Source organism: Solea senegalensis, linkage group LG17 (genome assembly GCF_019176455.1).
Source record: "Solea senegalensis isolate Sse05_10M linkage group LG17, IFAPA_SoseM_1, whole genome shotgun sequence".
Classification (NCBI taxonomy): Eukaryota; Metazoa; Chordata; class Actinopteri; order Pleuronectiformes; family Soleidae; genus Solea; species Solea senegalensis.
In genome coordinates this window covers 17,264,473-17,518,176 of record NC_058037.1, presented here as the reverse complement: position 1 = coordinate 17,518,176, position 253,704 = coordinate 17,264,473, and the positions used below count along the sequence as shown (strand labels likewise).

The window sequence follows — 253,704 nt, the reverse complement described above, 5'->3', positions numbered from 1 at the left end:
AATGGTAAGGGACTGGGGAATGTGTTATGTCCTCATTAAGCCATAAAAACAAGTTTGTGTGTATGTGTGTGTGTGTGTGTGTGTGTGTGTGTGTGTGTCACCTGAGCCTCAGGTGCTAGCCTCAGTTCCCCCAGCGGAGCCTTTGCAGCCATTTAGACGACAGGACACTGTAGGAAAATCACAGGTGTAAATAATCACATTAACGATGGCTGCGTTCCATTTAGCTTCCTCGGTTTCAGCTGCGCGCTGTTCACACTCTCCTGACTCAATAAATGAGCAGTGGCGTTGCAAAAAAGGTGATCAGCCACACTTGTGCTTTTCCTGTCAAAGTGGCTGCGGTGCAAAATTGAACGTGATTAAACAGGATCAACTCATGTTTTAATATTGAGACACATTGAGACTGACCGGAGTGTGTGAGTGTGTTGCACATGTACTGGCACAGGCACAATGTCACCACGGGAGAACGTGTAACATTAGCTTTCATGCTAACTGGCTACACATGTCATGCTAACGCTGTCACGACTCATGGGCTTTTCTTGGATTCTCTTTCCTTATTTCTCTGTTGTTGTTTTTTGTTGTTCTTCTTCAGCTGGGGACATTTTACACAACTTTCAGTCGTTATATGCTGTTTTTGGAAAGACTTGGAGTTCACACTAACCCACTGAGATCTCACAGAAACTGGCGTGATTTAACGTGACTTCAGAATATGAACGTGGACCGTCGGCGTCCTCAGTTAATAGCTGTTGTGTGTACGCGCTGTTTTATGAAGTCATGGCTGAGAAGAATCAACAAGGTTATTTACGATATCATACTTACGATTTGAAGTCGGGAAGACGCATCCCCTGATGCGTCCGATGGCGTTATAATCGCCTCTGTCAATCCCTCACACTGCAGGATAATCTGTTCAAATCATCCTAAAAATCGCACGACGCCCACAAATTGTCAGAAGGTCCAGAAATCTGGCCAGTTGTTCTCTAGTGTGGGACAGTCTTTTCTTTCTGTGTCTGTCCTGTTTTCCCGCCATTGTGATTGCGTGCCCCGCCCTGATGAGATCCACCTGTGTCTCAGTGGAGTTTCACCTGTGAGCAATTATCCCCGCCTCCCCAGTGTATTTAGTCTCCGCGCTCCCCAGTCTATTTCTGTTGGTTCACCTGTTGCACTGTTCACTTTTGTTACGCCCTGTGTTCTGTGACACGTCGCTTCCCTTCTCTGATCAGCTTTACCTGCGGTGACACTGTTTTGGCAATAAGTTCTGCTGCACTGCTGTTTTTAAAGATTCCCTGAACTCACACCTCCCTGACAAACAGTAGAAAACAAACAACTGAGATAATAAACATGTTCCAGACTTGCCAACCCGCCTCTGCCACCTCTTTCTCCAGACTATACATGAAGTTCCTGCACTGGAATATTTACATAAAATGTGATCTGATTGGCTTTGCCGCTTGACAGGTTCACCTTCTCTGAGCTTGTACCACATGCAGCACGAGCAAAGCAAAAGCACCACAGTGCAGGTCAACAACATACGTTACATCATCCTGAGTGAGCCTAGTGTGCAGGAGCTCTGCTCCATCTGTCTGGACCTAATCGAGCAGAGCTATATAACACACATGAGGGGCTACTGTAGTGAAACGGCTGTAATATTAAAGATATGGCAAGAGAAATGTCAATATGTATGAAAAATACTAAATGGGGCGAATTGTAGAATATAGAGGAAGCGTCGAGAATATATATTCCCGCTGAATGGCCTCCACATCGCTTACTGTAAATTATTACTGCTCTTAGCTTCCTGGATAAAAATGATTTAAACGTATAACTCCCGTGGGGTTATCACCCTTAAAGTGGGTGTGTGCACATCAGTGAGCTGTCTAGATTTTTGCCGCTGGGTAAGAAAAAGAAGGTTATTTCTGAAAGAAAAGATTAACTAACAGAAAAATCTGATTTAACGACGAACAATTTCAAAAACAAAACACATCACTCAATTTTCCCGAGTTCAGGGTTTTTTCGCCGAGGTCACTGGATTTAATCAGCGCACAAAAGCCGGTGTAAGTTTTTCAATTAAAATGCTTTATTTTCTGAAAAGGGAAAAGCCACAAATGAAATGTGGCGTGTACATCTGACTGCGTCCGTGGAAATAGCTTCACACATTGTAGGTTCTGCTGCAGATAAGGCTAATGTGGTCATTCTTGGAGGAAGTCAAGGCTCTATGGTAATTTCCTGTAGAAATAGCAGCTTCCACACGCTGGAGCAGTTAGGGAGATGTATGGTGGGAAAAAGTACAACTCAGCGGTTTTTTTTTTTTTTACTTTATCTATTAGAGCGGTAATATTGCATGATCAAGTGCAGGACAGATCCACTCGCGCTATCACTAACTCTCCATGTCTTCCTCCCCCTCGCTCTGTGTCTGTCCATTATGTTGAGTAATGAGTGCCGAGTTTCCAGTCCATCCAGTGCTCACTGTCCTCTTAAACTGACACTGCAAACTCTGGGGGATTCGTCCTCCCGCTCTGCTGGACATAGACGCAGAGAAGATAAAGACGACAAAAGGGTGCAGCAGCGTCGGGTTTCATCGCCGCGTTGTTATAAAGCGTTACCTTTCAGGGTTGGGTTTTTGTTTAACGTGCCGTTCAAACAAAAGGATTCACACCGACTGGGTCACGCTCAAAGCTTTCAGGTAGAGAGAAGATGATTTTAGAAATATCAAATGACAAAAGAGGGGAGCGAGATAGATTGTACTTCCTGTTTATGCAATCTTTTTAAAGGACAAACACAATTGAGATGCTATCTGATGTCAGAGAGGTTTGAGGATGAACTTCTTTTCCAAGGCCCTTCAATCACCACCTGACAGCTGATAATGCTGTTTTCTTTTTTTTTGATGCTCCTCAAGATTTTCCTGCAAAAACTATGGATGCAAAAAAAATAATAATATTAAAACAAGGCTAATAGATGTGGTAGGTGTCATTTTCCTACCACCAATGTTTGCCACAAAGACAAAGCATTCACCTTGTACCAAGTATTTGGAGATACTTGCAGATACTTGGAGAGATACTTTAAAAATGTACCTACGAGGACAGTCTTGAAAGTTGTCTACTGCCCCTTTTAAGGATCATAACAACAGTGAATAACTTGATATTTAGACGTAAAAGAGCTGACTAAACATTCAATTAATACAGATTACCATGCATTTAACTAGTTAACAGCCACAAGTCACAATGTTACGTCAAGTTACTTTCATTTTTATTTAAACTTGGAACTACATTTCTTTGGCCACACATGTTAAAACAGGATTACATTACCAGAGATTACCAGGGCCATATCTGTGTATTCAGGTTATACCAGGTTTAATCTAACACAGCTGTAGTTGTGTCTAAAGTGGGCGAGAAAATAGGAAAACTTGTGGATGGGAGGACAGATTATAAGAGCCAGTGAAACATTAAAATATGCTGTTCCAAGACTTTAGTGAAAAGTCCAAGGATTATCCCCTTAAATGTGTTGTCCTCTCAGTAGTTACCACTCACAGAGACTTGTATGTGACCTTCTCTTATTTGCTTACACAGACTGGAGACACGGCTTGAGTGTCTTCAGACTTGACTTGGACATCCCCCCCAAACAGCTCTGTCTTTTATTGAGTGATGATCTTCTATTCAGAGGCCCGGAGCGACTGTGGGCAGCCCCTGCGTCAGGCCGTGAGAGGCGGCATGCGCGTTTATCGGCTTTTTCATACCCACAACCTCAAAAAAAGGGAAGAATGAAAAAACGACAAACATTCATATGAACGATTTGTCCTCCTCCTATGTGGGTGAGGACGTATTAGTCACTGAATCGTGGATTTTTTATCTGTGGCCGGAAGGGAAAACTTACCACAAGTAAGTGTTTTTGAAATGAGACATCATCATTAAGTCAAACACACGGCTGATGTAACTCAGCTCATGGTTGGAGCTGCTTCAGAAGAACAAACGTGCTGTATTGATCCACTGCATGGTTTTTATCTGTGGCTGTGTACAGTCATCTGTTATCCATTATTACTCATAGATACATAGATACATAGATAGATACATCTAAGCTATCTTTCCTCATGGAGACCAAAACCTGGTCTTACTGAGACAGACCCTTACTTCTGAAGAACTGGTTAAGCTTAAGGCTAAGATTTGAATTGGGGTTAAGTTAAGGTTACGTTAAAACCAGTGGCTAGTGAATGCCTTATGTCTATGATGTGTCCTTACTCATGTTGTCGGTACCTAAATTTGTCTTTACACTCACTTATTGGGGACATTTCTTCTTTAGGGGGACAAAAAGCAAGTCACGTAAATGATTACATTTTAAGGTGTTGTATGGTGAGGCCCAGGTTAGGGGTAGGTTTAGGATTAGGTCATTAGCAGTTGTAGTTAAGTTTAGAGCAAGCCTCCAGAAAATGAATGTAGGTCAATTTAAAGTCATGGAAACCATGTGTGTGTTTGTGTGTGTGCTGGTAAGTGGATAATAAACAATAACATCTCTGTGTTAACACCACAATAGTCTTCTCTTTTGTCCCATCTCTTCTCCCCTAGCCTCTCCCTCTCTCTCTTCCTCCCTCATTGTGTATTTCTGTGTCATTGTCTCTTCACCCTCTTCTGCCACAGTTCACGTTAAAAACACGTCCAAAATCAACCCACTTTTACTCCCGTGTTTGAGTCTGAAATGACCAATTTGTACAACCTCCCTAAAAGCATAAATATTGTGTTTTTCATCTGATTACCTCAAGACCTCATGATTTCCTCCACACACTCAGTCATTTATTCTTTGTACAGCACCGCTTTAGTGTTTCTGGTCAAAAATTACCAGAAGAAAAGGAATTTGTTGAGACTACATTATGTTTGGTCTAGATTGGAGTTAGGCAATGATCTTTAAAGGGTCAGTGTGTAAGAAATAGTGACATCTAATGGTGAGACTGCAGACGCTGACGCTGCCATTTTTCTTTGTTTGCATAGTTAGACCCCTGTAAAGTACATATAAATCTAGGCTACAGAAACGAAACGGTTTATATTTAGAAGTGACTATACACTTATACAAACATACTAATGCGGAGTATATTTAATTTGTGCCAATAAACTCCCCTAAATGTCACACAACGGACCTTTAAGATGAGAGTGTGTTTACAGAAAAGGAATGTGTGTGTGTGTGTGCGTGTGCAGTGGTGATTAATCAGTAATTAGTGCTCTACGACGTGTTAAGGATTAATTTACTCATTCTTCTATCGTCCATCTGCTGTGTCTCCACACACACACACACACACACACACACATAAAAGTGATGTGACGAACACAGGGAAAATAATACTGTGGCAAACACACACACACACGGAGCATCTCTGTGGCTTAATAGTCTTGTCTGATTCCATGGTGTGTTTCACTGATCATTGTGCTCCAGCCAGACTCAGCCTCCCCGTGGCTGCGTAACAGAATCATCCGCGACTCTTCCTCAGATCATAAGCAGTGTGTCGCCTGCAGACCCACGCCTGCAGGGCCCCCGCGCTGACGTCCTTGTCTCTCTGTGGGAGCGCCGGGGACAAGGGTCTCATGCAGGTGTCCAATTACGGGCCAAGGGTGACATCATCGCTATGAACACTTTTAATACTTGAAGGAACTGTGTGTGTGTGTGTGTGTGTGTGGTGTCAGTTCATCGTTTCATTTCAAGTGAAGAAGAAGAATGATGAACAGCAGAGATTATTTCTCTCTCCGCTCTCTCCATACATCATAGTTATTGTTGGCAGGTGCTGCATTTAGTTTTTGTACAAACTCTATTTATTGACAGTGCAGAATAATGAATATTTACATAGAAATTGGAGCCGCAGGGTTTATTTTCATCTGTACTCCAAATGCAGGTTGACGTCAAACATAAACACAAATAGACACAAAATCATTTGTGTGATTAATTGCACGTTGTCTGCACTTTTACAGTGAAGGACAACACATTTAAAAGCCTAAATCATGAATTGTTTTTAATCAGAAAGATACAGAGGGGCCCATACCATTGAGGGCTTTAAAAAACAATAAATAGATGTTTAAAATCTGTATGAAAACCGACCGGGAGCCAGTGGAGGGAAGCTACGACTGGTGTGATGTGGTCATGCTTATTCCTCAAGCGGCAGCGTTTTGAATGAGCTGAAGGCGGTTGGGAGAGAGGATTGGTCCAAGCCAATACAATAATCTAATCTAGATGTAACAAAAGCATGGATAACCTTTTCAAGGTCGATCTTCAGAAATATAGGACTTGGTCTTGGCTAAGAGGCGGAGCTGGAAAATGCATGTCAAATTTAAAATGGCTCATACTGTAAAATATACTGACTCACTTTGACTTTTATGCTGATTTCATTGTATTTTTAGGCCAATATTTGCTGTGGGCATACAGACAATGCCACATTGTGCACCATTTCAAATTAATTAAATATATTGAACAGTAGTGGCTTGGTGAGGTGAGAGGTTCCAAAAACAACAAAAATGTCTCTTACAATATCCATAAACAATAAACAGTATCCAAATATATATATATATATATACGTCATAACCTGAAACATCGTGGAACACACGACCAACTAAAATAAAATTCATAAAAGCTACAAAAGAAAAAGTGACTTAAGTATATTCTGTAACTGTACACTAGGATTTACTCACACACATGCAAACATTTACAGTATATCTTCTCTCTGGATGTCACTTTGATTTTAAATTTAATTTCAAGGTCAAACCAGGGACATGAGCAATACCCATCACCTCTACATGAAAATCATCAGTTACTATCTTCTACTATCAGGCTGGAGTTACGGTTCATTTGTATTGTCCCTATCAAATAAACTATATATATACATATATATATAGTTGTTGACATGTAGGAGCAGTTTGGACTGCAGAGGCTACCGGGTTTCTATTTTTCTGTTAGTGAAGAGAATAATGACAAAAAAAACACATTTCCAGAGCAACACCGGTCAAGAAAGCGACAGAAACGTGTACATTATTAGAGGTGTAGCTGACCCTTTGTGCGAGGTTTGATGCCGTCCTCTGATCACCTCTTACACACAATAGATGAAGAAATAATAAAGACCCGATTGCCACGTTTAATCTCTCTTAAGACCTGACGTCATGATTACAAATACCTTTTCCTCAGCTCAGGTAGTGAACTGTACCTCGCTGTCAGAAGACAAACACCACACACAGCAGGAATGACCACTCAGGACTTTGATTTTTAACTTTGATTCTTCTTTTCCGGTGCAAAAGGAGCGGGTGAAAAGATGGTCAAGCTTGAGAAAAACAAACAAAACGTCAACATGATTCACCTGTGGCTTTACAGCACTTTCCATGAGGAGGAGCTGGTTTTCCTGCTCGGCCCCGCGAGGCTGCCTGCGGCTCTGCACTTTTACCTTTCACTGCAAATGATTCCTTCCTCAGTGGTCGTCGCTTACAACGGGGGCAAAATGGCCTGGGGGGGGGTGGACGACACCCTAAAAGCACAATTCTGACATTTGAATGGAGTGTTTGCGAGGATGAAGCAGCGGCCGCCGCTCGCTCTGCTCTGCTTTGAACGGAAGCTCTGAATGAAAGCTGCTATTTTCTGTGTCACCTGTTAATGACATTGCTCAAGGGCACTTCAGCAGCACATCTACATACAGTGTGTGATACTGTATGTTCACCTCTCAACAAAAGAGAGCTGGAGTGATATGTTGCGGCGCTTAATGAGAGCTTCTCCAGAGTAATGAAACTTGTCTGGAACAAAGCGAGCGGGTCTAATGTCAAACAGTGTCCTGTTACCATAATAAGTGACCTTTCTATTGCCTGGGACACACACACACATACACACACATACTCTCAGCCGTGGCCCAATCCAAACCTCTATCGCCTTTGATAACAACCTGGAATTAATGTCCACCATAACGGAGAACAACGGCAAAGGAGGCAAGAAAGTGAGGCTGGTGTGGGTGGTGCGAGTCTTTATGAAGAGGGAAAAAACACACATCACAAAAGGAAAAGGGCGCACAGGGGGAGACGCGCGGATGAAAGGTAGGACGGATGGTGATAAGGAGGTGGGAGAAAGATGTCAGCGCGGAGGAGAAGGAGGTGGGGAGGGGGGGAGCCGGAGCACAGAGATGTTTCGACAAAAGGTCTCATGTTGAGAAACACTCGTTCTTCCCTCACTTTCTCCCTTTCCCCCTTATTATCCCTCCACAGGACTGAGGTGGGAGGAGTGCGGCTGGAGGGAGAAATGACATTTTCATTTGTTCTTTTAAGGGCTCCTTATTATCACCTTTCAAGAGAAACCCTCTCTTTCTCCATCTCTCTGTTTCTTTTCTCTTTCTCTCTCCCTCTCGCTCGCTCGCTCACAACCGATTCAAATAGAAGTTTTTGCACACACACACACTCCCTCTCTCCCTCTGTCTCTCCCTCCTCTCTTGTTCTCTCACTCTATTCTGCGGCTTAATTGCATGGCTGTTTAATTATAAGGGAATCAGCGAGAGTGAAAAGAGGAGTTCTACAAAAGAGAAAAGGAGCCCTGCACCTATATACACACACACACACACACACACAGTTAGAAGGAGATGAAGATGCTTCCCGATGCAGATGTGGGTGTACACACACACACACACACAATATGCTGACAACCATGTTACATTAATAAGCAGAATTAATAAGTTGACATCTTTTCCCTGTGAGGGTTGCAGGACGAGCTGGAGACAATCACTGAGTGAGAGGCCTGCGAACAAACAACAAACAACGATGGATCACTGCAGCCTCACACTGAGATGTGGGAAAAATCGCACACGCGACAACAACAATCGACAAACAGCCAACACACGTGTTCTACATCTGGGAATTTACTTATTTTTGCAACGAGAAGCGGAAACATATGGCAATCGCTTCATATTCATTCACTTCAACATTTTTATGGGTCTGTTTTTACGACATGTTTTTGGGGGGTGGAGTCTGTTTTTTGGGGGAAAAAAAATTTTCCCCAAAAAAATGTTTTGTCTATTTTTACAAGATTTTCTTTTCTGAATGAATGAAAGCTCAGTTATGGAGCCCTGGCCATGAGATAGTAATGTGTGGCATTGTGCTAGTGTAAGATTGAGCTAACATTTATTCAGAAAAACATATTCCAAAACTGAAAAAAATCCTGAAAAAAAAACCCTATGAAACCCTTGTAAAAACAGTCTTGTTTAAAAGAAAAAAGGAGTTTCATTAAAACAGCCTTTATTTTATTTTTATTCCATCCGGAATAACTCCTAGTTCAGCATTAGCTCTTTTTCTTCCATATTTTTAATCCACAGAGTTCCATTTTTGAAGAGAGGCAACTTGGAAGTAACTTGGAAATAAACCCGGAAGTCAGAAACAGGGGAAAAATTGTTAGAACTCTGTTAATAAAAATATCTATCCAATAATATCCATGACCAGACCTTTTCATCAACTGCAGCCATAATCTACCCAAAGGTATAAGCTTCCAAACCCTTTTTTTTTTTTTTTTTTTATCAAACCTTAATTGTGCCTATATGAAATGGTCTGAACCGCTTGTGTTCAGATTGAGATGTTACAGTTTCACATGTAAGATGCCAAAGACAACAGGACAAAAATAAACCCTCCTCTTTTACAACAGACCGTCTGGTTATTCTGCTTAGTCATCATCAGCCACATTGTGTGTGAGCACAATGGCACAAACAGGCTGAGAGTTCTCACTAGCACATTTCTTTGTTTCTGCTGTGAGTATGAACTGTATGAGCGGATCGGAGCTCATGAGTTCAAAGTGACATTCTTACTCCAGCACGTGTTGTGTGACTGATGCTTTGAGGCGGCGTCATTTTACAGAAGCTGCCCGTTTGTCTCTGAGCACGTTTGTTTGTCTCATTGACACACGTTACTGTAACTGAGAAGGTTTTTAGAGTCCTTTTTGAATGACCAAGGACAGGACAGGTGAATGATGAGGACAGGTGAATTGGCACTAATTAAGTTAAAGCATTCGTGACCTTTGACCCATGATGACTGATACATTATGTGTTTACATATTTGATTTGTAAAGATTTGCCTTTAATTAAAAACAATTCATGTGAGATTTGTGTCCCTAACCTTGTACTAAGTACTGTAGCTACTTTTTTACTTGAGTAGATTTTTAGACCAGTACTTTTACTTACATGTTATCAAAATAGTGGTATTTTAACTGGTACTTGAGTAGAATATTTCAGTACTCTTTACACCTCTGGGAATGTTGTTTTTTCTTTTGCCAATTTCTAAGGGACATCAAGGCTTTCATGAAAATTCATAAAGTGGAAGTTGGCAGGTTGTCATGACGCCGTGCTCTGTTTGCCAAGACAGTCATCAAACGTCTTCAGTGCCGAGTCTGGACCAGTGACGCCATTTTATCAACCAAAGGCTTATTATAACTCAATTTGTGTTTTCCTCTTCATTTTTATGACAGTAATTACAAGTGACAGGAGTGTCATTTTTACAGCCAAAGATCTTCTACGGCAACAACCGAGTTAACTGACACGTTTTAATCCTCTGGTTAAAAAAAACCAAAGTCCCACCGCTGATGTTAAAGTGCATGTATGGCTCGGACGGCGAGGAGTTTTTTTACCGCTCAGCTTTTACCTCTCTCCGCTCCAAGTGGATCAATTCCAGAGGATTGATGGAGTTTTTCCGCCCCGGAGATTGATGTCGTCGACGTTACTGCGGAGCCTGGAATCCGAGGAGCTCTAAATCTCTCGCCTTCTATCTCCCTGTTCCAGTTCGCTGTTGGGCCTCAAATCAGCAGCTTTAACGGAATCATTCTGGGCGCAGACTTTAAACATCCGATGACTCACCGTTGGGCCAAAACCAAGACGTTCTACTCATCATTCTGCTCCTTCCTCCTCCTACAATCATCTTACCATGTCTGCCTGTTGGTTTTCAGGCAGCAGAAGGATCCAGATTCTCTATATCTCTTAATATCTACCTGCGCCTTTGAAAAGTGTTGGCGTAAGTGTGCACCTGCATCCCTGATGTAATCTGATCAGACACCAATAAGAGCAAATCTCATCAACATCAAACTGCTTTACTGCTAATCAGGTTACTGAGCAACAAGCCAGCCAATGGCAGCTACTAATGCCATTAAGTAGAGCCGTGATTGGATTGGGATCTTATTTCGACTTCCTGAAGGCTGCCAGTGTTTTAATCAATAAACACAGCCGCGGTGATGTCACAGCCCGTTAGAACGCCGAGGCGGTAACGTCACATGCTGTTAAGATGGCGGAAGAGGCTGAGCGATGTGGATTGAGGGCGTTTTTAAAAAAAAAAAAACCCAGAGTTGAAAGAGTTTCCATCAAAGGTGGACGGACAAACGGGTGGATACACAGAGGAACGCATGTATCAGCGATGTGGAAACTGTTGGAGGAAAAAATTACTTTTGGGGGTGAAAGGGGGGATAAAAAAGAGGACATGGGAAATCATCAATGCTGGAATAAGAGCGGTTTTAAATGAATGCACTGGCAGGAGAATTGCAACGCTTCCACAAATTAATTAAAATAACATTCACTACTTCTACTTCAGAATGAGTTCATTAATTCGGCTCAGTTGATTAGCCGGATAACGGAGACTAAAATAATCCTCTTTGCCTGTTTTACAGATTTTCCTTCTCGCGCCGCACTCTGTGTGTTCAGAAATAAACGGAATTTGTCTGCCTTTACTCAGACACCGGCACAAAATGGCTCCCATAGCAGCGCCGCTCACTGGACCTGTGACATTAAGTTAAAACAAAGCATTCCAGACACTTTAATCCATTTACTCTGGCCAATGCTGTTGTGGTCACTCCATTCAGGCTTTGATTCTGTGCAATTGTCTCAATTTAAAGGCACGACGATAGTCCCGTCTCCCTCTCCCTCCGTCTGTCGCTCTCCCCTTTTTTTTTTTCCCTCTCTCCCCTCTCCCACATCTCCTCAGATCGATGGAGAGGGCGAAAAGCTAATGACCCATCTCAGCAACCAATTCACTCAGCTCTGCCACGCTCAGTACCTGTCTAAACCCATGAGAGGAGAGGAGAGGAGAGGAGGAGAGAGGAAAGGAGAGGAGAGGAGGAGAGGAGGGGAGGGGAGAGGAGAGGAGAGGAGAGGAGATAAACCTGCTTTATTTATCCAAACATCTTCATTTTCAGGGTGGAGGAGAGAAGTAAACAAGTCACCGTCACTGTGGCGACATCTGACGGTGACTTCACACGTGATCAGCATCGTAACGTGCACTGTAAAATATTCTCATGTTACAATCCCAATAAATGACCCGGCCCGGAGTTACATTACTTTAAGAGCAAAGTACACTTTGCATGTTTACAGTACATTACTGTGTAATAAATACTTTATTTTCATCGTAGTTTGTTTCATTTAATAGTAAATTAACAATAAAGTGATGTCTATTCACTGCAACTGCATAGATACGCCAAATATTACTGGAATTTAGCAGTATTTTACTGTAACCTCACAGTACATATATCCCATACAGTATATTACTGTGTTTCAGCAGTATTTTCTTTGAATAAATGCTGTATTGTATTGTTACTATGCAGTACCTACATGCCATACAGTATATTACTGTGATTTATCAGTATTTTCATGTATAAATGCTGCATTTAAAGGTTAAAATCAAATTTCCGTGCAAGTTCCTGTAATAGCCACGCCTTTTTCTTCTTTTTTTTTTTACAATAAAACACAAATTTGTTTTTCAATTGTAGTACAATTACAGCACAGTGAAATGATAATGACGTATTTAATTGTGAAATATTCAGTTCAAACCTTATATTTACACGATCACATGTTGATAATTTGGTCAGTTAATCTTCCTCGGGTATAAATTTGCACCTTATATTAAAATCTGAAGTTTTTCCCATGGTATCAGAATCTGGTGAAGCTCAGACAAAAAATAAAAGTGTAACATTTACATGCATGGCTGGTTATTTTATATCTCTCTTATTTCTCGTGGCCTTTCTCTCTCTTTATCCATCTCTCTCTCTCGCTCTCTCGCTCTCAGTCTCTACCTTTCTCCGCTCCCTTAAGATCAGCTTCAGTGCCTATCACATCTAAATTCATTAGTGCCTCAAGAGATGTGTGTGTGTGTGTGTGTGTGTGTGCACAACGTGTGCGCATCATCAGCGCTAAATGATTATAAAGCACAGTTATTAAAAACTGCCATAATTACCATGCCTGTAGCAAAAACACTCTGATATGAATTTACCTCCCCTTCTCTCCACGGGCAAACACACACACATACACACACATCGAGAACAGGGGGATGTTTGTAGTGTGCACGTATCAACACACACGCACACACACACAGACACACACACACACACACACCTCCTCTGGCAAGAGCAAACTTGCAGGTTCCCAGAGCTCGATGTCATTCCTCATGTAGCCCGTCCTTCCTGACCTGCTGTGAATGTCAATTAAAACCTCATGACCCCGACTTTGGGACACGCTCATTATTCATAAACCACCACATTATTCACTCAAAAATAATCTTGATGCCACGAAATGCACAGGATATGAGAGATCGGTGGTTTTAATTCGATCATTTCAAAACAAAATTTCTGTTTTCAAACAGCTTTGTTCTGTTTGTGTATTTATACTTTATTTTACTATTTAAAGGTAGTTTAACGTACCCTTTTTTGGGCTTGTTGGTATATACCAAAGCTTTGTTTTTGACAGCCATCAGGAGCAACTTACGGTTAAGTGACTTGCCCAAAGGACACATCGGCCAGCAGAACCGGGAATCAAACCCACAACCATCCAGTTCAAAGACAACTCGCTTGTCCACTGAGCTACCATCATGGGGAATTCCAATCTTCAAGCCCCTAGAGCCGAGGTCATAAACTCTAGATTAGATTAATTATGCATCATAAATAAGTTTTTATTGTGAACTGTATATTATTGCATGTTAAAACACGGTACTTTTATTTTGAAATTCTGTAAACTATTGTCACGATATCGCGTTATCCTCCACATGAGGATATTGTTGTTGTTTTAAGGTCAAATCGCCTCCACCCCTACTGAAGTGTAAGGTTAAGCTAAGGGTTTTTGGGCAGTTCATATTCTCACTGACTGTGTTTTGTGTCTTTTAATTTCTTTTATTTTATACGTGGAAACAAATACAAATACTACACCATGTACACATTTCCCCCGATGCTGTCATGCAGAGTGGAAGCATAGATTTAGGAAAAATGACAGTCAATAAGCAAATGGATAAAAACACTTTGTAATGGCCCATGTGTCGTCTACCGCTAATAAAACAAAATGAAATCAGTTTCCTCTCGGTAACAGCACATTAGTTTGAGAAAAGTTAAGTGAAAGTTTCTCAAATACAAAAGATGCAAAAAGAGATCTCCGCGTTATTCTCGGAATATGTTTTTATTTGTGGCCCCAGCGCTCGCTTTTTTTTTCTTACGGCATTTTTGGCAAACAAAAATGTATCACTGTAAAACGCTTCATCATAGCGAGCGCTCGCAAAACAGATTATGGGCTGCACATGATGAAGGGGGTGGTTTGTCAGGTCTGCAAGGCTGCAGCTGGACACTTTCTGCATCATAAGCACAGGTGTGGCAATGAGCTGGTCACAATTCAACGATCCCCAGGATTATTTACTACGTTGGGAAAGTAGGGGGGAAGCTTCTTCTTCTTCTTCTTCTTCCTCCTCCTCCTCCTCCTCTGCTGAAAACCCCCCAAGTCTTTGTCGGTGGGACGTTGCCATGAAAACGACAGAGATGATAGATGCCGCGTGGCCGGTCGCCAACCTCCAGTGGAGAGACAACAGCAAACTGCGATCACAGCAGGGCAGTACATTTTCCAAAATGCACATGAACTGAACTGGTCACAGTAGGGTAGATCCTTTAAGGATGTGGTTTTCAAATGGGGGCTCAGGGACCTCTGGGAGTCCATGGCACACTGCCAAGGGCCCCATTAAAGGTTTACAGGTTTATCAGTTAGAAGCGGAACAGCTCAGTACGGTACAGGATTTAGGAATAGTGCCAAAATAACTGGCCCTCAACCAGACTCATTTTTCGTTAACCCTCCCAAGGGGTACTAGAGTAATGATACGGTACAGTGTGGGTGGAGCTACACCTACGACAGTCAGCTGATTGGTTGTTTCCTCAACCCCCACAGTCTATTCTCTGTGTTGAGACTGACTACAAAAAGTGAGCAGAAAAAAACCAGCTGCTCCGTCATGTTGTTGTCCGTTGTGCTGCGTTCAATGTCGTTGTTTGTTGTCGGTACACTGGTACAACGCCGCGCTCCGTATCTCGCCGACGCGGCCATCGGGCACGGCGCACCCTCCGCCAAAGTAAAGGTACTGTTCTCAGTCAAAACGCAAGCCTGACCGAGGGCTTTACCGTTCCAAACCCAACTGTACCATGACGGAAAAGCACGGCTTACAGAACAACATTTCTCAAGAAGGTCACTGGGTCGCATCTTGGTCAAGGTCTTTCTGTATGGAGTTCGGAGTTTGTGTGTGTGTGTGTGTGTGTGTGGTTTCTCCAGTTTCCTGTCCAAGATCCACCTATGTCAGCTGGCATTGGCACCAGCAGCCCTGCAGCCCTCATTTGGAGGATTAAGTGGTAGACGATGAATGAATAAATGAATGAATGAATGAATAAATGAATGAATGTCCTGACATTTACCAGTTAGTAAATGGTATGGAGATATACAGTGATTTGTATCAGAGTGTGAAATAAAACTTGAGTCTATAGTTCACAACAGTCGAGTGCAGCAGCAGCCGTTACATAATTTATCAGGACGATCACAGCATCTTGAGCTGAATCATAGTCTGAAGTGGTTGATCAGACAGCGCGAGGACCCGCATATAGTGCTGCATATGTGGAGCTATTTCAACAGTGTCGTCTGTCGACTCTGGCGTCCATCGGATCCTTTCGGAACAAAAGGAAACAAAAAAATTCACCCAAGACATGACACGATAAGTCAGCCGGGTTCTTAGTCGTACTTCACATTCGTTGTGGCATTATGGTTCCTTCATGGGTGTCATGGGAGCAATGTTTTGGTTTTGGTTTTGAATTTGTTTCATGTTCACGCACAAGTCCTGACACCACTGATCGACACAATGGTCGTGCAAGTGAGGAAATTGCAACCTGTCACCGCTTAACCTAAAATAAATCACACGTAATCCCAACACCAAGACTAACCCCGGTCCAACAGACCCCCAAACCAAGTCTCCATCCCCAAATCGCCCCTGTAAGTTGTGAGGAACGTCTTCAGTGTCCTCATAAAGGTCTGTAACTCAAGTCGTCCTCATGAAGACAGACACACACACGCACACTCCCACCATCCACCTGTCATAACCAGCTGGCAGGTACACCTGGCTCACCAGCTTCAGCCAAAAAAACATGGACCGTTACCATAGCGACCACATGGTGTTGGCCTGGCATTGTTGGCATCACCATGGTAACAGCAGATCAAACAAGTGGGCATCGCCAGCTTTATAGGCCAAGATGGACACACACACACACACACACACTCACAGTGTTCTGTGATAATGCTGATTCTAGAGCTGCGTACAGCAGCTGCTGCTCTGCTTATAGAACAAGACATCATTTAAAGCAACAAGTGGTAAATATAGCCTGTGATTTAGTGCAAACATTTGCTGTTTTTGTTTTTTGTTTTTTTTTTACGTCCACCTGTAGTCGCTTAATGGAAGCTTTCCATTTCCTGCGCTTGCTGTTCTTAACAGTCAAGGTCAGTGTTAACGCAGAGAGTGACAATAAAATGCAACACATCACAATAACGTTATTGCAGATTATCTCTTTAAATCAAGGCCATGGCTTTTTCTCCGTTTTCCTTTTTTTTTTTTATCAGAACTGCTGTTCTGAATAAAGAATAAAACAAAGTGTGTGTGAGCCTTTTATGAGCCGTCTGACGGAAAATGGACTAACACTCCAAGTATGTGTGGAGCATTTAACGACACGCGCAAGGACACGCACAATAACAAAAAGGTGTGAACATGAAATATTGAGAAAATGACTTGTGCAAATTCAACTGCAGCTTTCGCACCTGACCAAATGGAGCGGACTGTGTGAGGAAACAAACTCTGGTCCGTTTAAAGTGGACCAAACAGCTCCTATCTGCATGTTTTTGGACTGCGTACCCAGAGAGAACCACCGATGCTCCCATTTAATTATACATTCTTCCTGCATGACCAGCGCAGGGCAAGCAAACTGTAACCATTTGTGCGCTTTCATTTTGATGATACAATGCAGTTTTGTCCGTGCTGCACAAAGCAGTGTGATTTCTATCAGCGTGTGTATGCACTCTGATAGCGGCCACTTTAATAGGTACACCCGGAGACCCAATTTGGCTGTAACAGCAGTGGTTATTTGATTTACTGTGGCTTCTTCTATCATCTCAAACCCATTCTCCTCCGACCTCTGGCATCAACACCATATTTCTGCGCAGAGAACTGCTGCTCACTAGATATTTTCTCTTTCCAGAACATTTTCTCCAAACCTTGGAGATGCTCGTGCCTTAAAATCCAAATTGATCAGCAGTTGTTTGTTTTTTTCAGTACGGACACTGAGAACCATGTCGTTTCATGTGATTGTATGACAAGATATAACTTGTTCCTAATAAAGTGGCTGCTGGTACAATAACATGTACATAAATGACTTCAAATAATTCCCTGCAACATAAGAGCAGTTCTACTATCTTGTTTTATTGGTAGTAGGAGTTATTTCCTCCATGTTTTAGTGCAGATTATTGTGGAAAACAGTCATGAATCGATGCTTTGTCGACTTTGATTGACAGGCGAGTTGGCACAATGTCAAGTGCTCAGGTTCAGAGACTGAGCAACGTCTTCCTTCTCATATTAAATAATAGCTTTCAAACGCTTTGTATGTACATGTTAAGGCAAAAGGACGAAACGAAAATTTTACAATTTTACAATTGTACATTGAAACAAATTAAAAACACATTAAGTTTGTCTCAAACGGCAGTTGAGCAACTCTGCAGCGTCTGCCCACACCAGTGAGCTCAAGCACCCGGGCTGACACACACACACACACACACACACACACACAGGGATGAGCTGAAAAACTGGCTCCAGCTATGTTTTCGAAGTAATTGTGTGCATGTGTTTGTCAGCGCATGTGAAAGTGCATATTTGTGTGTTTACACACTCCCACACCAGGTTGCATACTGCAGACCTGAGTGTGCGTGAGAGAAATAACGCACACACACATACCACAGCTGCGACCTTGAATATGAACACACATATCTCTCACACACAGACACCAAATTCTAAATCTGTGTGTGTGTGTGTTAACACGAAGGTTCGCAAAAGAGGATCCTTCCCTTTCCTTCCCTTCCCTTTCCTTCCCTTCCCTTCCCTTCCCATCCTGTCCCATTCCGCTCCTTCCTTTCCTTTCCTTTCCTTTCCTTTCCTTTCCTGTACTGTCCTTTCCTCTTGTGAATCACACTCAAATAAGGTAGCGACACATTGGCAAAAATCTCTACAATATAAATTATTTTTTTAAAGGTACTGCATATTATGCCACGCTATTTACGAGGTCTGAAATGAACATTTTTCTTTTAAATTCTGGGCGCAGCTTTTGAAAGGAAAATATTTTTTAATCAGATGCTTTCATTGGTGAGAGACTTGTGACTGACGACTTCAGCCTTGTCACGTCGAGCGTACAGCGACTGTCCAGAGCAACTGTGCGGCGTACAAAAGTGGCACTGGTGTAGGTTTTGAAAAATCTATTGAATAACACTCTCTCTCTCTCTCTCTCTCTCTCTCTCTCACACACAAGAGGTTGAATATGAATTATGAATCAAATAAAATACCTGAAATTGTGATCTTTCAGAGTCAAAGCTTCATTGAAATTCATTTTCTTTTTCTCGTTCTGTTGCCAGAGGTAATTTATTTCTCAAAAACCAGTTCAACAGGATGATTCTTTCAAAATAAACCTCCATTTATGCGTTACTTTGTATGTCTCCTTTGTATTTGCCATGTCTGTCCTTCAGAATGTTTTCACATTCGCTTTTTGTTTTTTTCACCTTTAATCCGACTGACAAACTCACAGGAAAGAAACGATGAGCGAGGCGGATCGGCGGTGAACCGGCTTACCTTCGTATGTGTCACATCTGTGGAGGCTTTTACTGATGTCACATCATTAAGGAGGACAAACTTAAAACAAGGGTACAGTGTCCTCGTCCAAAAATAATTCCAAGTCCAGCGCGGTGCCCGAGGTGAATTTCTCTGCTCGGTACGTCGCATTCATTCTGAAAAAAAAGCCCATCGACACATATTGACACGGACGCTCTTAACAAAGGAGCACAAATCAATATACAGCATACAACAAAGGAGCTGTGCATTGATTTGTTGTATCTGTCTATCATACTTTGATTGTCTCTAAATCAAGAGCATGAATTCTTATTCCCCGATGCCCCGTTAGTTTTTCCCAGATTCCGTTTGATCTGGACCTTTTTCTTTGGTTTGGACAAAAAAAAAAAAACTACAAGTTTTGACTTGAAAGCAAGACTTGAAAAAAAGTTTAGCAATGAAAGCACATGCTGCTGCCATTTGTCATAATGCATCTGTTTTAAAAACATAAGCAAAACATAACGTGCTATTTGCAAAATTCGGCTTTCTGAACGTAACCTGAACCTGACGCAGACACGTTGGCACGTCCGTGCTGGAATAGGGACGAGGATTTGTTGCGTGTTTGCTTTAATTGACACAATAAAGTGATGTGGCTCTAATATCAATGGAGATAAGGTGATTTAACGTGTTCACGTCCCATTTTATTGTGTTCAAATGCTACTATTCAATACTCAATAAGGCTAAAAACAAAGCACGACTAAGGCTGGAGTCCTGGGGTGAAGTTTATTACATTTCGTCCCCTGGTGGTGCTGCAGGAAAAGACGGGGGTGATCAAAGCTGGCAAACTCCACCAACAAAAATGTGTGACAGTGCTTTGTCCATCAGTTGCAGAGAGTACAGACTGAGACCAACTGGTCGATACTGGCAAGACTAGAAGTCTCCCACTGGAGCGGCTGAAAACTGCAGACTCACCAGTCATTAAATGATGCTCGGAAGAAAATACAACGTCACGTAGACAGAATGAACTTCTTTGGTGTATGTCCATCTACACTTGTGTTTTAAAGGATCATGGGTGGAGCTGTTGCCAGGGACTGTGCTGTTTTTGATGAAATTCACAAAAAAAACAGTCCAATCTGCCTGTGTTTGGATGGTTAGAGGAAGCCTGGGTAAGAAGAGAAACCCCAACAATACTGTCATAATTGTGCATGAGTTTCTTTGTCGCTCTGCACGTGGCGTCTATTGCGTGTCATCGTGGAAGAATGACCTTTTTCCTTTCCTGAATTGAGGGTCCGAGGAGGGAGGATGTCTCTACAGCTCACCAACCAAGGCAAACTGAGATTTTGTGAATGTAAGCGATACAACTACGGTGGACTCCCCAGGGTTCCCACACGTTGGTTGCAATCAAATTCAAGGACTTTTCAAGACCAGTTCCCTCAAATTCAAAGACTGAATGTGCTGACACGGATTAAATTGGGAGGGATTTGTAACACACGCCGCATCTGGACAAGTGATTGTCCTGGGAATCTTGGACAAGTCAGTCTTTATAATTGTCTTTGCTCTTTTTTTTGCCTCTATCCCACTTCCCCACTCTGTCCCCCATTTGTCCTTTCACCCCAACCGGTCGAGGCAGATGGCCGCACATCTGTGAGTCTGTCAGAGACTTCTTCCTGTTGAAGAAGGGAGCTTTTTTTTCCTCTCCACTGATGCCTAGTGTTTGCTCATTGTGTGAACTCTTGGGTTTCTCTTCTCTCTATAATAATATTGTAAAGGCTTCTGCCTTACTATGTACGCTGCCTTGAGATAATGTATGTTGTACTTTGGCGTAATACAAATAAAACCGAACAGACTGAATTCTGCTTGTAATTGCATCTCGAGGGGAGACATTTCTAGGGCCGAACTTTCTAGGGCCTTGAATTTCTTTTTGTTATTTTCAAGGATGTCAAAGACCCTTGAGAACCCTGACTCACACATAAATGCTGCTTTAATGCGTGACAGCACTAATGCAAACTCCTCATACATTCGTGCCCTGATTGAACCTGGATTCAATCCTCAAACGTTTTTTTGCTGTTAGGCACCAATTCTGACCACTGCCCCCACCCTGCAGACCTGCTTACATCTAATTGTATTCATTTAAGATAAGAGCTCAACTTATGCATCATTATGACAGGCAAGAATTGTACTGTAAAACGAGCCTATTATCCTGAGTAATCACATTCATAGCAGACTGTTGTTGTAGAGGGATGTAATCAGTGAGTGCAGGGCTGGATTGCAGCTGCGCTGCAGCGAGCACAGTTTTAATGGACAGGACTTGAATTTTCTGTCCTGTTACAAAGCTGAGCTGGATATTTTTTTTGCCATTTTACAAACTCCAAACACAATTTTACCTCTCACCTTTCCATTACTGAACTAGCAAATTATACCGGAGTGAGTTGAAGTTGAAATTGGATGTAAAAATACATCACTGAGAGTCATTTTGTGAATTGTCTGATATTTATGTTCTTGTCCGTCCGCAGACTTGCAGCAGAAAACACACACACACACACACACACACACACACACACATACGCACACACACGCGAGTCTTTTCTGCAATCCATCATAGAGGAGGCGCTGGTCTGAGAACTGCACTGGAGAGTTCCAGTCAGCGCTGTGACAGGTTAGATTGTGGGAAATTGCCTGCATGGGAACAATGTACCTACACTGGGGGTTGAACAGGTCATGTGGTGTTTCCAAAAAAAAGAAAAAAAAAATCTATTTATGCTTGTCATCCATTTCCACCACAGGAGATTGTGTGTGTGTGTGTGTGCAGACTAACTTTCAGTCGGCCAGTTCTGTTGTTCCACAGCAATGACGACCTGCCATGTTTTCCTCTGACGGATTTTTGCTTCCTGAAGCTATATGTGAGCTGCAACAAGAGTGTAGTCTGATGTGAGAGATAGAAGCAAAACAATAGTGCGAGAGATGCAAACATCTACACATTCACCGTTGTGGTGAAAAATGGTACTAGTAAAAACAATCACACACAATAAAACGTACCTTTAAATTGACTTTACTGCACATCTGATGTATATTCGCCGGCCACTTTATTAGGTACACTTGTTCAACTGCTTGTCAACGCAAATATTTAATCAGTTTATCATACGGCAGCAACTTGGTTAAATCAAGCTTCAGAATGAGAAAGAAACACAGTTTCAATGAACATGTTGCTGTTAGACAGGCTGGTCTGAGTTTTTCCAAAAACTGCTGATCTACTGGGTTTTTCCCACACAAACACAAAATAAAATATCCAGTTCTCTGTGCTTTTTTTTTTTTAGAATTATTAAATCCAAAGTAACACAGAGACAATCTCTGAATGCACAACACATGAAACCCTGAAGCAGAAACAGTTAACACAGCAGAAAACCACACATTTTCTTACATGTCCTTTGTACCTAATAAAGTGGCTGAATAAAGAAAAAAATCATCTCTTATATTCTCTTGTATTTCACATATGGGCCAAGTGTGTTTACAGATATATACTGTATATATATGTAGAAATGTATTGAGTTCACTATATAATCCCTGCAAACTCTGTTTTGGGTTTAAGGTACAGGAGACACTGTATATGCTCACTGTACTCAGCGCTGTGAAAGAAAACGCTGCCTGCATCGGTGCGGCGCAGACAAAAGAATGGCATGACAGCAATGTGTGTGTGTGTGAGAAAATACACTGCATGTAACAATGTGAAACCTGCAACTTCAGCAGATGCATCCGTGTGGACGCACTGCTTTCTTTAATGGCGGCACACACAGGCACTGTGAAACGACGGCACATTCACAGTTTAAAGCGAGGGGGGGGCAGGGGGAGGGAGGACAAAAAAAGAAATGTGACGCAGTATCCTGAGCTGGAAAACACCTGCAATTACTAGCACCAAATTAACCTGAAAATAGGCCTGAAAATGAATCTACCGTCTCTGCTGGGACCAAAATCTGTCAAGCAGAAACTTTGGGGTGGAGAAGATTGTCCACACCTTTTGTCTTGGCACGAGACAAACAAATCACACTGAGACAAAACACATCTGTTCCTCACTCGTACATGCCTGCTTTTCTTCTTTCTTCAGAGTCCCAAATCAAAACATTTCTTCTGTCTATTTTTTTATTTGAAAAGCTGTCATGATGTTATCTCGCCCAGGTATGACAAGCTCGGCTGTCACCTGTGTCGGCAGATGGTGAGATGTGGTCAAATGAATTGTTTTCATTTTGCACTGGTGCAAAGTGAGGCTGCTGCCAACACAAATACATGGGCCACAAATATGTGTGAACTTTCGGACATTGTTCATTTTTTAAATTGTGAATATTTAGATAGTTTAGTTTTAAATTAAGTAAATATCCTGCCTCAATGTAACAATGTAACGTTATATGTATGCTGCATCAAAACTATCAGACCTGACTGAGGGAGCACTGGGTGTATACAGCAGCAGAGCAGGGGTGGGTGGGGGGCAAGAAGCATAGAATATTGGACAGATGTAAAATGTAAAATCCTATGTATACATTGCATGCTTCACTATGCACAAAAAATGTAAATAAAAATCAGCAAAAGCATTTCAGCGGAGTCATGTTTGGGCCGTTTATTTCTTGTATTTGTAGCAGAGCAATATTTGTTACACAGCCGGAGAATTGTGTCTTTGAAATGACTCAAACCTGGATAATATGATTCATACTCCGATTATTCTTGCATGTATACGCTTAGTCGGCAGTCGGCTTCGGACAACCACAAGAGGCATGTTTGATCTAATCCTGATTAACGTGTCAGCAGGTGCAAAACATACAGAACCACAGAATAATCCATCTTGGCGTTTGCTGTTTGTTTTTCTGTGACATAAAGGTCAATAGGAAACTAAATACGCACTAGCTTATGGCTTATAGAGACATACAGCGCCACCTATGGCCTGTCTTAGGCCATAGCTTGATTAAACTGTGCATTTAAATGTATATGTGGCTCATTTTGCCAAAGCCCTTGAATGTAACCGACAACTGTTTATACTTTTGAGGTCATTCTTCAACCAGAGATCTCCAGTAGTTTGATGTTTCTTGAAAGTTTGAACACAAAAATGTTAACAAGTGTTTGAAGGCCACCGGTTGTCCTCAAGGTCTCCTTTAAATCAAAAAGACGTTCCCCCTGGCTGTGGACAACGATGACTTTGCAGACCCAAGCCTCACTGAGCTTGTTGCCGTCTTTCACAGAGAATGATTTTTGTCCTGCAGAAATCTTTCTCTTGTTCATGGGTAGATTTACAGAAAAGAAACATGGACACAAACGTTCTCTCAGAGATGGAAAAAGGAGCCTTTTTGTATCTGCCGGAGGAGGAGGACATGATGTGTTCTATGGCTCAGGAGGTGGAGTGGACTGTACACTAATAGTAAGGTCGGTGGTTCAGTCCTTGGTTTCCTCCGCTTGGTGCATGAAAGTATCCTTGGGGCACAGATGTCAGCGGTAACGGAGCACTGTATGAGTGAGCGTATGACTCGGTGAATGTGTGACACTGTGGAAAAAAAGTGGTCCTGAGTGGTGCTTAAGAGCGGAGAAGAGCTATATGTCTGTTGATGAGGATCGAGTCTGTTTTAATGTAATCTGAATAAAGATGGCCTTAAAGGTAAGGCAGATGAACAAGTATCCAAAAAAAGTTAGCTTCACCGAAAAGTACAGGAAGTTACTGTTGCTGTGCTCTGGAGGCTTAGCTTCAGAGGGAAGTCTGAAGAAATGGGGCTTGGACTTTTGAATTCAAACTGTCCAGGATCTCTAACCTTACCTTTAACTGTGCCGGTAATATATATGATAAATAATAAATATTTTTGTAGTTTTTGACCTTGAGACGGAGGAAGAACAAGCCATTGTTTTTGTTGTTTTTTGACAAATGACACATAGGTGTGAGGTTATGATGCGTCTGGAAATATGTTTTTGTTTTTATGTCAATATGCTTTTGCTCAAAGTTGAATATAAATAAAGATTGTTTTGGTTTAACTCCTCATCATTTATATAACACTAATATTGATATTATATTATTATGATATGCAGTTATATGTATTACAGTGTATTGTACATAATGGTAAACATATAACAGACATTACTACAGAAGAGTATTAGGGCCCACGTGTAAAAAAACATGTTTGAAAAAAATAAAAAAATAATAAAACAGCATGCATTCTGAGAAAGAAGTCAGAGATTACAGTAAAAAAACGTCAGAATTCTGACTTTAATGTGTAATTCTGACTTTAATGTGTAATTCTGACTTTAATGTTGAATTCTGACTTTAATGTTGAATTCTGACGCTGTTTTATTTAGTTCTTTTACTTTCTTTCAAACAATGTCTTACATGTGGCCCTAATACACTTCTGTATGTTGTCATTGTTTCTTAGAAATTTACATTTTTAAATCAAGTCCTGCCTCGTGACGTCACGCTCTTTCCCTGCTGAGCTCGCGCTCCCTCCCTCCCTCTCTCTCTCGCTCGCCCTCTTTCTCTCTCTCTCTCTCTCTCTCGCTCCCTTCACTCCGCGTGAAACAAAGTGTAGTGTCCGCGAGACTCCGTAGGAAGCGAAAAGAGAGTAAGCGGAGGAAAGGAGAGAATGGAGCGACTGAACCCACGACAACCGGAGGAATACTAACAAGCCGAGAGAAGAGTGACATAAACGCGAGCCGCGCAGGAGGAGAGGGACGGAGCGAGTCGCCGAAAATCAAACTTTTCCGGGAGGGAAACTGTTACAGAGTCGCACACAGAGCCACGTTTGAAAAACATGGATACACTTTTACTCTCTGTGAGCCTGGGACTCCTGGTTGTCTGCTCCACGGTCTCCGGGGAACTATCGACAGGTAAGAACCACCTCTCCGTGTTTCTCCCGAGTGTTTTTTGTTGTTGTGGTGAAGCCAAAGTTTGGAGCACATTTATCGTGTTCGCGTATCAAATTCCACGCAGGTGTGTTTAGGTGAGGGGAAACGGTGGAAAGAAAAGTTGTGAACGTATCGCTTTCTGTGTTGTTTTTAAGCCCACTCGGGTGCGTGACGTTCACTTTCCGTGCGGGTTTTCTTACATTTTGTCTCAATTAAAAACGATAAAAGGTTTATTTTCTCCCCTTTTGTGCGCGTGTGTGTGCGTGTGGTGCGTTCAAAGCCAGTGTTTGAATTCTGTCTGTCTGTTTGCCAAGTAGGTTGCGTTTACTTGCACGAATGACCAACCCGGTCCCAGGTTACACTGTAAACTTACATGTTATTTAAAATCTTTAGTCTTTAAGTTACAGCTGCTCAGTTTTGTCACGGGAATCCACGCGCCGGCATTTTCCGCTAAAATCCCAAAAACGCCTAGCTGAAGTGAACACACAAAATACACAAAAATCAGCTGCGTTCACATGCAACTTGTCATGCATCGCTTCATACTAATGCTTATTTAAATAAATAAGTGGTGTGATAAGGGTTGTGTGACGAGGAATGAAGCCGTGCAGCTCCACGGGCAGCGCTTGGATGGAAGGGAAAAAAGTTACCGCTGCACAGCGATCGTTACTTAGTAACTCTATTATGCAGGTATAACCACAGAGATGAGTCCTATTATAACATAAACCCCGTTTATTACAATTTATCCTCACGTCTGTGATGATGTTGTGCAGTGATGTGCGTCATTTTAGGAGACTTTAATTCCAGCCCTGTAGTGGACAGTGCGTAATTAAACGCACCCTTGCACACAGTACTGTCTGTGCGTTATTTGATCTCTGATGTGTTCAAAGTCTTGTTGCGCCTTCTTCTTTCTTTTTTTGTGGGATTAAATGGTCGGTTGCCTGCCTGTGCGCTCTTTGCAAAGCAAATCATCCTCGACGCATCCATCCAAGTTTATGCGCGCGGCACGTAATAAAACCTAATGGTTTGGTTTCATGGTTTTTTTGGTCGATGCCGATGTTTTGACCACTTGAATGAATCGTGCTCGCTCTGTGTTGGGGGTTTAAGTTAAAGGCGAGAGAGGGAGAGGGATCGGTTATTGCACTTTTCTCCGTGTCTGTGCGTCAGAGTCCATGGTTGAACTTGTCGTTGCATTGTTTTATTTGTGGATCGCGTGAAAGCCTCTGCTGTCGGACGCAAGTTTGGACAGTAACCTGCTTCGGGAAGTGCTTTCGCTCTGCACAAACACGTATGCACTCCCCAACGCACAGCGGGACGGAATGCGTTTGCAAAAGTTGCAGCAGCAGCAGCAGCAGCAGCAGGGACGATGCGACGCGGGTTAAACGCAGTCCTTCCGTGTTTTCTGCAGCATGCAAACACACTCTCCATATACCCGTGTGTCTCTTACGCATCCGTGGCTCCTGTGCCTTATATTTCCGTCTACCTGTCTCTCTCTCTCTCTCTCATACACACACACACACATTCAAACAGCTGTGTGAAAGTTGACCCCCAAAAACCACACAGAGACTAAATGACACATCCTCACCAGCACCACCACGCTACATTTAAGTGCTGAAAAAATAACCAGAAAGATTCTGTGTCAGTGTTGTGGGTCCCGTCAATGATTTGCATAGAAATGACACATTAATTACCTATTCATCTGTGAGCATTTTATTGCCCCATCCTCTCTCTATCTCTCTCTCTCCGCCCTGTACCCCATAACTATCACCCTCACTCCTCCTCCTTCCACCCTCCCCATTGTAGCCATTTGGTCCTATGGGAAACAAATGTGTGGAATTTCTTGGAGGCCTCTTTGGGAATTAGAGTGCTGTTAATTTGAAAGCAAATGCCATAGAGGAGAGCGCACAGAGCAGGAGGGGGAGGAGGGTTTGGTTTGTCTTTGGTTTAAGAGTCAGGGCTAATAAAGGCTTGGTTGTGTTGCAATGTATAAAAATGTGCACTCAATGCGTAAACATTCATTTTTAAAAGGATTCAAAAGTAGGGGTTTGTAAATTTAGGGGGAAGTGATCGTCTAGTTGCATGTGAAGTTATCAGTTTGCTGGATTTAGTAGCTGCAGTGTTGTTGGTTAGAGGTCGACCGATGCTGGTTTTTCTCTGGCCGATATATAATGGCTTTTTTTTCTCTGATATGTTTGGCTGTTCTCTCTTTTTTGCCTTTTCTCTTTATTACACAATCACAGTTTATTAACACATGATACACTTAACCTTAAATAAAGATGTATTGACCAACACTTATGGTAAAAATAAGGAATGTGCGCCATTTTAAACACTACACTTCAAAAATTACACCTTTTTTACACACACATGTGGATGAAAATGTAAGGTTTTTGTGTTTTGGGGACACACAAGTGTACACTTACTGTATATTAATAAGTAATTAGCTACAGAGCTGCACCTCTAATTAATTGATCACTAAATATCATCAACTATTATGATAATTAATCCGCTTTGGGTGTTTTTCCAGCAATTTCCAGCCCCTTAAATGTGAATATTTCAAATTTATTTGCTCATTATAACAAATACATCATTAAAAACTGAATCAAGATATCATTTGAGTTTTGGGAAACATCTACCTCCAAACATATCACCTTTACGGACGAAATGACACATTGATATCTCAATTTTCTCAATTAATCAAGAAAATGATCAACAGATTAACCAATTCTGGAAATTATTGTTGGTTGTAACCCTGATTAAATCATGAAAAGTTTGAAAAAATTGTCCTTATTAATTAGTCTACCGCTAGTAAACAAGGATTTCGGGGGTTGTTGCAGAATAAAAAAGTGTAGTTTGTGCACAAAATATACTTCTACAAGCACTCATTTGTAGGTTTTATAAATATGGGGTAAAATAAATGTTTAATTGCTTTCAAAGGAATGTGCATACAGTGTTAATCCCATGAAAAATGACAGCATTTAAGAAGAAGCCCACGCTCACGTGACGACCTACAGTAGTGCAGCAGGGCAGGGTAAAGATGTTCTTTATACATCATCAGCAGCAGCAGCACCACCGCTCTTCTTCTGTGACCGCGTCTATTCACTCCACCAGAATGTGGAGATGATGAGGCTGATGGGGGTTAATGGGCAGATCAATAACGTAGCCAGTGAGAAGTAAGAAGTGTCACCCCGAGAGGGAAAAAAAGTGGCAAATGATTTGATCCACAGTCAGCAGCGAAGGAAGGAAAGGAAGGAAGGAAGCAAGGAAGGGCATGGAGAGACGCACGTTCTCACGCAGCACCGGCCCCCGTTTCACTCTGCAGTCGCTAACAAGAGAACGTGGAGCTGGACATCACGTCCTGACAAAGTCAATCTGAAGACAAGTCTCTTCTGCGAGTACTGTCTCATTTCTGTCATCATCTCCTAATCCCGCCCCCGCCCCCCAGTTTTGTAAGCAAAGCTGTAAAATTGTGGCATTTGCGTAAATATGTCTTGTGTCTCCTCTTATCACGGCTGTTTTGTTTCGGCTTATCGCGCAAAAGTGCTCGTCTCACAGAAAAGGGCTTTTACGTTAATTTGACAACTTCCCTAAATCCGTCTGCTCTCTGATCGGGTTGTGACACAGATTCCCCTCCGTCATGTGTAATCTTAATGAAGTGAAATTCGTTTCCATTAGTGTCTCCACAGACGAATCGTTGGCTGTGCAGCTGCTTTAATTACAATTGTAAATTTTCATTTTTTTTTTTTTTTAGCATTTTTTTGAACGTTTGAACTTGATTTATAATTACTTTTCAGCGTCATTTGGAGGATGAGATGAAATGGTCTGTTTTCCCCGGGAAAACGGTGCGAGAGAAAGAGAGTGAAAGTGAGAAAGAGGAGAAGAGGATGAAGAAGGAGGAGTGGGGGAGGAGGGGGAAGTGGAGAGAAATGCAACCATTTGTTTTTGGCTGTGGGCATCTCCTCCACTCAAGAGACTGTGAAAACAGCAGGAGGGAGTATGTATGTGTCAGTGTGTGTTTGTGTGTGTGTGTGTGTGTGTGTTTCTCTGTCATGCATCGTGTGTGTGTGTGTGTGTCAACTCGTGTGTGTTGCTGTCACTGAAAGAGAAAGAGAGAGGCCAATGCTTTAAAGCCCCGAGGAGTTTAGTGGTACACAGACAAATGTTTGTCTCTCATTTAGTTTTTTTTCGTTCTGACGCACGCCATGTAAAATGGCGTCAAATCAAAGGCCGCTTTATTTATTTTCTCGTTAAAAGTAACGCCGTCACTCCGCCATCCTTCAGATCCGTCTTAATGTCTTCTCTTCAAATAAAACGCCACTTTGCCCAGAGCCAGTGTGTTTCCACCAATTTCAATCTAGTGGCTTTTTTTTAAAGAAAAAGAAAAGAGTCTTTGAAAGTACTGGCTCATTTCTTTATCCATTTGGGGGATGAAGTCTATGTGCAGTGTAATTAATCTGTTGAGAAAATTCATTAGCTTATTCCCGTCGAGTGTGTAAATGTGTGTGTTTGTGTGAATTTAGAAACTTCCACACTCTGTGTGTCATCAGAGCGTTCTGAAGAACAACAGAGATGATTGACACGGGTTGTGATACAGGTTTCCATTACACCACACTGTGAGGAGAATGCACAGCGGAGTTGTCAAACTGGCGGCCCGCGGACCACACGTGGGCCCCCTCAATCGATTACATGTGGCCCACCACCACTTAGTATCATGTATTAAAGAAAACGTGACCTGTGACCTCCTCTTCCTTTAAACACTGCAGTGTGTTTATGAGCCATATTTTTATAATAGTAATAATTAGGGCTGAATGAGCTTCAATAAATATCTAATTGCGATTATTTTTGACAGGATTTGCGATATGATTTGACATCTTTATTCTCATTTTCATACGAAAAACATATTTATAATGATTTACTGTGTGATATTTTCGACATCTGATCTCTCCAGTCCGTGGAATAAGACGTGTAAAGGGCAAGCTAATAATTAATCTAAAGTGACATTTTGACAAATATTTGGACTTTAACAAATGTTCTGCCTCCTGCAATTTGAAAATCGTAGTTGGCTGCATTGCGATTTCAATAAAATGTAGGTTATTTGCTGTTTTAATTACAGTTGTCCACATTATTCTTGACTTACTTTTAGATTTATTTCTCTTTTTTGATATTGTAAATGTTATTGTTGGGAACGATACACCATTTCACATTAAAAACAAGCATCTTCATTATCAGTATCTTTATTGTGATATTATGATTATATGTTTGAGCTCATACAGCAGACGCGCTGCTATAGACCGGCCCCCTCTTGACCAGACTTGAGACTTGTTAGTAATAGCAAAATCAATCACCAAAGGTTGCATACTGTAGCTTTAGTTTACAAACTTTAAATGGCTGGTAAGTTGCATTAAACAGGAGAAACTGCACTTTTTCTGCTTTCGTTTTGCACACAGACGTGATTTTTACTGCCCAAATAACAGCATATTTGGGATTGGTTCAATAATGAACCATATTGATTGGCCTTGTGTTGTTGTATATTAGTTATGTTGGCAGTGATTGGGATTAACAAACTCTGTACTTTCGCTGGTAGTGACCGAGTCATATCCGTTTATATAAAATTAACTTTATGTGTCATGCATCAGCTTGTTTATTCTGGTTAGTACTTGTTAAAATTGAGATATTGGGACTTAGTTTTTACCTGTATTTTTGGTTTTATCCAAACTCTACACCAACAGTACTAAATAGAAGGTACTTTTACTGGTGCTGATGTTGATTTGAATGTGAACAGTAACCAAATCACAATGATAAAAGCGGGGGTGTTTTTAATACAGTATCACTGCATGTTTTCCTGCAGTAATGTCAGGCTTTCTGTTGTTTCCATCCACACATTTTCTGCACGAGCTGGAACATTTACATAAAAAGAGGCAGCCGCGCCTGTATCTAATGTTGTGGTCATTATTAACCGTAATGTACTGTGGAGATGATGTGTGTAAATCATTAGTCATCAAGCAGGAAGTGAACCAAGAAGGTGGCACGGTCCCACTGGAAATGAGGGGAGGCAGCACATCCAAAACAAATCCACAATCCCTGAAATATCACATCCCTGATGAGTGATGGTATTAGTCCAATATCATCAATCTCCGCTCTGCCCTGTTTGGCTCTGGTCACAGCTGTCGGTGCGAGGGCGCCTCGCAACACACCGCTCCCTCACACACACAAACACACACACACGCACACACACACACAGAGTCTTACACACACGGCTGGCTAATGACAGATTAAGTAATCAACACTCTCAGCTGATTAATTACATTACAGTGCGCAGACACACACAGATGCACGTTCTTTGACTCACACAGACGCAGATGCGAGCCGCCTCAGCACCAGTTGTGTTTGCGTGGATGATGGTGTGTGCGTCTGTGTGTGTGTGAGGGAGACGGACAGGTGATGAAAGTCTTGGGAAAATGATCGTTTCTAGAGTTACCACAGTTGTGGGGTGACGCAGAGGGCAAAGGTCGAGGTCAGACATGTGTTTAGTTTGTCAAAGGTTAAAAATAAAGATGTCCACCGTGCATTTTGTGCCCAACGAGAAGTTGTTTTGTGGTTCCTTTTATTCCAGAGAGGCCCCATAATGCATTTCCCTGCTGTTGAGCTGCGTGTTTACATTAATTCTAGGCCATTTCAGCGAGATATTTACAGTCTTTACGAGACGCTGTATTCTTTGAAGGAGAAGACGCCAGACTTCTCGAATGTTGCAGTTAATGTGACAAGACAATAAAGCTTGAACGTTTCTTTTTATAGCCACTGTATTTTATTACATCAACACAAGCGACACAAAACAATGAGGATTTTTGCCACAAAGTGTGTTATTGCTAATGAGCCATAGAAAACATCAAACCACACTGAATACTTCACTTTTTGCCTTCAAGCAAAACAGCTTCATGTTTTTATGAGTAATATAAGAAGTGTAATGTTATGCACATAGGACGTGCATGGGACACGATAAAAAGAAGAATATTTACAAGTGGGACTAAACTTTTGTTGACATAAAGTTTGTCTGGAATAGTCTCATTTATGATTTACATCTAGGGGTGGGTCAAAATATCGACTTGGTGATCTAGAATAGGTATTTTAATTACCAAATGAAGGCGCTTTAAAGGAGGTTTTACTCACCAGGCGTCACTACTTCATGTGTCCTTATGGTGGCGCTGCTCAAATGAATGAGGGTGGAAGTTACCTGGCTGTTAAGAGATGCTCCATCCACGTTCAATACAGGGACTTCATGCCCTTTGTTTTCTATGTTGTGAATAAATAGAGAAATCCTGCACTTTTAACTTTTCACGGAGATTTAGTTTCCTTCGGTTAGACAGATATCGTGATGTATCGCTATATTGATTATCACAGAATCGTTGTATCGTGATGTTATTGTGTATCGCGAGCCATCCTATCGTGAGGCACCCTGTGATTCCAACACCTATTTACATCGTAAACAGATTGATAATATCAGATGTCTTCAGAGACGCTGTGGTCACGTGGACACATTTATTTTGTTTCCAGAACAAAAGTGTAGGTTCAGCACCGAGAACATGCAGCTGGTTGCAGTGTTATTTTACTTGTGATAACACACACACACACACACACGTCGCCTCTCTCTTTCTTACTCATTGTGTACATGTGCTGGTCTGTGTGTGTGCGTGCGTGCGTGCGTGCGTGCTTTCTAATCTAATTCTGTCTTATTATTCTTTGCTTTTGCTCCTGTTGGACGCAGCTCACATGGGGCGCGCTGAGAAGGGTGAGTTGAAACTGGCCGGCCAAGAGCTGAGCCCTAATCTGTCTCCGTCGTCATCATCAGCATCACTATCACTATCATAGTGTCATCGTAATTAACATCACACCTTGTTAGTGTGCAGACATCCCACCTTTAGACTTCACTCTTGACTTTATTAGAGCATTGTAGTGCTTGAATGTCACTCTTACTATTTCATCTAATAAGGAAATCGTTTCACCTCTTTTCGTCTGCACCCATTTTGTGTCTCGCTCGTGGCAAACTTTTTTCTTTTTTTTGGATTCAATTAAATATTTGAAGCGTGGTTGTACTGGTTTGTTGTTGCCTGTCTGTGCGACATTGCCAGCCCCGGTTGGCAGTTAATCCATTTGCCATTTGTCTGTGTGTGTTTCTCATGCCGTCTCTGTCTGTCTGTGTGCAGTCAGACAGCTGTCGGGAGGTTTGAAGTTTTTCAGGTGCTGTTTGTTTAGCTGAGCCTGGTCTTTAATAAAAAGGACCCGAAAAGCAGCTGAACTCTTCTTCTCTTCTCTTCTCTTCTCTTCTCTTCTCTTCTCTTCTCTTCTCTTCTCTTCTCTTCTCTACACACACACACACACACACACACACACACACAAACACTTGGTTGTTAATGAGGGACTCATTGTGTGTGTGTATTTGTCGTAAAAGTGACAGGTTAGTAAAAAAATGCACCGCAGACGCCTCACACAGCAGTGACAGACAGACAGATCACTGAGTAAGTGTAGTGTATCCCACAAGGCTTTGCTGGGGGAAAAAAACCCTGCAATTGCAGTGTTTGTACTTAATTTTCAAATATCAAAGGAAAGGAAAAACCCCACTTATTTTGTTAATTCATTTCATTATCCACAAGGTCTCACTCTGGTTAATCGTTGAAAACTGAAAGAAAGTGTCTGTTTTTGTTGCCTCTACTTTTTTTCTTTTAATTATTATTCAGGATAAATAGAAATGAAGGTGGAAGGAGACGTTCTTGAAAATGGAAATGAAAAAATACAGTAAAGCCTTTTGAAAGTTCGAAAGCGACAGTTTGGAATAGCTTTTAAAGGGTCGGCTCAAATTTTGTTTATGACGCTGCAAATTTCAAAATCAGACCTGGATTGAAACACCGTAGAAAGCCAAGTCTGTATTTCTGTGGTGAAAGGTTGAAGAGCCAGCATTTCAACATTATCTAGTGATCTTCACCTCATAGTCACACGTTTGCCCCTAACAATCATAGAAGTTGCCCACATTTGAACCACAAAATCATGAAATAAATGTTTAATGACTGGAATATGAGGCAACCGGCAGACTCACTATAAACATATTCAGTTCTACAAAGTAAAGTAGTGAAAAAGTAGTTATTTTCTTGATTACAATGCTAAATATATCAGATGTACTCCTGATAAATGTTCACTTTTTTCCAAAACATATATATTTCCCATTAATAACGTAAAAGCTCATTTCTACTGTTCTTATCGGATGATTAATATTTAATTTTATAAGTCTTTTTTTCCCCCTGACAATGTGGCCATTAAAACCTGCAGGAAACCTAATTAACACTATTAAGATTAGCATTGGCTTTAATGCATTTGACACACAGCAAGGTCACAAGAGGTGAGAAGAGCAAATGCCTCACAGTAAATCGTGTTTGGCCTTCGTCTGCATGTTTACCAGGTGCTTGATAATAGCTGGCCAAGCATGCTGGGGAATTCTGCGGGTGACTCAGCCAGTGCCCGGCCAGAGACGCCTCCTCAACTTATCACCGGCTTAACAAAGTCCAAAAACTCACAATATGAGGAGAATTTCACTAAGGAGACTATACTTTCAGAAGTAATAGTAGTATTTATAGAAAACATTGACATTAAAGAACCTCCGTGTGCCTTAGTGAAAAAACATGAAACCAAAACCAATTATTTTCAGGTGAAAACCAGTGTATGTGGATAAGAATGTTGTTTGTTTATCCAGGTGTTAAGTTCACAGTTTAAAGTATTGAAATTGTTCATGTGGTAATAACAATCGGCATATCTTCTGCCTCTGTGGTCAAACACCAGCTACTGCATTCGTTAGTCTCAGTCTTTGTCGGATCACGCAACTCTCCCTCACTTAAAATTTTCAAATGGATTAAATATAAATTCACACAGAGCTATTGCAGTTTCCCGACTAGATTTGGCTGGTCATGAAAAGAGATTTTCACACAACTGTAGCTCCAAAATGTCTCTCTAACCTTAGAAAATATCATTTTACTTTTAAAACATTACATTAATGCTCTTTTTATTTATTATAACCACAAAATATACAGCCTAGAAGCACCACAGACATTTTAAATGATTTAAAAAGGTTGTCCCGCAGAGGGTGCTGTGATAGATAACAGTGATGTTTTCTATCTGTTTCCAGATGACAATGATGGATACAAGCAAACTAAAATCTAAATTTAACGGTTAAGTCTCACATGATTGAAATAGTCTTGTGAGATTTGTTCAGAGTGATATGGGAAATTACATATATCAAAACATCGATTTAAGGATTCTATGAATTCATATCGGGCCAAATAAACATCGATTTTTAAAAAAAATTTTTTTAAATCCAGCCCGAGTGATGTATCAAACTGAACCACACAGTGGAAACTGAGCTTTTGTGTAAGCCTTCAGGTGGAGTGGATGCCGGTGAACACGTCTGTAGCTGTGGGCAGTGACTTACATTAGTACAGTGAAGAAGACATCTGTCATGAAGCTACAGCACACACACACACACACACACACACACACACACACACACACTCGCCATGAGCAATTCATGAGCAGTAAACCAACGAGTCCCCATCCCTGATCTCTTTGTGTAGCCCCATGATCAAATCCCTGAGGACACTCTGCCGCAGTCACTTTCAGCCGTACATGTATGTGTATACGCTTGTATGAAAAAGACAAGGACACTATTTTTAACCCTCCTTACGTTCCCTTCTGATAACTCTCATCGGCTCTCTAAGCTGATTTCACTTTCAAGAGCAGCGTAAGCTTTCGAGATATATAAAACCCTCTGAATGTGTGTGTGTGTGAGAGGGAGAATCAGGAGCTTACAGACAGATGACCGCTCCATTAAGATTATCATCTCCATCCCGCACTATGTATCTTCACATCACCACCATGCTGGTCCTCTGTGTGTGTGTGTGTGTGTGAGATTTAAATCTTCTGGCAGATATTCCTAAGTTATCTCTCTCCCTCTAAATGGTGTTACACAGTGTTCATCTATGTGTCCGTCTGCTGTCATAATCTGTGTCCTTGTCTCTGTCCCACGGCCTTTCTCTCTCTCTCTGTGTGTGTGTGTGTGTGTGTGTGTGTGTGTGTGTGTGTGTCCCTTCTGTCTGCCGATGACGAGATGAGTGCAGACACATGGTCAGTCTGACACGCGTACGCACCTACAGTCAATCACTCTTAACGGACAGACTGCGTGTGGGAGTTCAGAGACAGACATTTGAATGTCGAGCATCTGTTTGTCCGTCGGGGCTTTTTTTCTGTTAGCCCGTCGCAGCCGCCATCTCTGAGACCAAGTCAAAGATTAGAAGGTTAGTCCAGTGACATGTTTCACACAGACACTTAAGTCTATCTAAGTGGAAAAAATATTGGTTTGCTCCAAATAAAAGGCAGAAAGTGTTAAAATATCACAAACTCCATTATCGACCGATACTAGTCCGATATGGTCATTTTAAATCATTCATGACTCTGTTAACACATTTGTGCTGAGTCGTTTCCAAAAGACCCAATTCTCCATCTGTGTAATAAATACTGTTGTTACTCAGCCCAAACATGACTAGCTAAACATGACTCAGCTAAAAGGCCTTTTGCAGATTTTTATTTACATTTTCACAGTCTGTGCATAGTCAAGAATTTATCGGATTTTGTATTTTTATCTGATATTCGATCCAGTGATGTTGACCAGTACCGGACCGATATCAATACTGACCGATATCGATTCCCATCCATACCAAAGATTGTGAAAGAAATATAAAAAAATAATCACTTTTTCATAAATTGATATTGAGATGTCTTAGTTTTTGGGTACATCTCCTCCCTATCATGATTTAATTTAATTTAAATAGAATAGATGGGTTTAAAATCTACAGTAGTTGATGTTAGAAGATTAAGCAAAAGTCTGAGTTATTCAGAACGAGCACTATCTTAAAGTTACAGCACTTCTGCTGCAGAATGCTCCCCCTTTGTGATACTTAATGGAAAATAAAAAGACTATCTTGTTGAAAGTACACACTAACTCAAGGCCTCATATTACTTTATTTAAATGCATTTTTTCGTGTTCCACGTTTCCCTTTGGAGAAGACACTTGAAATGTGAGAATAGTTTTTCAAGACAGACTTGGGAACATTTTAGAACCTCTTTCTTTTTTCTGTTTCCCATCGTGGATTTGAACGCAAACGTTAAAACCATTAAGAGAAGGTCACAAATGATGTGTAGCCTTTTAAGTTGGATTTCAATGCGTTCATGGACAGAAATAATAGTTTTTTTTCCCACGGTTTCAATATATTCTGTAGGTTCTGAACACCTACTGAGACCATAACTCCCCAGGGCCCTTGAGTTTTTAAGTGAGCACCTCTGAGGTAAATGCCCGTGTGAATCCCTGCTGCTGCTGCTGCTGCTGCTGCTGCTGCTGCTGCTGCTGCGACGACGACTGAACTACAGAGTTGTCTGAACAGTGCAAACAGCGTGTCCTTCCCACTGGATGTGATAAGAAAACAGTGCAGCGGGAGAAATTCCCAACGGACGCAGAGCAACACGTGAACCAAGAGAAAACACCAAAATTGGACATGCGGTGTTTTCTTTGGGAGGTGTTTTATGTGGACGTGTAATTCTTAAAGCTGATACTCGAAACTCACACACACGCACAAGACTGTGTGTGTGTGTGTTGACGCTGTGCAGACTACGCCGTGTCTGGTGGAGCCGAGCGAAATCGGTCATTTTAGTCAAACAAACTCTATACCTTTCCCCTCCCCTCTCCAAATATGACTCCCTCCTTTTCTCTCCAGTGCAGAAGTTGTTTTATCTCACTCCCCCTCTTCTTCTCGCCCCCATTCCTTCCCTTGGAATTTATGGCCCACTAACCTAAACAAAGCAACACAACGTTTATCAAACCCTCCCCCCCTTTTCATGTACTCCCCCCACCGCCTCCCTCCTCCACCTTCTCCTCCCTAAACTCCCCACATACTCTGCCACTTCTCAACTCTTCTCCCTCCCTCTCACCTCCTCCCCTCTCTTGTTTCTCCGGTTTCCATGTTGCCCCCACAACAAGAGCAAGGGTGGGATTTTGTGTTCCCAAGGCGGAAAAACTTTAACTGAACTATGTTCAAGAAGTTCATAACAAGATATTGCTGAGCTGCAATTACAGTTTTTTACTAATTTAAATGTTGAAGAAATCAAACTAGTTGGCGACAGCCGTAGTGTTACTGCCATCAGAGGTTAAAGGAACATGTCAGAGCGGCAAATAACGATCATTTTCACGACTTGATTCATCTGAAGAAAATACCCACTCCGCTTCTAAAAGCCCAAAGTTGTGTCTTCAGATTGTTACTCTCCTCCAAACAAGAGCCGAAAACTCAAGGATACATTGTTTACAAAGATGTTAAACAGAGGGAAAGGTTGACATTCTTTGCTCGAATGCTCACATCCAACAGTTTACAAATAACAACCTTTGGACCAAATTGGTCAAGGTCTCTCTGCCTCTTGCTGTCCCCTTTTTCTTTTTCTCCCTCTTGCCATCTCTTCTCTCTCTCTCTCTCTCTCTCACCCACTTCCAGGAATGCTTTTGTTAGTGTTTTCTCTGCTTTGTTTCAGCCAGATTTTACTCCTCTGACTCAGACACACACACACACACACACACACACACACACACACACACACACACACACACACACACACATGCACACACACATGCACACTCACACTCCCCCACCTTCCAAATATAAGCCTTTTGTAGAAGAAACTGTCTCTTTGTATTAAGTGTCCAGGTTAACTGTCGCTATGTCTATATTGGGGGGGAAAAGGTAAATTAAGTGTGTCTGTGTGTGTCGTCCTCATGTGCGTGTGTGTATGTGTGAGCCAAGCGTGCTGTCTTGTCGGAGTAACGGTTAGCAGACACAACGCTGCCTCCCCATGACATAAACTGTCTCTTTGGGTCAGCCTCTCACACACACACACACACACACACACACACACACACACACACACACACACACAGAGAGAGACTACCTGAGCACACAGCGTCTCTCTGTCTCGTATTGTTAGTCGCTCATTACAAAGGGAGCTACATGAAGTTAAGTAGAGGTTTGAACAGAACAACTGCACTTTGTTCTCTTTGTTCTCTCTTTCACACACACACACACACACACACACACACACACACACACACACACACAGAAAGACATGAAAACTGTGAAGACTCTCTTTGCCCGTTGTTCTTTAATCATGGTCATGTCTGCAGTACAGATTCATATTTTTCACAGAAAATTAGGCATTCTCTCTCTTTCTTCTCTTAGGTGCAGAAACACTTGATTTACCCTTGATTTATTTGGACATTGGTGTAAAATCCTTTCATTTCAAACATGAATGTTTTCAGTCGTTGGTGCAAAGTTGAATACTTAATTACAGGAATGTTAGGGGCTCCAACAACTGGACTTTCTGTGGCTATTAGGACATCGGGGCGGTCGTGATTTTCCTCGATCAGTGGCAAACCTTTTTATTGGCCATCGAAAATTAGTTTTTACACAGTCAAACGCAAGTGACTGACTGGCAGCAGTTTCACAAAACCTGTGAATCGTAAAAAAACTTGTGCATGAGTGTGGTGTGTTTTTTTTTGTTAAAATGGAATGACATAAGAAATTGTGTTGTGTTGCAAATTGTAGCTTTTACACGTCGCACACCTGGAAGAACAGAGCCGGGGATATCTTAGTGCAGGTGCAGCAGGTGATGTAGCCGTTATTAGCAGAAGCAAATGCATATCACTGTCAGCTCCCCCTTTAATTATGATGTTACAATCTTACACGCTGGGATTTATTTAGACTTGTAATAAATATTTAGGGGCTGTGTTGTAAGCGCTGCCCTGCCGACACGTAAACAGCATTTTCCCACCCCCAGTTGAAGTGGCTTTAGTAATCGCTATTTATAGCGTTAGTAATGTTAACCTTGAGCAGAGCACTTAACGTCTGACTGATCTGTCGGTGCCGCATCTGTGGCCCCCACCACCACCACCACCACCACCACCACCACCACCACCAGTAGAGGAGTGTGGTTACAGTAGAGCAGCTCCCATGTGGATGAACAGCAGCAAAGCAGCTTGTCTGCTCCACACAACTGTTCCCCGGACGAAAAAGGTTAAAGTCGAGCCATGAGCTCACTTCTCTCCCTCCCTGTCGTTTGCCCCTGTATCACACCTCCCCCCTCACACACCCACACACACACACACACATACCTCTAGATGGAGGGAGAGCGAGAGGAGAGTGAGTCAGCCACATGTGGTTTCGGTTAACCATGCACTCCCCTCAACGCTGGCCCCAAACTAACCACTTGTACTTGTACCATGGTCAAGTACATGTGTACAATATATCTTCCATCCTGTGTGTGCCACACTGCATTTACTTGTAAATCTGTATATATGTGTGTGTGTGTGTGGTGTGTGTGTGTTTGTCCCAGCCTGAGGCAGAGTGGAGGAGAACAGTGAATCAAGGTTAGTGGTCCAAGGAGAGCAGAAGAGATTGAAAGAGTGGGAGAGAGAGAGAGAGAGGCTTTAATCGAAGGAGCAGCAGTAGTGGCAGAGGGAGTGAAAAAGAGGAGACCCACGGAGTGAATTCACCTCAACTTGTCCGTGTTTGAACTACACCGTAATTGCTTTATCATAGCCGGTGCCGCCGATGTTAAGAGCCATCGGCGTTTGACGAGCTGACACAGGTCGTGACAGGGATTCGGTTTTGTCTAAGCCCATAGCCATTAGAGAGTCCGTCTAATAATAGCATATTGTCTATTCTACACACGCTGCACTTTATGACACATCGATAAGTCATAGTGGTAAACATGAAAACCAAGGGTCAAAATTTGGTGATTTATATTATATAAATTTGGCAAACATTGACATTTTAGTGAACAAACGAAGGCACTGCCAGTTTCACTACTTCATGTCAATTAATTGAGGTGGAACTTGTGCGGAGGTTACCTGGCAGAAGAAGAGGGAGTTTACAGCGGCACGTTAAGAGATGCTCCATCCACGTTTAATACATAGACTTTAAACACTTTGTTCTCTATGTTTTGAATAAACAGAGAAATCCTGCATTTTTAACTTTACACACGGACATTTTGTTTTCTTCAGTGAGACCGATATCGTCATGTATCGCTATATGATTTTGTCGTGATATTATTGGTATCGTGGCCCTTGTGATTCCCAACCCTAAATGAAAACATGTCTATTTTCTGCCAAATCATAATGTCATAGATAGTATAGTATAGGAAAGTTCTAAAAACACATACACAGCAGAGGGCGTGGCTAAGATCTATTTTGAATGCGTCTCGGCCCATTAGAACAAAGTAAAACTGTGATTTTATTTAGTTTTTTTGTGGTGAAAATGGAGGAAACAAGGTAACCTGTCCTCCAGACTCAAAATCCCACATCAGCAGCAGCCATTTTGTCTGTTACTGATTACCCCGTCACATCAAACCCTCCTCATTTCAGATAAATGTCTGTTTCCTGGCATGAAAATAACGGAGTGTGTGAAATAAACATGAGTTTGCAGATTGGTATGTTGTCGTCTTTGGTTGCACATCGTCAGCAGATTAGCTAAATTTATGTTTTTGGTGCGACGTATTACAAACTCGTGTTGCGGTTGAACATTGCACAAACCCCGTAACGCATGTAGAATGTTTTACATCAGGGTGGAAAACTTTCATCAAGAACACATTACATCAAATAAATATTTTACATTATGGTGAAAGGTACCAAAAGTGTGAAGCTGAGTTTTGGACATGTTGAATGTTTCTACTTGGCAAAAGTGAATATTTCATTCCAGAGCGTCAAAGAATTGACTCTGGAACAAGTCAATACAGGACATGTATAAAAGCTGAGAAAGGATTAACTGGATAAGAAACAAATCGTTTTTCCAGTGCTTAACGTTTGCGGGACGATCTTCAGGAAAGAGTTGAGGAAAGCTCCTCGACATGTAGCTCCCGTCTCGGGGGGATTCCTAAGAACATGAGTCATGTTAATTATATTTCCAGAGAAAATTCACAGCCCCACAACGTGTCCTAGAACAGCACAAACTATTTAGAAGCCCAAACGTCTTCTTTTTCATATATATACACATGACACTGTGAACAAAGAGCAGGTTTTTATGACGAGCACACTCTGCGACTGCTTAAGTGAATTGTAAATCATCTTTTCTCGGCTGCTGCAATATCAATTTAGTGTATTATTACGATGTAATGAAGCATGGTTCGATACAGTTAAGCTTAATTTATCCTGGGACCATGATGCCTGTTTTTTTTTGTATTTTTTAAACGAGACGCCGTCGCCATCCATTTCTATGTTTCCAGGGACGATTTGAAGTGCGTGTGCACAGAAATGCAATGATTTTATGATTTGAGCATGACGTGTGGCTGTTATACTAGTTGTCATGCACTGACATGATCACACCACTGTAAAAAGCTTGAGTGATAGTGTTTCTGTTTCGACACCACTGCTGTTTTCATGGCTGTTAAGTTTTTGCAAAGTTGCAATAAAATTCTACAGCCTGGCGAAATGTGAAGCCTCACACATTTAAACTGGCGTGGCTAAAAGATGATTTGATGCCTAAGTTGTGTTAAAAAGTTCTTTCTGTGTATGTATGTGTGTGTGTGTGTGTTGGTTTAACTGCTTAACATTTGCATTCAAACCCCGCTGTAAACGCGGATCTGAAAGCAGTTTGTTTTTGTAGCGTACGATAAGAAACTGTTTAGATGTGTGTTACCGGAGTGACACACAGACTCGGACTGTAATCCTTTTATGAAACGGAGGAGAATGAAATGATACGGAATAGAGGTGGGAAGAGGGGGAGGGGGGGGGGAGTGTGTGTGGGAGAAGGAGCGAGAGCTGTTTGAAGTGTGATAAGGAACTGTGCGAGAACAGCTCAGACCAGAGCAGACTGACACAACAAACACTTGCAGCTGCACTCTTTCATTCCCCACCTCCTCCTCCATATCAGCTGATAACAACAGAGGAGCGAGACAGAGGGAGGGAGTGAAAGTTATGCTCGTGTGATAGGATGCAGGGCTTGGATTTTCTTTGTCTGATGTTGCTCGGTGAGGCGAGTTTTTCCCTGCTCATAAATCCGTGCCACGTTTTGGATTCAATGCTCAGTGCTCACACACGGACCACAATGCACCGCTTACTTTTCCCATTCGGGGGCAAAGTTAAGTTTCACTTTAACCTGTATTTGAAAACAAAACATGAAAACATGCAAGTTGTTAACCTGCATTCATGGAGGCTTGAGAACTGGACTTTTGTTCTTTGGCCCCCCCCCGTCTGTGTTTGCACTGCTCACCGGCTGTAATCCCGTGCAGAGATTGGTAAAGTTTCTGCTCTGAAATCATTCTGTTTGTCTCTCAGGGGCCTGAGTCTGGCTCACATTCCTCAGATTTTGGCCAGAGCTGTTTAGATTTCACCAGGAAACAGGAGGGGGGAGGGGGAGGGGGGGGGAGGTTGAAATGACATCAGTCCTTTCAGTCACTTAGTTCTCCCGCATCACACATCACCCCTGAAATGAAAAGCTCACATGAATCACATGGATTCAGTTAAGTTGTAAGAGCCTTCTGTCGATTGATAGTGGGTTCATTTTCAAGATGGAAAACACAAATATACAAGGGGCGAACCAGAAAGGATGTAGGCTGAAACCAAAGCTTACCAGAAGTTAGATACTGATCTTATTTATACAAATCTTAGGAACACACAACACCTGTTTTCCTTGAAAACATCACGTTTGCTATGAAGAATTGGTCTCCATATACTTAATTACTTTGGTTTCCCTCAGAAAAGACAAGGTGCACTGTAACGTACAGTACAAAGGAGGATTTAGTTGCTCGATCACATGATGAAAGCTAAACCTCACTTCTCATTTGTCGCACATCCAGCAGCTTTCCGCGTCACGTGGAGCGACACAGGCCGCCTTTACATGTGTAATCAATCGTCATGCATAAGAATTTAATACAACCTCCTCTCTCGTCCTTCATCTCCGCTCATACTCCCTCTTTCTTCTCCTTCTCCTCCCTGCCTTTGCCTGTTCTGTTGCTCATTACGCCGATCACTCAACTTCCACTGACACGCACTAGTTACACCTCATTACTGACCACACGCGCACACACACACACACACTCAGCTTTCAGTCAGTTGAGCGCACATTACGGCCTAATGTGCTGTGGACGGACGTGGCCGCTCACTTGTGATTCTGTGTAAATGAGAAAGCGACTGCCCGGAACCACGATTTCATTTTAATGCCGTTGCGCCAAAGCGGACACCGTGTATTTGTCGTCCGTCATCATCAAAAGCAATTTTACAAAGTGAATCATGCTCACGAGTGCTGCAGAAGCCTAGTACATCAAGTGAGCCTCGTGTATTTAAATAACTATTATGAGGTTGTTTAAAACCTTTTATATGCTTGTATTTATGTGACCGCTTTTGTTAAAAGTCACTTTTTATTATCTATTAATTCTGTGTAAATGATTAATTTGGATAAACAAATGCTTGAGAAATACCTAAGTCCAGTGTGACACTTAACCCTTTGACACCTAAGCCTCAAAATGTCCAAATCTTACTTTTTTTTAACCATAAATGGGCCAGAAAATGTCCTGTGAGTAATTTTTCCAGAATAGCTTTCAATATTGGGCTATTATTTACTGCAGTAGTAGTAGTGTAGTAAGTAGTGTAATAACAATTTACAATGAAGAAAAACAAAAAGTTAATTTAGTTAAAACACCAGATTTTGAGGCCAAAAAAATGGAAATGATGTACAGGAGTTTTTTCCTACTGTTTCTTTTGCTGGTTACAAAGATGCTGATTCGCCGGCTTCCTGCAACAGTGCAGGTGAAGTGACTGTAATAACCCTATGTTGGCTTTGACGCACAACTTCTCAGCTTTCAGAAACGGTCGTAAATTTTGCTCAGTGTTTAAGGGTTAACCACAAAGAGAGATCAAGTTACACCTCTGATCAGATGGAACATCAAAATCATAGGTGGTTATTTTACCGTCACGTACGAGGAATGTTTTTAATAAAGTACACGACCTGTCCTGGATGCATTTTCCAGTCTTTGAAAGAAAACCTTACTACAGCTGCAGGATTTATCCCATAAAACATCCAATTAATGGTGACGATGAAACAAAACCCAGTCTGATAAGTCGTCGTAAGGATTTAAGTGTGTGTGTGTTCATGTGTGTGTGCGTGTGTGATAGATTTAGGTTTATTTCAGTAACTGAACGACATCAGTGTGTTTGTTCATTAGTAGATGATTCCACGTGTGCTCACCGGCCACGGGCCTGACAGGCAGGTCTTAATTAGTTGCCACGGTTACCAATGATGTGTCCTGACAGGAACTGTGGCGATGACAGAATCTCCTGCCTCGAAGCTGAGAGGCATGCTGGGATAGGCAGAGTGTCCACTCAGTTGTGTGTGTGTGTGTGTGTGTGTGTGTGTGCGTGTGTGTGCGGACATGTTTGCACGACTAACACTATCTATTCTCCCATCTTCTGCATTGACCTCCAGCCTAAATTAAGCTTTGTCCTTAACTTTAACCACTTTAACCTAACCGCAATGCAAATCTCAGCCCTGAACTTAACCAGTTCCTCAGAAATGAAGTTCTTGGTCTCCATGAGGGCGACTGGTCCTGACAAGTTGTTAAGCACAATGAAATACCGAAATGTATGCTTTCCCCCTGCGCCCAACTGCAGATGCCATTGAGTTTCTTCTGTAGTGAAAATGAACCTGCATACTCATGTCACAGCAGATGTAGATATACATATAATATAGACATATAACACAATATAGCAGCACTCCTGCCTTTGCAGCAATAAAACCCGGATTCGGGACCTGGTCGGAAAACAAGGGCTTTTTCTGCATGTTCTCCCCGTGTGTGCGTGGGTTTTCTCCGGGTTCTCCGGCTTCCCCCCACAGTCCAAAAACATGCAATATGGGGAGTATTAGGTATAATTGGACACTCTAAATTGACCATAGGTGTGAGAGAGTGAAGGTTCGACCCCGCCTATCGCCCTATGCCAGCTGAGATTGGCACAACACCCAGTGTCAAAGGGCAGCATCCTACCGTTTTTGTCATTTGCAATCAGGCTTTCCTTGTGTTGTGCCAATATCAGTCGACACCAGCATCTATGGTGTTGTGCTTCCTTAGTGTGAAAAATAAAGTGACTCCAGTCATCACTTTATTCTCCACCTCATCCCTCTTTTCCTCTCTTCATCCCCCGGGCGGGGGGGGGCTAGGCTGGAGGGCGTGGAGAGCGGCGGGCGTTATGAAAATGTTGAGACGACGTGTCACAACAGATCCAAGGAAGTGGAAGAAGTGAGGAAGTGATTTATGCAGCAGTTGGAAAGCGTGTTGTTTCGCCCTCGTGCCTGTGTCACGTAAGGGAAAACCGAGCAGAAAAGGGAGAGGCAGGAAAAATGAGCAGCTCGGTGTGATCTCTGGGTTTCCATCACTCGATTACCGCATGCGTTATGCATTCAGGGAATCTGAGCTGGTCTGATGACTTGACGGGATTGTGAACAGGAGAGGAGACAGTGTGGGAGGTTTGACCGTTCGCTGGAAGTCAACCCAGAGATGAATCTTAATGGTCGTCATTTAACCTTTGACACACACACACACACACACACACAGTACCAGTTTAGGATGAGGAATGGAGCGGAATGCCAAGTATATAAAGTAGAGAGTGTGTGTGTGTGTGTTTGGTAGTTTGTGTGCTTGTGTTGAGAGTTAGAGGACTGATTGGGGTCAATAGACACAATTTGCCTGTGAGAGCTTTGCAGAATCCACTCTACAGAGACTTTATACAAACTCGTACTGCACACAAACACAACGGAATATAATGTCCAGTTTTGACTTCAACCAGCAGAGCTGCTCCCGGTATTTATGAACTGGTTAAAGGGCTCACAACTAATGATGAAGTCATGTTTTGTCCACAAACCAAAGATTTCTTTGTGATATGGAGCAAAGAAACCAGAAAATATTCACATTTAAGAAGCTAAAAAAAAACTTCATTCACTGGCTGGACTGAAAGGGAGTGGTTGTTTGTGTTTGTGAGAGTTTATCAAGAGGAACTGCTCACACCTGTGTGAAGCCAGAAAGACAACAAACAGAAGACGGGATGTTGCCACGGTGTCTCAGTGTCGCACTGCTGTTGCTCACCCACCCACCTACAAAAAAAATCAAATATCAAATAAAAACCCTGACCCTTAAACTCACTGGAGAGCCAGAGGAAATGTATAACCGTTCCTTACTGATTATCACAGTAAAGTGTTGATTAATTTAGATTAGTTTTGCTCCCAAGTTTAAGGTGAAGCAACAAACACTGTGTTTGAAAGAGTTTGCACGTCTCTATGACATCTCACAGAAGCTTTGTCTATTATACGTCTACTGTCTGGCCTTAGTTTGAGCTCCAAAACTATCCAGAATATGCTGTTTCCTGCTTGTATTATGTAAATATCTGCTGTTTTCTCAGTCTTCCATGATAGTAAATTGCAGATTCTAAGACGGTGGTTTCTCAAACTCAACCCGAGCAAAGTCAGCCACAGACTTTTCACAGGAGACATATTTATTTATTCCCACTAAGATAATCTGCTCTCCCGTCATCCTCCGTTTCCTCACATATACTTCACACACTGGTATAGTAACATTAGATTAAGTTATTTGTTTAATTTTCCACTATTGCTTCATTGTTATCCCAACCTGCGATGTTACAGCAGGCGTTTCCCATCTGCAATCAAAGCTCGCTCAAATCAGTGTCGTCAGCGTGTTTGCGTGTGCGTGCCGAGATAAAGCCACAGCACGAAAACTCTGAGAGTTCATGTTATAATGAGAATAGCATTTTATAAAAATAAAAAACACTGTTCGCTGTGAAACTGTGGCGGGACAAATTAGACGTGGCAGGCCGCCAGAGTCTCTGTAATTAATGGCAAACACTGCTCACAAGAACAGTTTGGACCCATTTAATTCTAAGAGCAGGAGCAAAAAAAAAATAAATAATTAAAATAAAATTAAAAAACAAAAACAAGAAGATTAACTCTGTTTTGTTTTTGCTGAGTTAGACAGAAAAAAAACAATTTCAATGCTTTAAAGAGAGAATATTGTATGTGGAGAATAACACGCATGTGGAGGAACTGCTCAGTTGTGGCAACATGATGCCATTTGGTGGAATCTGCCATTTTTGTGTGTCCATCTGCTCTGACCCCCTGTTCAACTCCTCCAGCACTGATGCACATATGGACCACGCACACACACACGGGCAACAGCTGAGAGGAGCTGCCCACCCATCCTCCGACCTCCTTGATCCCTTCTCCTCCTCCCTGCAGAGCCTCAGGACTCATCCAGGTGTCCCCGCTCCTCCTCCTGTTCCCTTTCGTCTCCACTCGCTCTCTCCTCTGTCCTCTCCGTCTCAAGCGTGTCCTGCTGTGAAACGTTGGACCGGTGACAGTTTGCTCATATTCCGTGCGATAGCTCGGCAGAGGACGTTCAAAGCAAAGGAAATGATGGAAAGCAATGTTGTAATTTCATATACATGGCTAAAAGAAAAGGGTCCAAATTCTCTCTCATTTTTATCTGACAAACAAGGCAAATACACAAAGGCGTTCATTTAAAATCATGTAAAACTCAGAAAAGCTGCACTTTTTATTTGAAACATGATTGACACTAATAATGTACAATCACAAAAGTTCAAACAACGTCATTTGAGCCGCTCAGCAAGATTGTGTCGGCTTTGTGAGTTCAGACACTCATTTTTCAATTACGCTCTTTGAGTGTCATAGTTTCCACTCATTTCTGACGAAGCCGCGGTCTGTCTCAGTCTTTTAGCACGACGCACCGACTTCCTCCGCGCCGCTCACATGAATGTTTCGCTTTGTCTTAAGAAGGAGCCAAAGACGCAAAGGACGAGGGGGCGAGAAGAAATTGGTGGTGCAGGGAAAAAAGGGAATATAAGTGGAAACAAAGGGAAGAAGATAAGAAGGGTAGAGGGGACGGAGAGAGAAGAAAGAGAAAGAAATGAAGAAGCACCGAAGAAGAGAAAGAGGCTCCAGTTTTGTACAGGAGTGCACTTTCAGCTTCTGTAAAACCCACGAGCTCTGAATAGCGCTTATTAAGCAGGGACCGCGCGCATGTGTGTGTGTGTGTGACAGGGTGATATATTGAAACACACCTCTGTGGAACAGCTGCAATGATGAGACAGAGAGTAGGGAGTAAGAGGTGTCGTCTACCCCACACACACACACACACACACACACACACACACACACACAGACACACACAGAGCTGAGCCAAGTCCTTTATTGTATTACTGAGGCCAGCTTGTGTCAGAGGGAGAGAGGGGAAGGGAAAGAATAGAAGGGGAGAGAGATGAATTTGTTGTGACTGCTCTGGTGGACTCAGCTTTTTAATGTAGCTCTTCCTCTCCTCTCCTCTCCTCTCACTCTGTGTTCTTATTATATTACACTGATTAAACTGATGCGGAGAAATTGACAGAAATTGGGAAAGACAAGAAAAAGAGCGAAAGAGAAAGGAAGCGAGACTCGAGGAAAACAACAACGACACAAGACGGGACGAGAGGGAGCAAGAGAAATGGAATGGGACCGCCATATATATTTAAATACATAAAAAAAGAGGGAGAGATTGAATAGATGAATGTGATTTATCTATAATGAAATCAGCCCCAGTCCATATAGAGGAATGTACTCCATTCAGCCTTTCTGCTGTAACAGAGATTTACTCATTTAATATTCCAAAGATCAGAGCGAGGAGATACACGCCGACGCTGTCCTGCGTATACTCCTATTTTAAAGACAAAGTTAAGACAGTGTTTCAGTAACAAGCCACAAAAATCTTTTAAATCTTCCCAAATACGTGAAACCGTCACATTCATGGAAAACACTTACCGTGCTTTAAAAGTGGGACAAAAAGTCTTAACTCATGTTATATTGTTGTAAATTGCATTTTTCATCGTTGTACAATTATGCAAAGTGATTCCTGAGGATAAACAATCAGCATTCGCGTTTTAAAAGCATCTTTAAACGCATCTTATCTGCATGTCGTTAAGATTCACACAAACGACAGCCACTCTCACCCTTCGGTCGCAACGAAACGCAACGTTGACGAATCGTTTCAACTCGGGCGAGTGAAACTAATCGTTTCAACACTTTTTGTGCGCTTTCGCATGATTCAAGTCGCCTCGGCCGGCACAAGTGATGTGGAATTTACACAGACTTTACATGGACTGTTAGTGTACATGCAATATACATTTGACCAAAGGAAATTGTCGTTACCTGTCGCAAAACCCCCAAACATTTACGTAGAAATAATTCTCTCCCGTCACTCGAAACCCACTTTTCGACTCGTGTGAAGACGTGTTCATGTGCGATGGTGATGTGTGTGTTTGTACGTCAATGTCTCTCTGGACTCGCGCTGAAAAAGAGTCGTTTGCTGTTTGTTCACGCAATCATACATGAACACTATGGAAATAAGGATCCTCCCGTGTGTGTGTGTGTGTGTGTGTGTGTAGGGTGGGGGGGGAATGCTCTCTCTCTTCCTACCTTTCATGTCCGTCCAGGCATGAAGCTATCCACTCCTCACACACTCTCCACTTACTGCCTCAGGCCAAACACACACACACACACACACTCTGACTTCACATTTCCCATGGCTACTTATTCGGTCCAAGAAAGCTGTTCCATACACTTCAAGTTGTTTGTTTGAATGGATTTTACGCGCCCCTGGCATCTGACACACACACACACACACACGTATAAATGCACATTTTAGGCCTCCGGTACGGACTTCTGCTCCAGTGAGTGTGGCGTATAATAACACACAACAACAACAACAACACACTCACATATACATATTGCACAGTGCTTGCATCTTTTTCCTATTGAAGCAGCAGCCATGACAAAGAGATGCTGTCCAAAAAAAAAACCCAGCAGCCAGATTGGTGCAGCTCACCTGCCAGGAACGCTCCACGGTCCAGTTATTCTGTAAATCTGTGTGTGTGCGTGTCGGTGTGTAACTTTCCTCAAACTGCATCTGTTGTAATGGCTCAACTTCTGAAAGCAGCATCTGTAATGTTTCACCCATCAGTTGTAAATCAAAGGACGGAGCCGTATCGGTTCAGCTGGTTGAGGGTTTTTTTGTGTGTGTGTGTGTGCGTGTGCACGGAGAGATGTGGGAAAATCACAGTCCATCTCAGGAGTTGTTTTTTTTAATAGACGTCGTCCTGATATTTGTTTGTTCTGAGAGGAAAATGTTTTGATCTCAAAAACAATCCCACGTCGAGGTTACAGTGGGCCGCTAATGCCGCTAAAGTGGGGAAACTGGTGTCGTCTTCTCTTTCATCACATCCATAAATTCCCTCTCTCTTCTTCTCTCTTCTCTGTCCGTGTTACTATCAGTTTCCTCGTCTCCTCTTTGTCGTCCCTGTCTCCCTCCCCCCCTTGCCTGGAGGACAGGAGGCAGAGAGAAGTGGACATTTAAAGGAGATGATCTCTCTCTCTCTCTCTCTCTCTCTCTCTCTCTCTTTGTATCTCACTCACTCTCAGCATTACAAAGCCCCTTGTCCACTTTGATTAGTTACATTAACATGAGCAAGAAAAAGGCTGCGCTCTGAAGAGTGTGTGTGTGTGTGTGTGTGTGTGTGTGTGTGTGTGTGTGTGTGTGTGTGTGTGTGTGTGTGTGTGTGTGTGTTCTCTTGTGTTTGTTAGGACCCTTTCTAGGCATAAACACTGACTTTGTCAGGACCATCAGTCCTTGTGGAGCCCAGAACCGGGCCCCTAATGAGGCAGAACTGTTATGGTAAAGGTTAGGATAAAGATGAGCTGTGCATGTCTACATGTCTGTAGTCAGCTGTGAGGACATTTTGGCCGCTCCTCACAACTTTAAAGAGCTTTGTTAGGGTTAAGACTTTTTTTAAAGGTTAATGTTAGGTTAAGTTTGGACATTTAGTTGTGGTAAGGGGCTTCCTCAATAAGACTTCTGTACAAGTGTGTGTGTGTGTGTAAGACACAGAGAGAGAGAGTTCTAGACACAAGTCAACAACCAAACAGAGCCGTGATTGTTGCGTCGTTGTGCAACAGCCAATGGTTTCCTTGTACGACAAACCAGAGAGAAACCAGCGTTTTCTGCCTGACCGCCATGAACGATGGCACTGACATGGAGTTGGAGGAGGAGGAGGAGGAGGGGGTGGTACAGGGATGAATGAGTGATCTAGAGGAGGACGAGGAAGGAAGGATGGAAGGAAAGACAGACATGGTTAAATAGATGAAGTAAATGAAAATGCGGCCGGCCCATACTTGTTTTTCCCATTATCAAGGTTCCAAACTGTCGCAGAGCAAACACAAACAGCGTTAATTACTTGGCAGACACCGAGGCATACGAGCCACAATGGGGAAAAAAAAAAAGCCTCTGGATGCATGTGCATGGACACAAAACAAAGACGTGACAGCTTGCGTGTGACAGAGACTCAAAGGACAGAGAGGACAGTGCTGTGGGAAAGTTCAGACGACGGAGGACAGCACTCGTGAGGACGGTTATAAACAGCTCGTCAGCTGTGACTTGGCCTGAACCGCGTGTGCGTGTGTGAAATATCTGATTTTTAATTCAAGCTTCAGTTAAATGTTGACCGTTTTATCTAATTAAAACAGCAATATATGAACAATATTTTTGCATCTCTAATGCAAGGAACTTAAACACGTGAATATGTAGTTTTAATTGGAATAAAACATGTGGAAAAAATGCTAATTTTAAATGGCCTTTTCCATCTTTTTTAGTCATTTTCTGTTTTCTTTCTAATGCACAATATTGGACTTTTTGCCCATATGTCTTTTCCTTTTACCCGACTGCACACGTCATTGAGTCTCTACTGTAGTGAAATTAACACAATATTTTTCATGCTCATGTCGCAGCAGATGTGGATATAAAATATCTTCACTGCGCAAAATAAATAGACATAAAACTACTGTCGTCTATCTTGTTTGCCAATATCCGATCATACATTTTAAAGCCAATATCTGCTGATACCAATATCGTGGCGATAATATCGTGCATCCTTATTGCTAATACACAATGGTGTTACAGTGTCCTCGCGTCCCCATTTAAAGTCAGTTGGTGCTTAATCTCACCAGGATTTGATTAAGTGCACGGCCTCAGTGAGGAAATAGCAACGACAGCGTCAGATAAACTTACTGCACATAAACCACCGCTACATTTTTTAGGTGTTTAAACCCAATCACGGCCTTTTCACTTCACTGTGAAAACTTTAAAAGTTCCACGTTCTTCACATTTTTTATGTCATGGGTTTAATCGCGACGCTTCATTAATCAGCTGCGCGAAACACAAATCAATTGTGGGAGACTGCAGCCAGTGCAACAACAGAACAGACTTGTTAAGTAATTAAATTGAATCAATTTACTGTAATTGACAAACTGCTCATGAATCCATTTGTTAATTTGACGATGCGTCTGAGAGAGTTGAGTTTTTTTTCTTTCTTTCCACACAATGAATCTTATCATTTGTTTTGGTGATCAGTGCTTGCTTTCATGATTTATACTCTTTTAACTGCGCGTCCTCCCATTCACCATATTTTAAGCCCAAAAGAAAGAAAGAAAGAAATGAAGTAGATGTTTGCACTGCTGATGCGTCTCACAGTAAAACAACCATTGTTCACCGGCTGCAGACCAAACGCTCAGTGTCAGCGTCAAAATGCCTTCACCTCTGATCTTCCCAGAGGAGAACGTGCTAGAATTTACATTTATCCAGAAAGGTCAGTAAATTAAACTCAACATCAAGTTATTGCTCCCTTGACAGTGATTTTTCAATCAAGGTCAGATTTGTCGCAGTAAATGTTCCCACCTGAGGACGAAACAGGACATGTATTGAACTGCGTGCTAATATTTGTGTGCGAGGGTTTCGTCGCGCTGCGTTCGTGTCCAGATCTTGGGTCACGGTCGTCCGTGTTTACTTCAGTGATGTTCTCCTCTGTTTCTGTTCCCATGACTTTGACATTAAATGGTCCAGCGTCGCAGTGCAGGTCCATGTTTGAGTCTTAAGCCCTGGAGCGATAGGCCACAGCCTCTCACACTGTGCACACACACGCACACACACACACGTTGCTCATGTAATGGACATTTTAGGGTCAGCTACTTGGCAACAATCCCTAAGGAAGTGTTTTGTTTATCTTGGCATTTCTTTTTCGACTACACTTAAGTCTGCCCCACACGAGAGGATGTTCTAATCGGACTTATTTTATTATTAAAAACGTGGGGGCCCACGCACAGACACAACAACAAACTTTGTGGCCGCCTTTCGACGTTTTGATCCAGAGAAAGCACAGACGAGGCGATCCAGTCGAGACGCGGGACCACACACTTTGCGTTTAATCAAACAATTTCAGGGCGGAGAATCCAGGGATTTGGGATCTCACAGAAACAGAAACAATTTAGCGCGACTTCAGAATATAAGTGTCGGTGCATAGTACGCAGACAGCGTTACCATGTGATGAGAGGAGAGTATGTAACTCAAATGCCAAAGAGAAACCGGATAGACGAATCTGGACGCTTTCAAAGAAGGCGGCAATGTCTTCAAGTTATCCTGTAATGAAATAACCCATTCCCACAGTGGAAATCTATGTAGTCTGTATTAACTCCTGGGTCAAATGATTCTGCTATGTACACAGGTTTTTAGCTGCTTTTGTCTCCGATCTGCGTCAGTGGGAAACAGAAAATGTCTCCTTCTCTCTGCTTCAGTTTTGGCAGCGACGTAAGAGCCAAGACACACATTTGTCTTCCAGCTGTTAGCATAGCTGTTGTCCATGAATGTTTCTTTCTAACACGCCATATTTTTAATAATTTCACTTTACTCCATTTTATTAGCACCTTAAAATCTTTTCACTCACAGTTTGAGTTTGAACAAAAGAGGGTAACCTGAGCCAACCGACTCATTTTGGGTTTTTTTCGCGTGTATCTGTGATGCCACTTTTCATGCAGAAAAAAAAACACCACAGGGAAGACACTTGCAAAGGGAATGGTGGAAATATAACTCTGGATACACCTGCTAATTTCATGGTGAAATTGGCTTTAAATATCCAAAATAAACACTAAACCAACACTTCTTGTGTAAGTTGTCCATTTAAATGAACAGCGGTGTTGTCGCGACTTAGGGAAACAGTCACCAAACACAAATCTTTAACACAGACCTTGCCGTGCGCAGAGCAGCGTCAAGGACGGGCACACGCACACATTTTTGTTTTGGTTTTTTGACATTTCCAACAAACACTTCCAGAAAGTGTCACATTCATGCATCATTGTCCCTAAATCAACGTTCACACTCGCCGACAAGGTCGGGAAACATTTTGCTGCTTGCAAGAGTCGGTGTTTACTGTCAGCTGCAGCAAACAAGGATCATATCTGTTCTACTCTTACAATAACACAAGTGCATCATCTACCCACTTTGCCTTGCACATGATTCCAACCCGGCACCATTGTTTCTGGAAAAATACATTGGGTTTTTTTTGGTGGGGTGTCGGCTGTGGCTTTAGGCAGTGACAGGGAATGTGACTAATCAGCGAAGGAGTAAGGGGATTTCTGGAACTGTTTTCAGTCAGTTTTCTTAAAAAAACTGTCAACCTTTCACAAGACACAGCTACTCCAGTGAAGACTGAGCAAGGAGTCACTCATTCACAAAAAATAAGTGACCTATTTGCACATTAAATAGTAATAATCGTGAACCAGCAAGCAACAAAGGTTTGCACAGTACTAACCCTTTTCTTACTGTATTGAATGCAAAGATGTTTTATTCCTTTATTCAGAGGCTGACACCATTCTAGTGACCCACAGTTCACTCAGTACTGCTCACAAGTGCTTGGTACTCAACACTTGAGATGAAGCCAGTGATTATGATGTGTGTGTGTGAGTGTGTGGGGATTTTAACCAGCAACCCTGCGGCCATGTCTCTGACCACTAAGCCAAAAGTGGCCCATATTTTTGTCTGTTGACCTCAATATGTGTAGACAGAGCTAATGACACAAGGGGAATGGACACGTTTAACAATGGTGTGTGGTGTCTAAGAGTATGTGTGCGTGTGCCCGAGGCAGTCCTCTGTAACCTCAATGTGAGTCAGAAACTGGTTCCACTCATTTCCTTCTCAGCTTTGCCATTTAACAATGGTTACACACACACACACATACACATACCGTTTCTGTCAGACCACTCCCCTGTAGGTAAGTGGCCTCTCATCAGCCACTCCCATCAGCCACTCCTTAGCTCCAAGTCACACATTCTGAAAGAGAAACATGATCGTTTGTATAACGAGACGGAGGAGAATTAACATTCCCCCAAACGACGACCCTCTCAAACATCTTAAATTTTCCTTACCATTGAATTCACTCGAGGACACGCACACGTGCGAACACAATGTTTCTCCATTTCTGTCTTTGACGCTCGCACACCTCGTCAGTCTCTGTGTGACACGCGTTCATATAAAGTATTTCCCTGTTGTAAAGTGTAATAACAGCTGTCCTCGGGCCTGTTACAGCTGTCGTAAAGAGACATCAACTCCCAAAACTCATTTGCCACACACACACACATCGAGGACCTGGAGGGAGAAAGAGTGGAGGTCTTGGTGGCCCTGTCTTTCTTATTTTTTCTCTGTGTTTTTCTCTCATTTTACAGCTGGAGGTGTGTACAAACACACACACACGCACACACACACACAAATATCCATGCCTTCGCTGCAGCATGTGCTGTTTCCAGTCTGCAGGAGGAGAAAGTAGTCGTGTGTTCACATTCCTTTCCGTTTCCCGTTTGCTGTACTTGGAAGAAAGAAATAGCCGCTGTGATTAAAACATGAGGGATGCACACTGCACACTGAGGGAAAACTCAGGGATGATTGTGATGTACAGTATGATGACATGAGCAGATGAAGACTCGTTTCCCTTCCAGCGCACCTCTGCACAGGCATGGACTGCTAAACAAATTGAAGTCAGAGCTTCTCGTGTCTCTCAGGGACTTTAAAGTTCCAGCCTTTATGCACGGCTGCTTAGTGTTGACTAACCAAGTTTTGCTGATCTCGCCATATTATTCAGTGAGTAAAGAAACAGGCGTCCTGTGGAGAACTGGGAACGAGGAAATGTTGCTTCTTCGTGTCGCTACAAGTACATGCAAGCGGGTCAAAGGTTTAAACCGGGAAGTTTAACTCAGGACAAGAACGTTGGCTCAGGATAATCTCATAGAAGGTCCTTTAAAGAGACTTTGGTGCCTCATTGAATTGAAATGCAGGACGCTAGTGGCACCGGGTTTTCCAACATGGTTTTGGATTGCTTTTGTTTTGTTTTAGAAAGAGATTTTCACTGAGCTCATGCTGCAAAACAGCGTGCGGTCGCAGAAGAATATCACAAAGTTTGTGCAGACGATACAGGAGATTTTACTCAAAGTCTAACATTGATTTGATATTGGACGTTTCAAATGATATGAATTGGAAGATTTCTTAACCCAGCTCCAGTTGTTGCACTTTAAAAATTTAAGCCTAATAGAGACCTCTTCACTTGGAGCCCCAGGCAATTGTGTGGTTTGCTGAACGTTAAGAGAGCAAACAGTTTAGCCTCATTATCTAAACAATGACAGCAAGCACTGAAGGTCATAGATGAACCAGAAAACCAATAACATTAGCTTAAAGAGAAGTCTCTAAAATGTCAACATAATGTTCGGCGCTAGCTCCAAATGAAAGCTTGGGCATCCAGTGATGAACGTGTACTGTAATTGGTTTGGGTTAGCGTTACTGTTTGCTTTATAGATGCGGTAATGAGTTTAGTTTAGCTGCAGTTTTTGTTTAAAAACGGCATGTAAACATCTGTCTGCTGTGCCCAGATGTTCAGCAACAAACCGGATGTTAGACGCAGTGTTAAAGGAGAACCACGGAAATAACATACACACCTGTCTTTACAAGTGTAGACAGACATGCTGGTGTTCATGCGGCTGTACATATAGTTTAATGTAGTTCATACATACATGGTTTTGACATCACACCTGTACTCTTGTTCTCTGCTGTTGTTGTCGTCGTTGCTGACGCTCAGTACTACACTGACAGGAAACAATAGATGCGTAATGTATGTTTAGCTCTGCAGATGGCCTCAGAAGTGGGAGCTTTGGTTGTTATTCCCTCATGTGTGCTATTCCCTTTGTTTGGGCCTCTATGATTTCCACTGCTGTGTATTGCGGCCGCTTCTTCTGTGAAAAGTAAATTTCCTCCAGGACAGTAAATGCTATCATTAGGTATCTTTTTGTTGTTCGACAGAACTGTGTCACAACCGCAGATAAAAGAGCTCCTTTGACACATTTTCCTTTTTCTTCCTCTTCCTCTGATATTTCTTTTTTCATGTTTGATTTTTATTGGTTTAAGAAGTCCTGCAAAAACATTTTTTTATTATTATTTTCGGGTGCCTTTTCTTCTTTGAAGTTATATATTTTATGTTTTTTAATGTGTGTTCATGCCTTTATCTGTCTCCGCTCACCGTCTCTTCAGCGTTATAGTGCTGTTTCAGGTTCCTCTTTGTGTGCCATTATGGAGCGCTGCTTTTTTGTCTGACAAGCTGAACAACTGAAGTGCTTCTGCTGCACAAACACGGGATAGACTAAATCCAAACCCGCCAGTCGTTCAGTCATTAAATCAGCCAGTCAGCCTTTGAACCAGCTTGCTGGACAATTGGACAAGTCATCCAGGCAGTTCAGTGTGTCACCAGCCACTGTGCTGACTTGCTAAGCCACCTTCTTCACATTTAACCTTCTTATAGGTTCTCAAATGGGATTTTTTTTTTCTTTTTCTTAACTCTCAGTTGGGATTCCTCCTCTTCCTCAGTCTCACACTGTACTTGCCTCTTCCCCGCCTCTGCCAACCATATTCTCACTTTCAATCTTCTTGCCTTTTTGTTTCCCCTAATTTCACCTCTTCCCTCTGTTCTCCATCTGGCCTCACTTCCCTTGTGTGTCTGTCCGTGTGTGTGCACATCTGTGGGGGTTAGCGCTTAATGTGTGTTTGTTCTGCTCTTATCTCGGCCACACCAGACCTGCTTTTGAGTCCAAACCCTCAGCTGTGCCGTGATTGGCGCAGGAGCAAAGTACCGCCTGTCTGCGCTGTGATTGGCCCATTCAAATCCTCTACAATGGATGTAGCAGGGTGTTTTTTTGTTTTTTTTTATCCTAGTTATCCATCAACACTGTAAAGAAGCATTATTGGTATTCAGGGGTCAGTGCGTTCAGGTGCAGGCGTTGCTCACCGACCGCCTGAGGCTCTTTCTGACTAAAATTAGAATTTTGAACCTGAGTCAACCTGCTAAACAGGGCAATAAACACCATTACCGCAATCACTAGTGGTTGTTCTGCCCTGTGGTGCTGTTTTTCACCCCCTACTGTATGTGTGAATTGTGACGTCATGAGTGCAACCACACACAAAACAACACACCTACATTTTACTTTCTAGCACAATGTCACAAGGTAGTGTTGCTCACATTCCCGACATTGTTGGACTGATAAGGAAGGAAAGGGAAGTAAAAGAATTCTGCATGTTCCGTCTCGCTTTCCCACCAATTCTGATCAAAGCTGCAGCCGGTGGACACCTGCACGCGCCGCGTTCATTTGAATCAGGAGTGGATGTCGATTAAACACTTTTCCCAAAAAACCCAAACACTTTTTTTGACCTGTGCGACTGGGGTACAGCACTTACTTTGACCCCGTTCTGTCCAGTATTGATCCAGTGGATCAGACGTTGAGCGTGTACAGTGAAAGCCCTGGAATCGTGTTGCTTACACATTATGAATAACACATCAGTCACATAATCTTAGAATTCCTGGCGAGGAGATCGCCAATAAAATATTAACGACTCCCTGGATTTTTCCCACTTTGAGTCACATTGTGGTTAAAGTTTTTACAGGCTGAGAGTCTGTCGTGAGTCAGCCAGTCAGCATTTTTGAGGTCAAGTGTGCGGTGAAGGATGGCGAGAAGCAGCCAGTTGAGACTTGTTGTTTCGGGATTTTACTTAAAAGAAGGAGAGGAAAAAAAACAAAAAAACAGCTGTGCTCTCAGTTCAGAGCCAAGTACCGTCTAAGGGCTCAATAATTACTCCCCCCTGACTCATTCAAAATGACACACACTGACACAGGATCAGATGGTTTATGGGCTCGGCTTTCTGTGACGTTACAAGATACCAGTGCCCAGAGTCACCTCAGTTCATCTCGTACAGACGGAGAGTAAGAGAAAAGTTGGCCCGTCCCGTTTTGACACAGAGGTGTCTCCGTTACTGTACGCCATCAAACTGTACGTCCGTTGCGCGAGCTGACAGAGACGGAAAAGAAAAGGGGTGGACAGGGAGACGGTAAACAGAGCTGTGGGGGTGGGGGTGGAGGTAAACGGGTGAACAAGTACACACACAAAAAGGGAGGGTCGGTTCAGCTTCCCTGAGAACGAGCGAAATTCGACTCCCTCGTGGGGCTCATGGATGAACTCATTCACAGACGTGAAGGTGGGGGAGGGAGGTAAAGGAGAGGTGAGGAGGATTTTCCCAATTTCCTCTGCACCTCTCTATCATCCCCCACCTCGTCTCCCGTCCCCCTATTCTCTCCCCCTCTCTCTCTCTCTCGGCGGCCTTATCTGCCAGCCAGTCAGCATGTGAAGTTGCTTTAAATGTCAGCATTTGAATAGTAATAGAGATTAATGATGGAGAGATAGACCGGTAGCACCGGAGAGAGGCGAATGTCATAAAGATAGTGTCTACGGGAGGCTTTGACCTCTGCTAACAGCGCTAACAGCTGGACACACAAACACACGCGCTCTCGTACAGCGCTGTTAGTGAGGACACTGGATAGACTTAGCCTCTCACTCTCACCTGAACCCAACCGCTGTTCAAATCTCGGCCCTAGACTTAACCGGCTCCTCAGGAACGAGGTTCTTCTGACACTGAACACTGTGGTCAGACAAGAAAATAAGGTCAAAATGACCTCAGAGGTGTTATGTATTTAGCATTGAGGCACAATGTTGACTGTCTACAGGTCACTGAGGTCACTGAGTATTTGTCACAACCATGAGGAATTGCAGAAGAACTTCCCAGTGATTTACATGAATGTGGAAGGTGGTTGTAGGCAAGGTAGCCCCACTGTAAAGAGACTAAAGAGATTAGAAGCAAACTTTATATCTTCATTATTGATTAAATTGTGATTCTACTTTGTGACACAATCAAAACAGTGTCGTCCAATGACTCCTCCAGCCAAACATTGTCATGGAGAAGCAAAGAAACAAGTGTGTATTTCCTGCTTATATCGACGTAAGGTGATCATTGTTACTGCTGGTTTCAGCATTAAGCCTTGCAGTTTTTGGATAATATCGTCGAAATATCCCACAGTAAAGGCAATTTTCAGCTTCAACACACTTGAGAGTCTACGTCTCTTTATCCATATGAAATGTGCAGAGGCTACGGGAAAATTTAATAACCTCCTCGGACGGAGGGTGATGCAACATCCTTGGAAAAATTGAGCCACTGCCTTCCATTTTCTCGTTGAAACCTTTTAATGATAAGGTGGCCGTACGGAACCGGACAAAAAACGGCCGTAGCGCCAAAAGACAGTTCCTCACAGCTCAGTTCCCCGTTCCTATTGTATGGCGTGACAGTGATACTTTGATGGCAGGTCATTAGTAAGTCATTCATGCCTCATTGTGCACCGATGTCGCTTTTTGTTTGCGCTTGTCCAAGCAGAGATGTAGAGAGAAAGAGAGAGAGGTCGCAGAGAGAGCTGTGACTTCCGGAACTCATTCAACGTCAGATTCATCACAATGTCAGATTTGCGTGAGGCTTTTCAAGCAAAGGCAGAGCTGCGCGTCTGCTTAGAAGTATTTGAAACTCAGATCCACTCCATTCCGAAATATCGATCAACGACATGCTAGTACGCAGAGATGGAGGTCATGTGTGTGGCTTTCACTGAAGAGGAAAAATAGCGTGGCACTTGAAAACTGCTTGAGGTTGAATTTGAATTGAAAAGGCTGCATTAACCCCGAGAGAAGAGCGGGGTGAGATAGTCAGGGATGGAAGGACAAAAAGGCTCTTCACACAGGGGAAAGGAAAACACACATTTCTGTTTTACTGATACTGTCAATGGAAACTCCTGAATCAGCTGAACACACACACACACACACACACACACACTCGTCTCAGATTCAATTACACCACCGTGAGATGAAGGAGAAATTCTTCAGCCTTCAGCACTTCCAATTAAACTACCACTCTGAGTGGGTGTGCGGCTGTGCGTGTGTGTCTGTGGTGTGTGTTGCAAAAATGCAAAAAAAAAGTGTGTATTTGGGTGTGTGATTGTGTGTATGTTTAACAGGCGAGGTGTGTGTGTGTGTGTGTGTGTGTGTGTGTGTGTGTGTGGGTCTTGGCTTTGATGGCGTGCAGTGCCACTGAAGCATGACAGTGTGTGTGTGTGTGTGTGTGTGTGTGTGTGTGTGTCGTCAGCCTCTCTGATGTGTGTGTGTGTGTGTGTGTGTTCGTCAGCCTCTCTGATGTCACCTTGTATCATTTCAGGCTAATTTCACCTATTCTCAGAGAGAGGGAGAGAAAGAGAAGCACAGGCAAAGAGAGAAGGGACAAAGTAAATGATAAACTACAACTTTATTAGTGTCCTTGAGGCGGCGGGCAGTGGTGATACACATGCACATACATTAAAAAAAAGAAACGGCTAATATGCCAGTGCAAGTGAAGGGGAGCAAAGTGAAGGCGGCGTTAAAAACAGGATAATGGAATCTTGGTAACACAGTCATTGCGGACTATAATGTTTTTACATTAATTCCCCCTCGTTTCTCTCTCTTCTCATTCAAAGCCTCCTTCATTACAGTTGGAGCCAAAAAAACTGAAACCACCGCAGTGATGAATGGGTAGAAAAATGTCCCACAAAGCCCCGCGAACGATTACAAATCCAGGTCGGGGGAATGTAATTATTAACTGGACTTGTCCAAATTGGAATGATTTAGAGGGAAACAGGATTACCGGTGCCTGGAATTGGATTTTAATGATGCAAATGTAATTATTGTCCTCGAAAATGATAGAAAACGGAGCTTCTTCTTCTTCTTCCCCTCTCTGCTCCTCTCTCCTCGGCACAAAAAAAAGAAGATTGAATGAATGAATGTTTACTGTATCATATCGTTAATCAACAGCCTCTTCATGATCCCTCCAAAATTACTTTCCCTGTTTCTTTTCTCTGCCAGTCTCTCGCCGCTTTCAACTCTTTCCCTCTGTTTCCCCTTGTCTCATCCTGTCTTATCTCGTCCCTGGTGATAACATCTCTGCCCGCAGACTGAGACTGAGCTCTGTACTAGACAGACGTGAGGTTGAGAGACGGAGGCAAGAGGATTCTACTGTGTAAGTTCAGGGGGGAGGAAGATTTTTATGTATATCAACTCAAGTTGGACGGGGGGGTGCAGAAGAGGTAAAAGTTCCAGTGAATTCACTGACTTCACCTTGACTCAGTAAACATCCATATCTCTCATATCTGATGTTATGTACCTGGATTTCTTGCTCGCGGAGCTTTTGCATTTCACATATTTTGCGCTCGAACCACATTGCTGTATCATAATTTCACAGTTCACGGGGCCGCCGCCTTAAGCTGTTTCCCCCCTTACATCAACTCATCATCTCGTCAGTGAAATGCAAGGACGTACGAGCATTCGGGAAGAGGCAAGTGCCGTTTGAGTGCTCAGTCACATCTGCTGCATCTCCCCCCCCCGTTAAATCCCGCCAGACTCTGTGAAAATGATGAAAGAGTGGGTTTCACTCAGAACAGAAATGAGACATTTGCGTTACTGTTAATGATGAATGATGCTCCGGCGTCGTAGAGGACTTAGAGCAATGTCAGAGGACGTGCGACGCGCAGTGTGAGAGGTGTGAGCGCGTGGTGATCTTTAACTTTGACTGATTTCACAGTTTTGGAGGCCGCACGTCTCCTCTGCAGGAGCACTGGTTTCCACAAGGACAAGCATTGGCTAAGAATTCCTCAAGACTTGATTATCAGCTAAAGTGGAGCTTCTTTGTCATCGTCCATTTTCTTAAATCTTCGAGATGAGAAAAAAAGAAAAAGAAAGAAGAGGCAACTCAAAAACTTGATTTGATTTAAACGTGTACGACAGCGTGAGCAGAATTTGGCTGTTAGATCTGATTTGATACAGATCAGGTCAGTCTCATTGGAGAGAGGGAAAACTAATCACACAGGCTTTTGTTACAATTCAGGTAATAATCTTAATGTAAGCTAATAACCGAGGAGTGAACGGTTAACGGGCCTTTATCCACATTGAAACACAAGTTTCCCCGATATGATATTTTTCTTTTTCGTTCTGAAAAAAGCTTTCTGTTAACACGGCATCACGGAGGTGGAGCTATGACATCACGATAGTGCAGTTGCGTAGTAGTTGTATACTTTTTGTCCATATGTGACAAATGTGCGGTTTCATGTGAATGAAAAGACAAAATTACAGAGAACTTCTGCAGATTCTCCTTAAACTCAATCAGATCACTTTTGTTTGAGTCACCTCCTTTGGATGGAGCAAATGGGGGGGAGGTGGCGTTCGATGCACCAAATGATTTTGAGCATCAGTGGCAGATGTTGCGTCTGATGCCATTCGACAATCTTTCAGAAAACACTGCTGCTCTCCTGTGTCACTGTGAGAGTGCGTGTTCTGCGTGTGTGTGTGTGTGTGTGGTTTCCTCTCTCTGCCCTTGAGCCTTTATCAAGTTCTTCTAATTATTTTATTATGTAAATGAGACGCCATTATTTCATTAGTGAGGCAGCCAATCACAGAAGCTGATTAGGAAGTGATTAGCATGCAGTCGGGTTCTCTCTGTCTCTCCGTGTCCTTGTGAATGGAGGGGAAAGGGGCAATAATGACCCATCTGGACACACACGCACATGCAGACACTTTGAAAAACTGTTGTAGGGATTTGTTGGGTTGTATTATATAAGGTTAACACAGACACTGACACACAGTATTCCTATTTAAAGTTACAATCGTGAGTAGGGCAGAAATATAGGTCTAATATGATAAAAATGGCTATTATTCTAACAGATGGATGTATGATGTATGTATTTTTAACCACCACCTTTCACCGTTTGTGAATGGTCACGTGACACGAAGGCTGAAACAAACATTTATATTCATAATCAATTGATCTGACTATTATTTTCTAGATACATTGAGTAGTTTGGTCCATAAAATGTGAGAAAAATGTGGATCACTGTTTCCCAAACCTGAAAATATCGACGCTCTCAAATCTCTTGTTTTTGTCCACAAACCAAACTGATTCAGTTTTAATGATTTCTTTGTTACACGGAGCAAAGGAAGCAGAGTATGTTCACATTTATCAATCGATTAACTGAGTAACGCAGCCCTATGTGATGTGCATTTTCAGGTTTCTTCAAATACTGACATTATTTTTTTGACTAAAACAACAAAACATGGATGTCTCTCAGCTTCCTAAAGCATTCTTGCACCTTTCAGCTCATTGACTTCTGTTTCCAGTCCAACAACTTTATCCTTGCGTATGACTCTCATTTATGTCAAAGTGTTAGAGTGGGCCACATTTGTCAAAACCCGCCGTGTGATAGTAATGGCAGACAAATAAAGTGGGTGAACATTTGTGGAGCGTTTCACTGAAAAAGAGAGAAATGTTTCCGCTTGGGTTTGGCAGAGAAAACTGCACGTCGTTCCTGATGAATGTAAGAACCCTCTGGCTATTTACATAAGCAGCTGTTTGCTTATAGGTTCGCATAAAAGCTTTAAAAGATATATTTACAGTATGTCAGACGCAGAAAGACAAGGAGTGAGTAGAACATTTGGACAGGACAAGGCTCATCCTGCAGTCTTTTCTTTCCTGCAGAGGTTCAATGAATGTTCAAAATGTCCTTCTGTCATTATTGGCATCAATGATTTGCTGTCAATGTGTGTGTGAAAAGTATTAAAATGAGAAGTTGAGTGGAATAGCAGGAGGTTTGTGCGTTTTCAGTTCTTCCCCTTTCCTTTTCAGCATACACACACACACACACTGAACACAAGAGCCGTGTTTTTGTTTGGTTTGTCATCGCATAAAAGTGAAGGTCTATGTGAGGTGTGCACAGATGAAAAGAGATGAATACTCTACTTGTGAAAAGCCTCTTTTAAACCAGTCACTAAAGCAAAAAAAAAAAAAACTTAAAACAAGGACATGTTTTTATTCCCTGCAAAGCCAAGGCAAAAATATATCTCCTCTACAGCAGCAGCATTGGATCACTGAGTGGAAAGCTGTGTGTGTGCGTGTGTACACAGTTAAAAAACCCACAGCTCATATTCTAAACACTGTGGGTTTAAATCTAATTTTGCTGTGCACTGTGTGCAGCGTTCAGTGGTTGGAAGCTGCGTTTGAAAACGAGTGTGTGTGTTCTCTGTCCTGTCGGCGAGGCCACAAACAAGCCCAAACAAATGGTTTAATAGGTAAGCCAAGGTTAAATGTCTCTGCAAGGCACAACAACAAGGTTTTATGCATGAAAAATTACAAATATATTGGTGTTATTGTGCCGCGATTAATTCTGTGAAACTTTTTATAGGAATGTGGCCACACTAATTGAAAAATAACTTACAAATTATGGATGTTGAAGCTAATATTCGTTCAATTTTGTGTTTGTTTTTTCCTCATAATGTCTTAACCGGACAGGTTATACTTACTGAGCCCGTCGAGAGTCAACAACAACAACGAGACTCAGTTGACTCACGCACAAAGACGTCCATAGAGCTGCTTTACATGCGGCTGTTTCCACAGCCCACCAGGAGAGAGTGTGTGTTTGTGATTAAACCAACTCTTGCAGACCAGGTCGTAAAACCTATCGCAGACAGGAAAGCAGTGGCAGTGTTTCACGCCACGTGGCTACTGCCTTCATAATGGCAGCTTCAATTAAAGCTGAGGATCTGTTCACGTAATTATGCGTAAATTCCCTTTCCTCCCTGTCCTTCGTGCTTCTCCGTCAGTATCTCTCCTCCTCCTCCTCCTCCTCCCTATGTTAAAGAGGTCAAATCAAGCAGGCTACAAACGGCAATCACAGTCACATCACACTCGTCATAATTAAAACTAAAAGGATTACTGTTTGATTTCCCGTCCATAAAGAGAAACATGAATTTGAAACTGCACACACCGTTAACAGCTAGCAGGTCACTTTGTGTAGTAAAAAGGTGTTTTTGGCAATAAATCGATATTCTATCTATACTGTGACAAGACAAGAATATCGTGGTCAGGTTTTTGGATTCTGGTTTTGAAGGCTGTTGCATTGATAATCATGTTTATTATATTGAATACATGTGTGAAATACTAAATTAAATATATTGATTAATAAACGCATGTACTCGACAGAATTGCATGTAATAAAAAAAAGTCACTTAATGACACTTATATATATATAGATATATACATATATCTATATATATATGTATAGATATATACATCTCGAATCATGTAAAAAAAGTATCCCATATTGCCCAGCTCTAGTTTTTTTCCTCCTGTAAGCCAATAAATGGTGAACTCTTAAAAGGTTTTTGGTGTAACAGGGGTGAAATAAAGTAATTATAAGTTGTAATTTCATGGAATTATACTGTCCTTGAGTCACTTGACTGATTTCTCCTTCTCATCTCTTTGGACAAAGAAAACTGTATATTGTTTATTTGCTATATTGACTATGAAAGCTTTTCTTAAAAAAACACTATCGCTATAGATCACCAAAACATTGCAAAATATCATATTATCACCCCTGGACTTTAATATGTAATGTATCGTAACAACTACATGTGATCCAGGTATTTTGCATTTAAAACACAACCACAGACTTTCAAAAAGTCAAATATTGACTGCAAACTCTATATGGTGACATAGAAAATACTGTATGTCAGCATGCTAGTCTTAGTCCTATAGATGCTGTACATTATTATAAAGTAGACTTACTCCACATGCAGAGAGAGCTACCTGACAGCAAGATGTAAACTGACACACACACTGCGGGAGACAGGAAGTCATGGAGTTTTACAGAGACACATTTGCTCGACATCCGCTGAATTTCACTGTGTGTGTGTGTGTGTGTGTGTCAGAATTCAGTTTATTGTATAATAATCCTCCAAACGTCACGTCAGGTTAACTTTCTATCACAGAGACTTAACTGAATTGAATGGGAGGGAAATGAACTGCGGTTTGTTTGTTTTTTCTCCCGAACGATGCCAAGAGGAATGTGAACCAGTGCGTCTCCGAGGCCGTGAGTCACGGACCAGCCGTGCAGCCGGCAGCCGAAGACAGTCACTTAGTTTGATGTTAACTTGTTTCTCCTCCGGTGGTGGCTGTCACCTCCTGGTGTCCCTCTGTGGCAGGAGCACAGATCAGCGGGGTATCTGAGGGCCCCTGTCGTCCTGTTCTCCATCACAGCCGCCACAGCCCGCTCCGGGACAAACGTAGCAGCGCTGCGTCGCTAACTGTACGCAGGAAGATTTATGTTGCTACAGTGCTGGGTGCTGTGAGTTGTTCATACTGTTTATCTTCTCTTTTTAGTGGTATTTTCTTAGTCGGCTACGATTCCCAGAAAATAACACCAGAAACAATGTTGTGGGCGTTCCTTGTTATTTGTGTTTCTGTTTTTTTGCTAATTCTGATCTTGGAGGTTTTCCGTTAGCATTAGCAGCTAGCACTAGCAGTGGTACCGATCTATATTTCAGTCAGTATTGGGCCAATACTGAGACTGGGTTTCTTTTAATAATTAAAACATGCTTTCTGGTGTTTCAGCTTCTTAAGTGTGAGTATTTTCTGGTTTCTTTGCTCCATTTGAAGCAAAAAAATCATTAAAACTGAGTAATTTTGGATTGTGGACAAAACAAGACATCTGAGAACATGATGATTTGGACTTGACCAAACACTAGAAGTTGGCTCTGTTGTTCATTTGTGTACTTTCGACTACATCATTATTTCTCTTTTAAGACTGAATTGAATGTTATGCCAGTTTTATTGCTGATGTTATGACAAAGCAAATAGGTTTGATTGTTATAGTTACGGCTGAAATGATTAGTTTCACCCTTTTTTTTTGTGTCAAAACATTTTTTTAACCACGTGTGATAACAAATTGAATGGCTTTGGGGCTTTTCGATTGTTGATCAGACAAAATGAGAACATTAAATTGGGCTTTTGAAAATTGTGGGTCTTTGCTATATTTTGGGCAAACACTGAAACTGCTGAACCCAAAAGATTTACCTGTCTGGCTATTGTATTAACAGTTGGACTTCTCTATTTAAGTGTCACGGTCTCACTATCATACAGTTATACACAATGTAGAGGATTCTTTTTTTTATCCACACACTTCACTCCTACTTCAGTCAATGTCAAGAGCACAGAGGACACATGTGGGTTTGTGGTCCACAAACCACCAGTGACTCGACTCAGACGGCGCTTCTTTCCTTTTCTTAGCTATTAACGCAGGACGCACATCACTGCGAGGTCAATGAATCAGATAGCGAACATGCTATTCCTATCAGCAATATTGCCAGCACAAGCCACATATCATTGCAAGTTGATTGGTTTAACTCGCCGTTGGGGACAAGCGGCGTCTCTCTCTATTAGCGGGACCTCCTGTTAAGGCGGAGCCACGGGCGGCCAGCTCACACATGCTCGTCCCGAAGGCTGCGGCGATGGGCTCAGATGATGAGCCCAAGGCCCTGACGGTTGAGTCAGAGGTGGTTGTGACTGGCCCTGAGTGATGACTGCTGGAACTCAGACTCCCGGTGGTTTATTAATGAGCTGAGACAAACACACGCACAAGACTCACGACATTCTGGGGGGAAGTCAAAAAGTTTTGTGGCTAAAAACCAGACATGAATCAATGTGGCGTGTGCAAGAAACTAAATATAGGTACTTGGAAAGTCATCGATACGATGAGGTGAACTAAATCTTGTTGTGATTTTTTCTTCTTTGCAGGAAGCTGCACATTCGACGAGGGCTTCTCTCAGTGTGATTACCAGCAAGATCCCTACGATGACTTTGACTGGACGCACATCAACACCCAGGACGTCCCCTACGTCTCACCAGAGCTGCCACATGGTGACTATATTCTCTGTGTTTTGCATGCACTTCATCACATTAAGGGAAAGTAACCAATGCCCCGCTCCCAAACAGTTTAATCCTGGGTTTAAAGAGATTTCTGACCAGTGGGAATTGTGTTAATCAGCTTTGGCTCCCGTCTGCATTATTGGGAAAAAGCAAGATGTAGGTGAACACCCTAATTTCTGCTCTGTCTGCCTCATTTTTGGCAGCAATGCTAAGGCACGCATTTATCACAGACATTATTATTTATATTTCACTCCAGAGAACCTACTTTCTTTTTACAAATTCAGCCTGCACTCAATATTTTTTATGTTATGTTACTTTGTTTTATTATTAGCACTTTAAAGTCATTCACTAGCTGTTCAAATAGAACGAGGGACCTCAGCAAAAGACTAACAACTCCTACAAGACTCACTTTGCACGTTTGTGAAATCACATTCCACCTACCAATGACAGAAGGGTGAAAACTGGCATTGGAAATGTAAATAATCCTGTGTATACCTGCTAATTTTAGTGTGAAAGACACTGTATAGTGTGCTTTATATTGCTATTTCTACAGAAACCAGTTGCAATCCTTATAAAAGCAGGACATAGAGTTCTGTGGTCAGCAGTTCCACCAAAGACAAAAAAATGTCCTCATTAAAAACTCCTGCAACATAACTTTTGGTATTCTTTTATATCTGATTAATCATCTCACAACAACCATCCAGATTTACTGTATGTAATGACCCTTCTTTGAAAGTGACCACTAGACCTAAAGGAAAATAATGATACAATCAATTCATAATTATATAAGGTACTTAAAACAAGCTTGACTTTAAGCAGTATGTGATAAATTGCTTTGTGCAATAATGTGCATAATATATGATGCACATTTATGAATTAACGATAAACAGTTGTTTAAAAAATTATTATTTTTATATTGTTGTACTGGTATTTTTACTCGAGTTTAAAGTTATCTTTTCCAAGACCACCTCTCCTCTTGCCTCTTATTTTTACTCCGTTGTGGGTTTTTTTCCCCCCCTCCATGATGATGATGATGAAGGGGAAATTAAATCTTTCTGCCTCGGGGCTGGGGGTCTAATTAACCGAATATGAGGTCATTAATCATTAGCAGTGAACAGGGAAGGTTGCCTACTTTTACAATGTGAAAAAGCAAAATGTGATAACAGTAACCAGTGATGCAATGTTTAGACGGCAACTTGCTTTACCAAAATTAAAAGCAGTGCCATGGTGGAAAGAAAACAACCACTCTCATGTCCTCTGTAACTTGTAACCTCCCTGGAGTTCTCCTTTTCTCTCATCCCCTCTGTCCTTTCATCCCTCCTCCTCTCCTCTTCTCCTGTCCCTTTTTTGTCCTGACCCATGTCACTTTAATCCCTCTCCTCCCTTACATCCCACTTTTGTGCCCTTTCCTCTCCTCTCATTTTCGCTTTCTACCTGTCCTTTCATCTCACTCTGTCTCCTCTCGCCTCCTCTCCTCTCCTTACCTCCTCTCCTAACTCCTTGTCTGTTGTGCAAGATTATGTCTTTGTTACCAGGACAATGTAATGCCGTTATTTATCTCTCATGCTTATCATCATGACAACACAGGCTAGCTGACATTTACACACACACACACACACACACACACACACACTGGTTTCCAGTACTTCAGAGGACATGGCATGGACTTACATTCATTTCCTGGAGACTCACTCTAACCTTAACCTCAGTCTAACTTTAAAACATGTTTTCACTTTAAAATTTATGCTATGGGGACTTGATTTTTGTCCCCATAATGTGACTGCGTAACCACATTCGGGTCCCCAAAACATGAGGAATACCAGGTTCACACACACAGCTTCTTATACAGCATTCCCAGTGAGGACACTCATCGACATAATTCATTCCCGAGCTCCTTCCCAAGCTCACCTTCACAAATAAATGAATCCATCACTCACCCTAGCCCAAACCTAATTCTACCCCAAGTCTTAAACCAAATCTTATCCCTCAAAAGGCCCTTGAAGGGCATGTACTGCATTGATTTCCATTAATTGGTAATTAATTTTAGCCCTAAACTTAACCAGTTCCTCAGAAGTTTTCTGCCTTGGTAGGGACCAGGTTTTTTGGTCTCCTACTGGTCCTGACAAGGCCAGTGTTTATGCCAGAAAAGGTCTTCAAGACACACTGCTGCTCACACATGTAGACTTAAGTGGCGTGCCTTGGCCAGTGGTCAAAGCAAAGTGAGCAGTCAGTGGTATTAATGTAGGTGTCATGGTACAGGAGGGGGCGGGGGCTGGCAGCTTGAAGAGGTTAAATACTGTTTCCCAGGATCAGAGAGGTAATACCTGCTATCAGCATAGCATAAACGCCTGTGGAAGCTAGTGGATTGAGTGGTGGTGGAGGGGCACAGGAATGTCGCAGCAGGTTAATGGTCTGGGGGGCATTTGTTTCTGAAAGGGAGGCATTCAGACATTCAGAGCGTCGCCTAAAGGTGGAGGAGCGTGATCTGACATTTGATGCGGTAATAACACCAGCAGGGCGTGGGACACCGGAGCACTGGATGGAAAACAAGGTTGCCGGAGGGGGGGGGATTTCAGATACGACACTTGGCTTGGTTTTGTATCTGGTCGCAGTTGTGGGAATGGAGGGCCTGTGTCGGTAGCTAAAATACCTTGCCCAGGGACACTTGGGTAATGTCTATTATCTGAATTGTTATTTTCTCTGGCAAACATAGCCACTGGTAATTTAGAAGTGCTTTGGCCCGGCTGTAGCTGCAGTTTCCCCCCTGAGGGCGTGACATGATTTAGAGCAGTGGCACTAAACCTTTTTGGCTTTTGACCCCCTGAAAACAAAAGGGATACCTACTCCTGTTATTTAGGGGGAGTTGTTAAGAGCGTTTGGCTTCTGAGAGACCACAGGGAGCGAGTTTATTCTGCTGATTAGTAGTTCAGGGGGTTATATATTTTCAAAGGTATTGGCAGAAGCACAGGAGCCATCCTATGACTTTGCACGGAATCGTTTCTTAGTCATTAGGCGGCTCGGCCAACAATTATACTTTTGTTCCTTACAACCTTACATCAATTGGTCGCAGTTGCTAATCGCCATTTGTGCTTAAGGCAGTATTGAGTGCACCGCGGAGGCTTTGGCACTTTTCGTAATAGAGATAAAACTCTTGTGTGTAATCTCTTTGAGGGTTGATCTTGGCATCGCGGCAGCGTTCTAGATGCCAGCGTGGCACCGTGCAATGTGCCAGTTGATCTTTCCGTGGCTGTTGTTGTCGGCGAGTACCACTCTAAATCTATCTGGCGTGCCATGCTCCACATGCCTGCCTCTTTGCTCTTGTTTTCCATTGAGTACTCTCCAGTGAGGGAAGAGGGAGAAAAGGTATTTAAGCCGCAGCAGAACTGGTCTTTATGTTTTAATAACCATCAAGTAATGAAGGATACAGTGACACAATCACCCCCCAAAAAATAAAGGTCTTTTGCTCTCTGCAAAGACTTGAACTTAAAGAGCTGAACAGAAAGCAATCATGACAAATGTCATTTTAATTTAATTCTAAAGCAAAAAATATATATAGATCAAATATTAAGAGTTTTGTTTTTTTCCTTTGTCTAAAATGAAATTAAAACAAGACTTTTGGAAACTTTACCTTGAGCTCTCTTCATAATCTTTCTTACATTGTATAAAACATTTGTGAAATATCTGTAACTTCATTGGAAAATGAAGTAGAATAACAAACTCCCTTTCGGAGAAATTAGACAGTAAACTCACTATTTAGGAATAAAAACGTAAAGGGTGGTCAAATGTCGATCTTTTACTGCTAAAAGTTGACAGAAACACAGTAAACGTCCTCTGGTGTTGTGAGAATGAGACGTGTATCTCAGATCCACCGTTTGATGATCGAATAACACATTTATCTCTTTAAATTAGTATTATGAAGTAAGTGGCCCTTTAAATATATTGTACAAGAATAGGCGTGTAAGCTCTAAGAGTGAAACTCTACCTGAGACATTGTCCTCTGTCCTCCACACTGCTGCTGCTGTCTTAATGTGACACACTGGATCTGGGTCTCTGTGTTTTTAGCCACATCGTTAAATTGCCATTCTATTGGCGGCCATTTTCGACTCTGGCAGTTCAGAGGCATCAGCCATTTTAGAAGCTGGCAGACTTCAGGTGTCAGATGTTCTTGGCAGCACCAGGTCTGCTCGTCTCCGTTTTCATGTGCTGTCAGTCTTTCATCGCTCCTACTCTCCAACAACCTTATTTTCCTCCAGGTTTAGATTAAAGCAGGCACTTATTTGTATTCTTGAATGTTTTTTTTTGCTTGTTTTTTTTTTCAATATCCACACTAAATATTTGCCAAATATTATTACTCTACTTTCTACCTGGTCCTTTAGGTCTATTTTTATTTATTAGCTTTAAGCTATAAGGGTTTTTTGCCATCTTGTTGTGGGTTGTTATGACATATCTGGGGCTCAGACTGTTTAGAGTATTTTTAGCTGGTGCACCATCTTGGCAGCCATCTTAAAAGCACGTTCTTCGTGTCAGCATCTTGATATCAGTGTTGAAAATGGGGAAAAAAAAGAAGGGAAAATATAGGAGTGACGTTCGTCTTGAGTTGTCGTCGGATGGATTTAGATTGAAGCGTTGGAGGGAACAGCGCTGGCCTCGTCTTGTTCCTGGGGTGTGTTGGCTGCAGTCCTGTTTGGACGGAGTCACTACTGTGTTGAACCAGGAAGTAGGATTATTATAATACTTCAATGGCAGAGGGTGGAGGCGGGAGGAGAGGAGGAGGAGAAGAAGAAGTGCCAACCCAATAACGAGGACTCATATTCAGGACTGAAAGGCAGATGTGTGTGTGAGCGTGTCCACGTTTGCCAGCTGAAAGCCTGTTCTGCTCCTCTCTGCTCTGCTCTGCAGAGGAAAGTGTTTCCTCACAGTAGATTAGCTCAACAATAACTGATCATCACTGTTGTCTTAAAGCCCTTTGTCGTGCATATTGTATATTATGCAAAAAAGAATTTGCCCAGATTTGGCGTTGTTTTGTAGTTCATGCACTGCGTTGTATTGTTTTCCCACTTAGTCAGTTAATTCTGTTACGGCTCTGCTTTTGTTCACTTCTATTATGTTCTGTTTATTTCTTAATTAAATGTCTGTTTCTCTTCAGAACTGTGAACTCTGGATGATTAATTATTAATCAACAATTGAGCAACAAAGAAAATAACTCATGACTTTGTTTATTTTTTTAAAATGAGGACCGTGAAACAATGCTCTTTTCAGCATTGTCATTTGAAGACGTTGCACTCGTCTCTAGGAAGTTGTGATATTGTGATGTTTTACAGAATAAAACAGATAATTAGCCAATTATCATGTAGTTGCAGCCCCACAGTTTGCTGTGAAGTAGCCTTGGTGTGCGAAGAGCTAACGCGGGATTAAACTTTGGCAGGAGAAAAAAAGAAAAATCACATTTTCTTGGAACAACATCTGGTTCAGGTCTGAGCTGATTACAAGGACACGTGGATGGGCTGAGTGATCATGATTATGTGTTGTGCCGAGTGCCATTTTCTGCACTGAACAACTGTAGGGAGAAGTTTAAGAATGCCATTTGAAGTAGGAAATGAAAAAAACATCTCCAAAGTCTCGTCATGTGAGCAAAAAAAAAAATCAAACCTAACTAGATTCAGCAGCGAAAGGAGGAAAAAACATAGCCCTAAGGCAAGCTGTGAAAATACATCTAATAATGTCACTGCTGTGTAGTTGCAGGTAATGATATGTTGCGTGCTGTGCGGAACATTTGGATTGCGTTGGCTACGATGAAGTGTAGTTTTGGCTTCAAGCTGACCACTTCACATTTGATAGATTTTCTTACTGTGTGTCTTTTCTCTTTGCGCTCACTCATTTACAAGTGTTATCACCTGGATGCAGCACAGTTATAGAAGGGAAGAGACAAAAAGAGAGTTGTGTCTTTCGTAAGAACAAAACTCTTCTCTCGTCTCCTCTTCTCTTGTGGTTACTTGTTGTCTGTGAGCAATAACAGCATCACAGTCACATAGGACAGTCATAGAAACAGAGGTTTGTTTTATGTTTCAGTACAAAAAGCCCAAAAGGAAACACAGGGAGAAATAAACGGGAGTAAAAACATGCAAACAGGGAAGGAAAGAATTAATTCCTTTTTTTTTTTGGTTTTCATGTTTCCTGCATCAAAGTGTTTGTTACAATAAAGAGAGAAAGAGGCAAAAACCAGGGAATAAAGGCACAGTAGATCCTGCTGAGTTAGTGTAATATGCCATGGCATTTATCGAAAACCAAGAACACCCTCCATTTTGGGGGAAAAGTGGCAGTTTCAATGGATAACATATCAATGAAAGCTCAGTTTGGGGAGACCTCAGATGTCTCACTACACTCCAGTAGTCCATTAGTTGTAGTTGTACTATGGTTTTTACAGAGTGGTGGTTCCGCTCTCACAAACCATCTTTGTCAAACACCAAAACAACAGCTGTGCGAAGAGAGAACACAAACCTGACAAACACTCGGGTTTAAGTGAATTTTTAAAGTAACAAGAAGATTATACACTGCTTCCTATTGGATGATACCAGCTGTCAATCAAACTGGTGTCACATGTTCCGTTCTTTATCGTCTTTTTCCTCTCAACAGGAACATAATTTGCAAAATTTGAGAAGAGCTGAAACTAGCGATTAACTACTCAGTGAAATGTTTAGTAATGTTATTAATATATTTTCCCATAGACTTCCATTCAAACTGAGTCGCCCCCTGGTGGCAATTTGCTATATTCTTACTCCCTGATCGGCTGCAACCAGCGAACCAGAAGACTCTGTCCACTTTTACAACCAGTCTGTGGTTCAAAGTGCACTTTTAACCATGTTAGAGGAGTCATTATTAAAGAGAAAAACAAGGAGAAAGCAAGACAGTATACTGCTCTTTTCTGCATTTGTTCATTTACTCATACACGGAAGAATTTGCACTCGCAATCTTCTTTGAGAGGCGTCATTACTACAGTCTGTGTAAACAGTGAACAAACATCTGCACAACAGAAGGAGGTAATTAATGGGTTGTGATTGAAGGCGGTAAAAAAACAAAAATGGAATAAAACTTAATCTCATGTTTAATGTCTAACGTGGTCAAATATAGAGACGTGACCTCTCTTGCCACCTGTGAGTGAGCTTAGTGTCTGGAGCGTATGAAACGTCACAATTATGTCAAATCAATTTCTCCGTTTCCGTGGCAACAGGTTTTGACTTGACCAACTTGAAACCACACTGCGTTCTCATCACAGTGCTAGTCACTTATCACTGAAGTACAGGATCACCGACGACTCAACAACAACTGTGCATTAAATCATTCTTTATCACTAGTTTAATTAACTGTATGATATCATTTTTACACTATTGCAATATTTCAACATGTAATTATGATAGCGCCAAATAGCTTTCTGCTCTCTCGGCGTCGAGGGACGTGTTTAATTTCGCGACGGTTTCCTCTTATCGTCCGTGACCTTCTCCCTGTCTTTTGTTTTCCCGTGTTAAGGTTCCTACATGTACGTGGACGTGTCCCAGTTCCAGTTTGGAGAAAAGGCCAGATTTCAGCTGCCCGTCATGAAAGAGAACGACACGCACTGCATCGACTTCAACTATCTCCTCACCAGCCCCGACGGCTCCAGCCCGGGAACCCTCAACGTCCTGGTGAAGGTACTGCTCACCGACACAGTTTTTACATTTAAATAAAGGTTCTGTGACACATCAGTATCTAAGCGTTGCTGCAGTTTAAAGCTTTGTGTTGTTGGTGAAAGATTCTCTTTAGTTAAAGCCAAACAACCAACCGTGCCGATGTCGTAATGAGGGTCTGGATTTTATTTCCCACAACCACAAGTATTCCGGGCTCTAAATGCCATAAATGCTGCTTTGATTTAACCAAGACTTTGTATTAAACTGCCTTTTAATGAATCTTTTGCTCTCACCAGAAATGCATTTTAACTTAATGACTATTGTTTTGTTTTGTATCATGATATTTAGATAATCTTCTGTGCATTGATGTTTAGAAGAATATGCTGATGGTTAACGGAGAATTTAATCAGATTGGACACACGGGTGGCTGCGTTTCATAAAAAAATGTGTTCTCTAGTCTTTTCATTCTCTCTCATTCTCCTCTTTTTTTTCTCCCTTCTTGCATTTCGAGATTTGTAGAAGTCGTTAGAAAACACAGTTGCTTGTTAAGTTTAACAGGAGACTGTAAAGGTTAAGAGAAGATTGCGCCTTTACTGGTGTTGCCATTTACTGTCTCCCGACTGCTCATAAATATGATAACATGAGGTCACGCTGCAGATGTCTTCTCTTGCCGACGTGTCCTTGGGAAAGATAATATGTTGTTGTCTCAGAGGGTCCATCAGCGTTGTCGTTGCTGATCCCTGATCTCCAACTGTCTTGTTTGAAAAACATAGTCTAATCATTGTTATTATCGTTGTGTAACTGAATGCACTGGCTCAGTGTGAGTGAAAACACACTCTCTCTGGGGGGAGGAATATTAAACACAGGATCCCGCAAGTCCTTGAAAGTTTGTGAATTTGAAAAAAAAAATAAAAATTCCCTTTGAAAGTGTTTGAAAATTGCCCTAAATGGACACGTGTCATTGAAAGGTTCTTGAATTATGTGCAAGAAAGAAGTTGATATTTAGGTAAATGTCTCCCTTGTTTGTTTAGGACGCCACCTACTGTTTCATGTCCTGCATTTGCAGAATGAATGTCGCGTCATAATTACTAGCGGTGTGGTGGACACTGTCCACTGTCTGTCTCTCTCTCTCTCTCTGCCGGTGACGTTTTTCCGTGCAGAACAACGAGCGAGTAAAGTGAAGCAGGAGAGAGCAAATGGCGACGCGATGCCTGGCAGATTAAAATTCCAAGATCGCCATCTCACCGAAGAAGATTACCAAGACTGAGTTTGACCCAAAATCCCAAGGACAATCACCTGTCCAGATGCAGAGCGTGTGCTGCAAATTAGGCCCGAACAATTACGGTGAATTCAGTGATCAAACAATACGGCCAAGTGCAATTTTCAAATCGCGGGGAGCTCTTAAAATATCTCTTAAAGCCACAGTGTGCGTCAAATTACCATTTTAACTATGAACTAGTTAACGATGAACTATTGTCCTGACCTACACACGTCTTATGCTACAGACTGAAGAAAGCGTCTCTGTAATTCACAGATCTGCACAAATGAGAGTAATTTTGTAAAAATCACCATTCCCTCTCATATATCCTGAATCGCATCGCAAGCGTTAAAGGGAGAAGCGGCTCTTACAAGTTGCCCTCCCATCTTAAGCTGTGTCACCACATTCAGTCCTTGAATTTAAGGGAATTGGTCCAGGAACGTCCTTGAAAAGTCGCTGCATTTGATGTCAACAAAGGTATGGGAGCCCTGATTGAACCATTCTCCCTGTGTTTTGCATCTAGGTCAACAAGGGTCCTTTGGCCAACCCCATATGGAACGTGACGTCATACACTGGTAAATAAAATCATAGTTGACCACTCATTCAATTCACCCATGGAGTGATTTAATTACCGTGTGAACGCTTCATGTTGTTGTTGCAGGTAAAGGCTGGCTGAAAGCTGAACTGGCAGTTTCCACCTTCTGGCCCAACGAGTATCAGGTAACTTCCCCCCCCTGAATAACAACCAACGCTGACTTCTTTTATTATGTACATATTTCTTTATATCCAATAATAAACGCATCACCTGCTGTCCGCACTACTTCGGAGGGGTACAGAGAAAAAACAAAAAAAAAACTGTTGGCTCAGTTTTTGGCAAAGGCGGGTGTATTTATACAGCACATTTCATCACAGAGTGTGTTACATTTAAGACAAGAAATAAAACATCCAGTCTGTGCCACGCACTCTCTTAGTTCTAGCGACGTGACAAAGACATACACGAAAGGAAATGAATCCATAATTCAGTTTAAACACCAATTCCCTGCTGCCCCCTTCCAGTAAAAACACCTTCACATTCTCACTCGCCTACAAACACACACACTCCTTTTCTCCCAGTGTTATATTAATTTACGCATAGGCGCGATAAAATAGAAAGGGTTTTTAGTTTGGATATAAAAGTCTTTATCGTTTCTACTTGGACTTTTTTTGGGTTCTTTATCACCTGTGAACAAAAGCCTTTACTTTATTTGTGAGTGAGGAGATGATGTGAAGCTGGAAATGTCCTCCTGAAATGAAAATGTGGTCAAAGTATGGATTTAGCTACAGACCCAACACACACACACACACACACACACACACACACACACATACATACGCCGTGAGGCATGCAGCTGATTTATTTGTGTTGACTGAGGCTCAGGAGGTGACGACGAGGCTACAAAAGACACGGTGGGTGTGGGTTCCCGTGTGTTTGCGGGGTGTGACCATAGTTTTGTGAATTCTTTAAAAAATAGTGTTGGGATTAACAAAGTTTATTTTCGTTTGAACAAGTGGGGGGGGGCCTTTAATAAAAGCCCTAATTAGAATTTAAAAAAAGGAGTGGATTTCCATGTTGGACAGTCGTAATGAGTGAGAATTAAACCACACACGTGTGTTTATTAGTCTTTTAATTTCTTGATTGTGGTGTGCGGTGTGTGTTGGCTGATGTTGACACATGTGTGCACTATTGTTGGATAGCTTGTCTCTCACCGTCCCAGCATGCACACACACGCTGATTATGTTAACACACACACAGCCTGGGGACGGCATAATATTACTGTAAGGCAAAGTGTGAGAAGTATCCTCTAAATGGCCCATCTGGAGCCCCAGACCCCTACCATCCCCCTTCCCCCAGTGACGGTGGTACTGTAGGAGATCACCGGTCTGAAACTCGTGTGTCAACATGTTTTAATTGAACATAATCATTCTGGTTTGCCGAGGCTTATGTCGCCTTTTCAGGCTATGAGGCAGGTTATTAGATTTTGAGGTTATGAAGCAATTTTTTTCGTGTCGGAACATGTTTCTGTGTTAGCACTTTGGCTTGAGACGTAATGAGAATGGTTTCACCACGGGGGAGACTCGGCACATGACACGTGTGAGGGCACACGCGCACACACACACACAAACACAGGTTTGTGCAGCTATCCATTCATCAGCACAGCCTCAACAAAGCACTATCCTTAACCTTCACCATAACCAGTGAATGCCTAACCTTAACCACAATTCAAATCTGAGCCATAAACTTAACTGGTTCTTCATAAATTAGGTTTTTTTTGCCTCCATGACAACTATTTCTGACAAGGTCAGTATTTTTTTGCCAAAAAAGACCTAAAAAGTTAACAAACTTTATTTTAAATGAGGCTCTGGTGCAAGTTAGTGTTTCACTTTGTTAAAACGTGCTGTGATGAATCTTGTCACTGATTAGTCAACAGCGGTTAGGAACATTTTAAACATAACATTTTTAAGTTAGTTCAAATGTGAGGCTCTGTTTCTCCTTGTCACAGATCGTATATAATCGGAAATATTGCGATTTTGTTCCCATTATGACCGTTATTTAAAAGTATCTTTAACATGAGAGTCCAAGACAGACATTTACAGACAGACAAAATAACACGTTACATTAAACTTTACATTACCACAGACCAGTGTGTATATTTTAACACTACTTTTCGACTCTACATAGTCACTCGGTGTGATTTTTCTATCCCAATTTGTCAATCACACTGTATTTGCATTAAGTAAGCATACATGTGTGTGTAGAGAAAATGGGTGCCAGGTAATAATGTGTTAAAATGAAATAAAACTCCCCGCAGGTTTAAATATTTTTGATTCTGTGCTCATACATGCATACATCCAGCTGATATGTGATTAATGACAGGAGGTTGTTTGCTGTTACCCGGGCCCGCTCTGGAGTGATGATACGTCAATGTTCTCAGCCTTCAGCGCTTTACTTTGCCCCAATGCGAGAACTTGAAAACCGACTCCATTCAATCCAAATTCACTTTTTATTTGAAGAGTGATAATTCATATCCCTACAGTATCCAGAGTCACATTAAAGTCAACACCTTACAACAATGAGGACGTGAAGTCCTGACTTGCACGGGAACAGCTTCAGTGATCAAACTGGGACAAGAACACAAAAAAGTTGTACGCAATATTTCAAGTAAATGTGTAACATTTAGGGTGTTTTTTTTTCTTTAGAATGTTTTCCTTTAAAATCCAAAAAATAATAATGCTTGGTTTTACCTTAGAATACACTTTTAATGTGTACTTAAGGTAAGGGTCTTTATTTACAGTGGCCGCCATGTTGTGTCACCATGTTTCTACAGCAGACGAAACAGACAAATCAGTCATTGTATTTTGCAAACAAAGAACAACAACAACATCCTCTCTGGTATTTGAAGGCCACCAGAGTTTCTTGACATGCTTAGGAAAGGCTCAGGTGAGTCCTCCAAATGTTGAAAACTGCCGTGCCACCACTGTGTGTCACCAACTCTCGTCCACACGGAAACGGCTTTAGGTGAATATGCATACTTTTTTTGTCGGAGAGGCTTTCCTTCTGCGTTTTAGGGGACCTGAAATGGTATTTTTTGGAAAATGCCGGCCTCATATTTCCATGTACACAGCGAATACGATACTTTAGGGAAACGATGAGGTCATATTCCCATATTCCTCTCTTGCGCTGTCATTCGTTGTCTTTGTGTTTGGAGATTGTTTGACAGTATTACCAACTACTGACAATGGAAAGTAACTAAAGTCAGCCTGAAAACACACTAGATATCACTAGAACACTATACTGTTGCACAGTATACTGAATAATCTTCTACATGGATCTCACAGGTGCGGCAGAATTGTACATTTCCTTCCTGTAAAGTATTTATGTTTAGATTTGTCGCTAGTCATATTATTTCGCGTTCTTTCCCCTGACTCAGTTCATTCTGTCTCTCCGTTTCTGTTATTGTGTCTATAATGTCTCCAACATCTTCTCGGCGTAACATTACAGAGTTTTGTAATAAGTTCTGTGTGCATGTGAACAGAGATATTTCCTGAAACGACGGCTTTATGGGGAACCCTTTGAGAACAGCATTCCGTGCTGTTTCCGTCTGGACGTGGCCCAAACAGACAAACCAGTCAGAGTGTGTGTATTGCTTTTGGATGTGGACGTTTATTTTGCAAACAAAGAACAACAACATCCTCTCTGGTATTTGAAGGCCACGTGAGTTTCTTGACAGTCTTGGGAAAGGCTCGGGTGAGTCCTCCAGTTGTTACAAACTGCAGTCTCGTCTCGCCACTGGGCGAACTTTTAATTTAAAAAAAACGACAATTCTGGTTTGTACAGTCGGTTCAAAAAAGAAAGATGGCTGTGAGGATAAGCGATGACCAGCAGACTTTGGCAGATGGACAGACGGACAGATGGACAGTCTGTCTGGGTCTTCAGACAGACAGAGATGAAGGTATTAAAAGTCAACTGATGACTTTCTGCCGCGCTCTGTGGTGAGCTGTGAGTGAAAGATGATAGGAGAGAGAGAGAGAAGATAGATTGGGAGAGGAGGGGGGAGGGAGTGTGACATGCAGGGGGGGTGATAAGCTATGGGTAAACAGTTCACGGCAGATTTCCTTTTACAGGTGATGAATGACAACAACCGCTCACCCCCTCACTCACCCGTCTCCCGCTGTCTCTCTTTTGATAGCAAACCTCTCTCCCCTCCTCGTCCTCCTATTCATTACCGTGCTCCTCTCCTCGGGTAAACACTGTTAGAAAATAGAGGCTCCGAGAAAAAAGATGGAGAGGAAGAAATTAGGGGAGGAGGGGAAACGTTAATAAAAAGGGATGATGAGGGGAAGGGGGGAGGAGGAGGAGAGAGAGGGAGCATGAGGTAGTTGAGATAGATGAGCGTGAGGAGAATCGTTTTCATTCAGAGCTGAGTTGATGAACTGAGATGATGGCAAATGGAAGCACTTGTTGAATTCAGAATGAACACACTGCTCCAAATAAGGCATTTATAGGAGATTAGGAAGAATAATGCCACTATAATTTGATCTCCGTCTACATTTTTGCAGTCTGTCGCCATTTGATCAGCTCATTTATTCCTCTCTTGCGGTTTGTGTATCGAAAAGCAGACAAATGGTGAGTTTGTTGACACCAGTTTATCAGTCACACTCAAGTCACCTCTGTCCAAACCAGAGCACTGGAAAGTAGATTTCAGCCGGCTTTAGTTTTAGTTGCTTAGCTGCAGAGAATTCTACGAATGAAGAAAAAAAAACCATGATGGAAAATAAAAAGCAGGTATTTCTTTTTTTTTCTTTTCGGGGAAATGTTGGCGATGACTGACACCGCCGAAATCAATGTCTGCGTGTCATTCTCACAGATTAATGAACCTCTCGGTGCCATAATACGCATGATATTGCAGCGCTCCTGAAGGTAAAAAGCAGATGTTGAAAAATAAGTCGAGAGAAGGCATAATGAAGCAGGGGAAGAAGAATGGATATTTTTATCCACCTCATCACATATGGGGTTTTCAGTGCTTATTGTAATTTCTTTTGGTGGCCGTTTTATGTGTACCAAAGGAGATTACTGTGATCCAGCAGGAAGCATCTGATTTGTTTGCCTGGATGTTTAAATGCAGCTGCAGTCGGGATGGCAAGCCTTTGTATTTATCCAGTTTTATGCATATGCAGTGGAGGCTGTCAGTGTACTGTATACTGTGACTACTCAGACTCTTTTACAGCAAATTAAACTGGCAATTGTCCTGTTTATGGGCCTGAAACTCAGCATTGGGCACAGTTTATCGTTTGGAAACGGCGCTACGGAGAGTTTGGTGATTTAGCTTGTGCAATTTGTGTTGTTTTTTTTGTGTGTTTTTGTGCAATTTTTGTGTGTGTGCGTGCTAAATTGGATGTAGTGTGTAATCTTTTTTGACGATTGAAGGTAACCAGGAAATAAGAATATACTGAGTCGCCAACAGGGTGCGATTCCAGTGGATGGAAAAATAACTGTTTAAATGGAAGTCTGTGGGGGGAAAGCTGTCGGTAAATATTTGAATGGTCACACTCACTCGTTTCAGCTTTTCTTCAATGGCACATGATGTCCATTTTGATGTCAAATTATGTTCCCATTCAGGGGGGAAAAGACGCGCGGAAACCAGCTGTATTGTCCAATAGAATCCTTCTAATGCAGGGGTGTCCAAACTGTTTTTAACCAGGGCCATATTTGATAATGTGAAGATGTCCGGGCGCCAATGGTCCTTTTCTTTCCTTTTCTAACAATAACATTTACATACAAGCACTGTTTTATAAAAATGTAATCTTCATTGTCACAATTTTCATTTTTAAATGCACATGTGACAAAATCTAAACCACGCAGGAGTGAAAAATGGCCTTTCTTTCCACATCTGGAATCAAAACAATATGAGTTGAGCGCATATAGCTGTCTGCCACAGGTGGGTTTGAACCCAGGACCAGCTGAGCTAATGGGTCGATCTTTTGTCCTTTTTTTGGACAACAGTCAAAAATGACCTAATTTTCCAATAATTACCTTTGTGCTTTTAAATAGTACTTAGTAAACACTCATCGTTTGCTGAATGCCAACTTAAATGCTCTCTTCTCCTCCCCAGGTCATATTTGAAGCAGAGGTGTCGGACAGCAAAGCCGGCTTCATCGCCATTGACGACATTCAGGTGCTCAGCTACCCATGCGGTGAGTCATTAGCATGCCGGCAATTAGTCCTAGTTCGCTGACTATACGCTGATAGCTTTGGCCACTAATTAGACTGTACTTGGGATAGTTCTTTTTTTGCAGTCGACTGGGTAGATAAGTGGGAAGGTGACACGGGAGAGGAGGGATGCAGAGAGGGGATAAGGATCGAGTCATTGAGAAAAATAAAAAAAAAAAATAAAGAGAGGGAGAAGAGGATTGAGAGGAGGAGAAGGAGAGAAAGAGGGAATAGGAGGGAGTGAAGCGGGAAATGAGGCAGTATTAGGACAATTATGGGGGAAGGGGCGGGTGGTGTGAGGATTTTGACCACTCAGCATTTTCTGTCTCTCTTTAACCCGTGTGTACACTCACACTCCTTTTCATACACACACACACAAAGTTGCAGACACACACACACACAGAGTGAACACTGGCTGTCTTGTCTTATACTGACAGGAAAGAGATGACTGCTTCGATCCATTTTAAATTCTCACTCAGTCTCAAGTCGTCGTCGTCTTCTTCTTCCCTCCTTTGCTCGAGTGTCTCCCTATAACTGCTAGTGGCCAAACAAAACAAAAAATAAGAGTTGTGACAACAAACTGTATCTGTTTACGGATTTGTCTGCTAATCCTGGAGGGTCTGCGCGTGTGAAAGGAAGCGATGACAACTCCTGTTCGGTCGTCCGTCTAGGAGCGGCACTGCACTCTCCGACGACAGTTTTGTTTCTTAATAGATTCTATTGATTATAAGTCACGGAGATAAACGGTCTCGAGCCATTCCCCTCGTGTCCCGGTATCTCCTGTCCCTCCTGTCTCTCGTCGGTCCGATGTTGCCAATAAAGCTCAGAAAGCATTTTCTACATATTAATAAATTGTGTCACTTAAAGCAACCCCGGAGTGTGAGAAATTATAAAAGCGGGAGAGTCTTTTGAGGTCAGAGGAGCAGCACTCCTAATAGGAAGGAGCAAGTGTTTGAAAAGGAATTAGTACTTCAGTCTCCACAGTGGCAGCATTCATTCTCACAGCTGCATGTCTGGACACACCGGTTTGTGTGTGTGTGTGTGTGTGCGCGCGTGTTTGCATGAATGTGTGTGTCTGTGGACTTGTATTTCTTAAGTCTTTGGGACCTTTTCTTGCCAAAACACTGACCTTGTCAGGACCGGTCGTCCTCACCGAGACTTAAAACTTGGTCCTACCAAATTTCTGAAGAACTGGTTGGGGCTAAACTCTGGATTATGGTTAGGTGAAGGTAAGGGTTTTTGTTTGTTAAGGCTTTCCATGTGAATAGAGGTCAATGCTGAGTCCTGCTAAAGGATAGCTGCACAAACCTGTGTGTGTGTGTGTGTGTGTGTGTGTGTGTGTGTGTGTGTGTGTGTGTGTGTGTGTGTGTGTGTGTGTGTGTGTGTTTAATTCACCACGGGAGATGCTGTGTATGATTGCAATCACCTCCACTGAATAAAAATGTCATAGCTGAACGGTGTGTGTGTGTGTGTGTGTGTGTTTTTAATTCACCACGGGAGATGCTGTGTATGATTGCAATCACCTCCACTGAATAAAAATGTCATAGCTGAACGGCGTCTTCAGGGTTTAAAGCCTCATTTCATATTTTAGCATAGTAGTTAATAACTGGAGGCCGTGTGAATTATATACACTGAATGTGACATTGATGTTACCTCCCAGTGGCGGCGCAGCACTGTGTCTTGGTTTAATCCTGCTCCAGTAAAATCTAATCACTGTAATAATGAACACACTCCTCGGGGTAATAAAAGGGTCCTTAAATGTATCCGTGTGTTTGCGATACCCCGACCTGTTTGTATCCACGACTCCCCCCGGTTCCATCACCTCATTTCCACTTTCAACAGACCAGCGAAATGAAACACACACAAAATGCACAAACATGTGACCAGAATGTAAACGCAATTTCAACCATTTCATTTTTCCTACAACAGACAAATCCCCCCACTTTCTTCGACTTGGGGACGTGGAGGTGAACGCCGGACAGAACGCGACGTTCCAGTGTATCGCCACGGGACGAGATACGTCAAACAACAAACTTTGGCTACAGGTACAGACTCACATAAACACACTAATGCAAGCCATGCTCCTTTTTTGTGTACTGTTGGGGAACAGTGAACAAGAAATGCAATGTAAACGATATATTGGTCTGTATTTGTACAGCACTTTTCAGTCTCAGTGACCTCTTTAACCCTTTAACCCCGAGCGCATCGCAGGCGACACGTTTGCTCACATTACCGTAATTCTGCATCAAAGCCAACATGTGGTTATTCCTGGTCCTGGTTTCATTTCTTTGGCCTGTTTTTGGACATTGAGAGAAAAACTCAAACAAATGTTAGCTTAAATATAATATATACTGTTCAAATTTTAAATTTAACACACAAAATCTGGTGTTTGTGTTGTTTTTCTTCATTTTAAATTCTTAATACACTATTTTAATGGCAGTACAATTGCAAACAACTGCCACATATGGAAAGTAAACTCGAATAATGGCCACAGGACAGTTTTTCTGTCCCTTTATTAGTTAAAATAAGCAAATAAGGCCAGACGGACATTTTGAGGCTTAGGTGTTGAAAGGTTGAAGTGCTTTAGGGCACAGTTCTGTCATTCAGACACTATATACTGCACCACTCCTTCCATCACACATCATGTACACACATGGTGTCACAGTCGTCGGGGGGGGCAACATGAGGTTCTATTTCTTGCCCAAGGACACTTTGATACACAAGCAGGAGGAGCCGGGGATCGACCATTGATCCTCTGAATCGCGGATGACCCCGTTTACCACATGATATATCAAATATATGTGAATGTTTTGATGAAAGGTGGTCATGAATATGGATATGGTTATGTCTTCTTTGCATTTAATTAAATTTTCTGTGCCCAAATGCATTGGAAATGGTTGCAAAATACCATATAAACATAGAACGGCATCATCTCTTGCCTACGACGTCTGAGGACGTTGGAGAATGTAGTGTACTGAATGTGCCATGTACTTCATCGACTGGTGTGTCCTGTAATAAAGTGTCCTCATCATCACATACACACACATGCACTGTCACTACAGGCCATACGTCCTCACAGCTAACATGATTAAGACTTTAATAGCTCCTGATTTCATTATGGCGCCATTGTAGTCATGACCTTCAAACCTGCTGTCAGTTAGACAGAGAGGGTTTGTGTGTGTGTGTGTGGGGGGGGTGTCCATCGGTTCCTTTGTGACCTTGAGCAAAAGCAGTTAACCCCTGCAGCACCTGATATCTGTCCGTGTCTGTGTGTGATGCAGAGGAGAAACGGAGAAGATATTCCCGTAGCTCAGACCAAGACCATCAACCACCGACGCTTTGCCGCCTCCTTCCACCTCAAAGAAGTCACCAATCAGGATCAGGATCTGTATCGCTGCGTCACCCAGTCTGAGCGCGGCTCCGGGGTTTCCAATTTCGCAGGTCTCATCGTCAGAGGTGAGGAGATTTTTTTCTGTTAACTATGATGCAGGAACAACTTCTGAAAATGTGTAGTTCCTATAGCATAGTGTATAAAACCACAAAACAGCCTGGACTGACAGTAACATGCTCACTTTTAGCCAGACGTGCTTATATTTTTCATGTTACTATTGAGCCCATACTGGTGTTGCTGTAAGATTTTCTGCAGCTTTTTGATTTTTCAGAAGCTAAAAACAGGGCACTACCCCCCAAACTCGGGCTGTAATTAACACATTTTGTCAGAAAATGTTGAAAAATGTGAATCGGTGCTTCTCAAACCTTGAATCGATGTTCTCAAATGTCTTGTTTGACCACAAACCAGAAAATATTCACATTTAAAAGTCTGCAAAAATTCTGAAAATGTGTTTTAATGATGAAAAAAACCACAAGTCAAACCGATTTTTTTTAGCTGTCAAAATAGTTTTATCAATAATCAAGTACTTGTTTCAGCCCTACTCCAAACTGTGCACATATATCACTGTATTACACCACAACACAACCTTATTGTACACTTTCTTTTTTTAATCTCCCTACAAGACCCCAATGTTGTCCAAGTTTATCTTTTTTCACCCAGTTATATATTTTGTTCTGTGACTAACTTAAAACTTTATATGAGTGTCAAACATCTTTCCAATCAAATGTGCATCCGCCGTGACTGTCTTTAGACTAATGAGGAAAGTAGGTGTGTGTGTGTGTGTGTGTGTGTTTATGCTTTTTGCGTGTGCTAAGGGGAGCATTGAACCGGCATTAGTGTGTATGTGCATAAATGAGACTGTGTGTGTGTGTGTGTGTGTGCTCAAGCTGTCATGTGCAGCTGACATGTGGTTAATAAGGTGTCACCAATGTGTGTTTGAGACGGGATGCTTTATTCATTCACATCCAATAGCTTACATATTTGATTCATCTCCCAGCGAGAGAGAGAGAGAAAAGGAGGAGGGCAAAGAGAGAGGGGGGGGGAGAAGGCAAAAGAGCTTCAGAAATACTGACACGGGAGTGACGGAGGAGGGGAGGGGGAAACTGAAGGTTAGAGGAGGGTGATAAAAAGTAGAGATGGTGGAGGAAAAGTTAAATGTAAATAGTCGGCTCATTATCTCAGGAATATCCATATCAGAATCAGGAATATGTGTGAATATGTAAACAGCCGAGCAGAGGCATGCTTATTATTCTGCATATGAGACGGCAGAGGAGAATGAAATGAAAAATCAAAGCGTAAGCAAGGGAGCATGAATATGAATATGAATATTAGCCGGCGTGGCTCGGATAATGAAGCGCCGAGACTGTCCGACTTTGGGAGGGTGGCGGTCACACACACACACGCGCAGACCGGGGTTAGTGTTGCAGACCACACAGGCAACAAAGCGGTTTGTACTTTCTCTGGTCAAAGAAATGTGAGCGGGTTTTGGAGACACATTCTCTCCACGGGACCTCGCTGATTTAGTAAGAATACATAAGTGGCTAATGTTTATTTATTGTGAAGTTCTCCTTTTTTGCATATGAGAAGTGCAGAGATGATAGAGACGAGGACGCCCGCACACAGCAGGACGCGTGTGTCTAAACATGAATCGCACCCATCTACATATATGAAAATAGATGCAGGTTCAGTGAGACGCACGGAGAGCGCGAGAGTGTTGAAAAGCAGCCACTTTCACAATCTGTGAAATGATGCCTTTGGAGCTCTAAAGGGGATATTGGCGATTATGAATATTGATCCAGCGTCTGGTTGTTAGAAAGATATCACAATATAAGCGCTGCATGCATGAATGTGGAAGGAGGAGAGGAGCCTCATGTTTATTTATTAGAAATATCAGATGGGAGATGAGAGCCGGGGAGAAATCAAAGAAACAGGGAATATGTTTATTTCACTCCTCGAGAAGTGTACGTGTTGAAGATTTGAAGTTCCTGCAGGACGTCGGCGGCCATGAATATGGACAGCGTTAAGCTGCATCGCTAATGTTTTTTACCCTGAATACTTATTTTTTTTGTGAGAGGGAGAAAGATGAGGAAAAGGGAGATCGAGTATCTGGGAGGATTCTGAAACAAGAATGATAGGGAGGTGCCTTATCATGACTTATGAACCCATGAAAAAGGTTTGGTCGTAGGACAGTCTTCAAAGCATGAAAATGGTCCCGTCGGTGCTGTTACTGTACACACAGAATCCCAGTCTATTGATATTTATAACGTGGAGATGATGGAGATGTGTGAATATCTTTCACCTCTGTGTCCCGGAGCGTTTGAGATCAGAGGAAAGGAGCCCCATTTTGTCGACACAGGTGTATGATGGGAACTTGAAAGCCATCAAATCATTTTGTTGTCTTCCCTCAGAAAACAAAGCAAAAAAAAGTTATTTTTCTTTTTTAAACTTATGCTCTGACCAACAAGGCAAAAGTTTATAACACAAACAGTCTGCAAATGACAGTAGATGTTTTTATTTTCATTATAATAATTATTATAAGTCCCTTTATATTGCTTGCTTTTGTCAAATATTCAGTATACAATCATTCTAAACAAAAAACTATGCTGTCAAGTCCTCAAGTATTAAAATATGATTCAATATAAATCATAAAATCCTGCAGATGTTTCATATTTCACCACAAAAAAATCGCTTAAATGACCTCTACTCATGATGTTTACCATAGACTCACTTTATATATGTGGAATATACAGGACACAGTATAGTGTCGTTGTGTGTGAGTTGTTTGTGCGTGTATACAGTGTGTGTGTGTACATGTTTATGTATGTATATGTCTCTACAGTATACGAGCAGTATGTGTATGTGTGTCATTAGCGGTTTGGTCACAGCTGGGCTCTAATAAAGTCTTGCCCTCTGGTTCCTACGGTGACACACACACACACACACACACACACACACACACACACACCAGCCTCCATTACACACAACTCATGGCCTAAAAAGCTCCTACAATATTACTGTCACACGCATACAAGCGCACACACACACACACTGTTTTAAACCTGTTTCTTAACCTATCACACACACACATTGAACACACACTTTCACTGTAAGTCATAGTGACAGGTGGAGCTTCAGGCGTTACAGAACTACAGGAGACCTACGACCACTTGTGACCGTTGTAACGACTCAAACACACACACGCGCACGCCTCCTCTTCCTCGACCTCTGGAGGTCACATGTCCTCCAGTGAGGACCACAGTGGTGTCAGCAGTGGTCTGTGAAAACTAAACTTTATCGACAAGGTTGCTGACGACGGACAACGGAGGAGAACATGCCTAGTGGGCGCCAGTCGCCAACAAAATATCTGTCCCTCTTTTCTCTTTTCGTCTTCCCTTCTGTCCGTCATGTTTATTCACTGCATCATAAACGCAAACCTCTTAGAATGCCGAGTGTTTGTTTGTCATCGGTGTGATGGGTTATGTCATAAATGACACACATTTGATCGTTTTCCCAGCGTTGATTTGCTCTTGTTTTTATCATTTTGACCCAGAAGTGACAAATGATTAGAGGCTCCTCACGTGTGATGATTAATAATGAAAAAGACAGCGACAACAAAACCGCCACAAAACAACACTATTGATGATTTTCCTTTTTCTTTTCTTCTTTTTTTTAGGGCAACTGTACAAATGACAAGTGATTGTTACAGAAATAAAATTCAAAAGCATGAACCCGATGTGCTTCAATCTCTGGAGTCACATAATGACCCACTTTTAGTCTTCACCGCTTCATTTATATCTCCATTATTTATCATTTATTCAACATTTATTCAAGATAACATACAAGCTGAAAGCACGGGGAACCTAGTGTTTTGGAAAAAATCTGAGTTGTTGTTTTCCTTTTTTATTTGTTTGTAAATCACAAAGTTGTTTACTTTATTTACTTGATTGTGTCGCGAGCTGACATATTGTTGACGTTGTTGGTTTTCTGAAGTCACTTTACATTTGTCTCAGTTGGAGAGTTGTGTGTATGTGTTTTTTACTCACACACACACGGGCTGTCAAAGTAGTGTTTTCATCTTTTGCTTAAAAAGACACTTCCTGCATCTCTCTGACAGCAACGTTCAACACACACACACACAGAAGCATAACTGTAAACACAAACACTCAGCTTCACATTCACACAAAGTGGAAATGAGGCAACAGCAATGCAGAATATAACTATTATAACCCATGGAACAGCATGAGCACAAAACACACACACAGTTTAGACAATAGAAGTTGGATTGGATATGAGATACAATCTGTATTATTTACTGTATTCGAGACAGCTCACTTTGCGTATGTGTGTGTGTTTTCCAGGTATTACACATGTTGTGGGGACCTAAATCTGTTTACTCCGTCACATTATGTGGACTTGTCGTCATTATGGACAAAAAGCAACATAGCGATTATATTTTAAGGCGAAGACGTGTTGTATGGTTAAGATATGTTGGGAGTTATGGTTGACGTTATAGTTATGTACTCTTAGTTTGTGTGTGTCGTGTGTGTTCGTGTGTGTTCATGTGAAGCTCAGATTTGGCCTTGAACCATCACACATCCATCACATGTACTCACATTTCACTGAGCACGTTCCAGGCAAACGCATAATTAAAAATACATACATGTTATATATGTGTATGTCAAACAAATGACATGCTAAAGGTTATATAATGTAGGTTTTTTTTATGCCCCCTCTATAAAATAGAGCCCCAGCGGGAGGGGCTAAAAAATGACCCCACAAACTTCTATCAGGTCCTCTGGGGCCAGGTTTAACGTTCATTAGGTCGGGACGGTTAAAAAAGTCGATGACAACTTTCCTATGAATCTTACAGGAAGGTCGCCATCTTCTATTGAGCACCAAATCGGAGTGGATGGTGCTGAAATGATATTTGAAGAAAACTCTCCTAGGGTTCTCGTGTGATCATCTTTGTACTTGTTTCTTTTTGGATTTCAATTAGAGATAGTAACAAAATAAGTTTCCAGTCCCAACCGTTCCACTGTTTTGCATTCTTCCCTTGAGGCAAGGGAGTAAAACGGTGGTACGCTAGGTCTGCCTAACAAGTAAAGGTACTGTTCTCAGTTGTAACGCAAGCCTGACCAGGGCTTTACTGTTCAACGCCAAAACACTACGAGGAGCCAGTTATTGTGACGTACACTGGGAGAAAGCAAACGTTAGGTAAAGTCATACACAGCAAATCCGATACAACCAGACAAACAGGTGGGAAAAGTAAACAAAAACCAGGGACAAGAAGTGGGGAACAAGGGCCTGTTACCAAAACAAAACAAGAACTGCAAAAAAATCACTTATCAGTTCGTACACGAGGGGAACAAGAGGTTAAAGTCACCATTTGTCGTCCACCACCTGAATTCATTATCACAATTCTGTGTCTAAAATCAAAAACTAGGATGAAACTCATCAGGAAATGTATTAGGTGGAGGTGGTTCACCAGAGGATGTGCAACAACGAGCTTCTTGTGCTCAGGACAGTCATTAATTATGGTTTTCGACAAACCCATCACTCCTTAAAATGTAATCAGTCCTCTTCTAACATATCATTACTTTTTTAAACTCGTCACAGTCACGTCAGAGAAGAGGTGCCACATCTTCCTCTCACACACCAGTTGTAACCCATCACATAAATGTCCTCTCCAGTCTGAGTTCTATGTTCTATGTGTAAGAGATAAACAGCCAGTGTGTGTGTGTGTGTGGGGGTTCATGATGCTGCTTCCCTGTGAAAGACATCCAATTTCTTGTGTTTGAAGGTGGAAAGTGTTTGATGTGAAGCCGCTGGAAAAGCCAAGTTTGCATTTATATTAAGTCCATTACAGCCCGGCAAAGGAGAGTGCATCAGAGCAAGAAAGAGACGGCTTCAAACCATTGTGATAAAAGTAGCAGCTTGTTATGTGAAGTGTCTGGTAAAACCCTCCCGTAAACAGGATGAATCATTGTGTTATTATTGGTTAGGAAGTTTAGAACAAGATACAGGGGCTGAGAAAATAAACTCTGAAACCCGAGCGCAGGCGAGTGCTTTCTCCTCTCTGTCGCCAAACGCTAAGATAATTAGTCCACCGTGACACATTCATACAGATTGGACAACACAAATCAGTGCATGTTGTCTGCTCTGCATGACATCCCTAATGATTTGTGTCACTCGTCGACTCGTCCGTGTTTACCGATGGTTTGTTTGAGCGCTCATATCTCACGCGTCAGCTTTCACGCTGACAGGGCTTTTGTTGTATCTCCTGTCACTTGCCCACTTCTATTATAGCGTGACCTCGTTTTCAGCCGTTCCCATGTTTCATTCATCCTTTGTGGCACTTTTGAAATCATCTTTTATGACCCCGGTCATTGTTTTCTTCTCCCCTTTTAGAGCCTCCACACCCCATCGCCCCGCCCCAGCTGCTCGGCGTCGGCCCGACGTACCTACTGATCCAGCTCAACGCCAACTCCATATTTGGAGATGGACCCATTATCCTGAAGGAGGTAAAGTTCTGCGCGAGGCGGAGAGCGGCTTTAAGCATTTCATTATAGACATACCTGGTTGGAGTACAATTGTTTTAGGGCTTCTTGGTTTGTTGATCCTTCCAGTGTCAATCTTAAGTTTCTAATAACCAAATCTAAGTGTTGGTGGTAATTAAAACTGTGCAGTTTTACTCTTTATACTTTAATCCAATTAAAGGACAGTTGTATCAAACTTTAAATCTGACTTGTGGCAAGAAAGCCAATATCGAAAACTGATTGAACAGTATCTAATCATGGTAAAGTGAATAGTATATCCAGGGTGTAAGATTTATTGACGTCTAATGCCCAGAAAATGTACTGTAGGACTCTCTCATTATTTCATTTTACTATAAGTGGGAACTGCAGTGGCCTCTGTATGCCACTAAGGATGTTAAATAAAAAGCAAATTGATGAAAAAGCTAAGGATGAAATAAAAAGCTAATTGTAAGGCTATGAAAATACACACATTTGTATTTTACAGTGCTTATACAAACAAAAATACTTATGGGTAGTTTATTCAATTTTTGCTAAAGAAAATAAATTAAAAACCAGGATTGATGAGGCGAAAACAACAATAATAATAATAACTACTTCAGTTTCAATAGGTTCCTACGCACCTTTTAACTCTTACATTCAGAATTCTAAAAGCTACTTCTCATTTTCACATCTATAAAATGAAATATTTGATCCTCCTCATCTTTAGGTGGAGTACCGTATGACATCAGGCAGCTGGATCGAGACTCACGCCGTGAACTCCCCCAATTATAAGCTGTGGCATCTGGACCCCGACACCGAGTACGAGATCCGAGTCTTGCTCACCAGACCAGGAGAAGGAGGGACGGGCAAAGCCGGACCACCGCTCATCACCAGGACCAAATGTGCAGGTAGGCCGCCGACACACACACAAGTATCATGAAGTCATATATGTATATATATATATGCATGTCATATATATCAGTGTATAAACTGTATTTAGATTGCTTTATTTTTTTTAAACTTATGTCTCCAATGGTGTGTAATGTGGAAAACTTTGTGTACACAGATTCTTCTTTTTTTTCCCCCCTCCGCCTGTGTGATTGTCTATTGATCTGTCAATCTACTGATGTTCTTTTTATCTTGGTATCTATATTTTAGTCAAGGGGGAGTGATATTTATACTGTGAGCTCAGTGGATACATGCGGTGAAGGGATAGAGCTGGAGAAGGAAGGAAGGAAGGAGGGGAGAGCCTGAGCCAGTCAGTGGTTGCTCACTGATCTGAGGGAACGAGTGATTAAAATACTGGATGCTCTTTCCACCTTCCTTATCATCCTCTCTTTTCCTCAACCCCACTTTTCATATTTTCCTGTCTCCTGTTCCTTCCACTCCCTCTTTTCTACCTCGTTTCCTGTCACTGCCCCCCACCACCCCTTTTGCCTCTCCCTCCTGCACCTCTTTCTCTCTCTCTGTGGATCAATAGACGAAGGGCAGAAACACTGTCTGACATTTGTAGAAATAAACGACTGAAATATAAACACGGCTCGCCTAAGGGGGGAGAGACGGAGCAAGCCGGGGAGAGTTGATATGAGAGGGAGAGAAAGAGGCAGTGAGCATGAATGAGAAACAGAATAAAGGAGCGTTGGAGAGATGATGAAAAACAATAAGGCTGGAAAACAAAGAAACGGGTGAATCGGGGCTGAGGCGCTGATGAAACTGAAGAATAGGAATAAAAAGAAAGATGAAAACTCATAACCTCGGGGCTTGACTGATGTCTGCCAACGTGTGTGTGTGTGTGTGTGTGTGTGTGTGTGTTTGCTGACAAAGAGGAAGTCATAGACTTGTTCAGCCGACTCGTGTATTGAACTGTTTCCTGTTTGACAGGAAGAGGAAATTAATCTTCTCGCCACAAACGCAGGGCACACATTTGTGTTAAAGATGTTAAGTCATTGTTCTAGTGTTGTGATAGCGGGGGACGAGGCTCCTGAGTTTAGTCAATTACATCTAATTATTCATTTTATCTCTTTATGTGTGAATGAATTTTGTCTGCTGGTTTCGTACGAGAAAAGAAATAACACCACGTAAATCTCTCTTCAATCAATCTTCCAGAGCTAACACATTTCCATTAAAACTAGGGCTTGATATCGAACTCTCTAATACTGAGAACATTTCAAATCTCAAATTCACTATGAAAATATGAGAAAAGGACATTTGCTCCTGGTTTGAACTGCAAGAAGACGACCAGGCTAAAAGAATTTAATTGTCATGTTAAAACGTCTTAAAGCAGATTTAGTAAAGTTGGTATCAAACTAAATTATTGTTCAGGAATTCAGGAAAGTCCAGATATTGATACTGGATTGTAAATTATTCGTCAGTACCCAGCACTGACTAAAACATATCACAAATTGGATAAAAAAATTCAGAGTCAAAGGCATAAATTGTTCCATAGCTACAGGAAAAGCTTGATCAGGTTTTTAGTCTGTTTAGTTTGAGTACATCTAAAAGCAGCCTGTTATCACACCTGAGAGCTCGGGATGAGGTTTGAAGGTGAAGGATAAGATGATGCCAAACCTTTAAGAGCTTGACATATTTAAAAATAAAACAAATACGAAGCCAGTGGAGAGAACACAATCACACAGGTGTGATGCAGGCTAGCTGGAGTTGCTGGACAGATGACTGGTCTAAGCCAGCATACAGAGAATTACAATAATCCAGTGGAGATGTTTTAAAAGCATGGATCAGTCGCTCTAAATCTTTGAGAGGGAGATCGGCCTTCACTTCAGTTGAAAGAAGCTGAGCTCAGGATTTGCACTCGGCACTATCAAAATGGACGCCAAGGGTTTTTAACAAAAGAGTGGAGTTTTGGGGTTAGAAGACCCACTGCACCCACACCCAGTCCATCGAGTTCTCCTAAATCTGCGTGTTTGAAAAAGGGTTATATGGATATTTACACCAAAAATGTGCAGAATTGTGTCATCCTGCTCATTTTTTGGCGTGTTTAAAAAGGGTAATTCAACATTATGTTAAGTAAATGTATTGGCCACACAGAGAGTTGTTAGTCTGGCACACACGGGTTAGGAAAGTTATTTAAATGGAAATGATTCCTTTGCTTTTTTTCCCCCCGTGTGGTTTAATTTGGTCTGATCTCACCACCTGTAGTTTACTGAACACTTAGTTCAACACAATGCAATGAGGAAAATTCAATGCACACACTCTCACTAATGCAGTAAAAAGGGGCTGCACAATCGCCAGACGTGAACTCAATCTATCACCACGCTAAACACTGTTTAATTAAAAACCAATAAAGTTTGATAAAATGCAGAGCAGAAAAATCACACACTGCAGAGCAATTAATGTGTTAGGAGGTAGCATTTCATCTCATCTCCTCATTTCTTTTTTACTCTTACTCTTCTCTTTCTCTTTTTATGTCACTTCTTTTTTCTCATGCTCCCTCTGTCCCCCCCACTCTCTCTCTCTCTCTCTCTCTCTCTCTCTCTCTCTCTCTCTCGCTCCCACTCTTCTCGATTTTTCATCTGTGGTGATTTATTGCTCTTGTCGAAAGGGTGAAAAATAATCAACTTGAAGTGAAGAGTTTGTGAGTGTGTGTGTGTGTGTGTGAGAGAGAGAGAGAGAGTGACAGAAGAAGGTGATGAAGTAGCTTTTAATCCAAATACTGAATTTTCAGCTGGAAACCTCTTGGTCACGCCGAGTTAGACACACACACACACACACACACACACACACAGGTCTGCGCAGCTATTCTTCTTAAAACACTGCATTGACTTCTATTCGTTTTGACAGCCTAAACAAAGCGTTATCTCTAAACTTAACCATAACCACAATTCAAATCTTGGCCCTAACCTTAGCAGTTCCTCAAACATGAGGTTCTGCCTCATTAGGACCAGGTTTTGGCCTCATTGAGGACTACTGGTCTTGAAAAGGTCAGTGTTGTCAGAAAGTGTATGTCAGAAAAGACCCTAAAGATGTGTAAGAAATACAAGCTCAAACACACTGACCAACTTGCCACTCCATCCACCGTCTTCACTTTTTATTTAGTTGCCCAGTCTATACGTCTGTGGATTTGAACAGCGCCAAAATGGCGTCACTTTGATTCAGACTGTCACACTACGTCTGCAACTGCAGCTCTGTGAAGGTTTCAGGTCAGTCCCACATACCGTCCTGCTACCGTGAACACAACCATATTTGTATTCATTCATCTGTTAAAATAGTCCGCCATGAGTGCTTCGCTTACCCCCGGGTAACACTTGGTAAAAACCTACAGTGTCCAGAGGTTACTCCATGATGACGCTCCATTACCCTTATTTACTTAATATTAAAGATTTACATCCTCTGTAGGAGCGTAGGTAGCATAGAGCAGTGAGAAAAGTATTAAGAAACACCTTTTTTTTAAGTTTTAGTCTTTTCAAAGCCTCTTTACCATTAAAAAATATGGAACAGCCTCTTTTTTGCCTTTAAAATCCTGTCAACACATTGTTTTTAAAGATGTTTTCTTCTCAGATCCTCTGAAGTGTGCATACTACACCTCTTTTTCCCAACCTTTCTTTGAAACATATCTCTGTTTGATCAGTCACAGGTTCGATGTTGTTTTCTTGTGCACCGCATCTTGATTTCAAACATCTCCCCCCCCCCCACCCCCACTCTGAATTATGACGATAGGATTTCTTGACGTTCCACGAGACAGTTTTTGAGTTTATTGATTTCACAATAAGGTAGACCAGAGGTAAAATGTTTTCAACTTGCAAGTGCAAATTGAAAACATGGTCCAGCCTAAATTTGTGTCTTTCATGGTCTTAAATCTGCTTGAACGAGAAAGAGAGAGAATTGAGTTTAATTTGTCTTCCTTGTGACAGTGGAAGGATTACCAGGGACTAATTGGACAGATTAACTTGGATTTAGCTGCATTCCCCGGCAACCCTTTCCTCCTCCTTTCCTTTCCTTCTCTTAAGACTCCCTCCTTCCTCCACTCTCGCCTTTGTACTGTACATTTCATGGCTCCTCCTAATGCTTCATCATGAGGGAGTTGCTGTTGTTATTTTTTATTTTTTTCAATTTAATTTAGTTTTTATTTCCTTTTTCCTTTTGTTTTGCCACTCTTTAATTTCCAGCCTCTGGATTGTGCTGATATGAAGCTCGCCGTCCTCCGTGTTATTGTTGGTGTTTATTGGTATTGTTATTGTTTTCAAAGCTCCATCTGTGGAGAACAAAGCCTTTTTAGTTCCAACATGAATCCCGCCGTTTGTCCGTCCAACCAGCGGAGGAGGGAGTAAAAGGACAAGGCAGCCTCTGTGGTTTACCGTTTGGACCGGGTCCCGCTTTGACTCTGGCCCTGCTCCAAACTAGTTATCGTCTTTTCCCATTCCTCCTCTCAGTCATCTCTCCCTCTCATTCCAATTTTCACTCTCTGCTCTCGTTACCTCTCTTCCTCCACCCCCAGTTTCTTTCCTTCTCTCTTTCAGACAGCGAGTCATATATTTGTTTTTAATTCCACTTTGAGGACAATCACTATGAAGCACTCTTAGCATCTAAAGACCCTGAAATCAATGCACTTCATTAGATTGCCCTTACGTGTGTGTATGTGTGTGTTTGTCCTAATAGCCAGGTTTATGATGAGGATCATGAAGTATTGATTTGAACAGGCTGAGACACAGAGAGAGAGGGACCAAGATAAGTGTGGGGAGAGAAACGACGGGCAGTGAAGGCAGCATCAGGTCTCCCTCTCTCTCTATTTAAATGTCAACCATTTAATAACAGGTTGAGGGGAAAAATGAAATTCTCTGACCCTTCAGCTATTAACACACACACACACACAGTTGAGTTGAGCAATAACATTTTCTCTGCAGCTCAACAGACACGTACCTGTCACAACCTTTCTCCCACCTGCTTTTTTTCCCCTCAATATGTCTCTTTATTAGTGAGTAATTTACATTGAAATGACTTACCTCGGTGTATTTGTATTCAGCTTACACCTCAGTCACTGTGTGTGTGTGTGTGCGCAGTTGCCCTTGACAATGCATCTTTATTGACAGAAGTTTTATTAAGGCTAGCACTCTCTCCCTCTCTCTCTCTCACACACACACACGAACACACATACATGCTGTGCCCAGATTCAATCTTAATTCGGTCACAACCTAAAGCCCGCGTGTGTGCGTGTGAGTGACAGGCAGATAATGGGCTGTCAGAACAAGCGACAAGTTTGTGTCCTTGTGTTGTCTCCTCTGAGCAAGAAAATGAGAGAAGAAGAAGAAGAAGAAGGGGTTTGGGTAGAGACTTGCACCTGTGCTTAAGATGAGCTTTTTTATTAAGGGAGCCTAGGAAGGACATGAGGAAGCAGAGTGGGGAGATTACTGTGAGACAGAGGCAGAACATCATCACATGATAAAAATGATGATCATTCTTCAATAAAGCCTTGTTAGTTTTGGACCAGAAACAGCAAACAGGACATTTTAATGAAATCTGTGCTTGTTTCCTGGTTATGTCCAGAGCCAAAATGAAAGATAAGTGTCAGAGTAAATGAAGGCATATTAGGTGCTGGCTTTATGTTTTTTTTCTCATCATTACCTATTTCCCTGTTAACTGTTATAATACAAAACTATCTCATGTTTACAGCAACAGTACACGTGTATAATACTCCTACAGTATTCCAAAATCTTCCCGGGAACATCCATTTGAAAACACTGTATACTCATTAGGGATGGGACAATACCACTTTTTTTGTGTCCGATATCTACTGATGTCATTTTAGACCATTTATGAACGTATGAAGTCGTTAACGACACATTTGTGCCAAGTCTTTCCAAAGATTTAATTCCCCAAAAAAACAGCCCAAAACTCAGACTCAGCTAAAATGCTTTTGCTGATTTTTATTGACATTTTTACAGTCTGTGTATAGTGAAGCATGCACATATACATATATGTATGTATATATATATACACATATATATGTATGTATATATATACATATATATGTATATATATACATATACACACACATATATGTATATATATATGTATGTCTGATACCCGTTCGATTTTGACCAGAGCCGATACCGATTCCCATCCCTAATACTTATTGTACTTTATTTTCCGCCATTTTAATGACATCTCTCATTGACACCTCTAGTCACGCCCACTTTCACCTCTCCAAAAATCAAATCGGAAACCCAAATATTATGGATGCTGTCTGCGTTTTCCACTCCATAGGCACTCATTATAGAGGAAAAAGCTTAAATGTAATGTAATGTAGATCTTTGTCAGTAAGAAACAAAGATCTACAGATACTTTAGCATCCCTAATATCCGGGGTTTCCATTTTGATTTTTGGAGAGGTGAAAGTGGACACGCCAAGAGGTGTCCATGAGAAATTTGGTGATAAATGATCACTGTTTTCGGGCATTTAAGTTGCGTTAAGCATTTTGAAATGTGCCACTTTAGCCGTTTAACAGTTCTACATACGCTCATACAGTTGACACACACACACACACGTTAATAAACAGTATTTGTACACAGTGCCATGGCTCTCTGAATCACCTCGGGCACGTCTCGTGCAATTTACCATCAGTTCCACACGATGCCTAGTGAAATAATATACCGTAATATAAACTATGTTCCGCCAAAATTGAAACAGAAACGTGCCGCAGCCGGAACATGCCGTCGATAATTGCTGAGTCTTAAGACCGCGACACATATGCATACGGTACTCTTTATATCTTGTAGATCAAGTGATGTGTGATTAGTAGATGGGAGTGGTACGTTTCTGTGGAGTAATGGCAGCCAGTCTTGATTGAATGATATCTGTCCAGCCTGGAGAAAGTGGTTCCCGTAGCTCTCATGATTGATTGGCTGGTAAAGATAATTGCTTTCACTAGCCTCTGGGTAAATGGAGTTGCCAAAAAGAGCTTCTTCTCTATGTAAGGTTGTCCACACGTACAGTACAGTTGAATGGTTGGGGAACAGTGATTCACTGAATCCCTGGATGTATGTCCTGGAGTCACTGTGGTTGTGTGAAGGAGGGGGGGTCTGGGTGTTATTGATCCAGTTAAATGAGCCAGTTAAGGTAATTAAAGCCTCAGGTCAGCAGGAGAGAGGATTATATTGACAATAACAGTTCTGATTACACATTTAAGATGAATATCAACAATGTGCCTCATGGAAAAGTAGTTGGTTTGCAGTGATGAGCGCGGTCGAGTGGAAACTGTTGACTCGGTGCTTTTTAATCTTTCTTTTTTTTTTTGAGGATCCAGTGCAGTTAAATTTGCTCCATATGGACAGTGCACGGAAGCTATTAACCTCCACGCCTCGCCTCTGTGGTCTTCTCCCTGTTTCTACAGAACCGATGCGGACGCCAAAGAGGCTGAAGATTGCCGAGACCAGGTCTCGCCTGATCGCCGTGGACTGGGAGTCGCTAGGTTACAACATCACTCGCTGTCACACCTTCAACGTCACCATCTGTTACCATTATATGACGGCCAGCAACCGCAGCAAGGCCGACTGCTTGGACATGGACCCTAAAGGTAGTACTCAGCGCTCTACACAAGTATACATCGAAGTAGCAACTTGAAACAACACAATTAGCAAATCTCAAAGGCAGCAATAAGAAATACTTCATCATACAGTGCATCTTACTCAGGGATTATACTGCACCGTTGGTTAAAGGTTATTTTCTTATATAAAAACCTACTTTGCATCCTTCCATTAGAGAGTGGTTAATATTTGTTAATGTTGTTGACATGAGACGACATTTTTTTTTTTAATCTATTAAATACGAAATATTTTGTAAATCTAATCACATTTGCAATATGTGGCTCATATACTGCACATGAGCAATGACTAGTAAATAACATACCGTTACAAACAAGTGCTAAATGGAAATGTTAATTCCTCAGTGGGATTAGCGGAAGCAATTTGTTTGTCATAGCAGCCACATGATTCTATCATAATATCATCAGTATATTATAGGAATTCATGACACATTGATTGAATTGTTATCTATCTAAACCCTAAATGACGTACATGAGTGATTTTGATTGGTTTTGTGCTAAAACAAGCAATTGTTTTATTGTTTGATTGTCCTTTCCCCCCTTTTAGCTCCACGGCACCTGGTGGGAAATCTGCCGCCCTACACCAACGTCAGTCTGAAGATGATTCTCACAAACCCGGAGGGACGCAAAGAGAGCGACGAGACCGTCATTCAGACTGATGAGGATGGTACGAGCAGTGCTGTAATGTTATTTGTTGTTTATATTTCTAGCAACATTTTACTTTTACTCCACTACATTTCCTCTAACTCTCGTTGTTACTTGTTGCTACCAAATAAAATCAGAAGAAGAAGAGTTGGTAATGGTCTGTATTTATATAGAGTTTCTCTAGCTTTACACTACAGGTTTCACCCATTCACCCACTGCCACATGGGGTTAAGTGTCTTGCTCATGGACACATAGACGAGCAGAGCCAGGAATTGAACCCACAACAAGTCACCCTATCACTGAGCCACCATGGCTCATTCCTCACTTTTTAAATACTTTTACTTCTAAAACTTAAGTACATTTTATATCAGAAAATTACTTTTGATACTTAAGTGCAGTAAATGGCATAGACATAATACTTTAACTAAGTATAAAGTCCCCTTTAAGGCACTTTATACGAGACTAGTACGAGAAACAACACTCAAAACCACAAACTTGCTGTTTCTATTCAACACTTTATTTAAAGAGTAAATGTCTGTAATGTGGATTTATGACATCAGGTACAGTTGGGAAGTGGAATAAAAATATAAAAACCAAACATTAAAAAAAAAAACTAATTCTGAGTAGCACACAGAGCAGTGATTTGATCTGTGTTTGTATTTGTGTGGGAGCTTTTCATTTTGAGCACAGGTTTTTAACTGTTATTTCATTAGCACTGTATAATTTTTGTCTCTGTGTGTGTGTTTGTGTGTTGACAGTTCCAGGTCCAGTTCCCAGTCAGTCGCTAAAAGCCACTCCATATGAAGACAGAATTCTTCTCTACTGGAAGGAACCGGCTGAACCCAACGGAATCATCACACAGTATGAGGTACGTCGTGGAGATGCTGGCAGGAGTGAGAAGCTGTTGTACTGTAGGCGTCTTCATGGTGGAAATCTGATCCACTTGGTTTTTCTTTCCTCTCTCTCTGCAACGCCTCAGATCAGCTACAGCGGCGTGCGTTCATTTGACCCCTCGGTGCCTCTGCAGCGGCCGGGACTCACGGTGTCTCTGCCTTCAAACGCCACCTACCACCTGTTTCCCCAGCTCCACCCGGGCGTCACATACCACCTCTCTATACGAGCGTCCACCTCCAAAGGATTCGGTCCGGCGACCACGCTGAACGTGTCGACTAACATTTCAGGTAGAAACTTTAATAGTTAATCCCAAATATACAGTATTTGTTAAGATTCATCATTTAGATAAAATGTTACGGTGATAAGGGCTGCAAGGATTATTCGATTAATCTAAATTAATCACTATTTTGATAATCGACATTTTCTGACATTTTTTGGACCAAACAACTAATCAATTAATCGAGAAAATAATCCACAGATTATTGGATTGTGAAAATGATTGTTAGCAGCAGCAGCCCTAAAGGTGATGCATGTTGATTAATGCCACTACTGATGTTTGTTCTCCAGCGCCGACGATTGACGAGTACGATGCCGCTGAAGCTTTTCTGAATGAAACTGCGACAACCATCACTGTCCTGCTCAAACCTGCCCAGGCCAAGGGAGCACCTATCAGGTAATAAGAGTATTTATGGAGTCTATATGTAATTAAAGTACAGATTTATGTGGGAAAAAAATGTCATTTCAAAAATTCAACCAGTCATTAATGCATAAAATAAACATATTGGCCATATGTGTATTGTAGCTGCTCATTCTGTTTTCTTGGAGTGACATGGAAAGTTTGAAATTAGACTTATATGATGTTTTTTATTATCGATGAGTATTTTATTTTACACTGTCTACTTGTCTACAGCGCGTACCAGATTGTGGTGGAGGAAGTGAATCCCCGACGGACCCGGCGCCAAGCTTCCTCCGACTGTTACGAGGTGATTAATAATCCGTTTGTACACAAATGTAACGAGCCCTGCCTTTTAAGTCTATTTATAATGTATGTATGTATTGGCTCGCAAACATGTCCACTGGGGGGGAAAAAAGATTCTTTTAAAAACAGAATTCACTGTTTTTTTAATTAATTTATTCATTATTTTCATCCGTGGACTTTTGGATTGCTAATTAAAGCGAGCGCTTTTCTTTTGAAGGAATTAACTTTTTCATTCCCATTCGCTTTCTTTTCTCCTAACAAATTATTTCCCCCAGGTTCCAGTTTCATACCACAGCGCCTCTAGTGGTGGATCTCCATATTACTATGCCGCCCAGCTGTCCCCCAGCAACCTGCCTGAGCCGCTGCCTTTCACCGTGGGAGACAACAAGACTTACCAGGCAAGATTACTTTAATATGTGCAGTGAAAATCATGTGAAATTTGAGGGAAATCAAACTAAAATTTAGAATTTAATCACAGAAGCCACCAATTTGTAACACAAGCATGACAGTATAGTATATGTAGTACAGTCTAACAACAGTATTTTTCTTTAACATCACATGATGAAAGCTCTTAACGCTCACAGAGAACAGACACACATGCCACATTTTCATGATTCAAACAAGTTCAGTTTATTGTTTATTTAACAGGGACAACTGACAATTTTATCAACTGTTCCAGAGTTAGCTAATAGCTCATTTGCATCTGCAGTCCCTGGGCAAGCAAACAAACAACAATCAGGACAGAATAAAAACATAGCACATAAGAATACCTAAGAAAACTAATAGACGAGTAGATAATTAAGACAACATGGCAGTACAATAAAAAATCCAGCTGACATGAAAGTGGGCACAGTTTAGGGGTTTAGGATTGTCTTTGCTAAACTGAGTTTCTGACCGGTCAAGGCAAAAGCTTTAAAAATTAGAAATTGTTCATATGAGCTTAAAATTGTATCACCAAATTTTGATACAGCAATGACGGATAGTTCACAGAATTTCAAGTGTCTGTGTTGATATGGAACAATATGTAGTTCACGATAAAAAATATATATTTATGACGCAAAATTAATCTATTACAATTAATAAATAAAAAAACTTGTATCATTTATATTAATTAGCCACATAAAATGGGCTGAAGGGCCGCGAGATTTGGGACCTTTAATTTAGATGTAGATTGTGGCGTCTTCTAACTATATAACTCTTGACCACAAAGGAAATAAAAATCTTTAAATTCTGTAGCAGAGGTTACTGTATATCAGTGCCTATATTTTCACCTTATATAAAGCTGATTATGTCTGTTTTTTAATCCACAGGGATTCTGGAATCCTCCGCTGGCTCCGAGGAAGAACTACAACATCTATCTTCAAGCTGTGAGCAGCACAGAGCGGGTAAGTCAATACTTTTTTTCCACAGTCGATACATAAAAGTCCCATTCATTTGGTATGAGTGTGTTATGTGTGGAGTTATTAACCTTGTTGTATCTTTGTTTTGGTTTTGGTTTTTTTCTCCAGGAAAGTAAGACGCAGTGTCTGAGGCTCGCTACTAAAGGTGAGAACACACGGTTTGGTCAACTCTGTTTTATCTCCAGTGATTATTTTTACCTCCTATTTATGTTTGTGTTTTTGTTATGAGTCACATTACAGATTATGAGATATAGTCGGTGTTAATAATCTTATTAGTGCCTTGAATATGCGTTGATGTGGGTGTGATGTCAGTGTGTTTTTCCATGTTAATAGTTTTAGAGATGATAATATTTTAATTGCATAGAGGAAATGTTTATCTCCTGTGTGTTTTTCTGCACATGTGAGTCACAGAGAGTCTAATGCTGTTGTTTTGTAGCCATATGGTTATAGATTATCAGACTGGGTTTAAGTGGCGCGCGGAGTTAATCCACAGGCAACCTCAAACACGACCACACACACACACACACACTGTGTTTTCAGGAAATATGTTTAGAAACGTGGCTCATGGGTCAGAGTTTAGCGGCATGGAGTAAGAACAAGGATAAAAATAAAAAACACATTACTATGTTTTCAATGACAAGGACAGTGTCATACAGTTGAGTAGTTGTGTAGCGTAAACCCTAACACAGAGGACACTAAAATGTTTATTATGCTCCCAATATAGAACTGGACGGTAAGACTGTTGAGATTATAACAAAGGACTCTTCTGCTCACTCCTTTCTTTCCCCAAGTGTGCAAGGGAACAATGGGGGGACTGGGTTATGGTTAGGGCAGAGAGAAATGTTGTTATACCTCATTTGAGTGGCAAACTTTCACTTCAAAATGCTTCTGTGCTGCTGTAGAAACAAGTCGGCACAAGATGGCGGCCTCTGTAAACCAAGGCCTTTCCCTAAAATACATTAAAAGACTTATTCTAAGGCTACAAAGACCAAACAAGACTTATATTTTAGGCAGTTCTACACCTATATGCACATAATCATGGGTAGTATTTTCAATTTCTGACTATAAACCCTCCTATATGTTACACACCAGACCTTTCAGATAGACATTAGTCAGCTGTGGCTGTCATTCATTACGGCTGGACACCATGCCGCTGAAGTTGAGTCCATAGGTCATTACTCGTGGAATAGTCGATGGACTTGGGCAGAGTTTGGTGCCCAACAAGCAGCTTTTGTTCACACGACCGTTTCCTTACTGACACGTTGTTATTCAGGCAGGTTTTGTGGTGAAGAAGCGTCAGAGTAAATTAGTCTGTCGTGTCAGTTTGTGTGAAACGACAGCAGCAGAGCAGATTACTGCAGTGACACAAGACACTGCAATTAAAACCTTACTCCCTAAACATTGTAAGCCATGTATGACACTATCTCTAGTTATTTTGGCTAAATCCAGCTGTATGAAGCATCATCATCACTATGTGTGTGTATATATATATATATATATATATATATATATATATATATATATGTATACATACATAAAGATATTTCAACGGCTGCTGGTGTTTTGTAGTTATTACAACAGGTAGTGTCTTCACTGCAGAGAGTGATGGCACTCTCTGTAGCTTTAGGGGGTCTGAGTGGAGCTGAAAGACTCTGGAAAGGATTTAAGATTTTTTCCTTTAATAACAGGAGGAAAGGCACAGTTATGGACAGAGAGGTTGACGTCCTTTCCTCTTACTCTCTGTGTGTGTGTGTGTGTGTGTGTGTGTGTGTGTGTACATGGAGGATTAAGTGGTGATGGTCCTATTAGGTCATCTGGAGTATTGTGTATGGTCATTGTTGCCTCAGGGTGTTTTTTTTTTGTGTGTGTGTGTGTGGGTGTGTTACAATTGTTGGTGTACTGACCTGGATAATCTACACAGACATTAAGAGCCCCATCATGGGGGTTGGTCTCCGAACCTTTTACATTTTGTTTTTTATTATGTTTTGTTTGGTTTCGCCTCCTCATGAAATTACCAAGTGGTTTTTGGCCAGTTGTGTGTCGCACATGGCTGTTGACACGATGGTGAATAAACCTTGAAAGCTTTTAGAGCTATAACTAACGGTTACTTCCATAACTGAGTAATCTGTCGAGTAATCTTTTGGTCAGAAACTGTTGAATAACCTCAAAATGATGATGTTTTTGAATGAAACCCGGAAATATTCACATTTAAGAAACTGAAAAATCCCATTAATCATTTACAAAATAGTTGACAATTAATTTTAGTCATCGATTAATAATCAAAGAATCATTGCAGCCCTAAAAGGTACTGACCAAGAATTAGTTTTAAGAGTATTCATTAAGAGTATAGCTTAATGAAACCTCTTTGATACTCGATGTTTTACACTAATACTGAGATTTATATTTAAAAATTATAGAAAAACAGCTGTTTATCCCTTTTTGTTATGAATTTAGATCAAGATATAGAGTAAATTGTACATTTCTTTACCACTTTTATGTTATATATACAAGTTAATATCTGCCAGTTTTGTTTATTGGTCTAATCCTGTAAGTGACATTAAAGACATACAGTATACAGCCCATTCAATGTGACATCTACAGGTAAAGCACTATTTGTCAGAGTGCATAGTGTCACATCGAGGTGTTTATAATAATTTAATCTATAATCCGCGATACATTTATAATTCATGTATGATTTGTGTATTCATGAAGCATAAAATGTGACATGGGAACATGCGATGAATATGTGTGCAGGACTGTGAATATTGTTAAATATGTATTAATATTGAGGCTGAAAACAGTCCCAAACTATTTGATGTTGTTGTTTAGTAAGATGAAGTGAAAACTAAGATGCCCAGTTGCTCGGAACTATTTAGCCATTTTGTTAAATAAAAGTGAAACAGATTTATTAGCTGTTTTTGAAGATTTATGAGGACAAATGGTTCTCGGAGCTCGGTCGGTAAGTCAGGCTTTCCTGAGAGGGAGGTTGTTTGTTTTCGTCCTTTTTGTGTGTGAGTATTTTGCTGAGAGTTAGAAAAATACAGAATAATTTCAACCTCTTTCTTTTAAAAGCTGCATCTTTGCCTGACAAATTGCCGCTCTTGATTCATCCATCAATCTGACACCTGTGCTGTGTCTTTTTTTTTTGTATAATAATGTTGCATAATAATTTGGGGCAGATTGTGCTCATTTGAATTATTGTACTGGCAGAAACATTTTCGAGTGTGTTAAGGTCACGAACACTGCGAGATAAAGAGAAAGAGGGAGATTAGGTTTATCTTCGGCATTCAGCATTAGAAGTGGATTATTATTGGATAGATGTATTGCATTATGTTGAGTTTTGTGCACGTCTTTGTGTTGGATTATTTGGATTATCATAATGCATGATAATGTTCTTACACTGCGGCATGAACTATTCTGGCGTTACGAGATCAGATCACTCAGAGCTTAGGAGCATGAAAACAGATGTTCTCTCCCTACCCGCGATCAACAGGCTTTAAATTCTCTTATGGTGTGCAGTCATTTATAGATTTTATTCCAAATAGACAAAGTCAGGGAGTTGCTATGGACAAAATTTAGTTTATCTTCAAGTAAAACACAGAGGCACTGATGTGGAGACAATGGACATCTGTTGTCAAACTGCATTTCAAAAGCTTTTTACAGTGACAGTGTGATGTCAAGAGTAATCTGAAATGCATTGAAAGGATACAAGGTGTGATAAATGAATGAAATGAAAATGTCTTGTTATTTATGAATGTGTCCTGTTTCTATTTAGTATAGAGAGTAGGAGTAGTTGCTGAGTAAGCAGAGTTTTCCAGTTTAATACTGTCAGGGGATACAACAGAATGAATAAAAGGCAAATTATGTTTAAATCGAGTTGACCCAACCACGTTAAACATTGTCAGCTCCCACTCATACTATATTTCTGCCCTTTCACAATGTAGAGACAATTCAATATTGCAAATATTAATTTCTCTGGGATGTTTTCAAACTGACAGATTTCAAGTTCTACTTTAACTGAAACTCTTCAGCTTCTCAGTCACTTAGAACAAGAGCAGCGTCAAGCGTTGTTGCCACACTGCATTTTGGGTCCATTGATTCGCTTTGCTTGCACTGTGGGTGACACAAGTTCCTCTTTCAAGCAGCAGCATGGGCACCAGCCTGTCGCATCACATTATGCAAAATCCCCCCCATACTAGGATTGACAACTTCCTGATAAGAAAATAAGAAACGGTTATACTGTTTACATATTGCACTTTAAACACATTGCATCCGCCTCACCCCTTGCTACAATACACAGGACTTGGACCAATTAAAATTGCCCATTCTCTGTTGGATAGTAATGACAGACAGACAGATAGAGGGCCTGGCAGCAGGAGGAACATTTTATTTTCCCTCATACAATTCGCACAACCTTCATTACTTCGTCCCCTTATGTTAACGGGAAAAAAATGCATGAATCTAATCATTATGACATGTGCATGAACTCAAATAATCACAGTGATCAAAGAAAAATAAAATTCATTCATGGCTCCTAAGTGGACTAATCTGTCATTTTCTGTCAGGTCTTTTGTCTTTTTAAATACAGAACAAATCGTTATTTTACAGAATTGTTGGCAACCCTAGTGCAAGCTCATATACAGCTCAAACACTACAATGAGCTGTCAAAATAAGTTTTGCTCCTTGTTGGTCATTTTTGACCTACAGCGTCCTTTAGCATCATTAGCATCTCTTGCTACGTCCCATGACAGACACTGCTTTGCTAACTGTTAGCCAGACCTGCCAAAACTCTTACAGGGACACGTACGTGTAAGTTGACCATAAAACAGCCACACATTATTTTGTGTTTAGTGCTAATTGTCAAACACGGTGGGAGAAGCACCATGTTCACCATCTTGTCAAATATTAGCATGCTAATACGCTAATACGCTAAATTTGCATTGTGAATATAGTAAGCAGGTACAAACCTACCATGTTCACATTTAAGCTAAATGGATTAACAATAATGAATAATCTGATACTCTATATCACTCAGCATAATCATAATAAAGAAGAATTTAGTGCTATTCCTAATTTTTAAATCTACAAGCAATACAAAACTTTCATATTTGAGTCACTGAAGTCAGTTACCATGACATTTTTGTCAGCATTTGTCAGACTTTGCTTTACAACTTTGCATGATATTTGTCTGATTTCTTTCCCTGGCGTGATTAAACCTTTCTAATTAAATGGCTCACCTGGATTATTTTTTTTTTCTCCTTATCATGCTCACCAATTTTGTGATGCGAGAGCTTTTTCGGAAAGACACATTCAGAGAAACCAAACACAATTCCCGAGGCTGTCAGGTGGCATTTATTGCCTGCCAGAGGTGACGCACTGTTGCATAAATACTGCCAAGATTCCACATTATTTGTTTTAACGGCTCCGAGACAGTGCAGTGAGCAGAATTTCACAAGTGTGGAGAAGTGTAGTTTATTGGTATATTAGGTTTTATTACGACAGAGGCAGAATGGTCAGAGACATTCTCCCTCCTTATCTTTTTATGATGTAATACAGGTATTTACATAAACTCACTGGGCTATAGATAAAGTTTTTGAAGATCATTTTAACTGTTCATATTTGATTTTCTCTCTTTTAGTATGTTAAACTACTTACTTATACTGTGTATCAGTTAGGAGGGCAGAAAATAAATGTACTACTCATAAGTCGGTTCGTACAAAATATAATACTGAAGAGTTTTGTGTTTTTGTAGAATTAGAATAAGACTTTTAGGAAAGTGTCCTGCTTCACAGAGGCCACCATCTTGTGGCACATTTTTTCCACTTTTGTAAAGTCAGTCTTGTCAGTCTTACCATTAGATGTCACTAATTCTTACACAATGACCCTTTAAATACTTTATTTTAATCTATCTGTCCATGGATGTGGGACATTAAGTTTTTGCATCTTGTAGAAGAACCTTTACTTTACTCTTTTTTCCATAATACCACAAAATAATCACTCATTTCTGTAAAATGAGAGTTGATGATATTATGTCAGAGCATCAGTAATGATGGGTGTTTTTCTTATGTTGTAGGTGCTACCGAGGAGCCAGAAGTCATCCCTGACCCTGCGAAACAGACGGACCGCGTGGTAAAGATTGCTGGCATCAGTGCGGGTGTTCTTGTCTTTATTCTGCTGGTGTTGGTAGCCATCCTGTTGGTCAAGAAGAGGTGAGTGATATTTCGTGGCCACTCAAGCCTCTTTAATGAAGAGTTTAATGAAGAGTGCAAGTATTAGCTGAAGAGTACTTCAGACATACACACCAACAAGCAGGAGGTGCGAGGACATGCGGGCGCAAATGTGAACCTAAATCCATTCTCCTGTTTGGTGTTGGTGCTGTATTTAATGTAGTGACGCCACCTTTCATCCATCCACCATTAGTGTTGATCTCCCTTCATAACCACACTGATCACTTTTCCTCAGGGCCGCTGTTCTTTTAAGGCAAATTCTTTTTTATTTAATAACAAAATTAGAAACTCCTGCTTTGTGTGGTTTAGTGCAAGGGAGAGCTGAGGTCATGCTCCTTGTTTTTTCCTTTGCACTACAGCTGTTGAAACAAACTAGACAAAACAAACACTCACACAGCTGCCTCATTTGTGAGAATGGAGGTGAAAGAGACTCTGAAGTCATTTACAGAAACACATCAAAGACAGTAAAATATCTCTTTTGAAGTGGTTTTGTGTGAAACAATTGCTCCCTGCACTTACTTTATTTAAATGGGAGTTTAAAGATATTATAGAAAAGATCCGTATACAACAAACATGTAAATATGCCACTGTGTGAAGAAGCTGCTTATTTAAAACCGTAGCACATTGCTCATTAAAGAGCAGTTCATAAAAGTGCAGTGACTGAGCCATTGTTTTGGTCTGTAATGCAAATATTACACATTTAATGTTAAGTTCTGTCGTAGAAAGACCTTTGAATTGAGTTGGCATTTGTGCCGACCGCTTCGGTCAGTCACCTGTTGTCTTAACCTGGTACACAGCTCCACCACGTGGTGATTAGCAGCATTACAACATGATACTGCCTGCTGCACATCACCTCAATAAAACCTGACTTATTCCTACATATTGCAAGAATATATTTATTCCCACACAATGAGGAAATGTGTCCTTTTTCAATGATAAACTGGCACAACATTTGTTCGTCTATGAAGGTTTAATACATTCAGAGCTCCAGGGTGAGGACCATAACTTTATTGCTTGGTTGGCTCCGTCCTCTTGAGATGCGGCACTATTTTACTGCACGCAAACATCATTAGACGCTAATTAAGAAAGGTTAGACACTGAATGTCCCCGTGTTGTGATAACACACCATGAGGGAAATCCACGGTGGCTCATTTTCCCTCATCATAAGTCTATGAAGTTGTTATTGATCAGGGTCTATGTGAGTTTACTATGGAGACACATCAGGCCAAATGTCCTTGTACTTTGCCAGTACCAGTGTGTACGTGTGTCCGCAAAATTATAACTAACTAAAAAGGTGTTTGTGTGAAGGGATCGCCTATGATCGTAAAGATGACTTAACCTCAATTTAACGAGAAGTCTCTTCCAGGAAATACGGCATTAACAGATTACTGGAAACCAGTTTCTCTTTTACAAATAGTTATTTTGCACACACACCAGTCAGTGATCAGTGATAGAATTTCACCTCTGTATTAAATCCATCCTTATTACACACCAGTAAGCTGGGCCTGGGGATTGGGTTGCCTTGCTCAGGGGCATCCCAGCCCTTTACCTGTACCTGGATTTGAACCAACGACCCTCTTGGTTACAAGTACAATTCCTTCTCCTCTTGGCCATGGGCTTCTGCCAATCGTTAAATCACAGTTGGAGTTGAATCCTCACATCTGACAATCACGCAGCCTCTGACTTGCATGTTTTTTATCTTAATATTCTTAATGAATTCATGTGATCCAGCCCCTGTTTGGCAGCGTCAGTGTCAAAGTGTAATTGTTAATGATTGTTAATGATAACCACCGGGCCTGGGCTTAAAGTGCAGGGGAATAAATATTTTTAGACCCGCCAGTGTTTGATCCATAGTTTGCACTTAGAGGCCTGATTACTGAAACATGTTTTACCCGAACATTATCCGTCCCTTGAGGATTTAAAGGCCTTTTGATTATAGAAAATTGGACCAAATTGAAAGATAATGCGTTTTTCGGGAGGCAACTGTCGTATATGACTCTGTAATTGCGAGCACAGCCCGGAGGAACTGTCTGTTGTTGTTTTGCAAACTGAAACCTCGTGACGCGTTCATTTATCCGAGCCCAAGGCAAGTTCTCATACACCAGTGAATATCCGAGGGTCTTCCGCGGTGACGGTGGCGGTGTTTTTTGTAAAGTAAAACATTGTGTGAAATGTCCTGAAAGGCCTATATTACCAGCATGTACAACTAAACAGGAATGTTTTTGTTTTTTTAAAGGGTATGACGTGTTGAGTTTGTTGCTGTGTACATACATTTATGTTATTTGCATTTTTCTTATATGGAAGAAATGGATTATATGGATTTGTACTGCAGCAACATTCATCAAATATGACAGCTGTTTCCAGCCGAAATAGACATAAAGTAAAATTAAGATACATTCTAAAATGATTTAAAAAAAAAAGAAGAAGCATTTCACTGATACTGAACAGCTGTAACTGATGTAACAGTATTGCACTTGACATTGTGAAAGCATTATTTCACCCTCATGAGCATGACGTTATGTTATTAAGTCATTCTCTCTTCCATGAAGGTTTCTGGGGAGATCAGTCTTCATTGTCATCGAAACCGTACAACTTTGAACAATACTGCATCTTTAAAATAGTGGGTACAGGATGACATCACTATGACATCACTGTGTGACATCACGCTTGCTGTACAGGTAGCAAGCGGTGTGGTGTTATGGACGTTTTTATATTACAGAAAATTATGCATGACTATTTCAAATACAACACTCCTAGAAGGAAAAGAGTCAAAGAAGAGAACAGTCCTGTTGGTTTGTTGTTATTTTTAGTCACAGTTTATTTAAGTTCCTCAGTTTGTTTTTAATGTAGTACTAAAGTTTTTTTTTTTCTTTTAAGAATTAGGGCCAATCATAGTTATAACAACCCCTTGCATGACCCTCAAGTTGTAGCAATCAAAAGTTGTTTTTCCTCTGTTTCTGTTGTTGCTGGTCGGTACAGGACAGTATTGTCCTTATTTGCATATTCATGACCCTTGTGTCTCACTCTTTGCTTTCTGATTGGCTCACAACCCCCAGGAGGACCTACTATTCATACTCTTATTACCTGTAAGTAAACAAACAACCAACAATCAGCTCACGCAGCCGCTCTTACCTTATTGGGGGCGAATTATTAGTGGCTAGTTGTTGTTATTTTTTTAAAGATGCAGTATACTTTTTTCAAGACAAAAAAAAACCAAACCAAACACATTTTCAGCTCTGATCAACCAGCCAAAGCCATCCTCATTGATGCCCTGTCAGGGTGGGGGTCAGTTCACATTCATGTCAGTCAGTTCAGGATTTCCATGAACTCCTCATTTTTAACATTTTCCATATTTTTTAATATATATATTTAAAATGTTAAATGTTTTTTTTTCTTAATGAGCACTGGTGCTTTTCCTGTGTTAAATTATATGAAGTAGAGAAATCAAATGAATGCCAGCTTCTATTAAAGGGGGACTGAACTGACGGTGAATTGACCTCAGGCCCGGCGTCCTCTACATGCTCCAAAGTTGCTCTGAAGCAGACTTACGAGGGCCAAAGTTGGCCATTTAACCAGAACAATGCAGGCCAAAGTGGGACAACACAGGCCCACGTGTGTTATTTGAAAAAAGGATGCTGCACTTGTGACTTGTAGCTCTTTGTGTGCATGTAGTCATGTGATCATCCATCTGCCCATCAAGTCACAGGTATCATGGTGGTTCTGCTACACGGTGGTGTGTCTCTCCAAGTTTGGTCCGGTTTGGTTTTCCTGTTTTTGGGACACGTGGCCTGATGGTTTTTCTTTTATCATGGGTGTTTCCTCCTCCACTCTGTCTCTTAGCAGCTGTGGCACAAAACAGATCCCTACATCTGCATTGCCTTAAAAAAGAGCTTGGGACTATTTTGTGTTGAGCAGCAAGAAAACGTAGAATAATAAATGAGCTGGTTTTTTTTTTTATGCCCAGATCTTGTCTGAACACAAAATAAACATAATTAAGCAATAACTTAAATAAATTATGCATTTATTTGTAATTCAGGCCTTAAAAATAACAGATTTAATCCTCAAAACATCCACCTTTGCTGATATACCAGTGCTTTTTAGTATTTCTACAGCAAATGGTAGTGAATAATATAAATCCTCCTCTTTTCATGTTTTTCTGGTGTGACAACCGAAAAGACAAACAGCTGAGCTGCACTTTGGCCAGGGTTTAAATCTGTGTTTATGCTGACCATGAGTGAGTGTGTGTATCTTGTGTGTGTGTGTGTGAGGTTGTAGAGGTGGAGTTGGGATCAAAAGGTAAAATATTACAAAAACAAACAAACACACAGCATGTATTCTGTCTGGGTAAGAAAGTCAGAGCCGTACATTGTCTCCGTCTGGCAACGATCAAGTGCTGAATTTCTCTCCCATCAGTCCCCTCATGCTCGTCAGCTGCGGCCATTTTGTGTCCTGGCTGCAGAGAATATTTATGCAGTTGGGCTCAACATTTTCTGAGCGCACCGTGAGAATGTGAGGACTGTTGGCTAGCAGAGACGTTGTCTTTACTGATACTTATCTACGGCTCTGCGTACATCATGTTCCTGCGTGCTCCGTCATGTTCCAAATATTATTAAGTCCTCTCCTGATATTTTTCCTGGGGTTTAATGGAGAGAGTGCAACTGAAAAGGTTACGTTGATGTTTGGAGTTTAGGCTGTGAAGTGGACTGACTTCAACTCCTGCTTATAACGGTAACTGTGGTTCTGTGGTTGGTAAATGGTTTTACATGAGCAGTCCTACTGATGGCCGATGAGCTTTTCTTCTGTGTTTGCTGTCGGATGAAAACCAAATCCTCTCATTTGTGTTTTGTTTGTCTTTTTAATATCTTAATTGCCTGATAACAGAGTTAGTAACAAAAATTCAGACCAAAAAATTGGCTTTCATCTGACAGTATATTCTTAGTACCACAGTACCGCATAATGGGTTTTTCCTTTGCCGCTTCTGTGTCGGTTTATTGGTCACTTTCCTTAGATGCTATGTATTTTTGCTTTGGTCCTGTAGCCAAACCTGTTAAATGCTGCCATTGATAAAGCTTCTCCTCTACTTTCCTTGCTCGTTCTCTCCTCTTTCCTCTTTTCTCTTCCTTCCACCCTTCTTCTTTTCTCCCTTTTTTGTTCTCTAAACTCTGCATCTTGAATCAGGCGCCTGCAGCCCCCCAGCTAATCCACCTTGATCGAAAAAATAAAGACATAAAGATTAATAAGAATTATACTTAAAAAAAATTGATCATGGCTATGTTCTGCAGGCGAGCTGATGTTTTTGTTTTGTTGCGTTTTTTTAAAGTGTAAGACATCTGACTGTATCTGTCTCTGCTCCCCCTCCCGACAGGAAACTGGCTAAAAAACGCAAGGACGCCATCGGAACGACGCGGCAGGAAATGACGCACATGGTGAACGCCATGGACCGCAGCTACGCCGACCAGAGCACTCTGCACGGAGAAGACCCGATGGCTGTGACGTTCATGGACTCGCACAACTACAACAACAGATGTAGGTTCATGAGGAATTATACCATCGTTGTCAGTGGGTTTTAACTGCTACCGGAGCTGGTCTTCACAAAACCATGAGAACATATAGCATACCTTGGTCGCAAGGTAGTGTAGAAAGGGTTTAAAAGTCAATTCTGATAAATGAGCAAGGGGAGCTTTGATTTTTGAAATTTGTTCTTTGTCAAGTTCAAAAATTCGTAGCTAAACCAGGCTGTGAATAATTCATCTTCAGAGATAGAATACACCGCACACCAGAGGTCATGCATTACTCCCTTTGTTCTTCTCGAAGGATCTCGTTACGTTTAATCCTCATACATGTTTGATTGGTGCCGAAATTGGAAGCATTTCCTGACCGTGTTTCCTTCTGCAGTGCCCAACGATCCTCTGGTTCCCACCGCTGTGTTAGGTGAGCCCTGTAGCATGGACGGCTATATCACATTTATCACCACCATAACTCTGTAGTGAACCCACATCACTGCCCTCTGTGCTTGTATCCCCCCGTCCTGTTCCTATGTCCCTGTGCGTCATTACATACCCGTGTAAGCTGGATGTGTTTAAAGCCTCCATTACATCCCATAGTGTCCCGTACGTTGAACTATTTCATCCGCGTGGCTGTCGATGGATAGTTTAGCTTGTTTGATGTTTGTGTAAGGTGAACTTCATCTACAAGGAGAAGTGCTCAGTGTTTAACTGGAGGATTAACTGAAATTGGCAGACGTTTACTCAACAATTAGTCTATTGGACAAAAGTTAAAGCTCCAGTGTGTAACTTCCACTGCTAAAACCAATGTACAGAAAGACAAGCGGCGACAGCCCGAGAACCTGGAGAGAACCCATGACCTCGTTGAGAGGGTACTAATGGAAAACCAACTGTCCTGTGCGAAAAAACACCAACAGCCAAGCACTTCACCTGTCATTGTGTTGTGTCTCTAGGTTCAGTCTCTCCTAATTTAAGTCATAGTTTCTGTTTCCCGCTGTCTGTTATTGATATTCACAGTAATTACCATCACTGTCCCTCAGAGACCTCATTACTCACTTTTGAGTTGTTTTAAAAACATCTCCTGTCCCGAAAAAAGACAGAAAGTGAAGCTTGCAAGTGACAAATGATTGGCAGTAAAAATCTCCAATACCAAGTGACAGTGAACAACTTAGCGCCTATATTCCTGTCTGAATTCTAATTCTAGTCATCTGCTTGAGTTTCAGTCATCTGTTTTATTCCCAAAGCATCTTTTTTTTTTTTCTTTTTTTTTTTACTGAAGCCTCATTTTGAATGACTTAATTGTGAAACCTGTAGTTTTTGCCATGTTGGGGATGTTTCTCCAGCTGCAGTGTTGTGCCGCAGCGCGTTTATCTTTAGTTTAGTGTTGACACCACAGCATGATGTGGAGTTCCAACTCATCTCCGAGGCATCCACAACACCACCAAACTGCGTTAATTAACTGTCCCGTGGCTCCTAATTTGAAACGAAGGCTGCAGCTACAAGCTGTCCGCACAAATCACGTCACCGAGTGGTAAGAACTAGCAGGAAGTAACAAATTAGGAAGCGACGTCGGGTCAAGTTTACTGTTAATTGACCTGATGAGGGCTTAACAAACCCCTAACAATCAGTAATGAGCCGGCGTGTCCTCGGAGTAGAGGAAAGCATCGGTTGGATTAAATAAACAGTGTCAGATATTGAACAGAGGTGAAGATGAAATCAGTCGGATGTGCGGCAACCCCAAGCTACTTCATTATACAACCTGTCAGTCTTTACAATTCTACTTCCGACTCACATCAAGTCCCACACCACAGAAATGTAAAAAAAATTTACCATTTAATTATCTTTAACTCTTTAAATGTACTCACGACTCACTCCTCATTAAATGTTAAACCTCATTATTTCTCATCATAAATTGACCGACAGGTCTAATGTTTCACATACTAAATTGTGCCAACTTCTTTGACAATCAATCTTTTAATGGACAGGTGAAATAAACAGTCAACTACGGAGCTCATTTAAAGTCGCTGTTTCCCGATGGTTGGTTTCGTCTATGTTGTTTTTTGTGGCAAAAATATAACGTCGAGCACTTTTCATTCATCAACATATGACATATGTTTGGTCACGCTTCATCGTCCAATATAACGTCAGCGTTCCATGATTGATGTTTTAACTGGGACAATCAAATCCTCTCACTCTGAAGTCTGACTGAAACCTTTATCTCTCTTCTTTTTCTGCTGCTTTTGACATGTAGTTCCAATCACAGGTGAGTATAAACCAAAAAACAAACAAACAGACAAATGGTTTGTTTTGTGTTTTGTGGGGAAAATGCTGTGTTTTTATGTGGTAGTGGCTCAGAGTCAGAAGATGGTAGCGAGAAATACGCAAGTAAAGACACAAGTAGACAATGATTACAACAGACATGGCGCCACCCTATCCAGAAGAAAGTGAGCCGAATAAAATCTGTTCATATTTTGATTTATTGTTTAAATGATTTGCTTATCTTTAAAATCATGTTGATTTCAGAGCTTTTGTTCTGAAAAAAATATAAACTGATGCTAGAATTGCCAGTTAACATCAACTAAATGTTTGGTTTGAAAAATAAAAACAAAATCACTGATGTTGTCATGTTTAGGGAGTAAATGTCCATAAAATAACTACTTGCATGTGTCAGGCTCAAAGAAGAAGCAGTAATTCTTCAAACTGAAATGATGCACAATAAATAGCTTAAGCTAGCTTAATAGTTAGCTCAAGGCAGCAAATTGAAGACGTTTTAAGGCACTTTTGCCTGATTAAAAAAATGTTTGGGCCAAAATATTCAATTGCTTACAAACAAATAGGCCCTCGGCCACATTCACTTGCTGATCCTCGGTTTAGACCTTTAGCTCAACCGTATATATAATACCTTTTTTGTAGGACAGAAAGTGATGCCATTGATTAGTAAGTAAACAATCAGGCAAAGAGTGTTAATGTTCTGGTGAATTGTGAATTAACCGGAGCTTATTTTCCCCTGTCCTCTGCGTAGACGAGAACCACAGCGGCTCGCAGGCGGAGAACAGCAGACTTCTGGATGTTCCTCGTTATCACTGTGAAGGCACCGAGTCTCCTTATCAGACAGGACAGCTTCACCCTGCTATCAGAGTGGCCGACCTGCTGCAACACATCAACCTGATGAAAACATCTGACAGCTATGGCTTCAAGGAGGAATATGAAGTAAGAATATACTTTTATTGTCAGTGCTTGCAGCCAATAACATTTTGTGTTATTGGCCGCTTGGTTATTACGTTAGCTATAACTCTTAACGCAGCACATTATTTTATCTGCAAAAATAACAGCTAAAATTGAATTGCCTTTTAATTTTAGGGTGTTTTCCGCTTTATTGACTTAACAGTAAAAGTCCCGGAACACTTTTTTTAAATAAACCTCCTGTTTTATGACTTGCACGACTAAAGCGGACCCATAATTCAAGCCCCTCTTTTCCCTCATAATGACTTGCTCATGGATCCATGACGTGTAATTGTCTTTACTATATTCTTGTTGTGTTGTTGGTGATACAGAGCTTCTTCGAGGGCCAGTCGGCCTCCTGGGACGTGGCCAAAAAGGAGCAGAACCGCACCAAGAACCGCTATGGGAACATCATAGCATGTAAGCAAGCTAGCAGGGTTTATACGTGTGTCTCTTCTCAAGAAAGAACAGGAAAATGGGGGCGAAAAATGACGTGTATTATAAGGATTTTGAGTAGTAGCATTAAAGTTATAAAACAGGGAAAAGACAAGAGAGAAGAAAATGGTTCTAACAGTTTTTAGCTTTTAGAGATGGGGGCTAATTCGGCTTTAGTGAAGAGGATGTTCCAGAGTCAGCGAGCAATAACTGTAAAAGCAGAGTCACCTTTAGTTTCCTGCCTTCACCATGGGGAATAATTCATTTCTGCTCTTAAGTTCTGTGATGCTTCCATTACTTTAGACACAGAAAATTGGACGAAAATGCCTTAAAAGGTCTAAAGTCACTGCTGCAGACCAGAGAGTCTCAGCCTTGTTTGGATTGTGTCACTTTACCCAAGATAATCTTTGTTTTCAAAGATCAGGACAGCATAGGATGATCAACTTAAAGGTGTAGTGTGTAAAATTTAGGCAAAAGTATCTGAATGTGGCTGAAATTAAATGAATCGTTATGTTTACATCAGCTCTATAGAGGCCGCCATTTTGGACCACCATGTTTTTTAACAAAACACCTTTTGCATTTTGATGCTACCTAAAGGTTACATAGGTTCTCCAACACTTGTTGTTTTGTTTGATAGATTTATTTCGATAAATGAATTCTTTATCTGTTTTGTCTTTCAACCCACAAATGATCTTTAAGTGCCAAAATAAGATTTTAACGTTGATAATAATGGTGTTACTTCAAGAGCTCAGTATTTTCTCAGGTGGTTCTTGGTATAAAAAGTTGGAGAGTATAACACTCAGCACTCTCGCGTAACATAATATTTTTCCAGCTGAACACTGCTCTGTTTAAACTGGTGATAAGAACACAGAGAGAGAGAGAGAAAAGAACAGCAAATATCTGTCACTGGGAACTGTTAGAACTACCAAACAAAAACACCAGTCAGTCATAATAAGAACTGGCTTAACTCCGTCCCTTCTCCTGCTCTCACGGTGTTACCGTCTCACTCTGTCCGTCTCTTCTGTTGTCCTCTCTGTGTGTTTGTCTCCAGATGACCACTCGAGGGTTATTCTTCAGCCCATCGAAGATGACCCCTCCTCCGACTACATCAACGCCAACTACATCGATGTAAGTGGAAACGCATCGAATGCTACTATTGGCTCCCAACGAAACCAACGAAACCACACTCCCTCGCTCGTATGTCAGGCCTCTATACCTTTATTGCGTCTACTCGTCATCCATCAACCCATGTTCCACGTCCAAGCCACCGTGAAGACGCAGCACGTGTCTTTTTCACCCATCTCTTCACCCTGAGTTTTTATACATATTTTTCTCATACTTTTAATGCACTGGTAGATTTATTTATTTTTGTCATAAATTGGGTTATTCAGTAGGATAATAATCTGTGACTACAGAAAGACAACAAGAAAGCATGTTGGGCATTTGAGAAAATGTTTTTGGTGGATTTTTCTTAATACAGTCATTTCCATAGTCTTTAGCAGCCGTGTATTTAACATACAGGCATGAGAGTGGTTTGAATCGTCTCATCTAACTGACAGCAGAAAAGGAAAATAAGTGCATTTAGCCGTGAGTGCATCCATCTTTCGACTGGACTGTCCATCCATTCGTCCGTTCCACATAAACGCCACTCATTTCCCATCTCCTTTCATTAGTCACTCATCTCCAACAAAAACAAAAAACAAAAAACATGATTCATCTTTTGCCATCTCCACTGTCCTCTCTGCCTTCACAACAGTCATCTGCATGTTTGTCCGTCATGTCCGTCTGCTTTTTTTTTTGAATGATAATATGCTTCACAGCACGCTCTTCTGCATTATCATTAACTGCCATCACACTTACGGCACGCACGTTAGTGTTAGAATCAGAATGAATAGAGAGGACACGGCAAATTACGGTAGGTAAATCTCTCTTGGTAGTGAGTTTGTTTTTGGATAATTTTGGACGTGTCCTTTCTAGTCAGTCTAATTCTGGGCATTAGAATCATCTTTTCTTTCTGCATGGCTTGTTTAAACTCCCATCATATCAATGCAACTTTTTCTTTTTCTGATTGACACTCACTGACATTGTTGTGCTTCCTTCCTTCCTTTCCTCCCACCTTCCCTTCTTTCTTTCTTTCTTTCTTTCTTTCCTTCTTTCCTCCACTTGTTGTTTCTGCCTGTGGCTTGGGCTATAGATTTGGCTGTACAGGGATGTAAGTATCACTGTGGATTCTTTCATTACGCTTATGATACACATCCTTTCATACACTCTGCCTTTTGCGTGCGTTACGTTACACTGTGTGTCCACTTTGAGTTGCTGGGGCCTCTGCTGCATGGAATATGTCACGACATCTTACTGTACCTTCTCACCAGTGTTTCCTCACTGTGAGCTGCAAGTTTGCTTTTGCGTAGTACATTATTTTGTCTTGTTCCCTCTAAAACTCATGCACTGTTGTTATAAAGGTGACATACTAAAATATATATCCAAATTAAAATATAAAACATTTCTCAATCCATATGATTATGAAGATATGACCCAACCTTTTTAGTAATAAATAAAACAGAACATTTACATCAGTCTCAAACATTTCGCTTTTATCGAACTCATTGTGGAGATGCAGATGAAGACTGTTTAACAACCTAAGCCTCATAATGTCCGTATGGTCTTTTTTTTTTGCTTGTTTTAACCATAAAAGGGCCAGAAAATTTCCTGTGATTAAGTGCTTTTGCCCATTTTTCCACAATAACTTTCAATATCTTGCAGTTATTTACAATTTACTGCATGTTAAAATAGTGTATAAAACTAGTTTTTTTGAGAAAAAAACACTGTAGTTGTACATGAACACCAGATTTTGTGTGTTAAAATTTGAACAGTATAAAACATATTTAATACTACATTTGTTTGAGTCTTTGTCTCAATGTCCAAAAATAGGCCAAAAAAATTGAAACTTATGTACAGGCCTTTTTCCAATTCTCTACACTCTGGTGACAAAGACGCTGACTCGCCGGCTCCCTGCAACAGCACAAGTGACATTACCGTAATCACCACATGTCGTGCAACGTCTCAGCTTCCTGTTGGAATTGTTCCGATTGCACAAACCGTCACATAATTGCGGTAATGCAAAGTCATCAGTCAGTCAAACGTGTCGTCTGCGATGCGCTCGGTGTTAAAGGGTTAACGTAATAATGTCACTGTTAAATGTGCAGTTTTGATTCTTATTAAATTGTTGTGTTGTTGTTTTCAGGGCTACCAGAGGCCGAGTCACTACATCGCCACTCAAGGTGAAAAACTTTATTAAACACTACATAACTGCTGCCACAAAATAATAACAACACACATTAGTCACATCCAGTACTGATTTTGTGTCTTTGTGTGTCTTTTTATCCAGGTCCTGTTCATGAGACAGTGTACGACTTCTGGAGGATGGTGTGGCAGGAACAGTCGGCCTGCATCGTCATGGTTACTAATCTAGTGGAGGTGGGAAGGGTAAGTGACTGTTGACCTTGTGACATTGTTTCTTTTTAAATTGACGTGAATGATGTTGCATACTGATCATCTAACGGATAATGATATAAAATAAAGAAAAACTCAACATGTACTGTGTGATGGAATTAAATTAAATAGGTCACTGAATGTGTCCCTTAGAACTTATTTATAATAATTACAATGTGTTTCATTAACGTCTCTCATTAACAGGTCAAGTGCTACAAGTATTGGCCCGATGACGCAGAGGTGTACGGAGACTTCAAGGTGACGTTTGTGGAAGTTGAACCTCTTGCCGAGTATGTGATTCGCACCTTCACACTGGAGAGGGTGAGTGATGCTTCTTTGGTTTTTATTTTGAATAAATGGGGGAATATATAGTAAAGTCATCTAAAAACATGTTTGTTTGTTGTGTTTTTTACCCAGCGTGGATTCAACGAGGTGCGCGAAGTCAAGCAGTTCCACTTCACAGGCTGGCCTGATCACGGCGTTCCATATCATGCTACGGGACTGCTTTCCTTCATCCGCAGGGTTAAAAACTCCAATCCACCGTCTGCTGGTCCCATCGTCGTCCACTGCAGGTATACACATGGCCGCTCACAACATAATAACACACTTTACAATTTAATATGTTTCTTATTTTGGCAAAATACACTTAAATGTCACTTTATTAGGTACACAGGACACCAAATAACCTTGGTTTTAGTGGAAGGTCTTTTGAGTTACTTTTGCCTTTCATTTGAGACCACAGGACATTTTCACCAAGAAAACTGCTGCTCACTGGATATTTTCTCTTTTTCCGACCATTTTCAGTAAACCATAGAGGCGGTTGTGTGCTAAAATCCTGGTAGATCAGCAGTTTTTGAAATACTCAGACAAACCAGTCTGCCATTAACAACCATGCCACATTCAAAGTCTCTTAAATCACCTTTTTTTTCCACATTCTGATGCTCGGTTTCAAATTCAGCTGCTCGGTCTTAACCCTGTCTAAATACAAAAACAGTATTCGATTATTTGCTGACATGTGATTTGCAGATGTAATGGGTGTAACTAACTAGACATTCCCTGCCTCTGTGTCTTGTCCGTTTTCAGTGCCGGAGCCGGACGCACAGGCTGTTTCATCGTCATTGACATCATGCTGGACATGGCCGAGAGAGAAGGTGTGGTTGACATCTACAACTGTGTGAAGGCTCTTCGCTCTCGGAGGATCAACATGGTACAGACTGAGGTGACTGCATTACCCATCCTCCATCTGCATCCTCATCTTGGAATAATAATACTTAATAAACCCCTGAGCCATCAGCATGGTGCCGGCTGAGGTGACAGCATGGGTGCCGTGTACATCCATAAACATGTCATCCCACCACGTATAGATTTCATCGTAAAAAAAAGAATATATATATATATACATATATGTATATGTATATATACATATTAGAAACGTTAAATTCATCCTCATTGGTCAGGCCAAAGATTTGAAAATATGTGACAATGGCTCCATCCAGTGGCAGAAAGGAGACTTACACTAAATAAAGCAACTTCAAGTTAAGAAGTCACACTTAACAGTTTTCATTCATTTCAAAGTTTATTTAGCCAGGTTAAATCCTCATTGCGATTAAAAAAAACAAAAAAAAAACATAATTATATTGAATGTATATTATATAAACTAAAACGTCCTTGCATTACACACTCACTGTGACTAGAATTTCAGCTTTATGTTATGGTAATTAACATTCTCATTAACTTTTTCAATCTATTTTAAATTAAGAAAAAATTGGTCATAATTTGACCACCCTATTTCTAATTGAATAAACAAACATTTCAACCTATGTTAAGTAACAGTTGTTGTTTCCTAGTCGCTTTAATTTGAAGATAATTCATGTGGATGCAACATCACTTTAAGACTGATCCTGCTTTTCTAATGTATCCTCTGCTCAACATGCAGCAAATATCTTGTTTCTATGGAGACAAAAATATGTATTTAAATCTCACGTGATACAAAAGTTGTTTGTTTCAAGTCCAGAAATATAAGATACCAAAGCCAATCCACAATAGTTGAGTTATAATCATGAGCCTGATCGTTCACAGTCATCACGTCATTCATGACTCCATCTCCCATCACACCATCACTCACTCACAGTGTCTGCATGCTCACGCTAACTCCGTGTCACCGCTGGTTTTTGTTCCCACATCACAAGATGTACCTACTGTGTGTGTGTGTGTGTGTGTGTGTGTTTTATTATCAACTATCAACTTCTCTCTATGAGTTTGTGTTTGTGTTTGTGTGTGTGTGTGTGATAACACGTCTTGACTTCCATGTCTTCAGGAGCAGTACATATTCATCCATGACGCCATACTCGAGGCTTGTCTGTGCGGAGAGACGTCCATACCGGTCTGTGAGTTCAAAGCTGCTTTTTACGAGCTGATCCGCATCGACTCCCAGACCAACTCCTCACACATAAAGGACGAGTTCCAGGTAAAATGCCACGATGTTAATCCAGGGATCGGCAAGTAGTAAATGTGTTTGTTTTTTTGTTTTTTTAAGCAATTGAACATTGGGGTGAAAACATCTTATCTTCATCAGGCAAAAGTGCCTTAAAACGTCTTTAGTCACAAACAAAAGTCCACTTTTGCTGCCTTTAAACTAACAATAATGTGGACGTTGTCTTTCATCAGCAGCTTGTTATGAAGAAAAATGGGTGTGAGATATGTACTCGTTCATGTACTGTTAATATTTATACTTTTACTGCTTCTTCTTTGAGCCTAACATATGCAATACTCATCAAACCTGTCTGTCCATACAGACAGATGCAGTGTTTTTTATTTGTATTTTTCAAACCAAACATTCAGTTTGGGTTAACTGTCAATTCCAGCAACAGAATCTATTTGAATAAGTTCATAGATAAGCAAATAATGTAAAATCAGATTTTCTTAAATCATCTGTTGGGCCAGATACTGATGCTGGTGGGCCACTTTTGGCCCACGGGCCACCAATTGCTGCCCACTGATGTAATGTATCTTCACACGTTGTAGGAACCTCTAGAGCTAGTGCGGTTCTCTGCTTTCTATCTATTTGCGGTCGACAATAATGTGTCCGGTAAAGAAAGCACTGATAAATCCACTCTTTCTGGCAGAGACTTTTTAGCTTCTGCAGCTTCAATCTGAAGCCAATCCTGGCTTTACCTTAGTCTCAGTCCTTAAGCTCTCACTTTATCCTCTTCCTGCAACACACAAGCACCCAAGCGGTGTTGATTATTTCCACACTTTTAGTGACTTTGTCCTGGTATCGAGTCGTCACGTGTCCGTCTCTTTTGTCCAGACGTTAAACTCGGTGACTCCGCAGCCCCAGCCCGAAGACTGCAGCATCGCTTTGTTGCCTAGAAACCAAGATAAGAACCGCTTTATGGACGGCCTTCCTCCTGACAGATGCCTGCCCTTCCTCATTACAATAGACGGCGAGAGCAGCAACTACATCAACGCCGCTCTGATGGATGTAAGTCTATCGCGCATGCACACACAGACACACACACAAGGGTTGTGTTATTTTCAACACAACAAACAAGAGTAGTTTGGGACATTTCACTCCTTTGTGATGAGTATTCTTTTTTTTTAAATAATAAAAATAAAAAAGTCCCAAGCTGCAGTCACACATTTGTTGAAACTGATACAGATTATAAGAGTTTATTACACACAACTGATGATGGGGACAACACATGGATTTTACACTCACACACGCAGACTCCCTTCCCTGTTTGTGTGATGCTGTGTTTGTGGTTTTAGCAGCAGAAGGCTAGAGACAAATCCAGGTTCTGAAAAAGACCATTAGCTTCTCTGGCCGCCACCCAAACATTGCTCTCATTGGCGACAGGTGACACGCGTTTGTACTGTGACAAAAACAGAGTCGATTAAAAAGTACTGTAGGTTGAAAATGCAAGGTAAGATGGAGCAATGTCTGGTTCCTGTCAGTCGTAATTTGTAGTTTGGTTGCCAAAAAAACATAAGATGATTGTAAGGGTGGATTAGTTTCATTAATAATGTTTGATAATGTAAATGGTGTGTAAAGAAACCTTGCTTCTCTCCAACAAAGCTGTTGGAGGACAAAAAGAAATATTGTAAATGCTGTAAAACATTATGGAGGTCAATCCGTTTTTTTTTTTGTTTTTTTTCTTCTTTAAAAAGAACTCTAAAAGTTTAGCTGAATTAAACTTACTCTTTGGCCTCTCTCTAACCAAGCTGTCAGAAGAGTTCCAGGTAATGGGATTTTTATGTCAAATCTCCAATACTGGATTTGTTTCATGGCTTCAGTGTCGTTCCACCACCAGGTTCATGTCCCGCAAAACCATTCACTGTAAATCCTTGAACTCTGTAAACCCTCGTCATGTTTACGCCACAGTCATTCACACCCATGTCACATATTTGGCTGCATACTCTCATCCAGGATGAGTTGGTGGTCGGTCAGTTCCGTCAGTTCACGGCGTCCAAAAATAACCTCGGCTTTCCTGAACTGACTGAACGTGAAGAAAACCGACCCACATACATGTCGATGTAGTGAATGTATGTCTGGTATATAACTGTATGTATATGTATATGTAACGCATGCCCCCTCGATGCCTTGGATAGACCTAGTGCATGATCATGTGACCAAACATCCCCTTTAAAAACATGTAGTCGCTGTGTCGTGCTCCACAAAGTGTCTCTGTGTGTGTGTGTGTGTGTGTGCGTGTGTGTGTGTAAAAAAATATATATAAATTAGAAGTCATTACTCACTGCTGCTGGATTAAAGTTGATTGAGGAAATGACACTTTCTCTGTGAATGAAACGACTTTTCTTTCCATTTCCCGCAGAGCTACAGACAACCGGCCGCGTTCATCGTTACCCAGCATCCTTTGCCCAACAGTGTCAAAGACTTTTGGCGTCTGGTTTACGACTATGGATGCACCAGTCTAGTGATGTTGAATGAGATTGACCTGGCTCAGGTAACTCAAAAAGAACACGGCAACATGAAATAAAAATAAAAACTAGAGTTTAACTAACTGAAAATGAATTGTGTGTTTATAAATGTGCTTAGTTCTCGTCTTTGTAGAAGTTAGTTAGAAAAATCCTGAAAACATGCTTTAATTTAACCTTAACCTCCGGTTCTCTTTCAACATATGAGTCGCTTCACTCATGCTTCACGTTTTCTGTCATCTTATTTCACTTGCACAGCTATTCCCTCCATTAGAGACAAAAACAAAACTCTTGCTATACGGAGAAACACAGAGACAACAAGCCCAATAATTCAAAACAATAACAATAGAAGGACTAAATAGAAGAACTTCTAAAATAGAAGAAATGTATTATCATCAAGCACAGCCAGAACAGGGGATTTATGGCATAATTGTAAAAGTATTGCTTCAGTACTCAAGCTGTGTAGTAAATAAAATACTGGAAGGATTTGTATGATGAGCTGTGTGGAAAAATAAAACAAAAGAATGTCCAGATTTGAGCTGAACATTTGAGTTATTGAAAATCAGGTGGAAAATGTAGTAATTAATGCTTTAAAATGTGAGTCACAGAGAACGAATAAAGTAAAAAGAAAAACTGTGTTTATATATATTCATATAATACACACATTTAGTGGAAATTATAGTCTTTAAAAATTTTTTAAATATAGAATTGTTGTATAGAAACGCAGTATTTAATGTATGTACTGTGTGTTGTTCCAGGGTTGTCCTCAGTACTGGCCAGAAGAGGGCATGCTACGCTACGGCCCTGTCCAGGTGGAATGTATGTCCTGCTCCATGGACTGTGATGTCATCAGTCGACTCTTCAGAGTCTGCAACCTCACCAGGGTCAGAACATCTGTCTCACTGTCTGACATCAAAGACAAACCCTCATTTTTTTCAAATCTTAAACGTTTGTTACGTGTGGTTTCAGCCTCAGGAGGGTTACCTGATGGTTCGCCAGTTCCAGTACCTGGGGTGGGCGGGGCACAGAGAAGTCCCCGCCTCCAAGCGCTCCTTCCTGAAACTGATCCTTCAGGTCGATCAGTGGCAGCGCGAAGGGGAGGAGGGAGAAGGAAGAACCATAGTGCACTGCCTGTGAGTACACAGCAAGTCCAGTATTCTCTCTTCTGTTTAATAGTCGTCATCAGTTTGTCGAAAGCAAATTCTCATGAGACCTGTTTGTTCACAGAAATGGAGGAGGGCGTAGCGGAGTACTCTGTGCCTGCAGCATTGTGTGTGAAATGGCCAAGAGACAGAGCGTGGTGGACGTCTTCCACGCCGTCAAGACGCTGAGGAACAGTAAACCGAACATGGTGGACACTCCGGTGAGCTGATGACAAGAGGACTGAAACAGACACAGACAGAGAGTCGGTGTCTGAATTTTAGAATTGATTTTAAGATTTTTAAAATTCAACTCGAAACATGTTTATTGAGAATGACTTTTTATAGTCAGTAGCACAGTGACATATTCCCTTTTCCCTCTTAATTGTACATTTTCCTATTTTTGGGGCCGGAATCATTTTTTTTTCTTTAGATCTATTATTATTTTGGGGCTTTTCAGTCATTTTTGAGGGGGTTAACATGTACACAAACTATGGAAACTTTGCAATGCTCTCTATAAGGTGAAACACGGATAAAGCAAGCCAAAACTAAGTTGCGCCGAATTTCACAAAACTTGGTAGGAGCATGTTATAGCACAAGGCGAACAAAAAAGTTAATCGGGACAATGGCCTCAGCTCAACAGGAAGTCCGCCATTTTGAATTTGGTATCCATGTTGGAGGCTAAATGAACAAACTCATCTGAGCACGTTTATCGTACTATCGTACTATTCCTTGTTTTTTAACATTGATTGATTGATCGATAAATCTCCCGAGACACATATTTACGAGATGAGAAATCCCCGCAGATCTTAGTCTTGTGAGAACTTGTGGCAACAAGACCTCGTCCCACGCAAAAATACTAGTGTCATAAACATGTGATGATGTGATGATTATTAACTCCAGACGACCTGTGTGTGTGTGTGTGTGTGTGTGTTTCTCTACAGGAACAGTATCGCTTCTGCTACGACCTGGCGCTGGAGTTCATCGAGTCGTCCTAAACAAAGGAGAGACGAGGAGATGGAGAGAAGCGGCCAGAACACCTTTTCACTTCCCCTCGTGTTTGATTCTTTGCTTTCATTTGCTCCTTGCATCGCTTCTTCACATGACACGAGAGAAACTGGCTCCAGACAAAACAAAGGGAAAGAGAAGGAGCAGCGAGGAGAGTTGACTCCTCCTCTGCTTCACATAGAGCTTTCCGAGTGCCAGAGAGCCCGTGTATGTTTCCTGGGCTCCATTTAAATGTTATGCTTCTCCTTCACGTGGACTGGACGCCTCATGCTGTTTCAGCTGCAGTACTCCGTGTGCACTGTAGGTGTCCCACTCCTTTGCTCATGCAAGATGCAGCCACAGCTTTTTATTAAAAAAAAATGAATAAACTGCAGTCACTCGGTGGCTCCACTCGTCCGCTTGCTCTCACGCTAAATTTCTGAGTAACTTAAAGTGAGTGATGTTTTGAACGTTTGCAGCCGACCTTTTTTTTTTGTACAAGAAAGAAACATCGTGGCCAAACTCTCTGTGAAAGCTTCTCTTTAACGCTCTGTACAGCAGCAGCAGCAGCAGCAGCAGCAGCAGCAGCTTCATGTTTCTGGTCACAACATAATCATGTGTTTGAGTATGTAACTGCCATTTTGTCCCCATTGGTTACACACAGAAAAGAGAAAAGTCATTATTATACGTTTGCTTTTTTAGCTTCTTAGAAACAAGACTGACAAACGAATCAAAAACATCGATCATGTTTCCATGGGGGAGTTTTAGGCTTTTAGTTTTGTTTGTTTGTTGTTGTTTTTTTACATCATGAAGTGGCAACTTGAAAAAATGTGTAGGATTTTCACTAAAAATGTATCTTTTTTTTAAAAACAAAAAAGTTGAATATGTATCCTTGTTTGTGCAGAGTTGATTTGTGATGTCTGATTGCTTTTTCTTTTGGAGGATTTGAAGTCGTCTTTGTTCCCTCTGCTCTGTAAACATCGAACACTTTTCATTCTCTTTTTGTTCAGCCGTTGTAAATTTAGCTTCATCACATTTTGTTTCAGGGCTGGGCCCAATGCACTTTCAATTCAGCCAAATTCACAAAATGGGATATCTTTACCAAAAGTGCAAAACACAAACAGATTTAAACATTGACTGACAGCAACAAATCTCCTTTGTGTGTTGAGAAAGGGAATTGGAAGTGAACTGACCCCAGGCTTCATTTGTTTTGTGCACTGGTGGCCAAACGTGTACGTTGTTTTTTTTTTTATTATTCTTTGCAGCTGATGTTTATTCATAAGCCAAAGACTTTGTGTAAATATGTCTATATGGATAAAGCACATTGTTTGTATTTATTGTTTTGTTTACTTGCATCGCTTGTAAGAACAATCACTCTCCATTCCATTGTTTACCACCAGCGTTTCTTAGAACTGAGGGTCAGGACGCAAGTTGGGCTCCCGGGTCGGTTTCCCCTGCGGAGTCTCCAGAGTATTCCTTTAGTCGGTCCTTAATGAGTCCTGAGGTAAGAGACGAAGTCACACTCAAGAACCCCCTGGTTAGACGCTGTATATTAAAGCATAGACGTTGTTTTTTCAGTATTTAGGTGGAATTCAGTAGTATTGTCTTGTTTTTTCACTTAATGGATCTCTGTGATGTTACCGTGGTTTCTTTGTGTAAAAGCCCATTGCTCTGTGTGTGGTCGGTAGAACATCCGTGCGTTTGCAGAGTATTTTTTTGGATAAAAGCTCCGATCACCTCTTAACGTCTTAGTCTTCGGGGGGTAAGCCGTTTATCTTCACCCTTGTATATCCCCCGCTCGCCGTTACTCCTGGACACACACACTGGACTCAGTGATGCAAACAGGCTTAGCGAGCGGGAAGAAACACATTTATCGTGCCTAATTATTTGAATTTACTTGTTGATACGAGCGTTTTAACAGCTGTTGAAAGCGGTCGGATCACGGACGGATCATGATTCAGTGTTTTCATTCATCATCAGAATTCTCCATGAACGAAGCAACGCGGTTCTTTTTGTTCACAAAAAAAGATTCCAAAACAAAAAAAAAGGAAAATTGTATTGTAAATAAAATGTTAGATGTTCCACGTGGTTGGAACAGGAGGAGAATCCCTGCTCGTCAGGACGTTACTGTAAATAGACTTATCATGAAAAACTTCTAAAAAAAAAAGGCTCTATTGTTGGAATGAACAGTAGAGATTTAAAACGATGGATGCAATGTCAGAACATTGGTTCTGTTGTAGATAAAAATGTCAGAGATTGTACTCCTGGAGGATTCTGCGATTTAGAAAAAAAACAAACAGATATTGTTTAAAAAATCTTTAGTCATGAGTAGAAAACTTTATTCTGTTGGTGGATCCTCAGTGTCCACTTTCTTTTCCCCAGATGTCTGGAGAGAAAAAGTTTAGAGGCCAATTCACTACGTTGCTACAGTCGTACGTTGCCTTCAGTGGTTTGAACAGTTGGACTAAACTGTTGTTTGTCTCTATAGCATGCAGAGAAAAGTGAAGCAGTCAGTGACAAGTCGTGTGTCAACGGGGAATTTAAAAAATATATATACAGAGAGAGAGGAGGGGGGAACTGTTGAGATGCCAATAATTCCTTCCTTAAAGAATCTGAAGTCCTGGCCCCTGAGGAGTCGTGAATGACGCTGGTTTCTGGGTGAGAGGCCAGTCTGAGTGTACAACTGACATTCATGGTTCATAATTATTCTTGTCTGTAATGTTTGGCTTCTTTGCTGTAATAAAGACCACTTCTTTAATTAAAAAAAAAATCTGTTTGGACTCTTTCTTTTGGCAGCGAACAATTAAAATCACTGGTGACGAAAAGGACACAGAGGAAGACGAGGCCTGCGCGACTGGTACTTGGAATTATTCTGCCCGGTTACATCGTTCTGCTGTGAATAAAATCATCACAGAGGGATTAGAGGCAGATTTCTTCTTCCTTTCTTTGTAACAGGTTTCTGAAACAATTCAACATTTATAATAGCAGTGGAATGTTTTGCAATTCTTATATTGAAATATCAGAATATTTGTCAATCTCTCTCATTTCAGACGACTTCACCGTCTGCTATATTCAGATCACCTGCTCCACCATGATTAGTCTCACCTGTGTCCAACTGATTCATCTCTCCTGTCCTCAGTGTTTAACCAGTGCTCAGCAGTTTCTCTTATCTGCGTTTAAAAAGTCTTCACGCATGTTGTGTCCTAGTAAGTGACCTGTTTTTTTGGTGCTTCGCCTCCAATCTCTGCAATGTCTTTGTTTGCCTGTGAACATTTATTGCTTCAACCCTAAGAACCGCACTGTGCGATCGGGAGTGAGGACAACTGTGAGTGGTACTGATACATTTTTAGTACTTTTCCCCTTCTTTAACCTCATAAATTCTCCATGGACAAATACAGTGAGAAAATACTGATTACCAACGTTAAATCCTCTTCCTCACAGATACTTCACACACTGGTATAGTGACAATAGATTAAGGAGCAAGATATAAGGTCACTCTAATTATTATGCCAGGCTTTTGAGTATATCTTTGTAACTCATTCCCCAACATAAAATAAAACTCAGTCACACTATCTCTGTCCATCGCGAAGCTTCAGCCCTCTTTGCTCACTTTACTTGTGCAGCTCTCTTGGTAATTCATGAGAATGTTGAGTGGGAACAAATTGGTGAATTCAGCTGAGCAGTACTTCTGATTTATCTCCTCACCAGAGCAAGCTCTCGTACCACTAGTGGCACACGTACCCCAGTTTGAGAACTATGGGATAATTGAACAAAAACATACATACACAGATAAACCCGATGCCCCACGACCTTTGAATTCTCAAAGAAAAATGACACTTTTTCTCTCACACCCACGTTGTTTTCTTTAAAAAGTTTAATTTGCATAATTATTTACAACAGGTGGTAGATAGCAGTATTTAGAAGAGTCAAAATATACTGAGTCACATTGATAAAGCAGGGGAAAATAATAATAAAATGATAATACAAATTGGTGAAATCATTTCGAAAAAACTTGCATTTAGAAAAAGAAAAGGAGAGTTTACAATTCATTTATAGATGAAGGAGTCTAAAAATGAAATCCTCTTAAAAATCAATCTTACAAACACAAACCCGATCTGTAAGATGCCGTAATATTGAATAGCAATGAAACACTAAATAATACATTCATTTTCACTATCCTGCATGCTATCTGAAGATCTTAAAAAATAATTGTCGACAAAAGGAAACGTTAAAACGACAAAATAAACGGTGGTCAAGAGCGGAAAATAGTTCCATTTAAATTAGGCATATATTATATATTTATATATGTATATTTCTGTACAAATACTGAATATTTGGCATTATATTAATCCTCATTATTGATATATCTAACAATTCAAAATAGTTTTTTAAGCTAACCACAAACCTTTATGCTATCTTTTTTGTTTTTTGTGTTTTTTTCTCATATCACATTCCAAAAACCCATAAACAGGCCTTTTTGTTATTTCTACCCACAGCCACAACACGAGACATGTCTCCACCAAAGGCAAACAAAACTGTGACTGCTCTCTCTCCTCATAAAACAAAACGGAAACGTGAAGGGCAGCACGGGCACGTAGGTATATCATGACCATATTCTTTAACATAAACATGCAAATTCAAAATAATAATATGCAAATACTGCATATTGTGTTTGTGTACGTGAGAATTGGTGCGGAAAATTGAACTTAACTTCCCTTCTTCTTTGTTTATGACTGATTCACACTGACCGCAAATCTGTAGATATGGACTCTAACATCTCAAATAAAAAAAATAATGCAGCAATAAGCAAATATTTTAATTTAACATAACCCAAAGTAAAACATTTTGCCTGCTTAAAGAAATGTGGATCAATGATTGTGAAGCTGCAGCCAGGGTACAGGCTCAAGTTAGCTTACCATCAAGACTGGAAAAAATACAGAAACTATGGAGGAGGATTGAGGACACATGAATTTATTTATTAAAGTTATACTTCTGAATATAATCTCAGAATTGTAAAATAAAATTCTCAAAATTCTGACTTTAGTCTCAGAATTCTGAGTTCCATCTTAAAATTGTCCTTATTTTTCAGAATTGTGATTTTAATTTGGGAATTCTCTCTGAATACTGACATTAATCTCGGAATTGTGACTTTAAAAAGAAATTCACAAGTGGCCCTAATCCTCTTCCGTAACAAACAGCTAGCATGAACGTGTCCAAAGCTTTAGCAGCGTCTTCTGAATAAAGCCTCCCTGTTTGTCCACCTCATGTTTGTGTACAAATAAAAACTAGAAAATGCAACAACATTGGACGTCAATAACCAAACTTTACACTTGAAATGACATGTTGTCAACTTTTGGACAAACAAAAACTAGCAGTGTGTCTGCTTTCACTGCTATGCTAGGCTAGTTAACTGCTAGCTGCTGCTTAGCAGAAAGATGTGAGCACAGTAGGTGTTTTTCCCCCCACTTAAATGTCTTTAAGTAACATCTTTCCACCTTATTTTCTGTCAGAAGTCAAAAGATGAGTATGAAAAGCCAACCTACATGTACATATATATACTGTATATAAATTAGGCTTATTGCTTGAGGAGCGTTGTACACTTGTACACAAACTTCATTTATGAGAAGAGAGAGCAAACAATAGAAAGACATCTTTGCAGCGCAACTGTTTCAGAAACAAGGAGAAAAGCTTTCAGTGAAAAGTGAAGGGAGTCTCACTTCAAAATTCAGGAATTGCGTAACAGATTTTGTGGATATCCTGTGTGTGGACCAAAAACCATAGGGAGTGAGGACTTCTTGGGAAAAGTGAGGACATTTTAGCTGGTCCTCACATTCTGTCACCCCTTGAAATAACTGTTTGAGGGGAAAAGACTTGGTTTTATGGTTAGAATTTGGTTTAGGTGAGGGGTCTGCAACCTGCAGCTTGTGTTTGAATAGATGGAAGCCATTCCTGACACTTAATGTACAAGTAATGTGTACATGAAGAAGTACACATATGCAGTCCTGTCCATCTTTTTCTCAAGCATGAACTACATAAAATATTAAATATATAAATAACTAAATATATCGTATTATACGAGTGGGTTACGTTTTAATTATAGTAATTATCCAAAAACAGTGGAAGGACAAGGTCTACATAATTCAAGAGAGTATTTTTGGGTATAAACGGCAATGAAATTTTCTTTTTGTTGTTCTTCAATTTCATAAATGCAAATAGGTTTATGTGGCTCTAGATTCATTGTATTTGGCTCTTTTTAGGTTGCAAACCCCTGGTTTAGGTTAAGGTTAGGTGAAGTATCCTCTCTACGAATGCTGTGCAAACGTGTGTGTGTGTGTTTGGTGTGTGCTGATTGTCAGAATAAATCCCCCCCTCTGAAAAAAAACAAACTTTCAGTAAAGTATAAGGAGAGAAGTCGTTAGATTCAGCACCTTTTTCAGACTTCTCTGAGGTTTATCTTCACGACGACTGTAAAGAGGTGTCCGACTAAAATGTGGTGTCCCTTAAAGTTGTAATGTACAAGTGTCTGTCTTTGCGTCGAGACTTAACACAGAGAAGGTGAAAGGGGAAAAAAAAAAAAGTAATCACGTCTACGTTATCACGCACACGGATAATTCGAGAGCGTCACTTAATTCTTTTCAGTAAAGGTTAATGTCAAGCACACAGTTCTGCTGCGTGAAGGAAAGGTGACGTGCACCAGGGCCGAAGCACTGCTGCACAGTACACAGGCAATGACAAACGCTTCCTGTGGAGATTACAACTATCATCCTAATCTGCTGTGTTCTCTCGTCTTCACTATGAGGTAAACAGCTGTACTGTACTGTACTGTACACGAGCGAGCCTGCCTGTCGTCGTATATGAAAACACTATTGCACTTCTCGGCTGGTCAAGTTTTGTCAGTCTGCGGATTCTGTCGATGTCGGTATCAACATCGCGAGATTACAATATCGCAGCAAGGAGGAAAAATATAGATGATCTTTGAATAAAATATCCTTTGTTTTTTTTACTTGCTTAAATAGATGTTGCGTGCGCTCTTTTATCTTCAATGTCAAGAATCATGTCAAATGTAAATTAAGTGAACAAATGTTCCCAAATCCTCCTTTGATATCCTCTACAGTCGATGGTATTGTGCTGAAGTTTATTACATTAAGAAGTTTGAACTTACTGGATACAAAGTAAATATACGTTTTCAGTCCAAACCCAGCCCCAGTTTCCAGCCCTTTGTAATGTTTGTTTTTTTCCCAGACAAACTCACACCCTAAAGAGTTGTTGCAGTCCTTTTTTTTCTCTCGTGAATCTCAAACCCAAAAACACTCACTCACAGAGTCTTATGAGAATCAAACTGTAAGGCACCTGAGGATTTTGTCATGTACATAGTTGCCAAATGTCTAAGCCCCTTGTGGCGCGGCGAGATGAAACTGTGTTACACAGACGACAAAGTGACAAAAAAAATATCCACTCTCTCAAATCGTAAAAGAGACAACAACTAAATGGAACCGTGATCACAGACTCTACGTGAAACACATTTTCTTAATGTCTATAATTCCGTTGTTGACGTGTGTGTGTGTGTGTGTGTGTGTGCCTCTGTGACCTTTGCGGACATCTTTGCGTGTGAAATCAGCCTCGGTGATCGAGCGGCATCATTTTCCATTCAAGCCCATGAACGAGAGGTCGTTCCACTCACTCCTCGTCAATTCACTCTCTGCCGCTCGGTTTGAGACACTGTCACCGAGCAGTGGAGGTTACACAACCTCGTCACTTCATCACCGCCAGTTCCACTCTGCAAGATTTTTACCCTTTGTCAAAGTGGAATCTGTTCAAACAGCCTGCGAGGAGACTCTTAGCCGCTAGAGGCGACAAAACAGACCAAAAGCAAAAAGCCTCTCATTTGTTTGTTTGTAAAGGTAGTTTCTTAAGGGGGAAAAAGCCCAGGTTGATGACAATGACTTCATACACATGATGGAGTCACAGTATACAGTCTGCGGGAAGTAGACTTGATATGCATGACCTTCAGTCAGGTGGAAGAGCGGTTAGATTTAAAGTAGCCCCATCAAGCTGTCGACGTAATCCAGATCCACTTTAGCTCCGTTTGAGGGTAAAAAAACTGATGTTGGAACGCGTTAAAATATAAACGTGGTTTACAGAATTCTCTCTCTGGCTAAAAATGTTTGGGAAATGTTGATTGTAATCGATGAAAAAAGATTTAACTGGATACATGGTGATATAGAAAAGCTCACACTTTGAGTTTGAACAGGTGGAGGAAAAAAGAAAAGAAATATGATGTTAATGGACAGAAAACTCTTAAAATAAAATAATAATAATAAGGATGATTAAATAAAAAACAATCCCAGTCCTTGTTGAAATGTGATAGTGGATAAAGGGGAATTTTAAGGTAAATAAGAGAAATGGTAGAACTTTAAATTGAGCCCTTTGTCAGTTCCTTTAATTATACAATATAATGCACATGGATATACAGGGGAAGACTTTTATTTAAACTGGGATACAATTAAGTAAAGTATGACATTTAAATAAAGGGGATTACTTTGTATATACTGTACTTTACTGGTGCTTAGAATATTCTCCTTTTATGACAATAACAAGAGTGTATAAGCTTCTGTTCTTCTGTTTGAACTGTGATTGTAAGGATAAGGACGGGAATTATGGACCAGAACAACACGTGTTAAAACATTCTACTATATTTATTTTGTTATTTCTGGGGGAACTAAAAAAAAAAAAATGGTGCGTGAACTTCCTGCAGAAACCTGAAGTCTACATTATCACGCGTGTCCTGGCTTCTTTTTATCTAGGGTGTTGTATTCAAATAAAACCAAATACACGATGAAACATGAAAATGGAATGAAAGTTCAAAAAATAACAATTTCAATGTGCAGTTTTGTTGGATTTTTAGCATCTGCTCATGTCCTGTGAGATATATATATATATAAATACATATATATATATACATCTAGATGTATATAGATGTATATATATATATACAGTATATATATATACATACATATATATAAATATATATTGTCTGTCTTTTTGCATCGTCGGGCCTCTACATTCATGAATATTTTTGGTTAAGGCCGTTAAGGTAGAGTTTTTTTTCTCAGAGATTTAGCACTCATGTACACAGAGTAAAATACAAAAAAATTGCAGAGTAACTCCCCTCCCTGTGTGTTATGTACCTTTACCAAAGCTCTTCCACAGTCCACACACACTGAACTGCTGCTGCTGCTGCTGCTGCTGCACTCTCACTAAAGTGGGAGACTTTTTTTTCTTTTTTTAAACAGTGCACTGCAGCAGCAGCAGCAGCAGCAGCAGCATCATTCTCGCAGCCCTGGATCCACATTAGTTTTAATTAGCTGGGATCAGATTTGACAAATGAGGATGAATGGGAGTGTGTGTGTGTGTGTGCGTGTGTGTGTTGACGTCGTATAAAATGTGGACAATGATGCATTTTTCAGCCAGCTTATACTGTGAGCAGCACTATGCCCTTGGCTCAGTGTGGGCATGTTAAGACTTTACTTTGAAGGTTTGTAATCTTTCTCTCGCTCTCTCATTAATGATTAATAAATATATTTTTCCACATGAGGAACAGAAACCGTTAAAAACCTTCTCCTCATTTCCATCACTGAGGGCAAGAGCATTGCAAAGATGATCTTTCCTAGAGTCACAATCTACCGCACGTCATTGGAGAGACAAACGGGCACCATATTGTAAATAAATCTCTATTTAAAAAGTCCTTGAGCGTGTGTGTGTGTGTGTGTGTGTGTGTGTGTGAGCATGTGTGCGTGCACAGAGGGTAAAGGACAACAGTTTTAGAGTAAAAAGCAGCACCATTTACTATAGTAACTGAATATTGTTTAAAGTGTCATTTGCACCTGTCTTTCCTAGACTACATGAGCAGATCAAAAAATAACAACACAAGTGTTTTGTTTTTTTTCATTATGCACCACTCGGAACAAAGGTCTGGACGCAGTTTCGTTGTGAGATAAACCGTTTCTCCTATGAACCAAGATAGAAACACCAGCAAGGACAAAAAGCGCTCCGTGTCAAATCCACCCACAACTGCTTGACCTATACAGATACGACTATGAGACTGTGATGGTCGCTCATAGTCGCCCCAGATACTGTAAGTGTCATCAAAATTGAGTAATAGAAGAAGTGGCCCAAACGCCAAATCGGAGAGAAACGGAAAACAAACAAAAAAACACAACACAAAGTGCAGTTTGTGTGTGTGATCTAAAGAGAGTAACATGGAATTCTGTGGTAAATTTCCCCCCATATCTGTCCTTGCAATTCAACTGCAACGATAATCACATGAGCTTCATAAACTACATTTCCCTTGGAAATACAAACATGAATATTATAAGGTGCAAAATGCATTGTTTGATACAGTCGCCACCCCCGTCCAGGCTGCACGGATGCATATCTTCTTTTCTTTTTCTTGTTTTGTTTTGTTAATAATTCATATTTGTTCTGCAGTGGAAATGTATCCAGCAGCAAACGGCGTCCATGGATGTTATCAGATGTGGAGATTATAGAGGGGTAATGTGTGAAGGGAAAGTGGAATAAAATGATGTTTTATGATGTCTTATTTCAGCAACACTGGTCAACAGCTGCAGCAGTCCTGCTTTAAAGAAACGATGAAAGACGTTCCACTGGGACAAGATTTTAACCTTGTACATGGCAGGGATTTGAAATCATATCGTGGTTTTTCTTTTTTTTTTTACCAACTGTCATTAAAGTCTGTGTGAGAATGTGAATGTTTTTTTTGTTTCGTTTTTTTTACGTCTTTAGCCCGAGACCACTGTTGCTGGTGAAGGAAAGTTGCACTTGTTTCCCTTTGAATGTGGCGAGTATAGGATTACTTATGCTGCTGACACTGGAGCAATGGCAGTGATGGAGAAGAACAAGAGTTTAACAGTGATGGATACGATTTTGTTTGATGCTTTTGAAACTAATATCATGTGAAATGTCGTTGTTGTGGTTTGGGTGTAGCAGCTCATTCTCAGGGTGCAGGACTTAAAGCTACACTAGGCAACCTTCTGTTTGCAGCTCACTGGTATGCAAACCTTTTTCTTTTTTTTAAGATAATATTTAATGCTGGTGTGTCCAGTTTTTTACTGTTTTGGAGAATCATCTGTGTCCATATATTGTCATTTAAACTGATAGACTGATTTTTTTTGTGCCCAGCGTAGCTTCAGCGTGCGACGACCCCAGGGAATGACGACACATAAAGACAAAAAAAAAAAAGACGAGCCACGGTGAGGGAGATGGACGAAAGGAGCTGTGAGGTGAGTCGGTGGACCTCAAAGTCGCGTCTGGGCTTCGGGGATGTAGATCTCGATGCTGTCCGCTCTCTCTGTGGCTGAGTTCTGTCTAAAAGAAGCTGCGCGTTTGGCAGCCAAGAGGCGTCTGCGGGCTTCCTGTCGCTGGCGGTCCTGAAGGTCCAGAGAACGCTCCCGCGTCATGCCGCCACGCCCCTTGGCCGGCCGCTTTGGCAGAGGTGGTGGCCACTTCCGCTCCTTGGGTTTCAAAGTGACACACATTAGGGAAAAAACGTTTATCATCGCAGCAATATCACAAGAACTGATGATTTTAGAGGGGCCAATGTATTGGGTACACTTTTTCAGCATCTCCCGAACACAAATATCTAAGCTGTTTTCCTCAAAAACAACCGTCAGAGCTGAACTAACATTCAAAAACTTTTGCAATGCAACGCAACGCAATGTTTCCTCTGATTGCCTGGCAATCTGCCACTGGATTAAAAACAGGCGCTCAGCTCGCTTGCAGGAGATAAAGCCGACACACAGAGCATCTGTGTCACTGTGAGTGCTCGGCTCCACGGAGCTCGCAATGTGCTCTTGAACTGCTGGAGGTGAATGACGCCCCGTACGACTACAACTGTAGCATGAAGATAACGATCCAAGTTCCCCGAGGAGTCTCATCTGTCTCTCAAAAAAACCCAAAAACACACACATTACGACTGCTCCTCCCTCATCGACAAGCACCACTTTTAGCAGCGTGTGCTGCTGGGTAAACTGCTGCTGATTAAACTGGTTTGATATCTTTAATGCTTACTAATAATAATATTTTATTTATGATCAGTGATATTAGTAAATCAACTAATCTAATAGCATCAAAAAGTACCCATATATGTCAATGCATTCAAATACGTGTTGTCTTATTTATAGCCACTGACAATAGCTCTTTGTTTACTAAGTACTTTTTGACAGCAGTGTATATGACATCTGTCATCTAACCCCAGTATTTTACACATGATACTAAGTATATGGAGAAAAAGTGCTTTCACTCGTGTGTGTGCCGAGAACTAACTATAAAGAGCGAGTGCAAATGTCATGATTGTAGGATTGACAGGAATCATGGACCAGAACTACATGTTTTAATACATTCTACTTTATTTACTTTGTTAAAACTACTCGCAGGAAGTGGGAAAAACTATACTCCTAGGTTCATAGTGTGTGAACATCCTGTGGAAACCCAAAGACTTTTAAGAACACAGTAAAACTGTTAAATGTCTGAAATCTGAATTTTGCACTATTGACGGCAGAGATGTGATAAATATCTGAGTGGAAATCATTAGATGCTGAAAACGAGGCACCATTCATGAAAATATGAACCAGGTAATACGTGGTGATGCCATTATTCTGATTATTCTGTCTAGTTTACTCTAAAACTGCAAATAAATTCACCTTCTTCTCCGGACTCTCCACCAGCTGCCACTGGTTACTCTTGATCTGCTGCAACTCATCAAACTTGGCAGTGACGTCGTCGATGGAAAGCTGCAAAAGGTCCCAGAATCCAGCCAAGTCCTGAGATGTGGGTCTGGGCATGGCACTGGGGTCCTGAAGACACAGTGGAGCGAAGAATGTTGTAGTCTTAATATCATGGCTCCATTTGAACCTCACTATTCCCACCACTAGATGGCAATATAGCTCCAATATGTTTTTTTGTTTTTCTTAAAGCCTTTAAAAGCATATTTGGTAACATGTGTCCTATAAAACAGTTATTACTTTCTGTTCCAACAACAAGTATTAAAACAAATGACTCAAAGGAAAGATGATTTAATTAGATCACATAATAAATCAACCCTTTGAAGTAAATTAAAAAAAAACAAAATTACTCATCCATTATTACCACAGTCAGGAGACATTATAATAACCGTGAACCCAAGCTAAAGGCAATTCTAGCAAGTCCAAATTCAAAGCTGGACTACCCTGCACTTCCTCCTCTGTCCAGCAGGGGGGGAGGGGGGACTATCTGAGAGCTCAGGGCAACAATCTACAGCCTGTCACTACCAATGTATGACTTAATTCATCACCCCATTATCTATGAAGAGACGGAGAAGAAGAGTGCAGGCCAAATCCACACTCAGCTTAAAGCAGTGAAAGACTAGATATCAGCTACCTCTGCGTTTTTTGTTGTTATTGCTGGCTGTGCTTTAAAACAGGTGTGTTTCATCTGTCTGTCTGTCTCTCCTGTATCTGCAGACACATTCCCACTCGTCGTCGTCTCATTTATGCTGACGCGGAGTAGTTAGCCGAAGAAAAGGTATAATTTCACCCTGTCGACGTGACATGGTGGCTAAACAGTGAGACAAGCGCGCTAAGTCCATTACTCAAACTCTGAAGTCCCATTCAACCCGGCTGCGGCTGTGCACTGATGGATAGCCTCGGCACAAGGTGCTGCTTTCTATTGGAATTCCCCTTTTGTCCACAGTGGGGTCAATACAGGCAGAGGGACGGTTTCACTATCGATCTGTGATGGTCTGTTTCTGGCATTCGCACAAGTGCAATTCCGAGAACGTGGAGACCATGTATAAGTTTACCCCCCCTTTACCCCCCCCTCATCTTTTTGTGTGTATTTTCCTCGTGTGACATGTGACGTGTGCTCTGTGGGACAACACTCACCAGATTCTGCTGACATAACCAGTAAAACTGCTGAAACTTTTGAGACATTAGTAGCTGAGCACTTCCCACTGCACTCCGGATCTTCCCTAAGACTGGTGGACACAAACAGAGAGAGAGAAAAAGGCAACATGGACAAACGCTTGTTTTTAAACCAAAGGGAGTTCATTCACAGTGATCCACATTCACATTGAGGTAGATAAAAAGTCAGAGGAAAACTTAAAATGGTTCTCTCTTTTGCAAACAACTTAAAAAAAGCTTTAATTAACATTGATAATCATTGGCATGGCTGTTATTCAACCTTTTAAAAGGTCTAAAGGTCCAGTGTGTAAAAAAATGGTGACATCTAATTATAGATGGTGCAACAGAGAAACTATGGTGGCCTTTGAATACCAGGCCAAAACACATCAAAACAAAGCCTAACCTCATACGTCTGATCCCAGCTCTGTTAGTGAGAGAACAAGCCAGCACTTAAAATACATGTAAAAGGTGTTTTTATAAGGCTACAGAAACTAAATGACTCTTATTTTAAAGCAATAGCACACTTATACAAACATGTATTTGTGGTGCATTTATTTCTGCCAGTAAACCTTCTTAAATCTCACATACTGGACCTTTAAAGCAGGCATGTATAGATAGAAAATTGGCCCATGTCACCTGAGTCCAGGGTTTGTAACCCAGCCATGACAGGTTCATCTGTTATTATGATATCTTATTTTTTCACTTGTTCACTCCTGCGTGGCTTAGATCTGGTTACATTGCCATTTCAAAATGATCATTTTGACAATGAAAATAGAATTATTATAAAATACTACTAAAAAAAGGTCAGAAAGGACCATCGGCCTCTGGGAATCCTCACATTATCAAAAGGTTTGGACACCGCTGCTTTAAAGGGTTGAATATGACAATACCATGATATTCAAAGCAATTTAGTTGTTTAAAAAAGTGATTCTCAGAATAGTCTACATTGATAAAGTTCACATCATGACAAGCATTGATCTCAGATAATAACAAATAAAGTTACCCTCAGGACACTCACTCTCCTCTGACAGGTCATGTTCTTCTGCCTCTCTCTCCATCTCTTTGCACCATCCCTCCAGGCGCTTTGTTTCATTGTGAAGGAGCTGCATGAACCAGCTGCCGTCCCTGCGCAGAGGGGACACGCGGCCTGTGTCCGCGCTCTCCAGGCTGGGTTGGACCAGCCAGGATTCAGGCTGCGGGCTGGTAGGCCGACTGGAAGGCCGGTAGTCCTCCCGGTAACTAAAGAGACCCTGCGTGCGCACCGTACGGATGGCTCCATACTGCGTCGGCGTGCTGGGCTCAGAGTGGCGGCCGAAGGCGCCACCGAACTGCAGGCCCTTGTCCTCCATGGAGGGAAAGCCCTCCAACTCCATGTCCGCTTGCACCGCAGTGGTCACACTGTTTGAGCGCTTGAATCGGCCGTGCCTGGAAATGACAGTGATGAAATGTGAATGAAATGACTTGTAAACAAAGAAGAACTTACTTTCTATTTCTCTCTCTCTCGCTGTGTGTGTGTGTGTGTGTGTGTGTGTGTGCGCTACATACCGTTTGTGACCTTCCACCTGGATACCTATAGAGTGGAACTGAGGAAGGCGTTTACTTTCAGTCTCAGAGTCGGTGACAGTTTCCACCTGGTAAATATGAACACCACAACACTTCCAAACATCAGCATGAGCAACAGAAATAGTAAATGTTGACTTAAAGCTGCAGGGCGTGATGCGTTTTTTTTTTTTGTTGTTGATGATGTTTGTCGACCTTTGTGAACAGAAAGTATATAACATTTATTATCTGCATCCTTTTCTGAAAACGGGCTCTGTGAAGCAATACTATTAGACCTGACTGAGGGAGCGTTTGTATGTATACAGTGGCAGTGCAAGGGCGGGTGGGGACAAGAAGTGATTATTCCATTGGCTGGATCTTTTGCGCAGAATACTTCACTTCACTTTTCATGGTCTCTTCTTTGTGACGCTCTGGCTCTTCTAACGTAATATTGTTGATGACATAAATCACTTCCTGTGTGCAGCTTGGGAAAGTCACAGATGAGTCAAAAACAAAACACAAAGAGTGGTTAGGAGCTTAATCAGCATTGTGTGATCGTATTGTTTCAATTTAAAAGTTACATACTACAGTTTTAATTTTCCAGTGATCACAGATTATACATTTCTATTCTCCACACTGAGGAAGACAGGCGAGCGGGAGTTCTTTGTTACCTGTATCCCAATTGAGGAGCGTGGGGTTTTGAGGTACTCCTCGGCCTTGGACACCAGCACTGCTTTGTCGCATGTCTGGACAGACGTGTGGCTGCCCAAAGACGCATGCCTCTTGCCTGCTGCTGACTCCATGGCCATGGTGACCGCCTTGGTGCTGTCCAGGCTGTCCGTAGAGCTGTAGATGGGACGGCCAAGGCTGTCTGTGGTCCACAGACCGCCCCGTGGATGCCTGCCCTCCTGGTAGGCATCTTGGGTGGACTCTGTGCTGCTCTGGGCTGTCACAGAGATAAGAGGCTTGGTGGTGGTGCGCGGGGGCACAGGAGGTGGAGTCTTCTTGTAACTGGGAGGATATGATACCACTGGATAGCACAAGCAGGATGAGAGGACGAGGACAACGAGGCAAGACAAGGGTAGAAGGATGAAATAAAAACATGAGAATGTAAAACAAATAAAAAATGTGGCCAAAAGCTGACAAGGGCCAAGTGGTGCAGTACACCTGTATCACACAGTGTGTGATGGAAGAGTGTCATAGCGTGATTAGACATTAGAGGAACTCAAAGTGGAGGCGATGTCAAAAAGGTGTTTTTTTTGTGTGTGTTTCTGAGGAAATGGAATGAAGGATGAAGAGAAAGTTTTCCTCCTTCTAGTACAAGTGGGAAATTAGTGGTAATCCATCCAGATGGACCTCACAGCAGAGCTGGACATGCACCAACTTTACTTAATTACCTTTTTATATTAAGCCTGACTTCATATGTAGTTTTTTTTTTTTGGCAAACTGCTAAAAATAACTTTCATTTTGAGATAATGGAAAAGATAATAGCAGTCTTCGATACACATGGAAGCCTAACGACCAATTTAAAGTGAATAAAAAAATAAATTGAATTAAACTTCCAAAAAAGCCTCTAAATGCTATCTATCTATCTATCTATCTATCTATCTATCTATCTATCTATCTATCTGTCTATCTGTCTATCTGTCTGTCTGTCTATCTATCTGTCTATCTATCTATCTATCTATCTATCTATCTATCTGTCTATCTATCTATCTATCTATCTATCCATCTTTTTAGTATTTACACTGTCAGGTGAGTATCTTGAACATTGAATAAATGAATCAATACAGCAATCAATACTGATGTGGTTTGATTACTCAAGCATGTTGGTTTACGAGTGTAAACAGGTGCAGACAGCTTCCCAAATACTGCACACACATAATTCACACACACACACACACACACACACGCAGGTTTGCACTCCTAGTGACTTCCATTCATAATGCCTAACTTTAACCATAACCACAGGCCTAAACTTAACCAGTGGCTCAGAAATGACTTTCTACTACGGGTCCTGACAAGTCAATGGTTATACCAGTTAAGTCCATAAAGGTAAACATTTTAAACAGAGATTTATTTATATGGCGTGTGTAACACACACACACACACACACACACACACACTGTTATCCAGTTACAGATCTGACTTCCTTCCAACTTGAAGGGGCTGCAGTTCGGCAAGACACGGTGGGTGGATACCAAACTGAGAAAAGCACAGTGACTCAGCCCCTACTTATCGCCATACAATCTATTTTTACACATTCCACCCGTCTGCCTTTGTTTCTAAAGGGAGAATGTTACAGATTGCTCTGTACCGGCAACAAACTGATAATCGCCCCACATTTCTGTAATCTCGTAGAGACTGTCTTTTCATTCATTGCTCTATCAGTAGAATGCGTAACTGTTAAATTCTAGTTTTGCCATATGTATCACATTACTGCAGGATGATAAAATACTTGCATAATTCCAGTGCTCGTGGCTTTTTCTTATTCCACATTATAATCACATTATGAAACTGCAGTAAATGAATGGATTCGCAGTCGCGCACTTACATTATAATTAAAAAAAAAATTTCTACACTGTTCACAACGGTTGTATTTATTTGTTGCTATTGTACTTTTAGATAAAAAAAAAGCACTTCTCTGTACAGCGACATTTCAATGATGGCACACATTTTAAAAGCGATCATCAGTTGAATCAGTATCTTTGGAAACAGAACTGAACACCCTAACCTTTATCAAAGAAAGATTTAGTGCAGTTAGCGTATTATGGCCGCGTACATTTCAGCTCTATAGTGCTTACAATCAGTAAGTGTTTCCAGACTTTTAAATGTGGACTGATGGTGGTGCGATGAGAAAAGGTCATCGGGTTTTCAAAGTTACTTCTCGAGTGTGAATGTGTGCCACACACACACTGTCACTGTCAAATAACCTCATTTGCAGAGGTAATGAATGAGAGTGCACTCCCACAACAGGATGATGATAAATACTCTAAATTAGACTGTCACCAGAGTGTATACGATGAGTCAGCACTACATGGTTCATTCATACATTTTCTTGCATGCCTAAATGGGCTGACATTTAAGGCCAGAATTTGTTGCCTTCAATGTTAATACGCCGGGCATAATCACACAATTATTTGCTTAAGTTGGTGTTGTTTAGCGAAGACCTTTAATTTGCTGACTCCTCTTCAGAATAAAGTGCCCTACTCAGTGAAAGGAGAAAAAAAAAACGACAAGATATTGCAATAACAATGACTGGACAGCAGATGTCCTCCTTTAGACGCTTCATTGCTCTCTGGGCAATACAGGATCATGTCAAATATAATTCCGGTATTGTTATTTATGAATATTGTATTAATATCACAATATTTAATTAAAACGGCTTATAATACCGGAAGCTAAAATCAATAAAAACAGGCTTCCTTGTATTTATACATCTTAAATCAGCTCTACTTCTTGTAGATACAACACAAAATACTGCCTTTATACTATGACGTTTATACTAAAGCTTTATAACTCCAGCTTTATACTAAAGAAACTCATAAATATAAAATAAAACACTGACAAAAGACGTTTTCTGTGCCAGTATTTCTTCTTCTTCTTATATAGTACGTTTTATCAGAAAATTACTTTTGATACTTAAGTACAATACTTAAAAACTTTACTTAAGTAGAAAGTAAAAAAAAAAAGTAAAAAGTTTGACTTCAACTTCTTCCAAAGTCATTTTCTGCTAAGATACTTGTACTTTTACTCAAGTATCCCTTTTAGGTAAGACTGGGGAGAGTATTTGTAGTATATGTAAGCTACATGTAAACGGTAGGATTCTGCTAGTTTATACTTTAAGTCACATATCCCTACAGAACAGCTTATGATCAGGACATATGGCAGGATAGGCAATAAAAAGTGCACTATTTTCTTTCATATATCATTTTACATTACTACTACTGTGTCTTGGGTTCTGGCTAATTTTAAATTATTGACGCTAAATATAGACAACACAATGGACTGATTTTAATCAGTTACTGCAAATAAATTATAGATTAATCTATTGTTGTAACCTTTTTATTAAACATTACTAACATTAAGAGAAGCCTGTGAGATTAACACTATTTGTAAAAAATTAAATAGAGCATATAAATGATGAAAACATGCAAGCTAGCAAACGTTTCCTTTTACAGTCTGGTGGATCTACACCACGTGGTACATGCACCTGTACCTTTTACGTCATGACGTCAGACGTTTGACTCGTCTTTTTTTTTTCAAACCTAAAAAAAATGACGCAGGCAGACGTGCGGTACTAAGAAAGTCAGCTAGCTTATCAGAGTCCAAACAAGCAGGACCCTGTGTGAATTTACACTCGCACAAGTGGATGGAAATGCTTTGGAAATGGTTTCGAAACTCTGTAAGTACTTTTAAAAACGTTTTTTCGCCACAGACCCGCTAAAAAAACCCTAAACAAACAAACGCCATCATCATAACACTAACAGTAGCGTCAAAACAACCGGATTTTCATGATTCAAAATAAGTCAGAATTTACAGTTGAAGTGTTTTCAAATGTTTGACATGATTTATAAGTATTGTTGAAAAATATTTTCATTGCAGTATCACAAAAGCTATATTGACTGTTAGAACTTATGTTAATGTAAAGTGTTCCTCAAACTAGTTGGAAATGTCTTGAAAAGTTGAGCTACTCAAAAATTAAATCAGGTGTTACAAAAAGGGCAGTAAAACAGTATTAATAAAATAAAAAAGCTCTGCACAAATTTCCTCTTGTTTAAGAAACACTTGGATTTATATTGTGAATTGGATTCCATGACAAACAAGTTTGTCATGGAATCTCACTAACTATAACTACTGTTTCTGCGTTTCCCCTGTGGAGGTCAATAAACATATCGTACAGCTCTCCCTTTTCAAAAATATGACGTTATTGGCTGTTGTTGATGACCCATATATATGTGTACTCGCATTGCTGCTTGAGAGCTGAGGGCAGTCACAGATGAAATTTGATATGGAATGACAGATTATCTCAGGTAATATGAATTTAGCCTTTGTCAACAGTGAACCCAAATCAGAAAAACATTTACTCATGTCCTCCTTTTCTGTCCTTCTTTTATATCACCAAAATAAATATTCGCTACCCAGGGATGCATGACTGCAACTGAAATGCAGTTAGCAAAGACAAGAGCTGTAGTATGGAGGAAAGGGAGGAGAGATGGGGATGGACGGGTACCTGGAGGTGGCTGAGCGCGGTCCACACTGCAGGAAGTAGGGAGACGAAACTGAATCCCTGCAACGAGCAAGCAGCACTGGTTATATGAGGACAAGTACAGGTATCACGCACACTCACGAATGCAAGAGGTTTACAGAACGTTTTCTCTCTATTTAGCCATTTACTATGTAAGTCAGTAACAGGCAAGATGACAGAGAAACACACATAAGCTGGCTTTACAGATTTAAAAATAGATTGTGTCAATGTTTATGTCACCGAACCATGAATGTGGGTGTACCTGGATAAATTAATTTTGTAAGTGAGTTACATTCACACTCAGTAAGGGGATTTTTTTTGTTTTGGTTCAAAATCATCATCCAGCATTTGTTGTGTTTCTGCCTCAAAATGCAGAAATTCTAATAGCAGTGACTCAATTTACATGTTGATGGGCAATGTTCATAGGCAGCTATTTCTCAGGAGACGCCGCAACCTTGTTTACATGTTTGTTATCAAGGCTGTTATTGTCAGATACATGTTAAATTGTATGTCTCTATAGACTTTGCACTTGTTCAGTGGTTGCTGTTTGCTATTTCTGTTGCAGCTGATGATATTAAAAACATCTCATCACATTGGAAAACCAACAACAGAGTTATGATAAAATGCTGAGGAGAATCGATATATGCCAAGGTTTTTTAAAAACATTGCCCATCATCTGCATTGACCTAATTAAACATGATAAATGTGTAACATGAGCTAAAGGCTAATCCGTACTTCTCAGGCGATAGGCTCAATCAGTAAGTGAGTAATGCATTAAAACGTACAGCAGGAGAAAACATGCATCATCTGAATCTTAAAACAGACTGCTTCACCCTAACATATTGCACATACATAGAAAACAGGGCAGAAATGATGCAAATGTAAATATCCAAATCAAGACATGATCTCATATTTAAAGTTTAGGATTAAATAAAAACGTCCCACTTATTCAAATTTTATACTGCTTTGCGTTTCGCAACTTTTAATTCCTCTGGATTTGCTTGCATGATCTTAAGTCATTCTTTACATGTGTCTTTGCTCAGTATGTAATTATAATTTCTGGAACAATAAATGATCGTCCCCATTTTGATTTACGTGTACATGTAGTTTTGTTTTGCAGTTTCCATACATGACTGTATGGAAACCACAGTGCGTGGACTAAATGTAAAGTGTGACTTAATCTCATGAAATTAGTTGGTATCTCCGGTGCAGAGAATTTGTAACAGGCTTTTCACTCTTGGGCTTTTTTCAACAAGCCCCCCCCCATCAAACCTTTTGTTCCTTTGCAGTCAAGACTTAAATTTCAGTAAAACCGTTGCAAAAGTTCTGACAGCGTATTCTTTCCGGCGACTCCCTCCGTTTTGTGCTGGAGGCTGTTCTTGCCATGGTTGTGGACTCAATCGGGCAAAGATGGTGGTGAAATGTTCTTACTCAGGTCTGGGTGGGTTGATGTCATGCAATGACTGACGAGCTGTACATGAGCATGGGGGCTGAGGATGTAAGTGAATGTGAAGTCTCACAAGTCTTTTAATGTTTTGATTTCACTGTATTACCCCCAAAAAACTGATTGGAATATAATTGAAGTTTAGCCTACAGCTTTATCTAGTTTCACAGTAATTATTATTCAACTCTATAACAACTTGGCTGTAAGAGCAACCTAAATTGCAAACTGTGAATAGGTTGGTAGCTCTTTTGCTATTTTACATGCACATATAACCTATTCTAAATGTTTTTCATGAAGCAAATGGCTTCACCAATTACATCTTCAATGTAAAAAAATTGAGGAACAACTAAAAAATACTACATGATCGCTATAGATCCTTTATTGGATCGGTAAAATGTCTGTTTGGTGATTACATCTGAAGTGAAATAGTCTAAAATTGCCTTTTCTTTTGAGCATTTTTTGGTCAAAGCAATCCCTCATTTTAATGTGAATTATCCTAAATAATGCATGTTCCAGGTCAAAGTATGTCCCATCAGTGTGTGTGCATTTTGCCACGGGCAAAATAAATTGCTGTGTTTGCTGTACTTTGGAAAAACAAAAAAATAGACTACAGGAATTCCCCCTTTCCCCCCTCCTATCTGTGTTACTATACCTGACCCAGTGAAGCACTGTGTATCTCCTCACGTTTAGGATTGAGCTTGACGATGGCTCGGGTGGCTTGAAACGATGAGTGGATATAGATGGATTAATGAATGGAGGGGTGATTTGACGCAGGACAATTAGCAGGACTTCAGAGTGTGTTTAAGTCAAGAATTCCAGCTGATTCTGCAGGATACGCAGAAAATTCAAATTGTGTTGCTCCTTTTTTTTTTTTTTCAAGAGCTGTACAACACACAAGCATGTTGTTCATAGCCACATACATATATACATACAGTGGTGATGCCCCCATGGATGCAAGGTGGGTAAATCTTTTATGCATGATACATCACAACAAACCAAAACAAATCAATGGCCTTTAAGTGTCACCAAACACTCTTTTCATTTCTCTTTACCCACTGATGGCACCTTCTCTAGCTTTCACAGATACCCGTACAGTATGGAGTAGTTAATGATTATTTTTGCTGTTTTTAAATCCTCAGTTACTGGTATCAATAGATAAGATTATTTGAGGGTTTGTCATCTTAAAGCACTGCATAATATGCTGAATAAGTTCTATTTTAAGCTACCTGTTGAATTAAACACTCGGTGAGTGTCCACTTAGGCCTGATGGTAGCACTGGAAGAAAGGTCATGGGATGTCCAAAAACCTTTACATACCATATCCACTGTGGCTAATAAATTCATTGACATTGGTTTTATAAATTTCACAAAAGGCAGCTGAATTTAAACTTTGCCACCAAATATAATCTTTTATCCATTTTAAATGGCATTCAGCCCACTTAATGTGGTGTATTTGCAAATCTGTCAGTTCTAGACAATCTGTGTCAGGCCAGTAATGAAACCAATAACAACTTCTTTATGTAACACTGCACCTACTCAATCAGTAAAATAATCCATGTATGATTTTGTGCTGACTGAATGAATAGTTCCATTGTAAAGCCTTAGTTTAATGTTGAAACCTTTTCCAATAGTATCACAAGCAACTATGTGATACTAAATCCATCACCAACCACCTTTAGAATCACAAGAATTGGTAGCATCAATCCTTCCATTAAACAGCCAAGAATAACTGAATAAAAGAACTCCATTCATATCCAAATCACATTTAAATCAACTGACTAGAAATGGTCCTTTTACATACCAGAACTATAATTTGAGTATGAAAACCAGATGCTTTTATCAACAAAAAACAGCATTGATTTGTGGTGGTTTGAAGAACAAAGCTGTCATGTTGTGCATAACCTTTCTTGCTGCATGCCAACGTAAAGACACACTATGGTGCGCTGATAATATTTCACTCTTTATGCTAAAAGAAAATGTATATAATGGTTAAAAAAAGAGGAAGCAAGAGGGTGAGTCACTAATAATATCAATGAATTTCAACAGAAGTGTAATATTAAAACATAATAAATATAAAACAAACAAAATAAACAATTGTATGGATTTTGGAAGATAAAATATTTATGTGCAGAAGAGTGTTTAAAATGAAACATTTATTCTTGTGTTTTACTGTATTCTGATGATGTAGATATTGTGCAAAAATGGCCAACAATAACCAATTAAGTTATAGTTTTTTGGTTTGTTGAAGTCACTTAGCGAAAATTCACTAGTTTAATGTGGAAACAGATGAAAACATTTAAATGTGATAAACATATTTAGTGAGCAGTATTTTCAACTTATGGTATGTGTTGATTTTTACAGGTGGAAATGTAAGTGAATCAGACAAAAATACATGGAAAACTGTATTAACAACAATAACAACATATATATGTATATATGTATATATATATGTATATATATATGTGTGTGTGTATATATATATACATGTATATATGTATATATACACATACATATATATGTGGTTCCCTACCAGACCTACCGTACTCTCTACGCCCCCCAGCTAAGCTACGGGCGCCTACAATGTGGGGAAAAAATAGAAAAAGAAAAAACACAAAAAATGAAAACCAAAATGAAAAATATGAAAGCTTAGTAGGAAATATTGAGTGTCAAAGTAAAAATACACCGTGCAAGACTCATGCTGTGTATTTGCCGTGTGTTTAAGTGTGTGGTCTACTCACTACGAACAAAAAAGAAAAAAGGTACAATTCATGCTACGTCTTTTTCATCTTTGGATGCCACTGTAAAGCTATGACCCCCATTTTGCCATTTAAATTACCATAAACATCATGAACATTTTATTCTTTTGTTTTATATCAATTTATGAAAAGTACATAAGGCCAATAAAAGTTGTAAATTAAAATTCACAAGAAACACCACAATAAGCAAAAAAAAAGAACAATAAAAACCAAAGTATCACATGTCACATTTCATTCTTTTAACAAAATAAGCATATGCTGACAAATGCAGGCTAAACTATAGATTTTTTTTAATGGATGCTATATTACTTTGACAATAATGCAGTCTGAGATCCCTGAATATTGCAACGTGGATGATGCAAATTAGCATGTTTTCTGTAAGAAACCTGGAATAAGTGCAGGAAAATAACATGTGTAGAAAATAATTTATATTTAAGCAGTGTTACAGGTTCAGGCGAGATCAACTTTCAAAAACCTCTGTCCTCATAACTGGACATCACATAGTTGGCACAGTTGTTGCATCAGATCTCTGGGTCACAACAAAAATGATAACCAAAATTCATCAGTCATTTTGTGAATTGATTACACATTATAACATCATGTTTTTTTACAAGTCATACTTTCCTACAAACACTCATATTTTATGACACAAAATATGGTTGCATGGTTAAAAAATAGTTGCAAATACCCCGTGTATTTTTTATCCGTTGTATTCTCTAAATCTATAGCTTTAATGAATATGTTTTCAAAATAATATTTCCATATCAATATCTGCAATTTTGCTACATTTAAACTCTTTTTAAGGGAAGATTATCTTTGGGCTAAATGATGAAATGATAATGAAACACTGAAATAAACCTATGTATAGCACGGTTGAGTTCCCTGGCATCAATCATCAGTCATTAATTTGCAGTACAACTGGATATAAGAATTGAAGTATATGAAGCATTTGTACAGCTTTTCCAATTACACTATCACAAGCTTTGTATCTCGCTGTATTAATTTTGAGTCTAAGTCAGAAAACAAATTGTCAGTGTGTGATGTGTGATGCACTTTTGATTGTTAATTTCTTTTGTGTCGAGATGTTATGAAGCATGTGGATGCTACAACATGGCAGAAATCTCAGGAATCTCACCAACAATCTCTTTGACGTTATAAGCTAATATAAAAATAAATGGGAACAGAACAACAATTTTGCTGGAAACAACTAAAACCTTTTAAGTGTTGCCCGTTGCTCATGCACAAATAAATTGAATAAAAGAAACATCATTTTGCGTGAAAAGGGCCAGCCACCTATATTTTCACTCCTGGCACTGTTGATTTGTGTGAAGGCTCAACATAAACGTCTAATATCTATAACTGTAAATATTCAGATGGCGTAAAAATACAACAAAGAACAGACAACTTGCATAGAATGAATGAATGTAGATTGGAGACATCATGATTGGCCGGTCTTCAGCACCTTAAAATTACTTTGCATTCCCCAAACAATGGGAATCGATGTTAAGTAAGGAATGCCATTGCAGCTCCCTTTTAATTGTTCAAAAAGGAAAAAAAAAATACAAGTACAAGCCTTTTTAAAAGTTTTTTTCTTTTTCATATATATTTATATATTAAAATGATTATAAGCTAAGTCTTGTCACAGTCATATGCCTTTCACTGAAATAATTAGTTTGTCTGGGTTTATAATAATAATTAACAGGTTATAAGCTTTTTTATTAAAAAAGCTTATTCTGTATTGCAAATAGTGAAGGATGGCAATAATACATTTGGACTTATTCATTTTATTCTTTGTACCACAAACTCAACGTCTGAGGAGTTGCTGCCAAAGGTTATCTACCCAGCAGGCCTTAACACAGGCTACATTCACACGACTATGTTTTCATTTAAATATGGTGTTTGCAGATTAAGTAATCTGTGTCATGATGAGCATTTCATCTTAATTTCACAAGTTTTTCAACTAGAAATAAAAGTAAATAGTAGGAGTTGAGTTCTGGCAGATAAGAGCTTTCCTCAATAAAGCCAATCAGGAAGAAAAAATATATTGAATAGTCACCAGGGGGAGACACTGCTGGTTGCAAAATTAAGCTAGTTTGAATCGAAGTTCATGGAAAAATTTGCCTGCTTCTCACTTGATACATAACACCAGTAACATTTTCCTGAGGAGTTAATGGTCTTTATCGCTAGTTTTAGGTCTCAGCACAAGATGTCAATTTTACAAACTATGTTCACATTTTAAGGAAAACAGATGGCACTTATTAGTAGACACCAGTGTAATTGGCAACTGGTATTGTGCCAGTGTGATTGGGAGCCTGGTTGCAGATAACATTTATGAACTTATGGTTGCAAAACCTCAACATGGTCGAGCATATTCTATAGTCTTCGGAATGGGAGTTCAGATAATTGTGGATAATGTCACGACGAGTTGCCACTTGATTTTGAAATGAAAACAGAGTAATATGCATGTAGCCATAGTATTTCTCCTGTAACACTTTGGATTATAAAGGCAAATGCAGTTTTGAACTTGTAATTTCAGCTCATGTTTGATGAGTAACTCTATGTGTTGGGTGGGGCTACTGCAATAACTGGAAGGGAAATGTCTGCCTTTTTTTCTTTTGTGGATTTCGATTTCCCCTCTAGTACAGCCTTTTTTTTATATATATATGTATAAATATCTTTTTCATAATGCCACTCTTAAGTATTGTCTTTTGTTTGTGCAAAGGAGGAAGTCGATCCACTCTCTTTTATGAATTGAAGGATGTAGCCTCTCCTTTGTTACAAGTACTTTGCAAGGTTCACATTTCAGTCAGGGGTCTGACACACATACAGGCTCTCCGTGGTCCTGTGCTGCAGTGATCATCCAGAGAGATAAATGTTGTCAAACTTGGAGATGTTTGTTGTTGGCCTCAGTTCCATGGGCCTCGGTATTTACTTTGGTACGCCATGTTGGACAATTCGACAATGGAGTGGATGGATGGAAATGCCAGTGGCAAATGAAAATTCTTATTTTATGAGTAACAGACAAAATGATCAATCGGCCAAATGTAGGGAATGATCAAGGCTCCCATCCGTCACGTTTTGACAGGAGCCCAGCTAAGCCATCACTAGTGAGGCGGTGTTAGTACATTCAGTGGTACTATACTGCTCCTCTGGGGACATGTCTTGTCAGAGAGTTAGAGGCCCTCAGTGGCTATGATTGTCTACGTTTAGGGACCAATGTTTCTCTGTTATCTTTCAGCAGTGATGAGCCACCCCAGCATGAACATTTTTCCTGGCATTACCAGAGAAATGTGGCATTTAAAAAAAGGTGAATATGGTAGAATTGACCAAAACACGACTGAGTGTTTTTTAGACCATTTCCTCTTAAAGAAATATGAATGGATAGGTAAGACAGGTAAGAATCTCCAGTCACCACTGCACAAAAAACAATGGCCGAAACACTGTATGAATTACCAACTACCTAATAGGGTGTACAAGCAACTGGTTGGTAAACGTGATGAATAAAATGGAGGCAGACTTCAAAGACTGGAAAAAGTGCTGTGTTTGGTTTTGAACCATAACTACTTTACTTTAACCCAGCTCAGCGCTGGCAACACAGTATGAGTACAACTGCGAACAGTACAAGTATTGAATATAAGTTTCTATATATACAAAATGGTACATTTATACACATGTACAGAGTTTGAAGAATGAATGCAGTTTGTGCAAGAACGAACTGAAGCCAGTACATTCATACTTAATGATCACTGTGGACCCCCAGCTGTTTTCCTCTCCACACGCTATTAAATATGAAATCTTTGTAAACTTTTTTTAGCTAGGGGCCACAAAGCCGGTCGATAAATCTTTTTTAGACCGTGTCATCCATAGAATATTCCAGAGAATTGGGCTCACAATTTGATTTGGACTATTTTAAGTTGTTGCCAACACTCGTCTTCACTAGTTCCACTAGTTCAAATAATCACAGTTGCTGCTCTAGTCTACATGTTCACTATTGAGAGATTTTCAGTATTCCCATTTCAACTGGAAGTGGCTGCAAAATGGATGAAGGCCATGGCAGAGGAATGCTTTGATTAGAATAACTAAAAAGTAAACTATATATCATTATATTCATAAATAATGTGTTCATCTTCAATGCATTCATTAGAAAACTAGGGTTATAAAGTTATTCACAGTATTTATTCAGCATACCCAGGTGCTTAAGTTAATTTTTCTACATGTGGAGAAACTGGAATGAACATGAGCTTGAGCTATTCAAAGTCATGAGCAGAAACAGGCCAACTTATTCCTCACCTCACAATGGCTGAGAATTGAGTTTGTTAGTCATTAAATGACCCTCAGATTTCCAATCATGTTTGTAGTAATTGACTTTAATATGAAGGTTGGGTATTTAAGACTGCCGAGAGAAGATAACGCTGCTCTTGTTGGCACTTGAGGATCTGCACATCAACCACATTCTCTCTCACATTCTCATGTCACCTCATTCTGGTGTAAAACCTCATCACTCTCATTTATTCCACAGCTAAGCAAGACACTTATTAAAAGATTGCTTGAACAACAGCGAAACCTGTTCAAGAGATGACAGACTCTGTGTCTGCATAGAGTAAAGGGACATCTAACAACTGCACTTCCCTGTCTTTCTTGGTAAACGTCAGGTTGTCACCCTGGCTTCCTCGGCTCAGCTTATAGAATGCGTAAAATGGGAATGATTAGAATGACATAGACAGATATGACATGGGCCCACTGGTGTACTTTCTGCTCCATAGTTCTAGACTGGCGCTTCTGTGGCCACCTGTGTGGGCACCTGAATCTGGCTGCTTATATGTCTTTTGCTTTTTGATGATCTCCCATGGGAAGTCCTCTATTGGAAGTGGGCTGGCAGGGCTGCCTGACCCCTCTGGAGTGCTTTCAGGGGTTCCCTCAATGATCTCAATTCGGGGTGGGTGCATCAGATCCATTATACTGAAAGGTGCTGGCTCTGGTTGGCACATCACAGACTTGTCTGATCTGTTTTGCTGCACAGCCCAACTTGTGCCTGCTTGAATTCCTACGGACACTCTGTCATCTGTTTGTGTGGTACTGTCACTGCAAGGCTCCCGACACAAAGTCCACATATTGTAGCACTGAGTAAAGTTGAAGAAGTTGCTGTTGAAAGTTTTTAATTCCCCACAGACGTCTCTGCGCAGCTCCGCCAGCTCATAGCGCATTGCTGAGATTTCATCTTTCCACTGCATATTGAAGGCAGCAACCATGTTAGCAGACTCCTTAAAAGCCTGAATGGCCTGAGGGACTGGTGGCTCAGAGGTGCCTATGGGTGAGGAAGGGACCCTGTATGATGGTGGGGAGGCCGGTGGGACAGAGATGGCTGTTATGGTGGAGCTAGTACTGTGCTGGCTGCGAGCAGCAGCAGTCTCTCTCTCCAGCCTTTCCAGCTCCACATAGGCAGAGGAGCTAGCACCGTCATCGTCCTCTATCATGTCTTCATTTAGTAAAGAGGTCCCATCCACAAGATCATATCCCTCTGGAAGAAAAATTTGAATATGCAAACAGAAGGACATTGAAAGTGAAAGGAACAGCTGGAGTGTGATTTCGATTTTGGATTTGAACTAGAACGTAAACACATATCTATGGAAAACATACAGTATGTGAGTGACAAATCATTTCAAAACACATACAAGATCAGACTCAATAAATTCCTGTTTGTTGTTAGCAATTTAAAGTCAAGTGTTGGAGATCAGCACTCACTGGTGTGTTGGTCAAGTGTGTATGCACTAAATTACTAAAAATGCATTTACTAAATTGCAAATGTGAATATAGCACTTTGTTATTTCTTTATCAACATCCAAGCATATTTTTTTGTCATTAGTCACAGTTTGGATATATTTATTTGAACCTACAGTATATGTGGTGTTCAAGTATAACGTATTTAACAAAAAATATCCTTAATGACCTAGATGGTCAGTTCAAAGTAGCCAGGACAGGCTATAAACCTATTTAATATGTTCATGCTGAGCCTAATTTTAAAGAAAATAAGGATTGTCATTAAACTCACATACTGTAGGCCTTTCACAATGTTTTTACACTGCCTTCTCAGTCATCTCAAGGCTTCTTTCCATCTTTTCACTGCACAGCACAGCAGAGTGGAATTAAACACGAAATGCATCAGTTGTTATCAAAACGCTGAATCCATTTTTGGAGAACCCTTTTCTCAAAATGAAAAACTTTTTTCTTTTTTTTTTTTTACTTTACTGCCATTTTGTGCAAAAGAAAAGATGCAAAGGGAGTAAAGGAATCACAACCCAGTGGGCTAAGAAGCAGATATGAACCCTATTGAACATATTAGTTCCAAGGTGGCAGATCAGACCCTATGGAGTAAGTAACCCAGTGAGGGGAGGGGTGACTCCCCCCTTCAGGGCTGCACCAGGAAGAGGCTGCAATCCCACAGTCAAAGACAGCTGACAAACTCAATTCAAAGGTTTAAACTTTGCCTTGTGTGGCTTTTTAAAAGAAGTCAAATTTTCATGGAAAGAGAAAAATAAATTCCACACATGTACGGCAGACAGTCGCTGCTCTCAGACATGATTGGAGACGATGCGATAACATTCAGTGCTATTTTATGGTTGCGATGTGAAAACATTCTGTGTGGTTTGAGAACACTTAGAATAGTGACATGACAAACAACTCACATAAGCCAGCAGCACATTCATTATTGTCAACAATTTGAAGGTGGTTTGAAGAAAAAAACAACAAAGTGTCTGAGGTTTTGTGAGTTGTTTGGAACCGTTTTCTACAAGGAGAACATAATGAGATGTATCTACCAACTATATTATTTAAAATCCTGCATATCTATTTTTTTTTTTTTTACAGAGAAGGCAGTGCAAAAACACACATATACATAGATATATGTATGCGTGTCAACATTAAAATACCTGCAACAATCATCACTGATGCCTCCAGTTGTTCTTTCCCCCTGGTTATCCTTCAAGAGATGGATGGTCAAATGGAGAGGGGTTTGCTGCTCGTCTGCCCTAGGGAGCATCATGGGATCTCTTCCCCACTCAAGGGCCCACTAGCCTCACACGGTGTTTGGTTCATTAGGCTTACAAATCAGTAAAAAAAACTAGTATGGATTTCACGAATCAATGTTTTGCTTAGCCAAGATAGACTGGCAAAGTTACTTCATTTAATTCTAAGGCCACTAATCCCCCAGAACAGTTCAAAGAGTACACAAAAGGAGAAATATTGTTTGTAGAATCTCTTAACTGGAAGTTCACAGTAAAGTGTGAAAAACTAATCACCATATATGCTATACGCTCTAACATATTATAACCGAAGCATCCTGCCAATCTTTAAAATACAAATTCACAATATATTTTACCATCAACTGGTTGTTTAGATGATATCAAGCTGACAGATTTGGAGCAAAGAGCTAAATAATTAGAGTTCAGCAAATAAGACGGTGGGATTGGAGAACACTTCTTTATCCTCGGTACTTGTGTCACAGCAGAAATTGTCAATGTAGACCCAATTAAAGAGGAGAGGATTCCAAAAACAAAAGTCCAGATTGAACAGGAAAACAAAGCCCACAAAATGAGTAAAAGTGCATAATGTCTCCAATATTAAATTGACAGAAAAGTATACAAAAACAGTATCAATCCAGAGCATAGTATATACAAAAAAAATCCACATAATTATAGAAAAATGTTTCAATAGGGTTCATAGCTTTACTCTTGCAGGCAAACACCAAATGCACTTAATGAGGGAGTTACTGCAAAGACTCTGCTTGCACAAAGAACCTGAAATGCTGATTTTGTTCGCACTGTGTTGCACAAAACCTTGAAATCCTTGCATGCTCAATTTAAAAAAGGAGCATATACAGTATAGCTCAAATGAGTATCTAATTGAGTCATAAATAAAGAGCCATGAGTTTAGATTAACTTTTGTACATAATTATAGATAATAATGAAATATGATGATGTAAATTAGGTTTGCCCAATCTGAAACTTACAAAGACAACAATGATTTAAACAAGAGTATTGTTATAACCTCTTACAAAGTTGAGTTTCATGCAACACAACACAAAAATACTTAGTAATACCAAGTGAAGTTTGTGCTTGTCGAATGCTAGGAATATGTCATCAGATGACAGTTCCTTTGTGCAACCAGTGTGTGTTTGTGTTCTGGTCATTTAGAGATTTTTTGACTTACCTTAAGTTGGTTACATTGTGTTTTAATTTAATGAGATCAATTACAAGGTCAGTTGCAAAGCAATTGCTTATGTTGGTGCAACAGAGCAGGGGGAGGAAGGCTTGTCCAGTGTATCCTCTCAACATACAGCACTGTGCAAAAGTCTTGGGGCCAAACCAGCTTTGATGTTTTTATGATGTGTGATCATTGGAACTTGAATTGAAATGATGTGACTGAAGGCTTGTGTTGTGTTTTTATCAAGCTGTCAATGAGTTTAACTCGTACAAAACTACACGTGTGTCTTGAATAAACCTGCCTTAACAGACGTTTTTCACAACAGGTATTTGTCCACATGACAAACACAGGTTGTACCACTAACAGGGTTCCACTCCAGGTTTAAGAGTGTGTGTATTTTTTGTATATTGTGTGTACAAGTGTGATACTTGCTAACCTGTAGATGTAGAAGTTATTTTTTCTAAATCATTTGTTATTTTAAAACTGCATATATGCCCCTCCTATTTTCTGGATGTGTTTGAATGAAGTGATTGAGAAGTAAGGTATGTATGGTCATTCCCAAACCAACAAATCTAATGTTGAAATCCTAGGATTTTTGCACAGTGCTGTAAATAGTTCAAAAACCTGCCACTCCCCTACCCCCTGGCCCGTTTAGGACTTGACCTCTTCCTTAGCAACTCACACGCCTCGCACAACACTTATATAGCACCACAGTTTTAACATGCTCATGGTAGGGCCTAGTCCTCTCAGGCATGCCATGTGATGTGGCTGTACTGTGTTGTGATAATATGTGCTGTGAGCGTGTCGCCATCTGGGTGTTGAAAACAATGCGGCCCCTCCCACCCTTATCCCAGTCTACAGTTTGGCAACGCCACAAGTTACCAACCAGAAGCTCGGCTAATGATGCATGAATCGTGCAAAGTAACGTACAAGCAAATCCATCTAAACAAACTGTGAGAATGCAGAGGCAAAAACAAACACACGCACACCGTAGCTTCCAAAGAAAACTTGGGATTATTCAGCCTGGCATCTCTGAAGCTCAAGGGTTCCCCACTGTACATATGCAGGTATGTCAAGTTTGTGCGCATGTATAGGATGTATGAGGATATGTAGTCTAAGCCCTCTCTCATTTAGGGGGGGGATTTTTTTTTACCTGTTGTGGATCTGAGAGTTGAAGTGACAGTGGAGGATGTCATTGAAGGCAAGCAGTCGTCATCTTGGGAATAACCAGCCTGAATTGCACGGAGGTAACTGTGGCTTCGAGTTCGGAACGAACCAGGCAGGTCCAAGGCCTCCATGGCCTGGGATTCTACTTCACTAAAAACGGACTCGCAAACTGACTCAAACTGGCCATTGATCTCAGTCTCACTCACCTGAGAGACAAAAACAGGAATAGCAGTCCTTAATTTTTCCTCGTCCTTTCTCTTTCTCACTTTGATTCTTCCCCTTTGCACAGCAAATATGAAGGAGTGTTAGCATAAGGAAATGCCACTGTCACTTCCGACCTTTAAACTAAATAAATGTCAAGATCAAATTAGAAAAAAAAGGCAGAAGTCAACAGAAACAATCAGAAAATTCAGTTTTTGTTATATAGCATTCATGTTACCACAGACCCTGAAACATAGATGTACTATGCTCTACACTGCATTTTATTTTTACTACCTGGAAACTTAAAAAAAAATCTAAAAAGTCTCTAAGTAAGAATCTTAAGTGTAGCTGATAAAAGATTAAATATTTGTTGATGCCAAGATTATTGAACAAATCCATGCAGTAATGCCTGGTATAATATATTATAATGTCTTATCCTGTTTGTAATATACATTCACATGTGTGTACTGAAGCTTGACGTAGTCAGTTAATCACATCCTTTTCTTACTTCAGTGTTAAACATTCTAAATTTGTGTTTCAGTATTTTTAAGGCCTTGTCTATCATTATGATAATGATTCACAGTAAGCTGAGTGTTAGCACCTACAGGAGTAATCTGAATGTACAACCCTTGTTTTGGATAAAATCTCGAAAATTCGTGTTACTCCTCCATACAGAGACTTGGTTGCTGGTTGTGTCATGGATCTTCTCATTGTAGCAGCCGCGTCTTTTGCCACCATGGAGGTCCAAAACGGACTTGCACAATTGATCCAACTGTATAGTGTCATAGCAGGGTATGAAAATGGGATGATTCCTGAAATGGTTGGTATTTGATATAAGATTAGACATTAAGTTGTCGTATTTCTGGCCCTGTTGTCTACTTCTAAACATTAGTCGTCATTCCACGAAAAACAAACTTGGTTTATCAAAAAACAAATGCCTGAATTTAGTATTGTTGTTTTTCGCTAACTATTTGGCATGGCACAATAACAGGAGAGTGATGAATAGTTTTATTAAGTGGCCAATTTCAGGCGTCATTGGTCCAAATCAAAATCCAGACTGTCCATAGTCCTTCCAATATAACATTAGACTTTGTAGAACTTGTATCTGCTATTGATTAAATCAACCATAAAACTGCACAAATGTGTTTTTTCTATTCATGGAAGGCTATAGCTATTAAATAATCAGCTGTGGACCTCCAGTATGGACAACTACTTTATGAATGTTTCACTTAAATGCCCTCAACTCTTAGCGTCTACATACAGAACAGCTCAACATAAACTCTCTCATCTTGTGTCAGTGCAGTCAATGTTTAGGACTCACCTGGCTGACGCAGCTAGCCTGACTGAGGGTGCTGACTGCGCGCATGTAGCTCTGGTTGCGAGATCGGAAGGGCGGGGGATGAAAGGTGGCAGGGTCCAGTGTGACACTAGGGTGGGGCCGCATTTCTCTTGTGGTTTGCAACTGGTAGCCCTGGCTGAACAAGGGACAGAGGGATGGACACAATCGCACAAATCAAAAGCTACACTACTGGACAACACTGGAAAAAACTGTTCTGGATGAATATATGGACATACTGTGTCTTCTCGTTGGTATGACTTTCTATGCAAAGTGATAATGACTCATCTCCTCATGGTATTATCTGAACAATCGGCATCAACACTGCACTATTTTTAATGATTGGAGTCATTAGCTTCTTGTCTACCTCTCTGCGTCTTATGAGAAAACAGCAACTCTGATTCCTAAACTACAAAGTGCATGTGTATAGAAATAATAAGAGCTAGGAACCGCAGTAATAAGAGATTATCATGTTCCCCGCCAGAAGCAGGGAACAAAACAGAGGGCTGATTTGTTTGTGAACAAAAGCAGACGTGATCAGAACCCCACTGAGATGACGGTAACAAAAATAGCACTGAGTGGCAGTAGGGTAGACAAATGCATGACGCCTCCCCATGTTCTCAGAATTTGGCTATATCTTAAAGCAACACAGCCTGGAAACAAACAGTCACCAGGAAATGGATACATGCAGAGAGATGATTACGAAGTACTCTGACAAATTTGACTTCCTGTTTAGGATTCATTCATTTACAATGTGGTGTCCACTGACTATACTATATTGTTTTTTTACAGGTGTCTTGAACACTGCAGAAACACTGATTATTGTTCACTTAATATTTACAAATCATGTGTTGAACATATCCGCCACCCCAGGCACATTTAAAGGTCTAGTGTGTAACATGTAGGAGGATTTATTGGAGAATAAATTGAATATGTGTCCCAAAATTGTATTTGTACAGTGAGTGTGTAATTGCTTTAATTTAAAAACAATTGAGCTTTTAGATTTATTTGAGGCAAATGCCACCATCTTGTGGCAACCATGTTTCTACAGCAGCCAGAATGGACAAACCCTCCAGGGTGTGCATTTCACCTTTTGAAAACTTTGTCTCACCATTAGATGTCATTACTTCTTACACACTAGACATTTAAGCCGTATGTCTAGAGATTCACGTTGGATAAATGGGATAGTTTTGCTGCAGACTTGTCAGTAACACTGTGATAAAATGAGGCACAGTGCCCATGCGAGATGTTGTGCAAATATTGAACTAGCAGATGAAAAAGGTCACAAACAAACCCCATTACTGAAATGCTCAGCAGAGCACTGCTTAAACTCATCTCATGAAACAGTCATGGATCAAATACTTAGACAACAGCAGCTCAAGAGCAAGTAAATAATGTCAGGGAAAAAAAGCTAGTCCACCCTAATGCAGTCTAAACTGGTATAAGATTATGTAAGAAACAATAACAAAAACAGCTCCTCTTATTTTGATGTCTTGCAGCTTTACTTGGAATCACCAAATAATGCTAAACCTGTTCACATCTCTCAGAGAAGGGAGCGGGGTAAAAAAAAAAAGTTTGATCAGCAAACAATTTTCCTTTGACAGCATATAGACGATGCATTGAGTCTGTGTTAAATGGTTTTGATTTATGGAAACAAAAGGCTGAGGCTGTGAATTGAAAAGGTTTAATGAAGGAAAGGGAACCAATTTAATGCAGTTCTTTGGTGCCTCAACTTAAAACACTGAATTAAATTTTTCAAACTTGCAAACATGCAAATCAGTGAAACTTTTTCCCTCTCAATTTGCATTCCAGCCATTCCATAATGTTGTGCTGCCACTGTGCTTGTATGAGCATGTGTTAGTGTGCATTTTTAAATGCGTAACACTGTGAGGACAACCTCAACTATTCTGGCTACCTTTGTACAAAACACGAGGCAGCACAGTGTGTTTGAATGCTTTAGCTGACATTTCCGCTACTGCAAACAACAAGTATGAATAACAGTCTTGATAAGAATTGGTATTGATAAGCAATATTGATAAAAATTCTAATGTACCCATGCCTTTTAGCTGCGATTCCTGTCTAGATTTTAGATGCACACAATGCAAAAATGTTTCTTTGATGTTGAAGCAGTCACTAATTCTGAAGCTATATGGAGAATATATTCTACCAAATACCTTTTTAAAAGAAATGATTGAGTTTAAAAGAAACCAGACCTACCGGTGGGAGTCTAAGTGGGGTCTATGCATGGCTGATTTAAGTACAAGCGCATCCGACCGAATGGCCTTCTGTGGAGAGGTTTTAGGGCTGGTGTCCGAGTCGCCACTTTCGTCATCCACCTCTCCCATAGCTTTGACGTAACTACTGCTGCGCATCCGCCGACATGGGATCTCCTCGTCTTTGTCGCCTGGGTATCCACCCCATTCATCCTGGGGCACCTGTGGAATACAACACACCTGTGTTAAAATCAACCCCGCTTTTTGCCCTATGTAAGCTGGGATTGGCACCATCAACCCCCCATGACCCTCATGTGGATGATTAAGCGGTAGAGATGAGCAAGAGAGTGAGTAACTGTCATAGCTATCCTTCCTTGAAAGAGGTTGCTTCCCTGTGCTCTGTCCGTAGTTATGAAAATAAAGCAGCCTCTGTTGCTGTCCATGGTGCTGAAATGTAGTTATGAGGTTTGCTGTTAATTAATCTGAGGTTTTAGCTCCCCTGCTTAATCTAGACATCTGCAGCCCACATTTATGTCTTTGCAGTTCACTAGCAGTCACCTCTGTACCTGAAGTAACTGTCTTCCATGCTCCACCAGGTAACACATTTGCTGAGGTTATTTGGATTTTACAGGCTTCTATCAATTGCTCAGATGTATGGTAAAGGGTCATGAATGGTGGCAGATTAAGTAAAATAAGGATACACAAAGTCTCATCTTTTGTAATGTGCATATAATATGACACAAATGAATATCAACTGACAAAAGGCTGAACTGTCAGAAGGAAGAGTTAAGAGTTCAAAACTGACTTCTTGTGGTAGTCAAAACTAGAAGCAGAATTGTGTATATTTGTTGTTTCTACCCTTAAAGATCAGACTTTCTTTTACCGCTTATGTACATTTTTATACTTGGTTAACACTAGTATATGTGTTTATTTGTGTGTGAAGGTGGGTAGCTTAATTTAAGTGAAGGAGGAAGTCTAACAAAGCCTTTAAAGAATCATTAGTAGACTTGACAGACGGTGTCTAATGTTCATGTGACAGGGATTCAAGCTATCCACTATTTCCTCCTCCTAACACATTTTCTTCTCCTTTAGTTAGCTGAATCTTTGTAAAATCCCCGCTCCACAGTGGGCTTTATATGTCCAACAGCAACAGAGGCAGTTTGTCTGAAATAAACACAAAAACTGTGTAACTGCTGTTTATTAGCCTGATGCTGACTGGCTGTGTGTGGGGGATCAGGGAAGGCTTTTTCCCATCTGTAATCTTTTGATAAGTGGGTGGTAATAACAAGGAGCCCTGCATCCTTTTACAAAAGCAGCCATGTGCTGTGGAACCTAAATACAGAGAGAAGTACTGTGCAACAACAAAACATATGTGTATTATTATGTGCACTGTATATTCTTTTTCTTTCAAACACCTTTGGCAAGTTTTATTAAATTCTACACAATTTTAAGTTTTCCTGTTTGACCATAAGCATGATATTAACTGTGTTTATGTTTAGGGAGGTACAGGGTGAGATTTCTCAATATATTTCTTGAAGTAACTCCATCATACTCTGTGGGATTACTGAGCTAGTCAGTGTTTAAGAAAAGCACTCATAGTGGATATCAAAAACATGAGCACACTTAAGCAGTTTTAGAAAAAACACTTAATTGAATTTCATGCACTCTTGGCAGTGATGCATTTGTTTTGCTTGCACATCAAATGTTGCCACAAAGGCTACAGCCTCAGGCCTTTTGAATAATCACTCTGTCATTGTTGACACAATATAACAGCTAATACAGAGACATGTGAGCTCTTAAATAGGAGAAGGTGTACAACCTACTACACGGTTAATTAACAGAGTGAAATGTTATATGATCGTGTATAATCACTGTCATGACATCATGTGGCGAACAGCTTCATGTGTTCTTTGTCTTATAACTATAAACACTGACTCTTCTTAATACAACCGTATTAGGATGAAGTGCTAGTAATTATACAGTGTGAATGTCTGCACATAATCAAGTCCTGAAGTAGTAAAAACCAGCATGTCCTAATTAGAATTTGATGTGTTAGAAATCAGAACAGACTATCTCCAATTAATTAAGCAATCTATATTTTTTTCAGAACACTGTGTTTGTTTAAGTTTTTCCTGAGAATAAACTGACAAATATTTATTGAATCATGGGGTTTAAAATCATTTTTCCTCCCCAAACACTGTGGTTTCCTCCCCCTAAAGATGGGGAAGCTACAATTGCAGTGTGTCGCAAGCTACATGGTCTGGCACCTTATTGATCAGTTATGTAGTAAGTAACACAGTGAGTCACTGCTGTGTGGTTAGGCTGCAGCACTTGTCCCAGTGGACCGGGCAGCCTTACCTCTTGAAACGGCAGCCTGAAGCACAGGGCTATCCTTAACGCTCTTCCACTTACTCACTTTATCCAATAATATACTATAGCTTGCCTGGTTTTCTGCCACAATCACTGAACTGTTTTTACAGAAAGCAGACATTTATACACTATTTCTTTTTTTGCCTAAAGCAGCCATTCCCAAATGTTTAAATGTCATTTTTGCCCCATTTTTAAACTCTGAAAATCTTCTGCGACCTGCCAAAACCTGACAACACAGAAGTTATAGAATTGAGTGTTTTCATACATTTTATTTCCTTCATAAACAGGCACATAATAATATTTCAGCTCTGAATCAGGCCTCTAATTATCTAGGACAGGAGTGGGCAACATTTTTCTCCAGAGGGCAGCACTGCTATTGATAAAAGAAGGGAAGGGCAGCACACTGAATCATGACAACAAATAGAATCTTTAGTTGCTGATAGATGGTGGATTCTAATTTACCCATTGTGTTATACTAAGTGCTTTTAAAAGGTTTATATTTTTTAATGTGAAAAAGGCTACAATTAGGTATGTACCAAACATAAACTACATGAGAACCGTCACAGCCTCAACATCCCTATTTGAGAGTTTTTCACCTAAGCAGGAAATCTTTTTATTTTTTATCTCAAAACTGTAATAAATCAGGCCTGAATATGGCACTAAATTAAAGATAAATCATTTTCCTCCAAATATATGATCGTTTGGGGTTGTAGTTAACAAGGCAGCCATCGCTCATGGTAACATCCCCCCAAGCTCATTACCATTGCCTTAGTTGTTTGCTCATTTGATGCTACACCTGAAAGAAAATCTTCAGCTGTGCCTCTGAGACACCTCAACAAGCAGCTTTACACCATCATTAGTTACCATTAAATAACTGCTTGAACAATATAAACATGGGATAAAGCATCTTCTCACTGCAGGATGTGATTTTGTAAGACCATGTGGCAGACACTTGTGTCCCAAAAAAACCCACACATCAAACAAAAAGCTACAAAAGGCTGATGCAGTGTGTTACACATACTATGTAGTTGGATGCTCAAGTGGTGAGACATGTGATTGTTACTGTAGACTGTAGTGCATTGTTCGGATGAGTTCAGATTTTGACAGTATATTAAGTGAAATAAGAAAGTGCAGGCAAATTAGCTGGATGATAATTCAACATTGACAGGAATGCAGATTATTATTCAAAGCTCTCTCTGTAATTTTACCTGGAGCATGTACTTAAATGCATAGTAAAGACTCTGTTTGGTTATTTTGTCATAGAGTAGCACTCTCAGTGAGTACAGAGTGTCCTGACAGGCAAAATTTGTTTTATTGTTTATTGTATATCATAGAGATGACATCAGCTCACTCTTTAGGGTTATTACAGTAGATAGCCACATCATCAAAAGACACGGTTCTTCCCCAGAATATCTCTTCAAATTCGCTGATTTTGCCCGAGAAATATCATCATCACACTTGAGGGCACTGCACTGGCTAGATTTCAAGCAAGGAAGGGCAAAAATGTATGATTGATTGAAGCTATACAAAATGTTTTATGGATTACTGCAGAGACCTTGTACACTTTGCATTGACTACACATCCACTGTACTGTTCCTTGCCTTCAAATCATGCTTCAAGAATTTGAGAACTTGCCAAATCATTAGTAATTTAGACTTTGTTTACCCAGCTAAATCCTGGTAAGATCAAAGATTTTGCTTACGCAGGAGATGTGGCCGTGGTAGTGGAAGAAACGATATGTAGAAGTCAGTAAAATTTGAAAAATAACCATACGATACACATAAACAGCACGGGTTTGTGCTTAGGACTTCCCTTCCTTTCTCACACATGACAGAAAACCTTCACATACCAGGAAGAATGTAATTTGTTTGTAGACCAAGGTTCTACTTCAGAATAAGAAACACACACAAAAGGATGATTCTAAGGCTACGAAAAACTTTAGTGCAATAATATAATTATTCAAACACGCATTGCAGGCATTGCACGCAATTACATTTTGCCAAAAACTTGCAGTGATTATTAGAAGGGAGGGAATTTCAGTAATATATTCACTAATTTTGCATTTTTAGCTCTTGAATGATGCTTTTTAGCTGCAATATGACAGTTGCTGTGCCCTTTCTTTAACTGTTTGACATTAGTAAGTAAACGGTTCCAGCAAGTTTCACTCGCCTGGAGTTGCTACTTGATGTCTCCTTGCGGTGGCGTTGCTCAAATTAATGAGGGAAACCTGGGTAGAAGTTACCTGGCCGAAGAAGAGGGAGTTTTACTGCGGGATTATGGCAGGGAAAGCTACGTTAAGAGATGCCCCATCCACGTTCAATACATCGAGATATTTAACAATAATTTAGTTTCACCTTAGGGGGCGAGCTTAAAGACTTGACACCTGCTAAAACAACAACTTGACCGACACAGACCTGCCCTCATCACTAGTGACCTTAAGGACCCAGACGCATCAAAAACAGAACTGGATAACAACACTGAGCGTTGACTAGAATGCCTGTAAACTGATCGCTCCACCTTTACTGCAGTGAATAAATGCTCTCAGTATGGACACACTGACTGTGTTCATGGCAGCTGTAGGGCAGGCAGAGACTTGTCAAATGCCAGTGAGAGAGCCTTAGTATTGACAGAGTCTGTTTGTCCCTGTGGCATACAAACAACCCTTGTCTCTGTGTGTGACTCTGCACTCTGTATCAAAGAGTACACACCAGGCAAAGCCTTTTCTCCCTCTCTAAGCATATGTACGAATGCATCCACAAGTCAAGTGATCCATTATGCCATTACTAAAGTTAGTAGTTTGTAAAGTTGATTACATTGCTTGCTTAAAACTAAATCCTGCCAGAATGCTTGCAATGTTGCATTGCTTGCTGTGTGTGGCACGAACCCAGTCCTAACAGGAACACAGTGTGGCAAAAAAAGGCTGCAGCAGAATAAATGCGATGTTATTTGAAGACATACATCATCTTCGGAGGAGTGGTTGAGGAAGTTTAATAATGACCAATTCCTGTAGCTCTTTCCATTCCTATTTCAAGCAGCAACATTTCATAATGGGCTGAGACAGGATTTCAGGCCAAGTTTCCCTTAGAGAAAAGTGTTATTGGGAGGTCAAAAGTTTGAAGGCACAAACTTGACCCTGAATATCCCAAATATGTCAGTGTCTTGACTTAAATTAACTGTTCAGAAGTAACTGACAGCCCTGTCAGTGTGTTGCTATTATTGGAAAATCTTTAATCACCTTTATATTGAGTAGTTTGAGAAGTTGGAGTAGGATGTTTTAGTTTCTATGTATGCATTAGCTGAAAACCTCAGATTAGAGTTCTCAACGGGTCAGGCCGGCCCTACAAACCCAACCGGACTTGCGTGTTCAAACCGGTTCGGGCCTAAAAAATGTGCAAATGAGGCGGGTCGGGCCTCGGGCTTCCTTTTTTCCGCCAATAAAACACATTTCTTGCAGGTTGTAAATAATATGTTGTTTGTTGTGAATCATCGCTGTTCATATGTGGAGAAGAGTAAATCTGGCTGCCTGCTTGATGCAGAGAGGCAGACCTGACGCTGCTGTGTGCGTAACCCCCGACACTTTGGATGTTAGTGTCATTTTTGGAGCCCTTTTATGATGTGCTGCTTTGGGCAGAACAAATCAGACATCACTTCCAGCAAAATGCCAACGATACTGCACAGAGCGCAACCGTGCATCAACGGCATGCACAATGAAAATTTACAACAGTACGCGAAGTCCCGCCTGTTAGCCGTTACCGGAGGACCCAGATAACGCAGCAGCAGTGCCCGTCTCCTGCTGCAAAGAAAACACCATACTTCGATAAATTTCGGGCCGCGCCGGGTTCGGTCTTAAAGACCCGTGGGCCAGGTCGGGTCGTAATTTTCAGGCCCGTTGAGAACTGTACCTCAGATTAGCCCATGAAATAATAGCACTTTTTCATTGTGCATACAACTTATATTAATAACAGTTATTCTCATGTAACCTTTTTTTTGCATCACATAAGTTAGATTTTGTAAGTAAACCCTCTCAAGTACCCCCAAAGCTTTCAAAATAAAAACTAATTAATTTAAAGGCCTCCAACACTGCTTTTCATTGTGTTTTTAAAAACACTACTTAAGGCTTTACTAGTTCACTGCTTAATGGTTTAAGGGTCCTTAAAACTGTTTCATACTTAATTAATTTCTATTATGCACAAACTCTGGACAAATTTTGACTGTATTGTATATATTCTTGTTCAGCACCAAACCAGTGTCAATTCTACATTGTTTTCTACCTGGGGTAACCCTATATTTCAATGTCTTCAACCATGACACCAATTCCCTTGATTGATCTCTGCACCTTACTAGACAATAGCCCCCTGAGGTGACTACACAAAAGGTAATCCTGGTTAAATGTATTGGCTCGAAACTCTTGCAGCCACAGTGATTGTCCTCAAGAGAGTTACATAGAGAAAAGTGGAATTCAAAAGGTTTCTCTGGCAAGATATCTAATCAATATATCAATCACTGCATTTTATTCAGAATGGCCTCTATGGGGAAAGAGTGAATATTGATCTCAGTTATTGTAGGTAAGTGATTTTCATGGTTTACTGCCCTTTCAGTCCACCACAATACAAGGAATACTCAACAATGGCAAGGATCCCAGCAGATCGCTATACTTTTTTTCATCTTATAACAAATGGCAGCTTTATTACTGTACGTTAAATTTGCATCCATAATTACTCACTACAAAGTAATTTTATTCACAAAATCCTGATTAAATGTGACCTAATTAACCAGAGACACTTTAGTTTCATACACTAAAGCTACCACCTACAACATAAAGAGCCTTATCTTATCCATGTTATTATATGTGATTATTTTAACCTTAATCCAGTGCCTGTTGTAATCTGAACAACTGTTCAACCTTCCATAAGCATAAACATTTTGTTTTTAATATTATTACCTCATTAACTCAATCTTGAGTTTTCAGCTTAGTCACAACTTTGAAATGAATGGGTAAGACTGTATTAGGTGGAAGTAATATACTGTATAAAATGTAAAACATTCCTACACACACACCATCTCTCTCTCAAGCTTACATGTGCCCAATCCTGTGTGTTACAAATGTTAACCACTAGATGGTATTGTGCATGATCAGATTATATTGTAACTTTTAAAAAGGTTAATGGTATTTGTAAGTGCAGTTAAAATACACTGCTCACCTGTGCTAGACTGACAAAACTGAAATAAAGGAGGGTTCAAGGAACACTGGAGAAAAGTGAATATATGTGTATGTTGAAGTTCTGTATATTTTAAAAAGTAAACTGTCACATACCTGCAGATAGTGACATGTCCGCAATGAAGGCTTGTGGTCCATATGCATTATGGGTTTCTCTAGATTAAGCGATGACTTCCTGTAGGCCTCCTTCGCCTGGCTGACTGTCAATGTCGACCAGGAGCTCCTCTTCATGAATTTTCCCTCAGGTGCCATGGCCATGCTCTCACAGGCCGAGCACTTGACATCATTGTTACTCTTAGAGGTCTTGAGAGACAGGTCTCCAAAGTGATGGCTGTGCATGGAATCTGGGTAGCAGTGGCTGACGTGTTCCCCGTGGTGGCGTGACATGACACTGGGCGTGCGGTAGGTGCTATCGCTATCCAGATTGTCGTCGGAGCTCCACCAGCCTCCGGAGCGGTGCTTACGTTCTTTGCTCTTGCTCCTCTTGCTACCATGTTTGGTTGAGTGGTGGCCATGATGGTAATAACCTCCTGTTCCTCCTCCACCTCCGACAATATCACCTTTTGTGCCATTCATCTTGGATGATCCCTCCAGGGAATGAGATTTAGTGAAGAGCTTCTGGACGGAGTGAACAAGGTGTCTGATGCGGCCAGGACTCTCGCTACGTTGCTCAGTGGTGGTGGAGGTGCGCTGGTACTGTAATGTGTGGAAGCCATCGCGGTGTAGAGGCATTTGTTTTTCAAACTGGTCGAGAAGGTTAGCAGGAAGGCGGTTGCTCTTGGTGCCGGCGTGGTGGGAGGAAGCAGCTGCCGCGGCTGCAGCAGCAGCGACAGCAGGGGAAGTGGCAGAGGCTGTGATGGCAGCGCAGTCGTCCCGTGTGGCTGAGTCATAGTATTGTGAGCTATAGTGCATCCTGGGGAAGGTACTGCTGGACATGTGGTCAGACGGGGCAGGTGGTGCCATCATGATAGGGGACATGCAGTCAGAGTGGATGGAACTGCGCGGCGAATATCGGTGGTGGAAGTCCATGGGGCAGCTCTCTGTGGGGCTGAGCAGGTAGGACGAGTGGCGGGACTCGGGGCCATGGTGAGCATGAAGGTCATGGACATGAGGGTCATAGTCCAAGCCATGGGGTAAAGGGATCTGGTGCTGGGATCGGCTGCCCGATAAGCCCTTCATGTTCCTGGCCAGAGGGAGGCGCCTGCCTTCATTGAACTTTTGAGACGGGGACCAAGGTGAAAACTTCTGGTCTGTTGTGGAAAAAGGGAGAAAAAAAAGGAGAAAAGGAAGATGGTCAGAGAGAGAGTAGCTCTGAACATCCTTGATGTTCCATGATGTGTAGACTCAACCTAATTTTAAGTCCAAATGTTCAATGTCTGTCTCCTATTGGCATTTTCAGATTGATTGAATTTTGTATTGAAGACATTTGTGTCATTTACCAGAAATCGAAATAAATGGTTATTCAAGACAAACAAGCTATGATATTTTGTTAAGTTGAAACATTGTGCTCATATTGTTTACTAAATAGAAACATGCCCATATCCCTCTCCAGTAGTGATTAACTGCTTATTTAAATAATTTAACTTGACTCCTAATACCATTAAAATGGATCCAGTACTATATAATAAATTCTGTTGTCAAATGCACTAGCAATATTATTTTTTAACAGACACGCATACATTTTGATAATGACATCTGTTTTTCTCTGGCCCACCCAGACACAAGACAACACAGTAAGCAGACAGAACAACAAAATGCAGCAAAATTAGCAGTGATATGAAAAGCATCTGTCGGCAGTGCTCAGCGTTTTGCATGACAATTAGAGCCTGCATCTTATCGGTTTGTGGTTAAAAGCTGCAAAGTAAACAGAATGTTGGAGCGCTTCGAGTGTCTGCTATTCCCTTTTAATTAATTGCTTTTAGTTCTCTTCAGCAGGAAACCCCAGCCTGGAACGGTGCACATAGTCTTACATAACGCTAAGGATCTGTGATCTCTCACACTTTTTCAAAGGAGCCAGAAATAAAATGCACAGTTGTCATGGCAACCACTGCTGAAAAACCCAGGAACTGTAATAGGATTTTCAAGGTTGTTTGAGGTGGCTCCTGGTCTTACAAACGGGGGGAAAAAGAGAGACAGGATGTAATGTGTTACAGCCACGTCAGCTTTACTTGTCATATGTGGAACGTCAACGCATAGTTTTTTTTTTTTTATAAAATGGTCTTCAGAATTTTAATAGAACATTCTGTGTTCTGTGTGTAAAATCCATGCTGTAGTTTTCTATAAACACATCTGAGCAGACCTAATTATTGCTTAAATAACTGTTTGCTTTACATATTTGCTTTGCTTTGAATCTTACAATAACTACACTAGAAGATATTAAAACAAACAATTATTCATTTTTATGTTTTTTGGTCATTCTTTGCAGTTTGTACTATTCTGCTTAAAACATCTGTGTGTCTAATCTACTAATCCTCCTGCGTTCCTCTCATTATGTCATTTCCTCCATCATAGCTCTCTGTTGTCTCCCTAAACCTGACTATCTCTCAGATTTACCACACTCAAGTAGATGACATCAACCTGTTGCCAAGGCAACAAAACGTGTTAAATTAAAGCTTATAATAGTATTGGTTTCAAGCAGAGATGGCACTTGTGTACATACATGCAATGCTCTGTTATGTACTTTCAAACACAGAATATGTTCATGGTAACATTATATTCCAGAGCAGCTGAGCATCCATCAATGTGTCCTTTAAATACAGTTTTGCTTTCACAGTCGGAGGCCTGATTCAATTAAAACTTGAATTTTGTTGCACATCATAAAGCAGGAACAATAAGTGGAGATTGCTTGTTGTACTTGTTTAAAGACCAGTCATAATATTTTATGGCCTTTCCAATTCTGATTATTCACAGTAACGATATAATGAAGACAGCAACTTTAAAGCCAACCCTGCTTTGCTACATACTGTGGCAACCATGGTAGAAAATGACACACTTGAATGTGTTTTCTTTTTAAAGTGTGTGCAGTGTTGACTTTGACATTATTTGAAAACAGGTGCTGTTTCACTAGTATGATCCATGATTCTTGCCACTGTCCCTTCTGCCAGCTTATCTGTCGCCACTAATTTGACAAATGATCAATAGTGACAGTATATCAAACCTTTTCACACCATTCTCTGACTGACCTTTACTTTGGCACCTTTAAATATTGATCTTGATTGTTCAAATAAAGAGCTCACACAATACAGAAGTGTTTGGCCCTCATGTGTACAGTGTAGCTACTTGGATGAAATGACAATTTATCTAAATTCCATGAGCAGCTTGGTTGTTCAGCCAGTTGTTGATACTGTTTTACAAGTCTTTCAAAATTCTAACTAATTAGAAACTGCTCTGTTATGAGAAACAAAGTACACAATTATAAGACACACCACAGAGTGTTTGTCTCTGTGTTATTTCTAGATTATGATTATATAAACTCTCAGGAGGTGGTTTGATTACCCCATAATCAGCTGTTCAACAACTTATCTTTCAACCCAGATTGCTGTCTCCTGTTATCAGCCAATTCATTTTAAAATGATTACTTTACCATTTTCCCTCTACAACTCGCAAGTGAATACAGCTGAGATGTAATGTTGTTACTTATGTGTAATATCACAGTCCAGAAGCACGAGACTACTTTCCAGTATACTTGAAAAAAACTCCATACAGGTCCAGTGTGTAACATTTAGGAGGTTTCATTGGCAGAAATGAAAATACTGCCCATAGGTATTTTGTTGAAGCGTATAACTGCTTCATAAATAAAAATTGTTTTGTTTTGAAAGCCCTAGTATTTGGCTTGATAGGGGTTTGATAGGTGAAGGCCTTGCTTTACAAAAGCTTCCACAGCCCAAACGGAAAAATCAGCGAGAGTAATTGTTTCCCATCTGGACCTTTAAAGTATCTTGGACATTTACTCTGTATCGTTGCAGTTTTACCTCATGAAAATAGTTTTATTAACACTGTTTAGTTGACATCAAGGCTCGCAATGAACAATTTTAATGCTAACAACAACAAAAAAAATCTGAAAGAAACCAAATACAGTATAAGATTTTTTTATTATTATTTTATTTTATTTGAGTGGCCTCTTTAAATGTTCGTTAGACTTTGTCTAGACTCAGCACAAAGATTGATGCCTTTTGCCTGGGAACATTTTGAATGGCAGCTTAGATCACTTCATCCTGCAGGAGTGTTTCTGTCTGGTGAATGCGAATGAGCCTGAGTTGAGTTGACAACTCCTCAGTAGTTTAAAGCCTCTACACTGCAAAAAAAAGCAAAAACTGTACACGATAAAATTTGACTCATGTCACGCTTCTCCTCGGAATCAATTTTTTGTGAACTGAAGAAGCCTGTGGGATATTTCCCAGCAGAGAAAAAGGCCAGTGACACCTGTCTCCATTCACTATAGTAAAGATGTGAAGGTGGTGCAGTTTGTATCATGTAAAAAAAAAAAAAGGACTAGACACAAGCAAACAATGACTGACTGACTGACTGCCTGCGTTGGCTCATGTCATCAAATATTTGCAACAGACTGCTCTGCCTCTTCTCCTAATACATAGTGGCCAGTGCACTGTTCTCAGTATGTAGGGGAGGTGACATTAAGAGAGGGGATGCCGGCAGGCTCAACAAACTGGTTTAAAAAAATAAAATAAAAACCTAGTTGTGTCATAGGTCTGAGTCTGAATAGCCTGCAGGCAGCAGCAAAAATGAAGGATGAGTTTTCAGCTCCGTCTTGGACACCACCACCCACTCGCCATACGATGAGCTGATGCAACTATGCAGCACCTCTAGCCTCCAGCTCCTTTGCCTGAGGTGAACTCTGAAGTATTTGATGTGCTTATTCGAGCTTCCATGTGGTCATACAATCTTTACTTCTTATTCTGCAACAGTTTCACTCCCTGAGAGAAAACCAAACCCGGTTACTAGAAAACCTGTTCCTGGACTAAAGCCCAGAGTAGTCTTTTTTTTTCTTTTTTTTTCTGCAGTTATAATATCTGCAAATCTACATGAGAAAAAAAAATGCTAACAGAATAAATCAAGGAATGAAGTGAGAGGGAAAGTGCCTTTGAGCAGCCACTTAACCCCAAACTGCTCAGTGTCCAACTGGTTGTTGTACTCGGCGTCTACCAGGTGAAAAGTAGGCCTTTTATTTTTGGAAAAGAGCACTTTTGTACTTAGATAAATATAGTTTTGAAAACCTTACCATGCACATTTGCACATGTGCATGTCCTGACAGTATAATCTAATTAAAGAGGCCATTTGTAAACTATGTAGAACTGCAGCCCTTAGTGTTTAAAACAGTACTGCAATCCCCTTCAAAACACTGCATAAAATTGGTTGTCATGGAAGATTTCTCTTTTATCCAGTGTTACACTTGGTTTATGCACATAAGCATACACACATATGTCCCATCATCTGTTTTATTTCTTGAACATCAAACCTCTTGGTTAATCTTGGCATGTCGGCATCAGACTGAGATTGAAAGTGTTCAATCATTATCATTAGATATTATCACAGAAGAGATGACAACAATAGGCTGTAAAAACAACATACTGTTTGTGAAATATCCACCAGCAGCAGAGAGACAGAGAGAGACCTTGTTTGAAACTTTGAATGTTGTCACTACTTGTGTGTCCACTAGAAAATGAGCTACATCAGCATCTGTCCTCAGACTGATTATAGCTTCTGCCCTCTTCTGGCAACATGGTTATCAAAGTGTTGGGAGCTATAAACAAAAACGTTAACCTAATTTGTGGGTATATATATTAGCTGTACCTTTTCCAGTGATGCCATTATCTGTTTTCTTAATCTCTGATGACATATGATGCTCATTTGCGTAATATACTTTTAACTCCTAGAAGATGACTTTTACAGTTGAGATGATTGTGTGCAAGTCAATTTACGATTTTTAAAAATTAACATAATTCACGGTGAATACAATTCTTATAACTGTCATGACTGATAGCGGTTAGTCTTCACAATGACAATACTGTAGCATTTCAAATTCCCTCCCCCCCTTGCTCACATTGCAGTGCATGAAACGCTAATAGGAGCTTTCCTGTTTCACAGCTTATATAACAGCTATTCTGGTGCATGATCAACAGACTGTTTTCCTTTCTGCCTTAAACGTGCTTTTCTCAGCACCTGATGCAGTTTTTTTTTTCCCCTGGACAACGATGTCACTCTCAGGGAGGAGAGATGCTGGCCAGTGCCAAAGAGGTGTGTGTGGGGGCTCTCTCTCTGTCTCTGGCTTGCTGTAGTCTCTGGGAAACCAGTGTGCTAAGTTTAAGCTCTGCCGCTGTGTTACAGTCAGCGCCTGACCAGCATTTCCCAAGATGGTTGCATAACTTGGAATAAATGAGACCTTCCTCCTCCACACTAATGCACAACCAGCGAATGCCATGGGGGAGCACACAGCAACAGGCAGCCAAACTGTAGAGCATGAATCACACTGAACATAACATCCTTGAAATGATTTATCGATCGCCGTTGAGCAAAAAACATCCGTTCTTAATCAATCCTTATTACTTTCAGATTGTTCCTTAGCACTAACCTCTAAATTAATGTCTGACCTCGGATGTTTGGTGGAAGAAAAAAAACATGTACCCAATCCATTTGGGAAAAGTCCAAATCAAATCAGGGCAGTTTCAAAGTTATCCGACATGATGTCAACACATTACATCTCTCTAAAGGTTTGCAATGATACGAGAGGACAGCAGTTCATTTACAAAAAAACATGAGGGATGAGCAACAGAATCAGTATCCATCCATCTGATACTAACAAAAGTCACTGAATTGGATTATTTTATTATTTTAGGCCTTGTTTAAAGTCACATGTCATACAGATTTCCAGACTACATTTAAAGTCTGCTATAATTTGTATAGTGTTATATTAGAAAAGATGAGGATACAATTACACTGGGATAGGATTAGGATTAACGGGTTACATTTAAGTAGAGAGATTTGGGAAGCCTCTGTGTCTCAGACAGTGTTTGATACACCTTGCATTTGATTTTTTGTCTGTGTTACTTTGTTAGACATACTGTAAAAACTCTTCTTTAAGATTTCATATAATTGTTTATCTGGTTTTGAAGCAGCTTGAGAAGCCAAACCTGCTCAGCCAGTCTTTCCTCAGAGTGTGCCTCATCAACCAAGTGCTGAGCAAAGGAACCTTCACGTGAGATGCACAGGCAGAGATGATGAGCTGCAGTGAGTTGACATTAGTCGTTTAAATGACCTGATGTTAAAGGTGACAATACCTTCAAAAACAATCTCATTCATGTTGTCATCCATTGTCTACACCGCTTATCCTGTGAGGTTCTTGGGAGAAGCTGGAGCAATCGCTGCTGACGTTAATGTAGTGCCATGGTTCTCAAACCAGTGGTACAAGTGCTTCCTCTGATGGTACTACTGTATAAACCAGTCAATTACAGTCACCTTATCTCTCACTCCATCTAAATCTTATTTCTATTTCTATCTATACCGGTGTGTGTGTGTGTGTGTGTGTGTGTGTGTGTGTGTGAAGTAAATGTGAGGAAGAGGAGGATAATGAGTTTATTTTTGGGAATAAATCTGCCTCCTGTGAAAAAAAACATTGCTGATAATGGTGCTCAACATTTCTCAGGTGGTACAGGTGGAACCACTGATGTAGCGCATGGGTACACCTTGAATATAAGTCACCAGCTGCACAGGGTACAGATACAACCATTCACATTTACAGCTATGGGACATTCAGAGTCTAATCCTCATCTGCATGTATTTGCACTGTGTATTCTCTCTATCCATAGAAAACCTGCTCAAACACAAGGAGGAACGCGCAAAACCTCAAACTTCATGCTGTAAGAAACCAGTGCTAACCACCACACCACCTTACACTCGCGAACGATGAACACACAGTAGGAAAAGTAATATTTACTGGAAAGAAATAACTAAAGCGTCTTACTGTAATTAAATGTGTTGTCTCTCTGGCAGTACTGCAGAGACAGCAGAAAGAAGACGGTTCTTTAATGGTAACAAGTTTGTGCTCACACACACACATGCAGGGATAGCAGCAAACATTATATAAGTGAAAAGGAGTGTTGGACCTCACATCTGACACAAAATCATATGCAGTTGGATAGAGCTTTGCAGTAGAAGCTGTATTTCACCTTTTGATATCCACCCACTCCCTCCCACTGCTGCTGCTCTCTCTTTGGTAGGCAGTCACTGGCTGATGTTGTGGTGAAGCCACACACCATGGACACAGACTCAGTCTCTTCTGTACGCCTTTACACGGAAAGAAAACACCAAATAGGGAGCTTAAAGCCCATCACTGCTCACTGTGCAGCAGCCTGTAAAGCCTCCCACACTAACAGTCAACACAAAGGATGAGGTCCCGTATAGAGACGAAAATTTTTCTCCCCTCAGGGTTTTGATGGATTTTTTTGCAAACATCTGTACATTGCACACATATGTGTGCATGTTATACAGCAGGACATTAAAACAAGCGAGGAAAACCATTGGTTTTGTGGGTCTGAAATAAATAATGAGAGGCCTGGGTTTTAATAACAGTGTTTCTCTTTCAAGTTCCACTTCAAATCACACAAGAGCAGCCATGTAAACTGACCAAAAACATATAATCCCTCTCTGCACCTTTTCATCCAGCACTTCCTTTGTTTCTGTGGTAAAAGTGCCACATACAGTATATCACTGCTCTGTGAGCAATGTGAGGAAAAACAAAAACCGACGGGAGTTTGACCCCTTTATTTTCCTTTCACGCCTCATATGTAGAGCATGTATATTGTTGGTGTGGGTTTGAATATTGAGACATCTGTTACGCTTCAGCTAACAACATAATGTGTGGGATGTTTTCAGTTTCACTGCAACAAACTAAGTTTCTTCACTTTATGACCTCTTGGAAAATGCGTCTTCAGATAGGGAAATAAAAAATCTTCCATTGACACAATTATACAATATATATATTCTTTATTCTAGTAAAGAAAAATCTGAATGTAAAAGTCATGAATTATAATTTGGACAAAACATTCTAACATCTATGTTATCTGTGTACTTCAATGTTGTGTTACATTCTCGCTAATGTAAAAAACTGCATGTGGGCCTCAAATTTTTTAGGGGCCTCAAAACACTGAAGTTTGGGAAGCTCTGTAACTGTAACTGATTTTATGCTGAATGCACCACCGCAACCTTTTCACAAAACGTTTAAATTTGTGCATCATTATTATATAAATACTTAAATTAACCATAGTCAAGATGTGGGTATAAAGTGTAGGAAAGTCAATGTAACCACAGCAAAATTGGACACTACTTTATGTTCCATGTGTAGTCGTTCAGAGACAGAGAAGTATCATCATATCTATCCATAATCAGGCTAATGTAATGATCCTGACAATGCAATATATTATGCACTTGAACTGTAATGAGTATATGCATGAGGTGTAAACTCCTTCCTGCACAAAAAGGGAGAAAAAGGAAATAACTTGAAGGGAAAGCTTAAAAAACAGAATAAAAAATAAGCTTCTTACAAAAATGCCCTCATAACAGCACCTCACACCTGCAACAGCTGCAGCATTAAAGCAAAATCTAACCCTTCATCCTCACTGATTTAACACATGTTTAATTCAGAATGCCAGGTACTTTATTTGGACTACTTCTTCTTCTTCTGCATACACCTTGATGATGATTTCTTTTTGGTTAGACACGACAAAGTGCAAGGCATAACACTTGTGTGAACATGCAAGTCTCACATATTAAAATATTTATACGCACCAAATTTACACGGATCCATTTCACACAATATACACACAAACAGTAACCAAAAAAAGGTTTAGGCTCAAGCCCACGGCTTATTTTTTCCTCTCCTACACAAACCATGAGATATCCCAGAATATCAGCAGTATGAACGAGTATTAAAGAGGAACAAGACGAGACAAATATGACTATATTCTATATTCAATAACTCTGCACTAAACACACCACGCATTACAATGTTCAGCAAACCTCACACAGTCGTCATCAGCTTATAGGAAGAAATATTATACCCTAAACTAAGTATGTATTATTAGATCCCTCTCATAACATTGTATTCATTTGTGAGACGTTATAACAGTTATTACATTATTTGTCAAGTTTTAGTCAAAGTATCTGTGAAAAAGCTACTTAGCATCTGTTTTTTATGGAGGTGCTTCAACATCTTTGAAGCTTTCCCAATTTCCTCACTTTAATGAAGACCAATTCTCTCTCTGAACACAAGCCTTAGTATCTAATATACACAGGGCACAATACACAGGAGGGTATCTAAAAGTCTCTGTCATGCAGCGTTGCATATAGTGCTTTGTTACATCTTAGATATTTGTACTGTCAGGGTATTACAGAGACTATATATACACTTTTTTTTCTCCTTGCAGGTGGCAGCAAGCCCTTAAACACTGACGAGTCTGTTGGGTAATTGGGATCAAAGAGTCCTGCAGATGGTTTAAATCTTGTCTATGTGAATAGTGCTGTAAAAGAAACAGATCCTGTCGCAGCATTTGAGCTGCTGACTTTTTGCATCAACACCAAAATTAACCAGAATGCTTAGTGGACGATACAAAATGGCCACAACAGAACAGCCCCAGATGGGATGTGTCACATCCAGCATAAGTAAGAAGTAGATCTACACAGTATTCCAAATAAAACTTTAACTTTTATGCCCATGATGGATTGAAACTAATTAATGTTTTCATTAACAATTATGCAGATCAGTATATGCTTGATTGATTCGACATCAAAAAAGTACAGCATAAAAATACATTTACATGCGCTAAATCAAAGGTGTGATCCTTGGTTATTACTAAATCTAATTTAAAAGCTGTAGTGCAAATGTCTGCTGAATAAAACCCATTGTCAAATGAGTTCACACAATGCTAATTAAGCCTGTCAGCTCATAAGTGAGGAGGCACATCCATATAGCACAATAGTAAAGCAAGACATGCGGCTGAAAAGGACCCACCAAAAGTGATGTGTCCCTCATGTGGGCGTGGATTCCCCGCTAAAAATAAACCTGAACTGTCAATAGGACCTCACAAATCACCAGTCACAATCATCTGATATTGACTATACATGCTCCGCTAAAAAGAATGCACTCATTAAACCACTGCCTCCCTACCTGCTTGCATCACAGCCACTGCTGTTCCTGCACCACACAGCTCCAAACATTACAAGACAGATGTACAATGCAACAATGCATAAATCTAAATCTAATATCTTGCACGGCATAAGCTATCTCTCTCTCTCTCTTTCTCTCTCTCTCCCTCTCCCTCTCTCTCTCTCTCTCTCTCTCTCTCTCTCTCTCTCCTGTTCTCCGTTTGTGTGAGAGTAGAGGGATAGGCGGAGATACAGAAGCAGCAGTGTTTTTTTTTTTGTAATTACTCAGAAGTCCTCATGGGGTGATAGAAGCTTTAAGGAAAATGGACAATCTAATATGTCTGAAAAAGGTCTTTAATGGTCACATAATTTGAAAATGATTGCTAATTAAATTGAATAATACTTTCAGCTCCCCACGTATACCGCATTTCAGTGGCAAAGACAAATGTACAGTAAAGCTGCGTTTGTTTTTTTTCCTTCATTGCTGTCCATAATAAGTAGTTCCATCTTAGCATGTCAAGTAGAGACTACAACCTCTCTTAGTGCACAGGTCTAACAGTTTTTGTATCTACGCTCATATCATCCTCCACTTGTAAATGTATTCAGGCATGAAGTTCATTAGCATTTCCATGTCGTCCCGTTGCACTGACTGCAGGTGAAAGTGTGTATTTTAATAGCCTATTTGTTACTCGCTCTTTTGCGTGGTTCCCAGTTTGTAGTAAAAGCCAAGCACTTTCAAGACAAAGATGGATGATGCAAATTCAGGGGGAAAAAAAATGTTTTTCTTCTATCCTTGCTGCCAACATGTTCTCTCATGGTTGTGGAACCGTGAATTCCACGTGTGGGAATTTCAGAGCTGCAACACTCTCTTAATTAGGTGGTTTTGTCATGTACCGCTCCATCTGTCTTCAGCCTATTGCAGCAGAGAGCAATAGAGAGAGAGAGGGAGAGAGATGGGATGAAAGGTATGGTGGGGGACAACTCCTCCCTCAATACCTGTACAGCGTGCACCAGATTGTCAGACAGGCAGTGTGAATAGTTGAGCTTTAATGATGACTAAACAAACGCAATGCACATGAAATATGGAATACAGGCCTTCCACTTGATAGCTGTGCAGAAGACGGATTAAAAGATTCTGCATGCAGACAGACACTGAGAGAGGATTTGAACAATAAAATGCAAAAAGACTGTTTGCTGAGCATTGCCCCACCTAAAGATGCTTGATGTTGGACGATAAAAAATGTCTTTCTTCTTTGTTAAAGAAAGGCTTATTTACAGTATTACACTAGGGTAAAATTGGCATGTACATTTACTACATGACAATAATGGACTGTTAAGTGGAATATACTATTTTGTGCTAATGAATATATCCGTAAAGTAGGTGTTGTTAAAAACAAACAAAAACAAAGTGCATAGTGTGTGCACTCACACTAGCGATTAGATTGAATTTGGTTCAACTCCTTCGCTCTCATTAGTGTAAATTATTCACAACAAAGATTTACTGTCAGGCCATCGAGGTCGCAGCAGGATGTTGGGGAGATATCCGGGCCAGGTCACACTATTTGTCCAACACTTAAGAGATTTTAGGATAAAGGGTTGTTGCTGTGGCAACCTCCTTCTCTAACAACATGGGGATGAAAGGCTGCTTTGTGCAGGCAAATGACCAAAAAAGCATCAACATTTTACATGAAGATATGACACATTTTTTATCCGTCTAATCTGTTTATTATTTTATATTGAAAATGATATAATTCCACTTAATGTTTCACAGGTGTGCAAACACCTGATGGAATGGATTGTTGTTTTTCCCATTCCCCAAAAATGAGCTTTTGAATTTTTTTTCAGGAGCTGGGTCAGCTCTACAAAGGTAGCCATTTTGTACCACCATGTTTTTACAATAGCCCACCATGGACAAACTTAACATACTTTGAAAGTGGAACTTTCTTGATCTTGCAAGGCTGGTTTTCCGCTAAAAGACAGTAGAGCGAGTGAAGACAGCCCACAATCTCCCCACAACAAGACATTTAACCATCACAATGACTCCGAAGCTGTTAAATTAGGCAATAGGCAATTAACCAAATGCAATGCACATGAAATATGGAATACAAAAATGCAAAATGACCATTTGCTGAGCATTGTCCCCCTAGAGATGCTTGATGTTGGATGATAAAAAATGTCTTTCTTCTTTGTAAAAGGAAGGCTTGTTTACAGTATTACGCTAGAGCAGTGGTTCTCCATTATTTTCTGTATGTTTTCACGCCCCCCCTGAATTGAAATACTATTGAGAACCTGACCATTTTTATTTATTTATCTGTATTAACCACTGTATGAATTGCCCTGCCTCTCACGCCTCCCCTGACACCTCACAGGGTGACGGGGTCACAATCATGCATAGTTCTGCTTAAATTTTCATATTAACTGAAGGCTACATAGGTTTCTCCAGTGCACTTCAGCTGCAACATAAAACCTCACCAATAAATGTTGCTAAATTCTACTCACTATTCATTTAAATCATAGTTTAAAAAAATGTTTCCTAGGCCTAAAGGAACATGAATTCTCAATTTATTTCAACACTGGAACCATCTGACATGCCCCATCCTAGCACTGTGGGCTGTGAGACAAAGCAGGGCTGTTCTGCTCATCTGTCACTCTGGTGGATGGTTCACACTGTCAGAGAAACTGGCTGAGTGAAACCTGCAACCACCATCAGGTCTCACGACTCATTACTGATGCCGTGACCTTCAAAATGGACCCAAATCCACCTCAGCAGACATGACACATTTTGTTCTTTTGGTGTTGCCCTGACAGAGGAGGTGAGGAAGTCGAGATCTGGACATTTGTTTAGGCTGAAGATCACCTGGATCACAGACCTCTCAGTTGCTATATCTGCTCCTAAAAACACAGATTCAGCTTAGTCATGAAGCCTTTCAGACGCAGTTCTACCCGTGTGGTTGAAATATTAACTCAGTAGCTGTACTTTCTTGTTTAGTCCACAGTAAAAGGCAAAGTTGCTTTATATAAAACACCTGATACCTTAAGCAGACGCTTCTACTGTATATCTAAATGAGCGTGACAGTCTTCTCCAGCCTGTAGTATCATTGTGCACAGCATGCATGCCAGCAGAGAATCTCATTTATTGATCGGGAGTGTTTTCGTGGGACGGGCCTGGAGGGTAAATATGCATTCTGTGTTAAGAGGCTGAGTCCATGCGTTGATAGACTTTACCTGGGATCTGTACAGAAACACAGGCTGCAGTCCAAAGCTCACTTCAGACAAGAAACAAAAAGTTCCCATCTACCAAAATTTGAATCCTTGTCATTCTGTTACTGTGGTTGTCATTGTTAATACAGAACAAGTCTGCAGTCACAAAGTCTAGTTATGAGGTTTGATTTTGCCTTAAAAAATATCTTTACATTTGACAATTCATCTACATAATTCACTTCTGCTTCATTACATTCTACTTAGCCGTTGATAGGGGTTAATGAGGATGTTAAAGAGCTTCGATAATGATTGCAAGTAGCGAACCTCTCTCCTCCATTGACTGACATTGCCAAGAGACACATTGTGAGATACTGTAAATCCGCTCTGGAAGTTAGAGTACAGTAGCACCTGCACAACTGTCACCATGGTGACTTTAAACCTCCAGCAATGTCCATTCTACTTCGATGATCAGAGAGCTGTTAACAGCTCTGAGTGGTCCTTTGTGAGCTTTACTGCATTGCAGTAGTAATTACAAGGTAAATGTTAATGCACCTTGATGTTAAAGACCACAGTGAATAAGTCATACTATACCCTATATTTATATATTTCTCATTTCTCCCGGCAGAAACATAAGGAACCTTTCGAGTAGCTGTCTGAAGATCTGTTGTTCATGTAAATTGTACATTTTCCCTCAATTTTTTGTTTGGACAACTGCATTACTGCTGAAACGATGAGTTAATTTGCAGACATAATCTGCATCTGTACTGACAAGTGGAAATATGAGCATATATTAGTGTAAAATATTTGAAAGGAGGCAATAGTGAGTCACTATTACATACCAACAGCTTTGCTCACGCTGAGGTTAAGAGTTATCTAAGCTAACTTTTAAGTTCAGGGTGGTCATTAAGTCCAGTCCTGAAACACGTACGTCATTACTGGATTTCTTCTTCAACTGTGAGTATGTCTACTTCCAGGTTCAGGGATTTTAGTGATTTTAGTTTTTCTTAGTTATTTTTATTAAATAAAATATCAGCTTTTATTTAACATTTTGTAGTTTGGTTAGTTTGTTTTGTTTTATAAAATAGAAGTTTTTATGTCTTTAGTTTTTTATTGGAAAATAAAATGTGTTGTTTTTATTGTGTCCACAACTTTCATAAGCGATAACAGGAAGTAGTCTGACTTTGCACATGCGCATTAATAATAATAATAATAATAATAATAATAATAATAATAATAATGATAATAATGATAATAATAATAATAATAATAAAAAGCTTACTTTTTTTTAATAAGGCAAACTGTTCTTTTGTTTTCCACAGACAATTCAAGCAGTAAAGATATATTTCCAGTGCTGGAAATCCATGCATCTCTCTCTCTCTCTGTCAAGATCATTTAATTCGTAAGGCTTACTCTTACTAACTACAGGAACAACAGTGGCTCAACCCCCTTTGAATTAATTTCTTTCTTTCTTTCTTTTATGGATCACATTTGTGTGTCCATAATGGTCCAGTAGATAAGAATAAAAGGAAAGAAGAACAATCTGGGTGCCTCACAACATGCATTACTGACTTATTTTAATTGCAGTTTCTTTCTAGTAAGCTTACAAAGGAAGTCTGTACATTATTTAGCTTTATTATTTTCTTCTCCTGAGACTCTTCTAGTGTGTTTGAAGTAAAAGCGACAGGGAGACCACGGATGTGACATATGCAAAGAAAAGTTTTCATCTTTTATTTTATTTCTTCAGCTGTGGGCTCAGTTGTTCTTTGTGCTTGTGTGTGTGTGTGTGTGTGTGTGTGTGTGTGTGTGTGTGTGTGTGTGTGTGTGTGTGTGTGACTTCTCAATGCTGTGATGCAAGAGACTGGAAAAAGAAATCATTCTTTCATATGTGGGTTTTGAAGGGAGTGAAGGGTTCAAACAGCTTCTCTAGTGGCATTGTAGGTGATGACAGTGTGATGCTACAGCTGAGGTCCCACTACTGTGTAATGCTGAGATGTTGGGGGAATCCCCTGGATTGAACAGCTTCACTACTGTAATGCAGTGGAGTCAACAATAGCACCCCCTTGAGGAAAGACTTCTGAGGATATGCTGTACTTCCCACTGTTCCACATCTGACTGACTTCTAACTAGATCTCTCTGGTCATTGAGGTTACAGCAGTTATCATTTCATTTTAATTCACAAATTAGTTAGCATCCCTGTCAACAGGCTTATTATCGCATTACACAAGGGCAGTAATAGTATGAACTCGCCTCCATTACTGTAAGATAAAGGGTACACAGCGGCAGTTAATGAAATGTAAATGCATGCAACAAATGTGCATCATTCTCACTAATCAAGGCAAGTGGAGCATTGTACACAAATCTCAGCACACACGAGGCGTGGCGACTGACACTCTGCATTGCAAATGAGTGCCGTGACTATAAATCGATCAATTCTGATTTAGATTCTCATCCTCTTTTTGCAGGTGATGCCCTCTCCATCACACTGTCGTGACAGATTTTTAATGGGGTGGGAGGGAGAAGCCTGGCTTGTGCTTGGAAGTTTGATTTTAGGCAGAGGAAAGATGACACTTGTGAGGAAAACATGATGAAATCTTTCGATTTCAGTCAAAAATGATATTCTGGATAGCATTCATCCCTAACTCAACATTTACATTACATTTTACATTATGGTATTGTGGACAATCTGAGTCCACTATACCGCTATTGTCCCGTTCATGTCTTAAATCAGCCCTGATCATAAGTGGACACAGCTTTTATATATATATAAATATACAGTATGTGTCATTTATGTGTGTAAGGACTAAAAACATAGCTTTAACAAGTTTGACTGTACACATTTGTGTGTCCATGTGTTTGTCTGTGTATTAGGGCTGAAAAAAAATTCAATTAACAAGTTTAATCTGAAACTTCTCTATGGAAGTTTGAAACATAAAGTAATATACATGTGGAGAACATTTAGATATCTTTACATTTTCAACCTTTCATTAGAATATAGAGTAGTTGAGGGTGAGTGTGTGTATAATTTATGAGAGTGCTACCAAATGAAGAATACAGTATTTAAAATTACATTGTAATTATTCTTATCATCTGAAAATACAGAGTGAATGTTGAATTGAAGCGGACTAAGGTATATTACAAATCAAATCCTTATACTTGTCAGAATAAAATTGAAATGAGTTGTTTTGCTCACATTGTTCTGTTCAGCCCTGCTGTGACTGATAAAGTGAGAAGAAAAGGGTCGGACGGGTCTGAATGAAGCGCTACTCAGAAAATGTGTCGATCAGTGTCCTTAACTTCAAATGAATTAACATGAAGGCTGTGAAAAGTGTAAAAATACTGTGAAATTGCAGGACATCCGCTTTGCAATCGATTGCCTGCACTTAGCGCAGTCAACTTGTGATGGGATCACTCCGTTAGGACACATGTTAATTGTGGTCAATGTGACATTTTTCAAAAAAAAAATTTTTTTAATTCAACACATACCAAGTGATATTTACTAGTTCTATTTTGACAACACATTGTTAACTGTGTCCCTGCAGTCTCACATGCTGAACCAATTGAGTGACAATCTCACGTTCTGTTTAACGAATAATTGACGCCAAAGCGCGAGGTGAGAAGTGATTTAATTACATAAATGAACAACCTGCTATGCATTATTGATATTGTGTATATCAGACCTTGAGAGAGAAAACACAGCATCCATATCTGGGGGAATTATCTCGCTTTGCTTTGATCTGAAAGTGTTGTGTGCCAGGCGTATCGATCTTACCACAGGGAAAAGTCATTTATCAGAATTACTCAAGGTTGCTGGACAAAGTATGCATAAATAATAAGGTGATGCAGCTGCCATCATTTAATTGGCAAATCTCCCTGCACTGCCTTTAACAATAAACACACACACTCAGGTCCAAGTTCGTTATAAAGGCAGCATAGTGCATCCGTGTTTAAAGCAGAACTATGCTGGATTTTTACCCTAATTTAACAGATTTGGAGTCATTGTGATGGACTTTTCAGGAAGTTCAGGAGTTTTCAAAATCAGGAGGTCTTGTAAAGCGTTGGGTCTCAAGAGAAACACAAATTTCTTCATGACACTACACACTATAAGATCATATTTTAGACGTTTATCATGGCAGAGGCACTAAAAGTAAAAGCAGAGAAAACCACTATTGGAATTGAGGCCACACACGAGTAAACATGGGTCCGGCTTTTTTCGAATGGCAAGAAATGAAAAACACAGAAGCATGCAAAATTGATGCCAACATGGCTCCACGGCTCAGTTGAAAATAACTAAACAGGAGAGGGGAGAATATGTTCTCCTAATCTGTAGGGGAGTGCGAAAAAGAGACCAGACTTGCAGAGTTCCGCTATAATTAAGATTCAGGTTCAAGGTGGGGCTGGGCGATTAATCGATTTTACATCGAAATCGGATTTATTTGTTTGGATGATGTTAAAAAAATGAAAATCGATTTTTCAGATTTTTCCCTCACTCAACTCCTGTTCCCTCTGCTCCGTACCACTCCCCCTCCCCCCACTAGTTCTCTGACAATATCAACATGGCAGTGTGCGCAGAAAACAGCGAGAGTGCCGTCACAGGAAGAGACGTCCGACACAAGGATCAAGCCAAACAGTGCCGAACTGTAAATCAGTTAAAAAGACTTAGGGACAGCACCGAGCTGCATAAACTGCCACTGTATGTGACTGTATCAGACTGAGTCTGTGCTCCGGAGACCTCCGACACAAGGATCAAGCTGAACACTGCCGAAATCAGTTAAAAAAGAAATATTTAAGCATCCCACTGCCGCTGTATTTCAGTCCAGAGTCTGTGCTCCGGTCATGGAGGATGTACTGACCAATTATTTTTGATTAACTGACACTGAAACAACTGCTTTACAAGTCACAAGACACTCGTTTGTATGTGTGTGTGCACGAGCATGCTTGTGTGTGTGTGAAGAATGTCATTCATTTGCATAATTATAATAAGAATTATAATAATTATTTTGTATTTAGTAGTTTTAAAAGAAATCAAATCGGGTCATCTTCTACTGCTTTATCCTCCACATGAGGGTCGCAGGGGACGCTGGTGCCATTCCCAGCTGACGTGAATGTGGTGTACACCCTGGAGAGATCGCCAGTCCAAAACAGGGCTGATACAGAAAATACTTATTTATTCTAATTCTAATTCTAATTTATTTCTAATAGCATGTGTAATTTAATTAAAAAAGAGAGCACGGTATATTTTCTCATGTATATGAATAATTCTCACCGCATGAAATGCTGCCAAAACACACCTCAGATTTGAAGATTCACCCATCTTGTCTCTCTCCCTCAGAGAAGAGTCACAAGACACACTTGCATTATTATTTTTTTTTCAGCTATTTCAACCGTTTTTTCTTTCATAAGCTGGCCGTTTTTCATCTGAGAGCATTGGGACACTTCCACAGTCTTATTAATTTGTTCTCATTTGGCTGTCTCCACAGTTCGCACACTATGGAAACAGGCTGCTAATGACAGTAAAAGCAGGATGTGGAGATAATTACAGTTACAGGCAGATCAGCTGCTGTTCTGAATCCATTACCATGTCATTGGGCTATGATGTGGACTTCTGACAAATTTTTCACATGACAAATAATGAGCGTATCAATATGGCATCCATATGTTCGCCCCTGTGAGCACATAGATGTTCTCACTTTAATTAACGAAAATTACATTAAACTAAAACAGGTGAAATACAACACAAGTATGCTGCTGTGTCATTTATTATCTATTTATGATTTAGAATTACATGCTTTAAAAACAGCCACAGAGCCACATGTATCAGTTGGCTCACAGCATTGTGTAAGTGTTACATGTACAAAAATGGTACATGTACAGAGATGGTAAATAATGCCCAATTGTACAGGTCAACCTATGTGGATTTTTCTGTTTTCAGTGCGACCGATGCATTTATATTCTCTCCATCTGGTAAAGTAAAGTAGTTTAACATTAACGAATAATGCACAAAATGTGCTGAGCTTTAATTGAATGACACGGTAATTAAAGTGTAATTCAATTGAAATGAAACGCAGCATCTTTTATAATTTCATTTTACACAGGGTGCAGAAACTCAAATTAGTACTTAATGTACTCTTTGCTTTAAAACCTGTCACCACGTCTTCAGGTGCACACTGTCTTTAAATTACCTGGCAGGTTATTTGTCCTAAGTAACCTGTCAGGGAACTTTTTAGTTCTTTGAATTGCGAGTTTTCTCTGTGTCTCCTTCTAAATTCATGATGCTGTGACTGGGACTGAAGACACTTTATGTTTGAGCTTCATGGACTCTACATACAGTATGCCCTAAAACGTGTTTGCACACAGTATGCACTGAATGAAAGAAACCAATTGTGCCACTTAAATGCAAAAATATATTCCAGTTCAAGTTTCTTTTAATTCTAGTTGTCACTTGTTAAAAAGATGCTTCTGTAGAAATGTTTTGTGTTTGTGTGTGAGATACAGGTTCATTATTGATATTGGAAAAGCAACATAAATCATTGTCACAATGTCTTGCTATAACAAAAACAGATTAGTAGCCAGTAGTAAAGTTAAAAGATAAATTGTCAGTCATGTGTTTTATAAAGAACAATACAAGCCAAAATAATAGCCTGTTTGTCTGCAATAGGAAATTCATTCTCTGCAGCAGCAGCTGAGTAAAAGTTTGCTGTCTTCATGGAAACACTGGGGCAGCGATGAGGGCTCGAAAATAGCACTGAAATGCTGCTGGTGTTTGGTGAGGAACACAACGCATTCAGTACTCGAAACACCCACAACCGAGTTCAAGGAACTTAGCCTTCACCGTTCCTTTTTATGAATACGGGTATAAGGATATCCTTCACAAAAATGCTAAGTGGTTGCCAGGCAACACCAGATATGTCAGTGGGAGACAGTTTGCAAAGCTAGGGCTCACGTACAACATTGCTCTTACCCTAAGAGGAGCACTTTAGAGGAGACTGAAATAGATAAAGATATAAATACAAGTATATCAAGAAAATTATATATTGATTATACATTTTACCTCTTCCAAATACCAAATTTATCCAGCTAAGTAAACTTCAACTGTCAAAATCAGTCATCTTGATGGATACCTCTGCTTCTCTTGGTGCTTAATACACCAAAACTGCTGTTACCTGTTTAGTAATATACAGTTTAAAGTAATCTGCCTCTGCCTTTAATTTCTTTCAACCACTTTTTCTTGACACATTCTCCATCCTCGAATTGTGATTACCAACAAAGCATTTATCTCTTCCCCCAACTTTAAACATCATGTTTCTTTGGATTTAAGGCTCCAGTGTGGAACCTCTATTGCCCCCTGTGGATGTCTGAGTAATTACCAAAACACTAACCTACCGCTTGTTTCTCCCCACACTCTCACATATACATACACACAGAGGGAAGGAGAAAGAGAGAGTGAGAGCTCTTCACCTTCTGCTGTGCAAGACATTTCTACGACGCTTCCGTAAATTATGTATGGTCTTTCAACGTCATCCAGGCAACTTGGAGGTGCCTGATGCAGAAACAGCAGCAGTTGTGATTGAACATAGTTGTTTAGGGGAGTGCTTGAATTTCACTGTGCGCAATTGACAGAGCACACATCTTCAGTATCGGACAATCATGGGCACGTCTTTGTGTTTTCAGCCATAGTCCAACTCTACTAGCATTACTAGGGCTATGTCTGTCTGCAGCACGGGAATATCACAGGCAACACCAAAACCTGAGAAACAGTACGGTGTGTGGAGCTGTCAGGCTGAACGCAGCGATGTGTGAACTCATTCGTTCATATTTAAAAGTCACACACACACTACAGCTTTAAAGTTTCAGATATGATAGCATGTACCTGAGAGGACAATGCAGGTGGCGTGTGCATCCTTTTGCTCTCACTCCCCAGCTCTCGGGGTCTGTCACAGCAGCCGATAAAACAAGCGTGATAACCTCAGCTGTCAGTTGAACTGTCCACCTCTCCCTCTGAGAGGGGGAAAATAGCCACTGTGCAACCACTGAGACAGTGGCGCTGGGCGCTGGGATTACAAACACCGCCCTCAGAAGACCATAGATGTAATTCGGCTGTTTGCTAAAGTGACATGTCTTGTTTTGAAAGGGGTAAAGAAGGAGGAAAGAAACTGAGAGGAGAAGTGCAAAGGAATGACTTGTTACTGTTCTTGTGGGTTAGGTGTCTCAGTGCAGCACTGTGTGTGTGTGAGGAAAAAATTGAAATATCGTTGTTCTTGTGCTTTGGACGATGAAATGGACTTTTATCCTTAGTGGTAAATAAGTCCAAACACAGCCACAGTAGGGATTAGATATTGGGAAAGGAAAGAAGTAAAATCAAATATGCTTGATAAACCATAAATATGACATAATTGTTTCAATAAACATGGGTAACGTGCTGTAAAGAGAGATGTTCACCATCATCTTCATGTGACAAGGACATGAGTGAAGGCTTGGCAGTTGTTCTCGTACAAAAATGTAAGAGACCATATCACAGTTAGATCGATTTCCTTTTCAGACAGAAAAAAGGTGGCATTGACCTGTCTCTAAGCCACATGCGTAAAGACCGACTAAACACATAACCAGAGGCCAGCACAGTCACTTGTGAATGTGAAAATGATCCCACACACTCACTCATTCGCTCACTCAATAGTCTGTTTAGAATTAAATCACATTATGATCAGATGCAAATGCCATCTTTGGAGGTGACATTCAACTGTTTCATGACACAACTTTCTACCATTTGAGAGGGAAGCCGAAAAAGAAACATTGCCCTTTATCACTAATTCCCCTGTTTATACTGGCTCTGTTACTGCTCCGCCGTGACTAAGTGACAACCACTGCAGCACAGCTTCAATAGCTAATAATTCATAAGCAAAAGTGACTGTCAAAGCAGTTTTATTATTATTCCTTTCTTTAGGGTGGTGATATATTAGCAACTCAGTGGTTATTTCAGCAGACTTCAGACTCCTGACTCTCCTGTATGTGTCTTGACTTTGTGTCCAGTCCAGGTGACAAACAGTTGAGCTGAAGAGAACTGATGTAGGTATGGTGAGCAGGGATGTCTACCAGTGTCTAATGGGGGCTCTAGTTTAGTTAATGTCCCTCTAAACTATCCATCTTAAGAAAGTTAAAGACTTAATGGCACCTTTGTGTGTTGAGGCAAGAACGCAAGCCTTGTGTGGCAAATCAACTTTACCCTTGCAAACATAGTTTGATGTGAATCAATCAATCATAGCAATGTTATGTGGCATTTTAATAGTCATTTTTGCTGTAGAAGGGTTGCGTTCTGATTTTAACACTTCCCATCTGCATTCTAACGCGTTTAACTGCCGTGGCAGTTTGCAGTGATAGATTTTTGGGGTTTAATATATGAGGAAAATGAAAAACGGGAGTGTGACAGGTCCTGCTTGCGGAAACCAGCACAGCTTCTCCTTACATGACACTGTCAAAAAATGTCAAACTTTACTGCTGTCACGCTGAAAATGGCAAAATTTTAATATACTCTGAGGACTGAGCCATCACACGTCTGTTCAACATCATAACTAATCTCTTCCATCTCTTGTTCCCTGTGCCTCTCACTGCTTAATGAGGCAGAATCACTTCAAACAACCCTTTTTTTTTAAAAAACAAAATTGCATGATAGTCAATCCAGCAGCCACATCTATAGTAGATGCGTGATAGGTGATCAGCTCAGCTTGATCATTGACTCACACACAGTATCTCTACAAAACTAATGGACAGCTGGCAGTGAGAGTTGGTGTCATGCAGACAGGACTAGCCAGGCCGGCCTCTCCCCAAGGTCACAGTCAGTCTCCCAGAAAGCACTGGCACCAGAGCAGCAGATGGTGGTGAAATGACGGCCCATCATTACTCATCCAGGAGAAAAGATGGCTGTCCTCTCACACGCACAGTCTCTGCTGTTTGCTGGTTGAAAATGGTAGAAACATTTCCTTGAGTAACCTACATGCTCCAGACTCCTCAGTGTCTTCACTAGATTTCGGAATCTAGAATCAGATACCATGTGCCAGGAACCAGGTACCCATGAAGGTACTGAAAAGAAACCCCTTTTTTCTGTGGCTGCAGGTGACAACAACAACCCCTTTAGCATGGATTCCATGGCTTTTAAGTGTGTTCCTCTATTAGGAACATGTACACTGAATAAACTTAAGTTATAATATATTTCCTTTACTGCTGCCACAGGTCAGACCAACCACTGGCAATTGGAATGGAGTATTCACCTTTTTAGTGGCTTCAAAGCTAATTTTGTTGGGAAAAATGTAGTGTATTCCTGGAAATACCATTTAGTTTAGTAGAGTGGGACTATACATATTTAGGAGTTCCCTTTGAGTTCTCCTTCAGCGCTCCACCAGTGAACCAGAGGAACGAGAAGACTACAGAAGAGGAGGTGTCAGAAGGTTTAGTGAGTCTGTTGCTAGGAGATTGTTTCCTCAAAGCTCTAATGTACAAAGATGAAGCATAACACAATCAGGCAACAACACCCTCGGGTGCACTCAAGAAAATGATATAATGACAAAATCTAACTTTGAACAACAAAGACAAAGTATGTATTTCTTTACACTTGTAACAGAAGACAGGTGCACACATTGTTTCTTTAAAAAGAAGTTAAAATCACATCTTTTCTTATTTTTTTATTGTTATTTGTTGGGACGTAGTGGCACCATAAAGAGCATGAACACGGCAGCTTTTCCTGTAACATTTATAGTCTAAGAGTCCTATAGGTCTCTGTGACAGAGACAGCGAGACCTACCTAAGTGTTTTCTCTGCTGTCTCTTTGTATCTAGGCAACAGCAAACCACGTGATTATTACATCATGCGGCAGAGTGGATGGACCTCCATTGCGTTAATCTCAAATTAGCACTTAGCTGAGCTTAGAGAAAACAAGAGCTAACAGTGTATTACATTCAGTCAGGGTTGTGGCATCGGGTGCGTATGCGGGTGTGCGTTTGTGGGATATTGAAACACACTTAGATGTTTTGATACCAATACTGATATCACAACTTACAATTCCTTCCAATTTCCAATTTCAATATCAGTCCAATAAAGTGTCTACCCCTTTTAAACAACTCAGCATTTAATAAGACATTTGTGCTAATGCATTTACCATCTAGCTATAACCAGCCATTTTAAAATTCAATGCTCCAACTGTGCAGCAGACATTGGTAGCCCTCACTTGCATCCTGGTGGTGGACATGTCTCTTTGCAGCATACTCCCTGTCCTTAATGAAGCATTTATGTCATATTTAAGGTTTTGCAATTCATATCGTTTAACTTCTTCATGTTTGTCCATAATCAGATCCAATAATGTTGTCCCAAACATTATTTTCCCTTGCAGTGTAATCCATGTAAATTACATTCCATTACTAAACATGCGCTTTTGTTCAGAATGAGCTCTTTTCACTGCGGTGAGCTCGACAGCGATTGAACAAATGGGGCAAAATCATCACTTGACATTGACATGACAGTGGATGGGGGAGTGGGTTAAAAGTGGGATGATTGGAGGAACTGCCTGAAAGGCGGAGACAGTTTTTGATTGACAGCGTTGCAGACACATACACGACAGCTGAGCCTTTTCTGCCTCAGTCCTGTGTGGATTTTTACGAGGGAAGTCTGCAGACGAATAGCTGGTTGTTGTGTGTCATTTACCCATTTTCATTTGTAAATAAAAACACTATTATAGCATTTCAGTTTTATATAATTATCGTGTTTCCTTGTTCTAGTTGTTTGTTGCAGAATTTATGCTAGAATTTGTGTATAAATAACTGAGCTTCCCGTTTCAAAGACCGCCACTGTGCCATGCTGTTGATTGTACCCACCAGCCACGCTTTGAATAATGCATTACTTGCATCGAATAGACTATTTACCAATACACTTTGTCATGCCACCAAATGACCATTAGTTGTTTTTTTGTACACTATTAATCTGTTCCTGTTTGTTCAGCCACCTTTGACCTGTCGATGTAACCAGATGTCTACATTCTGTAGACGTTTCTGCACATACACATGGCTGTGGTTCAAGCTCACATTCAGATCTGACCATGAATTTATGTGGATGCTATTCTGGAAGCTGTAATGGTTATGATTATGGATAACAACATGTTTCTGAGCTGCTGTGAGTCATTCAACTTAACGGCTGTACTTCTGGGGAAAACATTCATATTTACAGTGTTTACTGACACACATAATGGTGTTTATAGGTCATGTGATTTTTCCTATCCTGAAAACAGAAGTGACTTAGTCCACTTTAGCTTTTTTGAAAATATTACAGGTGTCACAAATGTGACAGGTCTCTATCTATTTCAAATTTCTGCATTAGAATACCACATTAATGCCTCTGCATAACACTGTTTGGTTTTGTGGATTGCGTTACTTTGTTTTGTTTGTTTCTTTTCTATTTTGTTATTTCATTAATTTATGTAAATGTACTCTGTGCTTTCACAGAGGGAAAACTACTCAGAAGAAATGTATGAATAAGTTGCACGTTGAATATGCTTACAGTAGGTTGTGGAGAATGTACTTTATAGTTAATTACAATATATTTCCATTAAAAGCAAATTCACACAGCGTGTACATACTGTATATAAATGCACTATTTATCGCCTTGCTTGTATTTACCACCAACTGCATTTTTTTAGTTGAGCTACTATTGGTCTTGGTGTACTCGGACAGAGCTCCAGTCAACATTGCAGTTTAGAGCAGGTAGTTTCCATACTGTATTAAATTTTCTTGAGAACATTCTGTCTACAACTCCTTCTCGCCCCACCTGACGGCATCGTCTGATACTAGTGTGACCGGTTAGCCCAGGTCACACTGTCCCCTTGGGGAAGAATATGCGCACACCTCCACATGTTCCAACTTTTAATTCCAATTGGTGGTGCACTCTTGTTTTGGTCCAACAACACAACGAAGGAGAACTTGTGAGGTTTCACTGTAAATTTAATGGAATATGAGATTGAGTGAGGAATGCTAGACCCCCGTGTAAGTTTGTATATGCACATGGGGAACTCACTCTCTCTGTGAACGTGGAACGCATTAAGTGTGACCCAGCAGTCCTCATGACATGGACCTTGACAGCCCACTCTCTTTTGTTCTCGCCACCACACCACAACCTGAACCCTTAGAGTGACGCTTCTGAGGAAAAGGATGACGAGGATGGACTTGATTCATCTGAATGAGAGGTTGGGTCGGGTCAGCACAGCACTTGATTGGATGTAAATGAGTGTACTCCCCAGTGTAAGAGAGGAGTCATCCTCCTCATACATGAATATGTGGAAGCTCCTAACACTCCATCAGTCGTGTCACAGGGACTTTAACCTCTCCATTGTGAAGCTGGTAACATTTTATTCACAGAAAGGTGGTGAGTAAGTAAGGATACATGGTTAGAATGCAAAGAAACGGGGCAATGGTTTGCAAGGAGTCGTTTGAAGAAAAGTATCTATAAATACTCTCCTCAAGTGTTTGTAGCCTACATGGAGACATCAGATACATTTTTAAACCTGTCCATGTGATTTGACTTTTGGTGAATGTGATGGTGAGCTACTGATAGTTACCTGATGGTTGACACAGGAAATTTGGTTTGATGTACTGAGAGATCTAACTCTTAAGTTTGGAAGCAGTTTCTTACGTCATGTGATTTATTTATTTTTATTTTTGAGCTTTCAAATAGCCTTCAAACACCACCACAAAACAACACAAAACAAGAGGTTGTCCACAGAGTTTCCACTGTGATGGATGTGTTTAAAGCAAATAGTACAATATTAGCAATCTTCACCACGTAGGACAATAAAGTCCAATCCAGATAGTTGCTCCAACAATCTGAATCTGCTCTGCCCTCGAGCGGACATCTTCACTTCTCTCTAATGAAAAGCAAATAGAGTCACTTGTCTGAGTCAGAGAAATACGGGAGAAACTAACCAAACATTTGGTTTTGCTTTTCACAACTAAACGTCTTTTATTTTTCTGTCAAAATGGAGGGGTTTTCTTCCATGGCTCCAGACTGCAGCCAAGTGGCTGACAGACTGTTATCGGTTTCATTTTCAGTGAGGTATGGCTGCTGGCTACATCTCAATATTAAACAGTCTCTCTACTGATTTGCAGACAGAGAGTCATGACTGAAAGAGAGGCTGCTGTGTCATTCGTATCATTTAAAATCCTTGGATGTGGACTGTGTTTAAATTCTTACATTTTTCTATTTATATATTTTTTTCTTATTGAGTTGTCAGTACAGAAACATCATAGTATATATATGAGGAGTTAAGATGAATCTGCTAACTTAAGACATTGTATTTTAAGGCCATTGCTTTCAGAGTGTTGCTCACTACTTTTGACGTCTGCATTTATTTTTAGTTTAAAGCTGCCTGACCTCTTTTTCCCACCCCTTTCTTTCTCCTTTTTTGTTTCTTTCACTCTCTTTGATTATAACCACTTTGGTGTCCTGCTGGGGTGTTTCCATCAGCTGAGTTTTTCTGCATGCAAGCAAGTAGTGTGGCTCTCACTCTCGAGTGTGATTAGTCAAAGGGATCCGACATTCAACAGAAGCTGTCGCTTCTTAAGACACCAGTAGCACACTGCAGAATATTTTAATAAAGATGCTGTCGAGTGAGGCTGCACAAGCCCAAACTGGGTATTACACACAGCTATGTTTCTCTTTACGCTCGTATGCAGTCACAATAGCGAGGTTTTTTTTCATGGTTTCAGAATGCCTTGGGTGGTAGTGCTGCTGTTGTGAGGGGTTTAGGGACAGCTCAACTGGATAACACATTCAGTTCCAAATCACAACCCAACAGGGCATTAAGACATTCATCCAAATGATTTTAGCAAGTACAAGAGACAAAATATCTGGTAATGTGATTTTCTCTAAAACCATGCTGTGGAATTCTGCCAGGCTGTTAGCTTTTTCTTTTTCTTTTTTTTTGCCATGCAAACAAAATTCAACAACAACTCATATGATGGATCCAAATGAAATTTTATGAGGAATCACTCGCTTGTGCCCGTGTTTTCATTTCCCCCTTACAAGTTAAAAAAAAACTACAGCGGATGCCAAGCCTGAAATGTCGACCACAAACAAACAGCACAGTGTAAGAATATCTGACATCAGTCAATGTGTGTAACCATCTGAAATACTTCACTGTATTATGTGTTTCTAGAAGAGGACTTAACTACCATGTACCCACAAAGCAAACTCCTCTGAGTGAACAGCCCTGCAGATGAAATAGTTAGTGTCTAATGCTGGGAACCAAACTTAAACTCTGTTATATTTGTCATGTTACTTCAGCATGCAGGGGTTTCCCCCAAAAAAATTCACCTGTAGTTGCATTTTACATCTAATAACAATTCCAATGACTTTATAACAATGTTTGCATGTATCACGTACTGTGATATCAGTGCTTTCTTTTTCCTAATTAAATAAATAAAATTAATGTATTTTAATGTTACATAATGTGGTGGTGGTCTACTGCCCAGAGGAAATGGCACATTGCTCCTATTTTCATCACTGATCTTTTAGTCAAACTGAGAGTTTTGGACATGCTATTATATCCGATATTTAGTCTTGGTCCAATACTGGTCTGAATTGGATCTTGAAAACCCCCAGACCGAACTGTGAGTGTGGGATGCAGTGATTGTGTAGACTTATTTTAAGATAAAGGAAGGAAAAAAAGGAACATAGAGGAGTATAAATAAGTTAAACGACTGATATAGGTATGTGATAACAGTATTTGAAACAGGTTTTAACTACATTCTCCTAACAGACGGACAAAAGGGGACAGAAAACCCCGTCTAGTTCTCAGAGAAAATCTAAACTGGATGCTTTCAAAGTGACTGACTGTGTGACACATTTCAGCTCGACGTGTTACACCTGAGAAATCCTGAATGGGATCACAGGATGTTGGTATTCTACACCAGTTCACCTAGTGTCTTCCTTTTTGTTTTAATGGGCTGACAGAATAATGGCTTGGAGAAGAAGTGCGGGCTTTTACCTATCTATTCTTCCTCTCAGCATTCAGCATGACACACAAGACACACACACTCTCTCTCTCTCACACACTCACACACTCTTGAAGAACTACAGACAGACAAATACTCTCGATGGCAGAATTCAAACTGTTTCCTCAAAATTATGTCAAAGATTTGACAAGAAAAGTGGTCGAGTTGTCAGCGTCTTTACCTCAAAGAAAATGTCTTTAAGTGTCTTATTTTTAGTACCTTTTTTATTGACACTTTTTATGAGAGTAAAGAAAGCACCATGTTATCATAGATCTTACCGATAATCTTAAAGTTCCACTGTGTAAAATGTAGGAGAGTTTAGTGTCAAAGATGCACAATTGCTCTTGAATAAAAATAATTGTTTTTTTGTCGTCTTTGAATAAGGCTGCTATGTGTGCTGCTATGTTTCTACAGCAACCCAAATGGACAAACCAGCCAGAAACAAATAAGAATGACATCCTCTCTGGCATGTGAAGGCCACTGCAGTTCCCTGGCGCACTTGTAAAAGGGAGAGGTGAGTGGAGAAATCCTCCAAAGGTCACAATCAACACTCTCATCATCAGATGTCATTAATTTTGAACATATTGGACCCTTAACTGCTGCTCTAAAACCCAGTGGCTGACAAAGATTCTTCCGTAGCGCGGTCCCAACCACTGAAATGTGTCTTCACCTCACGCTGACTCTTCTGAGGACACCGAGACAAGCTCCAGAGTTTACTATAATTAGTTTTGAATTAATCTGTCACCTGCAGTGGGGTGCCAGACTGTGTTGTCAGTGTTTCTCACCTCTGAGTGCAATGACACATCAGTGCAGAGGCCAAGATCTTCAAGCCTCTTGTGTTTCTGTGGTGACAAACGGATCTGTTTAATCCCTTCCATTTAAAGCGATTAGCAAATGCGAAGGATGCTAAAAGGTCTCCCAATAAACACTTAGATTTCAGTCATGTGCCAGCACACATTTGGCAAAGGCTTTGTTTGTCGCATTGTAGGGCGCTGCATCGAAAAACCCCAAACCCTCAGTCCTGTATTCAAATACCTTTTCTCTTTAAGGAATAGCAAATGTTTAGAAACTAGATTTGACAATTAAGAAAACTGTTAGATGGACTATAAGTGTGGCTTGATGGTGTCCTATTAATAGTCCTCTTCAAGCTAATGGTTTGTTGTTCAGGCCAGGCTGTGGGTGCTTCAAGCCAGCAGCCTGTGAGAGTTGAGTAAAAACACTTTTAGACTGGCTGCTTCCATGTGGGCAGAGCCCTCTGAAGAGAAGCTCGTAAGGTTTTTGCCAACGTCAGTTGAAAATAGAAGGAGTGGTCAGTTTTTTTGGTTTGAATCCTAATATAAATGAAGATTATTCTTTTTTTATAGTGGAAGTCCTCTTCGTGTGAAGGCAGGACAGGACACTTTCCAAGAAAACATTATCTTTATCATTGAAGTCTAAGAAGAAAATACAGGTATTTGGATGAAGACTGGTCTCAAACTAGTTGCTTCTTTTTCAGATTCAAAAATTCAGATTTTTTGCCGTATTAATTTCATACAGTCTATGGTTAATTTCATCAAGAGGAGAGTACCAAGTGCTAATGTTTTCAGAGAACCCCTGTTTCACAAGTTACCTTGTTTTAACTAACTATTCCCCCGATTAGTCGATTTTTAGTCGAAATTTCAGGGCTTCAGTTGATTACAGCCCTAATGTGTTCACATTTATGTACATGAGTTAAGGCTAAAATTTTTATTTGGTTTTAGATATCCATTTTTTTAAGTCAAGTTTCAATTCCGTATTCGCTGAAACTGTTGCGCTTAAAAAAGCTGCTGCATTATGATGCTGCTGTGTCTTTATAATATTGCTGTTATTTATTGGTTTGTGGTTCTACTTTTGTATTCTCTTTAGATTTACCTTTTATTTATTTATAATATCAAGTATTAGGAAGTGAGATCGGGGAACCACATCTCATTCCTCAAATCCTTGAGTTATATTTATATTTCCATAGAAAATAACAGTCGAAAATAGAAGAATTCAGTTGCTAATTGCATTGTTTCAAATGGCAGTTGAGAATTAGAAAAGTTTAATTGTTCAGCCCTAATGTCACATGGCACAATGGCACATGGCACAAACAGTTTTCCCAATAAACCATTTATTTGTCCCTGTACAAAATCCCAAAAAACAGATATCATACTGACTAGTTGATTATTATCAAATAGATGGCAATTCATTTAGTATTGATGTATTGATTGAATTGTTGCAGCCCTAGAGAGAGTTTTTTCCTGAGCCTCCTCTGTGTGACGCCCAGACTCCTCACCTCCCTCTGCCTGACTGGACGCTGCTTTAGCACATTAGCATTAGTACTCTGAATTCCTTATGTAGACAGTTACCACCTGGCCGGCATCATGTCCCTGCATGAGTCAGAGAGCTGACCATTAACAACGCGGCAGGTGCCATAGCTCTGGCGAAGGATCAAGTCCATGTGGTGAAGTTAACCTTAGCTTTTCTCCTGGCCGGACTTCCACAGATCCCATAAGTGCTCCCCTGGCTGCCATAGACTGAGATGACTGCTACCACCCTGCTTCTCTACAGACAAACTCTGCGAACAGCATATTCTATTAGAGGCTCACTATAGATGCTGTTGGGGAGAACACACAAACACACACACACACACTCTCAAATCAATTTCACGCATGGTGGCAGGGCGATTAGAAGTACATAGGTCAACAAAGCTGATTCTGATAGCTTTTTCTAAAGTGTGAACTTCAAATGTAAAATTAAAGACCAATCTATTATTTAATATACATCAATACAATATAATCCATATTTTTAGAAAACGTCGCAGATATGTGAATGTGCAGCCCGCCTCCTCGACTTTATTGAGTTTTATAACATGTTCCAGGTCATTATTTCGCTGTCCAGCTTGCAGTGTTACTGTTTTGGTTCACTCTCATTTACAGCTGCAGCAGGCAGCTGTTATCCGTGAATAAGCTCTAAAAACCCACTGTACACTGTGTGCTCATCAACACACAGCAGGCAGACGCAGATGGAGACCAAAACAGAGGTACAGTAAAAAAGACAGTGACAATAATCATTCACCAGAAGCACAGTTTATGTTCATACTCATGCGTAAACAAGTGGACCGAGTGAGGTGATTGACTTCATCTGCAACCAGTAAGATCAATATTTTCACAAATTCACTGGCTTCCATATTTGAGGTTTTCTGTTCTGTTTCCCGGTAAAATTTGTGGATTGATGCCATTCTCAGTGCCAGTTGTTGGTCGAGCCCATGTTTTTCCCGCTTGCGTGTTTTGTGCCGTCATGATCGTGTCAAAAACAGAACAAATCAGAGGAAGACGATAGTGACACAATGGAGTTCAGTCGTGACTATTTCTTTATCTTTTACTTCAATCCCTTGATGATGGATTAACAATTTTAAATACATTTTTTATATAACACTTTTCTAGTCTTGATGACCATTCAAAGCTGCTTTATGCTACAGTGTTGCCATTTACCCATTCACACCGTGATATACAGTATGATCTATGTGATAGCACACTCTCATTCACATGCTGCCGGCCGGCATAGCCATCCGAAACAAACGTGGGGTTAAGTGTCTTGCCCAATGGCTTGGAATCGAACCCACAACCTTCAAGTTGAGAGACGACTCACTCTACCACAGAGCTACAGTCACCCCTAAGGCGATAATTAATGGAAGGACAAAAAATATTACACCTGAAGTTATAGAGAAAATATGGTTTGCTAAAAACATTCATGGCTAACGTAAAGGTATGCTAACAGCCCGAAGATGAATGCGCATCCTATCGTTGCACTGGAATTGGCATTGCTGGCAAAAAAATGAAGCGGGTGAAGATGAAATGAGCGTGTTCACCAGGCTAACATGGCTAATGACTATGTTAACAGGTGGAAAGTGAATATATGACTTTGAAATTGCCAAAAATCAAGCAGATGAAGAAGGAATGTGTCTCTTCAGCCGAAGCCGACAAAACCTCAAGTACTACATACTACATATACTACGTACTACATATAGCCAGGAGTGAATGCGTCACCATTTATTTATTCCAGCTTGGTGATAATAGTATGTTTTTTTGTTTCTTTGCTTAGTACATGCTGTCAGTGAATCAAAGAGCAGATCCAGTCTTTAAAGAGTGGCAGGCTGTATATTGACAGGGCAGAGGTGCAGGATTCAGTAATCCTGTGTTTCTACAGGGATTGCCCTGCTCTCTGTACAGCAGGGAGGGACTCTTGTGTTCAGGTCTGCACTGCATCATTCTGCCAAGACAGAAAGGTCCTTTTTCGCAGCTATTTTCGACACGCTCCGTCCCCGTGGTGGCCCCTTTGTCTGGCTGGGAATCACTTGTCACCTTTGTCACCTTGTAAGCAAGAACCACTGGAGTGTGTTTCTGCCTTTGCAGCCCTGGGGGGACATAAAACTGTACATGTGTAGCTCACAGAAAGCAGATCATTGTTCACAGTTTATGGAGTTTGCTGTTTATGTCCATTTACGTTTGTATTCGATGCTTGTGTATCTCTCTCCGTATCTTTCTCTTTCTATGCTTTTTTTTGCCCCCTATCCTCTCTTCATCTCCATCTCCCCTCTCACTCTTTCTGTCTCACTCTGACTCACTATCTCATGAACAAGGGGACGAGCACACAAACAGACACGCAAACACACTCTGTCAATGACCACTCACTGTATCATGCACAGCTGATAATTCAGCAGTCATAGCACAATACAACATAATGGGCACATACACTACTGCAGAGCTTCAAGATTTGCAGCGTTTACTAGCATGACACACTTGAAGAGAGTACAACATGCACACACACACACACACACACACACACACACACACTGTCAATGACCCCATCTTAGACGGCTGATAATTCGGCAGGCATGGCACAATAAGACACACAAACGTGCACACACCTACACATGCTCTACAGCGGAGCTTCAAGATTTGCTGCTACTGCCAGCATGACACACCAGGAAAGAGAGTACAACACACACACACACACACTTTACAATCATACCACTGGTGATACTGATACTGAGCACTAACATGTTTGCCGTGGTAGAGACTAATAATATCCCAACACCATAAGCATATTCATCAATGTCACCGTGTTTGTGTGCCTGTTAACATTATAACGCACCAACACACACACACAACCTGGCCCAGATCCCTCACATGAAGCAGCACTGTTTGGAGGAATGTACAGCAGAAGGGGAACGAGGGTGGGGGTATGCTGGTGGTGGTGGTGGTGTAGGGCTACAGCTCCCGAGTATCTCCATGGAAACAGGCTGAAGAGCAGCATATCCCACTCAGCATACTGTCAGAGACTGAGGATGAATCCAATCATCGTTAGGGAAGCCACACTACACACCAGGCAGTTGATTCAGTTATTATTTAATGCAACAGCTTTTTTTTTCTTTCTTTCTTTCTTCTTCACAGGGAAACACTCGCATCGACACCTGGATGAGGGGGTTTCCTCGTGCTCTAAGAGGTCGATACGCTCCCAAGTAGTTTATTGAACTTGGGACAAGAGATTCACTCCCCCAGGCTGATCAATGCAGATTGTATAATTGTCACGCACGCAAATGTAGCCTCGTTCTTTGCTCATCAAAGATTTTACCCACGGGCAACGTCCACTGACACATCCTGCCGTATGCGCTTCGTACAGTAACTGACAGCTGGCGTCGGAAAGTGGACATCACCCTTGACACAGATCCAAAGTGCTGATGGTACGGTTCAGGGTTTTTGAAGACACATTGTCAATCACTGAGCACGCCGTTACTTCTATTGACACGCCTCAGAGCTGTGTGCTCGTTGCTCACTGCTTTGGGTCAATGTGATCAAATTAGGGCTGCAACTAATGATTGCTTCATAATGAAGTTGATCTGTAGATTATTGTCTCGATTAAACGAGTACGTCTTTGGTCCATAAATGTCAGAAAATGTCGAAAAATGTTGATTAGTGTTTACCAAATCTGGAAATTAGGACGTTCTCAAATTCAGTTTTAATGGGTTTTTTTGTTATAAATATTCACATTTAGTAAGCTGAAAAATCAGAACACTTGTTTTAATTATTGAAACGACACTCAAACCAATTAATTGACGTGTACACATAATCGTTGCAGCCCTAGATTTAATGCATCTTCTGCTTTTTTATCTGGAAACTCTCTCTCCAGACTCTCCTGCACCAAAGTGGGTTCCGGAATTCTGTGATTTTTACATCATGGAAGACAGGAGTTGTTGATCCACTGCTACCTCCGTGATTAAGTTCAAATATGTTATCTTGTGGTATCCAGTTTTAGATGTCCTTCATTTGGATTTACCTTAGTGACACAAACTAACCCAACAAGGCAGCATTAGACCAGAAGCTCCTGTGTACCCACTAGTTAAAAACACTGATTTCTCTATGGACTTTGGTGCGGGAGTGAGTGGTTTACAAATGTGAGTCTCCAGCTAGAAAACGCCGTCTAACAGTGAGATAAAGCGGCAAACATATTCTTAAGATATTGCAGAATTAAGCATCCATAGATTTAAGTGAGCCTAAAATCTGTTTTTCCCTCTGTCCCTTCTGGCATCCATGTTGTCAATGAGAGTGAGAGAGAGAGTTTGGCTGGTCCATGGAAGCAGCTGCATGTGCAGCTAAGTCAGTGTTGATGATGTGCCAATACCTCATACAGCCACCCTTCAAAAAGCCTGAACTACTCCTATAGCTTTAATATTTTCAGTTAAAGCTGCCTAAATATCCCACAGATCTAAAATCTTGACAATGAAGTGGTTCTCACAGTAGCCTGTGTGCAGCAAAATGAATCTTATAGCAAAGTAGAGGTAACTTTAGATGAGAATGTTTAGTGTCTGATATTCAGTGACAAAAAGAGACGACAAAATTGTGACTGTGGTGGAACACTCAGAAGTAATTTCTTTTTTATTTGGACTTCAGGATTATTGCGTGGTTAATGGTCAAAGTCAATTTGACTTCCTGAAACTTGGACTGTTAGCAGAGACATGTCAAAGTGGTACTTCTAGTTACCTTGGAAGATATGTCGTCCAAAACCGTTATCTAATTCATCGTTGTACCTACTTGGCTCAGACGTGGACTGTTTGTTTCCACGTGTTCTCAGAGCAAAGCAGAGAATGAACTGTATCAATCACGCTCTCTACATCCACCTCTCACTCCTCCCTTTATTCATCCTCACTCCTCTACTCACTCATACACCCACACAGCTTCTCTTGCTACCTAACATGGTATTGTGCTCGGCACCACTCAGAGGGATTAAAACTGACGAGGTAAGATTCTGGTTATTTCCATCTGGCGTCTCTTCATTTAGCCACAGAACTAAATATTATGTGTTGAGTCTCTAATGTGCGCGTGGATCCTTTTTGGTCGCTAGGATATACAGTAGCAATACCACTCATAATGCTGAGGAGTTTGTGCCATTTTCCATGAAAATATCAAGTACATTTACGCTTTTTTCTTTGTTTTTGTCATGTTAATGAAGTATTTCGGGTTTTGAACCGTGAATTAGACGAGACTGCTCTTTTACCATTATGATTACATTTTATCGAACAAATAATGGTATCTACTCATGAACCAAGGGAATAATCTGCTAACAGCATGACACGTGATAATAATTATTAGTTGAAGCTGTGGCTCTTAACTTGTGGAGGGAAAAGTGCAGGTGCTAGAAAGAACCTGCAGATGTGCTTTAACTAATAATGCAATATGGACAGTCTCAAGTTGCAGTATTTAGTTGAAACTCTTGGACTTAATTCCAATATTTGATCATTTTGGTGTATTTAAGTCTGTGGCACTGTTGGTCTTAAGTATGTTATTTTTAACAGCTGTTCTTATTAATATCTCCACCCATCGAACTGATCTGCAAGTGAAAAGCAATGATCCTGGACTGTATTTAACTAGTCATTTTTTTACCTTTTGTATTGCAGACAACAGCATGAACTGAGAGGAAAAATACTAAGGTGTCACAACAGAGAGGAAAGATGTGAAGTTGTAACAGTGTGAGATGAAAACAGGTGAGCTGCCAAAAGAAACCCACTCTGAATGTAGGTTAATTGCTGGATCCTACAAATGATCCCTGTGGTGGATTTCACTAACACCTAAGCTCAAAATCATAGGGAGAAAAAACAATTTATTTTCACTCTTGATATCAATTAAAAGTGGAGCCAGGAAAGTGCAGGTTTGTGCTGCTCACTGGACAGACTAACACAATAAATTGCCAATTTCATTCGCAGTGCTTTGGGGAATTAAAGCAAGTCCACAGTCTGTGGTTACCATGAAGAGATCGACCATCAGGAATTCAAGCCTGCTGGGTAAGAAGCACACACACACACACACAGCTGGTAACCGTTTAACATCATAAACAAGGCAACCAAACCGAGAACAGAGTACACCGGTAGGCCTATTGTCGTGATCTGCACTCGTCATTAAATGAGCTCGTAAGTTAATGTCTGGTTAATCATTCTGTCCTGACCTCGTAACCCTGCGGCAGAACAAAGGGACAACACGCCAGTGACAGCAACGTGTGCCGCGGCTTTAATCCCCAAACCAAACGCACAGTTTCTGTGAATAAAACTAAGAGGGTTAAAACAAATGACTCATTTTCAACACTTTGCCAAATGACAGATTTGCACAGTCTCTAAATAGGACGGGCAGAACATTGAGGAAAATGTTTGAACACTCTGAAACTAAACCACAGTCATATCCAGGCTCGCGTATCAGCAGTCAAACATGATATTTGACCCAGTGGAGGCTGAACCTAATGATCAGTTTGTTTGTTTGGTCTTACCATCTGGCTACCCGTCCGGCTGTTCAGTCCTGATCTGACAGCTACTGGCCCAGATTTCCAAATTTGTTTGAGATAGTTCCTCAGAGGAAGACAAACTATTATTTGTGACCACGCTGTCTCTCAAAATTCACTGCCAGCTAGCTGATAAGACACTGAGGGGAAACGGCTAAATATGCTCAGTCCAAAAGTTTTAAAACAATCCCTTTGCAAGCACACCTGGAACTCACATATTAACACATCATATCTAGTTACTTTAATCTAAAAAGATAGGTGTTGCCAGGCAACCAGCAAAGACTCCAGGGGAGTTACTTGTAAGAGATGTAGTCTGCCTCATACATTGCACTTGTGATCAGTCAAATGTTTGATGGTGAGAAAGGAGTCTGGGTTTGACATATACTCACCAGCTACTTTATTAGGTACAAGTTCAACTGTTTATCTAAGTGGCAAATCACATGGCAGCAACTCAGTGCATTTGGACATGTAGACATGAAGGTTTAAAACCAAGCTTTAGGATGAGGGGGAAAGGTGACTAAAAACTACTTGGACAGGCTCAGAAACTACTGGTCTACTGAGATTTTCCACACACAACCATGTGTAGAGTTTACAGAGAATGGTCTTAAAAAGAGAAAATATCCAGGCCTTGTTTTTGCCAGAGGTCAGAGGAACATTGCTGACAGTCCCCAGCATGGACTACAGCAGCTGAAGACCTTACTGGATGCTTAAAGAAATGGCTGGTGTAACTTGACTGGTTGGACAGCGTTGTGTAAACACCTAGTAAACCCCAAACCTTTGGTGGCTACCAAAAACCAGTTAATCACTTTGTTGTTCAGTCAGTCCTACATTGTCGTGTTGTTGGAAGTCTCTCAGGGTTCGTGCGGTATGCTTATTTTTCGGTGTTTGAGCTTTTTACTTGGAATCAGCCAAACATGGCGTTTCCTGATGCTAGCAATCTGCCTGACAATCAGAGCAGTGAAAAGCCAAACAGGAGCTGTGAGGATCTGAGACTCAGTCCCTCTGATGTTCTCCTCTGCAACCCAGTGCCACACATGACAAATGACCACCTGAGCCAGACACCTTGCTGCACATGAAAGCGAGTCAGATTCAGTCCACACGTCTGTCTGCAAACACATGTCTTTGCCTCACTGTGTAGAGCCAGTGATACAGAGTCTTTCCTCTGCTGCACATCACAGTGCAGGTTTGAATGAGAATGCCAGCCGATGTGTAGGCAAACATGAATGAGCGTGAATCTAACGAGAGCAGTTTTTTAGCTAAATGGCAGCGGTCGTGATTGCCACTTTGTCATTTGTATTTTTTCAGCGTAAACACACAAACACACACACACAGCGGCTGAACAGAAGCAGCGACAAGACTGTCAAAGGAATAAACTCACACACACAAATTCAGAAAAACCCCGCAGCGCTGTCAGAAGGCAGAATGCAGGATTTGGATATCACTGCAGCACCAGCTCAATTCCAGCTCTTATTATGGCACTTCAAAGTGTGTGTGTGTGTGTGTGTGTTTCATTAGGCCACTTACAGGTTAAAGCTCTGTGGCATCAGAGCCAACATGTGACCGAGAGATTGAAGGATGTCAGAGGAAAGGTACTGTTCAGCTGTTGGCCGGAAGGTTTCCCAAATCAGAGGGTGATGGAGTAAGTCCGCCCCCCCATCCCCCACCCCCTCGTCATACGTTCACTGACATTATCCTTATCTCTCACTGTCTTCTCCCCTCTTCATCTTGAATTCCTTTTACTCATAAGGCACAAAGCATGAAGATGTGCATTGCAAATAACAGGAAAATGATGTACCCCCCCAAGCTGCAGTCACAGATAAAGATGATTACATTTATGGTAACTATTAAAGACTGACAGCTATTTTAATCATGACAAGATTGATGGAAAGCTGTTTGGCGACATTGTCAAGATGAAAATCCCCTTGTTGCCCATCGAGATGCCTGGCTGAGGAGAAATCCCTCCCACCCTGCTGGATTCTGTTACACACAAATACATATGAATGCACTCACGCACACACACACACACACACACACACACACCTGCACAGATTGCTGTGAATGAGGAGCAGAAGACGTGCTTTTCCTCCAAAACTGAAGAGAAACATATTTGGCTTCTCTGATAAAGCTTTTTTTTTTATTATTTTTCCAAACCAAAACCAATGACCTAATCTCATGTAACAACTTCTCATCTACCTGTTAAATTCAAAGCTGTAACACTTCCACAAAACAGTTGAGCAGAAAATATCTTGAGGAAAAACGCCAAAAAAAAAACAAAACCCAGTAAAGATTCTTACCTTGCAGCGAGTCTATGTTCCGGAGACATTGGAGCACATATGCAGCGCGTCTTCACACGGTGACAGGGAAGCAGTGGACAGACATACAGAGGTGTTTTACATCTGAGAACGCAGGGGGGAAGCAGGATTTCTCCTCTTTTCCTTTCTTGATTTTCTTTGCAAAGCCCTCAGTGGAATGGAGCATTGACAGAGGAGGAGGAGGAGGAGGAGGAGGAGGAGGAGGGAAGGTGGAGGAGGAGGAGGAAGAGGAGGAGGAGAGGGAAGGCTGAGGAGGGAGCAGTCTGCCGGGCTGGGCTGCTGTGGATCACCTGGAGCTGTGCTGGGCTCCGCATTTACTCCTCCACTGCAGCAGTGCAAGGCAGCGGCGCGAGCTGCATGTTGCTCCCACAGATCTTCGCAAAACAAGGACACGGAGTCTCCATCTGCTGGATTCAGGATTCTGCAGCTCTGTGGCTCCACACGCCTCTATCCTCATCAGCATGCACACTCATGCTGTTCCTCTTCCCTTCTGCGTCTCTATCTGTATTTCTCTGTCTTTATGCCTTTGCCTCAAACTCCTCTTCCCTCTCTGGGGGTTTTACAACAAGTCACAAACGTGTTGCCATGTCATTTGTTTACCTGCACAAGTGTCCCCACATTGACTCGTGCATGTAGTCATACGTCTGCCGCTCTTGGTAATAAAGCGTCAAGCTCAATAAACCTTCAGCCAACCTCACGCTGTCCCTGCGATGACATCACTCCGGCTGAATGGGAGGGAGTCATTTCCTCGGTCTTATTGAGACCGTGGTGACATCACCACGATCAGACACCCTCTCTTAGACCATGTTCAAATGGCATGCAGAGAAAGTTAAAGAAAGCTAAACAAAAGAGTTCCTCTTCAGTTACATGCACTGCAGCAGATCCGAGCAAATCACAACACAAGACTCGATCGCACTTCCTGTCGTCCGTCCAAATCACGACGCAACCTTTCATCCGAAAACTAGAACTACGAATTTCCAGCAGCGAGCAGGAGACTTGGTCGCCCTCACATTCTCCTCACGTCCTCCCTCCTTCACCAGCCCTCCGCCGTCCTACAGCACAGCTGAAGCCTCTAAGGCTGAAAGACAATCTGAGAGCGTAATAAATACAGATTGGGAAAGGATCATATTGATTTGAGGCCTAACGTAAGACTTATTCCTATTCTGAAGAGTTATAGGTCCCACACAAGAGAAATTCAAGTGCTCCTTCTCCTGATGAAAAAGATATCAGCAGAGGCTGGTGCAGACAGTAAAGAAGGATAGTGGACGGAAACCAAAAGCCTAAAAACACACAATACGTGTGCGTGTGAGAAAATTCTAAAGTAACATTGTTCCGATAAATAAGTTATTTCTCTTATTTCCTTTACTTTATCTTATTGTGCAATCTGCCGTCGCCCATCATCGGTTAAACAGTCATGATGGAGCTCTAACACTTTAAATTCTTGAGTCGAGGGAGTCATTAAGTGTGCTGACAAAGCTGCGCTCAAAGACCCGCAGAGCCCTGAGGTTGTTTCCTTAAGACTCTTTATTAGTATTTATAGCTAATGTCCAGAATGTTGTTGTTTCTTCTGTCACGCAGGAAAAAAAACTGAAGATGAAGAAAATGAACTGGAGGTTGTACTGTTTAAGTTTTTTGACACATATAACAAATGTGGTTGTGAAATGATTTGTAATTTGGTATGACTCATCATTTTTGCATCCTAACTGTCATTTTCACGATTTCACAATTGCAGCGTCTTTTAAGTTGGACATTGTTATGTTGGATACTGCGATTTCCATTCTTTTGCGATTCACTGGTCACTCGGTCAACCTCTTTGAAATTCATAATGGGTTTAAAAGGACATTTTATATTAGGTAGCATAGTTGAATCCATAAAAAGCCTTCAGCTTTCATTCTCTTCACTGCCCAGATAACAGCAGTTACCAAAGGAAATAGCCCCACCTAGTGGTGTAGCACTGAGTTGGACATACCAAATTGATATAAACATTTGAGCCAAAATCTCAATGTAGAATAAACATCATAGAAAATTTCACAAGTGTTTAGTTTAAATCTCTTGCACAAAAACCATTCACAGCATCACTGCCTCTCGTTCTGCGCCCGTCTCTTCTATATCCATTCAAACTGTTTGTTCTTCACGGTCATTAACTTTGTGTTTCAACCTTGAGAAAATGATGAGTAAGATGCGATTAAGATCAAGTTGTGTGCGGATGGCTGATAAAGAAGGAGAACGACGTGTTACAATTCTTTATGGGTTACGCACATCAAACAAAGTAAAGACGTTCCTGCGTTCACTTCCATCACTTTGTGCTTGACAAAGCCTGTGAAAATCACAGTGAGACCCCCTACACATGATTAACTCACTTATAATCTCTGATGCATGGTCAGCCCGAGTCTCCACTGTCAGCACGTTTATAAGGCACTTTCTGAGCGGCATTACCACAAATATGATCACTGTAGTCAAACTTGACACCATACTAAACAGACAAATGCAGCACATGATCCTATCGTGTCACGAGAATCTTCAGAAGACGCATTTTTGTAACGTACGTTCAAAGTAAAAAACTTTACTCTTTCAGGATTTCACCTCGTCCTTGGGCTCTAAAAGCATCCCATTGATCGTGATAGTATTTGAGGTTTGTCCTGGTGTGAGGTGGCATTTGATCTACGGAGCCTAAGAGAAAAGCAGCAGCACCCCTGCAGTGTTTTCTCTCTCTGTCTCTCGGTTGGTTGGTTCTCTGTGGCCCGACGGGAGAAGGAGGAGGAGTCATGTAGAGTTCAACTAATTAACAAACATGTCCTGACACCGCAACCACCTGCTTCTGAGGTTCATGATGCACCAATTCTCAGCAACTACAATGTTCATCTGTTTGCACTATTTTTATCTCTCAATGATAAACAACAATTTAAATTAAATGACCTTTTCTGTCTGTCCATCCCAAACGTTATCTCCGTCCCCCCTACCTCAGTGTGTCTTTTGCGTTGCAATGTACACAATACTTCCTCTAGAGGGCAGTGCCGAGCACCATGTTGCAGGCATCGACATCACTGATGATGTTATTGTATTGTGCTTGATCCAAAAGAGACAGAAACACATGCTGATTTTCGATGAGGCAGATTGATGAAAAGCGGCATTTCCAATATTTTCATATGTCCGCCACGACTTTTCAAAACTGTTTTCACCAGGTAACCCCTCGAATTAAACATGCGGTATCCCACAGTGAGTGAAGCTGAGCGCCAGTTTTTAAATGCCTGTACAGACTCCTCTTCCTCGTTTTCCAGATTGGACTATTGACTCTGCACCGCCTCCATGTTTTCAATCATCGTACGTTCCCCTGCTAAGTGCACAATAACGGATGAAATGTCCGCAAAGTACGGACGAAAGGCTGCGTCCATCTCCAACATTTGCATAGAGTATAAATGGGCCTTAATATGTTGACAGTGTAGCTAATGGAGATAAAATCTCTCATCTGTGCAGTGTAAGTGTCTTTCAGCTCTGTTTTTGGTTTAACTTTCTGCAAATTCATTGTTTTGGTTGGACTCTCATTGTCTCATTCCCCACTGTGCACTTCCTGTGCAGCGTTAAACGGCTCTGCTGCTGAATATAGAAGAACTTAACGAAGGTGGAGGAAATGAAGGAGTGCAAAATAAAAAATAAAAAAAAGGAGGGAGATATTGGAGGGAAATAATTAGGTGGCCAGAGACTTTTCTTCAAATGAATGCTGATGTTGCTCTGGTCTACAGTCTCTTTTCCCTCATATCAGCTCTATACGGTGACAGTATGTCAGTGTTGTGCTGCTGTGGCACTAAATGACCTGAGAAACTAACTGTTCTGGTTTAAGCTGATACAGTTGACATTATTCTGTATTTCTGTAATTATTCACTAAAACAATATGTGTCAAAACCAGTCATATACTGTATATTACTATGGCAGACACAACTATGACAAATTCATTTGGTGTTCATGTTTTTAACTTGATAAAAAACATAACTACAAATAAGCTACTTTTTTGGTACACGTGTACCAAAATCTAATCCTATCTAATCAGCCAATCACATGTCAGCAAGTCAGTGAATTCAGGCATGTAGACGTGGTCAAAAAGAGATGCTGATGTTCAAACTCAGCGCCTGAATGAGGAAGAAAGGTGATTTAACTTTGAACATGGCATAGCTGTTGGTACAGACGAGTTTTAAAGAAACTGCTGAACTGCCAGGGTTTTCATGAACAACAATCTCAAGAGGTTTAAGGAGAACGGTTTGAAAAAGAGAAAATGTCCAGTGAGCAGTATCTCTCAGGGTGAAAATGCCTTGTTGATGCCAGCGAGGAGAATGTCCAGACTGGTTTGAAAGGCAACAGAACCTCACAACCAGCATATGCAGAAAACCATCTCTGAATGCACCTCAAAGTAGTGTGGCTCTTTGAAGTGTGACGTGGACCTAATAAAGTGACTTGAGTGTATATAGAATACCAGACTTATTATTCATAGTAGAGATGATTCAAGTGACTTACATCAAACCAAACTGGACCCTGGTTGTGAAGAAAAAACCTTCGATGCTTGAAAAGAAGTAAGCTGTCTTTACACTGTCACTCAGCGTAGTACTTCAGATAACTGCCTACTATAATGGCAAGTGATGACTCACTCACCCCCCCCTCTCCCACCTCTTACCTGAGTCCTTCTCAAAGAAAAGGCAGCAGTGAGTCTGCAGTAGCCATGGTAACACCTGTGACAGATGAAAAGACAGATGACAGATTATAGTACAATACAGCTGAATCACTGCAGGCAAACACACACACACACAGGACAGAACAGCACTCCAGGGACATGTGTTGGTATTTACTGACTCACAACATTTTATGAAAGAAGACGCAGGTCTCCATTCACAATGACACACACACATTCCTGCTTAGTGTGCTTAGTAAGGACACATAGACATAATATATTCCCTCGCCCCTTACCATTACTTTACCATTACAACTAATAACCCTTACCCTAAACTAATCTAAACATAATTCTGTTCTAAACACTGAAACCAGGTTTTAACCAACAAAAAGCCCCTGAAAGTTGTGTGGACCAGTCAAAATGTCCTCACTTTCACAAAATATCCTCACCTCCTATGGTTTATATGATTTTTCTTGGTCCTCACAAATATATGTATATGAATTCAATAGATCTGGCACCACAATGGTGCTCTAAGGTGTCTTATACATCTACAGAAAACTATGTAAAACAGTGGAGGTTGGTTCCTGCTTAATTTATTTTGTGGTTGAGAAACTAAAAATGACTTGAGGCTCATTTTCCCTTAGACTTCAGTTTACACTGAGTTCTTTTTGGCAGCCAGCACAGTCGGCCCCTGGTGGCTAACTTTTACTTCCGTCCTACTTCCTAGGCCTGACCTTACAAAGCAAGGACTACTGATGTTTTTTGGTTTTTTTTACAGTCTATTCACAGTCTTTGAATATGACAAACAGTAGTGTAAAAGCAATGTGAGTGGTCATCAAGACGAGGAAAATTATATATAAATACAGACACATTTTGCATTTAATCAATTAATTTTTATTAATGATGAAAGGATGCCACCCCCTAATTTTTTAAATCCCCATCAGTCATGTTGCTTAGACACACACACACACATACACTTGCATAGCAGTGCCCTCAAAAAGCACTTTTAAAGGGTGACCGAACATAAAGGATCAGCCAAAATGTCCTCACCCCCTGTAGTTCTTTGGTCCTCACAACGATACCCGTACATGTACAGTACAATAACACACACACACACAGCTTTTCTTCTAGAACACTGCACTTACCTCCATTCGTTTATTCAGCCTAAACAAAGCGTTATCCCTCTCCTTAACCGTAACCAGTTAATGCCTAAACCTAAACTTAACCTAACCACAATTCAAATATTTAGCCCTAAATATAGACCGTTGCTCAGAAATGAGATTCTGCCTCATTAGGAGCAGGTTTTGGTCTCCGTGAGGATCTGACAAGGTCAGTGTTTATACCAGAAAATTAGGTCCTGAAGAGGCAACAAATACAAGTACACACACAAACACACATTTCTTGTATAGCTAGTTTCGTGAGGACCCTCGTAGACGGATTCTTCTAGCTTAACCTAAACCTATTTCTAACCATAAAACCAGGCCATAACGCATGGATAGATGTGACACAGATGTCCTTCTCCATATGGTTTATAAGTTTTGGTCCTCACAAATATATACATACAGGTAGAGTACACACACGCACCCTCATTGACAGATCACTGCAGGAAATATCCAGGTGGAGCAGCATCAGTCAGTGAATGACTGAGCATAACTTGAGTCAGGTGAGACACATCACCTGTGCTCTGTGCGCGTTCACCCCGCCACGTCTATCACTTCTCGTGCACGTGCACTGGAAATTAGAGCGATCAATAACAACAATGACAGGCAGCAGCGCAGGCAGGTTTCGCCTCGTGCACAAATACACGTCACGCTCTCTTATGTCTCTCTCCCTCACCTTCTTCAGCGCTGACATCTTCCTCCCCGCAGAAGGTCACCCACTACACGCGCGGTAAATGAAGTGAAAGGCGATCACGTCCCGTGGCTCCCGTGGAAACGCTCGTCGCCGTGTTCCGTGGAAACATCTGCAGCAGCAGCGGAGGAGCAGGAGAAGCTTCCCATGATGAAGGAGACATGTGTGTCCTGGTGCCGCAGCAGCAGCAGCAGTGAAGGTTCACTTCATTATTTAGAGATGAAGATGATGTTGTTGTGGTCAGTGACGCAATACCTGCGCTCATAAAGGCAGCGTGTATCAGACGCCATTTTCACAAAGTGTGTGTGCGTGTGTACCCACAAGCAGAAACAACGTCACATGTAACTTTTACACACAAAGTTTAACAAAATATCACATTAAAAAAGTGAAATCACTCATTTGTTTTCAAAGAAAATAACACAATGCAGTAGTTTATTCCTTATTCTTGGTATAACTATGGGGTATTTTTGTAATATTTTGTAAAAGTCACAGCGTACATTATCTCAAGGCATTGTAATGAGCAAGCACTGTGAAGAGAAAAAAAAACGTCCCCTTTAACAGAAAGAAATCTGTGACACAACCAGACTCAAGGATGTGTGGCCATCTGCCTCGACTGGTTGGGGTGAAACCTTGTATAATAGCTTGTTATACACCTCATATTGTGCTGCTGTAACAAAACATTCCCTGTTTTGTTATCAGTAAAGTAGTCTATAATCTATCTTTCTATAGATATAAATGTGCATATATGTATGTAGTTTTGAGATAACCCTTTCATAAATGATTGAATTCAAATACAATTTGGTAAAGTATATAGTATGCTATACTTATTATCATTGTTCACGTCAAACCTTCATACATAAGCTTAAGTTTAAAAACACAAAAGTAGCACAATCATTTTTTTGTATTGTATCGGAACTGCCAGTCGAACTCATTGTCCCTGTTAATTGAATGCTTGACACTAAACAATGAATATAATTTGAATTTACAGTAAAACGATATTATTATATATAAAAAGCTATGATGTTAAACTATGTCAACTATGTCTCCCTTGCCTTAATCTGAATTAATGGTGTAAAGCAAATGTGAGGCGTCGTTTATCAGCCGTTTTAAAAGAGGAACAAAACTTTTTTTATATTGACTTCGGCCACCAGGGGGAACCACATATCTTTCACTGTGCTCTGTCCGTGGTCCTGAACGCACATGGACATAATAGATTTGTGCGTTACAGAATCAATTTAGCTTTGGGGGGGAGGGTACAAATAATAGAATAATTATGAATGCAGTAATATTATCTGAATATTAACAAATGTATGCGTCATATTAACGCAAACTATTTAAAAAATAACAACAATAATTCCTTTTAACCCACTGCACCTGTACTGTACATGTTTTTGTGTTTGTGGTACTGTATACATCTTTTATATCTTAGGTTTCTATTTTTTATTTTCTAATTTTATTTTATTCTATTTAAATGCACCAAAAACCTAGTCAAATTTCTTGTACGTGTAAATAATAATGTACTTGGCAATACAAACTGATTCTGATAATGCAACTTGTCAGAGAAAAGTAGTAACATATTATTAATTCTAAACTTATCAGTCAATGAGGAAACCCTGGTCATAATATGGTTTGAATTAAAATGATTTAAAATAACTATTTAATGTAATTATTCTTTATGTAATATTACATTTTGCAGGGCGACCTTGGAAAAGGAAGCTTTATCTCAGTTACTCAGTTACTTTTTTTTATTTTATATAAATGAAGACGAAACGCACGCACGAAGAACCCGGATGACGTCACGACAGTTTACCTGTCTGCCAAACACACCTGCTCTTAACGAAACATAATTATCCGCCAGCAGGTGCCGCTGCAGCGTCAGTCGCGCTGGTTTCCCTCCACCAACAACTGCACCAAACACTGTTTGCATGTTTGAAGTGATTACTTTGTGAAAACATTCTCACATTTAGCTCCAGACGATGTCACTGTCAACATTCAGCCCGTTGAGTCCGCGTGCAGCTGCTGCGCAGTTACTTTGTTTCTCTTTGTCGCATTGGATTTAAAGGAGAAGCGCAGTTACTGGATATTAATTTGGGGGAATTGCACTGAAGTTGTTAGCTGTCGATGGTGGCGGCCTCTCTGAAGATGTGTGGTCACTATGGGATGTCGTGGTGAAATGTCTGTCAGTGACTTAAATCGTGTCTTTGGTTGATTTTTGGGAGACGGGACGCAGAGAGGAGGAGGAGGAGGTGGTGGAGGAGGAGGAGGGAGCCGGAGAAGAAACAGCCGAGGAGCAGAGTGGAAGACGTGCAGCTAAGCGACACTGAAGGTAAGATGAATGAAAGTGGAAGGTGACGGTGTGTGTGCGCAGCTACATGCAACATATTTTGCTGAGGAAAACATCTTTATTCAGTAAAAATCACCTTGATTCGATTTGAAGTGTCACTCCGAACTCCATTCACTTAACTGGCATTTTAAAGCTACCTGGCTCATTAAAAACACCGTACAAAGCGTGTGGCTATTTTAAAAAACATCTAACAAATGAGTCAAAAGTCCTCTTTAATTCGGCATAACAATCACGAAGCTGCGCGTTGATTTGCGCAGTGGATGCTGCCGAGATTCTTCGTCTGTTAGCCCCAATCCTTAAATACTTGGCTAAAATAGTCTGCAGTGGCTGCAAGACTGATGTGTGTGTGTGTGTGAAAGGCATAAATCTCAGGAAATCACGTGAATGCCGAATAAATCAGTAGATAACTTAATGGGGTTTGGTTGATTGAGAGTTGTCAGGTGACACCAGTTACTATTTTTGCTGCTGTTTATTTTTTATTTACAAAGTGTTTGTTATTGTGATCCCACAGTTTAATCATGGGATATTTTCTTAAGAGATTTTGCACTCAAGATTTCCTGACATGCTCCTCCTTTTTTCTTTCTTTCTTTCTTTTTCTTTTTTACCTGTCACACTCCTTTTGTTCACTTGGTCACAAGTTTAGCAGCCACTCATGAAAGATTCATTTTTGTCCCCCTCTCTCTTTCCGTCCAGACAGCCTAAACAACTCGGAGGACACGTGAAGGACACTGGCATTGCTCCTCCTGGACCATGGGTAACCACACTGGCAAAGACAGCCATGGCCCCAAAGGTATGACAGCAAACATGTGTGCAAAGATGGCTTTTACATTTGTTGCAGTGATGGGTACAGGTGATTGTGGTGCTGCATGTGTCCAATCTCAGTCATGAATTTATTGTTTTGTTTTTTTAGAGCATCTATTTTTAGATGCCATCTTCCTGGTTATGAGACAGAGGGTGTTTTTTGTTTGAGTGTCTCAGTACGTGTGCTTATTTGTGATGCAGACGAGTCTCATGATCCTTAACCTTGATGAATGCATCAGCTGGAATTGTTGTCCTTGTGTGTCTGCAATGGGAACAAAGACACTAAAACAAACAATAGTTTTTCAGTGCATCCCACCAATTCTGATCAAATAATTATACGCCCCATTGCATAATTGTACATTGTAAATGCAACGCGAAGTTAATATGCACTTAAGTCTGCACTGGTTTGTCCGAATAAAACTCCACTCTGGTGCACTGTACATTGATAGAAACTTTTCTTTTCATGCAGGAAGTGATGACTCAGAAGTGTATCTTGAGGGGATTCAGTGGAATTTGTAGTCAGCACCGTTACATCCTATAATCTCACTCATTCTCTCAGTATCACTTCACTTACAGCTGTCATTTGGCTCATAATGGGTGAGATTGCTCAGTGTCACGTGTTTTGCTTTTTCAAGCTGAAGACATTAAGTCAAACTATAGCTCTGGGGAACTCTCACTTAAACTGTGGCTGTTTAAGATGCCGCTCCTGGCTTTCATCTCTTGGGTGTCCGTGTGTAGGAAAGGATGAGAATAGATCCACTGCTTTAGTTGAACCGGGGAAACTGATGAAGCTGCAGAATCCTGGAGTGCAAAACAAGGACAAGGCAGCAGAGAAGGAAAGAAATCTAAGTCAAAGATGGTGGGAAAGAGTCCTGTAGACATACAGAGAACATACTATCATCATATTAGAAATCACATTGCATGTACACTCACTGGCCATTTTATTAGGCACATGGTACCGAAGAAAGTGGCACCTGCTGTGGTCCATCTGCTTCAAGGTTTCATGTGCTGTGCTTTTAATACCTATCCAAGTTTCTTTAACCCCTGGCATCAACAAGGCGTCTTTTCTTAGAGATCTGCCCTCAGTGGATTTTCTTTTCTTTTGGCTTCTACCTCTTTAGGTGTCGCCACAGCAGATCACCTGGTTTTACGGTAATCAGGACGTTTGATTTGACCTTCTTGTTCTTGACATAACCCTCCCATTTATCCAGGCTTTGGACCGGCACTTGTATACAGTATATGCTGGTGTCAATTTACCATGTCCAATTAACCCAATCAATGTGGAGCAATGGGAATTGGGTACCTTGGCCAGCCCTTGACCTGCCAGGATTCGAATTGGCAACCCTAAGTTCTCTTTCTACTAGGCCATCTCTATGTCCGACTGCCACTCACGCCATCACTCATGTGCTGCGTATTGTCATGTATTTTTCACGTTTTGAAAAAATTGAAATCACATGCTTTGAAGAAGACCTGAAACTAGCAATTAAGATCATTAACTGCTCAGGAAAATGTTTATTGACTTTATCAATCAAGTGAGAAGGTTTCATTTTCATTTTCCCATAGACTTCCATTCAAACTTCTTTTTCCAGCAGAGTCGCCCCCTGGTGGCTAAATGCTACTTCTGTTCTATATCTTGGGGTTCACTTTGTGTCGCGACGTCTACATACAGTACGTTCAATTGCTGCGATGTGATTGGCTGATTAATAATTTGTGTTGGCAATGGCATGTAGTTGAACACCTAAGTGGCCAGTGAGTGTATGTACTAATCTCAATGACAGACAGGTCACACATAAGATAATAATACTGCAGCAACATCAATGTACATTTCTGAAAATCTGTGTATAAACGTGGAGGCACGGATCATGGTTGTAATCGACTGATTACAGTGACAGAAGCTGTTAGACAGTAGATTAGAGTGAGTGAGACTGCAGCTTTCTAGGATCTTGCTACATGAGGGAAAACTGGGAGTGTGTGTGTGTCTTTGTCTTTGTTACCTCTTCAGGACATTTTCTGGCATAAACACTGACCTTGTCAGGACCACTAGTCCTCATGAAGACCAAAACCTGGTCCTAATGAGGCAGAACCTCATATCTGAGCAACTAGTTAATCAAGGTTATGGTCAGGCATTAACCAGTTATGGTTAAGGTTAGGGATTATGCTTTGCTCAGACTGTGGGAGTCAGTGCAGTGTCCTGAGAAGAGTACTGTAGCTGTGCAAACGTGTGTGTGTGTGTGTGTGTGTGTGCGTGCGCGCACGCGTCTCTGCCAAGACACTGGCAGGAGAGGCTTTTTGCTGCATCAGTCTGCCCTGGACAGTAAATAAAGGAAGAGGACACTGAGTTTGTTCTCCTGCATCACAGAACTGGCTTTACTTCCAGCACATTTTACGGGACAGTAGTGCTTTACTCCTTTACCTTTCACGTCTGTCTTTATCCTTTGCTCCTCCTCAGGTTCTCCTTTAGATTTCTACCAGACGCCTCCCACCACTCCCTCAGAGGGACAGCTGACCAGCATGGCCTTATCCCCGACAGCCTCCTCTGATAAAGCACAGACGCCATCGCCGGCCGGCAGCACCACCCCCCCTTCCACCACGTCTCCAATCGCAGAGTGGTCACAGAAAGTGCCTGCTTCCTCAGAATGGGCTGTGATAAGTGTGGACAGCGTCTCCCCCTCGGACACCAAAGTGAGCGAGAGGAAGACGGCAGGCAGCGCTGGCATCCCAGCGTCTCAGCCTCCGTCCAGAGGATCACCTCTCGAGCAGAGCTGGCAGGAGAGAGACAGCGGAGTGGAGCCGCAGGCTGCAGCCGAGCGAGCCGAGGAGGAGATGACTCTGGTTTTACTCAGTCTGATGGAGCATCAGAGGGCCTCACTGGGCCTTACTCCCAAAACTGATGTTATAACAGGAGCAGTAGGTAAGCTGTCTTATCATCTTTGTTGTCTTTTAACTGCTTTTATGGAAACTGTTGTTCTGATGTCACATTTTACTTTACATTTTACTACTTCAAACACACATGTACCAAACCTCTAGCAGTAATAAACCATGACATAAAAGGTGGATTTTGACAAACGTGTCAGCTGGTGAAACCAAATCTGTATTATTTTTCCCGTGTTCTTGAACCTCTTTTGAAATGTGTTGTTTTCTCCTCATAATGTATTGTCTGTCTTCACTTACAATTGTGTGCGATCGTTTTTCTTTTCCTTATCTTTCAGAGCTGCTCAGGCGTTTGATAACTGAGAGAGATGAGCTGGTGGAAGAGGTGGACACACTGAGGGAGACTCTGAGGGTGAGCTCTAACTGGACATCACATCTCCCTCTTTGGGCTTGAACCTTGGTTGAAAGTCGTATACATTTGCTGCGCAGTAAATACTTTCAATTTTGAATTCTGATTGTCTTTGTTTTTTATTTTCGGTAGGTGACGGTGGGTTACCTGATTAAATGGCTTCAACAAAAGAGATACAAGTCATATCCAGGACTCTTAAAGCAGTGTTTCCCAAACTTAGTATATGTGGGCCCACTTTTTCATGACAACAAACTATCATGACACAAATCACCAATATAAATCAGCTAGCTTCTACTGTCCTCCTACAGCAGACCCATCTGTGCAGTCAGACTTGGTACAACATCGTTTTGTCCTGGCAAACAGTTGGCGTGTATTTGAATTAAGTGGCAGGGACACCAGAGTTGATCATATGTAGGTGACAGGAAATACATCCCGGACACATTTCAGTGCCAGGTGTGAACACTCCTACTTCAGGCTGTTGACAATCGGCAACCAGTCGTGATTTTGACTGACATCTATTGGATGATACCAGCTGTCAATCACTCCGGTGTTCACTCATATGTGTCATACTTTATCATCTATTTTCTTCATGAGGACATCGTTTGTGTTCTATTGAAGAGCTTTAGTGTGTGATTAAGACCGTTAACCGTTGTAGAAGCTAATTTTCCCCACAGATTCCACTCAGAAGGACCAGAGAATTTGCCCCCCTGTGGTTAATCATAGCCTCACCCAGCAAAACAGAAGACGACTTCCACTTATGAATACTTTGTATACGCATATGATTGGATCTGTGATTACTGATATATATCATACGGATGTCATTTCCACTTACATTTGGTGCTCATTTTTTCCCTCCTCCACAGACGGAGAGGCTGGAGTGGCATCAGTTCCAGTGTGACCTGCAGGTGGCGGTGTCTGTGGCCGACCGGCTGCGCATGGAGTCGGAGCAGGCTCTGGGTTTACTTCAGCAGAGCCACAGGGCTGTGGAGGAGCAACTGGCCCTGGCACTGAGCCGACAGCAGGAGACGGACAGAGAGCTGCAGAGTCTGAGAGCCGAGCACACAGACGTCTGCCGCCAACTGGAAGAACTCTCCCTGCAGCAGGAGCGAGCTGAGCTGGACACTCTGAGTGACACACGTGCGGTGGAAGACAAAACGGATGATGAAGAGGCAGAGAACAGGGACTCTGAGGAGGGACAGGGAGAGGACGTACAGGAGCATGTGGAGGAAGTTGAAGCAGCGACTGAAGCCAAAAATGTGGAAAAGCAGGAGGATGAAGGAAACGCAAATATAGAACCTGATGCAGATCAGGATCCAGAGGATGAAAATGGATCAGGGGGCAAGCATCTATCGGGGAAGGGGGTAGCGGAAGGATACCTCCGTAGTTTAGCTGCTCTGGAGAAAAAGAAGGGGGACGGACGTGTGCAGAGAGATCCGAGGAGGATTGTGATGCTGTCTGAAAGATCTTGGTAAGTCTGCGTGAAAGTCCATCACTTGAAGACTGGAATGTTTTCAAACATGCACGTTTTTGTCTTTTAGGAGTTTATCTCGTCTCCCGCTTCCAACGGACCCGTTCAGTCAAAGCGGTGCTGCAGACAACACAAGCACAACTTTACCACTATGCAAGGTATAAAAGTAGCAGTGGACGTTATTTGTTTTGACAACTATTAAAGTCTAACTAAACCCACTCTTCTGAGGCCTGATTTTGAAAAATGCCAAGATGTGGGCTGTGAGCTGTGTGAGGGAGTGTGGCCTGGTAGTGAAATCTGACACGGCGTTTATAAAAAGTGGGAGGAGCATGGACTGAGAAAGCCAATGACAAAATTCAAGGGCAGTAGCTAGGGTTTGACCAGAGAGAGGCAGTAGATTTTTTTCACAATATATAATTTCAAGATTTCACAATAAACTGTGAAGCAAATAACATTATTAGACACCGATATACACTAGTTTATACCTGGAGAAGTGGTTTAGATGTTAAGTTACCCTTTAACTTACATGTACTGTCTAAATAACAAGTTATCGGGCCTGTATAGTTATTTTATAACTCTTCCAGAAAGAGCAGCCGACTAAAGGGAGAAGGATGGATCGTATTTTACAGCGTCAGGACAGTTGGTCCAGCTTTTACACAGGTGAGTTTACGTAAAACCCACAACACTGCTATCATGCTTCAAGACTGAGTTTATTGCACACGTGTGTGACTGTGGATGTTATTTTCTTTATTATTCAGCAAAACAGGAGGAGGACCAAAGCTCAGAATCTATCAAGTAAGTTTTAGTGGGTGACTTTTTGATTCCTTCTATTTTGTGACTTAGTTTCCCTATTTCTACATTTTATCATGTTTTCTTGTCATATGTTAACTTGTTTTTATTATTTTACTCTTTATTATTTTGTGTCTGAATTGTTGTTTTTTCACTTCAGCCTGCTTTTTGTCTTCTCAGACCTCAGGATGGTTTCAGTGCTCTGCTGCGGCGTCACGGCGGCTCCCGAAGAAACTCCCTGCTGCGCTGGTGCCAAAGTCGTACGCAAGGTTATAAGGTTAGTCGGGTGTTTTTTCAGTGTCGTCATCTGTAAAAATCAACTCCACACAGGGATGAAAATCATCTTCTGACAAATTAAATGTATATTTTCATGACAGAACATTGAGATCACCAACTTCAGCAGCAGCTGGGAGGATGGTTTGGCGTTCTGTGCCGTTTACCACACATATTTACCAAATCACGTCCCGTACGATGTCCTCAACCCAGAGGAGAAGGTAAAACTGCTGCTCATTCTCTCAATGGAAATGCATGTTATATCATTCCTGAAGGAATAAGAACATCGAGAGCGTCAGTGAAGTCACTCAGTTGTGTAAGATCATGGTCAAAAGGAGCGAAGAATAAGAAGTTGACCCCTTTTTATTCTACAGATTCTTGTGGTTGTCAGACTAAATTTTATCTGATTTAAAGATGAGATCAAAAGGACCTAAGTGACTGATTCAGGCGTCCATGTATGAAAAGTATTATCGGATATCGACGAACATGCCAAGACCCCGGATATTACAAAAATATATACATATATTTAGATATATACAGTTGTGTGCCCCCTTCCTGATTTCTTATTTTTTTTGCATGTTTGTCACACTTAAATGTTTCAGATTATCAAACTAAAATTTAAATATTAGACAAAGATAACCCAAGATAACACAAAATGCTGTTTTTAAGTGATGATTTTATTTATTATGGGGAAAAGACTATCCAAACCTACATGGCCCCATGTGAAAAAGTAATTGCCCCCCTTGTAAAATCATCAGGTCACTGTGGTTAGTCACATTTTTTGGAAAATTTTACTTGCCACACCCAGGCCTGATTACTGCCAGACCTATTGAATCAACACACGACTTAAATAGAACCTGTCAGACGTGAAGTCGGCAAAAAGATCCCAAAAAAGGAGGACATCATGCCGTGATCTAAAGCAATACAAGAACAAATGAAAAACAAAGTAAATGACATCTATCGGTCTGGAAAAGGTTACAAAGACCTTTCTAAAGCTTTGGGACTCCGGAGAACCACAGTGAGGGCCATTATTCACAAATGGAGGAAACATGGAACAGTGGGCAACCTTCCCATGTGTGAAGAATTACCCCAATAGCGCAGCGACGACTCATCTAAGAGGTCACAAAAGAACCCAGAACAACATCTAAAGAACTGCAGGCCTCACTCAGTGTTCATGACTCCACCATAAGAAGGAGACTGGGCAGAAATGGCCTGCATGGCAGAGTTCCAAGACTCCAACCACTGTTGGGCAAAAAGAACATTAAGGCTCGCCTCAATTTTGCCAAAAAACATCTTGATGATCCCTCAGACTTTTGGGAAAATACTCCGTGGACTGACGAGACAAAAGTTGAACTTATTGGAAGGGGTGTGTCCCACTACATCTGGCGTAAAAGTAACCAACAGTCAAATATGGTGGTGGTAGTGTGATGGTGTGGGGCTGTTTTGCTGCTTCAAGACCTGGAAGACTTGCTGTGATAAATGGAACCATGAATTCTGCTGTCTACCAAAAAATCCTGAAGGAGAATGTGCAGAGTGTGTTTGTGACCCCAGGCTGAAGCGAACTTGGATGCTGCAGCAGGACAGTGATCCGAAGCACACCAGCAAGTCCACTTCTGAATGCTATAGAAAACAAGAAAAAGAAAACAAAATGAAGACTTTGGAGTGGCCTAGTCAAAGTTCTGAATCCTTCTGAGATGCTGTGGCATGACCTTATAAAGGTCAAAAACCCCTCTAATGTGGCTGAATTACAACAATACTGCAAAGATGAGTGGGCCAAAATTCCTCCACAGCGTTGTAAAAGACTCATTGCAAGTTATCGCAAACGCTTGATTGCAGTTGTTGCTGCAAGCGGCGGCCCAACCAGTTATTAGGTTTAGGGGGCAAACACTTTTTCACACAGGGCCATGTAGGTTTAGATTTTTTTCCCCTCCCTTAATAATAAAAACCTTCATTTAAAAAACGCATTGTGTTTACTTGTGTTGTCTTTGACTCATATTTAAATTAGTTTGATGATCTGAAACATTTAAGTGTGACAAACATGCTAAAAAATAAGAAATCAGGAAGGGGCAAACACATATGTATATACATATATATTTTTTATCTCTCTCTCGACACATAAATATATATATATATATATATATATATACATATATCAGTTATTGACAAAAAGTCCAATATCATGCATCCCTGATAATTGTAGTGGATATTTGTGTGATGTGTTTCTACAGAGGGAAAATCTGGACCTTGCTTTTAAGACAGGAGAGAATGTGGGAATCACAGCCACGTTGGTAAGACACCTCAAATGTTTCATGTATAATCCAGGTTACATCAAAATATATGGAGAAAATGTAAAAGTTGCACTACTTGAAATGCCTTTCCTCAGTTCAAAATGATGATTTATTGTAATAGAACAAGCGTGTTTCTAGAAAACAGAGCATCACATGCTCTGATCTTTCTATGTAAACTGTGTGACAGTCAGTGGAGGAGATGTTGAAGGCCGGCGGGCCGGACTGGCAGAGGGTCCTCGGTTACGTCGAAAGCATCTTCCGTCACTTTGAGATGTGAAGTCATCTCCTCCAGCATCTTTCTCATACTTTTTTGTCATTGGTGACTCAACCTAAAAGAACTCACATGTCGTTTGTTTTCCACATGAGGGAGCTCTCTTCATAATGAATTTGTCCAGGTATGTATCTGAAAAATCAAACATATGATGTTTTTAATGTATCGATACTTCACACAGAAACAACACCCTGCTGACAAAAACATAACAAAATGTTTTAATTTTTCTACATATGTTGTGGTGGCACAGAATTTAAAATAGGTGCTGGGTGAGTAAGCACAGACACAAAGTATTTTACAATTTGTTTCACATTTGGTGCTGTTTTACACTGTTTAGCCTCATTTTTGTACAGAGCACTTTAGGATTTTTAAGTGAATGATGAAGGCATTGATGTTTTATTTATCTGGACTGATAACTTGCCTTTTTTAGTCTGCCATGATACAGCATCGTCATGTGTGCATGCACCCAAGAAGTATAAAACAAGGGGACAGATTTTATTTTCTGTAAATGTGATGTTTTGAGACGCTGAGGAGAGTTGCCTTGGAGGACATGTATATATGTAAATGTGTGTAATTTTTTTAAAAACATGGTAAATGTATGATGATGTCGCTGCCAAAGCCTTATTGCAATAATAAAGTTATGTATAATTTAATTTATTTTTTTCATCAATACCACACACATTTACAGAAAATGGTTTAATATTAATATACACTTTTGGACCCCACTATGACAAAAACAAAATTGACAGAATATAAAAACAATTAAAATAATGTAAAATATGGCATTAAAATAATGTTTTACAGTTCAGTAACATGAGGAAATGGTCGCTATGTAACATACTGAAACATTTCAAAAGTAATAACTTAACAAGTTTTGCAAGAAACCATCATGTACATAACGTGGGTTGTTTGTAATGCTGTAGTTTCAAAATAACTTTTCTATAAACTCCAGACTTGATGTCAGAATGACAGAACAGTTGCACAGGTTCAAAGCATTAATAATAAATGAAAGGAACCATGAAAGTTATGAAGCTGGAATGGCGCCTCCTATAGGTGGTGTGGACAGAGGCGGCAGGAGGAGAGACTTGAGTTTAGCCGACATGGCTGCAATTTCAGGGTCCTGGGTTTCGTACATTTTCACCAGTCTGGCAAATTTTAGAACGCCTGAAAGTGAAGCAGGGGCAAAATGAGTCCTGTCATCTACGCTCAATAATGTACAGTCTTTAACCAGAATTTGACAATTGTTTTTCGTAAGAAAATCCAGGTATATGCATGCTAAAAGATCATTTCTGCAGGACTGATGGTCTCGACATGTCTACATGTAAGTAATAGTTATTTTTCTCTTTTTTTTTTGTTCTCCCCGAGAAATGTGATATTTCTATTAACATGATGAAGCTGATGAATCACCAAAAGTCACAACCACAATATACAAAGTATTGTGTTACAATCAAATCAAAGACAAAAGCAAGCCTCACCCTCTCCTTCGTTGTTGAATCCGTAAGCTTTGATAACCTCCTGCTGAATCTGCGTGGCCACCGGCAGCACGAGCTGCAGCATCTTTCCCATGTCGTTGCAGGCACTTTCTCGAGCCTCGTCCATCCGGGCGGCGTTTTCTGGTACGGAGAAGGCCTGGATCACCTCACTCAGCACCACTGTCAGACAAGTATAAAAGACCTCAGTGTGTAGCACTCTGCTTCTACAACACACACATACAGTGTCATTTCCAGGTAATTTGTATTTATTCTGACCACCATAGAGAGCAAAACATGAAAAATGAACTTGTTTAGCTTTCCTCTCACCTCTGGTCTGCTCAACTGTCAGGGTGGGCTGTTGTGCTGGAGCTGAGGCCATGTCTGAAGAGAGGGAACAACCAGATATTCAATAGTAGAAGTTATTATAAACCACCTTAATTGACTTTCAGATTGTCTACAGAAAAAAAAGAAACTTTAATTATAGAGCTGACTGTAAAATTCTACTGCTCCGGTTGTTTAAGTCAGCAGTAGAGAGTTACCATACTCAGCATGTACTTTACTAAAGCTTGAATACTTAAATGAGTTAAAGCTACTTCATAATTATACTAAAGTAGGGCTGCAGCCTGCAGCTAATGATTATGTTCTCGATTAATAGAGTACTTGTTTGGTCTGCAAAGTGTCCGAAAATCTTGAAAAATGTTGATCAGTCTCAACTAAATCTGGAAATTGTGATGTTCTCAGATGTATTGTTTAGTCCACAAACCATAATGTATCAGTTCTAACACACAGTTATATTTAGCAAAGAAACCTAAAAATATTCACATTTAAGCAGCTGAAAATTTTTATTAATTACTGACAAAAGACTCAAACCAATTAACTGATTTTCAAAGGTATTTTCACTTGATGTCACTTTTTAGTCAGTTAAAGGTTACTATTGAAATACTGAATGCACCAGTTCTCTGCAGCAATATGGAGTACGTTAAAGTCAATAATCTTGAAGTACATGTGTCTGTAGTGTACTTTCACACAGTTTTGAGTGTTACATTCTTACACTTACTTTATGGATTTAAATTTTACTGCAACCATGTTATTCATTCATTCATAAAACCGTGATTCCTCAGAGCTTTGTGTGAAAACTGTGCATCACTTTAATCAAATACAACATTTAGCACAACGTACATTAACGACAGTAGTGATTCTATACTGTAATATAATGTACAACATACCATCACTGACAGTAGATGTAGCGTGTAACTTGCACTTGTATGTTTGTGGTGTGGTATTTGTACTTTCACTAGTTTTAGTCTCTGTTAAATTAATTAACTAAACACGGACTAGTCTTCAGAATAACAATGAAGGATTGTGAACGTTTTTCTTTCATCGTTTACTTTCTCTATCGCTTGATTTGACGCTAGTGTTACGCGACGTTAGCTTCTAACGCAGCAACCGACAACAACAACACACACACGCATTCATAAAGTGATTAATAATCCTCTAGAAAATACAGTTTATATGTCGGGACACTCACCGCTGTTGAGAACAGCCTAGCTGGTAACAGAGAGGTGATATTTTGCCGGAAACGTTGTGGATTTTTACGACGACATGTAAAAGTGTTTTACGTCTCTACGTGCTTCTTTCCGATAGACGCTGACTGGCAAAGGTAAACAAACCCTTCGCTTTGCTAGCAGTGCGTTTGAATATGTCAAAAATGTGATTATGAACTTAAAATTAAAGGGAAAGATCATTAATTTAAACTCGTTTGATGGTTTTAAACCTCACGTTAAGTTTTTCAGTGAGTTAAAAGCGGCTGTTTTTGACTTGGCAGATCTTTGGTGAAAAGTGTAAGTCGATGGAGCAGAAGCTCGCAGAGTTCAGAGCCCGACGACAGGCAGTAAATGTTGAGAAAAAGAATCGAGGCGCTGAACCACAGCAACGAGAACAATGTGAAGCAGTCCAGCCTGAAACGACACCAACAACTGAAGAGAAACAGACAGAAAATATCAGCGCATCTGCTGCTCACAGCTCACAAACCGAGGTAAGCTCACTGACAACTGAACTAAGTACAGTTTTAGAGACATTTCAAATTAAATGTCTCAAATTAGAACTTTTAAATTGAAAATATTCTCAACTTTGAGAAGCTAAATTGTCCATAAATTCTGGACAAGACTGACTAGGTTGTGTTCAGGACATCTATGACTAGCATACTGTAAATTAGACATATTATTGTACAGTATTATTTCAGTTAATTGCATGTCTAAAAAGGTTACACAGTGTAATTTACCATTTTAAAAGATTCTTTATATAGCAAATCCTTAAAAGTTGACAAAAAATGTCACTGGATTATTGTCCCAGGATTCCCCTTAATCCCAACTCTGTTTTAGACAATCTGTTTTGACAATTTCAAGCAATTCGATCACAGAAACATGGAGACAATTAAAAGAAAGTCTTCACTAGATATCAGATGTTTGTTTCTGTACAATATTAATTTGGAAATAGTTTTTACTATACAAATGTGGAGAAAATAAAATGTTATTTGTGCTCAGTGTTTGATAATACTGTATAATATTAATTATGTTTATGTTTTCCATTATTTTCTTTTGATTATTTTCTATTGAATCATGTGTCTGTATTGTAATGTAATGTTTCTGACCATCACCATGAATCTATATTTCTGTTGACAACAAACACATTGATTAGCCGCATTAAAACCAGTCACCTGTTTTATTATTGAGGTTGATCTTTGTAATATATGCAATAAACTTTACTACATTCCGTAAACATTGACATCAGATACCAGTTGTTGGATTAGGTTTTACTGTTGAGGCACTGAGTGACCAGCATTTTAATTTTGCAGCAAGTTGAGCTCATTTGTTGAGCTCAAAAATTCAACGTGATGTTTGAAAGTTGAATCTTTAACAATTCATGTTGGGTTAGGGTTAACACACAAACCAAAATGATTCAGTTTGAATGATTTATTTGTTATATGAAGCAAGGAAACCAGAAAATAATCACATTTAATTAGCTGAAAAATCTGAAAACGTCTTTTAATTCTTAAAAAAAAGCACTCAAACCTGACGGATGGCTGAATTTAACTGTCCTCCCTGCAGGACCAAAGAGACTGGCTGCTGGACACCTCTGTGGGAAGATGGTTAGCCTCAAGACACGTCATCATCTCAAACCTCACTCTGCTCAAAGTGTTGCTTTGGCTGGTGCTGCTTGGCCTGTTTGTTGAACTGGAGTTTGGCCTGCCCTTCTTCATCATCTCGCTCTTCTACTGGCTCTATGAAGGTCTCCGTAGCCCAGCAGCACGTGAGCCTGGAGAAATGAGTGCTTATTCTGTCTTCAACCCGGACTGTCAGCCCCTGCTGGGTGCGCTCACTGCAGAGCAGCTGGAAGGAGAAATGGGTTACAGACCTTTGGCCAACAGATGAAATAATTTTGCACATTTGAATCAAAGGATCAGGGTTTGCTTCTTTCTTTTCAGAGAGTTAATATTTTAAATAATTTAAGGCGAAATAAAATTGTTACATCAGTTTATTATGGTGTGAGATTTCTTTACTCTTAACTCATTTTCATTTCTCTTTTGAAGCTTTAAAATTGGGTATTTTATGGTTGTTAAACAGAGCAACAATATTTGTTACCACTATTTAGTTCACATTATTTTCTAACCACATATATCCTTTAAACTTTCATCTACGATTTTTCCACAAATTATAACATTTACCAGATTTTTTCCATGTTCCTTTAAAGATGAATGTGGGTTTTATGAGAAATGTTGCACAGTGTCTTTAGTGGTGGGTTCAGGAACGCATTAATAGGGCTGTTTTAGAACTTGGTGTTTACTTGACAATGTAAGGCTTTTACAGTTAAATAAATTATTTTAAAGAGTAAGACGCCTCGTGTTTTGTTTCAGGTTTCATTTTGACAGTAATTTTTTTGTGTCAATAAAGTAAAATGTTTGATTAAAGTAAGTGGGGAATTTATGTGAAATGTGAAAGTCCTAGAAAAAGTTTTTTAGAGTTGAGTTTTGTTTAACAAAATTTTTCCCTCCGCTGCATGAAACACGACGGGCATTTGGACCCACAAAGTGACATTTGGCGCAAAATACACGATAAACAAGATGGTTCACCCACGTCTTCGTTGGCGTGGACGTTCAGACAACCCAATGTTCGATAAAGACTTATATATTAAGACAGCCCCTTGTTGTTTTATCATTTATTCAAATGTTTGAGTTTGCCAGCAGCTTTTTTATGTGTCTAAATTAAACAATAAGTACCGGATATCCCGAATACTACGAGAAGCGACCGCGCCTTCAGACAATCTAGCTTGCGGATGTTTAGCTATCTATCTTGACTCTATGTTTTGTCTCTTTGGCGGAACTCTTGAAACACACTTCCGACATTTCCCAACTTCACGTTTTCGTCAGTTTTCGATTTCTGTGCATTTCCCGTGGGATTCAGTAAGTAAAACATTCACTTCAACAATGTATAACGAAGTTCGCTCATTTAAAGACGCTCTTTCATTCATTTTATGTTTCACTGGTTGAGGAACAGCTCTGATTTTAAGCCAGCAAGGTACCAACATTAGCGTTCTAGCTAACTAGCTGCAGCTGATTCAATCTGTACACGCTATTTAGTCTTCGTTTAAATGATTTATCGATTAACCTGCAATTTTATATGACACCGCGTGCTGCTGTTCTACTCCAGCAACTGACATTATCATATCGCATTTAATTGAGTTTACTTATTTAAATGCGAAACTACCCAGAAACGTAAGCAATAAAGGTTTGTTGTTTTTGGAATAACTAAGAAAAACACCATTTGTAGGGTTCTTTCATTAAAAGAATAACTTGGAAAGATGTATGTAACTGAAGCCTCGAAAATGCTGTCAACACATGGGAATTGCTGTAACAGTTTATTTGTTAAATTAGTACATGAGACCGATTTTTGCCGATTTTTTCAAACTTTTGTTATGGATTCTAAATAGGGCTCCACAGTTAATTGAAAAATGTGATCGAAATCACAATACACAATAGTTCTTGGAGCCAAACTGTGTGGCTCCAAGCCAAAAATTGAAATGAGCCACACGCATCACATTCTACACACTGAAGAAAACATCTCTGTTTCTCATAGATCTGCAAAAATATCACACAGTAAATCATTTAAAATATGTTATTCAAATGAAAATGAGGATAATTTATGTAAAGATTGCCATTCCCTCTCATATTGCAGTTTAAAGTGTATTCACTTGACTTCATTTTCAACGGTTATGTCTTCGTCATATTTGACTTTTCCAGTTAAATGTGTTCCCCGTGTTTGTCCATCAGCGATGTCGGGAAGTCCTGCTCTGCTCATGCGGCTGGTGGCGTCTGCCTACTGTGTGGCTGAGAAGGCTGGGTCCATAGTGAGGAAGGTCCTTCATAGTGGAGAACTTGGCATTGTGGAAAAGGTATTAATTAACCTGCTGTTAAACCTAAGAGGAGGATAAACATGCTTGTATCAGAAAGAAAGACACAGTTACAGTATCATTTCCTCCATAACACAGACTGGAGCTAATGATCTACAGACACTGGCAGACAGACTTGCACAGCAGAGCATCTGTGCCTCCCTGTCCAGACGCTTCCCAAAGATCACCATCATTGGAGAAGAGGTGAGTGAAAACAGTCTCTGTCAGTCACTTGTGGCTCCCCAATCAATTTCATGTTACTCTCCACTTAATGTCGAGTTATAATTAGTTATTTATTAGTCTGTTTTATTTTTTTTACAGACTCATTTTGCAACATTTATTGTTCCATATCAAAACAGACACTTTTATTTTGAAATTCTATTTTATTCTAATTCTAGAATTTAAAGACAGATGATTACATGTCCCACTTGTTCATTCAGGACCTTCCATGTGAGGAGATAAAGGAGGACCTCATTGAGACTGGCCAGGCAGAGGAAATCCTCCAGAAGAGCTGTCCACCTGAGTACAGTCAGCTGAAAGAGGAGGAGGTAAGTAACCAGAAGTGCAGTCTAATGTCATAGCGTCATAACCCCAGTAGTTCTCCCTGATGAATAATCCTGCTTCACATATTTCTTCTGTTTGTGTTTTTCCGAATGTCAGCTCGTTGTGTGGGTCGATCCTCTCGATGGCACAAAGGAATATACTGAAGGTAGGCTCCATCTGCTCTGCCTCCACAGACATACTGTACTTGAATTTGTTACCTCTAGGACCTTCTGGCATAAACACTGACCGTCTCACGAACACTAGTCCTCATGGAGACCACAACCTGGTCAAGTTTAGGGCTAAAATTTGAGTTGTGGTTAAGGTTAGGGATAACACTTTGTATAGGCTGGCTAAATGAAAGGGAGTCACTGGAGTGTCCTTTGACACACATACACACATGGGGTTTGCACAAGTATTCTTCTGTGTGTGTGTGTGTGTGAAACAATGAGCACTGGCAAGACCTTTTGTTTTCTGAGACTTTTGTTTTCTGAGACTTTATTCTGCAAGAATTTGCTTAAAAAAACATGAAGCACTGAACTGGTTTTACCAGTTTGTACTGAAGACAAAGACGATACGGCAACCAAGACATTTGACCGTGGAAACTCATTCAGAACTTTGTGCAACAGTGGTTTAAAACTGTAATTAAACTGTATTATATATCAATATGAAACTATTTCCTCTTACACTAAATCTTGAGCATTAGGTGAAAATATGTTAAGTTTTGTGAAGCTTTTTTTTGTTATTTGTCAGTGTTCTATCTTAAAATCAGCACAAAGATGGTCAGATACAATTGTTGGGTTTCTTTCTTTCTGGCTTTTGGGTTCACTGTCACTTTCCTCTTTCTTTTTTTTTCTTTGTATATCTGTGCTTCTGCTCTCTCTCCCTCCCTCTCCTTTTCTCTCACTCTCTCTTTTCTGCTGACCCCAGTGTCGAAGTCTGTCCATCAGCAAACTGAAGTCCAGATACCACACACATGGTCGGTCCCCCCTCTGCCTCACAGCACAGCTCTCCGTATGGGTGATAGATAGGAAGCCGTGACTGTTATTACACTTGTTCTGTGCATGACCTTTTCTGTTTTAACGCTTTAATTGTCTGAGTTTTTCCTGTGTGTCAGGAAAATGTTTGGTTTAGTTCAGTTTCCTCCAGCTCAACATCCTGCTGTTTTCAGGGCTCCTGGATAACGTGACGGTGCTTATTGGAATTGCATATGAAGGCAAAGCAATCGCAGGCATCATCAACCAGCCTTTCTACAACTACCAGGTACAGATCGAGTCTCAACGGCGCCCTCTAGTGGCATCTTTGTGGCAAACATGTCGGTTAACTCAGGCTCTTGTCTGCAGCTTGGTGCAGGAGCAACTTTAGGAAGAACCATGTGGGGGATCCCGGGACTGGGCGCCTTTGGGTTTCAGCTGCAGGAAGTTCCAGGTGATAGACGAATCGTCACCACCACCCGTTCCCATAGCAACAAGCTGGTAACAGACTGTGTGGACGCCATGGAGCCGCATGAAGTTATAAGAGTGGGAGGTGCTGGAAATAAGGTAACCACAGCATTTTAACTAGACCTGAAATGTTGCTTTAGACTATAATTTTTTCTCATCCTTCATAGTATAAATTAAAAGGTAATATTTTGGTATCTTGTGCATTAAATGCTCTTAATTTAAATCTATAACACAGTAAATACTCAACTAGAAATTTACTTCTTGAATCTTATATCACAAATGTAACTGCATCAAGTCACAACTATGTTTTAGCCAAATGGCCCAGTCTGACCCTCATGTGGAGGATAAAGCGATACAAGATCAATGAAAAATGATGACAAACTAATGTTAGTTTTGTTCATGTTGGCCAGTTTCAACTCAAGTTTGCTAAAACTATAATTTAATATGTTGGTCTCATATTTTGCATGTAACGTTAACGATAATATTTGACAATATTTGGTCATTTACCGTTATGTACTTTTGTATATTTAACATAAACTTATTTAATATCCATTGACAAATTGAAAGAGAGAGTGTTACTAACCTTAGCTTGAGTTTCTTCTCTGTTGAGGAGAAACGTGTTCACACGGGCTTGACTGTCTAGGGTTCCTTCTTTATTTGAACACATTCCACTACAGATCCTTGTTTTGCTTTGTTTATGGTGAAGACTCTTCTTGATGTCCAGTACAGTTCAATGTTTCTGACATTACGCAACAAACTGACGACCGAAACAGAAACACACTTTCTATATTGTGAATGTACTTGCTGTGCCACTATCAATGAAGGCACTATTTCAATTTAACATGTTTTGATGACCCATCATGGTCATTTTACATCTTAATAATGTAATATATTTATTTTTATCTGCTATTGCGATAATGAGATGTGTCTTCAGATACCCAGTGAAGAGCAGCTGTTTACTGAACCATCTGTCTGCAGATTATTCAGCTTGTTGAGGGAAAAGCATCTGCTTACGTCTTCGCGAGTCCCGGCTGCAAGAAGTGGGACACCTGTGCTCCTGAAGCTCTCCTGCACGCAGTCGGAGGTAAAAAAAATCTAAATTATATATCTTTATAATTCTATATAATTTCAAACCATTTCTCTTTTTTTGTGCAGGTGAACTGACCGACATGCATGGCAACGCGTACCGCTACAACGCAGACATAAAGCACATGAATTCCGCCGGTGTTCTCGCGACGCTGCGCAACCACGAGTACTACGTCAGCAGAGTACCACAGTCAGTGCTGCAGGCGCTGAAGTCAGACTGAGGTTTGTGCGAAACAAGAAAACACAAGGAAGGAAAATCATCTTCTGAATTAAATCAATTTTATTGAATCTTGTATCTGATTTAAACCACAGATTTTTTTTCTTACATAATTGTTTATTCTCCTGTTTTAAGTTTGAACACGGTGATTTCAGACTCCAGGGACAGACGCGTAAACACACACCACACATTCTTGATCAGACACGAGCTGAAAGCAGGTTCTGTTTATTTCACTCAAAAACCACCAGGTGGAAACAGTGTAATATAACAAGCCAACAGGAGGCAATAGCGTCCGGACTGCTTCACAATGTTATGTGATGGATGACGTGCATCAGCACTTTTATTGTTGTTGTATAAATATTTATACAGATAATCAATCTTCAGTACTGTAACCTTGTGTTAGCTCTTCCCTTTTATATACGCTACAATTTAATGTCATCCATCACTACATTTCTGTAGTGTTAGCTCACTGATGTTTACTTCCCACATTTCGACATACAACAAAAAGGAACCTTTTAATACTACTGCTTCGTTTCTTTCTTTCTCGCTATTTCACACCATGATTGGAAAATAATGCTCTTCAACAACTACAAATGCTGGTTCAATGATATGAAGGAGTTAAAAACAGTTTTCAGTGCAGGTTATTTTAGTATCTGAACGTCCTAGTGAAAGGTACACAAGCTTGGCTGGCTTTAATGGCCTGTTGCAATGTTTGTGTTTTGTTTTCTAGTGATATTTATTGCACTTTTATCGTCAAAATCTCAGGATTTTATCGATTTCCTATAACATTCTCAAGTCGAAAAAAAAGCTTACGGTACTGTGCAAAAAGACCTGGGCCACCACTGGCTTTGCCGTTCGATTCTGTGATCTTTGACATTTTGAACTGTGATTGAAAGATTTGGAGCTTATTAATTAATGCTCAAACATGGCAATAGTTGGATAAAGAAAGGTTACTAATAGAAGAGTTCCATTCATTTAGGTTTAAAAGAACCCAGGTCCTGCTGTTCAAATGCAGGGGGAGGACACATAAGGTTGTAGAAATAATTATAAATACTAGTAATGGTGACCTAGGACTATGGCACAGTACTGATATTTTTGCTGTTGTCCTAATTAAAAAGGAAACAATGGCAGTTCTCAGGTGAATTACACACACATTAGGCAGGTTGAGGTCTAACAGTAACGATTTGACCCTGTCGTTAAAAGTTTCATTACCAAAGGCGGAGGGAAAAAATTAAAATCGTGCATGCATTCACAATAGAAGTTGTTAACCTGAAGGCAGAGAAAAAAATGTTTCTTAAACAGGGGGCTGTGTTATAGAAATGAGAAGCTGAGTGAATATACAATGTCATCAAAAAAACGGGGATACCACTTGTGTCCATAAAAATACTCACAAAACAAGCAATAAAAACACTCCAGCAGGTTGTGTTTATATTTGGACAAGCTTACTGAGAGAGGGCTGGAGTGTTTGAGGCAGCCTGCAGGGACAAGGGCCAGAGACCACCCAGGGTGAGAGCAGGAGAGTCCGGACCAAATATTCACCTCTTTTTAGGAGCCTGAGCGGTGCGAGGAGGCGTGACGGGGCGTCCCGAATTCACTCCTCCATACTGGTACTTTGCTTTTTTCTCTGATGGCTTCAGAATCTGAAAGACAGCGCGAGCAGTCGATATGTTTACGTGCACAGTTTAATCGAGCTGAGGCTATAGTCAGGCCACGCCCAAGTATACACTCAGAGAAGAACATGCTAAATTTTCATCTTTGCAAATTTATTTCACACATAAGCTATTTGGCTTCATATGAAGTGTATTGACTTGTTTTCCAAGGGTGCAACTCTGTGAGCACTAAGGGTTAAAATGGCATCTTTTGGGTTTTTATGACCTTTCTAAATCTTACACCAAGCAAACCCTCTCTAAGAACTAACTGAAACTAAATAAAATCCAAAGCTGTTACAATCTTTGTGAATCTCATGATCAATGGATGTTAGTCCAACTAAGACTAGCTTGATTTTTAATCGTTTAACAAGACATTAAGTAAACCAAATTATTGTCTTACTTTTAACATAAACACACTGAGTGAGATCCAAAATGCGTGATATAATAATCAGGAGTAATGTCTGTACCTGAAAGGAGCACATGAGAGACTCGTCCACACTCATCATGCCGCCCGCGTTGTCAAACTCCCCACAGTAGTTAGGGGCAGAAAACAGCGTCACAAGCTGTCGCTTGGCAAAGAACTCATAGCCGTCTTCCACAACCTGTAGTTGTAGAGAGATTAGAGCTGGGATTATCCATGGACCAAAACCGTCATTACAAATTAATCACATTTTTATATTAAAGATCTAAATGTCTACTGGTGCTGGTCATGTAAAGTGGGTCTTTTTGTTTTTCTTACTGAAATTAATATAAAAGGATAAATATTTAAATTTAAATACAAGAAATGTTAATGAGCATTTTCCTCTAGTGACATTTTATTGATGAAAGCAAACATGCAATCAATATTATACGACATCATCATTTCAGCTAAACTATACATGAACTTTAACAGCTGCTATTTTAAATCCTGGAATTCTGCCTCTATAAACAAGTACCTTTGTCTACAGGGTCATCATGTGAAACAATGGCACTGGAATATACCACATTAATCTGTCTCAGAGTTTTGAATTTTGGGTGTAGCAACACCTGAAGATTGTATTTTGTCAGGTTGTTTGCATTTAAGTCAATCATAATAAAAAGTCTTCTGAAACTTGTTTGACTTTGTTTCATTCAGTGCCTCTTGTGACCTGACTTTTCTCAAGGGTTAGGGTTAGGACGACTTACTAACCTATCACATTTTGGACGACATACTATATTGTGACATTTCTGTCAAATTTTGGACGACTTACTGGAGTATGACTTTTGTGTCAAATTTTGGACGACAAACCGACCTATGACTTTTTTTGTCACATTTTGGACGACATACCAACCTATGACATTTTTGACATTATGACATTTTTGTCAAAATTTGGACGACAAACTAACCTATAACTTTTTTGTCCAAATTTGGACGACACATTATACTATGTCTTTTTTGTCCAAATTTTGGACGACATACTAACCTATGTCTTTTTTGTCCAAATTTAGGCATATACTATGACTTTTTGTCAAATTTTGTCACATTTTGGACAACAGACTAACCTATGACATTTTTGTCACATTTTGGGCGACATACTAACCTATGA

At 40.6% G+C, this 253,704-nt stretch overlaps 6 protein-coding genes and 1 long non-coding RNA gene across 29 annotated transcripts; 4 read left to right on the top strand and 3 right to left on the bottom strand.

Moving 5' to 3' along the window:
• The first annotated feature begins 25,609 nt into the window (after positions 1-25,609).
• ptprk (protein tyrosine phosphatase receptor type K) lies at positions 25,610-137,876 on the top strand. 21 transcript variants are annotated; one of them, XM_044048687.1, is made up of 42 exons: positions 25,610-25,928; positions 33,703-33,726; positions 70,986-71,108; positions 78,642-78,802; positions 80,560-80,611; positions 80,698-80,756; positions 86,687-86,768; positions 88,714-88,829; positions 90,066-90,240; positions 96,584-96,696; positions 97,418-97,598; positions 105,035-105,217; positions 105,792-105,911; positions 106,648-106,757; positions 106,869-107,070; positions 107,351-107,456; positions 107,694-107,766; positions 108,038-108,160; positions 109,073-109,147; positions 109,271-109,307; positions 115,236-115,371; positions 118,446-118,475; positions 120,755-120,915; positions 121,285-121,320; positions 123,145-123,156; positions 123,916-124,103; positions 124,448-124,535; positions 125,602-125,747; positions 126,745-126,762; positions 127,795-127,831; positions 127,939-128,036; positions 128,247-128,363; positions 128,460-128,614; positions 129,126-129,261; positions 130,360-130,509; positions 131,353-131,526; positions 132,267-132,284; positions 132,878-133,009; positions 133,739-133,864; positions 133,950-134,113; positions 134,208-134,343; positions 135,064-137,876. In XM_044048687.1, exons 1-42 carry the CDS (start codon positions 25,853-25,855, stop codon positions 135,115-135,117), a joined length of 4,503 nt encoding a protein of 1,500 aa, XP_043904622.1. In that variant the 5' UTR covers positions 25,610-25,852; the 3' UTR covers positions 135,118-137,876. The 21 variants fall into 21 exon arrangements, with proteins under 21 accessions (XP_043904622.1, XP_043904621.1, XP_043904630.1 ...); XM_044048686.1 differs by having other exon boundaries at positions 124,439-124,535; XM_044048695.1 differs by having other exon boundaries at positions 124,436-124,535; positions 125,602-125,678.
• Positions 137,877-144,391: 6,515 nt separating this feature from the next.
• On the bottom strand, positions 144,392-181,980 carry LOC122784162 (disks large-associated protein 2). Of its 2 annotated transcripts, XM_044049295.1 has the most exons (11): positions 180,848-181,980; positions 173,168-173,385; positions 170,936-171,089; positions 169,400-169,619; positions 155,834-155,890; positions 151,272-151,630; positions 150,607-150,692; positions 150,080-150,486; positions 149,044-149,135; positions 147,826-147,978; positions 144,392-146,637 (listed from the first exon to the last, which is right to left on the bottom strand). In XM_044049295.1, the coding sequence occupies exons 1-11, from the start codon at positions 181,928-181,930 to the stop codon at positions 146,422-146,424; spliced, it is 3,045 nt and encodes a 1,014-aa protein (XP_043905230.1). In that variant the 5' UTR covers positions 181,931-181,980; the 3' UTR covers positions 144,392-146,421. The 2 variants fall into 2 exon arrangements, with proteins under 2 accessions (XP_043905230.1, XP_043905231.1); XM_044049296.1 differs by lacking the exons at positions 144,392-146,637; positions 147,826-147,978; positions 149,044-149,135; ... (2 more) ...; positions 151,272-151,630; positions 155,834-155,890 and adding an exon at positions 159,925-165,565.
• A 48,756-nt stretch (positions 181,981-230,736) lies between these two features.
• LOC122783899 (cytospin-A-like) lies at positions 230,737-240,294 on the top strand. Its single transcript, XM_044048858.1, has 12 exons — positions 230,737-231,100; positions 231,812-231,908; positions 234,369-234,830; positions 235,129-235,202; positions 236,063-236,667; positions 236,738-236,825; positions 237,252-237,327; positions 237,426-237,462; positions 237,637-237,733; positions 237,834-237,950; positions 239,958-240,017; positions 240,205-240,294. The coding sequence occupies exons 2-12, from the start codon at positions 231,869-231,871 to the stop codon at positions 240,292-240,294; spliced, it is 1,746 nt and encodes a 581-aa protein (XP_043904793.1). The 5' UTR covers positions 230,737-231,100; positions 231,812-231,868.
• On the bottom strand, positions 239,229-243,366 carry grcc10 (gene rich cluster, C10 gene). Of its 2 annotated transcripts, XR_006362111.1 has the most exons (6): positions 243,289-243,366; positions 242,088-242,141; positions 241,764-241,940; positions 241,305-241,452; positions 240,361-240,420; positions 239,229-239,349 (listed from the first exon to the last, which is right to left on the bottom strand). XR_006362111.1 is itself a non-coding variant. In XM_044048861.1 (5 exons), exons 2-4 carry the CDS (start codon positions 242,137-242,139, stop codon positions 241,313-241,315), a joined length of 369 nt encoding a protein of 122 aa, XP_043904796.1. In that variant the 5' UTR covers positions 242,140-242,141; positions 243,289-243,366; the 3' UTR covers positions 240,030-240,420; positions 241,305-241,312. The 2 variants fall into 2 exon arrangements, 1 of the variants encoding a protein (XP_043904796.1); XM_044048861.1 differs by lacking the exon at positions 239,229-239,349 and having other exon boundaries at positions 240,030-240,420.
• On the top strand, positions 243,356-245,651 carry saysd1 (SAYSVFN motif domain containing 1). Its single transcript, XM_044048860.1, has 3 exons — positions 243,356-243,420; positions 243,586-243,795; positions 244,868-245,651. Exons 2-3 carry the CDS (start codon positions 243,610-243,612, stop codon positions 245,189-245,191), a joined length of 510 nt encoding a protein of 169 aa, XP_043904795.1. The 5' UTR covers positions 243,356-243,420; positions 243,586-243,609; the 3' UTR covers positions 245,192-245,651.
• Positions 245,652-246,037: 386 nt separating this feature from the next.
• bpnt1 (bisphosphate nucleotidase 1) lies at positions 246,038-253,233 on the top strand. The gene is made up of 10 exons (XM_044048859.1): positions 246,038-246,219; positions 247,087-247,208; positions 247,305-247,409; positions 247,646-247,753; positions 247,866-247,914; positions 248,917-249,008; positions 249,089-249,286; positions 250,166-250,271; positions 250,343-250,495; positions 253,087-253,233. Exons 2-9 carry the CDS (start codon positions 247,089-247,091, stop codon positions 250,492-250,494), a joined length of 930 nt encoding a protein of 309 aa, XP_043904794.1. The 5' UTR covers positions 246,038-246,219; positions 247,087-247,088; the 3' UTR covers position 250,495; positions 253,087-253,233.
• LOC122783904 lies at positions 250,531-253,090 on the bottom strand. Its single transcript, XR_006362112.1, has 2 exons — positions 252,607-253,090; positions 250,531-252,130 (listed from the first exon to the last, which is right to left on the bottom strand). It is a non-coding gene; the product is annotated as an uncharacterized LOC122783904 (long non-coding RNA).
• Positions 253,234-253,704: the final 471 nt, after the last annotated feature.

Bases quoted from the DNA above. Each gene is read 5' to 3' on its own strand.
- ptprk (XM_044048685.1), top strand. From the start codon at position 25,853: ATGGATACACTTTTACTCTCTGTGAGCCTGGGACTCCTGGTTGTCTGC. The intron at 78,803-80,559 runs GTACTGCTCACC...TTTTGCATCTAG, and splicing joins CCCTCAACGTCCTGGTGAAG to GTCAACAAGGGTCCTTTGGC. The intron at 129,262-130,359 runs GTGACTGCATTA...CCATGTCTTCAG, and splicing joins TCAACATGGTACAGACTGAG to GAGCAGTACATATTCATCCA.
- LOC122784162 (XM_044049295.1), bottom strand. From the start codon at position 181,930: ATGAAGGGCTTATCGGGCAGCCGATCCCAGCACCAGATCCCTTTACCC. The intron at 155,891-169,399 runs GTAAAAAAAAAT...TGCTCGTTGCAG, and splicing joins AACTCTCAGATCCACAACAG to GGATTCAGTTTCGTCTCCCT. The intron at 146,638-147,825 runs GTGAATTTATTT...TTGAAACCCAAG, and splicing joins TGGAGAGTCCGGAGAAGAAG to GAGCGGAAGTGGCCACCACC.
- LOC122783899 (XM_044048858.1), top strand. From the start codon at position 231,869: ATGGGTAACCACACTGGCAAAGACAGCCATGGCCCCAAAG. The intron at 234,831-235,128 runs GTAAGCTGTCTT...CTTATCTTTCAG, and splicing joins TGTTATAACAGGAGCAGTAG to AGCTGCTCAGGCGTTTGATA. The intron at 235,203-236,062 runs GTGAGCTCTAAC...CCTCCTCCACAG, and splicing joins CACTGAGGGAGACTCTGAGG to ACGGAGAGGCTGGAGTGGCA.
- grcc10 (XM_044048861.1), bottom strand. From the start codon at position 242,139: ATGGCCTCAGCTCCAGCACAACAGCCCACCCTGACAGTTGAGCAGACC. The intron at 241,941-242,087 runs GTGAGAGGAAAG...CTTGTCTGACAG, and splicing joins GACAGTTGAGCAGACCAGAG to TGGTGCTGAGTGAGGTGATC. The intron at 241,453-241,763 runs GTGAGGCTTGCT...CTTCACTTTCAG, and splicing joins ATTCAACAACGAAGGAGAGG to GCGTTCTAAAATTTGCCAGA.
- saysd1 (XM_044048860.1), top strand. From the start codon at position 243,610: ATGGAGCAGAAGCTCGCAGAGTTCAGAGCCCGACGACAGGCAGTAAAT. The intron at 243,796-244,867 runs GTAAGCTCACTG...TCCTCCCTGCAG, and splicing joins CTCACAGCTCACAAACCGAG to GACCAAAGAGACTGGCTGCT.
- bpnt1 (XM_044048859.1), top strand. From the start codon at position 247,089: ATGTCGGGAAGTCCTGCTCTGCTCATGCGGCTGGTGGCGTCTGCCTAC. The intron at 247,209-247,304 runs GTATTAATTAAC...TCCATAACACAG, and splicing joins AACTTGGCATTGTGGAAAAG to ACTGGAGCTAATGATCTACA. The intron at 250,272-250,342 runs GTAAAAAAAATC...TTTTTTGTGCAG, and splicing joins TCTCCTGCACGCAGTCGGAG to GTGAACTGACCGACATGCAT.